General features: G+C 41.6%; 3 protein-coding genes across 8 annotated transcripts; all 3 read left to right on the plus strand.

Annotated features, from left to right (window-relative positions):
- Positions 1-51,163: 51,163 nt before the first annotated feature.
- Positions 51,164-91,194, plus strand: TLCD4 (TLC domain containing 4). 2 transcript variants are annotated; one of them, XM_063136116.1, is made up of 7 exons: positions 51,164-51,208; positions 61,502-61,667; positions 64,414-64,503; positions 68,769-68,827; positions 71,212-71,306; positions 83,956-84,029; positions 88,921-91,194. In XM_063136116.1, the coding sequence occupies exons 2-7, from the start codon at positions 61,510-61,512 to the stop codon at positions 89,234-89,236; spliced, it is 792 nt and encodes a 263-aa protein (XP_062992186.1). In that variant the 5' UTR covers positions 51,164-51,208; positions 61,502-61,509; the 3' UTR covers positions 89,237-91,194. The 2 variants fall into 2 exon arrangements, with proteins under 2 accessions (XP_062992186.1, XP_062992180.1); XM_063136110.1 differs by lacking the exon at positions 51,164-51,208 and adding an exon at positions 53,290-53,342.
- On the plus strand, positions 71,289-127,167 carry LOC134405021 (holocytochrome c-type synthase). 3 transcript variants are annotated; one of them, XM_063136098.1, is made up of 7 exons: positions 71,289-71,306; positions 115,826-115,977; positions 117,607-117,749; positions 119,617-119,765; positions 122,478-122,601; positions 124,294-124,376; positions 124,584-127,167. In XM_063136098.1, exons 2-7 carry the CDS (start codon positions 115,872-115,874, stop codon positions 124,780-124,782), a joined length of 804 nt encoding a protein of 267 aa, XP_062992168.1. In that variant the 5' UTR covers positions 71,289-71,306; positions 115,826-115,871; the 3' UTR covers positions 124,783-127,167. The 3 variants fall into 3 exon arrangements, with proteins under 3 accessions (XP_062992168.1, XP_062992161.1, XP_062992153.1); XM_063136091.1 differs by lacking the exon at positions 71,289-71,306 and adding an exon at positions 111,556-111,630; XM_063136083.1 differs by lacking the exon at positions 71,289-71,306 and adding an exon at positions 115,699-115,723.
- Positions 127,168-137,827: 10,660 nt separating this feature from the next.
- On the plus strand, positions 137,828-158,558 carry RWDD3 (RWD domain containing 3). 3 transcript variants are annotated; one of them, XM_063136057.1, is made up of 4 exons: positions 137,828-137,960; positions 154,880-155,373; positions 157,853-157,968; positions 158,072-158,558. In XM_063136057.1, exons 1-4 carry the CDS (start codon positions 137,876-137,878, stop codon positions 158,184-158,186), a joined length of 810 nt encoding a protein of 269 aa, XP_062992127.1. In that variant the 5' UTR covers positions 137,828-137,875; the 3' UTR covers positions 158,187-158,558. The 3 variants fall into 3 exon arrangements, with proteins under 3 accessions (XP_062992127.1, XP_062992134.1, XP_062992142.1); XM_063136064.1 differs by having other exon boundaries at positions 157,887-157,968; positions 158,072-158,158; XM_063136072.1 differs by lacking the exon at positions 157,853-157,968 and having other exon boundaries at positions 158,072-158,174.
- The last annotated feature ends 129,800 nt before the right edge of the window (positions 158,559-288,358 follow it).

A 288,358-nucleotide genomic window follows, 5' to 3' on the forward strand; every position in this document is an offset into this window, starting at 1 on the left:
CTCCCCCACACTACCGCGCATGTCCATGGGGTTCCCACCCTTACCTCAGTTCTTCGTCATCCGCCATTGTGCTCAGACCATAGAACCAAACCTCTTAGCGTTTTTCTCTTTTAAATCCTTCTTTTACTCCAAAGCTTTTCTCTTTTCGCTCATTTCTTGCTTCTTAACGTCTTTTCTTCTATTCTATCCTATATTATAGTGTGTTTTGTGCTTCGGTGAGGGCCATAAGGTAGAGGCTTGCCATCATTGCATGGCCTTCACCAAACAAACCAGGAGAAATAGAGCCGACCACCTTCGCTCTATACTCTGGGAAAAAGCCCTCAGGGCCACGGACAAGTCTCAAACGCCACAACGATGGATAAAACGGCAACCAGTAAGTCCGTTGATGACCGTTGCACTGAGGTGCCTGAATATTCCAGAGCGGCTAATAGGGCTCAGATACCCCTAACGCCTGGACGGTCACTGGCGAGTTCCGCGGCCAGGAAAATCTCCCAGAAGGCCCGGACTCCCAAATCTTCGAGGATGGACAAAACGGCAGCCAGTAAGTCCGTTGATGACCGTTGCACTGAGGTGCCTGAACATTCCAGAGCGGCTAATAGGGCTCAGATACCCCTAACGCCTGGACGGTCGCTGGCGAGTTCCACGGCCAGGAAAATCTCCCAGAAGGCCCGGACTCCCAAATCTTCGAGGATGGACAAAACGGCAGCCAGTAAGTCCGTTGATGACCGTTGCACTGAGGTGCCTGAACATTCCAGAGCGGCTAATAGGGCTCAGATACCCCTAACGCCTGGACGGTCACTGGCGAGTTCCGCGGCCAGGAAAATCTCCCAGAAGGCCCGGACTCCCAAATCTTCGAGGATGGACAAAACGGCAGCCAGTAAGTCCGTTGATGACCGTTGCACTGAGGTGCCTGAACATTCCAGAGCGGCTAATAGGGCTCAGATACCCCTAACGCCTGGACGGTCACTGGCAAGTTCCACGGCCAGGAAAATCTCCAAAAAGGCCCGGACTCCCAAATCTTCGAGGATGGACAAAACGGCAGCCAGTAAGTCCGTTTTTGACTGTTGCACTGAGGTGCCTGAACATTCCAGAGCGGCTAATAGGGCTCAGATACCCCTAACGCCTGGACGGTCACTGGCGAGTTCCGCGGCCAGGAAAATCTCCCAGAAGGCCCGGACTCCCAAATCTTCGAGGATGGACAAAACGGCAGCCATAAGTCCGTTGATGACCATTGCACTGAGGTGCCTGAACATTCCAGAGCGGCTAATAGGGCTCAGATACCCCTAACGCCTGGACGGTCACTGGCGAGTTCCGCGGCCAGGAAAATCTCCAAAAAGGCCTGGACTCCCAAATCTTCTTCTGAAATGGAGAAAAAGAAGAAGAAGAAGAAGACGAAGAAGAAGACGAAGAAGAAGAAGAAGAAAGACGCGGAAAAACCCTCGTTAGGGTCATCCCGCACGGCGGAACCGGCTAGGAGTCACTCTACTCCTCCTGCCATACCGACCGCTTCGATACCGAGGCCTCCCTCAATATCGAGATCCCAGTCGATACTGACGGCTACGGTACCGACACACCCTCCCAGTCTATCGGAGGGCGAGTTGCGGGATTCGGTTTCAGCGGCCTCTTTCCGGGAGCCTGCCAGGCCGCAAGAAATTCAGGGACTAATCCCTCTACCGCTTTAGTCAAGGCACACTCCAAGGCGTCAATGGGAAGGAGCTTCTCAATACTCTTATCCCCAATCAGTATGTGGCGATTATGAATGGGATCGATATCGCCCACAACGATACTTCCAGGGTGACCACCAGTACCCTCAAGAAGAATATTATGCGCACCCTCCGCCTACATCGAGGGTGTGTCATCTACCGCTGCCTCCACTGCCCGCCCACCAAATGTCCACGGTGTCGACGCCTCGACACCGTACGCAGCCATCGGCATCGGCCACCGCGGTTACCATGGTACCGACGGAGCATGTAGATCTCCAGGTGGTTACAGTATCCTCGCCTGAGGATAATTACCCATCGGATTCTGAGTCGGGGGTGTCGGCTACTCCATCGATGCCTTCACCAGAAGATGAGGTTCATGACAAGGACCCTTCTTCCCCTTCCGGCGATATGGTCAGATTTCTGACCATATGCTTAGAATGGCTCAGGCATTAGGACTGGGGATCCAGCAAACGGATGAATCGGTCGTCGATCCAATCTACGACGTTTTTCCAGTCCACAACCAACGACTTGTCATCTCTGTTCCACATGCTTTAAAGCAAACGGCTCAATTATCTTGGAAAACACCGGCTATGACTCAAGCCACATTGAAAAGGCTAGAGACCCTCTATCGAGTCCAAGAGGAAGATGTACAGTTTCTGGTCCAACATCCTAAACCTAATTCGATCGTAGTGGAGTCGGCTCAAGGCCACTCACAGAAGGCACATCCTGCGCCCGTGGACAGAGAGGGCAGAAAGTTGGACCATACGGGCAGGAGGATTTACTCCTCTGCCTCTTTGGGCATCAGGGCATCAGCCTACAAGGCTACCATGGCACGATACCAGCTCTTCCTCTGGGAGAAAATAGGATCACTATGTGAACATCTCCCAGAGGACAAAAAAGAGCTGGCACGAGTCTTCCGAAGTAAAGCTTCAGCCATAGCCAGGCAACAATTGTCGACAGTGCGACACCAAGTTGACTGCCATTCCAAGTCGATGGTGGGGGCCGTGTCTTTGAGGAGACATGCTTGGCTACGCTCCACCAATCTGGCTCATGACACCAAAGCCAGGATTGAGAACATGCCTTTCGATGGCGAGGGCTTATTTAATGGTAAGACGGACGAGACCTTGAACTCCATATACAAGGCTCGTACAACGGCCAAGAAGATGGGTTTCTCTGCTCCGCCTGCCCAGTACAAGCCAAGACGGTGGACAAGACCGCCGCCTCAACAACAACACCAGCGGGACAAACGTCAGCCCGACTTCTCTAAGAAGCAGTGGGTTTGACTTCTTTATCCCAGATCCACCTCCCTTTGCGAACCGCCTAGCACCACATTACCATCAATGGGAGTCAATAACATCGGACTCCTGGGTGCTCCCTATCATCAACTCGGGGTATGCCATCGAGCTCGATGTCTTTCCTCTTTCTTTGGGGGTGAAAGTAACGGCTACTTTTTCGATCGGGACATCTCAATACCAGTTCACCATTCTTCCCTTCGGCTTCGCCATGGCACCGAGGGTCTTCACAAAGGTGATGGTGGTAGTGTGCGCCCAGCTAAGACAAAAAGGAATATCTCGGGATGGGAGAGCATACCTGCCCTCGACCAGAGCAAGCACCCTTCAAGATTTAGCCATCGCTACCGAGAGCCGCTGAAAGGTCTCGGCATGGACAATTCAGAGGCTATTAGGCTTGATGGCAGCTACAACTGCAGTCATCAGGTTTGCAAGACTCAGAATGAGAATATTGCAGGCCTGGTTTTTAAGAACTTTCGATCTTCGACACGATGCCCGGCGAACTTACCTGTCGATCCCGACGCAAGTAAGGGCATCTCTGAAATGGTGGTTTTCGATGTCGACGCTCCTAGAAGGAGTTCCGTTCCAACAAACACTCCTTCGGTAACGATCACGACGGATGCATCGTTGATCGGATGGGGAGCACACTGCGACTCCTTCATAGCTCAGGTCGTTGGCCTATTTCCTAGAGGGAACATCATATCAAACACTTAGAACTGCTAGCGGTGGAGAATGCAATAAAAACTTTTTCACAAATGATCGAGGGCCGAAATGTCCTGATCGCGAAGGACAACACCACGGTAGTGGCGTACATCAACAGACAAGGTGGGACAAGGTCTCATCCTCTGAATCGATCGGCACTTAGGATTTGGAACTGGTGCATAAAGAGAAATACTCACCTGACGGTGATCCATGTAGCGGGCAAGGAAAACATCATCGCGGACACCCTCAGCAGGTCTTTTCACGTCGACCACGAATGGGAGCTCGATACCAAAGTAAGGGACAATCTCTTTCGGTATTGGGACCTCCCTGCTGTCGATGCCTTCGCTACTGAAGAAAACGCAGCCTGTTCCAAGTTCTGCAGCACAGCAGGAAGAGGAAAGCACTCGCTAGGAGACGCTTTCACCAGGACCTGGAAAACGATCAAGCTCCTGAATCTTGCCCTTTGTCATTGATTCTCAAATACCTATGGCACTTTATCAACAGGGACTCAAACTCACTTTCATCAGAGTTCACTTAGTGGCTATTACGTCTTTTCATCGAGGCATGGATGGTTTTACACCTTTTGTACATCCAACATCGAGGAATTTTTTAAAGGGGCTTAAAAATATGATACCAACAGTAAAGAGTATCGTTCCACCATGGAGCCTATCAGTGGTGTTGCAGGCATTGACAAAGAAGCCCATCGAGCCCATGGCCTTATCTGACCTTAGGCTTCTAACATTCAAGACTGTCTTTTTAGTAGCCATCACTTCTGCTAGACGTGCAAGTGAGCTTAGAGCTCTCAGGATAGATGCTCCTTACACTATCTTTCACAAAGATAAGGTTGTGCTACGCACAGACCCTGCCTTCTTGCCTAAGGTAGTGTCAACCTTTCATCTGTCCCAATATATCACTCTACCAGCTTTCTTTCCGAATCCAACAACACCTGTTGAGTTTTCTTTACATACACTTGATGTAAGGAGAGCTCTTGCCTTTTACAAGGCTAGGACAGAGAGTTTTAGGAAAACAAAGCAATTGTTTATTTGTTATGGTGAGCCTTATAAGGGACTCCCTGTTTCATGCCAGCGACTGTCACGCTGGATTGTAGAGACAATTGAACTTGTTTATTCTATCTCTAAACTAGAGCTTGTGAAACCTGTGACAGCTCATTCTACCAGAGCCGTCGCAACATCTGTTGCTTTCGACAGAGGTGTTCCTTTGACAGAAGTCTGTAGAGCTGCAACGTGGTCCACTCCGTCCACATTTGTTAGACACTACAGTTTGGACACCCGTGCGAGATAAGACTGCTCATTTGGGAGGACAGTGCTCTCGGAGATCCTCAGATGATGCACCAACCCACCTCCAAGGATATGTCAGCTTGCTACTCGCCCATATGTGTGATGCATAGAGACCACGAAGAAGAAATGCAGGTTGCTTACCTGTAACTGTAGTTCTTCGAGTGGTCATCTATGCATTCACACAACCCACCCACCATCCCCACTTGGTGGTGTGAGACTTATAAATGACACAGTTATATGTGGAATGTACTTTATTGAAATTCACTCATGTTTATGGGGGCACAATGTCGGACTCCTGTAAACTGAGGTAAGGGCGGGAACCCCATGGACGTGCGCGGTAGCGTGGGGGAGGGGTTCCCGCCAAAAACGTTCCACTCAGCTATAGAAGGTTCCGGTCTGGTCTCTGCGCAGGCGCAAAGCCCATATGTGTGAATGCATAGATGACCACTCGAAGAACTACAGTTACAGGTAAGCAACCTGCATATCTCCCAATTCACCTGGGAGAACGTGAGCTAGCATGAAAGAACAGACAAGCCCACTGGCATTCAGGTCCAGGAGGAGCTTGGACCCCTACCAGTGGAGCTCCGTCTGAAGCAGATGGTCGAGGCTAGGGGAAAGGGGGAAAGGTCCCCTTGGAGCAGGTTCTTTCTCCTGCCCTGGGTCTCCAGCCCCACTTCCCACCCCTGCATCAGGAGGATGGAATCCATCCTTCTGAAAAGGGGTACAGCATCCCCTGAAGGATTTGCAAGCAGGGCTGTGGAGGAGGTGGGAAACGAAGCAGAAGCCGGCCCCCTCTTTTATGGCAGATGTAGTGCTAGTAAAAGGAGGAAAGAAGAAAGGGGTTTGGTGAGGATCCTGAGGTCACTCTCGGGGTTCCTCAGACCAGCCTTTCAAGGCTACGAGGCTCGAGGGAACAGGGCCGAGAACTTCTCTGGAGGCCTGCACCATCCACCGATCCAAAGCTATGAGGCCTGGGGTGATGGTGACATGGGCAGGCCTGCCTCAGCTCCTCACTGGCCACCTGGACCTGTGTGGCTGAGGCAGGAAGAGAAGGCCTCCGCGACTCAGGCGAAAGTGTCCCTGGACTAGAGGGATGGGAGGTAGATGAATAGAAGAAAACTGTCCTGTTGCAGATCCTCTGAAGCAGCCTCCCCCAACCTGGTGCCCTTCAGATGTGTTGGACTATAAGTCCTATAATACCCCACCAAGGGGATGATGGGAGTTGTTGTCCAACCCATCTGGAGAGAAGCAGGTTGTGGATGACAGCTCTAAAGGTTTATACAGGTCTTGCCTTCATTAAACTCAAGCGTTGGGGGTCCCATCTCTTCATGATGGGGTCTGGGTGCAAGTGCACCTCACCCCCCTCTGCTACAAATGGGGCAGGGGTGCAGCTCTGCCCCCAGCCAGCTAGAGAAAAGGAGAGATGGCAGGTTGGTCACAGGAACTTCATGTGGCCAGCTGAGAGGAAAGAGGGACCCAGCCAGAAAGTCTCTCACCCTTGTGCTAGTTCTCCTGTGTCTGGCACCTGCCCACTGCCTGCAGAGATCAGTGTGAGCCTGGCTGGTCGCCAGTTTGGGGCCGAGTAGGAATTTTTCCCCCTGTGTGGGTCCTGATTGGCCAGGAGCCCATGGGTTTTTTTCGCCTACTCCACACTGACCTGGGATTGTGCAGCCCTTCATGGGCAGGCAGCCAATAATAAAACTTGCCCCATTTGATCAAGAGGTGCATAAACAGGTGTCGTGTCACTTAGTGGGGTGAAGAACAGGGATGTGCTTTGTCTTGGGTCTGAACTCAAAATCCAAGTCAAAGTGGGCCGATTCACGTCCATCTTACCCCAAATTCGGTAAGGGACCCGATTGGGCCAGCTGGCCAGCTGCTGCTCCCCACCTGCTCACCCGCCCACGGGACTTACCTGAAGCCTCTGTGCATGCCCATCATCCTAGTGAGCTGCTCTGTCCTGCCGTAGATCTACTGTTGTAAACTAAGTGGCCAAAATGGACATTTCCAGCTGCTGTCGATTAGCACAGTAGATCTACGGCAGGCCAGCGTGGCTCTCCAAGAGGAGAGGTGGCTCGCCTGTGCATGTGGCGGCTTCAGGGAAGTCCTGCGGTGTCAGTGGGCAAGGACGAGGGAGGTGGCGAGCAGGGGGGAGGGGTCAGCAGCTGGCCATCAGGCCGAATTGGCCATCTGGCTGAATTAGCTGAGTCAGGCCAAGGCGTCCCAATCGGGTCCCATACCAAATTCAGGGTGAGGTGGACGTGAATCGGTCCTCTTTGACTTGGATTTTGGGTTCAGACCCAAGGCGAACCACATCCTTGTTCTTTACCCCTGTAACTGACACTACACTTCGGATCTGGTTCTGAATTTGAAGCGGCCAATTCAGCCTACTGGGCAGCTGCTGCTCCCCACTTGCTCGCCTGCCCGCGGGACTTACCTGAAGCCTCTGTGCACGCCCATCATCCTAGTGAGCCGCTCTGTCCTGCCGTAGATCTACTGTTGTAAACTAAGAGGGAATCCACACACAGTCTTCGGGGCGCCTGGAGTGCGGCTGCAGTGCGCCCCGAAATCGATGCTGTAGACAGTACCTTAACCGTTCCAAGAAGAGGCAGAGGAGGAGGAGGAGGAGGCGGCCCCGCATCGCCCTGCGCGGGGATGGGGTGAACAGTTGCTGGACCCGGCGGCTTCTCCGGAGAATCGGCTGCGTCTTTGGTGCCGCCCACCTGCCTGCTGGCCTCCTGTTGCCGGCGAAAGAGCCACCTGGGCCCACCCGGGTCGGAGAGCTCGGCGGAAGAAACCACCGCTGGCTTCTTCCGCCGAGCTCTATGACCCGGGTGGCTCTTTCGCCGGCAACAGGAGGCCGGCGGGCAGGTGGGCAGCGCCAAGGACACAGCCGATTCCCCGGCGAAGCCGCTGGGCCCGGCAACTGTTCACCCCGTCCCCGCGCGGGGCGATGCGGGGCCGCCTCCTCCTCCTCCTCCTCTGCCTCTTCTTGGAACGGTTAAGGTACTGTCTACAGCATCGATTTCGGGGCGCACTGCAGCCGCACTCCAGGCGCCCCGAAGACTGTGTGTGGATTTGCCCTAAGTGGCCAAAAATGGACATTTCCAGCTGCTGTCGATGACCACAGTAGATCTACAGCAGGCCAGAGTGGCTCTCTAAGAGGACAGGTGGCTCACCTGTGCATGTGGAGGCTTCAAGTCAGTCCCGCGGTGTCAGTGGGCAAGGATGAGGGAGGTGGTGAGCAGGTGGGGAGGGGAGCCCCTTGCACTCCTGGTTGGCCTTGCGCCCAGCTTTCCGGAGTGCCTGTGGGCACCCATGGGTGCCTGGGAAACCGCAAATAGCTGGCCCACTTCAAATTCAGAACCAGATCCGAAGTGGGCCGAGTTGCCATTAGATGACAGGTTGGTTGCGGAAACTTCATGCAGCCCGCTGAGAGGAAAGAAGGGCCCAGCCAGGCAGTCCCTCATCCTTGTGCTAGTTCTCACATAACTGGCACCTGCCTGCTGCCTGCAGAGAACAGTGTGAGCCTGGCTGGTGGCCAATTGATTGGGGCCGAGTAGGAATTTTTCCCCTGAGTGAGTCCTGATTGGCCAGGAGCCCATGGGTTTTTTTCCCTGCCTACTCTACACTGACCTGGGGTTGTGCAGCCTTCATGGGCAGGCAGCCAATAATAAAACTTGCCCCATTGGATCAGGAGGTGCTGGTATAGGTACGGCATGGGTAAGATGGGTGAAGCGTAGAGGTGTGCTTTACCTGGGGTCTGAACCCCATATCTGAGTGGAAGTGGGCCGATTCAGCCCGCCATGCTCCGAATCTGGTTCGGGGCCAAAATGAGCTTTCTCGGTCTGACTCAGCTGAAGCACTTTGAGACCATTTGGCCCCATGACCAGCCGCTGAGCCTCGCCTGCCCACGGGATTTACCTGAAGCCTTTGGGCACACCAATGAGCCGCCCATCCTCCTAGGGAGTCTGACCTGCTGGAGATCTACTGCTGTAAACTACGGTGGCCAAAAATGGCCATTACCAGCTGCTGTAGTTTACCTCAGAGCAGAGCGGCTCTCGATAAGGATTGGCGGCTCCTCCGTGCCTGTGGAGGCTTCAGGGACAAGCAGGAGGGGAAGGGATGAGCGGGAGGGGAGGGGGCATGCAGCAGGAGGGGGCAGTCCAATGAACTCTCGGTTGGCCTTGTGCTTGGGCTGCTTCAAATTCGGAACCGAATCCGAAGTGGGCCAAGTTGCTATGCGTCAAATTTGCCATGAGTCCAAATCAGTCTCCGAGGTGAATTGGGGTGGGTGGGCAGAGCCTCAGACAATGGGAAAGAGGTTTGGAATCACCGTAGCCCATTACAACAGGATGAAAGGCGGGGGCTGTCTGAGACCCAGCTATCAGGACCAGAAGGCTTGAGGAATTGGAGCAGGAACACTGCATTAGGTCTGCACCATTCACTCACCCAGAGCTACAAGGCCAGGGTAGTGGTGACGTGGGCAGGCCTGCTTCTGCTCCTCACTGGCCACATGGGCCTGTGTGGCTGAGGCAATACGAGAAGGCCTCCACGACTCAGACTACAGCTTCCCTGGACTAGAGGGATGGGAACTGTCCTGTTGAGGATCCTCTGAAGCAGCCTCCCCCAACCAGGTGCCCTTCAGTTGTGTTGGACTATAACTCCTAAAATACCCCACCCAGGGGATGATGGGAGTTGTTGTCCAACCCATCTGGAGAGCAGCAGGTTGGAGAAGGTTTACACAGGTGTTGCCTTTATCAAACCCAAGCGTTGGGGGTCCCATGTCTTCACGATGGGGCCTCAGTGCAATTGCACCTCGCCCCCCTCTGCTACACATGGGGCAGGGGTGCAGCTCTGCCCCCAGTCAGCCAGAAAAGTGGGGAGATGGCAGGCTGGTTGCAGAAGCTTCATGCGGCCAGCTGAGAGGAAAGAGGGACCCAGCCAGGTATCCCTCATCCTTGCGCTAGTTCTCCCGTGTCTGGCACCTGCCCACTGCCTGCAGATATCAGTGTGAGTCTGGCTGGTCGCCAATTGTTTGGGGCTGAGTAGGATTTTTTTCCCCTTTGTGGGCCCAGATTGGTTGGGGGCCCATAGGGTTTTTTTTCGCCTACTCCACACAGACCTGGGGTTGTGTAGCCCTTCATGGGCAGGCAGCCAGTAATAAAAGTTGCCCCATTGGATCAAGAGGTGCATAAACAGGTGTAGTGTCAATTAGAGGGGTGAAGAATAGCAGGGGTGTGCTTCGCCTTGGGTCTGAACCCAAAATCCAAGTCAAAGGGGGCCTATTTATGTCCACCTCACCCCGAATTCAGTATGGGACACGATTGGGCTGTCTTGGCCTGACTCAGCCAATTCAGCCTGATGGCCATTTTGGTCCAATGGCCAGCTGCCTCTCCCCACCCGCCCATGGGACTTACCTGAGGCCTCTGTGCACGCCCATCATCCTAGTGATTCGTTCTGTCCTGACCTAGATTTACTGTTGTAAACTAAGTGGCCAGAAATGGACATTTCCAGCTGTTTTAGATTACCACAGTAGATCTATGGCAGGGTAGAGTGGCTCTTTAAGAGGACAGGTGGCTCCTTGTGCATGTGGAGGCTTCAGGAAGTCCTGCAGTGTCTGTGGGTAGCCAGGAGGGATGGGGAGAGCTGGAGGGGAGAGGAGTCCAATGGACCTCTGGTTGGCCTTGTGCTGAGCTTTCCCGAGTGCCTGTGTTAAATCCAACTGTTAAAGGCACAGAAGCCCTGTCCTCTTTTTCATATGGTCACCCAGCACTAAATGCCAATGGTAAATAAAACAGTAGTCCTTATTCAACTAAAGCACTGTTGTCTTGTGTCTTCATTTCGGGGTCTGGGCGCATCACCGCCGGCTTACTTTCCTCTATTCAGAGATCTCTATCCCAAACTCAACAGAGCGATACTCCTGGGAGTGGGGTGGTGCCGTGGGCTTTAAAACACTTAAGACGCAGCCCGATGCATGTTTAGAGAGAGAGAACGTTTTTCAACTCCCAGCATGTCCCAGGCAGTACAGTTGTCTGGGGCATGCTGGGAATTGTAGGACTCTTGTCTGTCTAAACAGACAGGATGGTGGTTCTGGGGGATCTCAACTTCCATGCCGAGGCTGCTGTATCCGGAGCGGCTCAGGACTTCATGGCTGCCATGACAACCATGGGGCTGTCTCAACATGTCATCGGCCCAACACACGCAAAGGGACACACGCTTGATCTGGTTTTCTAGACTGGGCAGGAGAATGGTGATCTGGAAGTGGGGGAACTAACATCTACCCCCTTGTCATGGTCGGATCACTTCCTACTGAGGTTTAGACTCTCGGCGGCCTTTCCCCTCTGCAAGGGTGGGGGGCCTATTAAAATGGTCCGCCCCCGGAGGCTAATGGACTCTGATGGATTCCTGAGGGCTCTGGGGGATTTTCCTGCTGATATGGCCGGTGCTCCTGTCGAAGCCCAGGTCGCTCTGTGGAATGCAGAGATGACTCGGGCGGTTGACACGATCGCACCCAAGCGTCCTCTCCCTCTGAGCAGAGCCCGGTCAGCTCCTTGGTATACACCTGAGCTGAGGGCAATGAAGCAAGAGGGGAGACGGCTAGAACGCAGGTGGAGGAAAACTCGTGCTGGGTCTGATCGAACACAGGTTAGAGCTCACTATCGAGCCTACTCTGTGGCAGTGAGGGTGGCAAAGAGGCAGTTCTTTTCCACCAGCATTGCGTCTTCTCAGTGTCATCCGGCAGAGCTTTTCCGGGTGGTTCGCGGCCTGTTACACTCTGGGCCAGGGCGAGAGATGGTGGAACCCTCGGTAGCACGCTGTGACGAGTTTACACGGCACTTTGAAGATAAAGTCGCTCAGATTCGTCATGAATTGGACACCGCACTTAATGCAGCTCCACTAGTAGAGGTGTTCAGAGCGCCGTCCGGTTCAGTTTTATTGGATGAGTTTCAGTTATTGAGGCCCGAGGATGTGGACAAGGTGCTTGGCCAAGTCCGGTCGACCACCTGTGTGCTTGACCCTTGCCCTTCGTGGCTCATTACATCAAATAAGGAGGGGATTGCCGGCTGGGTCCAGGAGGTTGTAAATGCCTCCTTGAGAGAGGGAGTGGTGCCGGCCTCTTTAAAAGAGGCGGCAATTAGACCACTCCTGAAGAAGCCTAATCTGGACCCGGAGGATGTTAACAACTACAGGTTGGTGGCTAATATCCCTTTCCTGGGCAAGGTGTTTGAGTGGGTGGTTGCAGGACAACTCCAGGCACTCTTGAATGAAACGGATTATCTAGATCCATTTCAATCGGGTTTCAGGCCTGGTTTTGGAACGGAAACTGCCTTGGTCGCCCTGTGGGATGACCTCTGTCGGGAGAGAGACAGGGGGTGTGCGACCCTGTTGGTTCTCCTAGACCTCTCAGCGGCCTTCGATACCATCGACCATGGTATCCTTCTGGATAGGTTGTCTGAGCTGGGAGTTGGAGGTACTGCGTTGCAGTGGTTCAGCTCCTACTTGGATGGCCGATTCCAGAAGGTGGTGCTGGGGGATTATTGCTCTGTGCTGTGGCTCCTAAGCCATGGGGTTCCACAGGGCTCTATCTTATCCCCTATGCTGTTTAACATATACATGAAGCCACTGGGGGAGGTTATCCGGAGATGTGGACTGAGGTGTCATCAATATGCAGATGATACCCAGCTCTACCTTTCCTTTTCATCAAACCCAGGTGAGGCAGTGACTGTTCTGAACCAGTGCCTGAGCACGGTAATGGACTGGATGAGGGCTAACAAACTGAGACTCAATCCAGACAAGACGGAGGTACTGTTAGCGGGTGGTTCATCTGTCCAGCGAGGTGATGTTTGCCCTGTCCTGGACGGGGTTGCACTCTCCCTAAAGGATTGGGTCCGTAGTTTGGGGGTGCTCTTGGATCCAGAACTGTCACTTGAGGCACAGGTGAACTCAGTGGCAAAGAGCGCCTTTTATCAGCTTAGGTTGATATACCAACTACGCCCTTATCTGGACAGAGATAGCCTAGCTACAGTTATCCATGCTCTGATAACCTCTCGCTTGGATTACTGCAATGCGTTATACGTGGGGCTGCCTTTGAAAACGGTCTGGAAGCTTCAGCTGGTACAAAACAGGGCAGCCCGTTTACTAACAGGGACTGGCCGACGAGACCACATTACGCCAGTCCTTTTCCAGCTTCATTGTCTGCCAGTCCAGGTCCGGGCCAAATTCAAAGTGCTGGTATTGACATTTAAAGCCCTAAACGGTTTGGGGCCAGGTTATTTGAAGGAACACCTCCTCCCATATGTACCTACCCGGACCTTAAGATCATCTACAGGGGCCCTTCTCCGTGAGCCCCTGCCAAAGGAAGTGAGGCAGGTGGCTACTAGGAGGAGGGCTTTCTCCGCTGTGGCACCCCGGTTGTGGAACGAGCTCCCCAGAGAGGTCCGTCTGGCGCCTACACTGTACTGCTTTCGTCGCCAGCTGAAGACCTTTTTATTCACTCAGTATTTTAACACTTAATTTTAACTTAAATTTAAATTTTACTGTTTTAACTCTGTATTTTAACCTTATATCAATTTTGCTGTGTGGTTTTATCCTGGTTGTGCTTTTTATACTGTATTTCGTAATTGTGTTTTTAACCTGTTGGGTGTTTTATTGTGGTTTTAATTTTTGTGAACCGCCCAGAGAGCTTCGGCTATTGGGCGGTATAAAAATGTAATAAATAAATAAATAAATAGGATTGCGCCCCTAAATGGAATAGTGTACCTGCTTGGGGTACAATATGGCGGGCCAGAGAAATCAGAGAAATCTTTCGACTTTGTGTGTGGGGAGCTCAGAGCAAAAATCCAAATGAACGGTAAACATCAGCCTATGCCCAAAGCTCTGCAGAACAACGGTGGGGGACGTTTACTGAGCAATTCCTCAAGTGGGAGCTGAAGGAGGGTGAAGCAACGTGATTCATATGGCATCATGCGGAGGGGACTAATGGAGCCACGACTTGAATGGTCCAGCACTTGTGTTTTGTAAGTGTCGTTGGCCCACCATTGGCATTTGGCCCCTGAGAGCTTCCCTAAATTTGCATTTCTCCCTTGGGCAAAGAGGTTGGACACTCCTGTCTTAAAGGCTAGTAGCTCTTCTATCCTGACTAGTGCACAGTGTGATCTTTTAGTGGAGCTGAATTGTACATTGGACTGATTGAGCAGAGCACAACACTGGACATATGATTGTTTCCCTGGACGTTATGAATAAAAACCAGCCGAATCAGAGAACTGAAAGAAAAGAGGCAGCGCCTATTCTGCCATCAAGAATTAAAATTGCTCCCTGCTTTTGGCTGTGAATGGTTTGTGAAACAGGACATTTGTGTAGCTAATGGCAGACATTTGCTAGTTAGCATCCTGATGGGTCAGGCTGAACAAGATTTTCTTGCAGTAGGTTAGAACCACCCGAGAATCCATTTGTCCACTCCTCGCAAGCAGATTAACAACAACAACAACAACAACAACAACAATAATAATAAATTTATTTCTTACCCGCCTCTGCCTCTGGATCGAGGTGGGGAACAACATCAAATTTAAAAATACTATAAAATATATAAAACTGATTAAAAACATATAAAACTAATACATTATTAAAATAACAGCCAGCTTTTTAAAAATTCGACTGGGAAGGCCTGCCGGAAGAGATTAGTCTTTATAGCTTTTTAAATTCAGGAAGACAGTTGAGTTGGCGGATCTCTCCCAGCTGGCCATTCTACAGTCTGGGAGCGGCAGAAGGGAAGGTCCTCTGGGTAATGGTTGTCAGCCTAGTTTTCATGGACTGAAGTAAATTCTTCCTAGAAGACCTGAGTGTGCAGGGCGGATTGTACGGGAGAAGGCGATCCTGCAGGTAGCCTGGACCCAAACCATGTAGGGCTGTAAAGGAGTTAAAAATTTCCAGTTCCATCAATCCCCAGTCCAGAATCGATCAAGGAGGATACCATGATCAATGGTATCAGAAGCTGTTGAGAGAAGTGAGAAAGAATAACAGAGTTGCCTAAGTAAAAAAATAAAAACAGGTGGGGGGGGAGGAGAGGAATGGGACCATTCCTCCCCCATTTTTCAATTTTATTGTCTGTATCTGCACAGCTGCGCGGATACAGATAATAATTTTAAAAAGGGGGGGAGGAAAGAGGCAGCCAGAGGAGGGTGTGAGGAGAGGGACTGGGTGAACCATGTGTCTTTTTTCTGGCTGCCCATTCCTCCCCACCCACTCCATTTCTTTTCATTATCTGTACCTGAGCATAATGAAATGTTCTGCACACACGTAGGCTTGCAAATGGGGCAAGAAGAGAGGAAAGGTGCAAAACCAACAACCCCCAGGGTTGTGCAATATCTAAGACGAGTCCTTGAAATGTGCTTGTTTGCTAAAACAGAAAAAAAGCAAAAAAGAGTCCCCTACGTGTCATGGTTTCAAAACAGAACAAGCTCACTAACTCAGTCTGAGGGACAAAAACAGAAGTGGTTGGATTGTCTAGTCTGTCAGCTTGTTCAGGCAGAATCTCTCCCGTTGCCCACGGATGTAGCCAGCCCTAGTTTTCTTCAGGTCTTTCAAAAATCTGGGGAGGAAAGAACAATGGAACTCCATGTGCCCTGTAGTTTGAGCCTAAGGAAGCCTTGGGATCAGCCCCCCCCCCCCAACTCACTCTCACACCTACAGACCCACCCTGCTGTTGTGGTGTCAAGAGCGGCCCTGAGGTGGCAGAGGGGTAAGTGACAAGAGGCAAGTGACAAGAGGCCACAAACAAACTTCACTGTGTGGAGTAATAGCAGCAATGTACATATGTGATCTCCTCTTTCCTGCAGGCTGAGTTACCAGTGGAAACTCCCCCACTACGGCCTCTACTAAGTGCTCATTTAAAAGTAAAGATTCTACACCTAGTGACATATTCAGCCTCAGGTCTAATTTGGCTCAAAGCAGGTTGGAGTGAACAGGATCCACAGTTGGCTACAGAATCGGACTCAAAGAGTACTTATCAATGGAACCTTCTCAAACTGGGGAGAGGCAACGAGTGGGGTGCCGCAGGGCTCAGTCCTGGGCCCAGTGCTCTTCAACATTTTTATTAATGATTTGGACGAGGAGGTGCAGGGAACGCTGATCAAATTTGCAGATGACACAAAATTGGGTGGGATAGCTAATACCCTGGAAGACAGAAACAAACTTCAAAGTGATCTTGATAGGCTGGAGTGCTGGGCTGAAAACAACAGAATGAAATTTAATAGGGATAAATGCCAAGTTCTACATTTAGGGAATAGAAACCAAATGCACAGTTACAAGATGGGGGACACTTGGCTCAGCAATACTACAAACGAGAAAGATCTTGGAATTGTTGTAGATCACAAGCTGAATATGAGCCAACAGTGCGATATGGCTGCAAGAAAGGCAAATGCTATTTTGGGTTGCATTAATAGAAGTATAGCTTCCAAATCACGTGAGGTACTGGTTCCTCTCTATTCGGCCCTGGTTAGGCCTCATCTAGAGTATTGCGTCCAGTTCTGGGCTCCACAATTCAAGAAGGACGCAGACAAGCTGGAGCGTGTTCAGAAGAGGGCAACCAGGATGATCAGAGGTCTAGAAACAAAGCCCTATGAAGAGAGACTGAAAGAACTGGGCATGTTTAGCCTGGAGAAGAGAAGATTGAGGGGAGACATGATAGCAGTCTTCAAATACTTAAAAGGTTGTCACACAGAGGAGGGCCAGGATCTCTTCTCGATCCTCCCAGAGTGCAGGACACGGAATAACGGGCTCAAGTTAAAGGAAGCCAGATTCCGGCTGGACATCAGGAAAAACTTCCTGACTGTTAGAGCAGTGCGACAATGGAATCAGCTACCTAGGGAGGTTGTGGGCTCTCCCACACTAGAGGCATTCAAGAGGCAGCTGGACAACCATCTGTCAGGGATGCTTTAGGGTGGATTCCTGCATTGAGCAGGGGGTTGGACTCGATGGCCTTGTAGGCCCCTTCCAACTCTGCTATTCTATGATTCTATGATTCTAGGAACGGAACGGAACAGGCTGGAACGACCCCATTATATTAAAAAATCATCCCAAAAACAGTGGCATGTGTTAGTAACACTTGGGAACAATATTTTGGGCCGTATTTTGGGCAATAAAATGGGCCGTAACGGCAGCTTCCAAGTGAGGTAACTCAACCAAACTCACCAGATGCACATGAAAAGGTGGGACAGATGTAGAAACCTCCAAAAGTTGCCCCGAAAACACGTTCCGCTCCCCGTTCCGGGCAAAAGTCCGTATTGTGCAAAATGGGCCGTAACGACAGCTTCCCAATGAGTTAAGTCAACCAAACTCACCAGACACACATAACTAGGTGGGACAGATGTTAGAAACCTCCAAAAGTTGCCCCGAAACCACATTCCGATACCCGTTCCGGGCAAAAGTCTGTATTGCGCAAAATGGGCCGTAACAACAGCTTCCCAATGAGTTAAGCCAATCAAACTCACCAGATGCACATAACTAGGTGGGACAGATGTAAAAAGCTCCAAAAGTTGCCCTGAAACCACGTTCAGATACCCGTTCCGGGCAAAAGTCTGTATTGTGCAAAATGGGCCGTAACGGCAGCTTCCAAGTGAGGTAACTCAACCAAACTCACCAGATGCACATGACAAGGTGGGACAAATATAGAAAGCTCCAAAAATTGCCACGAAACCACATTCCGCTCCCCGTTCCGGGCAAAAGTCCATATTGCACAAAATGGGCCGTAACGACAGCTTCCCAATGAGTTAAGTCAACCAACCTCACCAGACGCACATAACTAGGTGGGACAGATGTAGAAACCTCCAAAAGTTGCCCTGAAAACACGTTCCAATACCCGTTTCGGGCAAAAGTCCCTATTGCGCAAAATGGGCCATAACAGCAGCTTCCAAGTGAGGTAAATCAACCAAACTCACCAGACACCTATGACAAGGTGGAATATAGAAAGCTCCAAAAGTTGCCCCGAAACCACGTTCCGATCCCCGTTCCGGGCAAAAGTCTGTGTTGCGCAAAATGGGCCGTAACGACAGCTTTCCAGTGAGGTAAATCAACCAAACTCACAAGATGCACATTACTAGGTGGGATAGATATAGAAAGCTCCAAAAGTTGCCCCGAAACCACGTTCCGTTACCTGTTCCAGGCAAAAGTCTGTATTGTGAAAATCGGGCCATAACGGCAGCTTCCAAGTGAGGTAAGTCAACCAAACTCACCAAACACATATAACACTCACCAAGAGGTATCGGAACGTGGTTTGGGGGCAACTTTTGGAGCTTTCTATATTTGTCCCACCTTGTCATATGCGTCTGGTGAGTTTGGTTGACTTACCTCATTGGGAAGCTGTCGTTACGGCCCATTTTGCGCAATACATGCTTTTGCCTGGAACAGGTACCGGAACGTGGTTTCAGGGCAACTTTTGGAGATTTTTCTATTTGTCCCACCTTGTCATGTGTGTCTGGTGAGTTTGGTTGACTTACCTCATTGGGAAGCTGCCGTTACGGCCCGTTTTTGCGCAATATCGGCTTTTGCCCGGAATGAGTATCGGAACGTGGTTTCGGGGCAACTTTTGGAGCTTTCTATATTCCACCTTGTCATATGCGTCTGCTGAGTTTGGTTGACTTATCTCATCGGGAAGCTGCTATTATGGCCCGTTTTGCGCAATACGCTCTTTTGCCCGGAACGGGTATCTGAACGTGGTTTGGGGGCAAGTTTTGGAGCTTATTATATCGGGCTCACCTAGTAATGTGTGTCTGGTGAGTTTGGTTAACATACCTTACTTGGAAGCTGCTGTCCCGGCCCATTTTGCGCAATATGCACTATGTGCGGAACGGGTATCGGAACACAGTTTCTTTGCACTTTTTGTGGCTTCTTGCATCCCTGCCATGGAGTTATGCATAACTGGTGAGTTTGGTTGATATCGCTCATTCAGAAGTGGCCGTTCCGGCCATCCCATTCTGTTCCGGATGTTGTTTTGGGAGTTCTGGGGTTAATAGTGATATAACATTGCAATGGTTTTAGTCCTAAATTATTGTTTCCAAGTGTTGCTAACACATGCCACTGTTTTTGGTATGATTTTTTTAATATAATAGGGTCGTTCCGGCCTGTTCTGTTCCGTTCCGGCTTTTACACCGTCCCATTTTTTGTTTCTCCCCAGGCCAGCTTTCATATCTCATAAATGCACTTGTATGACCTCACCATTACCCCCACCATTCTCATGTTAGAGACCAACACTTATTGTAACATGTGATTTTGGTAGGCAAGAAAATATTTCCCAATATACATGGAATGGAACCGAGGCTTAGTCTCAAAGGTAGCACCATTGGTTTTGCTATGGAGACAAACATAGGGTTACTTTTGGAGAATCTGTTTCTCCATATTGTCATATAAGTATTGTACATTAGTAAACATTTAATGAATGTAGAATAATCACCAGTGCCATCCTAATTTCATCCTTTACCATCACTAATTAGAATCTCTGTAAACATCAAAGATTCTTGTGGCACCTTAAAGACCCATAAATTTATTTGGACATAAGCTTTTATGGACACTGTCCACTTAATAAGATGCACAAAGTGCTAACCTCAAATTCACAGATTTGTTTATACATGCTGGGGTACATGTTTATAGATATAAACCTATCAATGGTGTGTTTTTTTTAAAAAAAAAATCCCCAAAATCGGATTTAAAAAAAATCTAAATCTGATTTTTTTAAAAATATATAAATCAGATTTCACAATTCTCTTTAAACAATTAGTAAAAAAAAAGGGGGGGGAGAGCCTAGGTCAAATATATCACCATGAATACTAATTATACAACTTCTAATTATATTCTATGAATATGTTAACAGCAGTTTATGAAGATGAGAGATAACTGATCAGTCAAATTCTAAGCTGCAGGTGGTGTACAGAAGTGCATGCGCTCGCGCTCTCTCACACACACTCCAGGCCTCCCTCTCTTTCAAGGCCTTGCATCTAAGTGCAAAGATAGAGAAGGTCAATGAATAGAGAATTTGGGGAGATGGAGTAGATCTGAATTAGGAGGAGGAGTCTGGATATAAATGCAAGGGATAGGGGAGGGGAATAGAAAGTGAAACCAAAAGTGAACAGAACATATTCATGCAGTCCTGTCCCCTAAGAAAACTTGTGCAGGATGTATCTGCCACTGCAGAAGGGAAATTCCTAACATGGCAGCAGCAGGCTGTAAAAGACATCCCATTTCAGAATATTTTGTTTCTGTACCTGCTGTGGTTGAAATTACCTACATTTTATTTTTAAAGAACTTTACAATTATCAAAAAAACTGAAATAGCTAACCATTTAAAATCCAAATGCGTGTTTTGTTAATGATGTTGTTTGTTGAAGAAGAAGAAAACTAACCAGAAGAATAAATATTATTAATACAATTTAAAAGCCTATTTGGTGTTGGTGATTCTGGCACATGTTGACAAAAATATCATGATTCATTGAACAGTTGGAGCTCGTTCATCTCCTGAATGACTTCACCAGTTGACTTCATCCCATTTTTTGATGAAAATTAATCTGAAAACAATTCAGAATAATTGCTTGGTGTGTACCTGCCTTCTAATGAAACCTACATCTGTGAATATGTATGAAAGTTTTCTTAACAATGTACTTCTACTAAAAATGATTAAATAGAATCTTCCTCACTAGTGATTTAAACTGTGATTTAAATAATTAAAATTGAGTTCTGTAGAGTAGCGATGTAAACCATGATTTAAATCAAATCAGCCCTGATATAAACTGTGTCATCAGGGGGAACTGACATGCAAAAAGTACAGCCAGTGATGAAAGCAGAGAGATTATTGATTTAATTTGTTAGCCAAACAGACTCCCAGTGCAGATTACAGAGTTTGTGCAGGCTTACAATCTAAAACACTTGACACATGAGGAAAAAAGGATGGGGAAGGAGGAGGAAAAAAGAATGCTTGAACACCAGTTCTTAAAAGTTACAGTTCTTATCATGACTAGCTGGGATGGAACAGATCAGGTAGCCTGATGGAATTGCTGTCAGTTAGGTGACCGCTGGGGAGATCCAAAGGCAGCCAGTCTCAGCAGAGGCAATGGAATAACCCTGCTTGCCTTCTTTCTCCTCATTTCAGTGGTGAGCTGATTAACCGATGTAGTGTGATTTAAAAACAAAACAAAATACTACCTTTGAATCTCCATGCCACACATAAAGGTGCACCATATTGAGTGAAAAACAGTCTTATTTTGTTCTGGCAACGAAGAGGAAGGTGAATCTGGGTTGATAATGCTCTAGGGATGAGTTGTCAGAGACCAACTATTTCTGCAGCCTTCTCTTATGCATGATTCCTTGGAAGCAGTCCCACACTGATGTCATCCTTCAAGCCTGCCTGCTCTTAGCTTTTGAGAGCATCAATACGGATAATGTATTAGTTTCATATGCTGCGGCTCTGTATTTTTTCAGTTTTTTTATCAGCTTATGGGCCTCAGACATTCTTCCCTCCATTTTCCTGAAATCTTTGTCCGGAGGAGGGACAAAGCCCATCCAACACCAGACAGCCTATTACTACGACTAGCACCATGCAGCACGATTATAAACATGTTTATTTAGAAACACCTGGAGGTCAGTGGGAAGGTCTCCCAATTAAGGCTGCAAGCAAACACAGTTAATGTTTCAGTGAGGCTGGGTGTGCCTAACTCCGTAGGATTACTGCCTTAATTATCTCATTTGCCCTTCAGCTTTCTTCATAGCATCCTTGCAAACTCCCTCTTTCTTTGAATCACCAGCTTCTTCCTTGTCCTGCTTTCTTTCCTAAAAAAAAAAAAAGGAGTGGGCTAATTACATCCACCCTAAATTAGTAACTCCCGTGGTGAGGTGCTGGCACCTTTCAGCTATTAGAGCACTCACTGCGGAGTACCTGTGAGAGTCAAATCCGTAGTGATGGCTACTACCTCACTTTTTACTGTGTTCATTGTTCAATTTTTTCCTAGAATTAGCCCGGGGAGGGGGAGACTTGCATCAAGGAATCTGTGCAATATGTAACTTTCAGCCATGCTGATTGAAAGAGGAAAGTTCAAAGATAGAAAAAGGTATGGCAAGAAATGGCTGGTTATTATATATGAAGTTTATGTCAGCCTGACTTAATGGTGTACATATAACCTAAAATGTATGGGACCACTGCTTTTCTCAAACTAATAATTTAATCAAGTGTGACAAACTGAAACTAAATCCTGGCAAGACAGAAGATCTGTGGGGGAGTGGTTCCTGAGCCTGTTCTTGATGGGGTTGCGCTCTCTCTGAAAGATCAGGTTTGTAGTTTGGGGTTACTCCTAGATCCATCATTTTCGCTGGAGGCCCAAGTAGCCATTGCAGTTTGGAGTGCCATTCCCCAACCAGTTGAACTCCACATGTCCCGTCCCCCCCGGTGAGTCTATGCAAGTCTTGGACCAGTGCCTAGTCTCAGTGATGGGCTGGATAAAAGCCAATAAGCAGAAGCTGAATCCTGGTAAGATGGAAGCTCTGTGGATGATTGGTTCCTGAGCCCAGGAGATAGGTTTGTTGCCTGTTCAGGATGTGGTCGCACTCCATCTGAAAGATTGGGTTTGTAGTTTAGGGGTACTCCTAGATTAGGTTGACCATATGAAAAGGATGACAGGGCTCCTGTAACTTTAACTGTTGTATTGAAAGGGGAATTTCAGCAGGTGTCATTTGCATGCATGTAGCACCTGGTGAAATTTCCTCTTCATCACAACAGTTAAAGCTGCAGGAGTGACCAGATACAAAAGAGGGCAGGGCTCATGCAGCTTTAACTGTCGTGATGAAGAGGGAATTTCAGCAGGTGCTGCATGCGTACAAATGACACCTGCTGAAATTTCCCTTTCAATACAACTGTTAAAGATACAGGAGCCCTGTCCTCCTTTTCATATGGTCACTCTATTAAGATCCATCATAGTTACTGAAGGCCTAAGTGGCCATGGTGGCTCGGAGTGCCTTTTACCAGGTTCAGCCGGTTCGCCAGCTACAGCTTCTCCTGGACGGGGATAGGTTGGCCATTTTGGTACAGGCATTAGTAACCTCAAGATTGGGTTACTGCAATGAACTCTATATGAGGCTGCCCTTAAGGTTGTTCCAGAAGCTGCAGAATCCATCAGCTCGGCTGTTGTTGGGAGCTGCCCCTTTTCAGCAGGCAATTCCTTTGCTGGGGGAACTGCACTGGCTGCTTCTTTGCTACCGGGCCAGGTTTAAGGTTTTGGTACTAGTGTACAAAGCCCTAAACAACTTGGGATCAAAATATCTGAGAGAGTACCTTCTTCCTTACCAACCTCCCTGGTCACTGAGGTCATCAGAGGGCATGTTCCTGGTGGTTCCACATGGGCCTACGGCCCGACTGGAGTCCACCAGGAGAAGAGCCTTCAGTGTGGTGGCCCCCTTTCTTTGGAACTCCCTAACCCTGGAGGTCAGACAGGTGCCAACACTGTGTGCTTTTGGTGCCTCCTGATAACAGCTCTCTTCCAGGAAGAATTCCAAAACTAACTAACCACTTTCTATTGGCATTCTGTTTTTAAAAGAACAATTTTAATAATGGTATTTTAATTCTGTTTTACCTTTTACTTCTTATGTTCACAGCTCTGGAATCTGTTTTAGATATGGTGCGGGATACAAATATTGCAAGTAATAAATACATAAATTATACCGCCTCTTTCTGTAGCAGAACATATCTCTTAGCAAGAAGCTTGGTTCCAGTCCAGAGGGTACCACAGAAGCCCTATACAGCAGAAAAGAGAGTTAGTTTTGTTTGTTAAAGCAGAATAGAGCTGAAATTAGAGGAGGTTGGGAAAAAGGAAAGGAGAGGAATAGGGAGTGGAACAGTGAGAAAGTAGATAAATAGGCCAGGCCTATGCATCTTTTCCAGAAGCAAGTCCCATTGTTTTCAATGGGGTTTACTCTCAGGTAAATGTGCATAGGATTGCAGCCTAAAAAGGGTAAGTAGAGGCATGGTTAGAAGTTTTTAAGAAGGCAGCAGAGCAAATTACAATGGAGGAACATATTTCATCCTCTAAGGGTGCCATCCTATGCATGTTTAGACAACGCATGGCTGGGGATGCTGGGAGTTGTAGACTTTTTCCTGTCTAAATATACATAGGGTTGCACCCAACCTGGTACTCTCCAGATATTTTGGACAAAGCCTCCCAGAATTTCTTACCGTTGGCCAAGCTGGCAGGGTCTGATCGGAATTGGAATCCAAAACAACTGGAGTGCACCTGGTTGGGGAAGGCTTCTGTAAGTGCTCACAGAGATGGTAGTCCCCCTTCCCTTATGGAATTCCTTCCTTCAGCAGGATCATAGTATTGTCCTGTGTTGATCTTTAGAAGGCTAACAAAGACATTCTTGTTTCTGGAAGGCCTTTGAGGCACAAGGCAGAGCCAGTGTGGTGTAGTGGCTAAAGCAGTGGTTCTTAACCTTTTTGGTGTCACACCTCCCTTGTGAAAAATCTTATGACCTACGCCTCCCATGTATTAACGGCCCAAAATTTAGGCTTAGGCAGGACGAGTTTGCATTTTTTAGTTCTGTCTCTGGACTAAAAAAATGCATATTCAATGAAATGAACACAAACACAAGCAATGAACAGTTTTGTGGAAATAAAACCTGTATTTAAAGCAAGCATTTCTAATAGCTACACACATAAAAGAAGGATAATTTCAAAATAACTTCAATGTGATCGCTGTTGCTGTTTGTGCTCAGCAAGAGTAGTTATTCGAGGGACAATGTTACACAATGCTAGGCGCATATCATCTCTGGCATCCAACCGATTTCTAGCTTTGGTTTTTATGCTGACAAGAGTTGAAAATCCAGATTCACACAGATAGGTGGTTGGAAATGGAATTAATGATGAAATAGCTTTCTTTGCCAGAACAGGATATGCAGCCATTTGAGAGCACCAAAATTCATCAAGATTTTGCTTGAAGAAATTTTGCTTGACCAAGGCTTTGCTCTGCAACTCAATAAGGTCATCTTTTTGCATATCAGCATCATCCATAGAGTCCAAATTAAATGTGAAAGGATTTCAAACCCACAATAGCTTCGGCTATTGGGCGGTATAGAAATGCATTTTTTTTTTTTACTTTTTGCAATAAACCGGGGGGGGGGGGGGGGGGGAAGTGACTTAGAACAAAGCAGTCCCTTACCTTGAAAGATTGATCGTTCTTCACGAATGCTAACGCATGTGTAGCAGGTAACAATAACTACGTTAATGCACGTGGTGTACAAATGAGCTACATCATAGCTCCCGAGATTAGTAGAAAGAAATAAGGTTGGTCCAAGCTGCGCTGCTATGTACTTGTAAAATAAACAATTTATAGTTGAGAGGCTACTCACACCTCCCCTGGAGTCAGTCCAAACCAACCCTGGGGAGGCGTACCCCACCGGTTAAGAAACCCTGGGCTAAAGTGTTGGACTGGGAGCCGGGAGATCCGGGTTCTAATCTATTCCCCACTTGGCCATGGAAACCCGCTGGGTGACTTTGGGCCAGTCACAGACGCTCAGCCCAACCTAATTCTCAGGGTGGTGGTTGTGAGAATAAAAATGGAGAGGAGGAGGATTATGTACACTGCTTTGGGTTCCTTGGAGGAAAAAAGGCGGGATATAAAATGCAACAAATAAAATGCTACAAATGACTGATGTTGACCTGAGACTAATGCCATAAAAAAAGTGCTGCTGTGGTGGTGTTTTTGTTGCAACTTTAATTGCTTTAATGTTGTGTTAGACTGTTTACTGGTAATTAGTGTAAGTCACCTTGAAGGCCATGTCAGTCATAAAGATGGGGTACAAACAGAATAAAGAGATGCTATATTCTCTGGAGCGTTGTGTAAAGCAACATTTATTTATTTTATTTTTCATTGCATTTTTATGCCGCCCAATAGCCAAAGCTCTCTGGGCAGTTCACAACAATTGTTCTTGTTTAAAGTGTTGGTTGTTAACAAACCAGAACTTTGAACCACAACCATTAGCTAAATCAGAATTGCTGCGTATCACTTGTCGCATTTCAGAAGGCAGTGTTGGAAATGGGGCACTGGGTGTGTAGTCAAGGCTTGAAAAGGGCAGGCAGTGATGTATAACAAGGCAGCAGACTAAGAAGTTATTCCCAGATGGAAAGATCATTATGGTGCTTTCATTCCTGAAAGTATTGCACACTTACTGTGCTGGGCAGGCCACAGATTATGCTCTAACTTTAGGCATACAATATATGCAAAACAACAGAGTTCTGTGGGTGTTCTGCCTGCACACTAATTTGATATTAGGTGAGAAGGAGTTCTAGTGGTAGCCAGGAATGTAAGTTTGGGAGCAGGACAAGCAACACAAGGGATTAAAGGAAGGGGTGTACCAATTTCATCGTATTATAATTCAGGCGGTATCTGTGTTGCGGAATGCAAGTTGTGTGGGCAGCGCTTAATTGGGTCTGCTTGGTGAAGGGAAGAGAAAAAATTAGACACGCAGGCATAGCTGGGATAAATTGGCTACAACTTTATTGAGTCGCTTGAATAGGCTTTGCGGTGGTAGAGGGCAATGATCATATCATTGGTATGGCCAACCCGCCTGCTGACCAATTCCCTTTCCTGTCCTGCATGCCAGGAGCACTCGTGGTGGATGGCAGGACCAGGGGCACACCATGGCATGGGCCGCTCACAGCCCCTATGCTGGTCTGGTCTTGGTGCCACATTCCAACATTCCTTATAGGAATCCTCACCGTGGGGGAGAAGGGAGCCCAATCCCACCCAATGGATCTAGCCCAATGCCTATCACGCCTATGTAAGTTGTGACAAATGTTATAAAATGAAGCATCCACAAAGAATTTACTGATAGTCCAGGTCAATGAATTTACAACGGAATTAACCTTGCAATGGGAAAGGCAAAAAAACTGCAGTTGGTATATAGGTAAAATTCCTTCCTTGCTGGTGACTACTCTTGCCACTGTGATACATCTTACTACTGGGCGTGGGGTGGATGGGGAAGTCAGCAACTGGAATCCTGCAGCTGCCTTTAGGAGCCTCAGGTTGAACTGGAATGAGAACAAAAGAGAGGTCTCACTCTGCCTCTTTGGCATCAAAGTGCTGATTGGTTTGTCCTTCCTGGGAAAGAGATGCTGTTGCTGAAGTTATGCAGCTGCTCCTTCTCAGCCTTTCTCTCCTTGTTGCTGGCCTGTGTGCCTCCATAAATCATGGCTCCCCATTAAGAGAGAAACTTGGCTTTTGTTTATTTGTTATTATATAACACCTGTGCAGGTAAGCTGCATGGCAGAGCAGGTATTTAAACGCTATGGTGTATGGTCTGTGAAGGGTTAAAAGGTGATTGGCTGTGGCCGGTTCTCCTCCCAAAATTCAACAGGTGGGACTTATATTCTGAGTTCCTTTCCACTCCTCAGTCAGTCCTGTATTTGTGAGCCTCAAGACCAGTTATATTTGTTGTCCTTAATAAAACTGTTCAACTGTTCTCCAGAAGTCTGCTGTGGTGAATGGTCAACAGAAAGTTGTGCAATCATGGGAGTAATTGCACATGGGACCCATACAAGAATACTACAAACGTGAGACTCTCCTGTCACAGTCTGACCAAAATAAGAACATAAGAAGAGCCATGCTGGATCAGAGCAATGGTCCATCTAGTCATTCTGTTCACACAGGGGCCAACTAGATGCCCACAGGAAATCCACAAGTAGGACATGAGTGCAATAGCCCCCTCCTACCCATGATCCCCAGCAACTTATGTACATGGGCACACTTATACTGGAGGAAGCATATATCCATCAGGTTACTGTAAAGGCCCTTGGGCATGGTTAAATATGGGAGTGAGCTTACCTGTTCAACTTGCAGTCCACCCTATGATCTTGCTCCCCAAGGAATACGCTACTTACGCTTCTGACTCAGAACCTTCCACAACAGCATTCTTTATCGATATCTCCATGAGAGGAGAGTAGCTCCTGAGGAACCACATACCAGACTGCTTGGCTCCAAAGCATACACAAAGAGAATATAGAAGAGGCCCAGGCCAGATCTCCAGAAAGGAAAGAGGAACTAATGGCTGCAGGCTTCTTAAACATAGATAGATATACAGAAATACATATCACAGCTTCCAAAGCAGTTTAAGGAAGTTTGCTTTGAAAATCTTAATCGGGAAAAAAAAAACATATTTATCTGGAATAATGTTTTAAAAGAAAGTGAAACACAAGATTTTCAGTTCATTTTACTCCAAGCACCTGGACTGGAAGCAAAGTTCTCCAAAAATCGATTAGATCAGGAGTGGGTACAAGGTAGATCTGAAGCTACTGGTAGATCTCTGGGTGATTTTTGCATTATTTCGGACTCCCTATTGTTTAGCAATACCAGCAAGAAACTGACTCTCCACTAGAGATGTGAAGGCCTGGAGAAGAAAGCCCAGAAAAAAAGAGGTTGGGGCAACTTGGTGTTGTTTTTGTTATGTTTTGAAGAAATCCAACTTTTTCCTCATTTCCCCAAGGGATTTTGGGGAAATCTGGGGAAAATATTTTCCCCTGAATTTTTCTGGTCCCCCCTCTAGGGTGACCAACTGTCAGGATTTCCCCAGATTTGTCCTGGTTTTTGTTCTTTCCATGGTGTCAGGGGGGATTTTCTATAATTTTCAATAATGTCCTGGAATGACACACCTTCCCCTTTAAGGCTGCCATTAGCATGGCAGGAGGGAATGACATGCTTTCTTGAGGCACATCATTCCCCCACCCCGAGCTCCAATTGAGGTCTTAAAGGGGAAAGTGGGTCATTCGTGGACATTATAGAAAAGGCCCAATTGGAGTGGATGGTGGTGGTGCAGAATGAAATCCTTTCCCCTCCTCCACTCCAATCGGGTTCTTTAAGGTGGCGGGGGATAACGTACTTTCTGCAGGACTCAGAAAGCTGCTTCCATACACACACACACGGTGTCCTCTTTTTTGGTTTCCCAAATATGGTCACCCTACCCCCCTCCACATTTTTTTCCTGGCCTACTCTTCAGCCAACCTAAATTATACTGCTGAAATGAAGAACACTTGGATAACCAGGAGTGGATTTTTGTGTGGAAGGACTGTGAGTTCTCTTCAGTTCTAGTACTCGAAACAAAAGCCTGGTGTCCGAATTCTGCATCATGGTGGATCTTGTGGTTCCAGTGGAGAAAAAGATCTTGCAAACAGACATTTATTTTGATTTCTTAAGGCATCCTAAACATCTTAAGGCGCAATTCATACATTATCCGAGAGGCATGAAAGATGCAGGTAAAGTCTTTTGCTCTAGGCTTTTCTTGGTGGATCTCTGGATTCTACTGAGAAACAAAGATTCTGCAAGCCTGATGATAATAAGCATTATAAACATGAATAATGGGTCATATATCTGGTCAGTTGCAATAAGTGTTTCTGGTAGCAAAGAGGACTTGAAGGCAATAAAAGCTGCAGGAGCAAATTTAGATTCTAACAAATGTTGCAGTTGCAACTACTGCCATTCAGCTGTAGCAGGCAATCAATTTTATCTCTCAAAGCTGAAAATAGCAAAAAGCCATCATCAACACCCAGTAATTGGTCCAGGGTAAAAATCATTCTATCCGTTTACATCCGCTACAAAAAAACATTTTGTTTCCAACTTTTAACCCTGGATTTCTCCATAAAGCCCATCTGGCTTTGGAAAATGGGTCAAACTAAAATTGGTGTGACCTTATACACCATTCATTAATAACCACCAAGATTGTGGGAGGAGCTCTGTCAACCTTAATATGCCAAAAACCTAATGTCATCCATTTGGAGAGGGGCTCCAGACAGGAAGATTCCAAAAGTGATCAAAATGGAAAATCAAATCTGAGTGGAAAAGACCAAAACTTGGTAGAGGTCAGCAGATAAGCCCATTGATATGAAGCCATATCCAGAAAGCCAAACCCATCTTCTTTAATTGGAAGTTGCATTCTTATCAGAGATATCTTTAATAGAAAGGAACCCCTCCACATTCAGAGCATAAGCTTAATAACCTGCCCCCCCCCTTGGCCAAAGGGCTCCGCCCCAAATTAAGATGGTGCTTGGCCTTTACTCATATAGGGAGAACACATTCTTAGTTATGGTTCCCCCATAGTTTAGTGCCAGTCTCCCTCATCACTGCATAGATATTTAGGCCTCGGCCTGGGATAGAAGAGGGGATATTGAGATTTGTCATCCCTGGAGTTCTTTCCTTTATAGTAGGATCAGGCGTCAGGCCAAATTCTTATTAGCCTCTTCATCTTGGCCTGACAGCTGGCACTGTTCACGTAGTTACCTCTTTGTCATCTAAGGAACCTCAGGAATGGGGCTGGTCATGGCCATGAGCCCCGGTTGCCCTCAATTAATCTTAACTTTGCCCTCCATATTCCTGGGAGGGATAAGGATGTCGGCAACACCTTGTCATGCAGCCAGTCATCAAGGTTCCTGAAGTTGGCCATTGCGGCCGGACAGTACCAAGATCCTATGCCCGGTGTCCGTGGAATCCAGGAGAGGCAAGTGACAGAAGCCATGCGATCTGTGGTCCCTGGCATGCAAGCATCCTACCAGTGAGCAGGTGGAGAATTCAGCTTTTTTTCAGAGCTGACAGAGGAGCTTCAGGCCTTAAGGCCCATCCTTGTTGACTATCTGCTGGAATTCTGGGTGATACTATGCCACGGGGGGCTATCCACATGAACCTTAGGAGGTAAACTGGCAGGCCCACCCTTTGCTGCCATGGGAAAGAGGTTTGCAGGCAGCATGGCATATTTCTATGGTTGAAGGAAGCTGAAAGAGCAGGCAGGATTGCCTGAGGGATCTGGTAGGCCCTTTCAATTTTCTCTGCTCAGATCATCACAGAGCAGTCCTACACCTGGACAGTGGGGCTGAGGTGTTATATGTACAATGCCGGGGGCGGCCTTGAGTGAGGGTATACGCCCTGGAGCAGTCTGACCTTCTACTTGGCCCTCCAGGGAAAGGAACTTGGGTCACTGTTTACCACGGGAATGAGCTGCTCCTTAACCAGTACCATTTAGCCAAGAAGCCTCTTCAGACATCAGGCCATGGTATTCTCCACTGTGGTCTTGAGAGAGGGTATATCCCCATTTGCAGTTTTGACCCTACTTCGCCCTACGGGGGAAGGAACATGCGTTGCTATTTTATCAAGGAAGGGGCTGCCCCTTATCTGGTACCATTTTCAGACATCAGGCTTATGGAATTATTCAAATCAGACACCCATTCAAAATTAGGCCGCCATTGCTGCAGCGAAGCCAGGTGATGCCCAGATCTGGGCCATAGAGTACTGGCAGTCTGAGGCCATAGAGAACTGGCAGTCTGAGGCCATAGAGAACTGGCAGTCTGAGGCCATAGAGAGATGGCAGTCTGAGGCCATAAAGAAATGGCAGTCTGAGGCCATAAAGAAATGGCAGTCTGAGGCCATAGAAAGATGACAGTCTTGGGTATGCATAAGTGTATATTCTGAAAGGAAGATGGGTGCAGTTACTGTCGATTCAATGTTAACAATTGTGCTCCTTTGACAGATTGGTGGAGGAGACCACAGTCCATGGGGGTCCTAATCTGCAGACACAGCATGGCATCTGGGCTAGCCATAGAGCAACACGAGCAACTGTTGGCACACAGTTGGGTCTCCATCCAGTAGGGTGGCAGACGAGGCATGCTGTGGTGGCGACTCCTCCATAAACAATCCAGTCTGGTTGTGGTTTTGCCCCACTGCAGGTGTGGTGCCCACCAGGGGTGGGGTGGGTCAATGGGGTTCTTGGAGCGGAAGTTCCCAACTTTACAGGCTAGGGCAGACCTAGAGGATATCTCCTTCAATTTTGACAAATCAGTTGATTATTATTATTATTATTATTATTATTATTATTATTATTATTATTATTTATATAGCACCATTAATGTACATGGTGCTATAATACCCAAATATTCACTGTAATTATGATCAGCATCCACTTTCATATAATTCTGAGACAGCAGAAAGCAGGTGTGGCAAGTGGTTAAAACATGAAAAATGTATAAGGGTTTTGCTAAGACAGCTAATGATTTTGTGATTATATATTATAATATCCAGTAATTGCTGAGTATCTTGTCTGTGGCATGTTCTCTCTTGTATATAGCAATTGGACATTTTTGTCATTAGGAAGGAGACAGATGTGACTTTGTTGTGATTAGAGAAGTCCAGAGTATCCATATATTCACAGTGAGGCTTCTGGTAGATGTTGTATACTTGTTAGACTGGAAAATAAGGCCATCATTGAATTGAGTAGGCATAGCTTGATGCCCTGCTGTTGATAATTATGGCCGTGAAATATTGTCAGCAAAAAAATGCCCTGTGTACTCAGGGAACACAGAGTAAAGTTAGATTCATTACATGCTTGGGCAGAGATTCCTTGAGATTCAGTGTTTCTGAAACTATGGGCTGCCCCCTCCCCTGGGCCTCAGCTCACTTTTAGGTGGGTCTCAGAATTGCAGACTGTCTGTGACTGGCCCAAATTCACCCAGTGGGTTTCCATAGCCATGTGGGGACTAGAACCCGGATCTCCCGACTCCCAGTCCAACACTTTAGCCACTACACCACACTGGCTCTCACACGAAACACTAAGCCATAATGTTTCGTTCAAAATGCTTAACCACCATGGCTTAGTGTGTTGTCTGAACTTCATGCTGCAGGTGTATGTGTGAGCTTTCCTCCCCCGCTACACACACATGCGCGTGCGCACACCCACCCACACCCACAAACACCCCCACACCTTATAGATAGAAATGTTACATATAACAGATAATCTGGGCTGAATCTTTACCCATTATTATTATTATTATTATTATTATTAATTGCATTTTTATACTGCCCAATAGCCGAAGCTCCCTGGGCGGTTCACAAAAACTAAAACCATTTAAAGTATAAAACAAACAGCATAAAAACATGATATAAAATACACATTAAAAACTGATTTAAAACATACCATACATGATTAAACATCTTAAAACATCCTAAAAACATTCTAAAATTTCACTGGATAGGCATGCCAGAATAGATGTGAGTTTAGGAGTCTTCATTTCTATGGAGGAGCATTCAAACATCTGCCTTACACCTGCAGCCTGAAGTGCTTCAGTCCAGGAAATAAGACATGGATAGATAAGACAATTTTTGCTTTGGATCAGCGGGTAGGTGCTGCTGCTGAATTCTTGCCGCTGTCTATCCTGAGTGCTAAATATGATTTACCAGCTATGGCTGAATAGCAATACTTGCAATTACAACATTTATTAGTATTATAGGTTTTGGGCCTGCCTCTTTTTCAAAATCAGAGTCTCCATTTGTTGGAAGTTAACTCTTTTCCGAGATAAGCAGAGTTTAGAAGCGTCTCTCAGCAGGGATGCAGCAAAGACTCAAAATAAAGCTCAGGATACTTTGTTTAAGTTAAAACAAAGCCTTTACTGGCATAGAAGTTCAGTTGGTTAAATCAGTTACAGCATCACACGTATACGCACAAACGATCACATCAGATACACAGCAGCAGCATTACAGATGGGGTAAAGATGGAGGGGTAGTGAATCATACACAAAACACAGTCATATATATAGGGCAAAAACTACAGTCATTTTTAGCCACTAACTGACTAATTGAATAATCATCCCATGCCAATAATTCAATAATTGCATTGACCAGATGTGGCCTTGACATTTAGAAAGCATCTCTTCATATTTCCTCATGTCTTCTGCTGGTGGGCTTTTCTAAAGCACAGGAATAAAGTAAAACAGATCCATTCCAGGATCCAACACCATTGTTATTGGAAGTACTTATTGAGGCTGGTCAGACATCCTATAAATACCTGTTATTGAATAAATATGATATACCAGCTTCTAAGCAGGAATGGAATGGAGAAGTGGGTTGTCCCATTTTGCCTAATCAATGGATTGCCGCTTTGGCATCTATACCCGTTGTGTCTATGGATCTTAGACTGCATATAATCCAGCAAAAACTTCTGTTTTGTGTCTATGGGACACTGCAACTTCTCTTTAATAAGGGTTTATCTAATTTGGCTAATTGCTGGCAATGCAATGCAGCTGATGCTCCTCTTAATCATATGTTTTGGAGATTTCTAGAAGGTGCTTCTTTTTGGGAGGAGCTTATTATATGGATACATTTTGTTTAATATTCACTGATGTACATACTCTTTTAAATTATGTATCTCCTTCTTTGAAATTAACGAATGGTCAGCATGCTCTTCTGTCATCTAAAAGAATGATGCTACAACATTGGAAGGATCAATGCTCACCTCCTATAATGCAATGGATTGAAGACCTAACAACGCTTTTAATATTTGAATGGGTGGAGTAGAGACATCACCTTTGAATAGATACTTATTTGGATATCTGGTTAGCTTTTGTTGAAGCTTATGTATAATTACTGGAATGTTGTATTTTCATATATATGCATTTCATTCATTGATATATACACATCTATGTATGTATCTACCTTTCTTTTCTTTTTTAATTTTTTCTCTATAAAATTTGTGTTGTTTTAAAAAAAGATTATTGGTTTGCCAACCCAAATGATGGGTTTATTCATAGGATGACCATATGGAAAGGAGGTCAGGGCTCCTGTATCTTTAACAGTTGCATAGAAAGGGGGATTTCAGCAGGTGTCATTAGTATGCATGCAGCACTGGTAAAATTCCCTCTTCATCACAACAGTTAAAGCTGCAGAAGCCCTGCCCTGTTGGCCAGATTCAAAAGATGGCAGGGCTCTTGCAGCTTTAACTGTTGTGATGAAGAGGGAATTTCACCAGGTGCTGCATGCATACAAATGACACCTGCTGAAATTCCCTTTTCTATATAACTGTTAAAGATAGAGGTGCCCTGTCCTCCTTTCCATATGGTCACCCTATTTATTCATGAAAATTAAGGCAGCCAAACCCACAACAAAATATTAGGATGATCCAATCAGGTTCTGCGTCCTACTTGAACATTCTCTGAGTTATTTACTTGGGAGCTGCAGCTATGCTTAGGGTCAGTATAGTGTACCTGTTTGCAGTACCTTTTGTGACTTATATTCTAAACGTTTCACCACTTTTGTTTGTTAGATTTGTTTATCAAAAGAGGCAGTGGGAGATTTCCTTAAACCCCCCCCCCCCACAATAATTTGATTGGGGCAGTGGGAAAATTCTTTAAACTGTCAGGAGAACTCAACCAGATGTATTGTCACAAACTACTTAACAATTTTAATTAACTGGATTTCATGGGGACATATCTTTAAATCTTTTAATAAGCCATTCTTTGTCAGTCATGTTCCAATTAGCATCCTGAAAGATTCAATTGAAATGCTAGCCAGCTGTTTGGGCATGTGGTAATAGAGGATCATTAAGTTTAACTAGTCTTCAGCAAGATTGAAAGGCTATCCAGATGGGGATGACAATATTATGAATCTATGTAAAATCTTTCCGCATACTGTGCTTTATTTAAAAGTCTGACTCTATAATTTGAAGCAGTTGTCCATTCTTAACCAACAATATCTTTCTGCAAAATATATATTAATTTTTATAACAGGTTGCATGTTGCAAAATAAATAAATACAATATTTTGCCTCTGAATGGTTAGGTAACTCCAGTGGTATTTTTTATGTTATAAAAGTTGCTGGGTTTAACAATATTTTTCCTTGCATAACATTCTTTTCATCTCTTGAAGTAAACACTGTGGTTTATGCCACTCTAATGTCACAATGTTCTGTGATTTCTTGCCATCCCATTCGGTATGGTTCTTTATGACCTAAAGTTAGATTGACTTGGGGAAATGTGTGTGTGTGTGTGTGTGTTGTTGTGTTTTGTGGGGACAAATATGTGACTTAGCATTTGGCGCTCAGACCCCATCTCTGCCTTGCAGTTCGGTTCTTGGGCAAGCTACTTTATTTTAGCCTCTCCAGTGTACCTTCTGGAAAGTGGGTGTTTTGTGAGTGGCCATGCCCACCATTGCAGGCAATTTTAAGGCAATGGTCATTTCAGGAACATCAAAGAGGCATAGCTAAAATGGCTGTCTGAACCAAAGTTTGCTTTTGACCTATTACTGGCAGGAAGCTTCACCTGGGGAAAAGAGAACATTACGGGAAACAAAATAACGTTCATGTCCCAGGCAGAACAAAACCATAAAGGAGAAATTGGGAAAATTCTATAGAACTGAACAAGTAAAAACAAAATGGCATCAATTATGAAGAGGCAGACAAGCAGGTTTAAAAGAGTATAGTAGCCAGTCACATCACATATCATGTTCAAGTGTAAAACTATGAAAGTAAATGGTGTAAAGGTAGCGTGAGTTGTTTAGGGCTTTGTAGGATTACAACTTTATCTTGTATGCGGCTCAGTAGCTAACAGGCAGCTAGTGCAGTTCTTTTAACACAGGTTTTATATGAGCAGAGCTAGGCGTCCCCATGAGCACCATAGCTGCTGCTTTCTGCACTAGCTGCAGCTCTGAACCACACACATGTGTAGCCCCACATAGAGCGCATTACAGTAGTCTAGATGTGAGGTTACCAGTGCATGAATGACCGTGGCAAGGCTATCCCTATCCAGGAATGGGTGTCGTTGGCATACCAACTGAAGTTGATAATGGGCGCTCCATGCCACTGAGGTCACCTGGGCCTCCAGTGACAAAAATGGATCCAGGAGCACCCCCAAACTACAGACCTGCTCCTTCGGAGGGCATACAGGCCCACCCAATTCCCAGACCTGGGAACCCCCAACCCACAAGGCCTCTGTCTTGTAATTGCCAAGAGGCTGAGTAATAATGCCCCAGCACCGGTTTCTGGAATTTGCCATCCAGGTAGGACAGAACCACTGCTAAATGATACTTCCAACACCCAATTCAGATAGCCGGCCCAGAATAATAGCAGTGTTTACTTTTTCTGGATTTAGGTTATCAGAGCAGTCGAATTATTGCCGCTTTTAAGGAAGCTAGAATCTTTGTCACAAAGTTTGCCAGAGTAAATGAAGATACGCCTATTGAATCTTTATGGTGGAAGAACACCACTAATTTTGAGTAGCTGTAAGTGAAATGGAGAGCAAAGGGAGCCACACAAGTGGTATTTGTTCTCACCTACCGAATCCCTAATCTCAAAATGCTCCTTCCTGGTAATTGGATCTATAATCTGTCAACATTTTAAAAATTACCCCACCAATGTATGCAGATAAAGTCCATCATTATTATAGCCATAATGCAAGAGGCAGGGTGGTGGCTGAGCGAGGTTACAATAGCCCAGCAAAGAAGGCCAGTGGTGTTATCCGCCCCATTTCTGGGAAGATCGCTGAACACAGGAAATTGCTAGGCTACAATATACTCCCAAATTTACATCTCTACACATTCCAGAATTCAGGCTGACTCAGCTTATATTAAAGAGGCATTGTACAGATCACCTGGAGGATACACGGCTAGGTCCTCCCACCCAAGAAATACCTGCATTGTGAAATCATTTTCTTTCTTTCTGACAGAACCAAGCCAGGCTTCGAGCCTGGGTAGCCCTTTGCTCCTTCCCCAATACCACCTGAATACTGTTTTGGTGATTTATTCTTAGGATCTAGATAAGTAAGATTAAGAGGCAGTATCCAGTGGGGCCACTCTAACCCTATAGCTTCAGTTGTGGTTGTGACTGCTTGCGCAATGCGGCTCTCATATTTATTAAAGCATCTGTAGAAACGTTTGTTTCCGGATTAGGACAGGTCAGCGGTGCTTGCTTCTGTGAGTTTCATTGACCTGCTCTGTTCTGGAAAGAAGTGTTTCCACTCATTTTCAGTTATTTTTGGAAGCATGAAAACCTTGTTGCACAAGCAGTCACTCCTGTGAGGGCATGGGCATGATAGGATACTGCCTTTAGTGAGCTGGTTTTGTTTAGGGCTGTGCGCGGACACACACACACACACACACACACACACACACCGATTTGCTTCGGATCCACTTTGGATCAGGGCCGAACTGCCATGGATTTGGATCCGAATCAAGATCCAGATACCCAAAGCAGGTTATCTGCTGTGGGTTCCTGGGTACCCACTGAGCACCTGCTCAGTGGATGCCCAGGAAAACTGGATGTGAGGTCAACCAGGAGTTCATTGGACTCCCCGCCTCCCTGCTCGTCTCCTGAACCTGGAGCTGCCGGCCCCGCACGCAGGACTTAGCTGACCCATCTGGCAGCTGCCCATCCTCAATGAGAACCGCCATTTTAAGTGAAGACGGAGGCTCTGTAATTTCATAGATCTAAGGTTACAAACCACAGAGGCTGTAAAGGACCGTTTCTGGAAATCGGCCCACTTTGTTTTAGATTCAGGGTTTGGGCCCAAACTGCTAGATCTACACTACTGCTTTAAAGTGCTTTAAAGTGCTTTATAACAGTTTTGACAACTGTATATGGAGTGTGTCCTGGCCCCAACAGCCGTCAAAACTGTCATAAAGCACTTTAAAGTGCTTTAAACCAGTAGTGTAGATCTTGCCCTTGTGCACAGCCCTAGTTTGGATGTTTCATTTTATTTTAAAAGCAAAACACTATTTTTGTACTTCTCTCTGTTTGGTTCTTTAAAAAACATGGAATTGGAAACTGGAGTTGATGCAGTTCTTTGCCTAGATTGGAGCTGGCCTTCTGCATGTGCTGGACTGGATGTGAGTTGGTAAGGATTATAAGGAAGATCTGAAAAAGTGGCCTTTCCTTCTCCATATATACAAGCCATAAGCCTAGATTCTTGCGTATCTCAAATATGAGCTATTAAATTTTAAAATTTAATAAGATGTTATGAGCTATTAAATACAAATATTAAGTTATTAATACGTGGGTGACGGCAGCCAGCCTCTGAGGAAAATAGACAGGGCAGGGTTTGTGGTATTCAGTGTTGTTATCCAGTCTCGTGATGTGGACAGATTTTTCTTTTATGTAGAAATGCAGTGTGATCATAGCAGAAGTTCAATTTTAAGGGCTAGCGGAGATTGCGATGTTTGTAAATTTGTACAAAGCCTTAAGAGCCTGCATGTTTTATTTTCTCTTTCCTCCTGCAAGCATTTTATAAGAACAGATTGGACCCTCTCCTTCTGCCTCTCTAAGTGCAGGCCTTGAAGCGGAGGCAATGTGCCACGCAGCTCTTCAGAAGTTAGTGTTTTCTCAGGCACAGCAAATATCATGTTGTGAAGGTATCTCTTGTATGTTACCTGGAGAGCAAAGCCTAGAGCTACTGTAGGTTGTAAGCTGGTCCTTCAAGCGCCTCCTTCCCACATAGTAACCACATCCAAAGGTGGAGAAACCAGCGAAAGAATAGAAGGTTTCAGACATGGGTGGAAAGATGTTATTTGTATTGGAATATGTTGGTCTAATATTTACAACCTTATTTTAGTTATTGCCAGACTGGGCTTCTGGCCAATAACCTTATAACAGAGTTTTGCAGCGGTTTCCAGCAAATCAGCACAGACACAGATTAAGACTGAGACTTTCAGTAGGTTTAAACAAACCTTTACTGGCATATAAAAATATAATTTAGTTATGGCAATCACAGATACAAATACTTACATACGGTCAGTCAATACAGCTCTGATACATGGAGTGAGTGATATCTGATACATGTACATGGGAATACAATCCTTTTTATAGGCTAACTGTACAATGATGCAACTGCTTGCAATCCCTTAATTGAAACAATCAAGTCACCAATTATTCAATCATGACATCAATGTCCAGGTGCAACGTTGACCTTTAAGTTTTCTGCTGAGTCTTCTGATTCCTCCAGCTCCTCAGCAATTAGTAAATCCCTGGAAACATATCCAGGATCCATTCCAGGATCCAACAATTTGGACACCAGGTCTACTCATTGCAAAACAGAGTGGTAGATCTGGTATTAAGATTTCTCTTACACCAGGGCCCAGTCTACATGGCCGATTTAGTGTGGATGGAGAGCCCATCAGGGTTGTTCATGACAGATGACACTGTCACCAAACCACAGCAACCGCCTCAGCTTCCCACTGGAAAAGGCGTATTCTCGGAGAGCCCTTTTAGTGCATCTTCTTTCTTTAAATGCGGGTCCTGAGTAGTTCTGCTGCAGTGTGCCCCATCCCCCTGCATTAAATCCTTGGCATGCCTATTTCTGTGACCTGGCAGTGACCTGGTCAAGGGCTGGGGCCACCCCGTTGAGATCAAGTAGCTGCTGTTTCCCATTCATAATATCACAGCAGCACTGTTCCAAGCATTCACAATAGTGCAGTAGCTGCTTCACCCTGTTAGAAAAAGTAGCCTCTTTTTCTGATTTGCAGCAGTGCTGTTTTGATCTTTTACAATATCCCAATGGATGAGAGGGGAAAGGTATGGGGTAAACTACAGGGGCTTAATTCAGTGCTTCCAGTAAACCTCTCAGAGCAGGGGAGCTTGGGCAGGGGCGAGGGACAACTCTCTTATTTGGTGATTAGCACCTACGGGTCTTCTGACATTCAGTTCTACTAGCTGGACTCCATACACCATATGACTCTAAGGCCAGGTTCATATAGCACTGTGCAGTTTTGCCCTCGCTCCCCTCACAAAAAATCCTATGGATGCCGATGATCCAGCACTTCAATTAAACATTTTCCAGAGTGGCTTAAACAAGGTTCAGCAAAGACAATCAGCATTTTTACAAATAGACAATTAACTACTTGTTTAATCATAAATGAACCCAAATCTTCACATTATAAATGTTTATACAGCATTTAGGGTACTGTGTAAAGTATAGCAGCCTTCCAGGATCTTAAAGTCTTATTCTTATTACAGTGGGTAAAAAGAACAGTATTGTAGGCTTTAAAGTATTTTAGTTTGCCATTGTTTTTGAAGACTGTGTGCTTTATAGAGTACTGGCAAAAAAGCCTGGTTGTGACATCACCAACCAGTAGGCCAATCCACTGCTTCTGCCTTCTCTCCTATTTGCATAAGTGGCTTGGAGGAGGACTCTGGGCTTTTATATATTACAAGAAAACACGGCGATCAGTGAAAAGAGCATTCCACCATGTTAAGGCCAAAATTGGGGTGGGGTCATTCTGATGTTCATAAAATGGAAAATGTTTTATCAATCTTTCTGAAACAGAGACCTGCCAGAAAGAAATGCTGGTTTTACAAACCCTGCGCGTTTCAAGAAAGTTTGGTGAAATATTGAGGGCAGGGTGGCGGTTTAAAGTACCAAAGTGGGGAAAGCCTCTCTGGCTCAAAATGGCTCTTTTTTACTTCTGGGTGGTGACGATTTTTTTGCACACTAAAAGCTCCGAATTGGGACCCTTACCCTTTAAATCCAATTCGATCCAAAGGGAGAGGTGGGTAAGAAATAAATAAAATTATTATTATTATTATTATTATTATTATTATTATTATTATTATTATTATTATTATACCAGTGGTGGGATCTTGTCCCCCTGTCCCTATAGTTGGTGGAATGGCTTTTCTTTTTTCAAAATTCGCTTCCGTTGATTTTTAATGAATATTTCTTTGCCTCATTAAAGTGAATACAGACTCATAACTCCTAAAAGAAGAATGCTCAGTAGCGTCGCTCTCCCCCCTCCCTCCTGTCTCAGATAGATTGGAATGTTGGAAATAAGATGGCTGCCTGGCTGAAATAAGATGGCTGCCTGGCTCATCTAGGAGCCATTTCCTTCTGCAGATAAGCCAAGGCCCTGTCTGGGCCCCCTCCTTCCCTACAGTGCTGTGGAGGCCAGGGAAGGAGAGAGAAACGATCTGCCTTGCTTGGAGGGAGGTCCTTCCCTGGCCTCACAGGAAAAAGAAAACCTGGCTGGCTCAGGTAGGGGTTTGATAGAGAGATTGACCTTGTTGTATGTCTGTGATTGTGAAGAGGGAGGGGTGTGTGTTTGAAGTGCTGGTGCATCCTTCTTAATTCAAAGTAAAGAATATATGGCAAACTTTCCTTTGGGGTGGCAGTTCCTCACCCAAGCCTCTTAAAGTTTAAACTTTATGGAAAGAAATATTTTGAGACTAGGAATGAGAGGAGGTTAACCCTGGCCTATTTGCCATGAGTTTAAACTTCTTCAGGTAGTGTGTGTTTCTTTAAAAGATGCTGAACTACATTTTAAGCTTTCTTTTATAGATTTGTGTGTGTGTGTTTATTTCGAATTTGAACACAGATATAGGTCTCTTAAAAAAATCTCTGGTGTGAAGGAAGGTGAATAGTTTTGGTTGTACATCTATATAAATAAAAATGAAAAAGACCGTTCATTACTGTCGTTATATCTCCGAAAGTTCTTCACCAATTGCTTTGAAATTTTGACACAGCGTTGCGTTCGAATACGCGAGCGTTGTTATGTAACTATGTTCTATATGGGGTCAAAGGTTTGTCTTAAAATCGAAGAAATAGGCCTCCTCAAAACCAGTCCTGCTGATCATTGTGACATCACCAACCAGTAGGCCAATCCACTGCCTCTGCCTCCTCTCCTATTTGCATATTCTCTCGCAATTGGCTGAGTGAATATAGATGTCACACCTGTGACAGTTACACGTTCAGAAGAAAGGTAACTGCCATGAGTTTCCAGTAACCTCCTCACCGTAAAAACATGCTTTTATATCTCCGAAAGTTCTTCACCGATTGCTTTGAAATTTTGACACAGCGTTGCGTTCGAATACGCGAGCGTTGTTATGTAACTATGTTCTCAATTGGGTCAAAGGTTTGTCTTAAAATCGAAGAAATAGGCCTCCTCAAAACCAGTCCTGCTGATCATTGTGACATCACCAACCAGTAGGCCAATCCACTGCCTCTGCCTCCTCTCCTATTTGCATGTTCTCTCCTATTTGCTCTTATAGGTCATTGTGACATCGCCAACCAGTAGACCAATCCACTGCCTCTGCCTTCTCTCCTATTTGCATGTTCTCTCCTATTTGCTCTTATAAGTCATTGTGACATCGCCAACCAGTAGGCCAATCCACTGCCTCTGCCTTCTTTCCTATTTGCATGTTCTCTCCTATTTGCTCTTATAAGTCATTGTGATATCGCCAACCAGTAGGCCAATCCACTGCCTCTGCCTCCTCTCCTATTTGCATATTCTCTCACAATTGGCTGAGTGAATATAGATGTCACACCTGTGACAGTTACATGTTCTGAAGAAAGGTAACTGCCAGGAGTTTCCACTAACCTCCTCACCGTAAAAACATCCTTTTTTAAAAACCAAACAATCTGCTTTACTTCATCCAAATAATGCCTCGCAGAAGATCACACTTAGGTTGTCGTACTCGCAGAGCGGAAGCACTGCGACGAGAAATTGCAAATCAGACTGATGAAGCATCAGCAAACGAGAAAAAAAGAAAAAGAATGCCTCAAATACGTGCCAAGGAACCAGCCAAGCAACGTTCAGCCAGACTTGAGGATGCACGGTTGCGAGCACGGCAATCGCATTCTGCAGCTTCAGATCTGCTTTGTTCTCAACAGAATGAACGCGACAGGCTGAGAGTGGCTGAAAGACGTCAACGAGAAACAGCACATCAGCGTCAAACACGACTCCGTGGTAAACAATCACACGATTACAATCGCCTTGCATTCCGGTACAACCCAGCTGATGATTATAGTTTGAGGTGGCATGTTCTCATCGGCACTATGACTGAAGTGTGTCCTTATTGCAAGGCTCTTAAATTTAATGGAGAAACAAAAGGAATGTGTTGCGCTGCTGGAAAAATTAAACTGCCTCAACTTGGAGAACCACCAGAGCCATTACAAACTTTGCTTGCCGGATATACCGCAGAATCAAAGCATTTCCTATCTAACATCAGGAAATACAGCTCATGCTTCCAAATGACGTCGTTCGGCGCAGAAATCATCACAGCTCCATTTATACCAACTTTCAAAGTCAAAGGACAAATTTATCATAAAGCCGGCTCCTTCCTTCCGTTTCAAGATAGTCAACATAAATTCCTACAAATGTATTTCATTGGTGATGGCAATGATGAATTGAATGCACGCTGCGGAATTTATACCGGCATAAAAAGGTCCATCGTTTCAAAACTGCAACAGCTACTTCACGAAAAAAACATTTTAGTACATTTGTTCAAAACAGCAATTGACATGATGCCATCTGATACACACAAGATTGTTATTCATGCTGACAAAATGCCTGCTGGAGAACATGTGCGAAGATTCAATGCTCCAACTATAGACAAAGTGGCAATTGTTATAGTCGGAGATCAATCTTGACAGGACCTTTCAAAGGTGAAGATGTCCTCATTCCTCGCATTCCTATGACAGATATGCCATTTCAATTTAAGAGATTGCAATTCCCAATTCGATTGGCGTTTGCAATCACCAGCAACAAAGCTCAGGGCCAATCTTTAGAATTGTGCGGTTTAGATCTAGACACAGATTGCTTCTCACATGGACAATTATATGTTGCGTGTTCTAGAGTCGGCAAACCAGACCATCTCTATATCTACACAGACAATGGAACAACTAAAAATATTGTATATCCACAAGCATTGTGAAATTAAACATATTAGAAACATCCGCTTTGTCTTTTCTTTCTTTTCAATTTAACCAGACTGAGCCACAGCAACGCGTGGCAGGGTACAGCTAGTAGAAAATATTTTCCTTTCTCTGTGTACCTGCTTCTTATAAGCTAAATCTGCTGCTTTATGTTTGTATGAAAGGAAACGTTTTCTAAAATGTACATCCATGAATCTTATGTACATCCATCAAAACATTACTTCACACCAGAGAAATGGTTAAGGGACCTAGTTTTTGCTACAACCTGGCACCCTCCAGTTGCTGTAGACTTAGATTCACAGAATCATAGAATTCAATGCCCCTCAGTAGTTGCAGTAGTCCAGGGCATGTAGTTCTCTTCATCCTCCTCTTCATTTTATCCTCACAATGACCCTGTGAGGTAGTGTAGGCTGAGGGAAAGCCGGGAAGGGGGGGCATAAGGAATTATATTTATATACCGCCCCATAGCCTGGGTATATTTATTTATTACATTGATATACCGCCCCATAGCCAAAGCTCTGCAATAAATACTTAAATGTGTCATTAACAATGATCTCCACTTATTAACATAGCAAGAAAATACGAGCAAGGAAGCAACATTTGGTGATGCCTTTCATCTGGAAGTTATGTGATATGTGGGTTATCAAGCAGTTATATGAAAAATGCTAGATACTCTGATCCATGGTTTAAGTGGATTCTTTAATGCCAATATAGTAAAAAATATAAATTTTAGTGTAATTTTTAAAATAATTACACTATAGTGTAATAATTTAAATTTTTTAAATAGTGTAAATTGGGAAATTATTTAAAAAATATTTTTTTCTCCTGTGTGGGTTCTTTGATGTCTACTCAAGGTCCCACTACAGCTGAAGCTTTCCCCACATCCCATACATTTATATGGCTTCTTTCCTGTGTGGTCATCCGTTACACAAAGCCATGAAATTCAATAAACAAAAAACCTACGGTTTACAAAACAACGTTAAAGGCTCTACAGTTTTCAACCAAACTCCAAAAAGCAGGGAAATTGGGAGTTAAGGCTCACAGGCCAATAACGCCACATCCTCCCGAAGGAGGCAGAAAGTGCCAGTGAAATTCTCATTCTCCCAAAGCAGATATAAACCATGAGGACAGGATGGAGAATAGGATATGCAGAGGTGACTGTGGGGTTGTGGAAAACTGATGACGAACAACTTAGGGCAACCTACTAGCAGAGCTTGCATAAGTCTCTACAGATTGTAATAAAAGTAGTAAATTACATTAAATCAAATGTACTTCAAGACTGCCTGTTTCGACAGCTTTGCGAGGACAATAACGAAGACTTCACACACTTATTATTGCATACAGAAGTCTGTTGGCTGTCCAAAGGTAACTGCCTTTGTCGTTTTGTTGCTTTGTGGGACTCAGTTGTGACATTTTTCAGAGGCAAGGAAATGGAAGAAAAGATAACCTCCGCTAAATGTGATATATTTTACCTGTGTGATATCTTGAAAAGCTCAATTTGTTAAACAAACAACTACAGGGCAGGAAATGTGGCCTTTTTTCAAGCAAGGAGATTATTATAGGGTTTCTTGGAAAAGTCAAGCTGTATGCCACCAATATTGGACATCGAGAATTCGCCCAGTTTTCCTCTTTGGCAGCAGTTAGTGATGAATTGGAAGATGATGAAATAATTGTGTATGTGGATCATTTGAAGCAGCTTTATAATGATATGGAAGTTCATTTCCGTGATCTGCTGGACATGGATATTCCGGCCCCATTTGCTGTGAATGCTGCTGATGTTGATGTTTCTTTGCCAGAAGCGCTCATAGAGCTACAGGACCTTGAGTCGATATCAAAGAACCCACACAGGGGAGAAACCATACAAATGTGTGGAGTGTGGGAAAAGCTTCAGTCGTACGTTCACCCTTACTTTGCATCAAAGAATTCACAGAGGTGAAAAACCATTTCTGTGTACGGAGTGTGGAAAAAGCTTCCGTCAAAAACCTAACCCTTATCAACGTAAATGTACTTACCAAAGGCAGACACCACAGCAATGAATTTTAATACTGTTGTTTTTATGCTTTTTATGTTGTTCAACTTTGTATATTTGTTTTTAATGTTTACTGTTTTTAACTTTTGTAAACTGCCCAGAGAACTTTGGCTATGGGGCGGTATATAAATGTAATAAATAAAATAAATAAATAAATACAGCGGGACATAGCAGCCAAAGTAACTTTCAGTCAAGAAAAACACCATTTTTTAATAAAGAGTGCAATATCAAAAAAGTTTCCATAGCTTTGGGATAAAGCAAAATTGTTTTTCATGGCATTTCCTACTTCGTCTTTGGTAGAATCAGGTTTCAGTCGTGTGAATTATTTACTCAGCCTAACACGGAATCGCCTTAACATAATGGACAGAGGTGATCTTCGGTTAACCCTCACAGCAATAGAACCGGATATAAAAAAGCTTGTTTCTGGTCATCAAGCATAAGGGTCACATTGATAGAGAAATACTTAAAGTATAATTTTTTATGTAATTGTCTTTTGTATAAATTATAAAAGTTATAAATAAAACATGTTCTATTTACAAACAAAACATTTAAACAGCTACCTTTCTACCGGTAGAACAGTGGGGGCACAGGAAGAAAACAAGTTCGGAAGGGGGCCACGGTCGGAAAAAGGTTGAGAAACACTGGACTAGATGAAACCTTGGTCTGATGCAGCATGGCTCTTATGTAATGGGCCTTGGGCAAACAGTCACTATTTCTCTACTTCTGCTCCATATATATAATACAGAATAATAATACCAGCCTTAAACCATTGTCAGGTTTGAACAAACGGTTATGGCACATTTCTATGCATGTTTACTCAGAAGTGAGCACCATTGAGGAAGCCAATTGGATTTACTCTCAGGTAAGTGTGTATAGGATTGCTACTATTGTGCTTGGACTCTTGCTGGTAGCTGCTCTGTAGTTCTGAAGTTTCTTTTCTTACAATGCTGGCATGAACATTTCAGGGATTGTATCAGCAGATTAGTGACTCACCAGGGTAAAACTGGAGAGTAGGATATTAGCACTTAAATTACAATATTTTGTAATTTTATTTTAACATTTCTATACCGCTGATTATAATAGAATCTCTCAGTGATTTGCGTTTGTCACTTCAAAATATATTTTCTGCCTGGATCCTTTGGGACAGGAAGACGTGGAAAGTGAAATACATTTGTGATTGTTGTGTATTATCTGGAACTGATAAAGCAACACTGCTGAGCCTTCACTGCTGCATTCCAAGCTAGTTCAGAGGGCTATTTAATTAATCAGTGTGAATGCTTATGTAGCGGCATGAATGTTGATTACTTAGCTTGTAGCATTATGGTACCGAATATGACTTTGTTAGATGGCTTTAACTACGTATTTCAGGATGTCCAGCACTTTGGAAAAAAGTGTTTGCAAATGTGGCCTTCAATTTATATATTTCTGCATATCTAGGGAGTCCAATAGTTATGTAGAAATCTCTCCCGTATCTGTTGGTGGCCTTGCTTCACTTCCAAACTGATGAAACACTCAATATTACAGTGTGGCATGCTCCTCTTCAGAGTTCCAGCCAGCGTGCCCTTCTCGAGAATACCCTATTCCTTCTCCCTACGTTACTTCTTCATTTCTCTTTTCCAACTGATAAAATTTCATGGCTACTGTGCATGGTCAGTCCCTATTTGGTTCGAGGGGGGCATTGCCCTTTTAGTTTTTTAAAGATGTTTTGAGCCTCCCACCAACCTCTCTTTTCCTCCATATCTTCCTCTATCCTCGCTCATCTTTTCCCCACCCCATGTCACCCTCCCATTTTCTTTCTTCCTCTCCTGCATGCTTCCCCATCCTTAAGGCAGTACATTGCCCCCTCCCCCTCCTCTATAGTCTGAATCTGGTTTATGCTATGAGCTACTGCCTTGGTTGAACAGCCCTGCACTTTCAGATTCAATCTCTGCTATTTCTTTTCTTCATGTGACTCATATAAATGCATAGTCTTGTCATTTTTTGTGGGATTTATTCAAGTTTATTTTCTCAAGAGTTTTTTCTACTTTTGCAAACCTCAGTCTTCCCCCCCCCCTTCATAATGATCTGCACACTACTCTGCTACTAAAAGAAATGATATAGTGATGCAAGTGAGACTGATTTGATAAGATGTTGTGATGGAGAACTTGAATCCAGACCAATAAAGCTGTTGGATCATATTTTCTTTCTTTCTGTTTGTATTTATTTAAAATATTTCAAACTTGTATTTTGACAAAGTTGTCATGGCAGCTGACAGATTACAACTATAAAATCATATAAAACAACTATAAAATGTTTTAAGTGCCCTATAAATACTAATTAGTACCAGTGTTGCTGCACTGATCAGAAACATTGATTGGGGGCAACCTAAAAGCTCTCCAGAAGAGGGCCTCCTTGGCCTGGCTTCCAAAAGCCTGTAAAGGAGAGAGGTAAAATTCTCTTATGTAAATATTAATACAAGTTTTGGACTGCATCCTTAAGATTTCAGTGTTGTTTTGCCCAAGTTGCTCCTACATGATTGTCCCTTCTGTTTAACAATAGCTACACAGTTTTCATTGCTGATGAAGTCCAAGGTGTTATTGAACTATACCTTCTCTATTTTTTGTTTCTTGGGTATACGTATATGTGAATGCACCTACAAAGCAATTAAAATTCATATTGACACATAGTGAGACTTGTGAGGCAGTCAGATGCCAGCCTCAACCAAAGGGCTGAAAAAGAGTCTTGCATGTTGTATTTCTAACACAGGATGGAGGAAACAGCAATTGTACAGGGTTGACCAAAAAGGCAAGAGAAGCAGAGGAAAGAGCTCATATTATAAGTACCCTGGATCGAAGCCTGTCATTTCCCATTAGTTCATTATAATCTTGTTTTATTAATTTAAAGCATTTTTACTTCCCACTTAATACAAAAAAGGCTGCCAGAGCTGCAAGACAGTCCCCACCTTCAGGTTTACAATCTAAAATGACATCACACAAAAGGGGGAAATGATGGGAAGAGAGAGAGAAATACTTCATGCAGAAGAACCTTTTATCTCAGACCTTCTCCAATTCTTTAATTCTTCTCTGCAACTGTCCCCTAGAGTACCACACTACACATCTATGGACGTGTGAAATACCATTCACAGTTGTATTTTTAACCACTCTTTTGTACATATAGAGTGTCATCAGACAGGTGGATTTTCGTGTTTCCCTACTATCTCTATGGCCTGCTGCTGCTGTCCCACAATAGAGACAGTCTCTTTCCACAGGAGAGAAAGAGGAAGCAGCAACGACCATGTGGCCCATTCAGGGACCGTTTATGTCCTGAAGCTTTTCCTGCACAGAGCAGGAAATGGCAGCACATTGGTTTTTTTGGGTTTTTTTTTTAAAAAAAGATGGATTAAAAGGGGTCTATTTTACAATTGAAAAATGAGTGGGAGGCGTGTGGGAGGCAGATGTTGTCATCTAAAGGACACACGAACATTCGTATGCGGGCGGTAGCGACTGTGCGATAAAATGCTTGTCTGATGACACTCATAGTGATTAAAAATTAGTAAAAGGGTGGTCTTTATCCATTCAGAGTGCTTGTTGCTAGAGCAGCAATTCTAACCTGTGTTACCATCATTAGAGAAAGCTGTAATGCTATTCAAAATAACCTGGAAGCAAGGAGTGGTTCACAGGGCCTTGTGAGCCTGTATGGGTGGGAAGGGTCCTTGCTCATAAGCGTTCCTGGCTGTTGGGAATGAGGACCCTTTGAAGAGTAGCTAGGCCTTCTTCCTCTAAATTTTTAATCTGTCCCTGTTTCCCAGAATGTCCCTTGTTTCTAGATCTTCCAAGTGATAAATCAAACCAAAATACAAAGTTCTCAGTGCTTTACTACAGTTCTAAATGAGCAGATTAGTTCAAAGCTTAAAATGAGTGGTTACACCCTCCCCCAAAAGTCAAGCAAAGTAATGTAAATCTGATAGGTTGATTTGAAGATGCTAATTTTGTCCAAATTCATTCATAGTTAACAATATACAAATGTCAATTTACTGAAATTGCTCTCACAGATCTATAAGCCCACATCTAATACTCAGTTGCATGCAGAAGTCTTGCGTTCCATTAAGCAGATGTGCTGCATTTTAAAAGTTTTTTAAAAACACACACACACATTTTCTACACAAAACAAGAACTGATTTAGAGCAGAAACTCAGGTCTTTGTTACTGTATTTCATATGGGGAGAAGTACATATGCACAAACCCCCACCTCTTTAGAAGGTATTGTCTCCTTTTCTTTTTATGGAGAGTGTGAGAACTTGTTTTTGTATGAGAAATATGATGGTGCGTGTTAAGTGCCTTATTGTATATTGTTTTCTTGTGCCACTCAGTCACAAGTTGGAAAGAGCTAGTGAGTGAAGTGGCTAGAGTATCAGATTTGGGAGACCCAGGTTCATGGATGAGTTGTGCCTCTCTTTCTCTCCGTCCCTCCCTAACATACCTCATAGAATTGTTGTGAAAGTAACAAAAAAGGTGGTGTGTATGTGCACAGAAAACAATGTGCACTATCTTGAGCTCCTGGGAGGGAAGGTGGGATTTAAATGCAATAATAGAACATTTCTGAAGAGGGAAAGAGTCCCACCACTCCCTAACAAAGAAGAAGAATAAAAAAGGGGGAGGGAGAACAAGCAGCAATACTTTTTGGAGTGGTAGTTTCAGCTTCTAGTCAGTGTGGTGTAGTGGTTAGAGTGTTAGACTGGACCCAGGTGTTCTGCGTTTTAGTCCCCACAGAGCCATGAAGCTCACTGGGCGACTTTGGGCCAGTCACTGGCTCTCAGCCTAGACTACCTCACAGGGTTGTTGTGAGAATAAAATGGAGACGAGGAAGATCAAATAAGCCGGTTCCGGTTTCTAGTAAAAGAAAAAAAAAGTAGGATATAGATGTAATTTTTTTTTAAAAAAGTATGAGGGAAGGCGAAAGGATGTTCTGTGCTCCCTTTGTAATACGTGTGTGTGTGTGTGTGTAATCTAAACGTCTTCCATGCAAGAAATCCCCGCCTCATGCCCCTTCTCCGCCTTTAATGCCCTCTTCTTAACCCCACAACGCCCATTTGGGGGAGGGCAGGTGTCCGTGTCCGCACTGCTTCACAGTGCAGCTGCTGAGCTGGCCGACGGGGCGGATTGCTTCCTTTTTGTTGAGGGCGTTGAATGGGGCGGCAGGAGGCGTTTAACTGCCTCTCCGTCTCCATCCCGCCGCCTCTGAGAACCCAGAGCCGGTGCTGAAGGCGGCTCGGCCCCTTTAAGGCTGAGGCTGGCGTAACGCGATCCCGCAGTGACTGCCTGTCACAGCCGCCGCCGCCGTAGCAGCCGCCGCCGCCTCGTCCGCCGAAGGAGCAGCCCCGTGTGTGGGCGTGAGGGGCTCCCCCGGCTGCAGGGGCCCGCGAGGAACGATGGGAGGGACGGGCGGCCCGTCGCGTTAAGCCCTCAGGTGAGCGTGTGAGGAAGGAAACGGCCGAGGGTTCCTCTCGGGACGGGCTACGCTAGCCTGGCACCTGGTCCCATCGTGGGCGGGCGCGTAGGCCCTCGGGCGATGTGTCAGGCATTGCCCCCTTTTCTCTTGACACATCCAGACCTGCCATTGTGCGTGACGAGCGACAGCCGGCCAAGCGAGGCTGGAGTGAGCAAGAGGCAACAAGGGCTGCCTCAAAGCTGAGGGAGCAGTTCCGCGGCTGGGAGTGGAAGGTGAGAGCCAGGCTGTAATACTAGGAGTGAGAGGGAAGGTTTCGCAATCTTCCACCCGGTGAGTGTGTGTCTACGGGCGAGGGTAGGGAGACGCTTAAAAACGAGAAAGCGGGTTGCTGCAACATTGCCCCCCTTCCCTCCCTCCCTGCCTCCTCAACGCCGCCGCGAAGATCGAGGCGAAGAGAAGCAGATATTATCTTCTCCAACTGGTGAAACCTTAATCTACAGTGTGGATAAATGGATGCAAAGATCGCGGGGGGGGGGGGGAGTAGGATAGAGTTTTTGGTGTGGGAGACATGAATTCCAGAGGGTGGGAATTCCATTACATTTCCTCCCCATTTTTCTCTTTCTAGTCTCTCCCCCCACCCCCATTCAGCAATAGCATAACTTGCCTTCTTAATCGAAAATGGGGGTGGCCCCGTGTGTGTGTGTGTCAGGGAGAGGGGGGGGGGCACTTGCTGGTGGTTGGTACTCGGTACTGCTACCTCTTCTGCAGAAGGAATGAGTACTAAAGACAGGAAGCGGAATCTGGTTGAATTAAACACAAATAAAGGCAGGAGGTGTTGCCGGTTAGGAGACGTGTTAAATGCAGCTTCAGCTTTTGTCCATGTAGATGAGGAGTGTCCATCCTTCTCTATATTCTGTAATGCTGTAAAAGTGGCCCTGCATCTTTTAAATGATGTGTTGAAGAACTGACCAAGCTTTTTACAAAGTGCTTTTGGATTCTTAATATCCTTAGTACCTCACAGAATTATTTACAGTAAGGAAAACTGGCAGAATTAGAAATACGTGAAAGAATTAATGTTAGGCCAATCAAGCCACACTACTTTTTATTTTACTTTTGTTTGTAGCTTGTTTAGCTTTCTGTGTAATGCCCATTACTGTTGGCCTCATGTTTACTTTAGAAAATACTTTATTGTTGCTGCTGTAGTTGAGTATTTCTTGTTGCTTTCCATACCCCACATGGCTCTTTGAAGTTAATGTCTTCTTAGTTTTACATTTCATTTGAGTCAAGAGAAACAAAAACGTCTGTTTTGAAACTAACACTAGTTACCTTTTGCTCTTTGTATGTAAAAATCAATACATTTGTTTATATCTTTGACAGCACAATTCTATTCAGAAATACATCCCACTGGGTTAAATGGGGCTTACTTTCAGGTAAGTGGATAAGTTTGCATAGGATTGCGACTTATGTATTCTGTGTTTTTCTATCAAAGTGATAAAATACATGTGAAATCCTTATGAAATTATGGTTGTGATTTCTTTATCAACAATACATATAGACATCTTTGTGAACCTGAAATATTTGCAATAAATAGGTGTCGGGAAATAATGAATAAAACAGAACATAGTCGGCAGGACATACCCCAATAGCTCCAATAATTTTTATTGGAGCTATTGGGGTAAAAGTATGTTAGTTTTATTATATGATTCATTATAGTGTTTGGAAAAGAAGATGGTAGTCCCCGAAAAATAAATCCTTGGGTACTTTGATTTGTATTTTTGTTTGAAATTTAGACTAGAAACAAAGTCTTGGAATTTCTTTGTCGTCTGACTTTTTTGCTCTTTTAATTTTATCCTCTACACATGTTTTTGCTCATTCTGCATCTCTTGATAACATTGGCTGATCTGCTTTGGAGGAAGTCACAATTTCTTTACCTTTTTTTGTAGGCGCTTTGATGTTAGAAAGCCTTGGCACTCTTGGGCCAGCAAGCTTGAGTGCTAATGGGGGACATAGAATTCATGTTCCATAATACATGAGTAACACTTGGTAACTTATACCATGTAGTTATAATCTTGGTGTAGTTGAATAATTTCAGAAACTTGTGATGGAAATCCACAACACTTGCCTCTTTATAACATGTGATTGATTTAGTAAGGTTGTCTGAAATCGGCTAACAAGGGACCTCCGGTAAACAGTCTATGGTTTATATCTACAGCTGGGATTTCCAATGCAGTGCTTGTGGGCTCCTCTCTTGCCGCCCATCAGATGCCCCGTTCCTCTTGATTTTTATTCTATTTCTTGAGATACCCCCCCCCCCCCCCCCCAGTTTTAAACAAATGTTTGTTAACTCTGAAGCTGGCATGCTGCAAAGCAAAGGGGTATTCCCTGGCACCATCTTTATTTGGGTTCGTAAGAGTAGTTTTGTGTTTTGCAACTCAGTCCCCACCTCTGACTTATACTTAGATTCTTGGGCAAGGTCTTCTTTTTTGCCTGACCAGTTTGTTTTCTGAGAAATGAGTATTTTGTGACTACCTATGCCCACCATGGCAGCTATTTTATGTGCAAGCCCCCTATACCAGTCATTTTGTGAGACACTTGTTCAAAATTCCAGATGTGTTTAACAGTCCAAAACAGCTGCGGACCCCTGATCTACAGAAAGTAGAGTGGCAAAATTTCAAAAGGTATTTTAATATGCTTGAATGTAACTTTATCCACTTGGGGAGGAATTTCTTATTGTATGTGTGTATTTAGTTGCCTCAGGCTCTGCGACAATGTCAGATCTATATAGTTTTAGTGTTAATTCCTTATTTTGAGTTGACTCTCACCATGGGGAATTGGAAAAATGGTAAAAAAGGGGGGGGGAAGCTAAAAACTGAGACTAATAGCACAAAGTTGAGAATAGTATCTTCTTTCTCTCTGTCCTGAATTTTAATCTATTTTATGATTTTGCATAGTGTACGAGTTGAATATATTGGGATTTATGTTTATATTTTTGCTTTGCCTAGTAAATGAAATCAATGCATCTTGAAGAAATAATTATCTCATTTGTCAACATGCTTTGGAAATTGTTCTTAATAAATTCATATTATTAAGGACTGTAAATTGCCCCCTATGGAAGGTAAAATCAGAATTGATTTTATCTTAAAATTAGAACTTGTATCTTCAAGGTTTGTAATCTAGCCTCAGGAGACTAATTAATATACTGTTTTGTTGGGACATACAAAGCTTCTCCTTTAAGTATACTTAATGTGAAGCATAGATACTACTTCCAAATTACATAGAGTCAGTTGCTATAGATCTAACTTTGATTCTTATGTATTTTTAATCTGCACCAGGGATTTTTAAACATTGTTTTGAGGAATGAAAAGATCGGGATTCCTTGAATGACAGCTTTTCCATCAATACCAATCTTCCCCTTCGATATACAAAAATTGGAGAGTGTTGGGTATATTCATGGATGTACTTTGGGCATATGTAGGATAACAATCAACATACTGTGCAAGCTACTCTAGAAGCCTTTGTGTGCACAGGATCCAGTAATTCAGACCAAATGACACTTAAACCCACAGTTAGTATACAGTGGAACTTTAATAAAACCAAACCCTCAAATTTAGTTAACGTTGTGCAATTAACTAACTTTCTCAGGCTCTTGCTTCTGCAAGGGAGGGCCACTTGATATGTTTAGTGGTACTAAGAAAATTGAACTTTTGGTATTGTTTTATTTACTCTGGAAATCTATCTATCTAGAATTCCTGCTAGTTTCTATATCAGTATGAGAAAATGCTGACATTTTCTTTCCTATAGCTCCACTAAGAGTGATCTAATCGCTTTCATTTGAGATGTCCAATTCAGTTCATTTTCAGCTAGAGGTTAGGCAGGCATTGTAACTGCTTGCATTGTTTTCATTGTTATGTGGTTATAAATTTGTGTTCAGTAGTCTCTCTCTACTGGTTTTTGTTTTGTTTTAAACCATAGACATTCAGGCTTCCCAAAATAAAAATTCAGCCTTCATTTTACTGGTAGATTAATGTGTAATTATAATTACTCCTTATGATTGTGAACCCATTGCTTATTCATTAGGGACCATTCAAAAATAAGAGTGGTTTCTACGTATTTGGGGAAAGTCCCTATGCATGCAAGTTTGTAGATTAAAAGAACTACAGAAACTGCTTGACAAGAACCTGTGAGTTTATAGAATGCTAATAACAGTTGGGCTGTAGAGAGTGGTTGGTGGTGGGGGTGCAATTTTAAGAAAACAAGTCAGGTTGCTGTATTTTATTGTGCTAGATGAGCATTTGTGAAAAGGTGCAATCCAATGGCTGGCTGGGGAATGCTGAGAGTTGACGGACTTTTTTTTTTCTAAACATGCATAGGATTATGCCTTAACTCTACAAAAAAATCAGTGTATTTACACTTCAGGGTTCCAGTTCTCTTCTGGCCACTTGGCGGGAGGGGGACTTGGTGGGAGGGGGACTTTCAAGGTGGAAAAGGCTAACACACACTTACACCCCTCCTTCTGCTATTATTTATTGTGCTAGATGAGCAGTCCGTAGTAGAATTGTGTGGGGGTGGGGTGGGGAGGAGTCTAGAGAAACGGAAAAAGTATCCTGTTTCCTTCTTCCTTAAACATCTTTGTATACTGAATTGAGGGAGGTTTTTTAATCTCACAACATTTATTTATATGTATTAATTTTTTAAAATACCTATATCGCTAGGAGCTCAGGGTGGTGTACAGATAAAATTATACAAACAATATAAAACAATAAATATACACAGCTAAAAACAAATTAAACCATTAATCAAGCTAAAACCAGTATAGAATTTAAAATTCTCCCCCGACCGAATCCTGCATGATAAATTTATTGGGGTTTGAACCAATTAACTGTTGCCTCCCATCTCCAGTTTCTGTCATGTCCCCCACTACAGTTTCAATGTTCTGTATGTCGTGGAAGCTTACAGATGCTTTTCAAATGTTTTTGGTTTTAAAACTGTTTTTCTTGTAACTTACAAACATACACTTCTGTATACCTATGGAGTATGGCTATATAAAAATAACCACAGTATTTTTGGATAGTCCTGTTTTGCTTTCAAACTGATAGGTGCTCAATCACCCGGGTTCGCTGTTAGAAGAAATGGGACCTTCATCAAAATTTTGCTGTGTATCCTCATCTGTAACATGATTTCAGCCTTCTTCCAGGTTACAATAAGTGCAAAAAGCTTGTGCAGGGTATTCCATTTTCCCCAGCACAGTTTCTGTTTTTCTTTTCCAACTCAAATCCAACATTTCGTGCTACTAAAATTTTCACATCCCATTGGGCTATTTATAAGGTTTTTATCCTACAGGGTGTTTTTATATATGCATGTTTGTGTATGTATATATATGTGTGTGTGTGTGTGTGTGTATTTGTACTCCAAACCTCAGGGTTCCCTTGAGCATGTGGATATCTTCCTCTTGTTTCTCAGTAGTCTCACTTTGCCTTGATTCTTCTTGGCACTTACCAGCTGGGATCGCATGTCACTTTAAGCCATAGTGGTTTATAAGCTACTGTATTCCCCACACGATCAGACAAGTAAGCTACTTATGCATAGCTTAATTTCCGTACCCTTGTACCTCCTTCCTCTACAGTCCTCCCACTTGGCCGGGATGGTATCCCAGCTTCCTTTGCATTGGAAAACAAATCTCAGGATAACCTGTGCTGAGGCTGCGTCACTCTGATTGGCCTATCTTGTACTCGGGTTATATTCTTCTGTCTCCTGTCTCTGCCAGATCCCCGCCATTATCAGCATGTTCATGATTGTTAGCCAGTTTTCCGCTTCTTCCCAAGCAGTGGCATCCTGATCCTCACAGTATTCCTTCCCTCCACTGCTTCCACTGCCACCACCTGCTTCCCAGCCAGTTTTCAAAGCTATACCTTTACCCCGCCCATGTGCACCAAAAGGGGTGGGGGCTCTAGCTCCTTCAGTTTGCTGCAATGGGGAGAAATTTGATATGCGGGTCTTCTCATGGGGAGCCTCCAAATGCTGTACTGGATAATTGCACGACTTTCCTTTTTCATGGAAAGTGACCAGAAACCAACCACTTGCTACCCTTTCATTCCCTTTGCTTCCCTCCCCCTCCTCCTTTTCTTTCCAGAGTGCAATCTGTTGCTAGGCGGATCTCAGAATCAGATCTGCTAGCTGGAGCAGAACAGCTACAGAGGTTTTGACTGCTCTTGCCAAGTAACTCTGTAGGTGATCATTAAAGCACTCTTTAAGCCACTGTGGAATACCAGATGACATGATAAGCCATGATGGTTTAAATAAACTTTACTTCGGACCATGGGTTATCAGGATGGCTTATTAAACCACTGTGATTTGGAGAACCGCTTGCAGACAACACAGTAGGCCATGGTGGTTTATAAACTACTGTGAGTAGCTTATAAACCATCATGGCTTAAAGTGATGTGCAAACCCAGCCACCATCTGAGTTGCTGTTAGAATGAGCGGAATGTTTATGTATTCTTGAAAACAAAAACAAACGAGTGATGGTGGAGGGCAGGGAAAAAGAGGGAATTGATCCATTGAAGTCCCTGGAAAGCTTATAATTAGTAACCTTGAGGGAGGCGGAATTAGGGTTGAGGGGGTTATATGCCATGAGATTAAAACCCTCCCCCCCACTCACACTTTCACACTATACAGGGATATTTTACGGGGCTGGTAGCTATCTAGCACTATATTTTACAGCAGGAGGACGAAAAGGTGTCCTTTAGAGACACCTTTAGAGAAGCAAATCTAGCTGCCAGTAAGAAAATATAAAAATATTTCTAAAATAAAATTTGGGAGGAGTAGGGTGTCTCAGTGGGCACCAAGGAAGCACATTGGGAAAATTGATTTCACAATACTTCTGTCTTTTTTTTTTTTTAAAAAAAGGGGGAAGTGGGCAAGGTAATATAATGGCAGGAATTGTGGGTACGTGGTGAATGCATCCCACTGATTCAGATCTTACCTATGCATGGTGATGGATCCTATATGGAGAATTGACTCAGCGCAGCAATAACTTGGTCATAATCTTATTTTATAAATGTACCTAGTTTGTTTTCAGATGCCTGCCGCCTTATACATGTTATGGTAGTTGCTCTTGACTGAATTATTTCCAGTTCTTATTGATTGGGGAAGCTCAGACTTCAGCGCCTTGTAAATGGGTCTGAAATTCTGTTGTAATTCAAATTAGAAAAATGTCATAAAAGGATCTGCAGAATCTAACTTGTCTGCAGGCAATTTGAGTACCACCTTGATATTCTACCTGTTTGAATTTCTTGTTTACATCTTCATTTTATCTCTATTCCCCCCCCCCCCATAGACAGACCACAGCTTTGCCAGTATCGCAATAATTGATGAAGCCTTTTTGTATGTAGTAAGAGTCCTCTAAATTAGGCTAAATATTGAAAGATTTGAGACGCTTGGATGAATATATGAAATACAATATTAATATGTTATTTTTGTGTAAATTGTTACTCTTAAACCATGGGTCACCAACACGTTTGTCCATTAGGAATATTAGCATTTTTTTTGAAAAGCACAAAATGGTTACCATTGGGTGGGGTGGCCATTCACAAAATGGTGGGCCTGGCTAGTCACAAAATGCTCATTTCAAGGGATAGTGAAGCTAAGCCAAGTAACTTGCCCTCCTGTTGCTTTCTGCAGTCCTTTCCACCCCAGCATCCCTACTTCTTATTCCTATTCCAAAGGTTCACCCCCAGCCCTGGTCTCCTTGCTTCTTCCCCCACTCTATTGGTTTCTCTCAGCCCTCCATGGCTGGTCCGCTTCTATCCCCAAGCCTTATCCCTATCCAAGCAGTGTCAATGGTGTGAGTTCCTTCCTTCCCTATTTTTTTTCCAGGCAGCTCCGGCTGCCCACCTATCTTTACTTCATAAGCATGCTTCTGGGTCTGCGTAGTGCTCAGAGGCATTCTGGAGAATGATAGCAAGAAGATAGCACTTCATTCTAAAGTGCTCCCAGCAGTCCAATTTTTTTAAAAAAAATTGCAGGTACTTTATGGGCACAGCGGGGAGGATTCCACAGTTCACTGTTGTGGTGTTGCCAACACCTCTCTTAAACATTAAAGCTGCTCTCCTGAGGAGTTCTGTATAATTTGTTTTTGAACAATTCATATGTTAAGTTTGTCACCGGAGGCCTTTATCCAGGTGGTTGTGCTGTCAGATATTAGGCAGGTGGCAACAACAGAAAGGGCCTTTCATAATAGTGTCTTGAGTTGAGGCAGCTTGCGTGGCACCTAGGTAAATGAGCTTTAGGGGCCAGCTAAGACTTATTTATTTGCTCAGACTTTTAGTGCATAATGTCATGAAATTGCTAATGTGTCTTATCTGTGAATTTTATTGCCTTTTCTTGTTTTATTGGTTTGTATTTAGATATATATATATTTTTAAAAAGCCAGTGGCTGGGAATTATGGGAGTTGCAGTCCAAACTCACCTGAAGAGTGTCAGGTTTTAAATTGTAAGTCTGCGAGCAGGGAGTGTCTTTCTGCTGTGAAAGACACCGCTCTGGGAGCCTTTTTTGGCTGAGGAGCAGAATAAAAATACTTTAAATCTATAAAACATAATCAGCACAGAAGACCACCGCTGCCAGCCTTTGTGTTCCTGAGTGGCTTCTATGTCTGAGAGCAGTGCGTGACAGGAGAAACAGATGCAGATTACCACTTCACTCCATGCTGAAGAACATTGCATTGGTTGCATTACTACTGCTGTGCATTGTGGAATGGCAAGAGAGCCCAGATTGTGTTTGTATTTGAGTTCTCTGCCATGGAAGAGAGATTAGCCTTTTGCTTACAGGAAAGCATGGAAGATAATTGCTAATAAAATATGTAGAGAAAAACATTTTTGCATTATTAATGTACATTGTATCTAATGTTGTTCTCCACCTCGATCCAGAGGGATTGGCGGGTAATAAATTAATAAATATATTATTATTATTATTGCTGACTCTGTGTGTGTATGTGTATGCATGCATTTTGTGTGTGAGTTATTCAAGGCAAAATAGGGCCCCCACTACAGACAGCCTGGGCCCATCAAGGCCTTGATCTGGCCGTGGGGAGATATAGCCATTTTATTAAGCTGGCCACTCCCTTCCTTCTCTTATGCTGTCATAGTTAGTGATGAAGCATTTACACTGACTTAAAGATGTGATGGCATAATGATACCATGACACCATCATGGCTATTACTTTGAGTGGATTTGGTGTAAATCTTACCCTTGTCCAGCTGGCCTAACTTGTAGCTAGGATGGCACTAAAGTCTAATTAGAGTAGTTTTGTAGACTGGTTGGAATATTTTAAAAAATTAAGGTTGCAATCCAAGAATGCCAGAATGTGGACAGGGAACAAACACATATGCACCCAGACATGTTTTTAATATAGCCCACCACCTGGCTGGATTCTTACTGTTTTATGCATCTTTTTCTACCACTCATGTTATGGCTGTTGAGAATTGCAGCCTCTGTTAATTCATTGTTGATTTCAAAATCAGCATGTTCATTGCTTTGCACATACTTCACCCTCAATCCATGTCTGAACTGAGGTACTCTGTGTTTCTAATAGGCTGAAGAATGATGGCTGCCTTCAATAAACTTGATCTGGGTGTTGCCGTTAGCAGTTTTGCTATTTTTCAGCTTTCCTTCCATTTGCTAAGTTCTTGGATTTCTGCACGTGTAACTTCTGGTTTTAATAATCTTGACCAAAAGAAGAAGATTGAATGGAATTCAAGGTAAAGTTTCTAAACAATTGTAGATAATAATGAATAAAATCAGAAAAATTAGGTGAGACCCCAAGTGCACTTGTTAAAAGAATGTCTTTCTAAAATACCAGTGAGTTTTCGAAGAAAATTTGTTTAGGATTTGTGTAAAAAGACACTTTTTTATATAGTAAAGCTTCCTTGGGTTTTTTAAGTAGAAAAGTGATGTTGAGTAATAGTTGAACCTTGGTTACTATTTTTTGAAGGTGTGTCTCTGTGTGTAATTTAACTGCACGTGTATGCTGTGCATATGCCCCTGCTTGTTCAGTGGCAATTAATTTGGAGTGCCATCTTTTTTCAACTGGCTCTGCTTCTGTGCTTTTATCAGCAGCTTGATGTATGTAAATGTTTCCTATAATTTCAGCTCCGTGCCAGAAAAAGCTTAACCTTTCTGAACAACTACTATTAAAGGCACAGGAATAAAGAAAAGTAGTAGTGTTGTCTGTCTTAAGCAAGCTGATAAACATTGATGTGGTTAAAAAAATACACTTTATAGGATGCTATTTTGAATCTAAAACACTTGTAAGAAACATTGGATTGTATTCTACTTGTTATTCTACTTGTGTGAAATAGCCACTATGACACAGTATATTATTCTGAAACATGAACACATACCACCTGATCATTGATATGCACCACATCTAGCTTACATTTCTCCCTGCTGCAGATATCAATTGCATTTTGTTGCTTACATAAAATATTGCAGGTGTCTTGGGGGAGAAACTCTTAATCTCATAAGAAAATGTTATTTTATATCGTACTGTCAGTGTGCATGAAGCTTTACCAGAGTACAAGAGAACAATTGCAATTTATAAAATAGTTACTGCTTGGAATCCATCTTACATTTTGAAACTTGTATTTGGTTATGAGATATATTTGTGGTACAAATAAAAATATTGATCTACCTTTTTAAGAGCATCTTTCTCTTCTGGAATGGTGCCAAATTAATGGATAGTGGAAGAAGATTTACCCACTGCCATTCAAGCATTTTATTCAAAACGACAGCATTACAATTTCTGATAAGCATTTCTTATTTGAAGCCAGAAAGTTACGGAAAGGTAAAACACTGAATAAGCATTATCTCTTAACCAACAAAAGATCAATTTTCTTTAAATTTTTGTCTACAGACAGAACTTTTATAGAAGAGAAGCCAATGAACTAAAATCTCTGGCTCTATTCCAAAGAACTATAGAAGTTCTGATGCTTGCTCAGGGCTCTTGTGTGTACAACTGGTTCCTTACTTCAATTATGGCGGTAGTTCTGGGAGCTACTGCCACCATTGAGCCAAATAAAGAAACACACATTAAAGCTTTCGGTCTGCATTAGAGTTTCTATGTGTGTATGGACCTGATCAACATAGGCAGATTTCTCTCTCTCTCTCTCTCTCTCTCTCTCTCTCTCTCTCTCTCTCTCTCTCTCTCTCTCCCTCCCCCTCCCTCCCTCCCTCCCTGTGTGTTTGATGTTTCAGTGCTAGCTGTCTTCATTAAGCCTCAGACCTAAACACCATACATCTTTTAAAGTTCATGATTGTTGCTTTGTTCAATCGTTGCAATTCCTGCAAAATGTACTTCAGTTAATCACTACGATGCCAATGTCAACGGCTCTTTAAAGTGAGTGGTAAATGGTAAATGGCAGTCCTCTTTTGGTGTCATCCTGCTCATGTCTTTCAGGGGATGATGTAGTTGAGTTTATTTTCACTCTCTGGGCTCCATCACACCAGTGTTTTATCACACTCTCTTTGTTGGGGGCGTGTGCTTTGAAGGGAGGTTTTGCTGACGAAAGAGAAGGGCTGGGCAGTCCTCTTCCAGCACACTGTGTCGAATGAATGGGCTTGTGCTGACTCAGTTGAACAGACTTTTGCTGCTCCAATCCCACTCTCACTGCCCACCGGAACGGCATCCAGCTGATGCAACGTTAAATTGGTAAAACGCTAGACAACAAAGCCAGAGCAAGGGAGGAAGGTGTCTGTCCATCACAATGTCCATCAACGACAAGAACTAATGAAATGTAGGGGGAAGGAGAAGGGGCGGGGTGGAGTGGGAGAGCAAACAAGCGGAAGGAGAGTTCACCGGTACAGTGGCGATACCACAAACACACGTGAAAGGGCCCATTAGCTTGATGAGCTAATGAAATGGAGGTGGAGATCGTGGAGGCAAACCAGGAAAAAAAGGTAGGTGTGATGGAGCCCTCTCTATCCACCAGAGAAACCAGACAGTGGTGTGCAATGACTGTGCTCTTTAGAAATTTGTTTCTGCCCAGCTCTTTGTGGACATAGCAATGTAATGGTAATTCAGTTCTCACATTCAGCACGAACTCTTTGAAATACTGTATTTCTTCGATTCTAAGACGCCATAGATTGTAAGACGCACATTAATTTCAGTACCACCAACAGAAAAAAAGCTTTGATTCTAAGAAATAATAAACGCACCCGCGATTCTAAGATGCACCCCGTTTTTAGAGATGTTTATATGGGGAAAAAAGTGCGTCTTAGAATCGAAGAAATATGTAAATATAGTGTCTGAACAAATTGGAACTATCTTTTCCCCCCTTATGTATAACTTTGCAAACTGTATTAACAGGCTTTGTCAATTGAGGATTAAATATTTTTCTTCCTAACAGAATTTCTAGAAATATGTAATATCAATTTCACTATTCACCCCCAATATGAATAGTAGAGGCTTTACATTCCTATTGAGGTTGCTTTTGTCTCTTTTTTTAGGACAGTATCTACATTCCATGCCTCAGTCGTTGGAGCATTTTGTTTGTATATTTTATTATACGATGAAGCAGTAAATGCTGACCACGTTTGGTAAGATGCATCCTTGCTCATAAATCACTTTTTCTCCACCTCTGCCATTCCTGTTTGTTCTAGTCAAATGTTCTCCAAGCTTAATTAAAAACATGTGAAATAAACCTTTAATGTTTGTAAAGCACTGTTACAGAGGCTTCCATCTTTGTATTAACTATAATGCAGAGGATTCTTAAGGTCCTGGATTCTCAGGATTGCATATTGAAATTGTCTTCACAGTGCTAAAATTTTTTAAGCATCACTACCACCCTACCTAAATAAATATTCAACTAGTTGTAACGTTCCACAATTAAAATAATGTGTGGATGAGAATCCTATTGCATCATTGAAAGCCGGACAAGACCAATACTGTAGGCAGCTCATGCAGGTGGCTGAGGCACAGTATGCTCTGCTGATTTAAGCCCTGTATGAAATCATGAGTTTCATCCTTTTTTCAAAATCTGTGTCTGAGGCTACCTCGCTCCCCAAAAAGTTCTGTCAAGATGATATGAAACCTTGTAAATCAAGGGTAGATTTCTTAGAAATGAATGTTGCTATTAATCTTGCTATGGATTTTTATTGAAAGTGCTACAAAGGAAATGTGACTTGTAGCTATTTGAAGCCGCTCAATTGATTTTATGCATCTTGTTCACCTTACCTGCTCAATTCCACCTGGAGAGTGTTATAGTTATGAAGTGTTAGCTTTTCTTTCTTTCTTCCTAAACAGGAAAAAAAGACTATGTGGTCGTTTTATTGTTAAGAAAGAGGCTTGCGGAATGCCTGATATTATAGAAAACTTAGAAGAGAAAACTATTTTCTTTTGTTCACATGGGAGGGATTCTTTGTATGAGTTCTGAAATAACTTGCGGCTCACTGTGATTCAGCTAGCATCTGATGGAATAAGGAGAAGGTTAAAAAGCCACATGAAATCCCTTTCTCAGCATGACGTCCTTGTCTAATGCAGTAAAAGTATAGCTCATTCTTTCTCCTCCCCCCATTATGTTTTTAATAGCAAGATTAACAAATAAAATGCAAGGTTCCACTTCAGTGGCTGGCAATTATGTTTAATTAAGTGACTTCACATTCATTGTGAAGCATCTCATTTTTGTCAGTGACTGAAAGCGGTCATTTTGAGGCAGAGGGTGTTATATTATATATACCATCAGAGCCTGCTTCAGTTGGACCCCCCCCCCCCCACAGGGCTAACATCTTCACCTTGTGGGGAAGAAGGAGCTGTTGATCTGCCCCTCCATTGGGAGATGAGAGGACGGAGCAGGGCCTTCCCACCATCCTAAACAGTCTCCTTAATTTTTATTTTCTTCCTCTTCCATCCCCATCCACTTTTCCTTGTGTGTCATGTCTCTTTTTTTAGAATGTAAGCCTGAGGGTATGGACTGTCTTCTTTATCGATACATTGTAAGCCGCTCTGAGAGCCTTTTGGCTGAGGTGCGGGATAAAAATACTCTAAATAAATAATAAATAATAATATATTCATGTAATAATCATTTCCCTATAGTATTTGTATTCCAAATTTTTTAGCATAGCTTTGTTTGGGAAGTTGGCAGGATAAGGCTTTGAAAACTACATCCATGCTGGCTGAGGGGATGCTGGGAGTTGTAGGACTTTTTTTTTGTCTAAACATGCATAAAATTGTACCCTCAGTTGCTTTTCATGTCTTAAACCAGAACCTGTTCTTTCCATTTCTTGTGAGAAAGAACATTAGAGGGTTGAAAACAATATTTTATTGGTTTTCATAGTAGACCAATTTTTCACATTTTTTAATTATCAATACAAACTCTGTTAGGGGTAATAGAATGCCGAAGGAGAGGGCCTTTTCGGTGGTGGCCCCTGACTGTGGAATGATCTCCTTGATGAGGCTCACCTGGCACCAACACTGTTATCTTTTAGGCACCAGGTCAAGACTTTTCTCTTCTCCTAAGCTTTTAACACCATTTAACATCGCTAAGTTTGTTTTTTAACGGACCCCCAGAACTGTTGTTTTTAAATGGATACTGTTGTTTTTATACTGTTGTTTTTATGTTTTAAAATTTTGTATACTTTTTAATGTTTACTGTTTTTAACTTTTGTAAACCGCCCAGAGAGCTTCGGCTATGGGGCAGTATATAAATGTAATAAATAAATAAATAGGTTTACAAAACCCCATTAGAAAGTGGAATTTTAAAAATCATGTTCCTCCTTGTGATCCAGCAAAACTGCCTTTAAAAAAAAAATAGAGTTCATATTGAGCAATGCTTACTAATTCTGTTTTTGGGGTTATTTGAACCCCAATTGCAAGACTGTTCCACAATGTTTCATGCCATATGAGAAAGTTACAATTGATGAACAATTAGTGCCGTTCAGTGGTAGAAACCAAATTAGACTGTATATTCTATGGAAACCCGCACTGTATGGCATAAAATTTTGGCTGTGTTATGATCCCCAAACATGGTAATGTTTATGATGGTGATATATATAAGGGGAAGGAAGAAGCTCAAAATCTAGACCAAACAGGATTCTAACATGTTTACAGGATTCTGAACAAACTGAAACAGCTGATAATATTTTCACCAGCCACAAGCCAAGGAATTAGCTAAGAAAAACCTGATTCTGAGATGTTTGTTGGAGATGGGACTAGGAGGTTCTGTTATACAGTGACACTGATCCATTTGGGAGGGTCCGTTTCAGAATGCGTTGCTGGGGGAATTCCTGTTTGACGCCATGGTCATTGGCTGGTGGTGTCCCTCAGGGTTCCATCTTATCCCCTGTGATATTTAATATATACATGAAACCATGGAGAGAAATTGTCTAGAGTTTTGGGATTTGGTGCTATCAATATCCTGATGACATCCAATTCTATGTCTTCTTTCTATCTAACTCCAAGGAAAGTGTTCTAGTTCTAAATCAGTGTCTGATGTTGGTAATGGACTGGATGAGGGTAAACAAACTTTAATCCATGCAAGACAGAGGTGTTATGGTTAGTCAAAAAGCAGATCAGGAAATAAGGACTCAAACTGTGCTGGATGGGTTATATTCCCCCTGAAGACAGTTTGAGGTTAAGAATGCATTTGTGCAGCTGAGGCGAGTGCGCCCACTGTGGCCATTCACAGAAATGTCTGATCTGGCCATGGTCAGGCATGCCTTAAGTTACACCCCGTTTTATTTAATGTGGGGCTGCCTTTGAAAACTGTTTGAGAATTCCATCTGGTCCAGAATGCTGGGACCTGACTTTTGACAGGGGCTGGTTACAGGGAACACATGCTTTTTTTTTTTTTGGTTACAACAGCTTCACTGGCTGCCAGTCTGTTTCCAGGCACAATTCAAAGCACTGGTTATGACTTGTAAAGCCCTATATGGCTTGAGACCAGGCTGCCTGAAACACTGCTTTTTCCCATACAAGCCTACCTGGGCTTTAAGATCTTTGGTAGAGGCCCTTCTTTGGTACCACTGCCAAAGGCACATTTAGTGGCAATGTGAGAGAGGGCCTTTTGGTAGCTACTCACAGGCTGTGGAACTACCTGCTGAGAGTGACTAGGTTGGCTCCCTCTCTGCTGTTCTTCTGGTAGCAGGCAAAGACATTTTTATTCAAGTGTGTGAGTGGATCTGTTGGGTGGGGTCTTGTTTTTATTCTGTTGTTTTAATTGTGTTTTAATGTATTTGTTTGATTATTGTTTCAGTGAAGTATCTATCTATAATCGTAAGCTGCCTTGAGTACCATTTTCTTTGTAGAAAAGTGGGGTACAAATCAAATACATACATTCCAATTTATGCCTGAAGCTACTGGATTTTAAGTATAGGGCTATACTGTGTCTTAGACAAGTATTGAAACTTTCAGAAGCACCTGCTCCTCAGATGCTTCTGCATTTGCCACTACAAAACCAAGCTCACCTGGTTTGGCTGACTTTCCTCATTGGACTGGAGACATCTTACCTGTATCAGCAGGGGATGGAGGCTATACTATTCTTGTAGCAAGTTAGCCATTTAATCTGCCTAATAGTGGCTGGACCTCTTCAGTTAAGAATTTCAAACATGAAATTCTTATTAATCTCTTTGTTCAAGTGCTGCTGTCTTGCAAGCTTGTCACATACTAAACATAGTTATATTAGGCCTCTCCTATCCCCAACATCATCACCCAAAAGACATGTGGGAAGATAGAAAAGTGGGCATGGTGGGTAGAGTGAAGGAAGACTGTGTGGAGGGGGCAAATCATACAGTGTATGGTATCTAATGTTCACACACATATATATAGTGTTGAGTATATGTAATGACTTCTGTGTCTTTGTTTATAGGGGTGATCCTTCTACAGTGCAACTAAATCTTGCTATTACTTCAGGCTACCTCATTTCAGGTAATATATACAATAGTATGTGTAAAATTTAATGTAATTCACACGTACATATGAAATAATGTTTTACCAGAATAAAAATATCCTTCAGGAAAGTCAAGCTCTAGAAAGCAGAATTATTACTCTTTAACTCCCCTGCTAACTCAGTTGCCTTTTTTCATAATGGGTAAAGAAACATGCTGGAAAAATGTGATCATTTGCTTACTGACAGAATTAGTTTGTAGCAAGAATATAAGCTGGGTTTTGCAATTGGAAATTACTTTACGTCAGATCTGGTCTTCAATCTTTAGTTCCTCTGCCAGCTTCTCATGTTCTCAGGATGGAGCAGCAAGAATTGCTACACCTCCTATGGCAGTAACCTTGCTCTAGCATCAGTAATTTGATAACTATAGAAATGTAATGAAGGAGAAGGGAAATGAGGAGTGTTGCTTCCAAGGGAGAAGCTTACTTTCCTAGTTGCATCTGCTCTTCCTAGTTCCCTAGAGATGTGAAATTGCCTAAACCAGATGGAAAGTATCTTCTGGTCTGGTCTGTTTTGCTCCTGTGAAAGCTGAACTTCCCCCAAACCCATCCCTGTTTTTAAAGGGCTGCATCTGTGAATACACAGATCTTCTTTCATGTTTTAAATAAATAAACACAGTTTCAAAAATACTTCAGGCATTGTGGTAAGAGAGTGTTAAAAATTGTGGTTATCACTACTATTATAAAGTGCATGGTTCAATTTGTACCTCTATTTAGTGGCCCCAGTAGAGGCTGGTGACTCTGATTTCATTGGGGCTGTGAATCCATTCCAGCTCCTGCAGAGTTCTGGCTGGTTCTGACTGAAACCCAGAATGAATTAACAACCCCATCAAATTGGAGCCCCCACTGCCACTGAGTAGCTCTGGGCATGGAAACTTTCAGTTTTATTCTGTGAATGGAGAAAAACTCCATGGATTGTGTCTAATGGTGTCCTTCTGCCAGTTGAATGGACATTGTCGATGATCCAATTCTTCCTCCCTCCACATTTTCCCCAAATCTTCTCCAGAAGAGTGGGGAACATTCTGGAGCATATTTGGGCATCTGGGGGAGTGCAGGAGGGGAAGGGAAACTCCTGTTGTGTGAGTGGAAATCTGTTCATGTAACATTGGATTTAGTCTAGTAGATTAATTAAAAATGCCGGTGGTTCATAGAGCACTTTGCTCAGAAGAGAATGAAAAAGCTTCTGTGCACTCTCCTCAGGTTTAACATTGCACTTTCATATAATTTATTAAGGAAAATACTATTATATCCAATTTCTAAAGAAGAGTAGTTTGGCCAAAATTCCTCAATTAATTGGTGCAAAAGTGATAAACAATCAACTGCTTTCCTGATAATGGGTGTGTTCAGAAAATATTTTTTTAAAAATGGTGAACAATATAAGGTCTTCTATATCTGGATTTGCAGAAAAGCACACAACAAATATCCTTGAAGCAATGGGACCGTATGCAAGTCAGCACATGGCAGAAACATGAAAAAGCTTTGCCAAGTCAAGGAGCCTACATTGTCTGCCCATGCAGAAAGACTTTAATATAGGCCAGTTCTAAGAATTGCTGTGCCAGTATGTAGTTGCTTAGCAGGATGTGTACCAGCACCATGCCACCATAATGGCCTGGTGCCTTGGACTGCAAGAAGATCAAACCAATCCATACTCCAGGAAATAAAGCCAGACTGCTCACTTGAGGGAATGGTATTAAAGGCAAAACTGAAGTACTTTGGCCACATAATGAGAAGACAGGATACCCTGGAGAAGAGGCTGATGCTAGGGAAAGTGGAAGGCAAAAGGAAGAGGGGCCGACCAAGGGCAAGATGGATGGATGATATTCTGGAGGTGACAGACTTGACCTTGGGGAAGCTGGGGGTGGCGACAGCCGACAGAAAGCTCTGGCGTGGGCTGGTCCATGAAGTCACGAAGAGTCGGAAACGACTGAACGAATAAACAACAAAAGTAGTTACATTGCAGGCAGATATGTTGATGCCAACACTTAGGGCAGAATCCAACTAAAGTCCTACTTAGCGTAGGCCCATTAAAATAAATGGTCCTTAAGTTAGTCAGAACAAACAAGTCCCATTCATTTCAATGGGTCTTAACCCAAGGAGCACTTTAGCTGGATTCTACCCTTAGTTTGGCATTACAACTCTACTTCCTTCCCCCTATTTTTGGTAGTTACACCTTACATTTTCGACTCAGGCAATGAAATTTTCCTTATAGAGTAGATTTTAAAAAGCACTATTTTGTCACTTTGACATATTTGCATCATTTGATTTCTTATTTCATTTCCCCCCTTAAATTTTTGTGGTATTAAAAGTTTTAAGATGGAATATACTGATTGCAGGAATTTACTGAGCCTTTCTTTTTTCCTTTTTAGATTTGTTGCTTATTATTTTCTACTGGAAGGCGATTGGGGATGTATATTTTGTAATTCACCATTTAGTAGCTCTGTATGCTTACTACTTTGTACTGGTGAGTGACATATCAATTTTGTAATAGCATACCAGTAGATGAATGGGATTAGTTATGAGGAGTGGAATCCAATGGGGCGTTTCTCTTACACCTTGGTAATTCTGTTGTGCAAGAACAGAATTGTGCAAGAGGCCCCACCTCTTGCACAAGGGAGATCTAGTGCTTCTGGCCTGGGGCAACCCGAAATGAGCAAAAAAGCTCAGTTTTGGAAGGAGGGCTGTTGGCGGAGCTTCCATAAACGAGCTCCACCGACCTGCCTCCTTCTAGAAACAAACTGATCATTTTGGGGCTTCCCTTAGGAAGTGCTAAATCTCCCTTGCATAAGCGGTGGGTCCACTTACGCAACAGAATAGGTGGGAGCCATGACTTGCAGAAGGGAATTGGTATAGAAAGGAATCAGAGGAGACATAAGCGCCCGGTTGAATTCTGCGCAAAGAGAGAAAATATATATATATATATATATATCCCAGAGGCCTCCTCCAAGCCACTTATGCAAATAGGAGAGAAGGCAGAGGTGGTGGATTGGCCTACTGGTTGGTGATGTCACAATGACATCGCCAACCAGTAGGCCAATCCACTGCCTCTGCCTTCTCTATTTGCATGTTCTCTCCTATTTGCACTTATAGGCCAATCCACTGCCTCTGCATTCTCTCCTATTTGCATGTTTAAAAATTCTGAGCTCATAGGGCCTTCTATGGAAGTGCCAAGAAAAATAAGTGCCATCTACCAAGAAAAATAACGGCCATCTAGGGAAGTTCCAAGATAGAAGGCCAAAGGGCTCCTCCAAGCCACTTCTAGGTTTTGCCCTCTGGCGCCATCTAGCAACGTTTCTCGGAACTGCGGCCTTCTATGGAAGTTCCAAGTTCCGAGAAAGATAACTGCCAGGAGCTTCCGGCCTAGCAGAGGGGCCAAAACCCACTAACCTCCTCACCAGACTGCTCCTCTACACCTGTCGTATGATGGGCTTTTTTGCTAGTTCATTTATATAACACCATCCATGTGTATGGCACTTCTCAAAGCATGAGAAGACATTCTTAGGTCCCTGCCCTGACAGGCACACTACCTAGGTGAGGGGGAGGGAAGGGAGATATGGTAAAAAGTTAAAAATATGAAATTATTTCATTTAAATGTGTACTTCTAGTTAAATTAGGATATGGGGACTAGGTATTGAGCCAAAGTCTACATGGAAACAACACTTTAAATTTAAATTTTTAGTTCTACATTTTAGCTCAGTTGTACTTGTCCACAAATTCACAGCTTCCATATTATACCTTTGATTAAAGGGAACACTGGCACACTTCTGTTAAGCATCATTTACTGCTCATGACTGAATATTCTAAGAATATTTAGTGGAAGTGAGTTCCATTTATTAGTTGTTTCCTGTAAATACTTTTGTCATTAAAGGAAAAATACAGTTTGCTGGACATAAGAAATATATTGTAGAATTCCAAAAATGAAAGAGTGTTTATAATAAGTTAGCTGAAGTGAAAAGGTGTGATGGTACCTTTTGAGATTCTAGCCTCTCCACCCCACTGCTTTTTTCTTTCTTTCCCATATTTGTATAATTTACCTCAGGAGTTGAAATGAAAATATAAGAACCTAATGAAGTTCTTACAAGAGGATATTTTTCTCTCTGTGTAATATCCTTTCAGTCTCTCTCACATGTTATTCATACTCTACTCTCATATACATGCATACCCATGTAACAGTCTACCAGTATTTGGACTATTGCTGCATATTCCCTTCTTTGCTAAATTTCTTCCCACCAGCAGCATACAGCCCCATCTATCCCTGTGTGTGGACAGCATTTTAGAGCAGTTGAAATGTTCACAAATGATCCATATGACCTCAGCAGCAGAGTCAATGGCAAAGCCAAGCTCATCTCAACCAGCTAAAGCCAAAGCTCATGTCCACAAAGCTGCAGAAGTTTCAAACAATGGTCCTTGCAAGTAATTTCTTTTTTCTGTTGAGTTTCTGTTTTTGAGGATAAACTATAGCAAAACAACTTTTCTGGAAGTCTGTTTTCTGTGACTTGATAACTCCTCCATCTCTCTCTGGTTTACATGGAATAAAAGACCATCACGTTGACTTTGAGTTTGCGAATAGATATAACTCAGTAGAAAATATGGAAGGTTATTAGCAATTGATACCCTGTTATGACAAATGGCGGGTTGATTTTTAGACCCTCCCGTCATTGCTGTTTTTTGGCAACGTTAATGATGAAGAAGTAAATGGTCTTCCTAACACCACTTTTTTAGGATGGAAAATACTGTTTTAAATTGCATATCTGTCTTTGCTCTCCAGCATTTGTATCAAGATGAAATTCTGCTGAATGCAATGACTTGTACAAATCTTTAATATGGTGGTGGATTATTTATGTTTTCTATTTAAAATATTTAAAACTTTTTTTAAAAAACACCCACCTATTACAAGCTATTGAAAGCCTTGTTCTCTCCAGGATGTGTTTTAATGCTTTCATTGTAATATTTCTCATGATATATTTCTCATGGGAAAATTAGCACGGGCACACAATTTATTGCAGACATTTTTATTCAAAAGAAATATAAAATGTGTGTCACAATGGTAGATTTAGTGGTGTATTCTATAGAGATGATGCAAGCTATTTTAAGGCTTCTCTCCTCCCTTGATTCCTTGTGCACATTACTGAGAACACTGCATGAATGGAATTGTTACAGCTATTACTAATAACTGCCACCATAATTGCATCCCCAACACAAATATTAAACCCTACAAAAAGTATACTGCTTGTGTTAAAAGTACCACCAAAAATGGTTAGCCAATGACCTAAATATATTTTAAACTCAAATTGGACTAAAGGTCATTTCCCCCTAAAAGTGGTTTGTGATTCAGAGGGTAATAAGCTCCTTTTTAAGGGGTTATTTACTCTCATGTGCACGTTTTAATAGAGTATTGTTGCGCTTTAAAAGAGAGTGTATGTGTTCACCAAGGAAATCAAACAGGCCACTGGCCAAACTCTCCACCTAAGCACATAGGCCAGGGCATTCACCCATTGTTTTTTTACATAGATGTGTGCATACACACACACACACACGTTTTAAGGGGAAGGAAGTAGTAGTTGGACAATCCAAAAATCCCTTTATGCCCAGCACCACTACTACTCCCATTGCCAGCTTCTGCCCCCATCCTGGGAAACCTTTTCCCCCTAACCTCTTCCTTCCCACATCCTTCTGCTTGCCCTCCAGATCTTTTTCACATGCTAAACAGCTCCTCCCCTCCCCCATCCTAAACATCCAGTCCTCCAGGTCTCCTCTACCACTGCTGGCAATCTGCCAGTTCCACACAGCATGGGTCTCACTTGGGTCTCTTAAGGGCTTTCCCAATAAGACCCCTAGGCTTTCACTTGACAGTCTTGCATTGTGTTGTTGGTATAATGCCAACTGTAAAATTGCTTCTTCTTGCAACACTCTGTTTTGTTTCTTAATCTAGTTTTGAAGGGGATTGTGTGAAAACGTAGAATTACAGTGTTCTTCTTCGTGGTCTCTATGCATCACACATATGGGCTTTGTGCCTGCGCAGAGACCGAACCGGAACCTTCTATAGCTTAGGGAAACGCTTTTGGCGGGAACCCCTCCCCCACGCTACCGCGCATGTCTATGGGGTTCCCACCCTTACCTCAGTTCTTCGTCGTCCGCCATTGTGCCTAGACCTGTAGAACCAACCTCTAGCGTTTGTTTGTCCTATTTCTTCTCCTAAAATCCTTCAAATCTCTTATATTTCACCTGTATTTTCCTCTTCTCTTCTTAATATCTTCTTCTTCCTAAAAAAAAAAAAAAATTATAGTTGTTAGTAGTCTCCTCAGCGACTCTCAGTCGCAGCGGCCTGAGCCGCATGGCACTTAAGGTGCCATTTCGTAAATGCGTTAGGTGTGGGGCTAAACTTCCCCCTACCGATGGGCATTCTTTGTGCGTTATTTGTTTGGGCGAAAGTCACAAAGTGGAAGCTTGTCATCATTGTATGGCCTTTACTAAGCAAACGAGGAAAAACAGAACAGATTGTTTGCGTGCCATTCTGTGGGAAAAGGCGCTCAGAGCCACAGACCCGACAATTTCAAAGCCATCTGAGGCTAAAATGGATAAAACGGCACAGCATAAGTCCATTCGAGACCGCAGCACAGAGCAGTGCGATAATACCAGCGCGAACAATAGGGCATTGATACCCCTAATGCCTGGGCAGTCACTAGCGAGTTCCGCGGCCAGAAAGATTGCTAAGAAGGTCCGGACTCCCAAATCTTCTTCGGAGGTCGAGAAGAAGAAAAAGAGGAAGAAGTATGGAGAAAAACGCTCCAAAAAGTCCCCTCGGCCCTCTAAGCCTATCCAAACATCTCCTTCGGTACCGACGGTTCCAGCAACTCTCTCGACACTGAGGCCTCAGTCGAGACCGACTTCTACCCTTTCGATACCAAGACGTCCACTCAGCCTGTCAGAAGGCGAAATTAGAGATTCGACCTCGGTAGCGTCATTGCGAGATCCACCGCAAGTTTTAGAAGTGGAGGAGTCTGTTACTCAGCCGTCTCCCAGACCTGTGGTTGTAGAAAGACCAAGACAGGAGTGGGATAGAACCTCCCAATACTCCGAGTTTCAACCCAGACGTCAATATTATGACTGGGATTACTATCAACCTCACAGGTATTTCCCACAGGATAGGGATTACCAATACGCACCAGAGGCTTACTATGCCCAGCCTCCTCCAAATTCAAGGGTCCTTCAGATTCCACCGGCCCCTCCGTCGCGTCACCTTTTGCCAGCGTCAACTCATCAACGCCATACCTCCTCCATACCGGCAGTGACCGCTACGGTGCCAGCTCAACAAGAGCAGCCTGAACTTGAGCAACAACAGCTACACATAGTTACTGTGTCGTCGCCTGAGGATGATTATCCTTCGGATACCGATTCTAGGGTATCGATTACCCCTTCGGTACCGTCGCCAGAGGACATGATACATTCACAAGATCCTGCCTCGCCCTCTGACGACATGGGAAGATTCTCAGATCATATGCTGAGAATGTCCCAAGCACTTGGGTTAAGTATTCGACAACCCGATGAGCCAGTGGACGACCCAATTTACAATGTTTTTTACTCTAAGAGTAATGTGTCGGTTGCGATTCCCTTTCCTCCTGCCTTGAAGCAGACTGCACAGCTTTCGTGGAAGACTCCAGCGTCCACACAAGCCACTTCAAGAAGACTTGAGACACTCTATCAAATACAGGAGGAGGATGCTGGTTTCCTCACCCAGCACCCAAAACCGAACTCTATTGTGGTGGAATCAGCCCAGGGCCAATCGCAAAGGTTGCATTCCGCCCTGGTGGATAAAGAGGGCAGGAAATTGGATATTACTGGTAGGAGAATTTATTCTTCTGTGTCCCTCGGCATCAGGGCCTCGACCTACCAAGTGACCATGGCCTGATACCAACTCTTCCTCTGGGAGAAAATAGGGTCACTATGTGATCACCTCCCAGAGGACAAGAGAGAGCTGGCTCGGGTCTTTCAAGCCGAAGCTTCAGCCATAGCTAGACAACAGCTATCGACCGCGAGACATCAGGTCGACTGCCATTCAAAGAACATGATGGGGGCGGTGGCTTTGAGGAGACACGCCTGGCTACGATCAGCAAACCTGACATATGAGACGAAGGCAAGGATTGAGAACATGCCCTTCGACGGCGAGGGTTTGTTCAACACAAAGACAGATGAAACGCTGGACACTATATAAGGCCCGTACGACGGCAAAAAAGATGGGTTTCGCCGCTCCACCTCCGCAGTACAAGCCCAAACGCTGGTCAAGACCACCGATTCAACATCATCAACAACAACGGCCTCAATATCAAAGCCAACCAAGACAACAACACCAACTTCAAAGGAAGAGTCCATACCAAGGCCGTTTTCAACAGGATAAACGCCAGCCTGACTTTACCAAGAAGCAGCGGGTTTGACTCCTCTATCCCAGATCCACCCCCCTTTGCGAACCGCCTAGCACCGTTTTACCATCAATGGGAGTCAATAACATCCGACTCCTGGGTGCTCACTATCATTAACTCGGGGTATGCCATCGAGCTCGATGTCCTCCCTCCTTCTTCGGGGGTGAAAGTAACAGCGACATCCCCTCCTCTGCTTCTCGAGGTACAGACCCTCCTAGCGAAAGGAGCCATCTCTCCTGTGCCCGCAGAGGAACTCAATCAGGGGTTTTTCTCACGCTACTTCACGGTCCCGAAGAAGGATGGAGGTCTTCGACCGATCATGGACTTAAGGCTATTAAACAAATACATCACCTCGAAGAAGTTCCGTATGACAACGGTTACTTCTATTCTACAGCTCCTACACAGAGGAGTTTGGTTCGCTGTGGTGGATCTGAAGGATGCGTACTTCCACATCTCCATCAGGAGGTCGCATCAAGCTTACCTACGATTTTCAATCGGTGCGTCCCAGTTCCAATTCTCCGTTCTTCTTTTCGGCTTGGCCACAGCACCGAGGGTCTTTACGAAGGTGATGGCAGTGGTGTGCACCCATCTAAGACAGAAAGGGATTTACATATATCCGTACCTAGACGATTGGCTTCTGGTAGCGGACAACAGTGGCACACTGCAGAAAGACATTTCAACCACCCTCAACCTGTTGGACTCGTTGGGTCTATGGGTCAACGAGGAGAAATCCATCTTGACCCCACATCAGAGACTGGACTTTATAGGGGTAACCCTATCATCTCGAGACGGCAGGGCATACCTGCCTTTGACCAGAGCAAACACTCTTCAGGATTTAGCCATTGCTACCGAAAGCCGTCGAAAGGTTTTGGCATGGACGATCCAAAGGCTATTAGGTTTAATGGCAGCGACCACCGCAGTCATCAGGTTTGCGAGACTCAGAATGAGAGTCTTGCAGGCCTGGTTTCTGAGAACGTTCGATCTTCGACGCGACGCCCGACGAACCTACCTGTCGATCCCGAGACAAGTAAGAGCATCTCTGAAATGGTGGTTTTCGATGGTGACTCTCCTGGAAGGCGTTCCATTCCAACAAGAAGCATCTTCAGTAATGATTACGACGGATGCATCCTTAACCGGATGGGGAGCACACTGCAATTCCCTCACCGCTCAAGGTTGTTGGCCTCTCTCTCAGAGAGAACAGCACATCAACCATCTAGAACTCTTAGCAGTGGAAAATGCAATAAAGACCTTTTCACAAATGATCAAGGGCCGAAATGTCCTGATCGCGACAGACAACACCACCGTAGTGGCTTACATCAACAGACAGGGTGGAACAAGATCACACCCTCTGAACCGCTCTGCACTCAGAATTTGGAATTGGTGCATAAAGAGAAATACTTACCTGACTGCAATCCATGTAGCGGGGAAAGAGAACGTCATCGCGGACTCCCTCAGCAGGTCCTTCCACGTTGACCACGAATGGGAGCTCGATACCGAAGTCAGGGACGATCTCTTTCGGTATTGGGGGCCGCCCTGCTGTCGATGTCTTCGCTACCGAAGAAAACGCAGCTTGTTCCAGGTTCTGCAGCAGAGCAGGAAGAGGAAAGCACTCTCTAGGAGACGCTTTCACCAGAACTTGGAAAGGAAATCTCCTTTACATCTTCCCACCTTTTCCACTGTTGACGAAAGTACTAGCCAAGATCCAGACGGACAATTCGGATTGCATCCTCATCATGCCGTGGTGGCCTCGGCAGGCGTGGTTCTCTCACACCCTTCGACTGTCGAACGGGAATTACATCAGACTCCCGTCGATGCCGACACTGCTGTCTTGACACCAGGGCAGGGTTCGACACGCAAATCTGTCGACCCTCAAAATGACGGCGTGGAGGATAACAACCACCCCGCTCATATAGAAAACTTAACTGTAGACCATATATTGTTGGCCTCACTAAAGCCTTCAACAAGAAAGTCCTATGCTGCAAAGTGGCAAAGATTTCAGAAGTTTGCGTTAGAAAGCAATCAAGCACCTGAATCTTGCCCTTTATCATTGATCCTCAAATATCTATTGACGCTTTACCAGCAAGGACTCAAACTCACTTCAATCAGAGTACACTTAGCTGCTATCACGGCTTCTCATCGAGGCATGGATGGTTTTTCACCCTTTGCACATCCAACATCCAGAAAATTTCTAAGGGGGCTTAAGAATACGATACCGACAGTGAAGTGTATCGTTCCACCATGGAGCCTGTCAGTTGTATTGCAATCACTGACAGGGAAACCCTTCAAGCCCATGGCCTCGACAGACCTCAGACTTCTGACATTCAAGACGGTCTTCTTAGTGGCCATCACATCGGCTAGACGTGCAAGTGAGCTCAGAGCTCTTAGGATAGATGCTCCTTATACTGTTTTTCATAAGGATAAGGTTGTGTTACGCACAGACCCTGCCTTCCTGCCTAAGGTAGTGTCAACCTTTCATCTGTCCCAGCACATCACTCTGCCGGCATTCTTCCCAAATCCTACAACACCTGTTGAGTCTTCGCTACATACACTAGATGTAAGGAGAGCTCTTGCCTTTTACAGGGCTAGGACAGAAAGTTTTAGGAAAACAAATCAATTGTTTGTTTGTTATGGAGAGCCTTCTAAGGGACTCCCTGTTTCATGCCAGCGACTGTCACGCTGGATTGTAGAGACAATTGAACTTGCCTACTCTATCTCTAAGCTAGACCTTTTAAAGCCTGTGACAGCTCACTCTACTAGAGCCGTCGCAACATCTGTTGCCTTCAGCAGAGGTGTTCCCCTGACAGAAGTCTGTAGAGCTGCGACGTGGACCACTCCATCCACGTTTATTAAGCACTACAGCTTGGACACCCGTGCAAGACAAGACTGCTCGTTTGGGAGGACAGTGCTGTCAGAGATCCTGAAATGATACACCAACCCACCTCCAAGGTATGTCAGCTTGCTACTCGCCCATTTGTGTGATGCATAGAGACCACGAAGAAGAAATGCAGGTTGCTTACCTGTAACTGTAGTTCTTCGAGTGGTCATCTATGCATTCACACAACCCACCCACCATCCCCACTTGGTGGTGTGAGACTTATAAATGACACAGTTATATGTGGAATGTACTTTATTTTATTTTACACTCATGTTTATGGGGGCACAATGTCGGACTCCTGTAAACTGAGGTAAGGGCGGGAACCCCATAGACATGCACGGTAGCGTGGGGGAGGGGTTCCCGCCAAAAACGTTTCCCTAAGCTATAGAAGGTTCCGGTTCGGTCTCTGCGCAGGCGCAAAGCCCATATGTGTGAATGCATAGATGACCACTTGAAGAACTACAGTTACAAGTAAGCAACCTGCATTTGTGTATGCCTCTGCAAAAAGTGAAATGAATTGTGCAATCACTTCTGGAATCTTGCTTGCATCTCTCAGCACATGTATGTTCTTTAAAAAATAACAAGAGACCTGTTTCCTTTTGTACTGACCATTTAGTCAAGGCTCCAGTTTTGAGACCCAGACCATTAAATTACTACTGCAAGTGATACTGATCAATGTCATTTATGTAATTTGGACTTAAATCTGCACTTAGTGTTTATTCATACGCAAACTAATTTGCATTGTTGAAATAGTGCATATATCAGTCTATGAGATTGATCTGGCTCGCATAAGATGCCATGGCTCACTGTGGGTTATTTAACAGATGATAAGTTGTGGTGCCCATGGGCACTAAGGTTCAATTCCTGCCCAGGAGATTGACTTGTCATGCAAATCTGGCCACTGTAGGTTATGCGAGGGTTAACAACTTCACATAACCCTATAACAGAGCATGGGTTATGTGAGGGTTGTTGTTGTTGTTATTATTATTATTATTATTATATTTATTTGTATCCCGCCTTTTGCCCAATACTGGGCCTCAAGGCGGCCTTACAAAGTTTAAAACATACATTGTAAAACCTAGGAAAAGAAATGTAAAAAAACACACACACACGTTTAAAATACACAACAAAATGATAAGTCATTAACATAGATGGAGGACCAAATTACTCTCCAAAGGCCTGCTGGAACAAACAAGTTTTAGCCTGCTTCCGAAAGCCCATCAAGGAGGGAGCCAGCCTAGCTTCCCCGGGAAGAGAGTTCCAAAGCACTGGAGCAGCCACCGAGAAGGCCCTCTCCCATGTTCCCACCAAGTGTGCCTGAGGTGGGACTGAAAGAAGGGCTTCTCCAGAAGATCTTAAAGCACGGGCAGGCTCATAAGGGAGAATATGGTCTTTCAAATAACCTCACATATTAATCCTCACATAACTCATGGTGGTCAGGTTTCCATGACACAACAACCTCTGTGCGGGGGTTGAATATTCAAAATGGTGGCTGCCACACACCATGGCCCCTCAAGAATTAATTAACCCATATTGGGCTATCATGTGCAAACCAGCCCATTATCTCTTCATGATAGTGAATGTTTATGAGCTTTTTTACATGAGGCATTCATTGTGTGCTGGCCATGCCCTACCCATGGTTGTTTACAAGTTCTTTAGACAATGTTGTGACCCTCTAGGTTTGCTTCTGTTTTTAAACAGCACTTTCTATTTTTTTTAGATCAGGGGAAGTGTGTTATTTAATTATTAAAGCAAAAGAAAACATCTTTTACTAGTGTATTTATACTATTCCACCATACCACAGTGTCACCTAGACATTATGTAGCAGAAAAGCAGGAAAGGAAACCGTGCATGGATCTCAGTTATGCAATGAAACCAAAAGTAGATACTGCAGATTAACAGCCTTGTGTAGAAAAGCTCTATGTCTTGGTTGAAAAGACGATACATTTCTTATTTTTGAACAGTGCTGGAGGGGCAAGAATTCATCAGTGATAAATGGTTGTTCTCTTTTTGTCTGTAAGTTGAAAAATAATACATTCTAGAAGCCATAGGGTTGTCTCCAGTGGTGTCTTCCACCAGCAGGAGAGAACCAGTGGTGGAAGAGATTTCTTCCTTTCCCTAGCAGTTCCTTACACACAATCTAAATCTGTTCCAGAGGGCTGTGGGGAACCCACTTGTGCTTGCAGCAGAGAGGCCTCTTTATTGCTTGCCTAAATGCACTAAGCTCTGGGATACTGCAAATCTTAAGACAGGAAGGAAAACCATAGGCAATGGAGCCAACCATCTGGAAGCCTGTAACCATTGATTATAATTTTGCTTCTGATAGAGGTGGCACCTGTGGTAATGTTTCAGTAGTGAGCCTTAATAGGTGGGGTGGCCCCTTAAATTAGGGGTGGGCAGAAATTAGATCTCCAGATATTTTGTATTCCTTGTATTCCTGTCTATAGACAATTTTGGCAGGGACTTCTGGGAAATGAAGTCCACAACAACTGGAGATCTACCTTCTGCCCACTCCTGCCTCAGATAACTTAGAACTAGGTTATAATGGTAGAAACCAGCACTTTAAATTAGGCCTGAAAACGAATTGATAACCAGCAGAGGTTTTGTAAGGTTGCCATTGCATGCGCCCAGTAGCCAACACTAATTGCTAATCCGGCTCCTTCATTCTGTACTAACTAAAGGTCCCAGCCTGTTTTCAAAGGCAGCTCCCAGTTTAGGGGCTATGCACTGCAGCAGCCTTCCTGAATCTGGTACCTTCCAGATGTTATGGACTACAACTCCCATTGGCCCGAGCCAGCATCATCAGTGGTCAGGTATGATGGGACTTGTAGTCCGAACCATCTGGAGGTCACCAGATTGGGGAAAGCTGCCCTGTAGTGTCAAGATCGCTCTTCTCCAAAAAGGGGTAAAATTGGAATGTCGGGCTATTCCTGGTTCTATCCTACACCTGGAAATCTTGGAGAAGGCCTGGATCTGGAGCAAGCCCAAAATGCATACTTGCATTTTCAGAGGAAGTGCAACTCAAAGTAAGGCATGCACTTCTACTACAACTTAAGTAATGAAACAATTCCTCATGAGGAACTCCTGTCTTCTCTGGATTGTCAATCAATTTTACTTTCATCCAACCCATTTCCGATGAATCACGTAAACCATACCTCCCTTCAGAGCCGAGTTCCCCCTCTTAATGGGGAGCGATGAATTGTGTTTTTGTTGTTGCCGTTATCCCAGCTATGCCTGTGTGTCTGTTTGTTCTTGTCCCTTCACCAACTGGATTCAATTAAGTGCTGCCCACACAATTGACCTATACTAATTGAAAGGAAGTGATTGCAACTGGAGAAAATTTTATGTATTTGCAGAATTTAAAATTCACTTTTCAATATTATCAAAACAAGGAACAGAAGTTTAAAAAATGTTAAAACATTGTGGGAGTTTTCTAGGGCAAATATCTTATGTGGATTGTAACTAGTGAGGTTGCTTCGGTGAAGGGTATTTTTACTCAATTTGAACAGGTAGGACTGATCATAATAATGACTGGAAGAGATAACAAGTGGATTTGATGCAAAGAGGTGGGGTGAGGGGAGGGAATTGGGGGATTTGATATAATTTTCTAAACAAAAATTATTCTTTATAATTGTTTACATTAAATTTTGCATTTTATAAAAATATTCAATCATATGTTTTAACTTAAATTTATTATTTTAACCTATATCACAGTAGCATATTATTTATACTGATGTATTTTGGATTGCTTTTCTGAGATTGCTTCTTTTTATTGTTTTAACACTAAGATTCCTGATCTTTTCAATGCTTATTCTATTTAGGGTAGAGGATTGTTAGCATATTTTGCTAATTTTCGTCTGCTTGCAGAATTCTCTACCCCTTTTGTGAATCAGCGGTAGGTGATATTTTCTTATATTAATAAGCTCTTCTTAAATTGCCTTTTGCCTTGCAAGTGCATAGTCCACTGCCTAGAGACCTGGAAGAACTGGGCTGATCCCAGTCAGGTGATGCTAGTGATACCTGATCAGTTCTCCTTTGTTGTAAGTTACAAGTGGAATTGCAATTGATTTTCCAAACTATTGGGAATGTCACATTTTGCCTATGTTCCATCCACTCCAGTCAGTGTAACAGAGCAGCTGTGGGTGAGGAAGGGGAAAGTTCAATTCACCTGAGCAGTCATTTGAGGCTCAGCACACATTCACCATAAACTTTGTGGCAATTTTATGGCATTATTATTATTATTATTATTATTATTATTATTATTATTATTATCAAAATCCGTCTTTTAATTACCACTACAACAATGTTCCAACTATAATATATGGTGCTATGGCATCATAATACGATAATACTAATTTTTTAAAATGATATTTAAAATCCTTTTTGATTATCACCATTAAACATATTCCTAAATGTCAGTGACTTGAATGTGTTTTAAATCATTTTTTTAAAAAATAGTATTTTATTATAATGTTATACTACCATAATACAATATTTTTGTATTATGGTAGTATAACACTATAGTGCTACATTGAATGCCATTTTTCTTGGTAGAAAGGTGGGCTACAAATCAGATAAATAAATATACTAATATAATACTAATTTTTAATAAACGTTTAAAAACAAACACTCTTATTTTTTAAAAAATGGAAAAGTGTTTTAACATTAATTAGAAGAATAAATAGGGGTCATAAAATGATGACCACTCTAAAGGTTATAGTGAACAGATTGGATCTAGACTTAGTTATACTTCGAATAGACCATAGACCATTAAAATCAATGGGACAGGTATGACTAAGTCTGAATTCAACCCAGTGGGTTGAGTCCAAGATCTGCCTTCCGTGTATAGGAGGGCTCTGCTTACGGAAGATGCCTTCTCTTGATTTTCAGGGATCTCCCCTTTATCCAAAACTGCAGCCTATCCCATTCAGCAGGGTCACCCAACCCTTTGAACGGCATGGTGGGGGGACTGGAGGGACTGTCGTGGGTAAGAAGGGGCAGGAAAATCTGCTTCAGACAGATTTCAGTTGCATCTTCCTAAATCTGGATCAAACCTATTGTTGGTTGAGCTGGGATAGGTTCACCTGCCCAATATGTCACCTGCCCAATACGTTTTTAAAAACGGAAGGGTAGCACTCAAATAATCTGCAGTTGCAGTGAGCGTCCTACTCTTATGTTCTTGTGAAAAAAGTTGGGCTTTCCGCAGTTTAAGAAAAAAGCACAAGGGAAAATACAGGGTGACAGTGATTGTCAAAGCATCCCTGTGGGTTCTAGTTCTGACATGATTCATTGAGCAAGGCGGAATTCCTTGCAAAATCTTATACCCAGAGCAAGCATGCTAAGAGCTGTAAAACATTAAAAAAAACACATTCTTATTTGCAAACACAATGTTAATAGTAGCATCCATTTTAGTTAATTCTAACATTTCTAAAGGCTAATACAAATGGCAGCTGACAGAAATCTTCTCAAAGTTGTTAATCAAAATATTATTGGTAATCTTGTTCCTGCCTATCTTCATTTCTAAGCCAGACTCTCTAACCTGGAGGAGAAGAAGTAGTGTTTTTTTTTAACCTAAATACAAGGATACTTGAAATCTGTGCTTCACTTAGTAAATGATGCATTTTTGGTAGTTGCATTTATTTTCAAGAATTGCATATGTTCCCCCCCCCATTCTATTGCAATATATATATATATATATATATATATATATATGTTTATTTTTGTTAAACTCTGTCACTATAATTCTGAGATAAACACACATTCAGTAAAAATGTCAATCAAAAGAATAAATGATCTGAGCACTAATATAGCTGCTTTTCATCATCTAAAAAGTAAAGTTATCAGAATTTAGTCAGATGTTTTTCTATATGTGCCATAAAAGAAGATTATGCGTACAGGTCCATATGCTATGTAGCTTGATCAGCATTAGTTGACTGTAAATAGTGTTGTATTAGATACTATTTCTGTAATTAAACAGGGAGCTAGAATTTTTTTGTTAAATCAATCTTGGCCCTCGCTAGGTCATCATCTTTCTTTGATCTTGAATAATTCATGCCTTCACTCTCATTTGACTCTCTGGGTATTTTTAGATACAGCAGCTCTTATGTTTCATTTTAAGTCTTAAAAATTTAGTTCTTTTAGTATTCCCTGATGTTGTTATCTTCTCACAATCTGTGGCTTAGACAATGAACAATGCAGGGGTGTTATAGCTTTCGGATTGAAGGGCAAATGAGGTTAACCTCTCTGTCTTGAGACTACATTAGAGTTGTGCTACTTTTTTCCTTGCCTTCTCGGTCAAGCAAATAAGATATAATGGCCCCAGATCGTTTAACTAGAAGCTGCCAGGGACCACTGCAGACATTGAGGCCCTTTCTGATAATTTGCGGCAAGGAAGCCACTGCTGCATGGCTCCTTTGTATAGTGCATTGGTAATGTCTGAATCCCCAAGCCATACAAAATTAGCTGCCAGCATGGCTTCTCCCCATGCCAGTATGGCTTCTCCTAGGAGCTGGGGCAGCACTGGTGTGGGAAGGAGCTAGCTCTTTTCATGTGGTGGTGGTGTTTGTGTTTCCTGACATAGTGTGGGAAGGAGCCACATACTGAAGTTCCCTTGCTGTAAACGTAATGTCAGAAGGTATTGTAGCCTAGTCTTAACTAAATTAATGCAACAGCTAAATGGATAAAAATGGGGCCTGCACGCTTTTTCTTCTTTGAAGTGAGGAGGGGTGTATTTATCCATGACTTCACAAAAATGGTCAACAGATCCACATTTTTATGTGTAGGAGGATCTTTTAAGGAAAGTTCAGCTGTGATCTTGCTAAAGGTGTCCCAAATACAAATTACCCTGCTGCCTATCATATCCATATTGAGACATTTTATCAATGAAAAAGGACAAATTTCTCTTTTGGCACACATTATTCTAAAAATAATTAACTTGGTACTTTATTTTATTAAATGTATTACCTGCTTTTCATGTATTATCTGCTTTTCATCAAAAAAATAATCCCAAAGCAGGCTACAACTAATAAATAATAACACCTACAACATTGACCAAACAACTAATAAATAATAACACCTACAACACTGACCAAACGCCACCCCATCCCGTCGCAGTCAAACAGGGGGGATCAGTAACACAAGTAAATAACAGTTTACATGATGCAGCAAAATAAGTCACAGATCCTTAGTTGGTGCCAAAAGCTTGTAAGACTTGGCGCTAACTGTATATAAGGAAGGAGACACAAAAGTTATCTGACAAATGTTTGCAGAATGTGGTCAGAAAGCCTATTAAACTGAAAGCTTTGTTATGCCATTAGTTGTGCATGTACAGAGTCGTTAAATTTGAGGACAACCAGATGGTAAATAATGTAAATTGTTGATAATGCTAGATTACATTTACACATCTGTTTGTATCATTAACAAAAAGAAAATAGCCAAGCTAAGTTGTATTTTTAACTTCTGAACTCAGTAACCTTCTTTAAGCAACCCAAGTATCCTTCTCAAATTGTCAACAGAAATTATAAAAAGCATGACATGTCAGCCTAAACCAAATCAAAGTCCCCTTCCTTCCTTCCTTTTTGAATCATGGGTAATTCTAACTGGAGGATCACTTCTCAAGAGCCTTGAGGTTGGTGTGAAAGTTTGAGGATATGACATGCTTACATGCACAAGAATAAGTGACCTCTGCCATAGGTTTGATCCCACTTTCACTTTCCTAGTAAGCTCTACCCATGTGTAAGTGAGAACAAACTTGAGACAGAACCTAAGAGCCTGCTGGCAACCTTGATAATTCTGTTTCACTTCTGGGCCAATACGTACATTATGGAGCAGCGTGGTTACTGCCTCACCTTCTGTGGCTCCATCTGATGTAGGTCTAGTTATGTATAAATACAGAAATTATATGGAATAATCAGAGATAATATGGGGAATACCATGGCACCACTGCTAGAAAGCTAGAGTGTAGAGAGGTGAGAGGGAAAGAATATATTCTTACTTTATCCGTGTTGAGCCACAGTTGAACAGCAACAAGACCAACTCATATAACGTAAAAACAACAACAACCCTCCCCTAAGGAGTTAAGAGCACGAGGGGAGGCAAAGCTACAATATTGCTTGAGATTTTGCAGGTTGGCGTTTCTTCTTCCCAACATCTGCCTATTCTTGCAGGCTAAAATGGAGTGCTACAGAGCTCTTTGTACTTTGATTTGTTTAGAACTTCCATGTATTTAAGCGTACAGCCAACACTTTGTTAAGGTTCTATTAGTTTGGATCTGCCAGTAAGATCAAGGGCATGACATTTCTGTAATTTAAAAAAATCATATTTATCTGGCACAGTTATTAGAGTAGTTTACAAAATACACTAAGAAATAACAGTGCACGCTCACTATGTATTCAACGTTTATTTATTTATTACATTTATATACCGCCCCATAGCCGAAGCTCTCTGGGCAGTTTACACCACAACATGAAGAGAATGATATTATTAACAAATCTGAATATCCTTACAGAAATCTGTTTTGAAACATTTTAGCTGCATGAGGGTTATTAGAAATAAAACTGAAAAGAGGCAGGATTTCAGAGATGAGTTGGCAAGAGAGTTCATAGAACAGTAGAGTAGAAAGGGCCCTAAAGGCCATCGAGTTCAACCCCAGTGCTGACTGAGATTTAGGAATCTTTATTCCTAAATCTCAGTCAGTATTCAGAGATTGCTTAGACCGAATGTATAAAGCACGATACCTTCATATTTGATTGATTTTGATTTCTGTTTTAATGCTTTTTCTTTTGTAGGTGGTTTTTTGAAGTACTGGGGTATTCCAAGGCTTCAAAAGCCAACATCATCAATGGACTATTAATGACAATCGCGTTCTTCCTGGCGAGGATCATAGTCATCCCGATTTATTACGCCAATGTGGCTTCTGAGGTTGGAACAGAAGCTTTTCACAGATTAGGGCTTGCAGCTCAAAGCGCCTGGTTTATCTCCAGCATTGTCTTGGATATCATGAACTTAATATGGATGGTCAAAATTACAAAGGGATGCTACAAAGTTATTTGTCTTATTGGACAAGGAGAAGCCAAAGCGCACAAGAATGGCAAATCTGACTAGAAGATTTTTTTTTTACAAAAAGATAATTAACAGCAGCTTTGGGTTCATTAAAAGAACAGTGCACACTTTTGCCAAAAACAGCTCCTCTTAAGGAAATAAGGCGTTACCTCTGTTAAATTTAGCCTTCCCCTTGACCCACTGCCTGGGCACCAGGGCCACTTCATTTGAAGACTTGCATTATGTGGAATGGGAAACAATAACATGCTGCATATACTGACCTTGGTAGTGTGTTTTAAGCACTTAATAGACATATGAACCTGTAAAGGAACAAACTCTTCTAGCACTACGTTCCTATGAATTTTCACTCAGGTTTCTTAGATTGATGTGTTTTTATTGCCTGTCAATGTCAGGATCATTGGTTTACGTTCTGCTAATATGGCAGCTTTCCTGGCATGTTTCTCTGCTTTCTTAATGTTTGCTGTTCATATGAGGCTTCATCTTTTGACAATTTTTTAAAACATTTTTGCAAGTATTTTGCTTTGACTCTGTAATCTTTTACTGCATTTTCGTCTGCCTTATATGCATGCACATGACCTTTTGGGATTTATAGAGCAATTTTACATAAAGCTATAAGTTAGAGTTTGGAGGCTCTTTTCTTTTCCCCCCCTTTTTTTTAAAAAAATCACTTATTGACTCTTGTACATAAAAGATAACTACAGCTGTTTTCAACCTTTTTTTAAGTGTCTGAATTCCAACACATGTTAGCATGGTAAACAGTATGGAGATAAGCAAATTCTTGTGTCAGTGTTCCTTCCCTATCATGGTTGTTGGGACCTTGTATGTTTTTAATGTAGTGTCATATAACCAAGAGCCTTTTGTGGCGTGTGAACTTCAGAATGGGAGAAAATTAATGAGATTAAATGATGTGGATTGTTACAAGAACCATTGTGCTTAAGAAAAGTTTAACTTGTTACTAACCAATTCATTTTAATTGTCATTATCTCCTTTTTTCTTTAAAACAAGTTTGGAGAAATTGTACATTGCTTCACCTGGTAGAAAAATGTTTTAAATTTTCTTTTACCTTCAAAACTTGAAGAGCAACTCTACGAAACCGATATATTGATGCAGGTTTTCATCATAAGAGAAAACCTTTGAAGTCACTCAGCTCTTGACAGATATTTGCAAAAGATGTTGTTGTAGCCAATATTGTAGCCAATATTACACTAATGGAAAAAGTACAAGAGGTGGTGTTCCTCTAACAGAATAATTAGCACAACTAGTGCTAGCTTAGTCTAATGAAGTCTTAATAACTTTTGCAATAGCTTGTCAGACAAAGGCTTGGGAACTTCCTTGTGCAAAATACTGAATTATGGTAGAAGCTTTGCCCCAGCGAATACACTGGTCAAAAGGAAACATTTGTAAGAAAAGCAGAATTGAAAATCTACTTGTTTATGTACATTTTATGCTATTTGTGTCATATTTATTCTTAGATTGTATTTATCAGATAATCAGCAAATTTTCACCTGACATGTCTTTTGAATACCATGTGTCATAATTTGCTGCTAATGTTGTGTTCGTTTTCACATTTGTGATGCAAATATGGAGGAACATTGTAGAGAATAAGCTGTTTTCCTGTCTTTTGTTTGTAATTAATTTCATGGTTCTATTGTGTGTTATTTCTTTCTACTGTTGCTCTTTAGCAAAGTTCCTGCAAAAGACACTTCATCTTCGGAATCATACACTAAACTATGGCTACTACATGAAATAGGTTTAAAGAAGAGTTTGTACAAAATGCAAATTTCCTCTTTTCTCAAGAATGCTCATATCTCTTTATAGCTTGCTAAATTTCATAAAAGATCGCATTTTATATGCCACAGATAAAATGTTTCAAATCTCAAGCACAATGTCTGTCAGTGGTGGCATTTCACAAATTCGGTTCTGAGTCTCCAATGATGTACTTCTATGTATGAACCACCCCATAGTTATTATTTTAAAAATGAACAGTCAACATTCTAATTCCTGAGGGCCTTTTTCTTTTTAGAAAAGTCTAAAAACTAAAATTATAAATTTCAAATTGTAGAAATGAAAATATTGGCAATGAACAATGTTTTTATACTTTAGGTTTGAGTTCTGTTTAGTCATCTTAATTTGAATTATCCCTTTTAATTGTCAAGTGCCTTGTTTCAATGTCTAGCACATTTATTATCCATGAATTAGCTACTTCGAGATAATCATTGAAACGGAACTGAACACCTTTTCTGTGGTTAAATTCCTAAATTAAAAATAATTAAAATAGTGACCTAATATGTGTTAATAGTAAGCTTCCAGAAAAGTTATTGTTACCAATGCATAATAATGGTAGTAGCTTTGAAAGCTCTTCTGTTTCGAACGGAACCACCTTCATCCTCAGGCCACTGGTTCAAATATGTGTTTATTCTCAGTGCTTTAAGGATTGACACAGAATTTCTTGATACTTTCTCTTGATCACTTCAAATTTAGCCATTAAGCAAGGTCCAGCAACTTCTCAAACCTGGTTCCCATGTTTCCCATGTCGTCCTGCAGCCATAGTAACACTACAATCATCTACAAATGATGAGGGCTCTCATCCTGCTTGTGGAGATCTCACTTCCTTCCTCTGGAACTGAGAAAATGACCCAGTTGTGGTTCATAAGCAAGTAGCAGGGTCTCATGCTTGCAAAATGCTGCAAATCAAAGCAGGCTTGCATCAGGCTTGCATCATGACATTAATTTATATATCTGCAAGTACCGTTCAAATATTTTAGAAGTATTGTTTTCAACATTCTTCACAAATTGAACAGTTGTATGTACATTATGGCTGAGATCCAAATAGTTCCTCAGGGCGCAATCCTATGCATGTTTAGTCACACAAAAAAGTCCTACAACTCCCAGGATGGATCATGCTAGGAGTTATAGGACTTCTTTCTTGGCATTCATAGGATTGTGCCTTTTGGCATTTCCCTCCAGGCCTTAGAAGCACAACTGTATGTAGAAGATCTCCTACATCGCTCTTTGCATCTTAGGCCTGTGTGTCGGAAACAGCCATTTTTCAAGTTTTCAGAGTAATATGGGCTGTATGGATTTAGCTCACAAGAGATTTTTAATTGGCAACGTTTGCCTATTGTGGAGATCCATCTAAACAATCTATGGCTTTCCTCATTTCCAAAAGTATATTCTTGAGATTAGGGCGAGTCATAGGTGTTAAATATTAACAAAGAGCAAATGTTCACAAATGCTCATGCATATTTTCTGTTCCATTAAAGTGTCAATCCTAGACTTCAGCCTTTTCCAACCTGGTGCCTTCCAGATGGCTGGCTGAGGATGCTGGGAGCTGTAATCTAAAACATCTGGAGGGTTTTGGGCTACACATTCTCAGATGTGTAGTCCAACACATCTGGGGAAGGCTGAATACACAGTCACCTCAGAGTAAGTTCCATTGAACTCAGTGAGGCTTACATCTGAGTAATATGTGTATATTTTTAGTTTGTCCTGTTTTGCATATTTTGGAAGTTAACTTTATATTAGGATGTCACATGTGCTTACAGCTTTTTATCAAAAGGTGCAAGATATGCAGATAACGTGATTATATTTATTTATTTATAAAACTATTTCTTCATTTCCATGAAAGGTCTTTTTATAAATGTGGCTTAGCATGAAAAAGTTGGGGTGCTGAGGTACTGAGCACTTTCTAGCAGTATGTGTGTTTATAAACAGTTTGTTCTATAATGCTGTTTTCCTGTAATTTTAAAATATGTATTTTGGATCTAATGAAATCGGCAAACTTTCACAATATAAAAAAGAATGTATTATTATTATTATTATTATTATTATTATTATTATTATTATTTATTACATTTTTATACCGCCCAACAGCCGAAGCTCCCTGGGCAGTTCACAAAAATCAAACCTTATACATGTGAACAAACCCTTGCTCATGCTTAATGTAGATCACTAGGTTGTATGTGGTCTCTGGCATGATTTCATCTGGTCTCCATGACTATACCTGTGGAGGAAATCTGCTTTCCTGAGTGCACATATAATCACTCTTTGAGTAGAGGATAAGATAGTATGAAGACGAAAGAGCATGTGGGCCAGTATGTGTATTTCTGAGACTGATTACTTGCTTCCAAGGAGGCGTTTTCCCCTAAAGCTAATTGTCATGTCAGCAGGGGAAGGAAAGATTAAAATTCTCCTCCCTGCATGCTACAGTATCTATGACAATCTCCCCCTACGTGTTACTTAGGATTTTGGTTTTTTTAAGAGCAGGCATAGCTGCATACCTGTATTTAATGTACTGTGTAGTTTGGGTCTTGTAAGACACCCCTCCTGCCATGCCACATAGCAGATACCTTTTGAAACTGAGGTTAGGTTTTGGGTTTTTTAAGTGACTTGTGTTGCTGTGATTTGGGTGGGTCGGTGGGGGAAATCAAACCTTATACATGTGAACAAACCCTTGCTCATGCTTAAGGAAGCTCTTTGAATCTCTGATTTATTAACTTGAACATCCTTTGAAACTTTTACTGAAATTGCGCTCATTGATGTCCTGCTTAGCTTAGACTGTAGGTTGGACCAATGAGATATCCTCTATCATGCTGATTGGAGGTGGGGGGTTTTATGCATGATTTTTTTAAAAAAATGCACTGGCATTGCTCTCCTTAACAATTACTCTGAAATGTGTGGGTGCTTCCAGAAACGGGTCCAGGTGAAGTTGTTTTCTGCTTGTAACCCTCCATTAAGGAGGAAAAGATAGAATAGCTGCACAATGGTTTTTGGTTGGTAGCACTAGGATCTGTCCATCTGGAAACATCCATTGCCTTCAAAATAAGAAATTAAACCTGCAAGGTGGTGCAGAAACTGAGAAAATTTTATACTCCTGTTATACTAGTACTCCAGTAATAGCTTACAAGCCAAGTCTGGGGTCACGGTGGTATTATGTGATGTTTTTAAGTGAGTAAAATCTAAAACATAAGCTGAGACTATATTACCATATGTGATCCATATCTATGCTTTTGGCTGTCCGTTGTTTCTTAGGTGTGTCAAAGTAGACACAGGAGTTCCATTACTAGAATTCCCCATACCTTTTATGAAAAGCAAACACAGACGTCCTGCTCTGAATCAAGGGAGGGGTTTAACCTTTTCCTTGCACCATTCTCCCACTGACTATCACCTCTTACCTCCTGCTAGCATAGGTGCTATTTGTCCCAACTGGAAAAATGTAAGGCCTATGTGGAATTAAGTTTTTCTATTTGAACAAATAGTTTAGAGGGCCGGTGACTTTCAGCAGGAAATGATATGGATCAGGAACCTGGACAGCTGCATTTTGTAAAAGAAAAAGATATTGGGAGTTCCAGTCATGGCACTCGCATATTAAATCTAATTTAACCCTGCTTTTGAATAAACCAAGCATAATTAAGAAATGTAATTTTAATTACAAACTAGAGCAGGTATATAGGTAATGTAGTGTGCAGAACAGAATTTATTTTTAAAAGGCAATTATTACTATATGCGCAAATATGTAATTGAATGTTCAGGAATCTGGTTCAAACACATACTTCACTCATTTTTAAGTGTTCTCCAAATGCATTCTTTTAAGTGACAAATATACCAGACTGTAGTTTCTGCACCAGTGTTTACAGATTTTCTTTCATTTTGCAAAACTAAAAAAAACAAAAAACAAAAAAAACAAACTTGACTTATACATACTTGTTGCAAAAGGGATGCAATAAAATCCAGGATTTCAGGCCTTACTAAATCATAGCACAAAGTTTGATTAAGGCAGCATGGAAAGCCCATTACAAGAATGTAAAGAAGATGACAACTGTGAATCCTACTGCACTAAATTGAAACTCTGCAATGACATTGATTGGATTGCCCCCAAATCAGAATGGCACAAAAGATTGGAACAGCACTATTGATTCTACCATGGTTGAACAGTTTGTGAACTTTAACAAGATCTTCCCATCTACTTGATTATTCTTTAATGTTGCTTGTGATAGAGGCATACAAATGAGTTTGCACTTCACTGGTATTTGAAAGCCTTGCTCTTTGTATAAATTTGTGTAGGCTGATCTTGTCTGAGGTATATGCAATAATGTCTAAGCAATAAGTTGCATGTGTATTCAAGGCATTGGTAACTAAGAATAAAGGAAGAGAATGCAGCATTTCTTCTTTTGATTTTTTTCATTAAAATTGTGTTACATTCAGTAAAATAGTTCAATCTTATCATGATATACAGAGAGAACTTCGTAGAACAGCTTCTGAATGTTGTTTATAAAAAATGCTTCTTTGCTGTGGGCACGTGCCAGTTTTTCCTTCTGATGACAGATTTTTGAAATTGCCTTATGTTCCCCATTGTGCGGTAGAATGAGATCAATGCCTCCATTTCAATGGAGTCCATTTAGACTCCATTGAAAGGAAGTTGTCAGTGAAGTTTCTGTATTTTATAACAAATATTGAGAAGTGATCTTGTGTATGTGCCCTTATGCTCTATTCCATGACATGTAATACATTTGGATATGTAAAACAGACAGGTGAAATCCATAAGAAAACATTATGGTGTATCTCCAATCCCTAACTGGCCTAGAACAAGACCTTTGTGACACTGTTTGGAGCTCACAGTTGTGGAGGGGGGAGGCTTGAGGAAGGGGAGAAAGACCCCCCCACAACCTTTCTGAAACCTTTCTCTGCTATAGTATATGGTGGCTGAGTTCCATTCTGGAGAAGTTCGTGGGGGCTGCATTCCGGTGATGGAGGGGGTGGGCAAAATCATATTTTAAGCATATTTTAGCTTGAAGATCTTTCTGCCAGTAACTACGCCTGAGGAGAAGTATTTCAACCTTTTAGAATGGGGAGGGGGGGCTGCACAAAAGCTGGGGAAGGATGCATTTTACCCCTGAGTGTTTGGTTCTGCACTTCTGCCCTACAGTTTGAGGAGGGGTGTTTTTATTTCATAGCATAATACATTTATTTCTTACTCGCCTCTCCGTTTGGATCGAGGCAGGGAACAACAATAAGTATAAAATACATAAAACTGCATTAAAAATATAGTATACATTATCAAAACATCCTAAAATTCCACTGGATAGGCCTGCCAGAATAGATCAGTCTTTATAGCTTTCTTAAATGCTAAAAGATTGTCAAGTTGACAAGTCTCCTCCGGCAGGCCATTCCACAGTCTGGGAGCAGCCGAAGAGAAGGTCCTCTCCTCTGGGTAATACTTGTCAGCCTAATTTTGGCAGGCTGAAGTAGATTCTTCCCAGAGGACCTGAGTGTGTGGGGCTGATGCATATATCTCTCTGACCCTAATCTCCCCCTCCAAGATGCTCTAAACTGTTAAGCACTTCAACAGGCCAATCCTTCTCCATTCGTATGTTTTTTCACTGATTCTTCTGTAGTTTCTTGAGGCCACTGAAGATACTTAGTCTTCATTGGGCCATTTTTGGTTTGTGTTTTTCCTTTCTCTTGTTTTTCCTTTAATTTTAAAACCAGTATTTTCCTATAGACCTAGGGAGTTCACCAAGTATGTAGAAACCATAGCTACCTTATCTGCTTGTGGGCCTGTCTTGCTGCCCCAATTATAGGCATAGACCTGCCAAGTTTGCTGTTAGAAGGAAAAAGTGAGGACCCACAACAAAATGTTGTGATGTATCCCAACGGCTAATAGGAATGCACGTGTTCAGAGCTTCAACAGGCTAGAATATGGTTTTGTAGTGCTATCTTAGATGCTTTTGAGTCTTAGTTCTTGTAAGGCCATTTTGTTTTTAAATGATCTTTAAGTTACTAATGAATATATTTCTGGGTAGCTGGAGACACTCCAAGTGTACAGAAACCATTTTTATTTTTGGGTGGTATTTATTTCATTTCCAAACTGATAGCAATGGGACCACTGAAGTTAGACGTTAGAAGGAACCAGCGGAGACCAGTAACAAAATGCCCCTAACAGAAATGTTTCTCTTTAGAGCACCATCCAGCCTTGTAGTAATGTTCAGGGCCTGTGCGGGATGGAAGATTTTGAAGGGGGCAAGGAAAAACACCTCTCTACACTCCTGAAAACTTCCCTTGCTGATGATCAGTGTGCTAGTATGATGGAAACCATTGCCACAAATTAATACTGCATGGTGTCACATGGACAGATATATATACACATACATATACCATTAAAACTGAGAAGAACCAGGAACAGCCACAACTGGTGTTGGAGGACACTTTTAATTTTGTGCCTTAGGCTTAAACTATATTCTGTTTATTTAAATCCAGATTAGCCTAATGTATAAAGCGGTGGGCAAAGGGTTAAGAGCCAAAGAGCTATATGGATTAGAGGTGAACCTGTTTTTTCTTTGGGGCTTTGAATCCTTGGAAAGCTATCTGCCCCCTCCCCTCTGCCTACTGCAGCCACTGCCTGCCTTCCTGGCGTCAGTGAACTCACCTGAAGCCTGTGGTTTTGATTTTGAATTGGGACTTCCGGATGAGATCTCACAAGATGTCGGGTGGGATTTCCCAGAAGTGGGAAGAAAGGAAGTGGCAGCTACTTCAGAGAGCTCCACTGACTGTTATCTCACTGTGGCAAATGCCATGACAGGAGTGCGGCTGGCAGGGCTCTCAAGGGCACCTGCAGCAGGAGGAGATGCAGCAGTCTTACTAATTATCTTTATATTGCAGATATGGTTGCTGCTTGCTTTTCTTCTTCTTTTTTACCAGTCTCTGCTCCTGCGCCTAGCTGCTAGATCTGTAACATTTATCATGGTGCAGTGAGAACTGTCACCTATTGATTTCTGCAGATCAAACTGCTGTTAAAGGCACAGGAACAACGCCAGGCAGCTTTTTCCTGGGCAGTAGGTACACCAATTAGAGGTGTTTTTTTAGTGGTTTGCATATGGCTCGTACTCTTTGCCATTAGGCTCTTTAAAGACATTGGAAGCCACTGCATTTACCAAATAGCAAAATTTAACAGGACTATCACCCATAAATATCCTTGCTCTTTACAGGCTGTAACATTGTTGATTAATTTGTAATACATGTGTGAATCTCTGGGTCTGGAGGCCTGTGTGTTACAGTATGAATGATTGAATAAAAAACAATGGAGTTGGTGGATTAGATCTTACAGGAGTTACTTATTTGAAGCAATGCCCCTTATCAAAAATAAGTTTTTAAAAAACAAAACAAAACACCGAAGGCATGAAATGGTTGAGAACAAATAAAATACAAAGTATAAACCCAATATATGTAAGTCAAAGCTACGATAAAAGAGACAAGATACAAAGCTAGGAACTGGCATCTGTTCTCTGTGGAGGAATTTAAAGTACCTTCATGAGCCTGGGGCATCTCCCCTGTTAGGAAAGGTTGCAACTTCTCGGATGTTTAGCTTAGAAAAAGGGGAATAGTGGGAAACGTGATAGAGGTGTACAAAAGTATGTATGGTGTGGAGGAAGGATGTGGATAGGGGGACATTTTTCTTCCTCTCATAATACTAGAATGTGGGGTCATCCCATGAAGCTGATTGCTGGGAGACTCAGGTCAAATAAAAGGAAGTACTTCTTAACAGAGCGCATAGTTAAACTCTGGAATTCGCTACAAGATGTAGGCTATCAATGACTACTAGTCCTGATGGCTATATGCTATCTCCAGTATTAGAGTATGTCTATGCACACCAGTTACTAGGGAACATGGGTGGGAAGGTTCTGTTGCACACATGTCCTGGTTGTGGGTTTCCTTGTTGGCCACTTTGTCAACAGAATGTCGTACTAGATAGAACCTTTGTCTGATCCAACATGGCTCTTCTTATGTTCTTATCCAGTATCAGATGCAGTATGCCTATGTATACCAATGCTGGGGAGCTGCTGTTGCACTCATGTCCTGCTTGTACCCTGGTCTGATCCAGCATGGCTTTTCTTATATTCTTAGGTGGCTGCTGAACAAAGCCCAGTCATTAATTCATGTGTGTGCTATAGATATGATTCTACTCTTCTCACTCATAGTGAAATATTAGAAATTGGTAGAAGGGATATGCTCTTTAGTGAGGATGGCTGACACATAAGATTTTGCATACATGAAGTCAAATAAAACAAGTTCACTTGTCTATCTTAGAGATGGAGAGGATTACTTTTCAAGCAGATTTTTATTTATTTATTTATTTATTTATTACATTTTTATACCGCCCAATAGCCGAAGCTCTCTTTTAAATTTCCTGTCTCTGAGAGTTTCACTTGGATGAGTCTAAGCAAGTTTTGATACATAAGAGCTGTGATTCTCGCAGAAAGGAAACTTAAATATTACCTGATATAGGAGGAAAAGGATGTAGGCAGATTGTGGGTGGGTGCATTCTGCCATTATCACTTGCAGGCATTCTTTGCTTTTAAGATTAGGATTATCATGTCCACTTTTATTTACAGGTAGAAAGATCCAAACATAAACAAATGGGTCTGCTACCATCACATGTAGCTTTAGCCTTTGGTGTAAGGAAAAGGAAATTACTGGGTTCAGACGATCATGGGGGTGAAAGAACCCATCATGGGTTCTTTTTCTGCTCCTGCTTGGGCCGGTCATTTATTATTTATTTATTATTTATTGCATTTCTATACCATCCAATAGCTAAAGCTCTCTGAGCAGTTCACATACTTACCTGCGATGCAGCGTGGGTTGCTATGGCATCTGAACCTAGTGCGTGGTGCAGTGGGGGTGGCTTCTTACAGCCCATGATTTGCAGTAGGAGATGTGGGGCCATGAGAAGCCACACCCACCATGTGCCAGGTTCGGTTGACACACCAACCCACACTGCATCATGGGTAATTATGCAAATTGCAGTTGCGTGACCACCACATGCAGACGTGGGGAAAGAACCCAAAATGGGTTCTTTTGCTCCCATGATCATCTGAATGCAACCACTGTCTTGGGCCAAATGTGTATATGTATATCAGTGAAGACTATGAAATTACATCAGTATGCATAGAGAATAATCACAATTCCTTTAGGATATACTTCTGGCTATAGACAGAACAATTGTCATCAATGACATTAGTGCTATTTTAAGAGTAAATACTTTGGCTTAAGTAATTTAGGGATAACATGTCTGCCTTTTTTTATTGGTAGAGCAGCAGTTTGGGTTTGTCAGTGCTCCATTACCTTTGTTTTAAAATATCATTATCAATCTTATGTTACTGGTATCTTACTGGTTAATTTTCTCTAGTATTATTAGTATTATCATATCAGTCTCTCTTGAATGAGGAAGTATTTTGCTCTAAGAGCTCTTAATTTTTGGAGCCTGGTTGATGGGCTGTCACAGCAGCATGGGAACAGCTCAATGTCCGCAGGAGTTTTTGCAGCTGTTTCTGCTGCTATCTGGAATGGTAAGCAATTGGATTTAACTGAAGGCAGTGGAACCCAGCTGGGAAATACAAACTGGAGAGAGCAGTCTAAGTAATCTCCCCAGCAAATTCTGAAAGGTGAACTAGATCCCTGGAGGGTAGACGACCAAGCTTGGAAAACCTTTCTAGTTGGCACAGTTGGCTTAACTGATGGAAATACAAGGTCTGAAGCTACAAAAACTTGGAACACAGCAGTGAGCGCATAGCTTTTGGTGGTCTAGCTGTTAACTTGCTGGTGAACTTGGGGGTGCTGCCTCTGTTACCTGTTTCAAATCCCCCTGGTCTTTTGAAAACAATGGACTTATCTAACTTTTCTTGATCGCAGACTGGTTTTAAAATCTCTTCCCCACCCCCACCCAGTATGACTGTTTTCACTGCTGAAGTTTGGAAAGATTATTATTATTATTATTATTATTATTATTATTTATTTATATAGCACCATCAATGTACATGGTGCTGTACATAGTAAAACAGTAAATAGCGAGACCCTGCCGCATAGGCTTACATTCTAATAAAACCATGATAAAACAATAAGGAGGGGAAAAGAAAGCAAACAGGCACAGGGTAGGGTAAACAGGCACTGGGTAGGGTAAAACTAACAGTATAAAGTCAGAACAAAATCAAGTTTTAAAAGCTTTAGGAAAAAGAAAAGTTTTTAGCTGAGCTTTAAAAGCTGCGGTTGAACTTGTAGTTCTCAAATGTTCTGGGAGAGCGTTCCAGGCATAAGGGGCAGCAGAAGAAAATGGACGAAGCCGAGCAAGGGAAGTAGAGACCCTTGGGCAGGTGAGAAACATGGCATCAGAGGAGCGAAGAGCACGAGCGGGGCAATAGTGTGAGATGAGAGAGGAGAGATAGGAAGGAGCTAGACAGTGAAAAGCTTTGTAGGTCAACAGGAGAAGTTTATATTGGATTCTGAATTGAATTGGAAGCCAATGAAGAGATTTCAGAAGTGGAGTTACATGGTCAGAGCGGCGAGCCAAGAAGATGATCTTAGCAGCAGAGTGGTGAACAGAAACCAATGGACTGATGTGAGAAGAAGGAAGGCCAGTGAGAAGAAGGTTGCAGTAGTCCAACCGAGAAATAACCAATGCATGAACAAGAGTCTTGGCAGAAGAGACAGACAAAAATGATTGAATCCTGGCAATATTATACAGGAAAAAACGACAGGATTTAGCTACTGCCTCAATATGAGGAATAAAGGAGAGCGAGGAATCAAATATAAAGCCAAGACTACGAGCTTCCTTGACTGGAGTAAGCGTAACATCATTGACAGCAAGAGAAAATGAGAGATGAGGAGAAGGTTTAGGAGGAAAAACAAGCAATTCAGTCTTTGCCATATTAAGTTTCAAACGACGATGAAGCAACCAAGCTGAGATATCTGAAAGACATGCCGAGATACGATCGTGAACATCAGGAGAAAGATCCGGAGATGAAAGATATAATTGTGTATCATCGGCATACAGATGATATTGGTGTTGAGGTTTTATATGATTGAGGTTTATGGGAGATTGTCCAACCTCATTAGTTATTGCACAGACTAGGCTTCTGGCCAATAACTTTGTAGCAGAGTATTACAGCGGTTTCCAGCCAAGTCAGCAAAGACACAGATTAAGACTGAGATTTGAATTGGTTTAAACAAACCTTTACTGGCATATAAAAATATAATTTAGTTATGGCAATCACAGATAACAAATACTTACACACGGTCAGTCAATACAGCTCTGATACATCTCTGAGTGATATATTCTGAGTGATACATGTACATGGAAATACATTTACTTTTATAGACTACCTGTACACTGATGCAACTTCTTGCAACCCTTAATTGAAGACAATCAGTTTACCAATTATTCAATTATGACATCAATGTCCAGGTGTAGAGTTGACCTTTAAGTTTTCTGCTGAGTCTTCTGTTCCTTCCAGCTCCTCAGCAATTAGCAAATCAATGGAAACATAACCAGGATCCGTTCCAGGATTCCAACAATTGGAGGCCATGAGATTGAATAAGATTACCCAAGGGCAACATGTATAAAGAAAACAACAACGGACCAAGCACCGAGCCTTGGGGAACCCCTACTGAAAGGGGAAAAGAAGAAGACGAGCTGCCATTAGCCAACACGCTGAAAGAGCGACCCGCTAGATAGGAGGCAAACCAGTTATAGACAGAGCCACAAAATCCAAGGTCATGAAGGGAATCTAAAAGAAGATCATGATCAACCGTGCCAAAGGCTGCAGTTAGATCAAGGAGAATAAGAACGGAGTAATGGCCTTTAGACTTGGCAGTAAGGAGATCATTGGTGATCTTAGTAAGGGCTGTATCAGTGTGCCTGATTTTAAAATGCTTTGGGGAGTGGCTGTTTGCGCTTTGTGCTATTCTTATTGCTTCAGATAGTACTTGGATTTTGACATAGAGCTTTAGCAGCAGATTCTATGGGTGTCTCTATATTAAAGAAAAACCCACACCCTTGCCATTTCTCCCTCTCCTTCTGGAGCCTTCTGTGTTTAGGACTGGTTCCTTTAGATGGCGACCATGTGATTTTGAACTGAAAACTTTCCCTTGGCAATGCGATCACTTTCAATGAAACAGTACCATCTAGTGGCAGAATTATAGCACTATGCCAGCTTTACATACGAGGAACATCCCACGATAATTTTAAATACTGCATTATGTCTGATTTTTTAAAAAAGTGAGATTATAGAGGGAAAGTGCAGGAGACGTCCTGGAGGTTGACCACAACATGTAATGGACCCACAAACTTCCGTGAGTGGCCAATCATGAGTGCACAATAATTCAATCATGTAGAGAAGCGCTACAGCAAATTTCATTGTTTACGGCTGTGGTGGTCACAAGAAAGCAGAGAAGAAATATTGCCCAGAATACAACTTTCAAACTACTTTGTTACAGTAGGTAAGAAATATGTAAAGCATAAAAGTTCCACCTAGTGTTGAAATCAATGCTGCTCCTGTTGGAAACCAATGCAGAACTGACCACCACACCATCACATAACCACTGTTAAGTTTTAATTGATGAATATGCCCAGGATTTGTGTCTTTGTGTCATTCATCCTTGCCTCATCCAGAATATCTTTCAATCCCTGAAGCTAATGGGCTGCTGGATTGTACAAACCTGGAGCTCTTTACTTCAGAACGTGTGCTTCGTTAAGAAAGTATTTGACAAAGTGACACCTGGTACTTCAAAATGTGATGCCAGCAGTAACACAGGCTCTGCATGAGGTTTTAGCCCAATTACAGGATAAATTTTGTCCAAGCCCACTCTGCCAAAGAGCAGGAGATACGCTGCAGCAATAGTCAAAAGCTTTTGGTCATAGGCCGCATACTCCAGACAATTGTAGAGAATAACCCCAAAAGTTCAAAGGGACGTTATTCTAGCTCTAATAATATAATCCCTCTTAATTTACTGGTTAATCATGTGAAGGCTATTAGGTTTTGATCTAATAGCAAAGGCACTAAAAATCAAGGTAGTAATAACAAAAAGTTCAGCACTCAGAAGGAAGCATAAAAACCAGCAAAGCCCAGGTCAACGCTGAAAATTAAGAGAGAGAGAGAGAGAGAGAGAGAGAGAGAGAGTATTAAGAGTATGTTATGTTTAACCCTACTGCCCCTGTTTTAGGACAAGGTGTTTCAAGTAATCAATCAGAATCAGATTCGGACCTAGAGGAGGAGGCGCCAGACACCAGCCAGCCTGTACCAGTGGGGGAGGAAGCTCTCATGGGCGATTCACCAGCTGGAAGTCAGCCCTCTTCAGAGCTTATCTCCTCAAGGCCAAATCCTACACACTCAATGGGAAGTGAGCTTTCTTCCAGAGGAGAGCGCCCCGACAAGCTAGCTGATGCTAGGGTCCGCCGGAAGCTAAAACACACAGAGCAGAAGGAAGGCGTGAGAAAGTTGGTCCGGCTAGGATTGCACCAGAACCTGCCTCCGCACCAGGCTCTCTGAAGTTACGGGCATTTGGGAAGGGGCTTCCTGTTCTCCTTGGTCGGACAATTGTCTCGCTTAGTTTGCATAGTTTTGCCTAGGGGGAAGTTTCCAAGAGATTAGACTCTCTTCAGGTAGAAGAGATGTTTGGTGCTTAATAAAAGCTTTTACCTAGCAGGCCTCGTCATTTGTCTCCCATCAAAAGTAGGAGCTTTCTGAGAAACACGACAAGAGTATAATATTCCCACTCTTACCCCCACTCCACCTTGTGTTAAGACTAGTGCACAGGAGGTTATACAAGATCTCAGATCACAGAAGTATTCTTTGATTCCTCTGTCTAATGCTTTGCACTCACAAATCCATAATTCCACATAGAATGAGTAGCTGGATATCCTATAACCCTTCTCTCTCAAGTGGTTTTATGTAACTATCCTAAACCAAAAAGGCTACAAACTCACCCTGAGCAGAAGATCCAGTTGTTATAGATTCTGAAACAATTGAAGGATTCTATTGTTGCAGCAGGTATCAAGAGTGTGTGCAATCTATGTTATGATTAGCGAAATGCTAAAGTAATAATATGTTACTTGGTATGCAGTAGGCATTATTCTTAGAGCGAGAGTTTTCCTAAATAAAACATATTGGAGTGAAGTGCCTCTTCAAACAATTATATCCATATTCTATGCCTTATGTTTCAGCACCTTGCAAAGGGAATCTTGGAGCCTTACAGGAAATGCTAGTCTTTGGAAAAGTTTGGCTTGAGTATGGAAGACATATCACATCTCCCAATCAGGAAATCTATCCAAGTCAACAAAAAATGCTGGCATTTGCTTAACTTAATTTATAAGTTGATATAAAACGTAAAATAAGTAAATTCTCTGAGAGTTCTAAAACGAAATTATAATTTTAAAAGAATTACTATTAATAAATTTATAAAAGTCCAAGGATCTTATGTCTACCTTTACAAACAGGCACACTCACCCAACAACTACATGGATCATTTTTTGCCTCTAAGAATTGTCTCAGTTCAGTAGTTATCTCAGATGAGCAATTGTTTATGCTTACAGGCAGCTGACATGGAAGGGGTGATAACAGATGCTGGAACCACAAGTGGTCATTCTTCCCCTTAGACAGTCAGACAGATCTCAGTTTATCTCCAACTCCCTTCTGCCAAGTTGCAGCCTTTTGTAATATGTCCTTCCTCTAATAACTGGAATAAGGCTTTTCTAAGGGAGAAAATCCAGCAGGATAAAGACTATGAAATCCCACCTGTCCTGCCCCAGGCATTGTCATTAAGTTGCACCAGGAAAGCTGGGGGCTGACCCAAACAGAGCCAGCAATACAAACTCAAAAGAAAGTAAATATTGGCAACTCGGCTTCCAAATAAATAAATCTGCAGCTCGGTCTCTGGAAGGTAGAGTAGGTGGAGAATCAAGGAGAAAATAACACCAGCAGGCGACAGGCCAAGAGTCTTATCTCAGACTTGCTGAATGGGCCTTCAAGTCGGCCAAAGAAAGAGTGAGCCAATGGCCTGATACGGCTGGAGTCAAACAATGTGGCAGAGGTGGAACAGCAAACAGCAAACAAACTCCTTGAGCTGAGAAGCGGACTCAAATTTGGATGTCGCTGTGGGTTCCACAGCAACAAACGAGGAAAGAAAGAATCCAAAGTCTGTGGTCAGAGAGATCAGAAGTTCAAAAAAGAAACTTGAGAATCCAATGGAGGAGGTATAGATAATAACAAAGAAAACAAGACAGCTGATAAGGCTCATCTTGAAAATTCTCAAGGATAAAACCACAAACAAAAAATAATCAGAATAGCCACGGAGCTCTTGGAGGACACTGCAGGGTATGACAATTCTTCAGGAAATTTCACGTTTCCCTCTTAAAAGTGTGGAAGTGTCACAGATTATTTTCTGATACTGAAAATGCCTCTTATGTAAAAAATCCCCTGTGACTGGAAATCAGCCAGCGAACTGTTAATCTGGTGCTAAAAGGGTTAAATCATGCTGCACTTCAAACTAAATATGGCTAATTTGAACTAGATGGGTTGAATGACTTCAGTGAGGGTTTGTGCGAGACTTATAAGAAGAACCATTAAAATACCCCACTGGGGTGTTCTAGACCCATTTGGTATAGGTTCTGAGGTTTAAAAGGACCAAATTTACATTGGTGCATTGACTGGGAATCAAATCTGGATCAACTGCTGGGAAGGCAGCTATGCTAACCACTACACCACCGACTTTTCATAGCAGGAACCCTTGCAGTATTTCGAGTCATAACTTTTACCATAGTTACTTCATGGACAGAAGGCATAGAAATTTGGAAGTTTGATACTTCCATAGGCTCATCATGAAATTGCACCCAGAAATATTCAATCATATGTAAGTAACAATGAGCCTCTGCTTATGGAGTTGGTAGGCTTTCAGGTTATTATGAGAAGGGTGGGCCAAGAACTCCCGTGTGTACAATAGGGGAAGCAGAGATGGGACTTTAATATACAGTCAAAAGGAGCCCCTGTTAAGTGAATAGATGAGTCTCAGAGCTAGACTTCTGGGTGGCAGAGACTCATGATCCATTGTCCATTTACCATGCATAGAGTTACCTGCCCTTCAAACCAAGTTGATGTTCTTTGGGCTAGTTTGATTTGGAGTGCAGACAAGCAAGGCACAATCTTTGCTCCTTGAGCAGGCAGGCTAGAGCAGCACTACAAAACCTTCAAAGAGTGACTGGACCAAGAAGCACCCCATGTAGAAGATTGCCCAGACAAAGGGCTCATCTACACCAAGCAGGATATTGCACTATGAAAGTGGTATATAAGGCAGGAGCCACACCAAGCAGGAAATGGTATGTGTCAATGGGCTCCAACAGTTGTCAGTGCACTTTAATACCACTATAAAGCCGTAGTGTGGCTCCTGCCTTTTATATACCGCTTTCATACTGCAATATCCTGCTTGGTGTAGATGAGCCCCAAAACAAGCCCTTTTCTATGCATAAAGATGGTTAAATTTAGAATGGGTTGCAGTCAGTTATACCTCAACAAATTTTTGGCAACTAGTGGCCTGCATGCTCAAGGAAACTTTATATGCCTTGGATGTATATATCACGCCCAAGCTTTTGGAAATACTCTAAACAAGTGTTTAATTTCAGTTCTGGCCCAGGTCTATGTATGAGAGCCTCACCACCAATTCATCTACCTGATGTCAAGGAAACAGATGCTTGATCCACCAGTGTCCATTATTGAGGTGACGAGACTAATCCTAATCCTACACAGACAGAAGGCACCCGGGGAAGACATGTTTTCTCCAGAGCATGTTTCTGAACAATTTGTATTATTGGGCACTGTGGCGTTACACCCCACAAGTCAATTCCAAATGTATGTCTGTGGTTTGTAAGTCTGTGGTTTTTAGAATGTTGGCCTGAGTGAGAGGAGTTAGAATGTCTTGGGAGGGGGGAGGAGTGATATAGAAGGGAATGACTGAGGGGATTGAGACTTCTTTCAGGAAACTTTTCAGGGAGACTTGTTAGGTACTCTTAGAGTCTTTAGTGCTCTCTGTGTTTATGGTACTTAAGTTCTGGGAAATTTGAGAGTCAGTGTAGTGAGTAGTGTCTTTAGAGTGTGGTGTGCACGTAGTGGATGTATATCAATCAATACTGAGAATAAAGAAAGTTCAAGAGTGATTGTGTGAGAAAAAGGAAAGCGCGTATGTGAATGGGTGACAGGATTGTATGAAAGGTTTCAAAAAGGTTTTTAAATTTTGTTATTTGAAACAAAGCTTATGAACTTTTAAAAATAAATTTTGATTGTTTTGTTTTTAAACTACCACAAAAAGCCCACGTGTCTGTTTGGCATTTATCATCTTAAGTTTACACATATAACACCCACTCTGACAATCATTCACCTAAGTAGATATAACTCACAGCGCATTATTATATATATTAAAATCCTTCTCCATTTTAAACCCCTTTCTCCACATAGTTTGGAGGAAGGTGGTTTTTATCCCTTGCCTCAGGCGTATCAAGCGTTGGTGCTTGGCTTGAGCAGGGAGTAGCTGCGGCCGGGTCTGGTGTTCAGAGCCTGTGTCGTGGCAGGCACCCACACTTGCAAAGTTTTTCACTTGCATTAATTCTTATGACAGATTTCCTAGGGACTTCGAACAAAGTAGGAGGAGGGCCTTCTCTGCTGTGGCACCCCAGCTGTGGAATGAGCTCCCTAAGGTTTGCTTGGCACCTACATTATATGCTTTTAGACACCAGGTGAAGACCTTTTTATTCTCCCAGCATTTTAACAGTCTATAAATAAATTTTAACTTATTTATTTATTTATTATTTATTTAAGGATTTTTATGCTGCCATTCAGCCAAAAAAGGCTCTCACGGCGGCTTACAAAAGTATTTCTTGACAGTCCCTGCCCACAGGCTTACAATCTAAAAGACATGACATAAAAGGAAAGGGGATTGGGAGGGAGGAGGAGGAGGGGGAAAAGGAAAGCAAATTCAGGCACTACAATCTTAGTTGCAAAGTTCAGCAGTTACAGTTGACAGCAGGAGGGAGGGGGCTCTCAGCTGGAGCTGGACCCAGGCAAGGTGGAGAGGTGCCTGGCTGCTGCTTCCTCCCTCACTGATGGCCTCTCCAGAGACAGTTGGTAGCAGGAGGGTGGGGGCTCTCAGCTGGTTCGTAATTTTGCATTGCTGCTGTTTTTATCTGGTTGAGCTTTTATATTGTATTTTATTTTATGGTTTTATACTGTTGTTTTATACTTTGAATGTTTTTAATTTTTGGGAACAGCCCAGAGAGCTCCGGCTATAGGGCGGTATAGAAATGCAATAAATAAATAAATAAATAAATAAATAAATAAAATAAAGTATTGTGGGCCCAATCTTTAAGAAGGGGGATGAATCACTCCTAGTTAATTATCATCCAATCAGTTTACTGGTTGTTTCCTCCAAACTTTACACATATTGTCTATTGTGAAAGGCCGAGGATTGGGTAGATGAAAACAACATAATTGGGGATGAACAAGCAGGCTTCCATGATGGGAAGTCTGCCATAGATGAGTGCTTTGTTTTAAATCATCTAAGAGAAATACATAGGCAGCCCCAAGAAGGACTTATACACTCTTTTTGTAGATCTGACTTCAGGCTTTGATAGGATAAGTAGAGAGATGTTTTGGTACAAGCTATGGAGGTTTTGGATGAATAGGTGGTGGCTAATGCTGATTAAGAACTTGAATACAAGCACTTCAATGCAATTAAGACCAGGCAGAGAAGGCCAGTTGTCAGAAGAAATCTGCCAGGGTTAAGCTGGAAATTTAGTTTTACTGGCCTTAAGAGTCTTTGGTGCAAATATTATTCCTCAGATGACATATGGGGCCGATTTGGAGCAATTTAGAACCAAATCACCTGTAAAACACAAAAGGCTCATTTTCAAAAGGGAAACTTTGCTTGCTGGTGGGTGTTCAGCTTTCCACCCCGCCCCTGGCTTCCAGAGACCAATAGGAGGTTGCCTTCTGCCTGGGAACACTTCCAGAGTGGCTCTGAGCGAGAACAGACCAGTGGAAGAGCAAGGCTGACCTCGCTCTGTCTGGAAAAGTCAGGGTAAGTCCCTGACTTTGCAGTTGTGCATCTTCACCTCTTTGCCCTGGGATGGCTTTGAATCTGTGGCTGCATCATATAAACAATGCAGCGCGGATTTGGAGCCACCCTGGGACAAAAACGTCAGGACAGCCCCATGGCTATAACGGGAATTATATTCTTTCGCCACACGAAAGGATACACAGAATGTGATAGGCTGACCCTCTGTCTTGCATGCTGGCAGTTTATTTACTCTCATTTGCTATTCTGACATTTTGATCTGCATTGTACGAAATAAACCACCTGTTCATTGTCTTCAACTGTAGAAATGGGTAGTATATTTCTATAGATGTTTAAAGCTACTGGGACTATACGAGTTCATTATTTTGTAAATCCAAGTACTTAGTAAGCTAAAGTAATAAAGGACATAAAAACATATAAGTAGTTAGATACTGCTACAGTCTACAGTAAAATGCTTTTGTATGCAATTTTACAGCCTATATGAACATAATTAGGGTTTGAAGGCCCTGAAAATAAAATTTGAGAAGAGCCTTTAGTGTGGTGGCTCCTTTTCTTTGGCATTCCCTGCCCCTGGAGGTCAGGCAAGCACCAACACTGTGATATTTCTGGAACTTCCTTAAAACAGCTCTTTTCCAGGAAATATTTCTTAACTGACCAGCCAGTTTTTATTGGTATTTTGTTTTAAAATGAACAACTTTAATATGCTGTTTTAATCTTTTTACTATTTATTATGTTCACCACTCTGAAATCTATTTTAGATATGAAGCAGTATATAAGTATTCTAAAAAGAATAAATAAATAAAAAAGTGGGGAAAATTGAGTGTGTGTGGGAATTCCCTCTCCCACTTCAAGGACAAAGAACCCCCTTCCCCGGAAATATAACCTGTTCTCTTCCGGATTTTTCTGGTTTTCCCCAGAACTTCACATCTCTAGATTAGATAAAAGCAAAGGAACTTTGCCCCACCGACCACCAAGCCTAATTCCTAACACGAAAGGGGGCAGCTCTCAAGCTGACTTTACTTGAGAGCGTCGCTCTCTGAACCTGGCTGCTTTGCATCCCTCCCCACTGGTGTGATTCCTCATGGAGGAGAGCAAGGCACTCTTCACATGCTCTGCGCTGTTATCCTTTACTTTAAAAAGATTTTCCAAATTCCAGAACTGAGAGGTCAAATTAAGTCCCTCCTAGGCTCCTTCAGTGAAGCCACAGTAAAGAAAGCGAGGGAGGGAGGGGGCTTCTTCTCCCCTAGAAGGTGAGGAGTGCGGTGGGGGGGGGGGAGCAGAACAGCGCCTGGCACAGTGACGCAAGAAAAACAGCCTCTGCGGTTACCATGGAAATGATGGCGCTAACGACCTTCCCTCTCTCTTAGACCGTCGTCCTCCGAGCCCCGCCCCCAACCCGTTCTCTTCCCTCACCAGTTGGTAATCCAGCCCGGCTTTTCGTTCAGTTTGCTGATTCCTTTAGCTCCGCCTAGTCGCGGAACGTCGTCTCTCGCGAGAAGTGGCGAGGTGAGCTTCGCATGGTGACCGGGCCCAAAGAAGTTGAAATAGAGGTAACTGGCGCGCTTCTCTCTCTCTCTCTCTTATCCTGAGAGGAGAGCGCGAGGGCTCGCGCGCGTAACAGTTTCTGAGTCCTTGTCTGTCAGTGTTTCGGCCTTTAAACGGCGCTGCTGGCCGTTGGGACTGTGAGACTCCTTTTTCGTAGCAGCGGTGTCCTTCCGCAGTGTGCTGTGTGGTTTGAGAGGCCGGGAGGGGGCTGTCTTCAAGATTCCTCTCTCTCTCTCTCTTTCTACGCAAAACGACGTTAGTGAGGTAGAATGATGACCAGGGAGACTCGGGTTCAAATCCGTGCTCGACCGTGAAGCTCATGGGCTAGTGACCTTGGGCCAGTCGTACTCGCTCCAGCCAACGGTGACGGCCAGGCATGCGGGAGCCTGACAGCACAGAAGTGGGATAAGAGTGGAATGAAATACATGCATACAAAAACTAAAAGTGGCTTGTGGGGTGGGGAGGGGGAGTTTCACCTGTTGAATTATTGTGTATTATACAGCTGTTAAAGGGCCGTGAGAGCCTGCAAACCAGTCTCCTCTGCAAGGTGACCATGGCAAGACACTGCTAAGGTGGAAATCCAAATGGTTCTCCTGCTCCCTGATGTTAAAACATAATAAGGGCGCAATCCTATGTATGTTTAGTCAGGAAAAAAAAGGCCTACAATACCCAGCATTCCCCAGCTACTCACTCCACGGAATGCTGGGAGTTATAGGACTTGTTTTGTGTCTAAACATGCATAGATAATTAAGAGTAAGAGTAATAAAGCCTATGGCTAGCTGGGGAATACTGGGAGTTGTAAAACTTGTTTCTGTCTAAACTCGCATAGGCTTCTGCCTTAATAGGCTAAAGAACCGATCCTTTGAAAAGCTGCTTCTGCTTGGTGGGCTACCCTCCATGGGACTGGGATAGAAGGGTGTGAGGGTTTTGTCTGTGGTCCTGTTCAGACAACATGCCAAGCCACGGTTAGGCCGTTAACCTTTTGGCAGCAAATGGTTAGTGAGCGTGTTTATTATTTATTTATATTATTTATTATATTTATTTGTATCCCACCTTTTGCCCAATACTGGCCCTCAAGGCGGTATTACAAAGTTTAAAAACATACATTTTAAAACATAGAAAAAGAAATGTAAAAAAAAAGAAGTTTAAAATACACAACAAAATTATAAGTCAGTAGGGAGAGAAAACAAAACAAACAAACAAACACCCTCACCTGGGTGTTGCCCCCTTTGGAGGCAAACCCGCTGGTGGAGGACCCGCCCCCAAAGGAGCCTGCCTCTTAAGCTCCCAGTCCCCAAAAGTTGTTGCAGCTGGGGCTGAGATGGTTCTGTGCTGGGAGCCTGAGTCTGCTAGGAGGCAGTTGGAAGGTTCTGCAGACTAGGCAAACCCCCAAGGCATGACAACAGCAGCCGCTGATTGGCCCCTTGCTTTGTTACCACAGTTTAAACTGTGGTTATGTAACCACCATGGTTAGGAATGGCTCACACGACACACTAAGTCATGGTTTACACAAAAAGCTAAGCCATAATGTTTAGCTCAAAATGCCTAACAACTGTGGCTTAGTGTATCATTAGAACAGGCTCTCGGTGTGCTTGGGTAGTGGTGTTAAATCATCTGTACAAGTCTTAGCTAAAGAACTACAATATTCTGGTACCTGTTCTTTATACCTGCCTTCTCCAATATTGTGTGGGTCTGCAGCCCCCATCACCCTCAGCCACAATGCCCCTTGTGCTGGCTGGGGTGATGGGAGCTGTAGTCCAACACATCTGGGGGGTACCAAGTTGAGGAAGGCTGCTTTATAGAGTCTTAAGAAAAAAACCTCTTAGACTTGCCCTGTTAATTCCCACTCATTTGTGAGGCTTTATTGCTCTTAGGTTATAGTCCTAGGCATGTTTAAACAGAAAAGAAGTTGTACAGTTCCCAGCATTCTAGGGAGCTGCTAACTGGGAAATGCTGGGAGATGTCGGACTTTTTCCCTATCTAAATATGCCTAGGATTACACACTTAATTTTTGATCTTCTGTTTCTGTACACCTGGCATGCAGTGGATTCTCTTCACCTGGAGAATAGTTGTCGCAGTTAGCTAAAAATGCCCAAACACAGACTGCGTCTTCACACATTACCAAATTCTTGCTTGAAAGTAGAAGATCAATTAATTCAATTATTACATGGAATGCTCTGTATGTGCCTTGCCATTAATTTTTTTGCTAAGCTTTGTGCAAATAAAAATGTTTGTAAGGTCAGAAGTAGCTGTAATATTTTTCTATTGCATTTTGAGTTTTTTCTTCTTTTTTAATTTTTGTTGCAAACATTTTTTGTACAAATAGCAAAAACTGAACTTAACCAACAAACAACAAAATGGGGTCATACAAACGGTATACAATAAGGTAATAAATAGTCTTAGGTGTTAGAGCAGGAATATCATCCAGTCTGATAAAGCTCTTTAGAGTCAGTAAGTCTTTGTCAAATCATCCAAATAAATCTTTCTAAAGTAGCCCATGAGCAACTGGAAGTGCAGTGATTTCTCTATGCTGCATCATAAACTCAATATATTTGTACCATATGAGTCAAAAGTCATGCACTTGTTTTGTGCACCTCTCTGCTTCAACTCTTAGTCATTTAAAGGTCTAAACTCAAGCTCTCCATTGTACCAAAGGTTTTTTGTTTTGGTTTTTACCTCTGATTTCCAGTGTTCTGCAATTTCTAATTTAAGAGCCCCCCCCCCAAAAAAGTTAACAGTTAATTTGTATTGAAGATTTTATCCTTGCCAACATACAAATTTAGCAGGTAGCGGGGACAGTGTAATCGTCTGACCTGTTACCAATTCAGCCTCTTTAAACACTTCCAACTAAAATGTATGTACCTTGGCCCACGACCATCACATATGTAAGTAAGATCCTATCCCAAAACATTGTCTCCAACATAAAGAAGGGCCATTTTTAAATATCTTACTTGCCTTCTGAGAAGTGAGATACCACATCTAAAATTTTAGTACAAATGCCATGTTTTCATGGGGGCTAGTACTCTGAAAATGATTGGATAAAAATGTTTGCCCATTCCCCTTCAGACTGGAACAACTTTACATTTTTAAAATAAATGTACTGCAAATAAAATGGCAAAGGTATATATATATATATATATATATATATATATATATATATTTAAAAGATTGTTTATTGTTCCTTGAAGTAAGGTAAAAAACCATGATGTAAATTTTTTCTCTCTCCTCCCTCTGGTGTCCTTTCAGCTGTTTCTCTTCAGCTTCTCTTCCTCTATCACCGACTTCTTCACTCCCTTTCCCAACATTCTGTTCCTGTCTTTTCATTGCCCCAGCATTCTTAAGAACTCACAGGTGTAAGGATTATTACATCTGCGTACACACACTGCACATGTTATATTACACATGTTATGTGTGGGGCATATACATTAACCTCTTTGCCTCATTCAACCCCCTTCTACTTTCCTGACCTGCCCAAAGCTGAAGCTTTGAACTTTTTTGAAGTTTCAAAATTTTGAAACTTTTTTGAAGTTTCAAAATTTAAAACATATCCTACCTTTCTTCAACAGAACTGAAGGCAACTAACAACAATAAATGAAAGTAATTACAAAAGAAAACTAAAACATATTAAAGCAGTGGAATAAACACTAAAAACATCACAATAAAATGTACAGACAGCCATTAAAACAATGTTATTGAACAGCTTCTAGAAATTAAAAACAATTTAATTGAAAGAGCAACCACTCCTAGTCTCAAAGCTTCCATAAAAAATGAAGGTTCAATAACCTGATAGAAGGCCATATCTCCCTGTATACTTAGAATTAGAAGTAGGGCTCCTTCAACCGTAGATAGCAGGCCTAAACCCTGAATAACTTTTTGGGAGGGTGGTTTAAACTTGATGACCCTCATCTCCCTTGAGAGCATTTTGAGAACAGTCTAAAAAGATAAGCTTATTTCATGGTAGTAACACAGTACCTTATACTGGAACTCTATCTCAGTCGTCTTGATGCCTGTTGTGTGCTTTGGTGAACATTTGATACCTGTTAGAAAACATATGCTTTTCTTTTCGAAGGGAAGTGGACAAATACTTGCAGTTCCAAGGTATATAAGGTCAATTATTATTTTTTATGTGAGTTGCCTGTCTGCTTTTACTTCCCTTTCCTTCTCACAAACCACATTCATATGCTTAACTTTGCATTTCAGATGCCCTGTCCACAAAACCGATTTTAAGCAAGAGATAGAGGCTGTCATGGGTTTGTCTGCTTCCTCTCCATCGATTGCACTTGAGGCAAGTGCATCCAAACAGCCTCAGACTGCACCTTCAGAATGTCCCATGCACCAGAAGAAAATGGAAGGTACTTGCTCACTCATCTAAACCACCGAAGAAGTAGTTCTATTTTTTGTTTAATACAAAGGCTCCTTTTAACAACAAGAATACTATTCCACATTTTTATTCAACATGGCAAGTATGCTGCCACCCTGTGGTAAAAAGTCACAGCCTTTGAGGTTCAGGCTTGGGTGGAGATGGTTCTCACTGTTCTGCAGTTTCCACCCTCTCCCCTGCTCGAAGGTTAGGAAGATGGCTGAGGGTTGTTTGGCTGCTGAGATGGCTGGAGGCATAACATGAGGTCTGACATCCACAACTGCCTTTAAGGTACACATTTAAAGTTAGAGTTTGCATTTTTTTCTATCAAGAAACTTATGAATTCAGGTTAAACAACTATCTGTTAGCTGATATTAGAATGCTAGTTTCTGACTTCAGTGGTAACTGACAAGAAAAAACTGGTTTCATGACTGACCGACTTCCCCAGCTACAGAAGAGAAATATGGATCAACCATTTTGAAAGATTCAAACCGAATCTCAAATATTCAGGAAGAATTTTTTCACTCTCTGTAGTTTTGAGTTTAGTTTAATCTTACAACTTGCCATTTGGCTAGGGTAAGTAGTTGCCCCATGGATGAGCCCTTGAATGACTGATTACATTCAACTGAACCATGTATTTAGCTGGGTATGTGTTGCTATTGGTTGCATGCATAGAGAAACACATACACAGCCATGGGAGAACATATATGAAGACCAACATATGGCGCCTTCCTTTTATCTTACTGCCCTTGGTACTTTCAGGCAGAAGGAAGTCAGAGGATGAAGTACACAGCTTGCTATCCACTGCTTCCTTTGGTGTCTTGAATTCAAGAATGTTTGTGGCAGAGAATTAGTACTTGTGTTTGCTTTGTTGCTGCAGTGGAACTTTAGCATGGGGTTGGGGAACAGCAGCTGCTGCTTTGTCCTATGGTTTTTTAATCTGATTTCAGATTTCCTAACTAGAAATGCTTTATGGAAATAGAATGCTTATTCTGTATTATCATGCCATTCAACCTCTTGCTGATTGGGAAGACTATCAAATGCAAACAGTGTGTGTAGTAGCAATATCAGTAAGGCAGACCTCTATACCTTCAAACTGTAAGAATTGCTAGTACCTCAGGTTAACTTTGCTCCTTTTCAAAAACATTGTTGATCTGAAGTTTAAGTTGTTTGGGTTGGAGTTGTTTATAATCTCATTTTATGTTCTTGTATCTGGAGTGTTGTGTTTGAGTTCAGACAGATTTGGAAAGGGAATTACCCTTGACAGATTTGTACTGAAGTAGTTCATTCCTTCAAAGTTTGAGTTACAGCATGCTAGTTCAGAGGAGAGTTGATGGGGTCAAATGCAATGAGAAGACTTTTACTAGGTTGTTTTCAGTTTGTACAGTTCTACTCAGTCTTGGTGAACTACCTCATGAAGTGGCAGGAAATGCACACTGCACTTCTGTATGTTCTATAAATGTTATCTTGCAAAATCCATTTCCAGTCACTCTACTTCAGACTGTGCAACTAGCAGCAGAAGTAAAATTTGAGTTAAGGACTTAATTTCAGATATAAGAACTTGTTCAGTTGCCTTTAAATTAAAATCCTGCTGACCAGTATCATGCATGTTTCGTTTCAGGCTGCCCAGTGCACAGGAAATCAGAAGACAGTCTTGATGAGAACCAGAACTCTCCTGTACCTGCACATCAAGAAAGAGCATATGAATACGTGGAGTGTCCTGTTAAATCTCAAACACATGAGAAGATTGATCCAAGCAATATGGTAATTTGGTGTGTGTGTGTAGTGTGATCCTATCAGATATATAAAATGATACTATGCCATTCCTACAAGACCAACATACTTTGATGTATTTCTGTTGCTGTTTTTAAGAAAAATTAAACGCTTAATATTTCAACTGGTACACATGTTTTAGCTGAACTGAGAATATTTTGAGCGATTTAGACTACAGTGCAGATGAACACTTCCAGCTGAAAAGGCAGTCACCCTGTTATTGTCATTGAATATGGCATTATTACATTTGTCTGCTCTCAGAAATAGCCCCCCAATACTACTTTCTTTTACATCTGCTATTTATGAAACTGTCAATACAAGCATCATTTTGGAAACATATAGTGTCTTTCAGTTATCATTTATGCAAATAAGTTAGAATATTTTTGATGGCCATATATTCATGCCTGGATAATCATTTTAATGATATTTTGATGGTAAATATAGCAATCTTGACTATATTTCATCTTTCTGTGTGTGCAAGATGAAAAATCCAGCTTTTGAGATCCTAACTCCCTTTGTTCTTCTTCCAGGAATATGTATTGAAATAAGTTCCTCTTGTATTATTATTTCCTTTGACTTTTTTTGCTTTCCTACTAGGGACAGTTCTGTCAAAATCTTTACAGGCTTGATTATTTATTTATTTATTACATTTTTATACCGCCCAATAGCCGAAGCTCTCTGGGTGGTTCACAAAAATTAAAACCGTAATAAAACAATGTTTTAGAACGTTCCTCACCTGGTCAGTATGTTTTTTTAATATATATTTAAGCTCATACCACACCTGAGTTAGTGATGTCACCTGATTTTAAAGCACTTCTTTTGCTTGGTAAGTGGAGGGCGTTGCTAGGTTGGGAGAGAATTGAATGTAGAGTGAAACTCTTTTTTCTTTTTTTTTTTGTAATAGAAAAAATACTCTACTGGTGTTAAAGGGCCTCAATTCCCTTGTTGTCAGAGTCAATAAATAGCTGACTTCCTCAAAAAGACTCTAAAGGGAAAATCTAATGAAAAGCCAATTAGGAAAGGATAAAGCATGTATAAAATGCCTGGGGAAAGATAACTTCCGCCCATCCTGTAACAAGATTAAAATGTCAAAGGATGTATAAAAATTCCAAGATATACTCTGCAACTTGTTCCCTATGTGTGATACAGTATTCATATACAGGAAAGTTAATATACTCATACTTTTGTTGGGTTTTTTTGCTTAGAAACATGGAGTTGGTCCTTTTAAGTTGACCAGATTTTAGAAATAAGATCTACATAGTCTATTTCCACCACATTTTCTTCTTAGACCAAGTCATTATGTTAGGTTTTTTTCCTTTCCTATATGCCTGTATTTCATAATGTATCTTATTTGTGTTTTAATTCCTTTTTTGCCTGAGTTGTTCAAAGCCTATGCCAAATGCTATTTTACTCCTGATAATATAATACAGAGAAATAGTCTTTTAGAAAGCTACCTCAATTTTTTTTTTAAAAAAGCCTTACTTGGAATGAAGTCATGTGGTCTTTGATCCTCTGACATCCATATCTACCAAAGTATAAAGAAAGGAAGGTTGATGTGGCAGATATGTAAGTTAGGGACCAGTAAGAAAAGTTCTTTGGTCTTGTCTCATTCAAGAGTGATAAGTAAAACCTGCGTGGAACAGCAAGTGACAAACATGTTGGGTCATTCAAAGCACTTTCTCTGGACAAAACACCATACTTGGAAACCTTGGAATGAATTAAATGTGTTCTTGTTAAAATATGTATTGAATAGAGTGAATATGGAACATGCCTGCAGTAAGTAAAGTTGATAATTGGAGATATTGTTCTTTACTGCAGAATATTCACTGCTCTATTTTGCTGTTCTGATTCTTTTTAGATGCCGCCTCCTAATCAGCTACCATCTCCTGATCAACCATTTCCGTTATCTACAGTGAGAGAAGAGTCTTCTATTCCGAGAGCTGCTTCTGAACAAAAATGGGTCTATCCTTCAGAACAGATGTTTTGGAATGCAATGCTAAGAAAAGGGTAAATGAATTAACAAACGCAGTTCTGTCTTAGTTTGCAGAATAGCTTAGTGGCCCTAAAGAACCAAAGAATGCCTTGAAGTATGAAGAGGGTGCTTTCCCATCCTCTCAGACTAAATGCAGCCTGCCCCAACAAGAGATGTGAAGGCCTGGAACCCGCCTCCCCTTTTGAAAAATTAGGGGAAAAAACCATTTCCCCCTGAGGACTTCTTTGTTTTTTTCACGAAAAATTGAACAGCTTTAGATTATGAAATATTTTCTTTTAGAATTTAAAACAAAGTATTTAGCTATTGTTACCCCCAAGAATGTTTTCTACAAACTATGTAATAACATTTTTATAAAAACACAGATGTAAAATGCCTTTGGAAATAATGAAGCCATGGAGAAAATGTTTTTAAATCCTCTCTGTAAGATTCCCAGCATAGTTATTTCTTTCATTCCTTATTAAAATTATTGATCTAAGGTATATTTTAGCGATGGACATTCATGCTCAGTTTCCCAACATGTGCATTCCTGCCATCAGGAAGAGGAGGGACCATAGCTCAGTGTGGTAGAGCACATGCTTGGCATGCAGAAGGTCCCAGGTTCAATACCTGGCTTCCCCAGTTAGGGCAAGGAAAGAATCCTGCTTGAAATCATGAAGAGCTGCTGCGAATCAGTGTCGACAATACTGGGCTAGATGGACCAATTGCCGGACACAGTATAAAGCAGCTTCCTATTCTCTCTCTTGATGTTTTGGGTTTTGTCCTTTTTCAGATGCTGTCGCAGTCATTTAAGTAGTTCTAATATATTTAGATAATAATAGTTTACTTTTAAACGTTTTATAATATAATAATTTTATGAGTAAAGTACGTTTTACATAAAAGGTTGTTTTATGTTCCTAAAGTAGCCCTCCTCAACCTGGTTCCCTCTGGATGTTTTGGACTACAGTGTCCAACATTCCTGACCATTGGCAATATTGTCTGAGACTGGTGGGAGCTGAAGTCCAAAATATCTAGAGGTCACTAAGCTGAAGAAGGCTGTCTTAAAGCAACAAAGTGAATTTAGTTCACCTTAGTAAAGAGCGCTAAAGAAAAAGTATTGCTTGTTTTTCAGTTTTTCAAAACGTTCCGTTTCCCCCCTGGAAAAAAACACAGAAAAATGGTTCCCCCAACCCCCCAGCCTCAGAATTTTGGGAAATTTTGCATCTCTAGCCCCAACCCATCTGGTATTAGTGGTGAATTCACAGGAACTAAAGTATGTACAGCTGCGCGTTCATTGCCCTTGTGTCTTGCTTTACTCCCTTGTGTTCTATTATACTTTCCTCAACCTTGTCACACCACCCCCTAGCATAAAAATCTAGACTTCAAACTTCTTAAGGAAAGCAAAAGTATTGTGTAAGAGGTAATATGAAAGGTAATGTATGATGAATATGCATGTATGAACAGAGTCTAGCCAAGGTTACTAAGACTATAATCCTGTGCACATGTATCTGTGAATAAGCCCCACTGAATGCAGTGGTACTTACTACTTAGTAAGTGTGCATTGGATTGTGCTGTACGTCAAGAGCATGGCTTTCAGGTAGGCCTATGGAAGTCAACCTTCCTATTTAAAAAAAAACACGAGTGTGAGCACTGGATTCTAGGCATGACTATAATACAGATTTTCTAACCAACTGACAAGTGTGTGGATAAGCAAAAATATCTTCAAGCTTTTCAGATATTCAGCAGCTATGCTAAAAGGCTCAAATGTATATGCCATGTCGTATAAACGATTACCACAATCCTGAATATTCCACTGTGGCTTGTCACATTGTCTGAACCCAGAGATAGTGGATTATGCAAAGGTTAAACAACTCTTGCAGAACCAATGGCCTGTTTTAGGGCCACAGTCCCCATTTTGGACAGTACGACAAGCCACAGCTTGAATATTCAGAATGGCTTTCTGCACCACAATCTACCATGGTTTAAACAAGCTATGGTGGACAGTTTGATCATGTGAACCAGCCGACTGGCTCAAATCCGGGGTTAGTCATGCTTAGAGTAGATCCATTTAAATCAGTGGGCTTATGTTAGTCATGATTTACTTGTTCTATTTATTTCTGTGGTTCTACTCTAAGAATGACTAAGGGTGCAATCCTATGCATGCATGCTGGCTGGGGGATGCTGGGAGTTGTAGGACTTTTTTCTATTTAAACATGCATAGGATTGCGCCTATACATGTAAAGTCTAGATCCAACCCCATAGTTCTATTAAAAAACCAAAAGACCTACAAAGGTTTGCCTACTAGTTTCTTGCTGTGATTGTAACATATTCCTAAAACTAACACTATTGGCATATTTGAACTTAGTGCCTGCTTGGTATAAAATGTCTTATTGTTATTTCTTTGTTCAGTGGAAGAAGGGCAGGCAGATGATGAATTAAATTTTGACCTACATGATTCCTTTAGTGCATTATTTTTTCCTAATTAAAACCAACGACTTGGAACTATACCAACAGGCTACCCCTGACAGGAACATAAGGCAGTTGCCTTATACTGAATCAGACCATTGTTCCATTTAGCCCAATATTGTCAACACTGACTGGCAGAGGTTTCCAGGGTTTACTGGCAGGATTCTTTCCCAGCCCTTCCTGGAAATAACGGGGATTGAATTTGGTACCTTCTGTATATAAAGCATGTGGTCTGCCACTGAGGTATGGTCTCTTCCTAATTTCTTCAATATTGCTTTTTTTAGATGGAGGTGGAAAGATGATGACTTAAAAGCTGAAGATATGTCTAATATAATCAAAATTCATAATCAGAATAATGAGCAGGCTTGGAAGGAAATTTTAAAATGGGAAGCACTTCACAATAGGCAAGTACCTCTACAATCTTAAAACTTGTGTTGAGTTGGGTATCAAATCTTGTTGTAATGGAATAATATGCAAGTGCATTTGGGTTTGCTCCTAATGCTTTCCAGATTTGTGTGTATATTTATTTTGAATGAACAATGGAAATGAGAAGTTGGTACAGATGTTCACTAAAGAATTTCATTAACATTATTGAACCTTTTCCCAATTAAGGAAGTTTTTGTTTTTACTCAGCTGCCCTTTTTAAATTCAGAACCTATTTTGGCTTCTAAGAACTCTCTGAGACAATTGCAGGAGGCTCTGTGGTTCTGTAACATCTGTAGCATCTAAGGGCCACACTAGATAATATTTATTTAAAACACTTCTTGGCTGCCTTTCAGGGCCGAAGCCCTGAAAAGGACGCTTAAAAGCAATAAATTATTAAAAATATTAAAAGCAATAAAACAGCAATTAAAACAAAACCAACAATAAAATCAGCAGGAACAACAATAGCAGCAATAATAACAATAACAGCAGTAACAATACTCACCATGGGAAGGCCATGATTTTTGTCCGGACCTCTGGCAGGGGGAGAGTATATTAAAATTTCCTTTCCCCACCCACCTCCTAAAGTCCCAAGGCTCCCGAGCTTTCCCACACCTGTTTATATTAGAAAAATGGGCACATTGAATGCATTAACACAAAATGTCTTGCCAACTTTGGCTGTAAGGCCTAGTTTTCATTCAGGTGGGCTTTACCTCTTTAGATTGCAGCTGTGGGCTCATGTGAAGGGGCATTCAATCATATCCCAGAATCTCTTGCACATTAAAAAAAATGATTCTCAGGAAGGAAGGTTCTAGCCTGCCTCCTCCTTTAGAATTTTCTACATGGAGGTATTTTTTTTTATAGGGAGAAACATTTTAATCATTTGAGCAACTGCTTTACAAAATATACTCTTATGACTTACCAGCACTTTACCTTTGAAACATTCAGAAAGCCCTTATTTGTTGAGCTTAGTTTGATGCGAGGCTTGCTTTTCAGATACGTTCATGTTTTTATTCTTTTAGCATTCCTTTATTATTATATACAAAATACTGTACATAGGTTCAGTTCCTCATTGCACTAGCATCACATTCTAATGTAACAACAGCATCATTGAAAAGTGAACATAAGCAGATTGGAATTACTTTGATTCTCAATAGCTCCAGTTAAAGCAAAATGTCCCTGAGTATCATTTATTCCAAAGAGGGGAAATCTGTGAGGACAGTGTTGGGGCGGGGAATCTGCTTTTTGATACTAAAAGGCCTAATCTCCATTGAAAGTGATCTCATATCTTTGAACACATTCTCTGCTATGTATCTTCCATAATGTTGGCCACTGGATGAATTCTGAATTTAGATCCTTAATTAATATTTCTTTAGTTGGAAAATTAATATAGCTATGCAGAATTAATATCTTACAATGGACATGTTTTATTGATACTGCTAAAGTTTTTTTTTTTAGTTACACATAATATGTTATTCTCCTAACATGTATATTGGGTGTATAACATTAGCTGTTTAATAGTTGCACTTTACAGTTGTGAAATTGAGATCAAGAAAGTAATCGCTGGCTGTATGGTGATTTGAACACATGCCTTAGTCAAATACTTTAAATTCCTCTTACTGCACTGGTTTTGCTTAGATTGCTGATCATGCATTTTTGAATTTGCTTTTTAGAGAGTGCCCATGTGGACCAACACTTGTTCGATTTGGAGGCAAAGCTAAGGAGTACTCACCAAGAGCCAGAATGCGATCCTGGATGGGGTATGTTGTGGATAATTGATTACTTTCCATTTACAGACATAGAATTCTGTTAAAATATTCTGTGTTCGACAGAATGTTACTAGCACGAGGAAAGATTCTGCTAGGTATCGTAACTTTAATGTTTGAAACTTAGGATTCTATTATCATTTTATAAATCTGAACCACTCATTTTAGTCTAACATCATTATGACTTCTATTTCTTTCCAGCTATGAACTGCCTTTTGATAGACATGATTGGGTTGTTGACCGCTGTGGAACAGAAGTTCGATATGTCATAGATTATTATGATGGAGGAGAAGTAGATAAGAATTACCAGTTTACCATTTTGGATGTTCGTCCTGCTTTTGATTCCCTTTCTGCTGTGTGGGATAGAATGAAGGTGGCTTGGTGGCGCTGGACTTCATAACTAAATTTACACAGAATGATCAGAACTGTATTATTTCAATTGGTGTTGCACTGACTTTGGACTTTAATAAAGTTTATGGTGACAGTACTTCTATTTAATTGCATTGTACTTGCCACTGGGGAAAACTGCATTTCTTTAAATAGGACTTTAATTAAAGAATATAACCTGTGTTGAACTTTTGGTCATGTACTACCAAAATTGGAAACCTTATGCTCAATAAGCAATATAGAAGGCACTCAACTTATGAATCAATCATAACTTATATGGAATAGGAATGTTATTGAATATCATGTATCTACCAGAAGAGCAATTGTGCCTTTAATGTAGAGTTTCTACCCTATGTTATAATAATGTATTTGAAAGGGAATCATAGAATAGTAGAGTTGGAAGGGGCCTATAAGGTCATCGAGTCCAACCCCCTGCTCAATGCAGGAATCCACCTTAAAGTATCCCTGATAGATGGTTGTCCAGCTGCCTCTTGAATGCCTCTAGTGTGGGAGAGTCCATAACTTCCCTAGGTAACTGGTTCCATTGTCGTACTGCTCTAACAGTCAGGAAGTTTTTCCTGATGTTCAGCCGGAATCTGGCTTCCTGTAACTTGAGCCCATTATTCCGTGTCCTGCACTTTGGGATAATCGGGAAGAGATCAGAACAGAGTGTATCTGTTCTGAAATTATACTTTTTGTTAATAATAGGAAATCAAAATGATATTTAAATGTCTTTTAAAACCTACATTATTAAATTATTAAATGCTTTTTGAGTGACTTATATACTATGGCCTCCATAGATTTTGTTCCATCCTGAGTGTACAATTTCTTGAACTAACCATGAGTTACACACAAATACATGTGTTGTATAATTGACCCACTTTTTTTTAAAGAAACTATCCAAGATGTTTACATCTTGATTTTTGCCAAATAGTAAATTGAAATTAATGCAAAGCTTGAATAATTAAGTTGCTAATTAACGAGTCTTTGCTAGTGCCTGTTAACTTTGAAAAGGGTGCTGTTTAAATATAAACTGCTAAAAACAAAAACTGATGCTAGTAAATCAGTGGTTAAGAGTTTCACTTCAGGTGATACTGTATGATTTAGGCTTTTTGACATGCTGATAGATACTAACCAGGGGAAGTTAAATTGTTGAAATTTCGTTAATACTATTTTCTGTGTGAATTTTTCTGGGAAAAAGCCATTCAAATGTTGAACCTAAGCAGCTGGGTTAGACTGTGGTACTTGCCTTTTTAAAAAGAAAGGTGTCTTAACACATATCATTAGCAAAGCTGCTAATGTGATACAAAAATCTGTTTTTTTTCAACTGGATTTTCATGGAAGCTGCTTTGAAAATATTGTTATTGGCAAAACATTTATGTTTCAGTTTTGAAGATTGTGGACAAAAAAATTATTTTCCAGTGATGACAATCTTTGCCACTCTAAATCAAAGGTAAATGTAAATCATCCATTCAGTTTCTTGTCAACAACTGCTCCCAGGTGAACACCTGAACAGTAAACTGCATCTGCCTACTTGTATTACCTGCCTGTTTATATTGCTTCAGAAATGGCTGTAGGCCAAGACCTTTATTTATTTATTTATTACATTTACATACCGCTCCATAACTGAAGCTCTCTGGGCGGTTTACAAAAGTTAAAAACAGTGAACATTAAAAACAAATATACAAAAATTTAAAAGCATAAAAACAGTAATATCCATAGAATGGATTGGTAGCTAGTATCCATCCACCTCTGATGCTGTTGGCATCTAGGAAAACACAGTACAATACTGTGATGATTGCACAGTCACTCTGTCCTCACCTCCACCCCCTGCTGGCTTTAAAAGGACAGTGTGCACAAGAGTGGCAAACAAGGTGAGTGAAGAGGGCAATGAATGAGTCTCTCCTTGAATAATTGTTTATAAGGTTCTTATATGTGAACGACAGCTTTTCCTACATCCCTGGTGAAAATACGTTTTCAAAAGCCTTTGGGAAAAGAAGCAATTATTTTAAGTACACACAAAAAAAGAAGGCCTAATAACATTTCGAAAGATTTGGGGAGAACAATCATCAAATTGTACATCTGCCAAGAAACCAGTCATTAGGAGATGGTATTCTGTTTTTGCTTGATGGCTCTGCCTTCTCAACATTATTCACGACTGATTTGCAAATTTAAAATTTTGAACTTGAATTCTTTCTTGAAATCCTTACAGGGTAGGTATAAAACAGCAAATATTTAGAAATATAAAAATAATTCTCCCTCTTTACATGCATTAATGTTGAGTAATATTCACATCTGCTATATGAGTTTCCACTATTCTAGAATATACATTGTATATAGAGGGCTTCTATTATGTGTTGACTGTGCTTATGTTTTAATAAATTCTTTTTTTACTTCATTACCTGTCTGATTTTAGTGTCTTAATACTGTTTCTTTATTTGTCGAGAATTTATCCATGTACAGAACATTCAATATAATTGGATTGTTTCTTAATTTTTCCAGGGTTTAGTTTTTTTGTCTTGTTTCCCAAGTAACTTTTCTTCTAGGAATTCTTCGTGCCCCCAGGATATATTCATGTAAAAAGAGGCTTGAGCTTGACAGAAGATTTAGAATGCAATTTGGAGCATGTGCAGCTTCTGCTAGAGCCTGATGTAACTCTCTTCTTCCACCATCATCTACAGCATATTGTGACCATTTATTTTCAATATAAGCTTATGTGTGTTGTACCATCAGAATCCAGCAGTTCATCCTTTGTCAAGATCCCAGTGGGTAAACTTCAAGCAGCAGTACAGTTGCACAAAGGACCCAGGCAATAGGATGTGATAATAAGGGGCAGGGAGGCCTTGGCTGTAATTGAGTGGCCCTTCTACTTTGCAGTGTGTTTAAAAGAGCATCAGTGTGTAATCAGCATAGGCAGCTGGGGAAGGAAAGTTATAATAGGGCTCTATGGGACTAGTTGGCATGTTTCTTTCCCTAGGTAGAATGCACTATTGGGATTCAGCTGCATTAACCTGTTTGCCTTGCTACAGATTCCTCAGCACCCATGCGTACATCTTCTAGTGTTTACATTAGCTTTCATTAATGCTCTCCATCTAATATGAATGTGTGGAAGGTGGTTAGGCTCTTCTAAAAATGGTAGGTATTTCTTTTTTGGTTGTACTTTAGGAATTATATTCCAGGATCTCACTGTTCTTAATAGTAGTGATGTGGATTTTCCAGGGGGGGAAAGTTAATTTAGGTCAATTTGCACAAGGTAATTTGCTTCAGGAAATGTTCTGGTGTCTTAAATGTAATTTCTAGTCCTCCAGATGTTTTTACCTGTAACTCCCATCAGCTTTAGCCAGAGGTGAAGGATGATAGTAGTGGCTTTCCAGACATTTGGGCTTTCCAGATGCCCACCCCAATCCTAAAGAGAGATCTAGTGTAGCATGTTAATTTTACTTGTATTGAGAAAAAAACGCTTTAAAAATGCACCATGTTAATTTTTTGTTTCAATACACCATAATATTTGGCAAATATTTGAAAGGAAAAAGTTAAAGGACACTTAATGTGACTTAAATATTACATTATGTAGAATTTTTATTGGAATACTGAATCATCTGAACATTAATTACAATTTTGAAACTGCCACGCTCACCTAATACTGTATTTGCAATTGGCATCCATTCATTATCAACTTAAGAAATGGAAAATACTTCGCAAGAAAAATAAAGCACAGGAAAATTTTCACTGCTTAGTAGCACTGCAGATGTAACTGAGGTTTTACTCAAATCCCATCAAAATGAGTGAAAACACCAATTGGTTGCTTATTTGCATCGCTTACAAATTTATACAATTGCTCTCAAGGCTAATGTATAATTCCAAACGCTGTGGCAACAAATGGTTTTGTCCTGAAAATGCAATGCAAAAAGGTCCTTGAAGGGCCTAGGGCTCTATTCACTGGAGAGAATGTAAACCCACAAACCACCTGAACATGTTCCTCTGGACGACTATTCAAGGATGCAATAGAGGCAACAAAATAGGCCGCCTTTGCTGCCCACACTGCTGCATAGTAGATACTATTATGTGCTGCAGAGCATGCTTGGTCATCCTCACTTCATGTCTTATGCCATTTGCGCTCTAGCTGCAGACAGTCTGTTTCACTGTCTGCAGCTCCTCTACCAGAGCAGAGCAGACTCTACAGCACTGCAGAGGGCACTCAGGTGCAATCGAGGCGATAGCCCTCCACATCTCACTGAGATATCTGTGTTGAATGCATGTCTTAATACCTGAATCTGCTGTCTGTACAAAGGAATAATAGAATATATGCTGAAATAAATCATGGGGACTCATGACGCAATATACTAAAATGGGCTAAGAGAAATGATTTCACATTTGCTTTTTAGATACTCCCTGGGAGGAATCAGATTCTGTCTTTAAAATAGTAAATACATGCTGAGTGATCTGTATTTATGCATTTTATTTTTAAAAAAATATTTATATACCTTCACACGAAGACAAACTTCTGTTCATTAGCCACAAGGGTATGAATTAGTGCATACAGTTTCCAGCAAATATATTTACTATTCTTTCACATGAAAAATAAAATGCTTGTGTTGTATATGCAATGTTAAATTTTGTTTTCTAAATTCATAATTTCCTCAGAATCTTCTACTACTTAAACTTTCCCTTTACACAAAAGCATTTGGATCATACTCTGCTTATGTTGGCATGAAAGGTGCACAGTTCCTTTCTTGGGCCTCTAATCAGTTTTTATACTTTTACCTACATTCAGGAATATGTTAGCACCTGCATGCCATTTGCTCAGATCTTAATGATTGCAAAATGAAGTAACATTTTTCTACAAGAACAACAGCTATGCTGCCTTTTGTTTTGAAATAAAACCTGCAGTTTTATGAAGACGCAGATGGGCTTGACTTAAATCTGCCCTTTCTCAAACTGTAGATACAAATTAATTCCTCAGGATGATACTATTGTGATTTCATTAACACCACAAATGTCATGGCAGACCATCAGATACTGTGACGTTCAGTAGTCATGAGAAAGAGATTAAAACTGTATTTACAATCTTTAAATCTACTCTGACCTTTCCAGAGTTCAGTTTACTTTCCAAAGAAATTGTTGGTTGCTTTTATAACAGCAATTAAAAATTTCAACTAAAACTTTTGTTAATGGTTTATTGAAAATGGTTTTACAAAATTTGTAGCATACGTTTTGTTCTCTTTCTTCAAACAAAACCCTAATGAAAGGCATCTTGAAATACAGGATTTTGAGGTTCAGTGAAATGTGAACATTATGGCTTGCTCTTTGTGGAAAACCATTCTTTTTCTTTTAATTTTCCTAGCAGTTTGAGTAGTCCCAATTTTTTTGATTAAAAAACAGAACTTTCTCTAAATTGCACCTAAGTAACTTTAATATTTTAGTGTTTATTATACAAGAGCTTAAAACTCTGTTTTGAAAGTTTCCATCTGTGGAAACTAACTGATATATTTCCTAGGTGGGAAGGATTAAGTAATGAACAAACTCTTATTACAGAACAGGTTACCAACACTGTATATGTTAACCATATGTTCTTTGACATTGTTTCCTATAGCAAGTGACAAATCCCCATTATTTTTTATATAACATGGTGGTACAGAGTTAATGTGCTAAGTGCCTGTCCATTAAAATTGCAGTCCGCAGTACACTATAAAACAGGATTCTAAAAAAACAAAAACAAAAAAACTTGTAAAATTGGGGTAGAAAGTTTGATTTTGAGTCTACAAATGCAGCACTTTTATCATATCTATCTACCGTGTGTGTATATATTATAGTGTGTGTAAATATATAAAATTTAGAGCCAGGAGTTAGTTTTTTGACTGCCTTCCTGTTGACCAATTCTCATGAAACATAATAGGAAAGCTCTTGATACATAGCATAGCACTATAGTGGTCAAATTTAAAAGTGACATTGGGTATGCATTAAGAAAAACAACAATTTCTTACCCGCCTCTCCCTTTTGATCGAGGAGGGGAACAACAGTAAATATGAAATACATAAAACTGAATTAAGAACATAATATACATTGTTAAAACATCCTAAAATCCCCCTGGATAGGCCTGCCAGAAGAGATCAGTCTTGATAGCTTTTTTGAATGCTAATAGACTGTCAAGTTTCCGGCAGGCCATTCCACAGTCTGGGAGCAGCAGAAGAGAAGGTCCTCTGGGTAATACCCATTAGCCTAACTTTGACTGACTGAAGTAGATTCTTCCCAGAGGACTTGAGTGTGCGGGGCGGATTGTACGGGAGAAGGCGATCTCGCAGGTAGCCCGGACCCAAACCGTGTAGGGTTTTAAAGGTGATAACCAAAACTTTATACTTCGCCTGGAAACTAATTGGCAGCCAGTGAAGAGATTTTAAAACTGGTGTAATGTGGTCACCCTTAGGTGTACCGGTGACCAGCCTGGCTGCCATATTTTGAACTAGTTGGAAGTTTCTGGACTAGGCACAAAGGTATCCCAATGTAGAGTGCATTGTAGAAGTCGAGCCTCAAAGTTACCAGTGTGTGCACTACCGTCTTTAGATCTTCTGACTCTAGGAAGGGGCGCAGCTGGCGTTTCAGCCGAAGCTGATAGGCACTCCTGGCTGTCGCATCTATGTGGGCTGTCATTTGGAGTGATGGATCCAGAAGCACCCCCAAGCTGCGAACGCAGTCTTTCAGGGGGAGTGTAACCCCATCTAGAACTGGTTGACACACCTCCAAACCTAGGTTGTGGCCTTTGACAGCAAGCATCTCCGTCTTGTCTGGTTTCAGCTTCAGTTTGTTTTCCCTCATCCAGCCCATTACCACCTCTAAGCATTCATTCAGAGGAGACACTATCCTTAGCTGGCACTGTTGTTGAAGGCATAGAGAAATATATTTGGGTGTCATCAGCATACTGATAGCACCCTGCCCCATGCTTCCGGATGATCTCTCCCAGCGGTTTCATGTAAATATTAAATAGCATTGGGGATAGGATGGCACCTTGTGGTACGCCACACAGCAGCTCCTTCTTTGAGGAGCAGCTATTCCCAAGCATCACCATTTGGGATCTGCCTGAGATGTAGGACCGGAACCATGGAAGCACAGTGCCCCCGAAGGATACCATGGTCGATGGTATTGAAAGCCGCTGAGAGGTCCAAAAATACCAGCAGGGACACACTCCCCCTGTCAATACTCAGGCATAGATCATCTGCTAAGGCGACCATAGTCTCAATATCCTTAGCCGTGTGGTGTTTTACATTCTCAGTTTCTAATTTTAACTGGATACACCTTATTGGAGTCCATTGCAGGCACTACTCCAGTGTAGAAGGTATAGGTGACCCCGTTTCCGTGACACTGCTGCTCCCAGCCCCTTGACATCCATGTACTCAGTGTGATGTCTGCAAAAAGATGCAGGTGAATGTGTGTGTGTATTCCATACAAATGGGAGCTCCATCATACGGAGCACCTACATGCACTCACATATAGGTACAACGTTCAGGAGAACATGCAGATTCAGAAGCAGGGGGCAGCGGTAGCACGGTCTCATTGCTTCTGTTGCACATGGTACATGTACACGTGAGTCAAATCTTCAAAGGACTGAGTGTACAGGATTTACATATCAGGGATTGGTGGGCCAGGCACATACTATGTGATTGTGCTAATACTAAAAACAGCTAATAATATTAGTTTCCATGTACCAGAATATTGGAGGAATTATTTATTATTATTTTAAATAGAAAAGAGATCTTGACTTCCAAGATAGTAATAATGCAATATGAAGGCCAAGAATAGACATTCATCTCAAATTTAAATATTTAGCATTTTCACGAGTCTGTGACTACAAGGGAATGTATTACGTTTAGATGGAATTTAGATCTTTGACATGCAGCTGATATTTGCATAGTGTGACAAATATCAAACTGACATTATGCTGTCTCATTTGATGACTTCCAAATGTCAGAGTGCAGGAACTTATACGCAGGGACTTCAGTCTCTTTAGATAGTGTCAGTTTAAAAGACATTTACATTGACTTTTTTTAAAAAATGTATTCTACAAAGCCTAGTAAAGAAAGGAAATAGAGGGGTTTAGAATGCAAAAGGAGGAAAAGTCAGTCATGAAGGAATAAGGCAAGTTTGGGCTAATTTTTAAAGAAGCTTCCCTGACAGGAACAGTCATTATTAGCTGCACTTTTTTTTTACTTAGCCCTCCAACCATATTTAGTAGCTCATCCCACTCATAGCCAGGTCAGCTTCTGAATATTTCCTTCAAACAGGTAATGTGAAATTATGAATGATTGTGTTAGAGCTTAATATTTAAAAAATGTTTTTGTGAACTTGCTGTTTTATACATGTTATCTTCATGCAGAAGTAGAAAGATCCTGTGGCATCATGAAGGCATTTTCACAGCTGCGGCACACTTGTGGTGGGGATGTGACTGAATCTGCATCCAAAATATCTGTACAGCACCATGTACATTGATGGTGCTATATAAATAAATAATAATAATAATAATAATAATAATAATAATAATAATAAAACAATGGTGAAGCAAAGTGATGTTCATTTATTTGGATGTATGTCTCATCCTATCATAACGGCCTGGGGCAAGCTATAGCAGTTGTGAATTCTAAATGTAGACATGTGTTCTTTAAAGAGGCCCATAATAAAGGTAAACCACGTGGACCAAGGCGGAGAGGAAAGAGGACTGGCTCCAGGTTTGTTTAGGCCTTAGGAAAAGGATTGGGTTTGTGTAGGCCTCAGGCCAAGGATCGTCTGGTGGGCCCAGTGGCCGTGCTCCAAACAGCACAGGGCAGCTGTGTCTAGCTATCTCTTCAGTTTCCCACAGAATGTCCCAAACTGAGGACAGGTCAAGGGCGGTGTAGGAAATTAAAAGGTGACTAAATCCAGCCACTTGGCACTGTTTGGAGTGCTAGTCCAGAAAATTATTTGAAGGGAAGCCTAGGTCTGGTAGCATCAGTGGACCCATGGCAATTGCCCAAAGATATCAGAAGGTTATGGCTCAGTTCACACAACATATTTCTCTACACAGTGGGAAAACTCCACTCAATGGTTGAGTTTGCAGGGCTACTCACCACGCAACGGCTGAGTTCAGACAACACGCTAATCAACGGAGTGGTGGTAATAGGAACAAAATTGAAAACAACCGTTGATTAGCATGTCATCCGAACTCAGCCAACTTGTTCTAACTCCACCATTGTGTGACTGTAGCCTCCTGTGGAGTAGAGTAAAACTCAACTCAGTGTTTGATTGACAGCTCATCACTCTCCTCTCCCAGTCCTCCTGATGCTATCCCATCAGCCACTGCTGTGAAAAAACAAAGAAGGCTGCTGTCCTAGAGCAGCACTCACTCCTTTTGTTGCTCTTGCCAGGGAACTCTATAGCCAGTGGAGAAATTCTACTCAACTCCACAGTGTGGAAACTCCATGGAGCCCTCCACACAACACAACTGTTGTGCAGGAACTCTCTTCTGCATAGTGTGGATATTCAGGGTGGAGTTTTTTGGGTTTTTTAAAACACACACTCCACCATAGGGTGGAGTTTTCCCTCCAGACAACACATTTCTCAATGGTGGTATAACAACTCCTGCAATGAGCAGGGGGTCGGACTTGATGGCCTTATAGGCCCTTCTCAACTCTTTTATTCTATGATTTTATTCTATGATTCTAACTCCACCATGGAGTTCTAAAACCACCATTGAGGAATGTGTTGTGTGAACTTAGCCATATGTCAGTGCTGTAGAAAAGAAAAGAAATGATGTGTGTGTGAGTGAGGAAAGGAATTAGTAAAATACAAGGGAGCATGAAAATATTAATAGTACCAATTTATGCCTGTTTACAGATGCAACAGAAGCCCTGTTCAGGTGTTAGGCTTGAATAGGATGCATGAATACTAGTAAAATGGATGAAGCCAGGCATGCCAGCCCTGACCCTAATGTCCCTGACCTCTTCATGCTGAGCAGGGTGAACTTCAGGGGTCATTTATTTCCGTTCGCTTGAATTAGAGTAGAGCCTTTTGTGCGACTGGGAAACCTGATAATGCAGGATTCCTGGGTGCATGAAATCTTATATTCACAAACGAATTTGAGTAGAAGCTCCCTCCAGATCTCCCTGTGCAACACAGGGAGGTCAGGGACATTGGGGGCAAGGCTGCCATGCCCGTCCCTCTCCCTCGTGTTCATATACTCGAATTAGGTGGGAATTAGGAAGTAGAGTTCTGAAGTAACATAATGGCTATATTAATTCAGACTGTAGGTGGGGGAATTGCACTTAAAAAATTCTTCATAAAAGAAGCACACACACACACACACACACACACAACCCTCTCTCTATAAAATTAGGAAATGGCATAGGCAAGATTCTTTCTACCTGCTGTGCTAAGGTACGTTTGCTTTTGTTTCGTATTGGTTTTTTTTTGCAAGGACTGTTTCTAGAGTATAGCTTTCAAAAATGGCATTCCCCACCTGTACTCTGAAGTGGTGCAGGCTGCATATGTGGACCAGGCCAAAGAAAGAAAATACTCCCCATACACAGAGAACTATTTGTTCCTCAATGCTTTAAAATGCTGTCCGTGACTAAAGAGGGGGCAGAATGCATAGCTAGGGGTGGCGACGGCCAACAGAAAGCTCTGGCGCGGGCTGGTCCATGAAGTCACGAAGAGTCGGAAGCGACTGAACGAATTTTATCTTGGTAATGTAAACACTGCCCCACTCATACAGCACCTGACACAGTCCCCAAGTAGTTGTCCTGACACTATTTCTCTCTCAATATTCTTCTGTCATCCGACCACTTTTATGTTAGTTTTACAGTGATTGCAGTTTCCATATGACACCAAGTAATGTATATTCCAATCTAGTGGTATTATAATTCTTACTTGTGGGACTGGCTTCAGAGTAGCAGAACCCATTTTGCAACATTTCTCCTCCTCTTCTTTGACCTCAAGCAGGGAGAAAGGATTTGAAGGCAGGAAATCAATGAGTTATCTCCCATTTCCTCTCTTTCTATTACTGATGTGGTTGGTTAGCCATTATAATTTTTTGATGCCTATTTCTCAATGTGCACCTGCACAACTGTGAAGAACGACACAATCTTTATTTAAAAACCTACATTCCTGCACAAGTGGTGCAAGTGTGGATATGCTTATTGGGCTTTTAAAAAAGCAACCAGAAACAGCACCATGACCTTCCATTTCTCCAGCAATTGCAGTTTACTGTAGTTTGCACTATAATAAACACACTTGCATTATAAACACAAATGATAAAACATGCAGGACCTTTCAAACTCCTCACACCATCACAATACTATGCAGTGGTATGTGGCCCTTGATCATGTTATAAATACTACACCGTATTCATTAATGTTTTGGAGGGAAAATAGCATCCTCCCGCTCATGTTCCTCAGCAACTGGCATTGCGAAGTATACTGTCTCTGATATTGGAGATAATAAATACCCATCATAACTAGTAGCCGTTGACAGCCTTCTCCTTCATGAACTCGTCTAATCCATTTTTTTTTTAAAAGCCATCCAAGTTGGTGGCCATCACTATATCTTGTAGTAGTGAATTTCACAGTTTAACTATGTGCTGTGTGAAGAAGTGCTCTCTGTGCAATCCCACAAATGGGTTCTGTGCATGCACAGAGCTCCAGTTGGGAAACTTTAACACTAGGCTAGAGTTTTAGTGGGTGCACCACTTAGGGTGACCATATGAAAAGGAGGATGGGGCTCCTGTATCTTTAACAGTTGCATAGATAAGGAAATTTCGGCAGATGTCATTTGTATATATGGAGAACCTGGTGAAATTCCCTCTTCATCACAACACTTATAGCTGCAGGAGCTATACTACAGTGACCAGATTTAAAAGAGGGCAGGGCACCTGCAGCTTTAACTTGTGATGAAGAGGAAATTTCCCCAGGTTCTCCATATATACAAATGACACCTGCTGAAATTCCCTTTTCAATACAACTGTTAAAGATACAGGAGCCCTGTCATCCTTTTCATATGGTCACCCTAGCACTACCCCCATGTGTATGCTCAAGAGAACCCTTCTCTTTCACTTCTGTTTTGAGTGCCCCAGCAGGAGCATCACATGGAATTCCTGCCCCATATTTTTTTGTTTTAATTCCTTCTTTCACCAGATCACACATACAACCTGGCTTGGCAATTCAGAAAAAAGTTGGTGCTTCTAAAGGTAGGGTGACCATATGAAAAGGAGGACAGGGCTCCTGTATCTTTTAACAGTTGTATTGAAAAGGAAATTTCAGCAGGTGTCATTTGTATATATGGGGAACTTGGTGAAATTTCCTCTTCATCACAACAGTTAAAGCTGCAGGGGCCCTGCCCTCTTTTAAATCTGGTCACTGTAGTATAGCTCCTGCACCTTTAACTGTTGTGATGAAGGAATTTCATCATGTTCTCCATATATACAAATGACACCTGCTGAAATTCCCTTTTCTATGCAACTGTTAAAGATACAGGAGCCCTGTCCTCCTTTTCATATAGTCACCCTACTAAAGGGGTGTATCACAGCCATACTGGGAGCAGCACAGAAGCACCCAAATCTACATGTCTGCTGCTTTGACCCTGACAGCCCTCTCATACAACTGCCCTGCTGGCATCATTCATGATGAAAGGCCTGCGCCCAGCATGTCTTATGGGCGCCTTGCCCCACATGAACTTCCATATGCTTTAGGGAGTTCCGGAAAAACATTTGACCCGTGTTCATCAAGGAATTTTGAATCCCAGTCAAAACTAGGAAAACATATTTTCGCCACTATCTCCCTACTCTCACCCCTTCGGTGCAGACACGTACATTTTCCTGCATGGTGCGGGAGTTTTGTTTGTACCGTGAGAACGAGATCTCCGCAGGAGCTACTCCAGTGAGCCATGCATGCAGCGACAGAAACAATATATTTCACCACGGCGGCGCGCCATGACTGAAGGTGGAGGAGCGCCCCCTTGTGGCCACGGTCCTTCTGTTCAATCCCGCCGTCGCTTTTCATTGCGGGCGGAAGGGGAAAGTGTCTTTCCGGCCTCTTGCCCCGGCGGGTAGGAGAGAGAGGAAAGCGGGGCGGAATCGCTTTGCTGCTATGTCGGAATTGGCTTTGGAGGAGGTCTCTGCCATTGCCGCCATTTTCTGTGGGAAGGATGAATGTGAAGTGCTGGAAGTGTCAGGTGACTGCTTTGGCAATCGGAGCTACCGCTGGTTTCTTGTTTCATTACCTGGAGTTTGGCAGAGGTGACCTTCCTAAAAATGGCAGATGTGAATAGATAGCACATCTGGAGCTGGAAAAGGCCCATCTGAAAAGCAGGGAATCCCATCAAGTCTTTCCAGAGCAAGGCGGGCGACCCATATGTGATTCAGCCAAGGCTCCATCAGCACAAAGCTGTAGCTGAATCCAGATTTGAACCCATAAGACTAGAATTATTTTGGAACCTCAGCAGCAAGGCTGAGCTTTCTGCATTCAGTTATTCCTTTGTTTCTCCCTTAGAATGGTTGCACTGTGCTTTTTGTCTCAGTAATACAATGCTGAAGCTGTTTGTGATACGTGAAAGCAGGAGGCGGCCCTTGAACCTCCTGCCAGTGGTGGTGCCTGGTGACTTTGAGTTGGTGGAGTGTCATTTTTTTTTACCCTTTCCCCACACTTCCTGGCCCACACAGGAACTTTTATAGCACTTATAATAAATAGGGTGACCATATGGAAAGGAGGACAGGGCTCCTATATCTTTAAGAGAAGTATAGAAAAGGGGATTTCAGCAGGTGCCATTTAAATGCATGGTGAAACTCCCTCTTCATCACAACAGTTAAAGCTGCAGGAGCTATACTAGAGTGATCAGATCCAAAAGAGGCCAAGTGTCATACAAATAACACCTGGTGAAATTCCCTTTTCAATGCAACTGTTAAAGATACAGGAGCTCTGTCCTCGTTTTCATATAGTCGCCCTATTTATAAAGGAAAGAGCATTGTTAATCATGCACAGAGTGTAACTGTTTCTCCATTGAGGAAAAAAAGCTGTTTTGTAGATACTTATGGATAGCAGGAATGGCTTCCATTTGAGACAGGTATGTGCAAGACTTCTGGGCAAAGTTAAATCCCAGTACTTCTCACTTCAAAATTAAGCTGCAACACATGGCATATGTTTTTGAATTCATGTTTTAGGGGAACAAATATGCAGCCATTGCCAAAAAACTGAAGTGGCAAATGCATCCAGCTTTTCCCAACCTGATGTCCTTCAGGTGTGATGGACTACAATTCCCATTATCCGAAGTCAGGAGGACCATTGGCCATGCTGGATGGAGATGCTAGAGCTGTAGTCCAACACACCTGAGGGGCACTGGGTTGGGGAAGACTGCCTGAAAACCCTTGTGCCTGCATGCTTACAGTTAAACATTCAATCATTCCCCAGCTGATGATCTTCTACAACTAAAAGGACATTCTCCCCCTCTCCCACTCCCTGGCACATGGCTATAGATAATGGTTTAATTTGAGCCAGGGACCATAACAGGCTAATATTAGAACAGGGTACAGACAGCATGGGCTGCAGGCACTGCCCCCTCCAAGCCTTTTCTGGCAACCCACAAGACTCCCTGCATCTGCCACTGGAGGAAAAAAAAAAGAGTAACGCTCATTGCAAAGCTTCATTTCCCAATAACTTTCTATTTCTGGGGGTGCTCTAGAAAAGGGGCTTCTATGTCAGGAACCATAGAGCCCTCTTACAGAATTATAGAGTTGGAAGGGTCTTTGGAGATCATCTTGTCCAAACCTTGCTCCATATAACTTCTGCATTACAAGGTGCAGCTACAGTATGCTTGACAGATGGCCTCTAGCCTCTTTTTAAATGCCTCCAGAGAAGAAGGAATCTGTTCCACTGCTCATGGTTAGGAAGTTTCTCCTAATGTTTAGCTGAAATCTGCTTCCCTGTATTTCTAATCCTGCCCTGGGAGCAACAGAGGGCAAGTCCTAGTGAAATATTATCCTCTGATACTCATATGTCTGGGAACAGAGGAAACATTTCCCAGATTTGAAGAAGGCTTGGGTATTAGTGTGACATCCAGATGGATTTTGGAACCCACAAGTTTCATTCTAGAAATTTCCTGCCGTGCAGGCCCTCAACCAGGTCCACCAAGAATCTAGGCAGTGCAAAGCAAAGATGTAAAGACAACCAGAAGTAGGTTTGTTGTGTGCAGTGTTTGCAGATGCAGGTTCTACCACTTAGCTCAGACTTAAGCCTTTTTTCTAAAAAAACCCAAACATTTTAAGCAACATGGCAAAGATGCTACTCCAATTCTTTGCCCCCTGCCCAACCATGTAAGCGGATATGCCTTCCCATCTAAATAGCAAAGGCAATGCTTACTGAAATTGTTTTTCCTGTCTCTTTTATCAAGACTGGTCTACGTGCTCTGGTCATTCAGGGCAGGAGAGAAGGATCCAAATACTCAACCTGTAGTATCATGCAGATTTTGTATTTCTATTTATATAAAACAGGACAGTTGCACAGAAGATTTCCTAAAAATGGCTGCATGATGATATATTTTGATCTTAATACATTCTTGGTGCTTCCAGATGGAGGACTTTTAGTGCTACCAATCAAAAGACATTGTGCAGCTATTTTGCCTGGCAAGAAGAAAGACGGGAAAAGTGGTGGGCTACAAATGGAAAATGACATTGTCCAGATCGCCTGTAAAATTCCACGAATGAGGCAGGCTGATTGCACAGTAAACGATGTTAGCAGATGTCTATCTTAAAAACAAAATATACACCTATGAGGCTGCTGATATATGCCTTCATGTGTACTTTCTTGTACACAAGTGTAGTGATTGTCCAGGAATTTTTAAGTAGTTGCTGTGTGTTAATTAAGGAGGAAGTGTTTACTGATCCCATAAAACTGCTCCAGAGTAATTCTGCCTTTTATTTAGAGAGTAATAGAGAGCAGTCCTATGCCCCCTAGACATTTCTGGAGGGACATAGGATTGTTTGGTTTCCGGGATCTGAGATCAGAACCAGGGTTCTGACCTCAGAGCCCAGAAACCACACTTCCCTCCCCACCCTCAATAGTTGGCACAGTTCTGTCTGTGCTGTCTACATCTCCATGCTCATAAATGGAATGTGCAGATGGGGAAAAGAGGGCAGCAAGTGGAGGCGACTGGGGAATCTGCTTTTTGCAACTTCCTATGGGCTTCATCCCACGTACCGTTTCCCTCGAATTATCCCCATAGCGTAAAGCTGTCGTTCTTGTTAGCTAAATCACACCCTGGGCGGCAGTGGTCCGAAGATCCTTTGCATACCAGGAAAGGGTTTAAGGGGGAGAAATGTAAAAAACCATAAAAAAATCAACAGATGACCCAATCTGATTCAAATTTGGTATGCTTAAAGCCTTCCTTAATATCTATTACTGTGCCATTTTTGATGTCTTTATCTTTAAAACTTACGCAGATGTAAGCATTTGTTTAAGTTGTACTTTAAACATATCAAATCATCCTCCTGCGCCCCCAAGGGCCGCTCAGAGAACAACAAAAGATTCACTCCTAAAGAGGTAGCAAAATAGATTGGTTCTTTTATATATGAAGCACAATTAAAGCAGAATGCATGGGAGTGCTTCACAGTCAAAGGAGATTATAAACTGGAAAACTTCGGAGTCCTTTGCATGCAATTCGTTATAACGCTGGTGTGATGAAGCTATATATGTGCCCCAGCCTCCTTCCCCCTCTCCCCGCTCGGAAGCTCCTCCAGCTTGGATTGCCTCCCTGCCTCTGGTCGCCCTTCATTGGATACTGGGCAGCCTCCAACTTTGGAGGCTGCTGACTATCTCCATAGGATGGAGCCCTAACCTGTTTTGTTTTGAGAATACCTCTCTCCAACCACTTCTTCTCCTTCTCCATCTTGCTTCTCCTCTCTCCCTATAGCTTGGGGTTTTTTTTGTTAAGCAGGGGAAATCCTCTTTTCTGTGTCCCTAGCATGGGGATAAATTAAACAATGTAAGTTTTATTTATTTATTTGTCTTCCTCCCAGCTCAAATGTCTGTAAACATGCAAAATGTTCCCATTTAGTTCCCTCTCCTCTTGTAAGCATTGCCCTCGTACCCTGACTATCTGTCAACACCTGCTGGCAAGCTGAACCAAACATTTTCCTTTGCTGCCAGTAGCCTCTGAAGACCCCAAGGCTGTTTTGCAAGAGTTTACTGTTGGACTGCTAAACAACACTACTGCCCATGAAATATGCATCTGCTACATTGCAGAAATACTTTTAGTATCTCCTGATCGCCATGTTATAAACATGCTTCTCTGTCAAAGTTTGTTTCATTTAGTACAGTTTTTCAGATTTGTGTTCCAAGGAACCGTGGCTTCTTTATTTATTTATTATTTATTTATTAATTACATTTCTATACCGCCCAATAGCCGGAGCTCTCTGGGCGGTTCACAAAAATTAAAAACATTCAAAGTATAAAACAACAGTATAAAACCATAATATAAAATACAATATAAAACCTCAACCAGATAAAAACAGCAGCAATGCAAAATTACAAATTTAAAACACCAAGTTAAAATTTATTTATAGACTGTTAAAATGCTGGGAGAATAAAAAGGTCTTCACCTGGCATCTAAAAGCATATAATGTAGGTGCCAAGCGAACCTCCTTAGGGAGCTCATTCCACAGCCGGGGTGCCACAGCAGAGAAGGCCGTCCTCCTGGTAGCCACCTGCCTCACTTCCTTTGGCAGGGGCTCTCGGAGAAGGATCCCTGAGGATGACCTTAGGGTCCGGGCAGGTACATATGGGAGGAGGCGTTCCTTCAGATAACCTGGCTCCAAGCCGTTTAGGGCTTTAAATGTTAATACCAGCACTTTGAATCGGGCCGGACCTGGACTGGCAGCCAATGAAGCTGGAAAAGGACTGGCGTAATGTGGTCTCATCGGCCAGTCCCTGTTAGTAAACGTGCTGCCCTGTTTTGTACCAGTTGAAGTTTCTGGATCGTTTTCAAAAGCAGCCCCACGTATAACACATTGCAGTAATCCAAACGAGAGGTTATCAGAGCATGGATAACTGTAGCTAGGCTATCACTGTCCAGATAAGGGCGCAGTTGGTATATCAGCCTAAGCTGATAAAAAGTGCTCTTTGCCACTGAGTTCACCTGTGCCTCAAGTGACAGTTCTGGATCCAAGAGCACCCCCAAACGACGGACCCGATCCTTTAGGAGGAGTGCAACCCCATCCAGGAGAGGGCAAACATCACATGAAGCCTATCATGGGTTCCTCATGAGAAGACCAGAAAGGGCAGACATGTTTCCCAGAAAAATGGCTTGCCCATTGCTGCAATATTCTCTTCCAGTGTGCAGCCACATCATAAATTATACTGAAGAAAGGTTGGGTTTTTGTGTGTGGAATTTTGTGTGTGGAAGGAGTGGATTCCTTTGTGTGGAGGGACTGAGAGCTCCATTCAGTTTGGGTACTCAACTCAAAAAAGAATGTTTTTTTACTTGATGCTGGTTCTCTGGGAATATTGTTTTGTTTCTTTATGTAAAGCAGATTCAATTGATTTCAAATTTCAAATGCCAGAAGGACATTAGAGTAGATGCCAGCCAGGCATCTCTGGGAAGGGCCTTGCATACCAAGGGAGTTACCAATGAGAAGGCTTGCTTGTAAAAAGCCACTCACCACACTCAGGGCCCAATTTGAAGTTCTAATATTGGAGTGCTGTGAATAAACTTGTCCCAGTTTCACTCCCGGACTAGTTGTCATCAAGGGCATCCCCATGTGTAATGCATTACAGTAATCCATCTGGGAGGTTAACAGATTATGGATCTCTATCAATGTCCAGAAATGGCCACAGCTGATGAAGCAGCTGTTGCACTCATATTCTGCTTGTGTACTTTCCATAAGTATCTGGTTGGCCACTGTGGGAACTAAATGGTAGCCTAGATAGGCCTTTGGTCTGAGTCATACCACCAGACCAAGCAGTGCTTGGGGTGCTTTTATAGAAACTGTTCTCTAAGTAATGTCAGTATCAGAGTCAATATGAGCGATTTCATCCTCAAACTGCTTAACACATTTCTCACAGCAGGCCTCCAAATACATCACTCCCAGGGTTAGTTGTAATAACCCTTTTACCACCTGAAAAAGCTCTGGTGGACAGCTACCCCAGGATGCAATGGAAGCAGTGAAGTAATATACAGGTTCCTCAGGAGAAAAGTCCATGTAGGAAAAGTTTCCCCTGAAGGCAGACAACCTGAAATCCACTGGTGTGTAACTTATTGTGACATATGCTTCAGCATTACACACTTACACAACAGTTATCCGAAGTAACTAATTTTATTCTCTTTGCATTTGTATTAGTAGCAGCAAATTCAGTTGGGCTCCTTTTTTCTGACAGGTTTTAAAAGTCCTACATCTTTACTGTTGGCAGTTTTTGACACAGAGCAGATCCTAATGGGTGTCACTTACCTGTCACTGTTTTTTTATATATACCTTCTCTGATTGTAGGCAGCAAATTTTGATGGGCAAATGAGTGACACTAGTCAGAATTTGCCTGACTTGCTAAAAGAAGTCTCAGGAAATCCAAGGTGCATGTTCTATTGTCTAAGAATAAGTTTTCTCTCAGTTTAAAAAAACACACACAACACACACACACTTTTCTCTTTGCTGTTAGGTAAGTTTATTCATATTTATTTTGGTGATATAATCCTTAACTTCTTCCCACATTGAATTCATCGACATTGGGCTCATCTACACAAAGCAGGATATTCCATTATGAAAGCGGTATATAAAAGGCAGGAGCCACACTACTGCTTTATAGAGGTATTGAAGTGCACTGACAACTGTTGGGGCCCATTGATACATCTAAACAAAACAGGCTATAACACTGAAAGTGGTACATGGTCTGTGTCAATGGGCCCCAACAGTTGTCAGTGCACTTCAATACTGCTATGAAGCAGTAGTGTGGCTCCTGCCTTTTATATACCACTTTCATAGTGGAATATCATGCTTGGTGTAGATGAGCCCACAGACACAAACAATAAACTCAGTTTAACAAACACACTGATTGCAATCCTGTGCACACTTACGTGGGAGTAAATCCCATTGAACTCAATAGAGCTTAGTGCTGAGTAGATATGTATAGTATTGCATTGTTAGGATGTAACTAACTAAATGTGATGCTAATGCCATGATTAGCCATCAGATCATTGTTTCTTTTTCAAAATTAAGTACTGGGCATGCCTGGATGGGATTGCCGTCGTACTGCAGTGTCTACGAAGTGGAGGTTTAAGTCTTCTCTGCCCAGCTGCCGTATCAGTAAAAATTGATGCTCCTGTACTGCAGTTAGCGTTAGCAAAAACAACAACCCTCCTCTCATTGGTGTCAATTGGAGTTTCTCCCCTAATGCAAATTGCTGTGCATAGTGAGGGTAGACGGGCAGGTGATGTTTACAGAGATGGGGGCTGGATGGGGAAGGCTGACATGTCCTCTTCCCATGCACAGTGCTGCTGCCCATGACTCTCCATGCCCCTGGTGCCGGGCATTTAATTTTGAAAAAGAAATGATGTGATTGCTAGACCCATTCCTCTCCTGTTCACAGTGGAAGAGCAGGTAAAGTGAGGCAGGGACAGGAGTATGCACTCTTTTCCCACCACAGAATGCTAAACCAAGAACTTTGGGACTTTACCGAATGGAATATCTCTAGGGGGGAAACAGCACTTTATGTACTCATCTGATTTCCTGATCTGAGTCCCTCTAAATGTGTTGGACTACAACTCCGTAATTCCCAGTTGCACTCCCAACACATCTGGACGGCACCAGGTTGGGGAAGACCAGGGGAGAGTCCTCTGTACCCTGTGGAGTTGGAGATACGCATACTGCCTTAGATTCCCCCACCCCCATTTTACACTGTAGTTGAAGACATCTGGGGGGCACTGGGGTGAGGAAGGATGGTTACGGTTAGGTAATCCCCACAAGTAGCACCTGGGGTTGCCACATTTTTTTCTGGCAAGGTGTTTGGGCCTTTAACAGTTACGGCTTCTTCGCCATTCTGGTATAATGGATCAAACTAAAGTGTTTAGTCCAGCATTTTGTCCTCCATAGTGGGCAGCCTGATGACTTCAGAAATTCAAAAGCTCACAAGCCTTTTGTTATTTGCCCAATATTTGACTATCAAAGGTATATGGCCCCTATTCATTGCAGTTCCATTTGTTGATCTTCAGGCTATCACCTAGCTAGAGCTAATAGCCATAGGCAGATTTAACCTCTGTGAATTTGTCTAATACATTAAAAAGCCATCTATGCTACTGGGCGAACTCCTTTAGCTAATCTGATAAGTGTGGAAAAAGTATTTCCCTTCCTTGCTGTCCTGTTCCTAGTGCCAATCTGCTCACATGAGACAGCTGCAAATCAACCCTATGCAGAATTAGTACAGGTGTCCTAAACACCACTAGTACCCTATTTCTTCAATTCTAAGATGCACTTTTTTCCCATATAAACATCTCTAAAAATGGGGTGCGTCTTAGAATCGTGGGTGTGTCTTAGGTTTTTTTTTTCTGTTGGTGGTACTGAAATTAGTGTGCATCTTACAATCAATGGCGTCTTACAATCGAAGAAATACGGTAAAAACAAACCGTAGTGCAATCTTTTATTTATTTATTTATTTATTTATTACATTTTTATACCGCCCAATAGCCGAAGCTCTCTGGGCGGTTCACAAAAATTAAAACCATCATAAAACAACCAACAAGTTAAAAATACAAATACAAAATACAATATAAAAAGCACAACCAGGATAAAACCACGCAGCACAATTGATATAAGGTTAAAATACAGAGTTAAAACAGTATAATTTAAATTTGAGTTAAAATTAAGTGTTAAAATACTGAGTGAATAAAAAGGTCTTCAGCTGGCGACGAAAGGAGTACAGTGTAGGAGCCAGGTGGACCTGGCTACTTCTTATGAATTTGCTTCCTTTTCTGTTTTCGCTACCAGTACTGGGAGTGGATGGGTGGGTAGCAGCTGTCTGGAAGGACTCTGTGAGTATTTAAAACCACCACCACCACCACCCAGAAGGCAAATATATTTACATTTAGACATTTGTCAAGACAGTTGGTTTTTGCTTGTTTATTATTTAGAACATTTATATCTCATCTTTTTTCCCTGATAGTAATCAAAGTGGTATGTATGGGGTCTCCAGGTGTCCTCCCATCCAGGCAAATAACTTGACCCAAATCTACTTAGCTTCAACAAGGTGGGCCTCAGAACATGCCTTAAGTAGTTCAATTGTTCAATATATTCCCACATCAGTAAATACTTTTGCCTGTTTATGGCAGGCAAATTTGCAGTTGACACATACAACATACAGATTTTTATTGTATATCTCAGATGGTCAGTCAAGAATCTAATGTTGATGTAACATCTTTCTACTTATAAAAACTGCAGATAGTGGGCATAGTCTTAGAAAACACGTTCCCCCCTTTACTCCCAAACAGGAGGGGATGCCTTTCCTAAGATGGCACCTGCTACAACTTATATCTTCAGCATCTAGAAACAAGGGAACAATACCTCTATCTTCAAAAGTATAGTTACTGTATATGTAATTATATGCAGATTTGATTCCTTTATTGATTGATTAGAACTCATTTGATCAATTAAGATGTTCAACAGGTGAGTGCCCTATCTTAGATCAAGTCCGAATATTGAAAAATGTCTATTAAAAAAAACTTTCTAAAGACGTTTTGTTTTAAAAAGAGAACCATCCAGTTGTGTCTGCCTGTCACTGGAATGGTGACAGCCAGCCAGCAAATTCTCCCTCCCTCTGCTGGAGCCCTTTGGCAAGATTTTGGGGACATGCAGGTAGGAAAGGACAGGAAACTTCTATTTGCATGATTGGAGGTCTGCTCACTCAACATTGGATGTAATCCTAGAATATTAGGACGGTAATCTCGTGTACCATGCAATTGAGGGCAGTTGCAATTAGTAGGACTTCTATATATTTAATGGGATTGCACTTTGGATGTGCAGGCAGGGCATTGTATTTCCATCACAAAGTGGAAGATCTTATGTGCCCCCAAATATTACAAATGCGCAATTATGATACATGTTTCTGTTTTGCAAAACAAAATCTACTTTTGTAGACACCGGTCCCAAGAGGGTTTTTGTAGCATCTCAATTAGACGTGAATAATTTATGAAAGCACTTTCTGTCAAAACGCAAATGAGTTGGAACAGTATTCACCCACGTTTAGGGCTGGGAAAATCCCAGAAGCCTGTACACTCAGGCACCTAAAATGTGTCTCTTGGATTTGTCAAAAAGGTTGCCTGCCTTGTCTCACTTCTGAAAAGTAAAACGTTTCCTTGTGTTCAGTTCCTGTACAGATGATGAAATACGCACAGAAGTATGAACACACGACTGTTATTAGAAAAGTTATTACACCTCACACTAATAGTTGTTTAGTGTGTTTGGTTTTGATACCTTTTGCCACCTGATGAGTTTGGTTGGTTATGTTAAAGTGAACCGCCCAGAGAGCTTTGGCTATTGGGCGGTATAGAAATGTAATAAATAAATAAATAAATTAAAGATTCCTCCACCTTGACTCTGATCCAACAGTGTTGAAGCAAAGCATCTGGGGCTGTGTATACCTAGTACTTTTTAAAGTCAAAATTCAGCACATTTTGTTGGGACAGTGTTCATGTTCGCAGCCCTGGCTATTGAATTGGACTGGGGAGTGAATGCCCAACACCTATTTGTGAGCATGATTCCCATCCAGCTAGAGAAATGTTCATGGAAGCTTGCTTCCAGGGTTGGGCAGAGGTGGGGTGGGCAGTGGGACCAGTTGGCATGGGCCTACAATTTTAAGGGGGGCTACTCAATGGTGCAAGAACGTTTGAATGGATTAGAAGCTTTGAACATTAACATTGACAAGGCAAAGTTGCTTGATTTTTTTCTGTTGTTGATGAATTTACACAAAGAGAAGCACGTAAAGCATTTCTGAATGTGAAGAAGTGATGTTTTATATACATCTTGATTAAAAGTGTTTGCCATTATCATTTTTATAAACCGTTCCAGTTCATATGTATTTAGAACTGATTAAAAAAAATACTTAGTGAGCAGTTTGAAATGGGGCCTACATTTCCCATCTGGCCCGGGCCTATTACCAGCTTTGCCCGGCCCTACTTGCTTCCAGGCTCGGATGGCTTTTACATGTAAGGCCCTTGGGAGCTGCAATAGAATAGAGATTTCTTGAGGACTCGTGTCTTTGAGAGAGGAAAGGATGCCTTTTCCTTCCACTACAGTATATAAAAACATGTTTTTTTTTTAGCTTAACAGTGACATGCTCAAAATTCAGAAGATATTTTATTGAAAATTATGTGTGTACGAATTTAAATAAGCTAATTAACGCAGGTCTGTTTTACTTTACCTGTCTGGTCCCAAAGATTAGTGTTGCCGATAGAATGGCTTAATTTACTTGTTAATCTACTCTCTCCTCCTTTCTAGTTTGCTCAGCTATCTTGCCATAAAATATATATTTGTTCATCAGAATTCGGATTTCTGTAGGTATCTCTCAGAATTGCAAAATGAATGTGTGACACAGAAGGCTTGCGGGGAAGAGGAGCCCTTTCTAGCTGACACCAAACGTAGGAAACAATTTGAAGTGTGGCAGCACTAAATTTACAGATGATAACCATGCAGTTGGGGGGAATGAGTGAGAATATGCTGGGTTCCAACTTATTAGCACAATAAATGTCAACAGAATGGTAATTTGCTGCTCTCTATTTCAGATAGCACCTCTTGTGATAGAGTCAGGCAAATAGAAGGTGCTATTACTGGTAGTCAGCTTAGGAAGAGCTGTTGTAATCCGCCACCTTCAGAGTCAGGCCGTTATCATGTTCAGCTTGAAATGTAAATATAACTTCAAAATGTACAAAGGGGGAGAGGGAAACAAAAAAACCAAAGCAAACCCAAGACACAAAGATGGTGTACCAGTTTTACATTGTGGGTGAAAAAACTCAAGCAAATGGTCAACTTCCAGGGTTGGATCCAAACTTGGTCGTACTTAGAATAGAACCACTGGAATCATGATTAACAAGTCCTATTGATTTTAGTGGGTCTGCTCTATGACTAAGTTTGGATCCAATTCAATATTTGTCAAACATTTTATGAGGCTGAGAATGCTGCTGTGTAGGTGGCAGCTTACTATTTTGATTTAAGTATGGGTGACATTTGTAAGCAAGGGAAGGAGTGAGGTCCCCTTGTCTCCTAGACCTGCAGCAGGAATTGGTATATCTAGAAGTATCTAGTATAGCTTTTTCTACTAACTGCTACTGGCTATAACTGCAGGTATCTCCTGAGTGGAACAGAGTCCAAGTAGTTATCAGTGGTACTGCCTAAACTCCATTTTGTTTCAGGATGCTAACGATGCTTGAAGAATTGGCCTGTTTCTTATTTAGCATAACTACCATTCAAACCCGGCCTTAAAAATGGTTGCTTATTATTTCCTTTTAATTTTATTTAAACATTTATTTTGTAACTGCAGGTTGACCCTGCCATTTTAAGATAAAAGCCAAAAGGAAGAGCTGTTCAGTAAATTGTTCAGATTTGCAGAAACCTTACCCAACATTATTTAATAATCCATTACAATTTGTTTTTCGAAAGCAATTTCCATTGTTTAACAATAGCAGTTCACTAATTTGTTCTACCTGATGATCACTGAAGGTTTTCTGTGGTTCTGATAAATGCCTTAAGTATTTGAGCAGTTAGTAGACCCATTCCTGATCTACACCTTGTGTCAAATCATTACAAATTTGGAATAAAAAGCAGGAAATAACACTGGAAAAAGCAGTATATGGAATGTAGGTTGTGCCCTAACAATTATCAGCACACTTCAATGCTGCTATAAAGCTGTAGTGTAGATCTAGCCCCAATCTCTGGAGGAGTCAGATGCCCCAGACTAATCTGGCTGTTGTGATGGGAGACTATACACACCGCCATAGGAGGGCATCAGGGAATGTGGGCTATTTGTTCGGAAAAGCCCGGGCTCTGTTCTGCTTTCCCATGCGGTCCCATCCCAACAACTACAAAAGACAGCCTCCCTCTCCAGTCAATTGGGGCTTTTTTGCAGCGCCCACTGAAAAACTGTAGTTTTGGGATGGGAGGGGGAGTTCCCCAAAGTGCTACAAGTTGGCAGCTGCATCATTTAAACAACGCAGCACCACTGTGCAGCCACTACGAGGTTAATAGAGTGTATAGACACACACCCTCCCAGTAACGTGTCTCTTCAGTGGTATTGTGTGTATATTTTATAAAGGAACTGTTGCTGAAGGTTCTTGGCATGACAAAACTTTGCTTCGTCTCCTGTTAGTAGTACTCAAGGCTGACTGAACCATTTCAACTTACACCACTCTTTAAAGAGGCTTTGTCTGTTGTTTCGCAGAGGACATTGAAGGTTGCGAAGCTGTGGCAGCAGTGTGTGTGTGTGTGGGGGTGGGGATGGAATCAGACATAATTCCATTGCCAATCATGTGAAGGGAGAGTAAAACTTGGGAGGTAGAAAAGAGACGAGCTACTTCAAAAGAAGTCATCTGATACTTGGGACTGCTCTGTTGCACTGTTCAAATCTGTCTCTCCCAACCCCTGTCGGATGAATCAACCTGACATTTTAGCAACTTTTTGAAGAAATGGGGGGTGAAGTGGTTGGAACACATCAAAGAGAGGAGGCAGCAAAGATCTGAAAAAGAGCACCTTTCATCTTACACCCTGTTTTTCCTCCTTGCTTTAATAGAAGCAGATGAGGCCCTTTCCCCCTTTTGTTTTAGTGAATGGATTGTTATTGTTTTACCGTATTTATATTGCCATCGGAAAATCATGTATTGTGCTACTCTTTTTCATTGCCTTTGATTATATGACCCTGGTTGTGGATGATGGGAGTTACAGCCCAACACATCTGAGCAGTGCCAGGTTGGAGAAGATTGGATTATATGTTTAATTTGATGTGACAAGAAGGCAGAAAATTAATTCAGCAAATTCTAGTCAGCAGCTGATCCTAAGATTCTTTTTCATGCAAGGTGGTCAATTCATTCCTTCTGCAATTCAAATTTATAAAGCTAAGACTCTGGCTCAACTTACTTACGGTATTCCTATTTGGATAATGGGATTTAATGCCCAAATTGAAAGAGTCCAATCTGTATTTCTTAGAAAACTACTGGGGCTCCCTTCCTGTGTGGGGAATGCAGCTATTTATCTGGAAGTGGGTATTAGATCAGTTGAATGCAAGGCATGGATCGAGGCCTTTAAATGGTGGCTACAGCTACACTTTCTGGCAGCTCTTGGTAGCTATCTCTTTTTACTGCTCTCAGATCCCTATGTCACTCGTTGGATGAGAGAGATGGAGGAGAAGCTACTTAGGCTGGGCTTCTCTGTGGAAGCTGTGGGCAAATATGGGCTCCAGAAGGCCCAATCTCTTGTCGTTCAAAGATTAATAGATCTACAGCATTTAAGAACTGCTGCTAACAAATCTTGCTCTCCACTGCTCTATAATAATTTTAATAACTATGGACTCACTGCAGCTTCATATCTGTATGTTTTAACTATTCCCAAGTATAGGAGAGCATTTACCCTTGCTCGCTTTAATGTGTTGCCATCAGCATTACTAGAAGGACGATTTAGTAAAATCCCGGTTAATGAACGGATATGTCCCTGTGGTTCTGGAGCAATAGAATCTGTCGAACATGTCATTTTGCATTGTAACATGTATGAGGAATGCAGAAAAAAGTTAATCATTTCTTTATTAACAGCCTTTTCTCGATTAATGCCACAACGTTGGTGTCCTCTCATATTACTGAACGGGTCTCTAAGTTTCCCATGACCTCAATGCAAATTAGAAAAATAATGTTGCAATCCTCCTGAGAGAAGGAACTCACCAAGCTGTATTTTGTTTTTATGTCACTTTTTATCTATCCTTTGCATGTTTTGGTGTTGATTTTGCTGGTCTGCGACCGTAATAAATAACAATGAATGAATGAACATTGATATAGCACATTCCCAGTGATCAAAGCATTCACATACATCGTCACAGAAATTCTTCCAACCCTGTAAAGCAGGACAGTAATACGCTTACATTGCAGTTGGAGTGGCCCAGTGAGTACATGACTGAGGAAAGATTTCAACTGGGGTCTTCCTGGCACCTGGTTTTAACTACACATTGCCATATAGTTACAATCAGTGGTGCCTTCAAATGTAACCCCTATTTTCTGGATGCAGGTGGAGAAAAACTAGTGAGCAACTCATAAAACAATAATACCCTATTTCTTCGATTCTAAGACACACTTTTCCCCCCATATAAACATCTCTAAAAATGGGGTGCATCTTAGAATCGCGGGTGTGTCTTAGGTTTTTTTTTCTGTTGGTGGTACTGAAATTAGTGTGCGTCTTACAATCGATGGCGTCTTACAATCGAAGAAATACGGTATTTAAGAGAGAGAGGACATGGAGGGAGAAAACAAAACAAACATCCAAATAAATGAATTATTTTAAAGTAAGTCGCTAAACAATAAAATGGAGGGAAGGGATTCCAAAAGTGATGTGGCCCATAAAGGTAGATGATTTCTTCAAGCCTGTCTAGCCGTGCAGTCCAGGGATCAGAAATAACTGTAGGTCTCAGTTATTGATTGTTGGTTATAGAGCCACTTTTTTCAAAACCTACACATACTTTCTGGGGCAAAGCACATACTACACTTTCTCCCTTACCTAAGATGGCAAACTGTTTTCCAAAAGATGCTGTATAAATGGAGAAATGTTACTGCAAACCTGCGTTTCCTACAGACAAACCAGTTTGTTGAGCTGTTTTCTCAGTATAAGTCATAGAACCTGCTCCGCCCCACCCCAATTTATAGTTGTAATGGCATTATGTGATTCAGCCAACTCACCCTTAACATAGGCCCTCTACAGTGGCCCTATAATAAGAGCAGCTTCACAACTATACATTTTTTTAATGTGAGCACTTATTGTGCAATGATGCTCTGCCTCATTCACAGAATTTTCTGGGGGAGTCCAGATGTCAAATCTTCCATTTGTAACCTTCCTATGTTTCCCCACGGCTTCTTCCAGCTTTTTCTTGTTTCAGAAAAAAAAACTGTTAAGGGGTGGGGAGAGATGGAACTGCACAATTTCTTAATTGCTAGCATTAGAAAACATCCGCATGGAAGCACCCTAAGTCTGAATTCTTCTTCACACTGCTTCACACAGCGCATGGTTAAATTATGGAATTCACTACCACAAGATGTAGTGATGGCCACCAATCTGGATGGCTTCAAAAGGGGGTTGGATAAATTCTTGGAGGCAAAGGCTATCAGTGGCTACTAGCCCTGATAGTTGTGAGCTATCTCTAGTATTCGAGGCAATAAGCTTGTGTGCACCAGTTGCTGGGGAACATGGGTGGGAGGGTGCTGTTGCACCATGTCCTGCCTTGGTGGTCCCTGGCCGATGGCTGGTTGCCACTGTGTGAACAGAGTGCTGGACTAGATGGACTCTTGGTCTGATCCAGCATGGCTCTTCTTAGGTTCTTATGAATTCACCCATAATGTTTTCCCCATACTTTCAGCATATATTTTCCACAAACATCCTTCTATCAAACATGTAAGAGAGGTTAGTATTAATTTCCCATATTGTAGTTGGGTTACTGAGGCTGAGACAGTTGCCACCAAATGAGTTCATGTCAAAAGTGAAATTTTAACCATGAAATTCCTGGTGAAGCTTTTTGAGAACAGCCTGGAGACCTTCGGCTGTGAGTTAGTATAGAAATATAGTTAATGTTATGAATGAAAGTTCCATCTCAGTGCAGCCCTATACAGGTCTACTCAGAAGTAAGACCTATTGATTACAATGGGGCTTACTCCCAGGTAGGTGGCTATAGGATTGCAGCCTCAGCCACTTCACAGGTGAAGCATACATTTTATACTCATGTATCATTTCCGAGTACAAAAAATAATCCCACACCAAGGGGCTCTCAGTTGTATGAAATATTGATATCACTCAAGTTTTCCTTGAGAGCAGATAAAACTTACTGAAGTTGTTGTGAATATTTCAGTTGATGCTCAGTTGATTATCGCTTTTGGATGTTTTTCAGAGACAGAGGGAATCTCATTTAGGATTCAGACCCATGTGGAAGGACCTTTGGGCACAGATGTATTGTTAAAATTGTTGTTTCATTTACCAATCAGTTACCCGGCAAGCCTGCCAAATATCTCTGTTAACTCTGAGCAGCTTACAAGGACACAATGTGTGGGTGTGAGAGAGAGATTACTCGAGGAAGCAAAGAGACATTTTTCACAACCCATGGTACACGAACTGATTCTTTGGATACAGCAAAATCTTAAGCATGCTGTCGAGCACGCTGGAGCCACCTCAGTCTGCTGCGCTGGGAGAAGTACTCTATCAACAGGCGCAGCTGAAGATGATGGCATTTGGACCATCCTTTTGCATTTAGATCATATGAGAGCGAAGGGAAAATATGTCAAAACGGTGGAAAAATGGTGCACAGATCTAAAACTGACTGGAAGACTGATGTTCATGGGCAAGATGATTCTTCTTCTTCTTCAAGGAGACAGAAGGAGTATTAAGGTGCAAACAATTTTTTGGGTTACCAGTTTTGTTGCTCAATAGCACAAAGAACTAGGTCTATGAATATGTTCTGTTTGAGGCTTTGTTTGTTTAATCATATTAACCATGGCTAAACTGGCTGATTATTATCAGTATTGTCTCATTACTTTATTTTTCTCTTAACCTATCTTGCTCTCTTACCCCTCCCCGCCCCTCCCCCTCATATTTAGAAAAGCATTTAGCATGAGGTGAATAGGTATGCTAAGCCACCTTGGTTAAGCATTTTGCGCTAAACGTTATGGCTTAGCGTGTCATGTGAACCATTCCTAGCCATGGTGGCTACATAACCACGGTTTAAACAAGCTCACTAACTATTTGCAGCAAAAGGTTTAGTGGCCTAACATGTTATCTGAATAGGCCCAATGTTTTAAATTGAGGAAGGTGACCCCCTACTGACTTCCTCCTTAGGCAGAGAGCTGTTTTTCATCCCCCCTTCTCCAGAATCTACGGCAACGTTGAGTCTGGCAGAGTTTTCTTTTGTACCTCAGTGGCATACTGCCATTTGCCTGTGTTTGCCTCCCGTCTGGGAATGATCAGCTGAGGTGCATGATGGGAGAACTCTGGCAGAACCTCTGTGGCAATTGGCACTAAGGAGAAAGGGTGTTTTTGCCAGTGTATTTACTCAGGGGAAAGTAGCTATGGTGAGGGTCCTTGAGGACAGGGAATAAGCTTGATTTTGGTGAGAAGTTGCTGGGAAATCAGGCCTTCCAGTTGTTTATTCCTGTTATAGGGACGGAGGGAAAGATGATATTAAGAGCTACCCAATGTAACAAACTATATATACCTCTAGTCCAGATACCCATGGAAGCAACTGAAAGTTGAGACTGCCATTGTGCTAGTTGGTAACCTATGCCCAAATATACATAGGCCAAAACATATCATTATATGGTAATGCATGGAGATGAATTATGGTGAATTTGCTATTTTGTCCTCATGCAACAGGTTTTGCAAATCCATCGTAGAAACCTGTTCTTTCCCCTTCACGCAGCTGATGTTATTATATTGGGATGAATCACTCCTTCCTACATGTAACTAGCAATTTTGTAGGGAGAAATACCTGGGTAAAATCCAACACAGGTCTTACTTAGAACATACACACTAAAATGGATGGGACTTAAGTTAGTAGTGACTTTGGGTTTACTCCAAGTTGTATTTTACCCCCATGTAACCTAAGAGGCACAAAAGGTTAACAGCTGTGTAAATGCCTCATAAATTTTCACTCTGTAAGTATGGCATTTTGTATTTCTTTTAGTTTTAATGCCACCTTGAGCAATCACTTTGCATCCTGAGCACCCCTAAAGAACCATACAATTTATTATTACTGTTATTCAGTTTTGTCCTTCCTCCAAAGAGCTCAGTTTGGCGTATTTGATTCTGCCCAAGACCTTTAGTGACAGTGACGGGCCCAAGTGATATGAGAGTGGTTTCCCTGGCCAAAGCCAGTGGTCTAACCACTACACTACAGCAGTTCACAATGAAAGCTATGATCTGATCTGGGAGTAGGCCCAATTAAAATAATGGGTCTTCTCAGTAGATATGTAACGGATTGTGTTGTTTGCTAGGACTGCAAACAAAAGATCAATGCTTTTACGTATTGATTTACTTACTTAAAAGTATTTTTGGCGTGCCTCCCAATGCTACATATGTGATTAACGAAACAGCAGCAATTGCAAATTAAAAACAGCAATTACAAATAAAACCATGTATGTTTTTATTAGATATGTTGCCCTGAGAGCTTCGGCTATAGGGTAACTCATAAGTAACTCCATCATGCCTGGGTTATGTCTCAGCTTGTTTGTCCTCATCCATCCCAAAATCACATCCAGCCACAAGTTCAAGAGTTCTACAGCCTTCTTAGGATCATTAGATGGGGAAAAAAGGAGTAGAGCTGAGTGTCATCTGCATATTGATGGCACTACAATCAATTTGTATTTAACCTGAAATAACATTATGGAAATTGGATGAACTGGAGCAGAACTACTGACTTCAGATGCAACCCTGCTAGTTTAAGAGGTTTGTAGGTTGTGGTATTTTTATATGGGTTGCAGCTTCAGTGATATATTTGTATGCAAGCCCACATCTTAGGCAGCAAACATGACTGAAGTGTATACACCAATATATTTCCCTCACAAAGTTGTAAAGGGATTTCTCAGGCACTTGTACCTGGATGTATGTCTTCCACACTTTACATGGAAACATAAGTGCAACACTGGTGTACACATGCAGCAGTAGTGTTTCCTGCATAAAATGTAGAACTTCTTTTAATAGAAGAAGCAAGCCGTGACCTACTGATTTCAATGAAGGCAACAAATATTTCGTATGAGTTCCCCTCCTCCCTTTTTTATTATTTTCGAGCAATAATCTTTAAATAACAGCCTGTTTTGGATGACATTTAATATTATGTTGGGTTGTGGTGTTTGTGTGTGTGTGTTTGATCTAGGAATATCTTATCCTTCAAAAAACTACTAAGGTAGACGTGGATTCAAGCGGAAAGAAGTGCAAAGAGAAAATGATTAGCGTGCTCTCTGAAACAAAAGCACAGGCAGAACACAGAAGGTATAATTTAGTATTGTTTCAGCTAGAAAAGCAGCTTTGAATTGATAATTGCATTCTGACACAGAAGTAGGCATATTCATGAAGTCTCTCTTGTACAACATAGGTTTCAGGCATTTGAAGTCAAGGAGTATTCAACGCTGGATGAGCTACAAAATGAATTTGTGGCAGCGGGACTTGAAGAACTGTTCAGTGAGTTTGTGTTGTCTCGGTTAAAGTAATTTTGAAGCAAACGCATATGGCTGTGACTAAAACTGTCATTGAACGTATCGAATGGATGCTGAGAGAAGATAAAATGAAAGGTTTTGGTGGCAAACAGCTCCCAAAGCTTCTCTACAGCAAAATGTCAGAAAAAGCCATCTCCTTTGCAAGAAACAAAAGGCAGTTCTCCTCACACTCAGAAACAGATGATATTTTTGACTGCGTGCTTTGACAACTTTTGCTGGGAACTGCTCAGTTTTTTTAACAATTGATATTTAAGAACTGTAGGTCAGATGTGAAGGATGATGGAGAAATCGCTGTTTTCTTTGGGATTTGGGTGGAAGTGTTAAAATAGTTTCTTATTCTCCTGTAATTAAATTATATTTTAAAGAAATGTGTTTTCAGTGTGACATTTGTGATTCTGATTATGCTACTTGGAAAGCTATGCAAGGAATCTATATTTTCAGAAAGTAATATTGAGAATATATCACAATGTATTTCATTTAGCTCCCAAATACCTTAATTTGTTAATTGGACGAGATGTGATATATGCAAGATTTAGAGCATTTAAACTTTTACTTGTTCCATTTTAAAATTTGGGGAATTTTGGTAAAACAACAGTGAATTTTTTTCTCAGAGTTCACTTCTGCTGACTTTTATCACCAGTTTTAAAGCTACCAGCAATATGATCATGGCGGTTTAATTTGCTTCTGTTTTTCCTTTACAACTTTTCACCAATGGCTCAGTTTTAGAGAATAAACCCAACATTATGTAAGTGGACTTTTGCTCACACAATGGGACCTTCCTCTCCTCCCAACCCTCTGGAGCAGATTTGAGGTTGGGGAGGGGAAATTTGATCCAGCAGTGGTGTCCATTCCGCTAGTGGAAGGACACATTTGGATAAAATCCAAGTTCTGGTCACTTCCTCCTGGATGTCCTGCAATGTTCTTAAACTGAAGACAAAAGCCATCACTTGTTCACCCACATTAATTTCCTGTATTTTTTTTTGTCTCAGCCAATTTACACTCCAATTTACACTTATAATTGTGTTTATCGGTACACATGGAGAACTCTGAAAAGGATTTTACTGGCAGCCTGCTTTGATTGCTGCTACACTTTTTTCCAGCAATCATCATCACCATCATCACGGTTGCTGCCTCCTTTCCCAACCTGGTGCCCTCCAGATGTTCTGGTCTACAGCGTCCAGCATTCCTGACCATTGGCCATTCTGCTGGAGCTGATGGACATCAGGGCCAGATCTACACGTTGTTGCGAAGGCGCTTCCGTGCGCCGTTTTTAAATACGTACCGAAATGAAGTGTCTCTTTCTTTACTGCCTCATGCGCTTTTTCTTTCGTTTCATTTCGTTGGAGCGGTTCACACTCTTCTAAATTTCTGTCCCTTCCGTCCCAAGTGGGCGTTTCTTAGAGGCTGGCTTTGGTGGATGCTTGTGACGTTCTCCCTTGCTCCACCCCTTTTTAAAAAAATTCCTCAAATCCCAGATTTCCCTGTTTGGGTCGTTGTGCTCGTTGTGGAGAAGATGGAGTCCATAGATAGTGCTAGGTTATGGACGTTTTTTTCTTCCTTTGGCCCGAAGTTGCCAGTACACGTGCGTATATGAGACGAACGAACAGGGGGTTTGTATATGAAGGTTTTTTCTCCCTTTGGCCCAAAGTTGCCGGTACACGTGCGTATATGAGACGAATGAACAGGGGGTTTGTATATGAAGGTTTTTTCTCCCTTTGGCCCGAAGTTGCCGGTACACGTGCGTATATGAGACGAACGAACAGGGGGTTTGTATATGAAGGTTTTTTCTCCCTTTGGCCCCAAGTTGCCTGTACACGTGCGTATGTGAGACGATCAAAGGAGAGTTTTGTATAGCAAGGTTTTTCTTCCTTTGGCCCCAGGTTGCCGGTACACTTGTGCATGTGAGATGAACTGCCATGTGTTTCAATTTAAACATTCCTGTTGGTTTAAACATTGTCTTTCAGTTGCGGAAATGGCTTATGAAGCCCTATGGGGGTAACCTTGTGACCTTAGGACAATCCTATGTTAATAATGAAAACGAGCATGTAGCTGAGAGAACCAAAGTTAGGGATGCTATTTGCACATACTTGTGGCGCAATAGAGAGTTGCGTCGGTAAAATTAAAGTGTACTATAATTGCAATGTTGTTACTGTATATTCCTTCACTTTCTTCGCAACGTTATGTTTTGTGTTACGTTGTTTCATATTGAATAAAAACCTTTTGTATTGGCATCTGTACTTCCCTTTTCAACCAGTAGCCTCCAAAAAATGAAGTTTTTTTTAAAAAAAATAACTTTATTTAAATTAATAATGTACGTAAATAAAAAATAGCACTTCATTAAAAAGAGAACATGCATTCATCAGCAGACATAAAAACATCAAAATTAAAGGGTAACCTAAGGAGGGGTGGGGTGGGTTTGTGTGTGGAGGGGAGAAACTTAACATTATTTACATTCCAACATACAGAAATGAAATGAGCTTGACCAGGCAGCAAAAGCAGTTCTGCTAAGAAACCTGTGTTAAAGAGCAGGTTTTGAAAAGGAGGGGGGGGGGAGGACTGACGAAAGTATCTGTTCTTACTTTAAGAAATTATGCCATGAGGCAGGGGAAAGAATACATTAAAAAGAGAACATGCATTCATCAGCAGACATAAAAACATCAGCATTTTCTTCTAAAGAAAAAAGTTAATGAGAACACAGCTCCCCTGTCCTGGCTTGCGGGAAAGGTGAAAATATGGATGCTGCTTTTCACGCTGGATTTGTGGGTTGGCTATAGACTTTAAAGCACAATCGATGCCGCTCTGTAAACAGCAGATTAACCGAATATGCGCATCCCTATTAAGAGCTTAAAAAAAATTAAAATTGGGAAAGGCAAAAGAGGAAAGGAATGACGAAAATGGAACCCACCCACCTCCCCTCTCCTTGTCACTTGCAGGAAAGGGGAAGAGTAAAGATGGATGCTGCTTTTCGCGCCAGATTTGTGGGTTGCCTATAGACTATACGCACAATAGACGCAGCTATGTAAACAGCAAATTAACCCTAACCGAAAGAGCACATATGCGCATCCCTATCATCAACTAAAAAAAATTAAAATTGGGAAAGGCAAAAGAGGAAAGGAATGAGGGAAATGGAACCCAACCACCTCCCCTCTCCTCACTCGCGGGAAAGGGGAAAGGGGAAGAGTAAAGCTGGATGCTGCTTTTTGCACCGGATTTGTGGGTTGCCTATAGACTATACGCACAATAGACGCCGCTATGTAAAGAGCAGATTAACCCTAACCGAACATGCACATATGCACATCCCTATTAAGAGCTAAAAAAAAATTAAAAATAGGAAAGGCAAAAGAGGAAAGGAATGAGGAAAATGGAACCCTCCCACCTCCCCTGTCCTCGCTCACGGGAAAGGTAAAGAGTAAAGATGGATGCTGCTTTTCGCGCCGGATTTGTGGGTTGGCTATAGGCTTTAGATACAATCGACGCCGCTCTGTAAACAGCAGATTAACTGAACATGCACATATGCGCATCCCTATTAAGAGCTAAAAAAAAATTAAAAATGGGAAAGGCAACAGAGGAAAGCAATGAGGAAAATGGAACCGACCTCACCTGTTCGCACTGGAAATGGTATCGGAAGTCGAAAGGCAACAAAATAAGTCTGGGCGGAGCGAGGCGGGGAGGAAAGAGCGAATAATTGTTACACATGTTGGAAGAAGGAACGCTTTAAATTGACTTAAGACGGACTAAATAACAGCGCTCAAAAGCTGGGAAAATGCGATTTGAAAGTAAGCCTGTGTGTCTCGATGAGCTTCAGGGCGCACTCCAGACGCACGCAAGCACCTTTGCAACAACGTGTAGATCTGGCCCAGGTTGGGGAAGGCTAGCGTGTACTATAGAGATATGGTTAGGTAAGAATCTACCAGCATAACATGTAGCAGTGGTATGCAGAGTACCACCATAAGCCTTAAAGTTTTTTTAAAAGTTTTTGAACAGACTTTTGAAACTGTTGACAACAGAAGTGAACATATAAGAAGCTGCCTTATGCTGGGGCAGATCATTGTTCCATCTAATCCAGTGTTCTTTACTCTGACTTGTGTTTTCCCAAGGTCACAGTTAGAGGTCATTTCCAACTCTTCTATGTGAAATTCTATAGCTGGGAATGTGAGGGTTGAACCTTGTACCTTCTTCATGCAAACCATGAGCTATGGCCCCTCTCACTGAGCTATTGCCCATTGTGGTTGGTGGGATAGAAGACAGGGCAGAAAATGGTGGGCAGAGCCAGGAGCGGCAAGCTAAGCCAAGGCAAAAGTGGGTTTTCACACTGGAAGGCATTTATATACCCAAGTAGCTGGGCTTTCTCTCTCACGCACAAATCCTGGCTAATGAGATCAGACAGAACTAAAGTAGTCAGCAGTACTCCACAGCTGAGTCAGGAAACCAGGCAACAACAAGAGTTATGATTATTCAGCAAATATAAGTGTTTTCCATATTCATCATTTAAATGGATCATACACTTTTTGTCTTCAGAACTGGTGCATATTTCCCACCATCACCACAAGGCATTATTGCAAGGCCACCATTTTTCTATATAGGGAGAAGATATTGCAACTCCCACATTGGGTCAGTTGGCATGATCCAATTATGTAAAAGCCACAGGATTAGAAACCCGTTGATGTCTTCTGAGTCTTGGCAGACGGGATGCATACTTCTGGAGCTAAGCTAAATCAATAGGTGATTAGTACTAGAAGTTAGGATACATTATCCAAGATGTTCATATTTGTAATTCTAGACACCGTTACCTTGATCTAGAGCTGCTTTGCTCCTCCTTGAGTGGCTAATACTGCCATTTTTTGGACAAAGACACTGTTCAGATGACACACTAAGCTATGGTGGTTAAACATTTTGAACTAAACATTATGGCTTAGTGTGTCATGTAAACCATGACTTAGCATGTTGTGTGAACCATTCCTAACCATGGCGGCTAGTAACTACGGTTTAAACACTCATTAACCATTTGCTGCAAAGGGGTTAGCGGCCTAACCATGGCTTAGTGTGTTGTCTGAACAGGCCCGTTGTTGATCACATGTTGGAGGATTGGGGGTAACTTGAATCAGCTCCTCCAAAATTCATAGAGCCCACTATTTGTTCAATAAGGTGCACCATTCACTTAGATGCACATGGTAGATGGAAAACTCCCCCATTGCAGAGTACTCTTTTATATGCCATAGTGCCCAGTCCAGGCCTGAGTCTGGGTGTGGGTGATCCTTAACATATCAAGATGTATTTTTTCTGCCTTATGATATGAAGCAGTGCTCAAATGCATGCAATGTGGTTGAACTTCTTTGGAGTTCATCAAGCTTTAATGAGCTTTGCTTTTTTTTTTAATGTTCTCCATTTCAAAACATATGGTAGATGTCAGTTTAATCCACACTTGCTTATTTAATGAGACAGTAAAAAAAATCTCTTTGTAAGTGTGTGTGGTAGACTGTTTTGTCTACCGGTTTGTATGATTTTGAAACAGCTTTTCAACATCAAATTTATATCGTGTGATTCCGATAGCAACATCTGCCTTTGTGACACTCAAGAGACAACAACAAACCACAAGTGCCTGGAATGTTTAAAGAAAAGGAGGGCTTCTGCCTGAAATGACCATGAAGACATGACGCCTCTGCTAGTTTTTCAGCACCTTTGATGCAGGGGGTGGGGAGCCTCTTTCAGCCCAAGGTCAGAATTCAGATTTGGAGGAACTATTTGGGGACCACATTGCAATGGTGGGTGGGGACAAAGGGAAGGGGACAGGATCCAAGTCAAAATATAGATGGAGCCCAAATACAGAGCATTGTAGCTTAAAGCTCTTACAGCCAGTAATTATTTTTTTTTTATTATTATTTATTTATTACATTTATATACCGCTGTGGCGTTACACCCCACAAGTCAATTCCAAATGTATGTCTGCAGTTTGTAAGTCTGTGGTTTGTAGAATGTTGGCCTGAGTGGGCGGAGTTAGAATGTCTTGGGAGGGGGGAGGAGTGATATATATAAGGGAATGACTGGGGATTGGGAGTTCTTGTTCTTGTTCTTTTCAGGAAAGCTTTTCAGGGGGACTTGTTAGGTACTCTTAGAGTCTGTAGTGCTCTCTGTGTTTATGGTACTTAAGTTCTGGGAAATCTGAGGGTCAGTGTAGTGAGTGGTGTCTTTAGAGTGTGGTGTGCACGTAGTGGATGTATATCAATCAATACTGATAATAAAGAAAGTTCAAGAGTGATTGTGTGAGGAAAAGGAAAGCGCGAATGTGAATGAGTGACCGGATTGTATGAAAGGCTTCAAAAAGGTTTTTAAATGTTGTTATTTGAAACAAAGCTTATGAACTTTTAAAAATAAATTTTGATTGTTTGTTTTAAAACTACCACAAAAATCCCACGTGTCTGTTTGGCGTTTATCATCTTAAGTTTACACATTCAGCACCCACTCTGACAATCATTCACCTAAGCAGATATAACTCACAGCGCATTATTATATATATTAAAATCCATTCTCCATTTTAAACCCCTTTCTCCACATAGTTTGGAGGAAGGTGGGCTTTATCCCTTGCCTCAGGCGTATCAAGCGGTGGTGCTTGGCTTGAGCAGGGAGTAGCCTCGGCCGGGTCTGGTGTTCAGAGCCTGTGTCGCCCCATAAGAAGTGGTGGCAGACGTGAGGTCTGGTGTTCAGAGCCTGTGTCGTGGCAACCGTCCCATAGCTAAAGCTGTCTGGGCAGTTTACAAAAGTTTAAAACAGTGAACATTAAAAACAAATGTACAAAAAATTAAAATCAGAACAAACTATTAGGAATTCAACCTACAACTTACTAATGTGTGTAGGGGAAACAATTTTTTTATTCCTCGATCCCTTCTAGTTGTGTCATGCAATTCTTATGTGTGAATGCAGGAGATCCCAAGATCCATTTTCTGATGGGACCCTGCCCAGTGTCACCAAACCCACCTAGGGAGCAAGAATGCAAGCATGGGACAGCATAAGGAAGCCTATACCAATTACCTAGATCCAGTGGCCTTTGACCTTCCCAAACTAGAGACCCACCTTGAACCTCAATTGGCTCACTTTGAATTTTTTTAACTGATATAATTAGCCCTTGGAAGAGACTTTTCTACCTTTTAGAATGGGGAAAAATGCACAAAAGCTGGAAAACCACCAAATGCTTGGTGTGTGTGGGAAAGGTGGTGTAGCCTTCTGGGGAGCCCCTGACTGGGACCTCTGGAGGGCCAGGTTTGGCCCCTGGACTTGAGATTTCCCACCCCTGCTTTGACGCAAGTCCAGGGCTCGTATCTCTGACTTAAAGTTGGTGGTCTATTTCACATTTAAACTTCAAAAGCTACCTGATGGCTTTCTTCCCTCCATCTGACCTGATCTACAGGGTAAACTCCATTGTCAGAGCTGGTTCAAGATGAATGCATCCAATTGTGCTGGATTTTCAAATGATGTCTCTTACAAGGGGCATCATAATACCACTCTATATGACGTTCTTGTCTGTGAGGCAGATCCCTGCATGCCATCACCCAGGATTCTTTGGGAGAAAGCTACGGTTGCTAAACCCATTTAGCTATGTAGTGTATGCATCCTAACAGTTGCTGAAATACAACCTTTTAACTCCTACAACATAAAGCTTCTCTTCACCATATATTCATAGGCACACATGTATGCATATATACCCCACCTCGGTTACCCATTTCACAAGGATTCTCTGCTGGGGATTCTCACTGCTTACTTATGATTGTTGCCTATCTGTTGATGTGGGTTTGCAATAAAGAATGTCCTTAAGGAACATCTTGGCAGCTACTATTAGGAACAATTTTGCCAAGGAGAAAAGTGTTGGAATGGATTGTTCATATCCTTGTCCATCAGGTTTTGGTGTGACATCTCAGAAGGCTCCACTCTGTCTGTGAAAAGCTAATGTCAGCCAAAGTCAGGTCATGGCAAACTCTTTGAGATAACCTGGCAATTACATACTGTAGTTAAAATCTTAAAAACAACACCACACCACACCATATAAACATGATTACAAAAGCTGATGCTATATTAGTCACCAAAACATCTTTGAAGCTTCATTCATATTCATACCCTGTTGCTATAAATGGAAATATGGCAGGATATAAATGCAATAAATAAAATAAAATAAAATAGCTGTGGTTGATGGAAGTCCTTGCTGACTTGCCCTATTAATATGGCTAGAGACAGAAATGTAATTCAAATTCTTTAAGCACACAGGATGTGGCACTTGTATGTTTGTAAATGAGCCATAGATTTTTGTACCATGTTGCAACCACCTTAAAGCATCTCTTCATTCACCAGGCAAGAAGAGTTGATTACTTGTTTCAAGGAGCTTGATTATCTGTCGGGGCCCAGAGATAATAACAGATGCTTTGTGCATTGATCTCCTATCACCTGCCTAATTTGTTACTCACTGTTCTTAAATTGTCTAAATCGGCATATCCATTCAGCATAAGAAATGACTTGAGTTTTTCTGCTTAATTTGGCATACTTTAAAAAGAGCATGACGCTGCTCAGACATCTGGAGGAGAACATCAAAGTAGATGTCAACCTGATTCTAACAAAGCAATGCTCTTGCTTCCCCATCTATCAGCCATTGACATTAAAGACCAGGTGGACATCTTGTGTTCAGGCATGTAACTGACAACTTTAAGGGGGTTGTCCTTTCTGAGCTAAGTTGATGGCTAATTTGCATGTACTGTAGGCATCTTTTTTTAGAACTAGACACAGGCAAAACTTGTTGGCCTTATGAGCCCGAAGAACTGGAAAGGCAGCAAAGTGAGAAGCTGAAGTGAGAAAATGTCAGGCTTGGCACTTTGGAGGTAAGCAAGTACCAACCAGGGAGGAGGTTGAAATGGGAAGCAGTCCTTCAATCAGGCAAACAGGCAATCGGAGGCCAGCAGACGGAGGGCCAAACTAGATGTGATGCCAAACATGTCATTAGCCCTAGTGTAACTTTTTAAAAATAAACAACAGCTGCAGTGTGTGTGTGTATTGGATTGGGATTGTGGGGTTTTAATTCCCTGATGGGCTTTAATTTGTTGTCCCCACCAGAATCCCAGTTGAAAGAAATGTGTGTGTGTGTGGGGGGGGGGGGGGCGTGAGAGCTGAACCTACTATTTAATTTAGGCTGACCATATGAAAAGGAGGCCAGGGCTCCTGTATCTTTAACAGTTGTATAGAAAAGGGAATTTCAGCATGTGTCATTTGTATGCCTGCAGCACCTGGTGAAATTCCCTCGTCATAACAACCATTAAAACTGCAGGAGCCCTGCCCTCTTTTGTATCTGGTCAAGAGGCTGGGGCTCCTGCAGTTTTAATTGTTGTGATGAAGAGGGAATTTCACCAGGTGCTGTATGCATACAAATAGTACCTGCTGTAATTCCCTTTCTATGCAACTGTTAATACAGGAGCCCTGGCCTCATTTTCATATGGTCAGCCTACTCGTGTTTGTTAATATAAAGAAATAATCTGGGAATGCCTATTCCAGAGTAAAAGCACCATAAATTGAGCATGGAAAACCCCAACTCCACTGTACGCTACCCTCCATAGCTTAAAAACCTAAGAAGTGCCCTGATGCTGGATCAGACCAAGGGTCCATCTAGTCCAGCACTCTGTTCACACAGTGATCAACCAGCCATTGCCCAGGGATGAACAAGCAGGACATGGTGCAACAGCACCTGGCGGAAGCCACTGGCACCTCAAAAACTGGACCTTGAAAGGGGCATCTGATTGGCTGAAGAGAGCAGGAAGCAGGGTACTCCTCCTCCCTTGTATGCTGCTCTCTGTAGGACTTGGCTGAAAGCTCTTCTTCATTTAGGTTGCTGGTCTAAATTCATTCCTTACTTAGCTCAGCTCCACTGCAGTTACAGGGCTTATTGTGCCCTGGCAGTGGCAGGAGTCTGGCCACCAGCATTTCCCTTTTCCTCTCTTAGGCATTTCTACATGACGCTCTTATCCCGCACGTTTACTGAGCTTTCTGCTTTGGGAGTCCTTGCAGTATTAGATCAGCTCTTTTACACATGCTTTTTCCTGGGGTTTTCTTTCTCTGTCTTCTTACATGCTTTATTATACAGCCATTAGATGATGATGTGGTATAGGGGAATTGTGCAATTTCATGGGACTCTTATTCTGCCATTTCTAAGTAATCCCAGCCTTTCTTCATTAGGAAAAACAAACAAACCACAAAATGCTTGCAAAACATGAGAGAGACCCTGGAGGATGACAACATCATTTAAAGGACCACAAACTACTGCGAGTGAGCAACCATGAGCACACAATGAAAGCTTTGTGTAGAAAGACCCTTAGTGCCTATTAGTTCAACTGGATCTAGCAGCAATTTCTAGAGAGGCCCTCTGGATGACTTTGGACCAGTTCAGACATAAAGGGAAACCATGGTTTCGTGCTATATGAATGAGCCCTGGTTAAGCCCTGGTTTGGCACTTCCCAGGGCTGGCCCTACTGTGCAGCTGTACGAAGTGGGCGCAGCAGGTGGCGGTGGATGGGAAGAGTGGTGTTCTCCCCTTCCAAAGGGCCATGCAGGCAACCGGCAGGATCAAGAAGCAGCGGACGCATGCACGCACGCATGCTCGCCCTCACCTTGCTGTGCAACATCTTGCCACACTCCCTGCTGTGTCTTCCGACCCTGCCGGCTTACTTTTCCTAGCTCAGGCTCGCAGGTTGACTGTAAAGTCTTTTTGCCTTCAGGAGCCTCACGGGCATCCAACAAGGTATTATGAGAAATCCCAGAACTTCTGGGCTCTCTCACAATACCTTGTCGGACCTGCAGGCCCCGGGCGGCTCCTGAAGGAAGAAAAATCTTACAGGCAGTGCACAAACCTGCACTAGGGAAAGCAAGCCGGCAGGGTGGGGAGGCACAGCGGGGAGGTGTGGTGGGGGGGGAGAGAGTGATTGGCTGCTTCTTGAAGGGGAGGAGGCCACAGCGGGAGAGAGGTGGTGGTGTGGCAGTTCCTTCTTCAGGTGGTGACCTGCCCTCTTCTCTTTCACAGGTGTGAGGGCGTGATTGGAAGCTTTCACTTAAACAAACCATAGTTCCATGTTAAACCTGAACCTGAGGAACTGTGGGTTGGTTTGTTTTAAACCAGCTTTCCCTAACTTGGTGCCTTCCAGATATTTTGAATTCCTATCAGTCCCAGCCAGCAGCATAGCTAATGCTCAGGAATCTTGGAAGTTGTACTCCAAAACATCTGAAGGGCACCAGGTTGCGGAAGGCTGGTTGAAATTCTCTTGTAAGTGACAGCAACTAGGAACGGAATCCACAGTTTGATCCTAGTTTAGTGATCCGTTTTTCTTACTGGGTTTAGTTTGTTGGTGTTGTGGGACATTGTTTGTTTGACCAGATCTACACCAAGCAGGATATGACACTTTGAAAATGTTTTGAAAACTGTATATGGAGTGTGTCCTGGGCCCCAACAGTTGTCACTACCGTTATAAACAATTTTAAAGCAGTGGTGTAGATCCTGCCTTTGTTTAAATAAATAGAACCTGCCCCATATCACTGGATCTCAGGGCTAGATTCAATTGATACAAACAATTTAACAACAACAACAACAACAGCGCCACCGGTAAAACAAGAAATCCACAACCCAGGGGCATGTCTATACCATGCTTATATCCCAGGATCATCCCTGTGCATGCAAACGACACACATGGGATCCCGGGAGCAGGCAGGGATGATCCCTCCATTTGCCTGGGATAATCTTTAGGTGTAAAAAGGGCCCCAGTGTATATAATAATCATCAGCAAATCTGTCAACAAGACAAACATTTAGGGAAATGCATTGTGACATTTGTTATTAGCTGATTTATTTAGTTTACATGGTGGATTTGGGGAGTTTCCATGTCTGCATTAAAAGTAGTAATCCATTATTCTTTGTTAAAAATGTGAATTCATTATTACTATTATTATATTATTATTATTTTGTTGCTATTGTCATTAAAAAGGCTTACTAGAAGTTCATTAAAAAAGTAAAAGTTAAATGTAGTTCAATTCTTCAGTTTGAAAGGTAGGAGGAAATAGTTGCTGTTGAATGACCAATGGAGACTGGTGTGGGAGGAGGCAAAATGGCAATTTAAAGACAGGTAAAAATGGCAATTTGGACTTTAGATGTGTGAGGTAAATTGCAACAGAATGTAGAGAGAGTTCAAAAATGCTAATTTAGTTCTGAAAGGTGGTTGGGTGATATCAATAATTAGTAGATTTTGAAGGGTTTAATAAGACGGAGAGAAAGCAATGGAAACTGATTATTTCCTTTTAATGGATATACAGAGCATTCTTGTGAAATGCTTGATGGTATATTACACTCCAAATACACTCAGACATGGAAGAACATTGCTGCTTTAAAATTATGGATATTGAGACTGGACAAAAATAATGAATTGGCAAGAGGCTATGGGGTCTCCTAATACAGAGAGAAGTCAGATGTTGAAACTAATCATTTGCAAATTGGGAAAAAGCAATTGAATCACAAAACCCAAGGCATTAAAAGGCAAAAGGAGTACTGCCCTCTCCCTACCAAATCTAAAACTCAGTAATAAAAGTTACATCTAAAAAAAGAAAGAAAGAAGTTATTTATAAGAGCCCCTTTCTTAGAGCTGTTTTGTACATTTTAATAACATAATGATGCTGTTCATGAGACTGATAGATCATTGTAGGTCCTATGTTTGTCTCTGAACTTAAACCGGTAATTGTCTTTATGACAATAAGCTGTAATTATTGGAATAATCTCATATATTTTGAAGTATTAGAATGTATTTTATGTCTTTTTAATGTTTTACATGAATAGCATTCTTGCCAATTTGCAGTTTGTATATTTATGCTTAATTTTATTTTATCTTATGCAGGAAATATGTATTGTGTAACTTAATTATAGGATTTATAGACATAAATGGAACTTGAAATGAAAATATGCTAATAGCATTTTAGAGTTATTGTTCTGAGCCGTTCGGAGATATGTGCTCTTGAATCAATATTAGTTTGGTTGTCTAGCCTCGTTCGTGGCAATATCCTCCAGCAAAGAACGGTTTTGTGTGTGCATGTGTGTGTGTTTTCGAGAGAGAGGGAAAGAGAGAGAGAGAAAAAGATTTCCCTGTAAAAGGCAGTGTTGCATATTAATTTATGAAATTCTTTGTACTTTAAGAATAAAATCCTTTAATACTTTGGGTGTGGAACAATGATGTATTCATCAGCTTTAACCTTATGCTAATAAGGGAACAAAGCTTTAATTTTGTCTTGTTTGTATTTCTTGTGCATAATTTAATGCAAACAATCACTTCATATAGGGCATTAGAGTTCTGGTGATCAGTTCTGCCTATCATGGTTTGTAAGAATTTCTTCTATTATAAATCTTGATTATCCATACTTTATAAATTGGGGGATAAAAATGAATTGCATGGAATTAAGCAAGCTTTGAAGCAACATCCATGGCTGCTCCTTCCCCCCTTCTCTTACTTGGTGCTTTATGAAAGGAAGACCAAGGCAATGGATTTACACTGGTCTGTACAAATCTAGAACTTCATGTGCAGGCCTCCCCATTAATTGGAATGGAGGAAGTGAATCTGCAGGCACAGAGGGAAGGCAGGGGCTGGTTGGCCACCTCCACTGAAATGAATGGGGAAACACTTAAGAGCACAACGATTCCTAGGATTCATAGAAGATCCTGCATGACTAGATTGGTGTTGTGGGCATGGCAAATGTTCATGACAGTTGAAAGCTGTGGTTCTGAATGTTATTTTAGTGTCACATTGGATTTATGCTTCTGTTCCTTAACCATCTATGTGGGGAACCTGGGCAGGATCTACTCTACTGCTTTAAAATGGTTTATAACAGTAGTGACAACTGTTAAGGCTCAGAACACACTCCCTATACAGTTTTCAAAGTACCATATCCTGCTTGGTGTAGATCTGTTCTGCTGGGCTGGGATTGTTCAAGATGGTCTGATATGCAGGGTTTGGTGTTTTTTTTTACAGTACCTGGACAACTTTCTATCTTCAGCACCCACCCACCCAACATATCACACACCATTCCTGACGGACCCCCCAAATCCCGGAGTGCAGAGGGGGGGGTGTTGATTGAAGGAGGCATGAAAGCCATTTTGCATCAACTTCTGTTCCATTCATTGGGCAGTATCCAACTGTGTAGCACTAGCAGAAACTATGTGCAAGAGGAGAATCTGACAAAGGGTATGTTTCCGCAAGTGCAGTTGCACAAGCAGTTGGGCAAGCGGTTGCACAACTGCTTGCACACGTGTTTGTACAAGAGTAATGTGCAAGCACTTGCACATCAGAAAGGTTTGGTGGAGCTCTGCTATTTGAGTTTGTGGAATGAAACCCTTGGAAGCAGAGCTGGGATCAAAGCCATTGTCCTTTGCATCTGGTCTAAATAACAAAATGATAAACTGTAGCATGTAGAATTGCACTGGTACCAGTCCTGCAAACTGGATGTGACTAATATGATTGAACAAAAGTTAAAGGGCTTTTTAGTTTGTATTAATTGAAGCCTCGTGCCCAAGAGGCAGCAAATAGTAGCACTGTAATATTCAATATGATAACCTTATATAAAGCAATGTTCAGTGGGAACACCGTCTTTTGACAAGGTCAGTGACAAAATATAAAGGATACAGTAAAGAGCTTGTAAGGATGATAAAATAACTTTATCACAAATATGATTAAATGGAAGGCAGCTTATGTGATGAAAGACAGAAAGTATTCAATGTGTTTATTCAGGATGAATATGGGGACACTTTTCAAATATCTTCAAGAACATCAGGAAGAAGAGAGAGGAATGCCAGAACTCTATCCAATAAGGACAGATAGAAAACAATGTGCTTAAATTGCAGACTGGTAGATATAGATTTTTTTTTAAAATCAGAATGCCATCATCCATCCAACATTAATCTTCGGACTGCTTTATACAACATAAAAACCTCTAAGAGGTTAATAATAATAGATCTAAAAGCATAATTTCACTAATGGCAGATACCTATGCTTTTACTTCCAGATTAAAGACAAATAAATGGGTGATATTAGTATAACTGCACAAGGGCGTTTATTGTGTGCCATAAGGTAGATTTGCCATCATTGAAATAGCCCAAGACTGAGAAAATTCTAGAATTTTAAAACTGCTAAGTTTTAATTCTAGGAAGAAAACTATTTTTGTATTAGTATGAAACTTCTGTTTTGTCTCTTGAATTATTAGCCCCTGCCCTCCCCCCAACCCCCCCCCCCCCGGCCAAATGGGTTTATTTAAAATACAGAGCACAATCCATGCAAATGCAAATATTTCCAGGTGCCAGTTGCACATTGGATCAAGTCATATGCAACAAATGCATCCTTTGCATTGAAATATGCATTATGTTTTATCAACATATGGGGATTTAGGAGTGATCCTGTCCTGCCCAATGAGCAAAACTCAAAGACAGGACCACTCTGTTAGAGGGGTTTAAATTTGGTTGGATTGTACACATATTTTTTAAAAGAATATTCTTTGGGAGAAGTGGCATTTCAGACTGTCTCCATTTTTCGTATAAGAGTTTCTGTTGTCTAAGAAATCTGGGATGAATTTCGCTTGCTTAGGCACTTGTAATCTGTACATCTGCAGTTTTTCAGAAAGGTTGACATTACAGCTATAAAAGCCTATTTTGAATAAATGTTTGAAAGATGAGTCATTGTTGGAACATGTATGTTGGCTAGGAACAAGCATCTCGTGATCTTTGTTACAGACAGAACTAGCACCTATTAGAGACATCTGTGCCAATAGTCTTTCAGTGGGTGATATTTATGTACATGAGAAACTCGCAAAAAAAGAAAGAAAAGAATAATAATAATTTTGTAATGTAAAATTCACAATGTGCTTAATAGTGTCAACGTGTAAAGCAGTTTTTGATGGCTGTTGTTTTGCAAAATCCGTTGATATTTTAGTAAAACTAACTGGATATGTGTGTGTTTTTGTCAAGTGTTAGGGTGAATACAGACAACCATCTGCTAGCTGGTGCATGTCACATGTCTACTAATGGGCCTGTACAGACAACATGCTAAGCCATGGTTAGGCCACTAACCCTTTTGCAAATGGTTAGTGAATGTGTTTAAACTGTAGTTATGTAGCCACCATGGTTAGGGATGGTTCACATGACACTCTAAGTCATGGTTCACATGACATGCTAAGCCATAATATTAAGCTCAAAATGCTTAATCACTGTGGTTTAGCATGTCATCTGAACAGGGTCATAGAGTTCATATACTGTGGGACTGAGCCTAACATACTTTCCAAAAATGTTGCACTTACTAGTGCTATGGTGCTTTATATGGGAACATATACATATACCAAAAAAGAGTAGGCAATGTAGCTAAAGAGTTTAACTTTATATTTGTTCAGTCCAATGCCAATCCCTTCCCTTGTAAGTGCAATGGTGTAAGGAGACACCAAAGTTTCAGCCAAGGCTGTCATGCCCTGCTGGTGGAATCATCTTCTGCTGAAGAGCTAGAGCTCTCAGAGACAAACAGCATTGAGGACCAGTCCATGCTAGGAGATGGTAAGCAGACAAGAAGTCTGAACCCTCAGGGAAGATGGCTGGAGGTCCATCTCTGCAAGAAGAAGGGGATCTCCACCTTTGAAATGGAGGCTGAGTGATTGCCAAGCCCCTAAGAATGTCATCATCCCAAGAGGCAGTCCAGAACAATCACTATAAGAAAGGGTGCCCATTTGCAGAGGAAGGCTCCTCATGAGTAAAAGACTCCTTGTGAGTAGGGCTCTCCTCATGAGGAGGAAGCCTCTAATGTGCTGCAGCTGAGTCCTGGGTGGGACTCTGGAAGCTCCAGCTTATAAACTCAATTGAGACCTGTGGGTTGCTGGAATAATATTTTATTTAAGATCCCAGTTCAATGAAACCGTGCTTCTTTTTGGACTGTTCTCTTGTGCCGCTAATCTCTGGAGTCTTGATAAGACTGTGCTTTTAGACTGCTCTTTTTGACTGGTAATATTGTAATTTTGACCTTTGCTTGCTTACTGATGTTGCTAAACAGGGCTCAGCCTGACCCAGCCTTAGCAGGGCATAGGTCTGCGGGAAAGTAAAAGAGTAACAAATATGCCATTCAGAGTCAATAGGGAATGTTATTTGTACACCACCCTGAAGGCTTGTCATATCAGCAAATAAATATTTAGGCATACAGGACTCACCATCAGTAGGTGTGGCTCTGCATTGCACAAATAAACTGTACCAGATACTGGGGAAAAGCAACATGAGTATCACCATCTGACTCTGTGAACTTCTTGGAACCATCTGGTTAGCAGGTGTTGGAGAAAAAGTTTTGGACTAGACGTTCTGATTGGTCTGATCCACTATAGGTAGCTTGTTTGGCAGAGAAATGGGTGAACTGAGGTAAAACTGGACTAAAGATGGCCCATGTGAAGACCACTCCAAAAGCTATTTCGCCTATCAGGAATCCATCTAACTGGGGTCTCCAGTGTGATGCCTGTGGGCATCAATGCGCCTGTGGACACCTCTCTTAAAACCCACCAGACTTCTGGCTACTGATTTTAATTTTACTTCTTAAGATGGTTTAAATTAGTATTTTTTTAAACTGAGAGGAAAGTGCTTTCCTCCAACACTTATCTTCATTTAACTTCAAAATAGTGGTCTCGTGTTTGGGAGCTCAGGCCTCATCTATGCTTTGTACATACAGTCGTGTGAAAAAGAAAGTACCCCCTCTTGGAATTGTATGATTTTACATATCAGGAGGACATAATAACAATCATCTGTTCCTTAGCAGGTCTAAAAATTAGCTAAATACAACCTCAGATGAACAACAACACATAACATATTACACAGTGTCCTGATTTATTTAACAGAAATAAAGCCAAAATGGAGAAGCCGACTGTAGGTTCTTGGCCAAGTTATTTTCCTTCATCTTACTAGTTGCCTTTTGGAAAACAAGTGTTTATGGATTAGCCATGTCTACCATGGGAACACCCCACCCCCCTGCCCATGACAACCATTTTGTAAGAATGCCCATGGCACTCTCTCTGAATTCCAAAGCAGTTGGGGACCCTGATCTATATTGACAAAACTAACTTATTTGAGATAGGATTGTAACCTGTTTCAGTGGTACTGGGACAGAAGGGATGCAGGTTTGGTACACTGTTTGCCTTCTTCACATCATCAGGACTACGGTGTAAACACTGAAAACCGATGAGAAATGTAGACACATATACTGGATAAACTGAGGGAATTGAAGGCTTAGAAGCTCCTACTGAAAGAGCAAAGAAGGTCCAGAAGAAAGGAACATTCATGTATCACAAAATGGGCATGGAGAACTCCAGGGATAGTATTGTGATGTATGAAATCAATGAACATGATATAATAGCAGCATCTGATAGCCTCAGGGTGACCAGCCTTGTTCTCTTCTGTTTCCTTCTTTCTATCTTTTATCTGTTGTTAGGACCTGTTCCCAACCTCCCAAGTGAATGTCCATTAATTTAGCTGTTGCTTTGATAAAGCCTGAATCCCCTGCTGCTTGGGAAGATGTATTTTATGATACAAAAGATCTATAGGAAGATGATATTCATTGTCTTTAATTAAACTGGGAATTTCCTCTTGCTGTGAGTACTCTGGTGATATGTATGTGTGGCATTATTTCCCCACGATGCTTTCGAAATTTACAACAGAGAAATGAATAAATAACTTTTACTGGGTTGCCATAAACATTGTGTTTCAAAACAGCAGGATGCTTCAGTTCCCTGCCTCCTTTCAGAGGAATGAAAACAGCAATAATTTTTAACTAGAGTTGGCAGATCTGAATTAAATCCACTAATGGTCGTTTTCTAAACAAGCATTATTAGTGCACACCAAATACGCCACAAGACTCTTTGTTGTTTTCATAAAATATGAAGCTTTGGTTTCATTAGTTTATTTGCAGAATATTACAAAAATATTGGAAAGGTGAATTATTAATTGAATGTCGACTGTGTATTTAAGGAACTCAGATCTATTGCCAGCATGGGCCAAGGAGTGCATTCTAACAGGCTTTTTATGTGTCAAGCATGTTTTATGTAGCTACCTGTGTTTCCCCTGATCATTGGGGACAACGGTTTCTGCAGAACCAACTGGATACTAAGACAACAATCAGGGTGATTAAGCTGGACTTTTGTAATCTTTTAAGTTTTTCTTTCTTCCCAGTATACTCTTTTGACTTGTTGGAGAAAATTAGATCCTTTCTGTTCAGGAACAAAGACCCTAGCATCTGTTGATGGGGTCAGCTGCATTACCTTGTCTAATGGTGAGGGGAAGGGTCATCGCTCAGTGTTGGAACACATGCATAAGGTTGCACATTCAATTCCTTCCATCTCCAGGTATGGCTGTGAAAGACACCATTACCCTGGAGAGTTATTGTTGGTCAGTGCCAGAGAGATGAATGGTTGACTTGGTATAAAGCAGTTTTCCTATGTTCCTATTAATATAATGTGTGTGTGTGTGTTTGTTTGTTTCTAGTTTTCTGTGTAAAGATATTTGAAACTAAGGAGGCAAAGGACATCATCACAGTCACATAGACTGCAAAGGAAATGAAACAGATCAGCCACAATACATTCAATAACAAATTGTACAGATATCACCTATATTACTCTATCAGAGCTGGTATGCCTCCGTATGACAGCTGCTTGGGAACACAAGTGATAGGGTGCTCATGCTCTGCTTATGGCATTCTATGGGCATCTGATTGGCCACTCTATGACCAAAACGCAGAACTAGATAGGCCTCTGGTCTGATCTGGCATACCTTCCTTATGCCAGCCCCAGATGGATTTTCCCAGAGCCCAAAGAGTCCTAGGTGGTCTTATGGTTTGCATCCCTCCAACTATTGTTTTGACTAAGTGATGTTGATATCCTCAGTGGTTCTGCCATACCTAAATTTACCGCAGGAATGCTGGTTCTCCACACACCTTACTTGAAGAGCCTCATTGTCTGTCTCTCAGGAACCGCTCGCCCTTTTTCTTGACCTTTTCAGTAGCCACTCATAAAACAAACATAACCTGTGATGGGATAGGGATCAAAATGGCCATAGTGGAGTACTGGACATCAAAGTTGACCCTCCCACCCCTGTATCCTTTCCAGAACTTGTGCTGACCCCAAATGGATAGTCTACAGTCAGGCCTCTGTCAGGAGCATGTGCATCAAAATCCAGAGTCACCAAAAACCATGGGAAATGTAGTCCCCCTGGTTTCCAGCACCACTGGAAGCTGCTGGACATGACTGCAGCAGTGTCTAGGAGCATGGAGAGCCATGGGAATGACATTTCTCGTGGTTTCCTTTGGCTCTGGATGTGCTTCTGCACATACTTGCATTTGTATCAAAGACGTATGCTGGGTTTGTGCGACATGCTAATCAGCAGATGATTTCAATGTTCCTCCTATGTCCTCCCCACACCACCGTTGATTAATGTGTCATCTGAACCCGGCCATAATGTATAACTTACCATGGCACCCACTGCCCCCTTGTCCAGGCAAGCAGGAAAAGAAGGCAAGAAGGGCTCCTATCGAGGTACTGCAATATGAGCTCAATCAGTCTTAACTATAGGGCTGAGCACCCTATGTAGCAAGAGTTCAGAAGTTCACATCTTCTTTTGCCTAAGCCACTATGCCCTCTGTGAACTAACAATATAGGAAATTTTCAGCAGGATTGTGCTACTGGTCAGCTTTGTTTTGCCACATGAGATCTCTTAATTGGAGATTAAGGGACTGGATATATACTGGATACATACTATGTCTACCAATTAGCCTTGTCCCTTCAGTGATCTTTTGGAAGTGGCTGATTTGGCTGAATATAATAGGCACATAGCAATGGACTCTGTTTTTTGCTGCACAATGTGCTATTTAAAAAACAAAACAAAACCTTCATTTCCCCCCAAAAACATTTACCCGCTATATAATTATGTAGAAATTAAAGTTCCTTTAGCAGCTATTAAATAGTATTTTAATTGGGCTGACAAAATTGCTTTTGGCTTGCATTAAAAGTCATTAGTATCTTATTTCTAGTAACAAAATAGTAATCAATGTTAAATTCTAAAATGTAACCAAAGAAAGCTGTATTTTTATTAACTGCAGAAAGATAATGAATCTGCCCTATATAAAGATCTGGACTAAATCTTCTGAGATGCCATGGATGGTGTTTTAATTAAGGTAATCCTTATTTGCATCGAACAAACACTATTGCTACTTAGAAATTTAAGACCTTAGTGATGCATATTAGTGCATTACCTAAACAAATCTAATAGTGACTTAATACTTGTATTTGAAGTAGCAATCTGTCATAAATTAAGAGCATTTGCATAGTAAATTTACAGGTTGTTATTCCTGGTAGGGTTTTATAGAATTAAGGGACACAGTAAGCCTTAACAATCATAATTTTAATGGTGTAAGGGAACTAGGTTTTGATATTAAAGTGGTCCTCACTTTAAACAGAACCTATTCTCCAACCTTTGAAAATAAGAATGAATATAGTGTCTATGTACTTTCTGAGGAGGGATAAGGTACCTTCGGAACAGGACCAGCCCAAGATGTTTTGCTGCCTTAGGCAGAGCAGCAAATGGTGCCCTCCCCCCACCAACTCAAGGTTCATGGTACCCAAAGTTAGATGAGTTATTTTGGTACACGTTTCAGAAAATGCCATAAGCACTTCTCCCCCTCCAGCAGAAATACAATAACAACAAGGTGAAAAACTAAGAATCTGCTGCCCTTTTATTACACTGAACATTTGCTGCCTGAGGCAACTGCCTCATGGTAGGGATGGCCATGGTTTGGAACAGGAACCATCTACCGTAGGTAGTGAGCATGATTTCATTGTTCAATTGCAATGGTTGCTATGCAGCAAACACTGATACTATGAATCCATTTGGACCAGCAGTGACTAGCCCAGAGATTGACACAGTCCATGCATGAACTGTGGATGTCAGTAATATAGCTCTCCACGAACCTCTTGATTATACAAAGGGCCAACACCAGCTCCCTTGACACTTACTGCCTTTGGGTTAAGACTGCTTTAAGAACTTCACTGTGGCAGCGCACTCACATTCATAGGGATAGATTACCCAGGGCGTTTGTACTCTCTTTTAGAAAATACAAACGAAATTTGTAACAGATGACTCTTCTATTCAGCTTGAGTATACTGGAAGCTCTCTTTCAGTCAGAATAAAAATCTAAAATATTACAGGATCTAAAAAGGTCCATACACTTTGTGTTATATTCTTTGCTGTGAATATATTGCTTTGTAGGATCAAGCAGTTTCTCCTTTTACACTGACTTGGTTTTCATGTCCTTAATTGGCAAATTACAATATCAATTGTGTTGACTACTGCCTGGGCAGAAAGGTCTTCTTATTCCCTTCTGTTAATTTGGGGGTGGGGATCAGAACGGATGATGGAAATTAAAAGTTAGATTATTTATTTATTTATTATTTATTTATTGCTTGTAAGGAGACCTCAATGGGCAAGGTTAACAATTTGCAAACTTTGCTGAGTTACATGATGAATTCCTCTCTTGATCCTCAGGGAGAGAACTTGAAAGAAGAGTTGCACGCCTAATCATGTGAGTCATAGGGTTAGGTCTTGGGGTCTGCAGAGAATTTGTTTGAACTCTTGGCTGAATGCATTGACGATTTTCCATTAGCAATGAATTATGGTAGTAATTTCATTAATTTCTTCACCTCTATAAGGATATGTTAGTATGAGTTGCTTAAGCAAGCATCAAAGGAACCATTGCATTTAACCTTTAGTCCTTTACAGTGTAACCAGGACCAGTTAAGAAGTAAATTAGTGTAACATCCCTTAAAATACTTTAGATAAGCAGTGAACATAATTTTTGTGTGTCTTTAATTTAATAGGGGGTTTATTGTTTTATGCAAAACCATTCACATTACATTTGACCCTCTGGGAACTGTCCCCCCCTCCCCAGTTTGTATAATTTGGTGTCTAATAATCTGCTGCCTGTTAAATCCAGCACAGTCTTGATTAATGAATTGTGATGAACCAATGCATTCATTTACAGGTTTGGTCTAATACCCTGAAAGGCTATATCAGTGCTTGCAGTTATTAATGCAAATAAACTCTGGGGAGAATGCTGTGTGAATAGGGATGAGGGAAGATCAAGACAGACCCAAACTTGACTTTATTCAAGTGCTCATGGCTGAACTGTGGTCCATCCTGGCTGAATCTGCAGTGGACAGGAATCTCTCATGTAGAATAATGTCCAACCTACAGTTTACATGAAAATACATTTAACAGTAGCTCAATCTTTTGTTTAGATCAGGAAAAGATGCTGGCAAGGGGGAAAATTGGAAGCACGGAACTGACAGGAGCAAGGGATGCTTGATCCTTTCCCTGCCCAAATGTGGATGTATTAAAATCATGTGGAGAGAAAAGCTGGAGGTGGGGAAGAGTGTGATTTAGAATGTGGAAACAGAGGGCAGGAAAAATATAAAAGCATACACTCCTCTCACTGCTTCTCCACCACACTGCTTGAGACAGCATTGCCTGTTCTAAATGGATCCTTCGGCCACCGTTACATACGCTTGCATGTAACATGTAGTTTGGGATTGAGATATCCAGAATATCAAGTCTTGATCCAGCTCAAGGGCAAAACAAAACTATTCCATCCATTGGCCACGGTGCCCCATCATTGTTATTCTTGTGTGTCAATGCTCAAGACAACGTTCCATAGGGCCTGTTCAGACAACACACTAAGCCATGGTTAGGGCCGCTAACCCTTTTGCAGCAAGTGGTTAGTGAGTATGGTTAAACCATGGTTATGTAGCCTCCGTGTTTAGGAAAAATGCCTTTACATGACACAGTAAGCCATCATGGTTAGCTCAAAATGCTTAACCATGGCTTAGTGTGTTGTCTAAACAGGGCCATCATCTCAAATGCTAGTGGATTTGACCCTTGACTAATAGGGATTAACATGCCGGGAACAGGAACATAGGAAGCTGCCTTATCCAGAGTCGGACCATTGGTCTATCTAGACCAATGTTGCAGCTACACAGGGTTTTTACCTAAAAGGTTTTTACCTGATACCCATCAGAAAACCAGGTGTGAAGCTGCCATATAAAGGAAGCGATTTCCACAATTGGGATCTCACCACAGAAAAGTTCCTGTTCCAAGTACATATGAATGCCAGAAGTTGCCTTAACCTGAGTCTGACCATTGGTCCATCTAGCCCAGTATTGCCAATACCGACTGGGTTTCAGGCAGGTTTCTTTCTTAGCCCTACCTGGAGATGTCAGGGATTGAACCTGGGACCTTCTGCATGCACAGCATGTGCTCTACCGCTGAGCAACAGTCCCTCCTTCGCATCCTTGCCTGGTGTGCTATTATAATGTCTCAAAGAAAGATCCATACCAACGCACTAGCAAAGATAATGGACCTCTTGGCAAGGAGGTGTTGATGTAGTGTCAGATGACTTGATGGGGTTCCTGTGAATCCATGACTTCAGTTTTTCCCATTCACATGTCCTTGGCTACCTGGATGGGTGAGGCTCAGGCTAATTGCTGCTTGCACAGCCTCCAAATCTTGCATTATGCTTTCAGCCTTGCGGTATTTGCCCTTGAAATCATCCCTCCGCTTATTGCTATCTGGTTCCCACATCCCTCACACACCACTCCTTTGCATCTGCACATTGCATGGGAAGATCAATAGTGATGGGTAAGTGATTTTGTTCGTCATTACTTAACTTCTAATTGAAGTTCTTCCAAGGAGCCTCGGGGTTTTCCAAGTGCAATTTGAAAGCCACTGGATTATCCATTGTGATTTTGGTTGAGTGAAATTTCACTTCAATTATATTATACAACTTCAATATCCTTTACTTTTGGAGGAGGACTAATTTATGCTGCTGTATCATCCCTTAATTTTGATAGCATTCAGAGCCGACAATCCCACTAGATATTGTACCCGAGGCAATGTCTTTTTAGATTTGTAATAATTACATGTAGAAGTTATTCAAGAGTACAGCAATTAATGCTGATGAACTATTATTAAATTCTGTTGCTGATCTATGCCGGACATAGATGGTGAATTTTTAATCCCTAGCTTGCAATCGTTTGAAAGTCCCTTCATGATTTCCCCCACCCCATGTACTAAATTTCTATCAAGGGGGATAACTACTAGCCTGTTGGAAATCTGTTGGATTAAGACATGGTAGTAAGATTGACATGAGTCATGGGGTAATGGTATAAATCAGTACCTCTATCAAATTCACTCGGATGATCATTCTTACCAAAGAAGTCAAGGGAGAATAGGGCAACCCTTCCAATTTACAGGTGGATTCATTCTCTCCAGCCAACTATAAAGAGTAGCATCTCTCCCTCTGTGAGCAGATCAATCTCTTGGTTTTGTACCAGCATGTGCAAATCAGTTGCTGTGCAGGGAAAGGAAATCCTGGGTGCAGTTCTGACAACTATATGCTATATATCTACTCATTCCTATTTATTTATTTTATTTATATCTTGCCTTTTTCCTCCAAGGAACCTCTCCATTTATCCTGACAACGATCAGTGACTGGCTCAAAGTCACCCAGTGAATTTTTGACCAAATACGGACTAGACCCTGGATCTCCTGAATCCCAGTCCAACCCTTTAACCGCTGTGCCACACTGGCTCCGTTCAGGCAATTTAGGTGATCCACATGTACTTACAAGAGCTGACAGCACTGGCCATTTGTTTGCCATGGAAAATCCTGTTCAGGCATTATGCCCAAACATTGTATGTTAATGCATGTAAAGGGAAAGGGGTCAAGCAAGCTGGTCTTTACCCCAGCACCCCCAGACCTACCTTCCCATCTTCCCAACCTTGTGAGATTGAGCAGCAAGGTCTGAAGGGGAGTTCTAAACAATCAATTTTAATTTACTTAAAACCAAAGGTCATGTCCAAATAGGAAAGAAGAAGGGGAAAAAATCCACAAGAAAGGTTCACATCAGATACTCTCCACCTGTAATAAATAGGATTATACATAATTCTATCTCTTTAAATACAGCGGTTGCAAATAACAGGTCTTGATATGTAATATAGTTGTTCAGATCAGCCAACAGCATTACAGATTTTCTCAGAATCTGACATCTCAAGGCAAGAAAACAATCTGCATGGGGGTTTACTCATATTGCCTTGAGCATGATCAGGACTCTCTATGTGACCAGGGGATTTGTTTTATCAAGGTTCCTAATTGTGCACACATGGGGTGGTTGGGTGGGTTCTGCTCTAGCTCCTTTAGAGTTCTGACTGAAACCCAGAGCAGATTCAATGTCCTACGGAGAGTGGAGTCACCAGCCTCCACTGCTGCTGCCCATGGGGAGGTGGGGACTGAGGGGCCAGGGGGTGATGTGTGTAGGCACATTGGAGTGGGGCCAATGTGAACAGCCCAATGTCCCTCACACACTTTACATACCGTTTTTGAGTATAACACATGCACAGAGCTAGAGGTGAAATTCTCTGTGAGAACACTTCTGGTTTAGGGGCCAATAGATATTATAGGATGGGCCCCAAAGAGCTACTTTGGGTGGACCTCTGTGATTTTGGGCTTCTTTGAATGGTACATACATGCCTCAATATCATATCAAAACTACTCCTGAGATTTCCCTTAGTTTCAAAAGTGGTGCAGCATTGTTGGGCTGCCATTGGAGAAACACAAGGCCAAACTTATGTTGCACATGCAGAATTAATTATACATATCTTTGGCTCCTCTCTATAATATATAGGAACATAGCTATAACTTTAAATGAACATTAATGTTTCGCACATGAACTAAATTTAGGATTTTTTTAAAAAACATTTTCATTCATTTTTGCCTGCCGCACCTGGACATCCGTGGCATTTTTCTTTTGAGAAATTACGTTGAGGCTCAAGCAAGCCAATCACAGTAATTGATAGACAGGTTTTGAGGTCTGAGGTTCCCTGCTGGGAGTTTTATTGTATCAGTATCAGAGCAAGAGGTATTCAAATAGTGGAAGGGTGAAGAATAACATGAATGAATGAATGGGGAGATCACAAATAATAGCTTTGCTTCAAAGCGTCCGTAATGGATTCTATGATACCAAGTGAGACTTACAATTTTAGATTTTAGCTGGTTGAAGAAAAATGATGTTTGAAATTCTAACTATGGAATGTAGCCTTTTTAGTTGAGTCTATTTAGCTTGCGTTCAGCAACTCCATTTCCCCCCTCATTCATCTAATCCCCAGGTAACACCAGCTTTAGATGGTGTTATTAGGAATGCCACAATCCTGCTAGTTCTCCCTCCCCCAGTGTTGATGTTGCAGAACTACCCAGACATTTATAACATCAGATATTGAATTCCACTGAGTTCTCTTTCATATCTCCACCTTTTTGTGCATTTTCTTTTATATTGAATACATATGAAAATTAGATTTTTCTTGAGCAGAGTTCCCTAATAACAATGCTATTCAACTTTCCCTATATAGGGAAATGGGTAATGTTCATTTTCTCAATGTAACATTGCTTTTATAGCACTTCCATTACTATTTAACTCTAATTGAGCACTAGTGATGTCCTAGGCATTGCACAGAACATACAAGCGTTGAGGATCTGCCCCAGAGAAATTACATTCTGTATTAGACAGATGAGGTAGTTCTTACTGAGATGGAGTTAAACACACACACACACACACACACTTAAAACACACACACCTTAAGAGCAGCTACAAACATAGCTTAAAATAAAGAAGACTAAAATATCAAAAAAGACAAATACTAATGACAAAAAATGGGATTGCCCATTAAGAATTGGGTACACTGTTACCCAGCTTTTGAATGAATATGGCCCTTCATGGACTAAACTCAATTGCTCTTCAATAGATGTGCAGAAGAAGAAAAATATATTATTTGAAGGCTTCTATTATTACATTAGGCTTTGAAAAAAGGATTTAGATTTAGCTTATTTGTCTAATATGCACTGTTATAATCTGCACCTAAACAAGCCTGGGAACATGTAGATTATTTCACAGATCACATTTGTGCACCTTTTGGAAGCATTCACAGATTGGATACAGACGGCGTATATTGGATACTGCTTACTGAGATGGGAGATATGGGAGCATTCTAGTACTCTTTCGTTTTTGTGTTGGGGACTGTTTTGAATCAGAGGAATTTATCTATTCTGTTTTATAATGTCACTTCTACCATAATCCCTGGGAGCATTCCTTGAACCTGCAATTAAGAATTGATTTTATTGAAGTCCGTTGGATGTAATTTTTTATTTGCTAAATGATATGGCTAAATATGTGACCTGCTATGTAGTCCTCTTTGCTATTGCCACTAAGAAAATCAGGAAAATATGTTTAGCTGAGATACCACTTCACTGTGCAGCAAATGACTTTAGTTTTGCTTTCCCCAACCTGGTGTCTTCCAGAGGTGTCAAAATACAATTCCCATCCTCCCCAGCCAGCCTGGCCACTGGAGAAGGCTGCTTTAGATGAAAAGATTTTATTTTTCCAGCCATTGCTGGTTATGACCCAGGGTAGTGACATACAATCTAAAATCTGGTTTTTTTTTTTTTTGAAGGTGTCTGTATTGTATGTATTTTGCAAAGGCCTTTGATTGAAAGCAATAAAGAAATGAGAAAGAATGGATACATTTATTCTCCCCCCCCCAGCTCCTCTTTACGTTGAAAATCCAAGTGGAATGTGAAGAAAAAGCAGCTTTTCCATGGAGTAAAATGGACACAATCGAAGCACAATGGGACAATTGGGAGCACAGCATAACCTCTCCAACGTCTTATTGAAAAATGCTGCATTCTGGAATTGTTGAGGATATTTACCCCCACCAGACAATAAAATAAAATCGCTATAATATAGGTAACAAAGGGGATGTGATCACTTCTGCAGTGTACATATGATTCCTTAATTCCTCTCATGCGCATTTGAACTATGTGACCTTCCATTCCAGGGGGGAACTTATGCAAACTTTCCCGCTCTGTGCAAGCATTGGTTTGTATTTTACATTTTGCGGAGATGTAAACCCCAACCCATCATAATAGGTGCTCAGCGAAGGTTCAGAACAGGTTCATGCTTGTGTGAGGCCTTGCTTTGACTTAAGCCACACGGAACATTATTCAGAAATGCATCCCCACTCCACCCCGGCATTATTCAGTGGGTAATTATTAGTCTTGATGCATAAAATGATTGTGACAGTGCAGACAGATGTATATTGCTGGCTGTGTATCTTTCTTTTCCCTTCAGAGTGACAGTGGCTGAAATTTGCAATGATTACCATGACAAAGGCTGACGCTTTCAGTGTCCTGGAGGTCGCCTTCTGACTGGTGACACGCCAGTAGCAGCAGTTCACGAGGGCAGCGAGAACACAAGCAGAATTTGCCTTTTTAATGCAGTCTCTCTAGGGCTCTTGCTTTCACAATTGCCCTGGGTGTTGCAAGCTGCCAGGGTATAGCCGTGACTCTTTCTGCAATGCCCCCTTCCTTCCACTAGGGGCTGCTGTTGAACTTCCAAAGGAAAAGACTTCCTAAAAAAAGAAAAAAGAAAAGAAAAGAAAGAAAAAGATTTAGAAGAACAAAATGACAGATCATTCTGGTGTCGATCAAGCCTTTCTGATGCAATACATGGAATCTTTTGGATATACCAGTAATAAATACTTCTTTGAGAAATCTTCATACCCTGTATAGCTGCATGTCATACCCCAAGGAAAAGCAATACTAAGATATTACTGGCAGTGTCTAATTTTTGCTTCAAAACTATACTGAGTCGTGAGCAGGGAGTGGGGAGAGGTGTCAGGGTTATTTCCCCCTGAATAAAGTTTATCTTTCCCAAACAAATGGATGCGGGGTTTTAATTAATTTCAAAGTGACTCCCATGACGTCTCTTTAAAAAGTCTAATATACTAATACCATGATTTAAGCTTGTATGATAAAGCTGACAAGCTGTTTTGAGAGGCTTAGCCGGTGTTCAGACTTATCTATAATCGGCACCTTATTGTGTTTACAGGGGGGGAAAGAACAACAGCTCACCCCCCACCTCTTTCCCTCCCCAAAAGCTCCCATCAATGTGGTTTAATCTTGAGTATATTTTAAGGATTGCCTCCTGATTTGTGAAGGTTTTTGTGTTCTTACGGTCGCTGTCTTATAAAAGACATGTAAAAGGTTTGGGTTTGTTTGGCCTTTCTTTGATGTTTTATTTTTTTAACTTTGGACTTTCAAAATGCCACAGTAAAATTCATTGAAATGACTTAAGTGAAGAAGGCTTGAATTCTGTAACTTGAAGAGAACAGAAGTAAGCCAGTAGGCTGGCGAACAATGTAATATAAGGCAATCTGGCACCCATTTTTTTTGACTCTCTCCCCACTCGAGCTCAACATCCAGTGTTTAATAACTAATGAGGAGTATTTTTTTAAAACACACACACACACGCACACTGAGAGATACTGCTGATTGCAATGAGGCTAACTGCCAGCAAGTCAAACACTGTACATATTTCAATTGAATGACTATAGAAAATCAATCTTTAGCAACTCAAAATACCATTTCATGTTATTGAAACAAAAGCCATACTCATTACAGAGTGTTACTAGGATAGGTTTAATACAGATGCTTTACAGTGAAATGCCTAATATTTAATATTGTTGCCATAGCTTCTGCTAGGAATACATGTGTACACAGAATATTTACGTAATTACGGTCTGCAAACTGAATGATTTTTTTTCTTTTCTTGGCTTGAAGTGGATGTAAACAGGTCAGTTAATAACAGGGTCTGGCAATGTTTGTGCTCATAACAATAGATATACATTAATTGTATACAGAGCTGTTGAAACACTTAAAATCATCTCATTAAAGGGCATTTTGAAATAACAATATGAAAGGGTTGCTTTAATTTATAGAAACATACTGTATAGAAGGGATTGTTTGCCCTCTCTAACATTTTTGGAAATGTATAGAATTTGGACCAGCGTGGGAGTCACGAAGAGTCGGAAGCGACTGAACGAATAAACAACAACAATAGAATATGAGTTTCCTCTCCCGTTATTGATTGAATTTGCAGTTGGTTGTGGAATTCCCTCTTATAGAGAGGTCTGGGAATATCACTTGTAAAATATGGAATCTTCTTTCAGAAAGAAGTTTGTATAATTCCTTTGTTCCGGCACTTGATTAATCAGTATGCGAAGTCCCTTACCGAGTGGGCTCCACCCAGACTGCATCCAAGGACATATTTGCAGCAGATGATAATAATTCAGAAGCTCTTTTCTCATAAGACGATAAACAAAACCTGTGGTTCCTGGTGACAAAAACGTAAAATGTGGGTATGTCTCCAGTACCGTCTCCTCTGTAGCATGCAATAGAGGTGGGAATGAAGAAAGTTGTTTGTACATTTCCCCCTTTATTTCCATTCCTCCTTTTGACTTTTGTGAATGAATGTTGGAAGTTTATCTCCTTAGACATGAATGGGACAGGATCTACACTACAGCTGTATAACAGTTTTGACAACTGTTTGGGACCAGGACACATTCCATATACAGTTTTCAAAATGTTTTCAGAGTGTTATATCCTGCTTGGAGTAGATCTAGCCTGGTGGTACTCAGAATATGGTTTGGTCTGTACCTACCCAACACCCTTTTAATCTGCCTCTGAGTGATGATGTTTTGACAGCCATATGTACTTCTTGCTTTGAAAATTTGGACAAGGTAAAGTCAAATTTCTGTGATGTATATTGAATATAGTATATATAAAAATAGCTCCTCCAGTTAGGCACAAGGATTTCCTTTGGTTGTGCTTTGTTTCTAATATCTTATATGCCAAAAGTTGATTTAGTCACACGTGCATGTTCATCCCCTTGCAGGCTGCCAGTATCAAGTGGTAACTTGCGTGTGTGAATGAGGCATCCCAGATGCAACATGATAGAAAAATGGTCTTATTTCCTTATCTCTCCCCCCGCCCCACCCCAGTGCAATGCTTTTCAGTAAAGTCCATTCATAGCTGCTTCAGGTCGTGAAGTGTTCAGTAATAAAGTGAAGTACATCTTGTGTGAACTGGCAATTGCAGTCAAGCAATGAGAATCTGCTATCCTAGATATTGCTAGATATGCTGCCATCGGTACTATTAGGAGCATATCCAAATAAGCTCTGTGTGGTTCCCAGCTCTAAAGAATTTTGCCCTATGGAAGACATGTTATCTGAATTCACAATATTAAATGGGAGGTAAACCTGCTTGTTTCTGCTCCTTTTGTTTCTTACATAAATTGGCATTAAAACTCATTTTGCTTTTTAGCAGCAAGTATTTTATTTTTCATGCATTTTCACAGAGTTGAGAACTTTGTAGAATTCTGACATTTACAGCCATGTACTAGGCGGTTAACAGATTTTCAAAATGGGAACTAAACCTTTATGCCCAGATCTACACCTTGTGTCAAATGATTACGAATGTGGAATAAAAAACCAGGAGGGAATCTACATGTCGTACTGAAGGCGCCTGCGTGCGCCTCCAGTGCGTCCTCAAAACGATGGTGTAGACGGAGAAAGAAGAGACGGAGGAAGAGGCGGTGGAGGAGGAGGCTGGGGAACCGGCTGCGTCCTTGCCGTCGCCTCCCCGCCGGCCTCCTGCTGCTGGGGTAAGAGCCACCCAGGTTGAAGAGCTCGGCGGAAGCGGAAGCCAAGCTCTCCGACCCGGGTGGCTCTTACCCCGGCAGCAGGGGGGAGGCGGTGGCGGCAAGGACGCGGCCGGTTCCCCAGCCTCCTCTTCCACCGCCTCTTCCTCCGTCTCTTCTTTCTCCGTCTACACCATCGTTTTGAGGACGCACTGGAGGCGCACGCAAGCACCTTCAGTACGACGTGTAGATTCCCTCCAAGCTATAACACTATGAAAGCGGTATATGGAATATGGATTGTGCCCCAACAGTAATCAGTGCACTTCAATACCTCCATAAAGCAGTAGTGTAGTCTCGTGAACGTTAGATACAAAAAATAATAATAGGAATACTGTAGAAGTCTCCCTTTCTGACGCCATTGGACTTTGTTTGTTTGTTCTGGATAGGGTCTAATTGAAATTGAAATGATATATTTTGATAGTAAAAAATAGGAATGATTTTATGCATAGAAAATAAGTGTCAGGTGTCAACTTTATAAGAGGGCAGGAATGCTGTGGATTCGGGACAGACTAATGTTGATATCATACAATACAAATATTATAACGCCATGTGCTTGGGAGAATGATGGGGATAAACTAGCAAGGCTGTGAATTTCAGGTTCAATTCTCAGCCCTACCTAACTTATAACTTTGCAATGAAAGATTCAGAAATTGGATCCAATTACCATAATATGTGGTGGTTTGGTTGGAGCATGTTCAACATCAGACAGTTAAAAGGTTTTATTGCTATTAGGAGCATGTTAATGCTCTTGATAATGTCTCCAGTTGCTTTGTAATGTCTCTTGTTGAAGTATAGAATTCTTTTATCTTATTACATTATGCAGAAACTTAAATTCAAAAGATATTTGCAGGAACATTTAAAGGAGTGCATCAATCAGTTTCAAAGAAGAGAAAATGTTCTTAGAATAGCTTATAAAAGGATAACTGTCAGTTTCCTTTTGGATGAACAAAGGGACCAGCGTAAAAAGCACTTTATTGTAAAAGCACAGTGTGCAATTCAATAAATATTCCATATAAATATAAAGGAGAAGAAAGTTCATAATTATGCAATGACTTAAATGCAATTTATGTAATACTTGCAGAAAACAAGCCAGAAGAGAAGAAATCTTCTTACCACAGTATTCTTTTCTCTTGGCAAAGAAATTGGTAGTCAGCGATAACTTATAGCTTTCTAATAATGACTTGAAAAAATAACACACAGTTATGATTTGCAATAATATCGGTGACGACTTTAATGCTCTCAATAAACCTATGACAAAACTTTCCCCCATTTTCATCACATTCTCCGCCCTCTCTTTCTCCCACTATTAAAATGTACCCTCTTATTTATTTTCTCAGCTGTTAGCTCCTGACAGTGTGAGTATATTTATTTGAAAACTTGAAACGTTGGGCCTTCTGTGACAGAATTAGGGCCAAACTAGATGTAATAGTTAAGGGCGCAATCTTATTATTTGCATCCTCGATGCTGGTAAGCCTCTGACCTTGGAGGCTTACCAGCATCCAGTGCAGAGCGGGAGAAGCGGCAGAAGCCCCTGTCACCTCCCCATTCCTCCTGCTCTGCATTTTCATTAGATGGGCTTTTTTTTTGCTGGAGGTTGATTTCTCAAGCTCAGAGAGGCAGCCAGTGTGGTTCTTTCCAAGCTGGTGGGGCAGGGGCAGAGTGGAGCGTGAATTCCCTCTTCTTAGTTTTTAAAATGTTTTTAGGATTTTTTAAGGATGTTTTTAACAATGTATATTATGTTTTAATTGAGTATTATGTATTTTATCGTTTATTGTTGTTCCCCACCTCGATCAAAATGGAGAGGTGGGCAAGAAATACATTATTATTATTGTTATTATTATTTTATTGTCTCCAGCCTCGGATCTGGGAATCCGAAGTATCCCATGGTCCCCATATGCTGTGTAGGGGCCATAGGATTGCTCTCACCATGTGTCAAGTGCTTTATTGCATTTAACATCCGGGTTTTAAAAAACAGAAATAGCGTCACTACTGTGTGGGGAAGAGAACATATCTGTAGCACAGAAGGCCTGGAAGGTAGATTTGACCCTTTCCTTTGTCACTGATGAAAACACCACTGTTGAATAAGGTGGCTATTTATGCATCACCAAGAAAGAATAAAAGAGGACACCAATCTTGGTAACATTTTGGTAACATTATTTGGTAATAATTATCAGCCCTTCACCCCCTGCATATGCTATTTGTAATTTTCAAACCTGCATATCAGCTGTCATGGCTAGCTTGGCCCTTGCATAGTTGAATAAACAACCTCCCTCCACCCCCACCATTTCATGGCACAAAGACTGGTATTCAAAGATCAAGTTTATTTTATTTATTTATTTGCTTGCTTGCTTGCTTAGTTTTCTATACACTAGGGGTGGGCAACTTTGGGTGGTCTAGGGCCCTCATAGAGGCCACATTCTTGTGGTGGTGGCAGCAAACAAAAACAGCTTGAAATCAAGCTACATTTGTCCTTAGTAAGCCTCTGTAGTGGTTTGCTGCTGGAATTTGGTAACAAATCCACCTTTTTTCTTCTCCATTTTTTGGGGGTGGGTGATGGGGGCAGTGGGGGAATTCATGCAGCCTGCTATACACACTTAATCTGGAGTAAGCCCCATTGAATATCATGGAACATGCACATGATTGCACAGTCACATATCTCTAGCCAGCCATTACAATATAAAATACATTTTAAAACAAGGGAAAAAATCAAAACATTATGAGATAGCAGGATAATGAAAAATAACATAGGCCAGTGCATTCAAGGTAAATAAAGCAGCAGCATAGATTCCAATAAATAACTAAGAATACTATGACATTTTTTAAAAGAGCTCCATCATTTTAAACCAGCAGCATTAGAAGAGAAGGCAGCCCATAGGGCTGGCCCAAGAGACTTTGTTGCCCCATAAGTGAAGGACAAAATGATGCCCCATAAAGAAGATGACTGGACTGGCAACTAAACCTTACTTCGATCGTAGGCATGCGCAGCACATTTCATTAGGGTGTGCACCCAGGAATTTTTTATTTTTTAAAAGGTGAACATTTATTGAATACTCAATCACTTTCTTTTTATTCATTTATTTATCAACACAGTAGACACTGATGCCCTGCTCCGTGTTTGGCTTGCCTGACTGAAGAGGGCCGTTGCAAGTGGGACATTGGTGGGGTTTTGTGGTGACACTGGTCGGAGAAGGGGCTTATGAGGCAATACTAGCCTCCGAGGGCCCTCCTCCTGGCCTCTTTGAAGTGTGGCTCCTGGCAGTGAAGCTCCTGGCAGAGTGGGGTGGTGGTGGTCAGCAAAGCAGCCAGAGGGCAGCTGGAGGACTGTTCCCGCTGCATCTGGATACCCGTCTGGATCCCTATTCAATGCCCCCCTCAATCTGGGGCTTATTACTTGAGACATTGTGTGCTGGGCACACCCAACACACTCCTTGCGCATGCCTATGACTTCAATACTGGTGACTGGAGACCATCTTCCACTGCATCTGAGGACTGGAGGCTAGTCTAGGGGAGTGCACGGCAGACCGCATAGCACACATGTCTTCCAACATGGGAATGGCCTGGGAGCTCAGGAGAACTGTCCAAGAGACTGCTGCTGCTGTCACTCTTCTTATCCTCAGCATCTATCACCAGAGGCTGCTAAGTAACTCTGGCTAATGGTAGGACTGGCCCAGCCCTGAAAGCCAGAAATAAGTATTTTTTTAAAACCTGCTTAAAACCTTTCAGTGTTGGAGGAGCCATGCACACCTCAGACTGAGAGAGTTCTATAACCTCAGGGCATCCATGGAGAAGACCATGCCAGGGGATTGTGCCTTCAGGTGGTGTGTAGTTTTTATATGCCCACTTTTGAAATAATGCCTTTTTTTTCTTACAGGTTTGCACAATTCCTTTAAACAACAACAACAACAATAACAAAAATGCTCCTTAACAATTCACTGGAAATGGCAGTTAGTGTCAAACTTATTTGATGGTTAACTTTGTATAACAATGTGTTAATGCTAAAATGTCATGTTTTTCTGCTTTTTCAGAAGGATGTATGGGAAACTTATAAACACAGTCCAATCCTCTACATGTTTACTCAGAAGTAATTCCCTCTGAAATGGAGTGTAGTCCCAAGCAAGTGTGCTCAGGATTGCAGCTACAGTGATTTTGCTTAAATATTTTCATTTCTCAACCATTCTTCATTTCTCAGCCTCAGCCTGTATTTATATTTTAGACCTCTGTTGTCTTTAGACAGGTGCAATTACTATACACCTATCAGAGGAAAACTTGAAGTGGTTTCTAAAAAAAAAAAGGTTCATAAGTTATTGATACTCCCTCCCTCTCAAGAAAGCAATAATTTACAGCCCGTAAGTTCATGAATTGTACACATCTGTACAGCTTCAGAAAATAAAGGTTGTTACCATAGCAACTGCAACATAGTAGGGAACATGCTTGTGAAATTCAGAGCTTCATATTAAGGGCCCCCGTCTGTTGCGCCCCCCTCCCATATGACACACTGTAGCGTTCCCCTCCTCCCATGCAGTGTTTTTAGCATTTGTGTGTATCTTTAATTATAGCTTTTCCTCTGGCTCTTTTGTTCTAAATTACACTCGTATCACTTGAATTTTGTATTGTGTAATTTTAAAATCAAAAGCATATAATCACAGAGCTTTAATGATGATGAAAGAATGCGGGCAATCCGGGAAGGACCTTGCCCTCTTGTGAGTGGAATCTGACTGTGCTTCTCTCCATGAAAAGCATCTCTTTCTCTCAGCTCCTCATAGGATTTAAAAGCGTTCACGTCAAGCCACTTTCTGTTTCCCTTGGCCCACCCTCTGCGCTCTTTTTTTTTGCCCAAGTGTGAAGGGAATGGAGGTGGTGGTGAGTATCAGCCTAGCTGTTCTCCATAAATGCATGTCCCCTGGCGGAGAGAGCTGCCATCACATTAAATCAGGGTTCTATGTTTGCGTATGTTTGTAGCCTACATGGATAAAGGAGGCGCTCCACTGTTCACCAACCTTTTTCTGCCTAAGGGCATCTTCACCATCATCATCATCATCATCATCATGATGTGTTTCTTACCCGCCTTTCTGTTTGGATTGAGGCGGGGAACAACAAGTATAAAATACATAAAATTGAATTAAAAACATAGTATACAATATTAAAACATCCTAAAAACATCCTAAAATTCCACTGGATAGGAATTCCATTTCTGAGAAGCTCTTCGGGGCTGCAGGTAGGAGGGGTTGAAGGCAAAATGGGGCTGGTCCAAAGGCAAAATGGGGGGAGGCCCAAATACCAAAAACGCCAGCATATTTTAGCTTAAAGCTCTCACAGCCAGTAACTTAACCTTAGGAGATGCTGGTCCATCTTTTAGAATGGGTGGGAGGAAACTGCACCAAAGCTGCACAACTGGTGGTTAGGGGGAAGGGGTAGGGCCAGAGGAAAGGGGTGTGGCCATTTGGGGAACCCCAGTGGGCCTGATATTCTACACCCCAACTGTACACAGTCACCTTCCATGTGTAGAGGAAGATAACAGCAATGACAGAGGGCGGAGCTATCATACATCCCCATGTGGAGTTTACATGCGATTGAAATGCCCAAAGAGTGTTTTTAGATGTTCACTTCAACAGACAGATTTTATGTGGGACTTCACTTTTGGACCCAACCCAAGTCTTTCAGCTACTCCCCTAGATTGCTGGTCTCTGCACTGACCACCTGCAGAGGATATTGCCGGCTATAGCCATTAAAGAATGGTTTGGGCTCCATTCTTCAAGCAGGAAGTTTAAGAGCCTTTCTACCCAAGGCTTTTATTATGTTCTTGTGATTCCCCCACTTATGGTAGTTTGTGGGTCCTTTACATGACGTCGTCATCCTCCCCTGTTTTGCAACCGTGATTGCGGGTTTTTTTTAGCTTGAGAAAAGTGTAGTATTTTTTGAATTGCATTATATTTATTGTCCAAAATTGTGCAATTCTGCTATACCACAGTGCCAGCTAGTGACTGTATAATGAAACATATAGAAAGGCAGAGAAAGAAAATCCCTAGGAAAAGCACATGTAAAGGAGCCGATCTTAATCCCGCAAAGAATCTGGAAGCAGAAGCTCCTGTAAAGGTGCAGGATAAAAGCCTTATGTAGAAATGCCTTAAATCTCAGAGCCATAAGCTAGTCTCTAATTACCACATTTGAACCAAAGGCCATATTATCATTTGATATTTGAACTGGGGACGCTCACGCTTAGGAAGTATATTACCTCACTTCTTGGCACAGCTCCACAGGAGATGGCCGAGAAAAGTTGCATCTGCTGAAATTCTTCTACTCAATTATTCAAGCACCATAAGATCTGTTCCACTGTGGTCAGACTAACCAGACTTTCCTAGGCCTTGCCATTGGCTCTGCTTAATTTCCCCCAAGAATAGGATATGCTAAAATAAGGAGACCAGAGGGAAAGGAAGTGCTTTTAATTATGATATAGAAGACTGAATTTTAGGCAGGTGTTGCTTGTCATGAAAGCTGTACCTGGCCAATCTCTGCCACTATTTGCTAGCAAAGGCCAGACTCTCTATAAAGATTCCTTCCTTTCTAAGTTGAGGTATTAACATTAAAATTAGTTCCAAAAGATGCTGGGGCCTGTCAAAGATTAAAAAGGTCAAACAAGCAGTTCTAGAAAATAATGAAGTGTTTACACAGAGTCTCTTAGTTTTACATGCAGCCGTGTGACACTGAAAATAGGAAAGAATTGTAATTGGCACAGAGAAAGGGCTCTCCTGGTGCCTCTGACTTGTAACATTCCCCTTTGTCTCACCTCCAGATTAATATCTGCTCTGATAGACTGGTCCTTAGATCTTTCCTGCTCTTATTTTGTATTTTAGCAAACCAAATACATTTTGTGATGAACTGAAAAAAACAGGTTCAGATCACATTGGGGGAAAGCGTCTCCCCACACCTCACAGATACACAATGCCCCTGTAAGGGTGTTCAGTTCGTGTCATAGCATCCCTCCATGGATGCACTGTGTGTGTCGTGGGGGAAAGAGAAATGGCCCTGGAGTCGGCTAGGCAAACCTCAGAGGAAAGAAGGTGTTCTTTAAAAAGAAGGAAAAGGCAGGCAAGAAGTCTCTGCACCCTAACATTAAACGTAAGTCAATGTTTATGATTTTTTCCACCCTATTGAAGATTGCAGGGTGTTGGGGGGGATCTACACTACTGCTTTAAAGCACTTTATAACAGTTTTGACAACTGTTGTGGCCCAGGACACACTGCATATACAGATTTCAAAACGTTTTCAAAGTACTTTAAAGTGCTTTAAAAGCAGTAGTGTAGATCCCCCCTTGCTTGTTCTTTTTCACACACCCTGGCAAATGTGCTGAGAAAGTTTCTAGTGGACCCTAATTAAAATTACTCAGAACTGCATTGCAACATTTGGAGAAATGTGAAAATCAGAGGATGGCTGTGGATTACACTAAGAAGTGTGGATCAGATTATTTTGTATTTGATCAGATTCCCTAACCATCCTTCACCATACTCTGTGTCTACACCTGATTAGATATGACCTTATTTACAGTTGTATTTTTATGATTTGATGACTGGAATTGTCCAGTGATGACTTGCATATTTACTGTATCATCACAGTAAACCAGATGAAACAACTATTCTATTATTGCGCATCAACTCAAATTCAATGCATTCAATACAAACCAATCAGGAGTGTAGTTTCTTGTTGATTTCTGCAAATTGAGTAGTTTCTATTTCCTGAGTTAATTAATGAAATTCACACATGTAGTTGCCAATCATCAAGTGTTCAATAATCAGGTGGAGTGAAACTGCTATGTAAATGTATGTATGGACCAGGGTTTGTTAAGTCGCACCACTGGAAAATATGAAATTTTAGTTTATGTGATATGGTAAGAAACTTCTCTGTCCAGTGTTAGTGTGAAGGAACAAAACTGTGCTCCATTTTTGTATTTAATTAAATCTCTCTCTCTCTCTCTCCTTGTGTGTGTGTGATTGTGGTGTGTGTGTGTGTGTGTGTGTGAGAAAGGGGGGAAGGATCTACATTATTGCTTTAAAACGGTTTATAACAGCAGTAAAAACTGTTGGGGCTCAGGACACATTCCATATGCAGTTTTCAAAGTGTTATATCCTGCTTGGGAGAGAGAGAGAGAGAGAGAGAGAGAGTTTCAGTGAAAACTTTAATAATTTAGAAGTCAAAAGTTTACTTAGAATGTAGAGATCAGAAAGTTGTTCTCAGAGGAGCCAGGGGATTATAAAGTTCAGCTGAAGGTCAGAGGAAGAGAGAGAAAAAAGTATTAGCTCAGGAAATTGAAACTCAGTTTGCTGAAATTACCAAGAAACTACACTCCTGATTGGTTTTCATTGGGAAGAAAAAAACCTATTTTAAGAGATAAAGACCTAAGGGAAGGGAAAAAAGCAGAGAGGCAGAAAAAAGAAGAGGGAAGGAAGGAAAGAAAGAAAGAAAGAAAGAAAGAAGCAAGCCCAGAGCCCTAGAGGAAAGAGTCAGAGCTGCTGGAACTAGAAAATTAGTTAGGAGAACTGAACCAATGATAGTAGATATTGCTTGCATAAGAGATCTGGGCAGGATCTACACTACTGCTTTAAAGCGGTTTATAACAGTTATAAAGCACTTTAACTGCTTTAAAGTGCTATAAAACTGTTATAAAGCACTTTAAAGCAGTAGTGTAGATCTGGCCCTGGATAATATAGGTCTGATTAGGTTATCTGGACGTGTTAATCCCTGGTTATTTAATTATGATATTTCTCATATGGTTTTATGAGTGTGTGTATCCATTCAGATTTTAAAACTTTTTCCTATTCTCATTTTTCTTAGTAAAGTTTAAATTTTGTTGTTTGAAATTTTGTGATCTCCTTTTTGGTTACCCATTCCATGTTTGATAGCCAAACCCCACATTAGCTAAAGCAGATACCTGAGATCCAGAGGATTTTAAGGCTGATTTGGTGGAGGCAGCTAGAGAAACAAAGTTTTCCACCTGGTGGCAGCAGAACCCCCACGTCCCGTACCCCCAAAAAAGGGGAGAGTAAAAAAGAGTGTGGGCACATTATTTTGCTATTTTTCAATACACTCAAGGGGCAGGGAATTGCTGGCCCATGACAGTTAGATTTGTGATGGTTAGGTTGTGTTGCAGTGGTTTGCATTAGGGAGCAAGCAGCAACAGTCAAGTGCATGGCAGGCTTATAGTGTGGTTGCAGAACACACACTGAGAGCTCTCTTTTTATATTAGAAGGGGTGGCATCAAGAGTAGGTGGGGTTGGGCCCAACCTGCCAAGGGCCTTCACCCCAGCAGGGAGTGTCTAACAAGAGCCCTCTGGAATTGCTCCTCCTCTTCATCCTTGCTATCTGCTTGTTTGCTTGCCTCTTGCTGTGGCCCAGGCAACGGTGGTGGTGAGCAGGAGGAGGAGCAGGAGACGCCAAGGCCTACTTGCTCTTTGGCTCTCTGTCTACCAAGCAAGCAAGTTGTAGCAATGCTGAGAAAGAGGATGAGGAGCAATGGCAACTGGTGACAATGGCAGTGAGAAGGTAGACTCACTTGCCCAAGAGCATTCAAAAACCTGGAGCCAGCACTGATCTTTCTTTCTTTATTGCATTTATATCCCGCCTTTTTTTCCTCCAAGGAAACCAAGGTGTTGTACATATTCCTCCTCCTCTCCATTTTATCCTCACAACAACAACAACCCTATGAAGTAGGATGGGCTGAGAGTCTGTGACTAGCCCAAAGTCACCCAGTGAGCTTCCATAGCTGAGTGGGGAGTAGAACCCAGATCTCCTGACTCCCAGTTTGACACTTTAGCCGCTACACTGCGTTAGCTCTTCACCTCACTGATCTTCAATCTCTGTTGTGAAATCAGTGCTTTCCACTCCAGTCAGAACAGGTTGTGCCACTGTGGTTCTTTCTCCTGGTCCACAGGAGCTAAGAGAAAGACTTCCAGTGGCCTTTGAGGACTTTGGATCAGGCTTTTCCTTGTGTTCTTGTTTTGACAATGCTAGAAGAAATTGGAGGAGAAAGGAGAGCCATTAAACCTTCATACACATGAAGAGAAGTAGATGTAGGAGGGGAGATGGAGGCGGGAAGAAGATGAATAGCAAGGAGCCGGTTGCTGTGTAGGACGTTCTCTGTGAAAGAAGAGAGGTGGCATCATATCATTAGCAAAACTGACAATCATTTATTTTTCTTTCAAAACTCCTGAGTAATATATAGCACCTAAAATTGCAGAGAGATTATTGCCCATAAAAATGAGATTCTCATCTGAGGTATCACTAAAAGCAGGGGGGGAAAAACAACCTTTAACAATCCTACTTCTCAACCTATTTTTATTTTTTTGGTTAGGGGTCCTTTGATAGCATTAGCAAAATTTTAAGAGCTCCTCATTTCAGCTTCTATTCATATCCACTGCACACTGGATTTTAAAAATGTAATTTGAACAAAAAAAAAAGTAGAGGTGTTGCTAAGCAACAGCTTCATTCAAGTTGGTGTCTCAGTTAGAATTTGGGGGCCATCTTGAGGAACTTGTCAATGTATAAAAGTTGGAGAGGAAGAAAAAAATTGTATTTCATCAAAATGGATTCTTTACAAAGAGTGTTCCAGTTCAGATGAGCCAGAGGTAGTTTATGTATTGTTTGATCCAGGCCTGATTTAAATATCATGCTAGATGTGTAAATTCAATATGGCCCAATCTTTGTTTTTTTGTTTTTGTTTTTGCTTATACTGGAGGTCTTATGCACAAGGGGTCCTTTTTTGTTCTTTACAAAATCTGTACAATTTCTCCAACATAGTGCATACAGTTAATGTTCTTGAAAATTCAGTAGCTCACTGCCAAAAAGCTTTACTCACTAACAACTAGCTAGTATGGAAGATATAATGAATTGTATCTCCCATTTCCCTTGAAGTTTCAGACATGACAAACTTCCATTGAGAAGTCTCAAAACTTGCTCTTTGCTGAAAATTCTGCTGCCTCTTAGAAAACTTGCCCCCTAAACTGGGCAACTTAAAATGTTAACTAATTTTTAAAATATGATTTATATTCTATTCGTGAATATGTGTGTGCTGCGTTTAATTGTGCCAGTGGAGGGAGAAAGGTGAAGAGGGTCATGTAATGAGGACTGTGTGTGAAAGAAATATGGAGTGCTTCCAGATAGAGGGTTCCTAGTGCTACCAATTTATTTATTTATTTAGAGTATTTTTATCCCGCACCTCAGCCAAAGGGCTCTCGGTGCGGCTTACAATGTATCAATAAAGAAGACAGTCCCTACCTTTTACCAATCAAAAGGCATTGCGTAGCTATTCCATCTTTTTGTCCTTAAGCGATTTTCAGTGGTAAGAAAAAGGATGGAAGAAGTGGTGGGAAAACACGGGAGGGTTACAAGTGGAAGACTACATCATCCGGACTCAGTTCAATTCTGTGAATGAGGCAGGGTGATGGTGCTCTAAAAGCGTTGTCTGGAAGAACTCATAGTGGTGCTTTTTATGGTTAAAACCACTGATGGTTTTGTGGCTAAAACCACAATCCTATGGTGGCTTTTTGCAGGTGGGGGAGTTCATGTCAGACGAGCCACCACTTCTTAAGCCCTGCTGGGCTTGCACCAGCCATGACAGAAGATGTTGGGGAGGAGGCTTTCCTTCTCCCCACTTTTTTTTTTTTTTTAACAAAACAACACCCTTTTTCTATGCCCTCAAGTTTCCTTCTAAATTTCCCCCACGCATTGGTTTCTCTAGGACTGGCATAGTTTCTCTTTCTCCCAGGGGCATATTGGGGAAACAGGAGGCTTTTGGTTCCACCAAATGCAAGGCCTCCCATGATCTGTTCCCAACATATCCCCTTTCATCTCTTCCTGCCATCTGAGCGCTGATGGCAGAGGAGTAATGGCGGCAGTGCTTTCCACCACAGTCACAAGGAGACCTCTGACAGTGGTCCTCCTTCGTCACTTATAGACCTTCCCCTTGGCGGGGAGGGAAGTCTTCAACCACTAGTGGTCCCTCAGCCTCCCTCTCTAAGGACTTACGATTACTCCTCTAACGGTAATTTTACGCAGTTTACGGAACAATTGTGTCCAAAAATGTGTTTTCCAATATGTTATCAGGGTTCCAGTACTTCTCACCAGAGGTCCTGGGAGTGAATTCTTGGGGTGAAAAGCTCTCTCTTAAAATTGGTTAAAGTATAAAATGCATTTATGTAATAGGTTTTTTTCACAGAAAGTGAACATAGTTACTTTATCACTAGGCAATCCGTTTGGAGGACAAACACACACACACACACACACACACACACACACACGTATTGAAGAGGTCCACAGCATGTAATTCTATGCTATTTTCCTGAAGTTCAACAGTAGTAGCATGGAGACTGGGGAACAATACTTCAGGAATTCCATTTTTTCTGTGATATGAAATGTCACAGTGAAAACAAGATAGTCGGGCCATTGTGCTGCAGCTACTTTATGACTTAGGGTGCTTCCAGACAAGGCTTTTATTATTACTCTGCCTCAAACACCAAAAATTTACAGCAGCCCAGACCTTGTGGTCTTCCAGTGACTCTTCTGGTTCCCCCCCCCCCGAACCCTAAAACATTTAAAAAAATTAAACAGTTAAGGAGGGAAGGGAAGAATAGCAATGCAATGCCTTTTGATTGGTACCGATAGGATCAGTCTGTCTAGAAGTACCCTTGGAGCCTGTTTTAATTTAGTTTAAGCCCCATTGCTCTTCCCAGAGGTGATCACTTTTGTTTGCTCAAAAATGTGAAGAAGGAAACTCAGTGCTTTGTTTCCTGGGCATCTCTATCCCTCCTTCTCCCTTTCTCTCTCTGCATTTTGTATGCAATAAGGTGGTGCCTTCCATGAACAGATCTTGGAGGAATGGACTCCAAAAGAGAATGATATAGTTGTAGTGGGCAACACTTGCAGAGGTTGAACAGTACATTACCGACACCACTTTCAATTAACAGAGTTTGCCCCCTTCCAGGAGTATGGATGTCATGGGTGCCCGACTGAGTCGGGGAGGGGGATTTCTATACAGGTTCTTTACCCTGACCTAAATGCACAGGTTCACGTTTCAGGACACATGACACAGCCAACCATTTGCTGTAGTGCCGGGGTTTTAATGCGATAATGTGCATATTCATAATTGTGATTTACTGTGACTTTTGGATCAATGTCTGAGTTTGCACCGTGTTATAGTGATGTGTTGTTGGGGGAGTTAAGTCGCATTTTGACATGTGGATGTAGCTTTCAGGGCAGGACAGAGTGATTGGCCGATTTCCCACCTTCTCACCTATCGTGTCTTCCTCTGGCTCCCTCGTTCCTTCCCTCTGTTTTCATTTTAAATTATATGATTCTGTGGAGCTCTGCAGATAGATCTTATAATATTAAAACAAAGAAGGGGGAACAGGCAGCCAGAGGGAAGAGACATGTTCAGTCCCTGTCTTGCTGCTTGGAGAAAAGCCTCTGTTTTCTCTTTGGAGGGTTGTCCTTTGCAATGCGCTGCTTCCCCCCTCTCACATCCTCCTTTGCTGCCTCATTCCTTCCCCCCTCTCTGTTTTTCTCTTACATGAATCTGTGGAGGTCTGCAGATAAAATTAATAGCTTCACTCCTCTCTCCTCCATAGCATCGTATGTGCACATGTGCGCATGTATGTATTAATAACTGAACTACAAAATAAAAAATAAAAAATTCAGGAGATAAATCGCTGTTGCTGCTGCAGTGTGATGCTCTTTGCGTAGATTCAAATCTACGAAAATTCGGGTTTATATTCAATGAGGAGCAATCCCGTTGTCATATAGATGGGGTCTGGGGGTCTGACGGACTCTCCCACATCTGCCCCTTTGACCCAGCCAGGCGCCCATGGCGCATTCGTGAACCTGCACTCTGAGTGCCTGCGAGGCCTGAAGAGCCTTGGCAGCTCACTCTGGAAATTACGTATTTCCCCCTGTTGTGTAAATGGTGGCTGTAGAGAAGCTCGTGCTACCCGATGAGTGGGGGTGGATGATGGCGGTGGCGGGGCGAGCGTCCGACAAATTGGACATGGGTGAGTTTACTCATCCCTATCCAGGACCAGCCCCACCCATGATCTTCGCTTTACTTTTATAGTTTACACTTGGAGGTAATATGTGCTGTGATTGCTTACTGTACTGTGGCTTCTTACTCTTTTAATCCCACCTCTTATTTATTCATATTTGATGACATTTTGTTTTTACTTCTACAGTTCTAAAGCAATTTCCCAACTTGTTCTCTGTGGTTTAGATTGGTCTGGGGCATGAACCTTATTGAGCAAGAAATTTTCTTGTAATGTTCTCTTTTTCTCCAGGTCGAGCTTCCTGCCAGGAACAGGTCAAACACAAACTTTGATTCAGACAGCTTCTTAAGCTAGACTTCTTTGATATGTCTGAAATGACTAGTGCCTTAAAATTCCCTACAGTACCACATTGCATTATTTGCAGAATTCATTGCTAGTTGTGAGGGAGCTACATGATTCTGGGTAGTGATGGCTCCTCTCCATGCCAGATCCAGGTTTTGGGAGGTAACCTTAGGCAAGATGCCCTCAGGCCCTCCCCTCCCTGAGTAGCTCACCTCCTTAACAGTGCATTTATTTCATTTCTATACCACCCAATAACAGGCTGAAGCTCTCTGGGTGGTTCACAAAAATTAAAGCCATAACATACAGCTTAAAGTATAAAATATGAAAACTTAAAACCACAATATAAAACCACAATATAGAAGTACAACCAGAATAAAACTGAGCAGCAATGTAGGGATTTGAAATACAGATTTAAGATCCAGCAGAGTTAAAAGGCTAGGATGGTAAAATGGTAACCCTTTTCTTCTGCTGCCCCCAGATTGTGGAATGGCCTGCCGGAGGAGATTCATCAACTTGACAGTCTTTTAGAGTTTAAAAAAGCAATAAAGACTGATCTATTCCGGCAGGCCTATCCAGTGAAATTTTAGAATGTTTTCAGGATGTTTTCAAGATGTTTTAATCATGTGTGGTACGTTTTTAATCACTTTTTAATGTGTTTTTTTATATCATGTTTTCATACTGTTTGTTTTATACTTTGAATGGTTTTAGTTTTTGTGAACCGCCCAGGGAGCTTTGGCTGTTGGGCGGTATAAGAATGCAATAAAATAAATAAATAAATAAATAATTAAATAAAATACTGGGAAAATAAAAAGAGGTCTTCACCTGGTGCCTGAAAAAGTACAAAGTAGGTGCCAGGTGAACCTCTCTAGGAGCTCATTCTACAGTCAGGGTATCACAGCAGAAAAGGGCCTCCTGCTCATTGTAGCAGGTGCTGATTCGCTTGCCCTATTCTTTTAATAATAATCAATCCAAAGTTTATTGTACTAGCCAAAGACCATGACAAATACATCAAAAGAAAGTATCCATACATATATACAGTAATACAAATACCTGAAAATTACACAGATAACTTGAAATTTACCATGACTAAAACTCAGCTTTCACTCAGCAGTCTGAATCTCCACGGCAGTTTATGGCAATTTTGTCTGGTTCTCTCTTCCTTACCTTTTTTGCTGCTAATGCAAACAAAGCCACTTTATGTGTGACGTAGCTGTTGGTATCACTCAGAAGAAAAAGAACTGTTTCTGCAAGGGCATTCCTATATCCATGTGTTAACAAGGGTTTCAGGAATCTCTCTCTTGGGTCCCTATACAGAGGGCAAATTAATATGTAGTGAACGATATCTTCCACTTGATGTTGGCCACAGATGCATAGCATCCATCCAGGTGGCATCACTTGGAATCTCAGTTCACTAAAAAGCACTTTTTATTTATTTATTTATTTATTTATTTATTTATTTATTTATTACATTTTTATACCGCCCAATAGCCGAAGCTCTCTTAGGGAAAGTGGCCTCAGTTTGGACAAATAGCTGGCCCTGAAATGTTCTGTTTTCCAAAGAGGGAACCATTGGGAGAATTTAGAGTTTTTAATTAGTTGCAGATTCCTCCTAGTATCTATCCAAAAAAGCCAATCCCTTAGTTGCTTCTTATCCATATCAAGGACAGGCTTCAGCTCAGGAAAGTAATAGCTATGCAGGAGCTTTTGGAGTATTGCCATCCAATAACAATTTTTGTTAATTTCCAGGTAGCACATAGCTGGAAGACGTTCATTTGGCAAGGTAGCAATTCGTTTAAAATATTTTAACTGGGCACTCTCTATTCTTGTCCTAACTGATGGCCATCCAGATTCTGTATGCAAAAAAGCTGCAGGAGTGCCAGATTTTCTTTTTTGAAGAAAATTGTTCTGCACAATCTCCTTTGGGTCCAATCAGTACCACTGCCCATAGGACAAAGATGAGGCAAGCAGAAGTCATTGTTGCTTCTTGCACTTGACGCTTCTGTCTTGCTTGGAAAGGGCAGTTGAACAAGCAATGATGGGGAGGAGGAGGAGGAGGAGGAAGAGAAGCAGCAGAAGGCAGGATGTTCTCAGAGTTGGCAGGAGCCCAGCAGTCCCTACTTCTGATGCCACTTCTAGTTTATATTTAAACATAATATTGTAAAAAAAAAAAATTGGCTCTGCCCTCATTTATAGCTGTATTTCTCAGAAAGGGGACAATATGTCCCAGGAAACTCTGGACACAGAGTAGTCAGTAATCACATGCTCCTCCAATGACTGACAATGGCCAGCAAACAGAATGAACAATAGGAAGTAGCCCATTAAAACATTTATTTATTGTTGTTCAAGTGATGCCATCATCTGTGTGATTTTGGCAGCCCTATCTAGTACAGAGTGGCCCACCTAGAGGTCTCAAAGCCCACAAATGATGTCTTTGTGTGAGCAATGTATGGACAAGTGCCTGGTGGCAGCGCTGTGATGAGCCACCTGCACAGGGGTTGCTGTGAGAACTGCCAGCCCTAGTTTAAATTAGCAGATCTTCTCTACACAAGTGATTTATTGCACACTTAGGGAAGGTTGTGGGTCCTTTACAAGACATTGTCAATCTCCAGGACGTAATAATAATAATAATAATAATAATAATAATAATAATAATAATAATAATAATAATAATTTATTTCTTGCCCGCCTCTCCATTCTGACCGAGGTGGGGAACAGCAATAAACAATAAAATACATAAGCTGTAATAAAAATTAATGGCACCATATTGGCAATGTGAAATGCTGGCATTGTGCTATAATTCAGCCATTAGATGGCACTGTTTCATTGAACATATAGAGCATTACTGAGAAGGGAAGTTTTCAATTCAAAATCATGTGTTCACTGGCTAAAGGAACCCATCGTAAACCCGGAAAGACTCCCAAAGAAGAACGCTTAATGTGGAGAAGCTTGTCATTTGCAGATAATTTGTGCTGCTTTGCAGTGCTGAACACTCATCAATTACTTCATAAGTCAGCTTTAGAAGGGGTGGGTGGTTTGTGCAATTTCAAAAGGTCTGAAAAACGCCCACAGAGAGGCCTCCCCCCACTCTTTCTTTTAGATTAGTGTATTGCTGAGCCAAGCTAGCATGTAGGGGAAACCGACCTGCATTCTGGCATCCTTTAGCCATTTAAATCACACATTAATGAAACTAGATATTTTGGAAGGAAAGGTCCTGTTTTATCACCTCCTCGCTCAAGAACTCTCTATGAACTCAGCCTCTTTAAACAATAACGCATTACAGCACATTATATGCTGGGCCACTGCATTACATAAATACAAACAAAAATGCAACTTGTGCTATAAAACTGTCATGGAGACCCTCTTACTTTCTTTTTGCTAACAGGTATTCATTTGGATGAGAAGATATATAAAAATGGGGAATAAACCCAACAGAGAGGCAGCCGTAGAAGAGAAGTTAATCTTAGAAATACTGCGTGTGGGGTATGTGTGTACAGTTTTTTTGTTTAAGTGACCAGAGCTCACAGATGCTTAGAAAGAAACTAATTAAAATTCTGCAGCTTCTGTGCTTTGTAAAGGGATGGGGGGGGGGGTTAGGGGAGAGAGAAAGCAACGTTCTTGTGTGGTTTGGCTTGCCAATTCATTTGCTGAAACAATTATACAATGCAAATATTTATGAATCACTGTATAGGTTGTAATCTTATTTTCAAAACAAACATTGCTTCATTCTGTAGCTCCTTTATGCTCCATGAGGAAAGGTTCTTTGGTTGGGGTGGTTGGGTTTATCTCATTTCAAGCAAAGAATTATGTGCTTCAGATGGAGAATGTTCATGCAGGCTCTGGCTTCCATCCAACAATGTGCTCCTAACTACATCCGACTCTGCTTTTAAATTAATAACTATGGATGTCATCTACTACAGCTGAAGTGAATGGCAAAGCCCTCGCTGATTTTAATTGAGCCAAGTTGCATCCTGTATCTTATTTTAATTGCCTCTTATGGAAATGCTGTAGCCCCAGCACCATCCAGTTGCTTTAGGTTTGCAATGAATTTTGTAAGGCTGAGGTCCGAAGGGGGAGTTGTTTTCTATACTTGCTTTACATCTCAAGCCTGCTTTACATCCCAGATATGGGTATGGGATGACGGTGGTGTTATTCAATAGTGAAATAGCAGCACTCTTTATATGTTCAGGAACGCTGTTTTCAGGAATGAAGCTTGGCACTGAAAACCCAATTCAATCCTGCTGCATTAGCCCTGTATTGCTGATGCTGTTTACCAAATATAGTTTTTCAGGCACTTGAAAGTAGTATGATAGAGCCATAGTTATCTGCAAACACACACACACACACACACACACACACACACACACACACACACACACTTAATTTTTGTGACCCAGACTGGTTCCTGGTAAAACAATCATGTGAGTTTGGGGCTTTGGTATAGGAAATGGTTGGTTTTGCCTCCCAACAGTGGTGTTATACTACTTTGGTAGGTTTGCTTGGCCCTATCATTAGGCAGTGAGGCAGTTGCTTCAGGCGGCAGATTCTGAGAGGTGGCAGCAAGTGTTGGAGGAGAGAGCTGTGCACCACACAACCTGCTGTACACCCCTGAGTTAGCCTGTTGTTTTCAGGTGAAGTGGAGAACACTGTCTCTTCATCAATGTTCAAGATAGATTCATCTTGTTTTTCATCTCAGACAGAAAAATATCTTCGGCTGGCCCTGTCTGTAGGTCATTGTAATGAATACTTACTGGAGATAACCTGGTACTCCATCCATATCAGTGCCAGGCTAAGACTACCAGGCTACCTGAAATAAAGGCTGAATCCCCACCCCACCCCAATATGCTGCCATGACCACCTAAGGCCAGCATTTTGAAAAGTCTTGCTGCACCATCCAGACATCCCAATTTCTGCCTTCGTCTAACTCCCAGCATGGTAGAACCTGAAGCAGGTCACTTCACCCTGCTCCATGTCCATCCCATTCAAAATGCTGCTATTTTACACTAACAGGTCCAAAGACGCTACTTGAAAAATTTGTGTCACCAGCAGCTACTTGGCCACCTCAGATAACGATATCTCCAAAAAGAGGAGACTTCTTCAGATATGGGTCAACAGGAACCTGCCTCCAGGATCCTGCAGACTCTGAGGAAAAGTACTCTGTCAGGGCTGGCACCAGACTTCAGTGGGCCCATGGGCATGGCACTGCTGATGGGTCCTTGCACCATCAGACATCTGACTCCCCCTGGCCTGCCCCGAGTACCAAATGTCTGCCCTGCAGCTTGCCATGTCCGGCACCAAATGCCTGTCCTCAGCACCTAACTTCCCTCCCTGCTGCTGCTACTTCTCCCTCAATGACTGACCCTCGATGGTGTTGCCTGTGCAGGTGCTGGCAGTGGCACTTACCCAGGAAACACCTTTCCAACATATGGTGGCCACCCGCTATGAGATATTATTCCCAAGCACAATGCCTGATTCAATGTTGACGTCAGGTTGGGCGTCGCATAAACTAACGCGATGAGCAGCTGTATCCTCTGCACCTTCTAAAGTGCTGCCACCCACCCTGAAAACGTGGTGTTTGTTTTTTTGGAGTGCTTTGCTTGCTTTACTTTTGAGTGCTTTAACTTTTAAAGCGCTTTAATGTTTTTTGGTTTTAAAAGCAGGGTTGTTGATTTCGGTACACGTATGTCCAGTGAGACCCTGCTGTTCGGTCTTCCTGTAGCAGTTGTGAGTTCGAAGGAAGACTTCTCCCTGCCAGGCATGGGGATGGGAAGAATTCAAATACATGTGACCCCCGCTCCTTAGGGATGTGTGAACCACGTCACTGAACTGCCTGTGAATTTATCGCTGCTTTTTCCATGCAAAGACTTGCTTTAATATACGGTGCGGGTGCTTATAGGTAGAGGGTTATTCAAGAGACGGGTCCACCAATTTCAGGAGAAAGATTCACCTTGAAATCTGCCAGCCACAAGTGCTTTTCTTTGCTAGTCCAAATGACAGGCTGGGCTAGAAGGACCAGTGTGTGTAGTGCAGTCCGGAAGAGCAAAAACTCCCCCATCTCACTTGGGACCTCCTTTTTGTGATTTGGCTTCTCCCCCTTGAGGTTTGGTGCCGCGGTGTGATCACAGCTGTGGGAGGAGGGATTGACTGTCTAGACAAGTACTTAATGTACGGTGCTGCTGTTCTTCGTGAAATGTTTTAATTAAAGCGGGCTATGAAGGAAGTTGTGCGGAATGCAGCCATCTCGCGTGCGGCACAAAGCAGATGAAAGCGGAAGCCAGAAGCGACTGCAGTTGTGTAATGGATGGCAGGTGTGGAGTTCCATACCCATCAAGCGCACGGGCGAAATGATTTCCTTATGGGAAGGAGGGCTACGAGCTGCCAACCGAGATGCGTTTGAGAATATAAAATGTGCAAGCCCTACTTTTCCTGAATGCAGAGTTTTGAGATCCAAGGATAGCTGCCAAAAAGAGTGCTTCTATCAAATCCAGCTTTTCTTAAAAGCAGCATCTTGTTCTTATTAATCTGGATCTATTTAATTTACCTTCCCCTCTTTCCCCCCAGTGTGTTATTGATAATATCTTGGTGTGCAAGGATATCTTTTGTATGCCATCCTTTTGTGTTTGCACGGAGCATTTCTTCCCCCTCAGCTGTATTGTGGAATGGACAAAAACTATTATAGTGCTGACTGGTTCTTTTTGCTTTGCTTTTTTCCACTCCATTTTTTACTGAGTCAGGCAATTTGTTCACTTGCTTCTTTTCCTTTCCAGGGTATTGTTCCTGTGATACTTTTTAGACTATTATGATATTTCATAAAACCCAGTTCATAAGACAATGCATGATATATGTTAAGCAACAACAAAATCCCTATCAGTTTTTTTTAAAAGTTGCATGTTGCAACCGACCAATTAATAAGTTTTAGATAAAATATGAGTTGTGATCTTACAGACCATTTTGGGTTGCAATTTAACTGTACTCAGGATTAAGGCTGTGCACCCCCTCCCCGAACCACTTTGGATCCTGAACCGGACCTTCTGGATTGGGCCCGAACCGGTTTGGGTCGGTCCGGACCTCCCCCGATCTGCATCTGGAGTGAGATCCTGAGGTCTGGATTGATATTCGGCCCCCGTTTTGCCCCCCCTTCTCCACTTACTTGTCTCCGTGGCGGACGGCGGAGGCAGGTAAGTGGGGAAGGGGGGACAAAATGGGGCCCAAATAAGCCCTCTCCCCCTTACCTGGCTCCTCCGTCCGCTGCCACACAGATTGCAGTGGCGGCGGACAGGGGAGCCAGGTAAGCTCCCCTCCCCACTTACCTGGCTCCGAACCTTTGGAATGGTCCGAATTGCTTCAGACCATTCCAAACTGCTTCGGGCCAATCCGGACCTCCCCCAATCCGATCTGGAACTGGGCTTCAGAGGTCCAGATCGACCTGCTCCGCTTCAGATTCGGGGATCTGTAACGGAGCAGAGCACACCCCTACTCAGGATCCATACAGCTATTGCGTTGGATCCAGACAAAGTTAGTCACACAGGGGTCCCATTAAAATCAATGTGAAAAGTTAGTCATTACACTAACTTAAAAATCCCATTAATTTCAATGGGATCTAAATGCAACTAATTTAGAGAGCAAACCTAACCCTTGCTAAAGGCTGGCTGAGGAGGGTTAGGTAGTGCAGATGTGCTGTTCTGTGGGCGCGATGACACATCCATCCTGGAATCCCTCCAGTAAAAGCTCTGCAAGTGGCAGAGTGTCACCAGCAGTATTCCAGCTGCTAGTACGGACTGATTCGGAGTGTTCCAGGGGCTCGCCAGGTGTGGTCCACCAGAGCCAAAGCTCTTTCTAGGGTGACCACTCATGAATCCTCCCCCCAAAAGGAACCCTGTCATTGAAAAAGAGGACAAAAGAGGGTACCGATTTGCATAACATGTGCATACGTTAATTTATATGTATCGATGCAACTTTAGAAATAATTATTGTAATTTAAATAGAAATAAAGTACATCTCACCATAGTGTGGAAAACTGTGACCAGGTGTCCTGAGTGCCCTGTTCAGTCCAAGTGCTGTGGATGGGCAACTTCTCCCACCTTAGAACGGGTGTCTGGATCCAACCCACTATATTTAACTTGCCACAATGTCCACATATCTGTGTAAGCATTGTGTTTATGTAACATAGCCTTTCTGTATCGGAACAGGGGCAGTCTAATCTCGTTTTTTGTCTTCTTATCCTCACGCAAACTTTTTTAAAAAAAAACCTCCAAATAAACACTGAAAAAATATATAGTAAGAGATACTTTTTGTTATTCTTTCCCTCCGCTTCCTGACTTTTTCAAGTATTTTTACTATACAAATTCTTCCCATTTGTCTGAGAGCATAGAACATATACAAAAATATATGATAGCTGTGATCAGCAAAACACATTTCCAAAAGCTTTCTAAGAATTGTTTCAGGAGCTTGCCTTTCTTTAAAAAGAGTATAATGGCCCAGTTCACACATAATGAGAAGCCACCATGGGTAAATTTCCTCATGTGGCTTCTTGTTGTGGTGGCTGCTGCCATTTTGAATATTTGAACCATGACAGGGGCATGCCATAGCTTGCTGTTACATGTGAACCCAGTGAGGTTCATGTAGTCATATAAATATTAGGGACAGATCTGAAAGATTTCATTACAGGAGCACCGGTTCTCATCTTGGCGTCTCTTCTCCTGTTGGGACAGCCCATGACACGTAAGCAGCAAAGAGAAGCCCTGCAGGGAAATTCACCCATCATGTGCAAACTGGGTCACATATGATATTGTTGTGCTGTCCCAGCAGGAGAAGTGAAGCCAAGACAAGGACAGGTGTTCTCATACTGAAATCTCTCAGATCTGTCCCTAATATTTATATGATTTCTCATGTACTGGTGTGTGATAGTTTCCTCTGTTTTGGGCATCCATTACATTCCACCAGTATTGGAGGATATTTATTTATTTATAAAATGTATAATCTGCTTTTCATTATAAAATAATCCCAATGCAAGGTGCAATTTATAAAAAAACAATAAAATCAGACAGCACTGCCCCCAAACCAACCAAACAGGGGAGAACAGTAAATAGATATCATGCAGCATTCCCCCTGGCCCCCACTAAAGGTCTGCTTTTATCCACCATTGTATTCTGCACAAAGGATATTGCTTTAATGTTGTTATTTTAGTGAAGTAATCAAAAAGCACAGAATAGGAAACAAAGCCGTGGTGCAAGTAGGTACAAAACAAATGGGGAGAAGCAGGATGACTAATAGTTTTACAAACGTAGTGCTATTAGCAGAGACTATTAAAGATTCCACGTTTTGTTTATTTTTTGTTTTTAAAATAGGCACCATATTATACTGGAAATGGAAAACCACTGGCCAGAGTGTACAGTGAGGACAAGATGAATGAAGGCATTCAATAACAAAGGTTGATATATAGAAGACAATGGCATTTTTCATATTGACTTTGGTGGGGGCAAGGATTTGATCCCCTTAGTAATACTATTAGAATAGTATTACTAATACTATTATTATTATTATTAGTAATAATAATAAGGATATTATTATAGGGATATTATTATTATTACTATTTGTGAAATAATAATAATAATATGATTGTTTTGGAATGGAAGAAAAATGTGTGTGTGTGGGTTGAAACTCAAATATGGCTCTTTAACAGTTCCTTCCTGGAAATGACACAGGGCATTTTGCAAACTCTTTTTGTTTTCTAAATGCCCAGAGAGATTCATGAACAGTTAAAAAAACAAAACCCTGAAAATGAAAGTGTATGTGGGTGGTACCTCACAAGAATGAGACCAAAGAAGTATAGTGTTCTGAAGCTTAATTAAATGAATCATGGCTTCTGTAAGATGGAAAAATTGGAAGGTGTCCTGCAAACACATTTTAAAGTTTCAGAATTAATCAAGTTCAGCATCTGTCAACAAAGGCACACTAACAGAAGCTGTGCAAACATAGATGATTGTCTAAAGATCGTTGCATGGAGATATTTTTAAATACTGAAGCTCAAATAACCTGGGCCTTATAAAATACAATGAAAAGATAATAGATTGGATCCAGACTTAGTTATGACTAACTTATGTCCGATGGATTATAATCAATCTGCACTAAGCATGACTAAGTCTGGATCCAACCAGTTTGTTTCTCCAGGGCATCATAAGCTTGTGACTATCAGCTTAGAACTTCTTTGCATGAGTGATTTATTGCATGCTCATGATCAGCCACTCATGGAAGTTTCTGGGTTATTTACATGGTGGCATGAGTGCTCAGAACATCTCCCACAGTATCCTTTAAAAATTCTGCCATGAAGAGAACCACTTTTAAACTGGTAATAGCTGGGAAAAAGCAGGAATTTCTGCCACAATATGGTGCTGTCTCAATGGAATTGAACGGAGGGGAAGTATTCAATTCAAGACACATGGTCACCCCTCTCCATCTGTGTAATGCAGCCCATAACAATCATGCCCAAAAGCAGGAAGCACAAAAGGCTCTGGGCAGGCAACACAATTTCCCCTTAATGTAAAGACACCCTTCCTCACGTGTGCTTAGAACTTCCTTGGAATGCAACCATAAAGACAAATGCAGCATCTGAGTTAAAATTCAGAAGATCTTTCATGTGGTGGCTATAAAACAACAAGAAGTTGTGGTTTGCAAAGAACAAACTAACCAGAAGCATAGTCTTTGGTTTAACACTGTTTAAGAACCACTGGGGTGGAGTAATACAGTGGTTTTCAAACTGTATGCTGTGGAATACAGAAGCTAGTGGAATGTTCCTTAATGAAAAGTTGAGTAAAGGGGAAAAGCTTTTTTTGAAAGACAGCTTGCCCATCACTACCTAGAAGAGTATGGACCATCGCCCTACATTCTTAAGCCCTCTTCAGTCATTTGGTACCCAAACAGGTGAAGTCCTCCCCCCCCCCCCGGGAATGTACCAGATAGTCTCAAGGCACATGTCAGCTTTGTTCCCCCTGGCTGATGCATAGTTGGCGTCAATTGAAAGGAAGCCTTATGCTCATACAGGGTGCATGCAAATAGGGCATCCTCCACAGGGTCAGGACCCTGGCTGTATGAACCTACATCAGACTGATGCTCATTGTGCCCTGGCCAGGGTGTACACTGGTTGCTGGGGAACATGGGTGGAAGGGTGCTGTTGGATCATATCCTGCTTGTGGATTTCCCTTGGGTAGCTGGTTGGCCATTGTGTGAACAGAATGCCAACACATGGAAGAATGTAAGAAGAGCCATGCTGGATCAGACCAGCTGGACTAAATAGGCTGTTGGTCTCAAACAGCATGGCTCCTCTTATGTTCTTACATGTGTTGGCATCTAAGGGGTGATGCGAGCTGGCTAATTCTTGAAAGATCCATCACATGTTTGTTACTCAAAATCTGTGACAAAGCATATACAATAGGCCTTCCTACCGCTCCAGAGAAGCAGGGATTCATGGCAGACAATTTGATGTAGAATGGATTTCCGTAGTTACGAAATCTGAACAATGCTGCATGGAAGAGATGCCACAGAAGTAATTTGTTTCAAGGACGAAATGTGTATTTGAAATATTTATATAAGGAAAGATTGCATAACAGGAAATAAATAACCATAGATTTTGTAAATCTTGGCACTTTTTGAGAAGCAATTGCATTTTAAATACTAAACAAGGGCTTAATTTCTACAGAACTGTAGATAATATATGCAATTGTGGATTTTGTAAAACTGAAATTATGGTTACATGTTTAAATATCCATGGCAACATCTGTAACACTAGGTTTACCCAACTAATCTGATTTCCCATAGCTGTATAGATGTGTATAGAAATACACTGTTAGGAATAAACATATCATTAGCATGCAGATGTCATTGTTTTAGACCAGCAGATAAAACTATAAGAGTTGGGCTCATAAATTTCACTGACCTTTTGATTGAATTATGTACCTTTCAGCCCAATTGCCAGAGTCTGCTGCCACCACATTCTGCCATTGGTACAACGGGCTGTACATTGCCTTTTTGTCTTAGAAAATGTACCCTCAAGTGGTGGCACATGCATTCCGTATTATTTGCTGATCGGTACGGGAGAACCAGTGGTTTTCGAGCTCACCTAAATTCTCTGAAATCACTTCGAAGCTCATTTTGGCTCACTCCTGGTTTTGTTTCTAGCTCATTCAAATAGGAAAAGTGTCCATTTTTGTGCGGGTTTTTCAGAAGTGCACACTTCCTCGTCAACTAAAGTGTGAAGCAAGTTTTTTAAAAATGTGTTTTTTAAAAAAATGTATTTTTTTAAAAACCAAATGTATTTTTTGAATGCAATCGTAAATTTGCAATAATTTTTGAGACCCCCCCCCGCCTGTTCATGTTCAGGATTGCGAATGGGACACGTTTGCATGATTCATAAGCAAAAATAAAATTTTCATGCGTCCCTGTGAATGCAGTTTTGGTGTTTAGCAGGTTTTTGGTGCCAGATGTTGACAGCCACAATTCTTTCCTTATCCCTGGCAAATATTCAGAAGCTTAAAAATGACTCAGCATGAACTACAGAAAAAAAAATATATTGTGCAAGGAAAACTTGAGAGAAAGGGGCAGGAGAAGTCAAAACCTGTCAGAGGGTTGGAAAAAAGCAACAATCAAGGCTACAATTTCAAAGTGTTAGAGTTGTGTTGTCTTTAGTTTGAAAAACCAGACAGATTAGTTGTTTGGAGACTGACCATCAAAGAGACTTAAGAGTAGACAGGAAATGTCCCAAACCCATTCTGAGCAGTGACAGAAAAATGACCTTCATTCATTTATCATCTTTAAAATGTCCAGCTACAAAACACAAACTAATTCCAAAGAGACACTAAAAGAGACAGCTGCCATATCAAAATTGAGTAACCATAACATTTTACCTGGCTACTCATGGCATTTTGCAAACTTCTTTCAAAATGATGCCCTTTTGATTCTCTCTTTTTGAAAAGCAGAAGTCCTTAGGGAGGGATGGAGAGCTGTGGGCTGTCCTGTGTGATCTACCTTAATGACATGTTTACCAGATTTTATCTAGGGCTGGGGGGTGGGGACCCATATTGTCCTATAGAGACAGATGTTTTAGAAAGTGTGTCTATCACATGAAGAAAAGGAAGCTCTGATAGGTCAAAAGTCTAGAGGAGAAAGGAAGAGGAAGTTGATAGCTAATTGAGGTTTTATTCAACAAAGTTAAAGTTAGTATTTAATGCAGGGTTGTGCATTTGTTTTTGTTTTTTTAAATAATAAAAAATTAAACAAGGTCCCATTCTTTTCATTTGTTTTGTAATAAAATTGAATGGAAAAATATTTTTTTGGGGAAAAACATGTTTCATTTGTTTCATTTTTCCCTTTGTCTCCATCTTTTTTCAAGTGCTTTGCATTGTAGGCACTGCTTTGCATTGGATATGTCGCCTAGAACTAGGGATGAGTGAACCAGCAAAACTAGGAGTCTCTCAAATTCCGTCTCATTACGACTTGCGTGCAAATCAAATCATGAGGTTTGACTTTTTCTTCCTGCGTGAAAATATGTGTGTGTTTTCATGTGCATTTCCCCAAATGTATGCAGCAGGCATGCACATTTTTGAAATGTACACATTGTTTTCATACATATTTTTCAAAGGTATGCAATTTTGGAAGGCTGTATTTTTTTGCTCTGCGAATTGCATCACAAACTTGGAAATATATATGCAGTTTGGGTCCATGTTGAGTTCGGGGAGGTGCAGACTGGGCTAATAATAAATAAATAAATTTCTATACCACCCAATAGCCACAGCTCTCTGGGCGGGTTTGCAAGAATTCTGGTCCAAAAACAAATTTAAATGAATTTCTCATAGATTCCTACCTAAAACTCTGTCTATATTTTGTAGAAAGATCACAGGGAGGAGAATTGAAGGAGAATGGGGAAGAGTGTGTGTGTGTGTGTGTGTGTGTGTGTGTGTGTGTGTGTGTGTGTGTGAGAGAGAGAGAGAGAGAGAGAGAGAGAGAGAGAGAGAGAGAGAGAGAGAGAGAGAGAGAAGTGTAATTGACAGATAAGAAAGCTCTATTTAGAAATAACCTGTACAGAAAGTTACTGGTGTGTGAGTGTGGAAAAAAGAAGGAGAACATTTGGTTTAACGGCCACCAAATCCAGTGCTTGCTCAACCCAGGAGGGAAGCAGGGAAATACTAAAAGAAAAAAATAACAGAAAAGTGGAAAGCCATCATGCCCACAGTATCTCTGCAAATATAGTCACAGCCCACTAAATGGGTCTGTGTTAGTACCAATGCAGAGAAGACTACTGCGGCTGTCGTAGTTTAGATATAATTTCCCATAGCCTCCAATATTGGAAACATTGAAATAGGCGACTCTTGTGTTGAGTTTGCTTCCAACAGTTGCAGGCTCTCATGTACCCCAATAATATGTTAATGTCAATATTCTCTAAACCTTACGTACGTTTAATCTTGATCTCAAAGCAACTTTATAAGCTCAATCTTTCTAGCTGGGCATGATGCAGGTGTGTGAGAGTCATTGATCCAAGATGTCTTCCATGCCCCTCGTCCCCACTGCTGCGACCTTGTGCTCGGCCACTCTTTCACTGGGCCAAATCCACATCACCAGCTCCCATAGGGAAAGGGAAAGGCCATTGGAAGTGGCTGCTCCTTTTCCTTGCTCTAATCACCGCTAGTTCACTTGGAGGAATTGGGCAGGCAGAGTCTGCAGTGAGGAGCAACAGCAGGGCTAGGGGTTCTGGGGGTTCTGGGCAGTGGGCACCTAAGGCTGTGTGAGCCTTGGCAGGTGCCTGACAATGCCAACCCCTGACACTGTCCCTGGTTCCTCTCTCATTCTCCTTCACGCATCACAACATTCTCAGAGAACATCCCAGTTTCCAAAACCTCTTTACCAAGAACACAGAACAATGAATACAAAGGCAGGCTGTGCTGTCAACATAACAGTCCCTCCATTCTTTCCTTGCTAGGGCTCCCTTGTAACTTTGCATACAGCCTGTATAGTTTTCCTTTTTGGGTGCAGCATGCCCCTCATAAAAGGTGGAAATGAGGAAATCATTTGGCTGGCTGCATGCCATCGTCACATCTGAAGCTATCTCTGGAGTCTCATCCAATGCATATTTACTCACAAGTAAGTCCCAATGAGTTCAAGGAGACCTCCTTCCAAATATGTAGGTGTGCACAGGATTGTAGCACTAGTCTGATTTTCTTTAGATGGAGTTTCTCAAAGCAGCTTTAGTTTCTCACCCTGGAGCTTTAGGGCTTATTGAACTTTATCCAAGATCTTATTATTTGATAGCCTTGGGATCTCAAATAGTGAAAAGGTACACCCTAGATAATGAAAAAAGGTCTCTCTCTTTCTCTCTCTCTATCTCTTACACACACACACACACACAAACCTAAATACATGAAACAGAATCTCTGCAACAGGCAAATAATGGACCCGCCTTCCCCCTCTCACAGTTGCTTCTTATAGGAGAGAGGCTGGCCAATAAGAAAACATAAATGTGTAAAATGAGACAAGGTGCTTTATTGCAGATGGAACCGAAGTTTAGCAGAACTGACATGATTTTTAAACTCTGTAGGGAAAGCACTGCTGGAATGGAAAATTCATTGAAAATTCAAAGATTTTCTAATCTATACAATGAAGTATCTGAAATGATTAAACAAATAATAGCTTCTCTTTCAGTACTAGGTTAGAGAGCAATCCTACGGCCCCTAGACAGCATTGGGGTTGCTGGTGTGTGGGGGTATAGGATAGTTCAGATTCCTCAATCTGAGGCTGGAGTCAGTGCTCCGACTTTGCACCCAGGATTCTGTGTTGCCTTCCCCCTCCCGCTCATGGGCTGTGCTCGGAGAATCGCACCGGCTGCCTCTCTGAGGTCAGGGCCCCGTCTATACGACAATGGGATTGCTCCTTATTAAATATAAACCCAAATTTTCATTGATTTGAATGTAGGTAAAGTGCATCACACTGCAGCAGCAACACCGATTTATTTCCTGAATTTATTTTTTTATAGTGAGTTATAAATGCGCACATGCGCATTATCACATATACGAAGCTACACAGGAGAGAGGAGCGAAGCTATAAATTTTAAATGCAGAGCTCTGCAGATTCATATGACACACAAACCGGGGGGGGGGGAAGGAACGAGGCAACAGAGGGAAAGGAACGAGGCAACAGAACACATCTCCTTTGTCTGGCTGCCCGTTTCCCCCTCTTTGCTTTTGTGAACCGCCTAGAGAGCTTCGCATATTGGGCAGTACAGAAATGCAATAAATATATAAATACAGAAATAAAATTGTTTTATGAAGCTTTTCTTTGCGGAGCTCCGCAGAGAGACTTCAAACTAAAATTGGCACGAATGAACAAGGCAGCCGATTGGTGCGAAATCAGGAAATCAGCCAATCACACTGTCCTACCTTCAAAGCTCCGCCCTCATGTCAAAATCCAATTTAACTCCCCCAAAGACACATAGCCATAACACGGTGCAAACTTGGACATGATCTAAAAGTCACGGTAAATTGCGCATTATTGGGTTAAAAAATTGGCACTGTGGTGAATGGACGACTGCATCATGCAACCTAAAATGCGAATATGCGCATTTAGATCGGGGTAAACAAGCTGTATAGATAAGCCCAGGAACTCAACCTCAGAAAGGGGGTAAAGGAGGCGTTCCTGTGGGAAGGGCAGGAAAGGGAGGGGAGGGCCCTGGGGAGACGGGCAAAACCCCCCACCTAGCTGAAATGCAGAGCGGGGGAGCATTTCAACTGTATTGAGTTGGGTGGCAACACTATCTACTGTGGATTGGAGTGCTGAAATGCAGCTGATGTTTGTTAAATCATTAGTAATTTGTTTTAAAAGTGGCAAAATTCCTTCCCCCTTTCTCTTTTGGAGGCTGAGTGAGGTGGCTTGGTGTTCCAGGAGGCCTGATTTGGGTGACATAGTTAAGTGGTTGTAGTCTCTCCCTAGTGAAGTCATGAAAAAGTTAATGTTTACCACTTAAAAACCATGTTAATCCTGTTGTTAGATCTCACAGCAGGGTATAGCAGGATATAGCACAATTTCCCCCAACCTGTTCCCCCCCAGATGTCTTGGTCTACAACTCCGGCATGGCTGACTGGGGATGCTGGGACTTGTAGTCCAAGACATCTGGAGGGCACCAGGTTGGGGGAGGCTGTTATAACAGGAGGAAGCTTGCTGATATATGTCCGCTCACATTGCTATCTTGGGTAAGAGTCATGTATGACCTATATTAATAATTTCCTGGTTTTCCTGGTGAAAATGTAGATTGGAACGGAAAGATGGTAGTTGCATGTCCCAGTTTTTCAGAAAGACAATTCCTGTGATCCATATGCTCATATATGGCTGTTCAAGTCTACCAGTTCCCATTCGGTTTGGTTACTTTGTTGTGGTCATCATGACCTGGGATTCTTCCATGATTCAAAATTCTAGCTAACGAAAAATGTGGTCACTTTTTAATCCATTAGTAGTGTTGAACCATTAACATGTACAACTATATATGCCAGGTAATGTAAAGGCAGGAAATTAATAGACTCAAGGCAGAAACTGAAGCTCAGAAAGTTCATAAAATTTTGTCTGCTTCTCGAAGAATGACAGACAGGTGATTAATTTAGATAGAAAAGAGAAACCAGTTCTTGAAGATACGACGATATCCTTAGAAACCTGGAATTAAAAACAGGTTGGTGGTGTTTTTTTTAAAAAAAATCATTCTAGTATTTCCCTCTCATATCAGAGATGAGTTGATTGTTTTTGAGGAGATATGACCTTTAAGGGGGAAAAGCGTAGTTAGCTACACCGGTGGTGCTGAAGATGGATTTGATGAAAATTAATTCTGTATGCCATCCGGGACTGGAGGTTGCCTAGAAGGGCACAGAGATGTATTTGCTGGCTGGGAAAAGAAAGGAGAGTTTGGGGAATACAAGATGCCTTGTGACATATGTCACTCCTAGAAAAATGAGCCATCTAAGGGAGGAGTTAAACTGCACCAGTGTGTGCAAAAGCTTTCTGTTATTAGCAGCAATGATGGAAAGAGAATGCAACTAGCAAAAGCTTCTTTTTTAAAAAAAAAAACTCATTGGAAAAACACAGAGATGATGACAGCTACATTTTAATCAGCCGGTAGAACCTGGACTTGCTTAAAGAGAATTTAATTACACAAAGAGAGGAGAATTCTAAGACTGTTCTATGACAGAAGTAAATGAACAGTCTGTGGCCAACTCAGGATCAAGAGCTCATTACTTGATTAGTTTTTAACATTTTATTTCAGTTTATGTTCAGGATGATTAACAACTGTTTGAAAATACAAAATCAGATCATTCTCTACCAACTCACTTTGCAGGGCCTGTCATACCATCTCTTCCCCACTTCTAAAGCCATCTTTCTAAAGCATGCAGCCCCTGATGAAATTCCCTCTTCATCACAACAGTTAAAGCTACAGGAGCTATACCAGAGTGACCAGATACAAAAGAGGGCAGGGCTCCTGTAGCTTTAACTGTTGTGATGAAGAGGGAATTTCACCTGGTGCTGCATGCATACGAATGACACCTGCTGAAATTTCCCTTTCAATACAACTGTTAAAGATACAGGAACCCTGTCCTTCTTTCCATATGGTCACCCTAAATTAAAGTCACACATTTAATGTTATACAAATGTTAGGCCTAGTTCACACAAACAGCAGCTGGTGCTGTTTGTGTGAACCCTGTTTTAGACCATTAACACTTGATACTGTAGGTAAGTAGATCGATGGATGGACTCACATGAATGGTCAACCTCTATGCACAACATCTCCCTGCACATAAGATTGGCATGTCAGGGAGAAGGTTAGCCTAGAGCTCTTCTTGTCTTCTAGTTTTTCATGTCGTAGTGATTCATTTTCTTTGAAGGATTATGCTATGTTATCTCCCAATTGCAGTCTGAAGTGGTTCAGACAAGTACAGGCCTACCGCTTCATCTCGGGTTGACGGAGGAGGACTAGGCCTGAGCCTAGGGTAGATGAGAACTAAGGCTTAACGTAGGGTTGTAGTATTTATGGTTTCATATATCTGAAGAACTTCCTACAGCCAGCATACGAAGAATAACCTTTATTTCAAGTGAGTCACGATATATACAAAAACTGCCTCTCCCATGTCAGGTGAATGCATTTTTACAAATCACTAGAACACTCACTCAAGTCAATTAACCCAATCAGCACACAATCATTACATCTTTCCTTTTTTCTATTTTTTTTTTAATTTTCATACCCAAATCTTAGAGGTTTTCTCACAATTCTTCCTCTAGATGTGATTACTGGTTTCTCCTCCAGCTCCATCTTTTTTTCTTCATTCTGTTCCATATTTACACTTCCACCACCTTCTTTCTCACTCTCCCTATCATGACTTTCCTCACTCATCCTTTTCCCAGACGTTTGTAAGTCCTTTCTATTTCTCCTATATAACATTTCATCCTGCGTTTCCACCACATATGATCTAGGATTTTGATGACGCTCAATTACTTTTGCTGGTTGCCATATTCCTTCTTTCTGAATAGTAACTCTTTCTCCCACATCCAGTGGTGGCAATAGCCTAGCCCCACGATCATAATAAATTTTCTGCTTTTTCTGTTTTTTTTTAAACTGTTCTTGCACCCTACTATGTGAAATACCTTCTGGTTGCAGCAATGTCTTTGCTACAGGTAATCTTGTTCTCAACCTTCTTCCCATTAGTAGCTGTGCTGGGGACTGATTATCTAGCATAGGTGTATTTCTAAGATCTAACAGGCAAAGATATATATCTGTATTATCCAAGCTACTCTTCTTTAAGATCTTTTTGACTGTTTGAATAGTTCTTTCAGCCATTCCATTTGATCTTGCACAATATGGATTAGAAGTGACATGCACAAAATTCCATTCTTTTGCAAACATTCTGAATTCCTTAGAGTTAAATTGAGGACCATTATCAGATATTACAGTTTCAGGTATGCCATGTCTAGCAAATACAGATTTACAATGCATGACCACACATTTACTAGTTAGCATTTCCAATGCACAAATTTCCACAAATTTTGAATAATAATCTACTATCAAAAGATATTCTTTCCCATGAAACTCAAATAAATCTACTCCCAGCTTCTGCCAGGGTCTTTCTGGTATTTCATGAGGCAACATTGGTTCCTTTTGATTATTATTTCTGAAAGTTTGACATATCTTACAAGATTGTATTAATCCTTCTATTTGCATGCACATATCTGGCCAAAACATCACATCTCGAGCTCTTCTCTTACGTAACTCAATTCCCAAATGACTTTCATGAATTAATTGCAACATTTCTTTCCTTAACTTTTGAGGCACAATCAGCCTATCATTTTAAAATAATAATCCATCATACACACTTAATTCCTCTCTATAATTCCAATATGGCTTAAGTTCTTCAGATACTTGTGCTTTCCTTTCTGGCCACCCTGACAAAATAACTGCTTTTAATTCTTGCAGAATATTATCTTCTGATGTTATTAATTAAAATTCCTTATATTTTGAGTCAGAAATAGGTAAACAAGACATTAGCAGATTTACAGCCACTTCAGCTTCTTCAGTGTTAAAATTTTCTCCTGATGTCATATAAGCTCTTGATAATGCATCAGCTATTTTCAACTCTTTACCAGGTTTATATTTTACATTCAAATGGTATTTCTGTAATGTTAACAACCATCTCTGAATTCTTAGAGGAGCAGCATGTAATGTTTTTTTTTAATTACTTCCAGTGGTTTATGATCAGTTTCAACAGTAATTTCTCTACCATATATGTGTTGATGGAATCTAGTACACCCAAATACAATAGCCAACATTTCTTTTTCTATTTGTGCATATGATTGCTGACACTCATTCATTGCCTTAGAAGCATATGCCACTGGTAAACCTCCTTGCAGCAAAACTGCTCCCAATCCTGTACCACTAGCATCTACTGATACAACCACAGGTTCAGTAACACTATAATATCTTAACACAGGAGCTTTTGTTAATATCTGTTTTAATTCATTATATGCTTCTTCATGACTCTGGGTCCATTCAAACTCTACCTCCTGAGTTAGAAGTTGTCTCAAATTAGTTGTCAATGTAGCAAGATTTGGAATGAATTTAGCCAAATAACTAGAACACTCACTCAAATCAATTAACCCAATCAGCACACAATCATTACAGGGTGACCATATGAAAAGGAGGACAGGGCTCCTGTATCTTTAACAGTTGCATAGAAAAGGGAATTTCAGCAGATGTCATTTGTATATATGGAGAACCTGGTGAAATTCCCTCTTCATCACAGCAGTTAAAGGTGCAGGAGCTATACTAGAGTGACCAGATTTAAAAGAGGGCAGGGCACCTGCAGCTTTAACTGTTGTGATGAAGAGGAAATTTCACCAGGTTCTCCATATATACAAATGACACCTGGTGAAATTTCCTTTTCTATACAACTGTTAAAAATACAGGAGCCCTGTCCTCCTTTTCATATAGTCACCTTACTTAACACTGGGTAGAAAGAGAGAGCTAGTGAGCTTTTGCCAGGTGATAGCTGTCAGTATTGATGGCATGATTGACAATCAAGTCATGCCAGTGCTAAATGTTAAGTTTTATAGTTGTAACATAAGAATCCCTAAATAGCATTCTTTTTTTTCTCCCATGGTATAGTACATAAGTTTTTAAACTGTGTTGTGCAGTATATTGTGAGTTCCACCTTTTTAAAATCAGTCATACAAGGCCTGCATAGGGAGAAGCTCCTCAGACTACAGCAGCCATTGTATTCTGGCTCCTTAAGAATGGTTTAAGGCCTAAATACCCTGTCTCAAAGTCAACTTTGGATGTAGGAAGCTCATACAATGTGACAGATCAATATATACTGAATAGGATGCGCAAATATAGGCAGCTCCTGGTGAGTCTATGAAACCAAAAGTATTTTCTCTAGAGAAGCCCTAATGTATTGATCCTTTTGAGTAAAGTTGATAAATATTCAATGTTTCTATTGCATAATGAATTTATCTTGATATTACTTCTGCCTTCAAAAATGACTTTGGCTCCAAACTTGAACACGGTTAAACTGCTTAAATCCCATTGAAGCCAGCTGGATTTAAGCTGTTTAACTGTGCATAGGTCTACAGCCCTTTGCTTTAACACTGAAATATTCCTTATTGCCTTCTAGGGCCCAGTGGTATGAAAGAATCTGGGACATATTTGCAGTGGAGAAAGCAACACATAAAATTAAAATTAATTTCTTTTCTTTGGCAATGCAAACCCCATTTGGATGCTTTCGTTGGATACTCAGGCAGTAGTGACATTGAAGAGTGCCTTTTACCAGCTTCGGCTGGTTCACCAGCTGCGGCCTTTTCTGGAGAAGACAAATCTGGTTTTAGTTGCTCATGCCCTAATTACTTCCAGGATGGATTATTGCAATGGTCTCTATGTGGGGCTTGTTTTTAAGGCAGCCTGAAACTTAAAACTAGTCCAAAATGCAGCAGCCAGAGTGCTGTCTGGGGTCAGAAAATCAGAGCATAATATGCTGAATTTACATCATCTTCATTGGTTGCCTGTTTGTTTCTGGGCTCAATTTAGAGTGCTAATTAAAGAGCCTTTCTACATGAGGCCTTTTTTATGCATTTCTGATTCCTTACTTATGTTAGTTTACATTGTCAGCCTCCATGGCCTCTCCTGTGCTTTGTAACCAATTTAGCAAGGGCATTTTTTAACGAGGAGAGACTGGTATTATTTGTGAATGACAGGATAAAGCCTAGTGCAATGAAGTAATTCCACTATAGCACAGGGCCACCTAGTGCTTGTGAAATGGAACATAAGGAAAGGAAGAGAAAGACCCCCCTCCCTGGAAAAAAAGCACGTGTAACAGAGTCAATCTTAATCCTGCAAAGAATCCAGAAATAGAAGCCTCAGGAAAGTGGAGGGTTAGAAGCCTTACATAAAAAAGCCCTTAGTCTTTAAAGCCCTAAACAATTTGGTGCCAGGTTACCTCAGGAACAGTCTGCTCCCACATGAGCCTTCCTGCCATGGATAATTGGCTTCAGAGGCCCTGCGCTCTGTCCTGAGAGTGAATGAGCAGTTACACTATGCATGGCCTGGTTGGCCCTATCACTGGAGATCCACTGGGCCCTTTCTCCCCCTCTTTTTAGCTGCATTCCAATGTTTATTGCTTGATATGCTTTTTATTAACTGTAAGTCTGCCTCTTTGGGTTATTATTATTATTATTATTATTATTATTATTATTATTATTATTATTATTATTTTAAAAAAATACAAAAATGGGGTAAAAATGCAAAATTAGTTAATAATGGCCTGGCTCCCAATATAAGATTAACTTTCACCAGAGGGAAAGTTAACTCCTCTGCAGCCACTTTCACCCCACTTAAGACAAACCAACCCTGCATAGGATCATGAGTCCTCCTGAATAACATAGGATGAGATTCAGCGGAAGAGGAGATGGAGAAATGGCCTTCTGTAAACTTCCTTAAGCTATCTTAGCACCCAAGTCCAGTTTGGGGTGATTCCCCCCTCCCTTAGCAGCCCTCTGTTCTTCATCCCACATTATTCAGGAGGAACAACCCCCCCTCCAATCCTCTGCAGAGATTTTTCAGGAGGTTCAGGGGCTGCAGGGCAGGGAGCTGAAGGGAAGCTTTCCTTCCATGAATTTAAGTTATCTTAGGATCCAAAATCATCACCGCAGCATGTATTTATCATTCTTGTAGAAAACTTTCCCATAGGTATATTGCTGTTTATACCCTTTGGTGATGTGCATATGAAGCTGAGTGAAAATGCTCCAAATTATCTTAATTTATCAGCAATAGTTTAGTCTCTGCAAGACAGTGGCCAGCTTCTGCTGGCATAACATCAGTGTTACTTAGTTGGGATTCCATGTGCTGTTCTTTCCTATTTTACATAACAATCAGAATAAAGAGGCTGTGTCCTGTTAAAACAATGTGGCAGTAGAAAAGAGCTTAGAGAGAGAACACAGATAGAAGGGCATTCATTTTTTTTTTTAGTATGATATACTTTATGGACAAACCCCAAAGCATATGCCCCACTAATGTGCTTCTCATGAATTATTATCATGTCCAGAATTTTGAAATTCTGTCTAATTATATATTATTGTTTTCTTATAACCTATGGTTTGAACAAATAAACAGTCTGCAATATATGATAACATCTCCCTCTGTGCTGCTTCCTTCCTTCCTTCCAATATACCTGTCTGCCTCTCAAGCATTAATAATAATAACAACAACAATAATTGTCAAACATTTCTGATGCTTGATGGCTAAACTCTGAACATGGCTTTGCATAACCACCATAATACTTAAAACTTAGAAGTACATGATCTGGGCTTCAAGTTTTATGATGGGACCGGGTGCCTATCTTTGGGCCATGCTTCAACAAATGCTCAGTTGAAGGAAAAATATATGAGTGATTAAATCTAAGAGGTAACGGAGTATAGTAGAAAAGTATTGTAAAGGGTGGATAGTGAGCCAAGCTCTTCCCCAAGAGAACCAGTACCATGTTGAAGATTTATAAGCTGGTTCAACTCCTATCAGATCAAAACTGAAACCAGAAGTTAAATTGCTTCACTTTTATTATCGGCTTGATGTTCTACGGCTAGAAGCCACAGAGAGTCAGGAAGAGCCTCGTAATACATCACTTGACAAAGAAACTTCCCAAAAGAAATACCTGTGCTTCCCAATATAATATTTTAGGCATTATTCTCCTCCCAATCAGTACGGCTTTCATTAAATACTCACAACTCCTGACTGGGATCTCTTTTTCAAATCACATTTATTTTCCTCTGAATACAGAGGTAATCAGAATTCAGTCAAGTGGGCTGACTCTGTGAGGCCTGACATCAAAGGGCAGTATGGTTTGATTGATATCACTCAGATGGCAATATTGTTTGAAGAAATGTAGTCAGAAGGCTGGCAATTTAAAGGCTGTAAAAAGTTACAGGAGTGCAGTGTTCCATACTGATTTCCAGTGTACAAGGCTATGTATTACAGGATTGGCAATAACATGGCAATCTTGTCTCCCAGACATATTAGTTGTTTGAAAGGACAGCAAGGAGGAAAAATCAAGCTGCTGGTTTCCAAAGATGGCGCATTAACACTACAGTAGTACATGATTCCTTGCATGTTTGGTGATACATACTATTTGGCTTCACCTTCAGGTGTGTATGCGTGTGTGTGCATATGTGTATGTGTGTAAACTTCACACAGACTTGTAAAAGTTACTACCCTGCATTTTATTTTGGCACTAACTTGCTAAGAGGCTAGTACCTGTGTTTCCATTCTGGCCAATATGGAAATACAATATAATAATTTCCTACTAGTGTGTAAAATAAATTGTCTACTATTGAGAAGGATAGTGAAGGATGGTCAGAAATGAGGGGTTGGCTTCTCTTCTTCCACAGCCAGCATGACGGAATGGAGAGATCCATCTTTCCTTCCGCATCCTACTCACTTGCTTTCATGGTATTCTAGGTACTCACCTGCAGGGAATTCCTGCTCACCCATGGATACCAAGTCAATTGTTAAATGCAAAGCTGACTCTGGCCTTAGCTAGACCTAAGGTTTATCCCAGGATCATCCTGGGGTCATCCCTGTTCATGTGAATGACACACAGGATATCCCGGGAGCAGGCCGGGACGACCCCAGGACGACCCTGGGATAAACCTTAGGTCTAGCTAAGGCATAAAAGAGCAATCCTATGACCCCTAGATAACATCTGGGGTGCAATAGGAAGCTGTGGATCACCTTTGCCTCTCCTGCAGACAGAGCTATGAGCATGGACGGGGAGATCCAATTGTGGACCTTCCCTCCCTCACCCTTCCACCTTTCCAGCCACTGCAGAAAGCTTCTCATATGATGTTGCAACTATGACTCATAAAAGAAGTTGGAGAGGGGGGGAAGGGTGTGTGTGCTGGTGGGCGGGGAGAGTAAGGGAGAGGAGAGGCTGTGATACACAATATCCCATGGGCTCTTCAAAATAAGCTTTGATGTTTATTAAATACAAGGGATGTAAACATGCTAGTGTATATCACACTAGGATGGGGTGGTCAAATTGTGGCCCTCAAGATGTTTTGGTCTATGGCTGCCATTAACTCTAGTCAGGAAATCCAATGCTGAGGGATAAAGGGGGTTGTATGCCAAAACCTATGGAGGGTCACAAGTTGCCCATTCCTGCTCTAGGGCATTTTCTGATGCAAACTGGAAAAAAAATACTTTGCAAATGGACATTTTTCAAGAAATTTTTCAAATTCAAAAATTTCCAGACAACCCACTTTCCATGCATAAAGAAACCTTTTCTGCTCTTTTTCTGGTGCTAGATCAACCAATTCCTCTTACAGAGATGGCTTATGCAGCCACTTTGTCTAATATGTTATGCTTTGATGCATTATCCAAAAACAAAAACAAGGTAGCTAATGTTACTGCTTTTCTTCTATAAAAATATATAATAGAAAATGTAAAAATAGAAAAGCAAGCAGAGAAGGGCAAAAATTTAAAGAGTTGTAAGTTTATGAAAACTCCAGGGCATTTATTCCTGATGAAAAATGCAAGAATTATAGGGAAATGAGTAGAGGGTGCCAAAAACACACACAAAAACAACAACAACAACACACAAACAAAAAGAAGAAGAAGAAGAAGAAGAAGAAGAAGAAGAAGAAGAAGAAGAAGAAGAAGAAGAAAGATTGTTTCACTAATGGAGCATATTCTCATAAAAATTATCAGGTCAAGATACAGCAAGGTATGGAACACTAGGGGGAAGAATAAATACTATATGTATAGGTTGGTACTATGAAGGAAGGAATGTAAATCTAAACTGTTGGCTGCAAAGGTTGACTTTAATAGTACATATTCAGGAAGCAGCAGAACAGCAATTACCCAAGGAATTCACATTTTAAGGTGTTCTTGCTACTTAAATAATGGAGATAGCTAACAAAAGCATGGTACTGAGGTAGTTTAGCAAAGAAAGCGACTTGGTTAATAAGCTTTCTGTCTCCTTGGCCTCATATCTCTCCCTGTAATTATATATATTTGATAACAGCACGTCACTTTCTATTTTAGCAGTTGGGCTGCTAGGCACTCTCAGGGATTCTTAATCCCCAAAATACCCCAGCCAGAAATATATTCAGTTTTAATTTTGAATACTTGTATACATATATTTAGCTTAAAAAACAAAAACAAAACTCACACAGCACTCATTCCCCACCCCCAAACCATTGTATACTGTTTTCTTACTTGAGCTAGAATGTTGAAAAAAATATCCTCTCATTCAGGGGATGAACTCAAAAAATCACAACCGTGATCTTACTTGCTATCTGGCCCCTTCTCTTGAATCTGTCATGTTCCAGTGGAAACAGCATGTGCATTTAAGATTGCAATCCTAAACTCACTTACTAGGGAGGAGGTCCTGTTGAACCCAGAGGGACTTCTGAGTAAACATTCATAGGATCTTAATACTGATTATAGAACTAAATACATGGGTGAAAAGAAGAATAGGTTATTGTAAGACTTTGACTATGGCTATGTTTGCACATACATCCTGGGCCTTTCCCCAGGCAACAGGACCTTGGTCTTGCTATTGCAGTGCTCCTGAAGGAATCCTGAGATTGAGGGTATGTAACTGTCTTGGCTTAGGACTGGGACCCCTCACAGACTGAAGCCTCCAGTGACTGTGACTCTGGGAGGCACCAGAACCAGTCTCTGGTCCTTCTGAACTGGCCCCCACTGTCTCAGATCTCATATCCTAGCCACATGATCCCTAGGAGGTGCCACTTCCCCCTGACTCTGAGGAGTGGGCCTCAGGCTTCTCTAGTGGAGGACAGGGAGACCTTGAGGAACAGTCTCCAACCATCTTCTCCAACCCTTACTCTGCAGGAGATCCAACACCTGTAGGAAAAGGCTGTGGCACTTTAACAGACAGATACAGCACCTGAAGGGGTGGAGCTTCCAGAAAGAGTTTCCTCCTCTGGCTATAAAATCCTGCCAGTTGGTCTCAGTCACTGCTGGAGTAAAATGTTAGCTGCCTTGATGTAGGATTGCTGTTCAAGGTTCTGAAACGATCTCTGGTGCAAGATATGATCCATATGTCTCCCATGTTGTGCCTCGCTGCCTGATCCCTTGGCCAGAGCACATGATAGATTTCCTGATGGAGCGTGGTAACAACAGTGCATGGATTGCTTGTGAATTTCTTGACACATCTGGCTGACCACCGTCAGAGGCAGAGTGTTGGAGTACTTCGAATACACTGGGTTGCACCAAGTGGCATGCTGTATTTATGTAGTTTAGGGTTCTTGTTTTTTGGCAAAATGGCTGGAATCTTCATATAGAGATTAATTAAGTGTGCACAAAACCTATTAGCATGAATCTAATTAGAATTCACATCCAGTGCCAATTAAATGCTGGTAAACTTGTTAACCTAAAGTATATTTTTTGTTTGATTAAACTGAATTTACAGAAGTAAGAGTTTGGGAACTTGTTTAGATGTCTGAGTGAATGTTTTCTTGCCCACAAACGAAGGGAGAGAGGCAAACGTACAGCCTGTTTCTAATAGCACACACACTGTTTCTTTATTTAGAGCTTCTTTATCAGTATCAATTAAACCCCAGTTAAATCTGACACATCTTAACCTTGCGTTGGATCCAATTCATTGCTACAGCAGAACCCATATGGCACTGAGACAGTTTCAGGCATCAATTCATTGCTTATGTAGAGTTACTGGCTGAATGCCAAGCAGTAATCACTGCTTTTCTGTTAATAGACATGTTTGCTTTTGCAGTCGTTTCTATACACAGTGCTCTAGATTAATTAGAACAAAATCTGTCATCCCGTTAAGAAACAACTAAAACTCTCCCATCTTCCCCCCGCCCATGCTTTAAAACTAAAGGGAAAAATGATTTGGCTATTATGAAGCTTTGGCTATTATGAAGCTTTATCCAACAATAGTCTGGTTCCCTTTTGTTTGGAAATGTACGTGAAGATTGTTCACTTCTAATAAATAAATGGAAAAACAGAGGCTGGAAAAGAGTTCTGAACATCATCAGAAATGGATGTGCTAATGCAAATTAAAGGCCAATGGTGAATGTGTGGTATGTGGAAGATAATATTGCGTCTAACTGTAAATCGCCCAGCTTTTTTCCATTGTGCACGCAATGCATTACCACAGCAGTGTTGATGGAGGAGAAGCTGGGCCACACAGTGTTAAGAGTTTTGCACTCACCACAGAGTTGTCCTGAAGGGAAATGCTTTACACTTCCACATAGGCATGAAGGGTAAACACTTACTCTGTCTTATATATCCAGTGAGTGCAACTTAGGCCATAGCTAGACCTAAGGTTTATCCCTGGATCGTCCAGGGGTCAAACCTGCTCATCTATGTGACACACAGGGGATCCAGTTCTCAGGCAGGGGTGAACCCTGGACGATCCCAGGATAAACCTTAGGTCTAGCTGTGGCCTTAGAATTGAGTCTGATCCTGTCTGCATAGCTGTCCTTTATTTGAATAGTCTGTTACTATGCCCTGTTTCTTGGTGATGCTAGAGAATGATGAAATCCTGAGAACTTTTTCCTTACACACAGACACCCCCCCCCCCACATGTGGGAGTTGCAACAAAATGTGCAGTATGCCTTCTCAGTGTTCCAGCTAGTTAGGCAGTCATGCCCCTTTTGCATGATACTCCATTCCATTTCTGCTTCTCTGCTTTTTTGTCCGCCAGTCAGCAATATGTGTCCACTGAGCACATTCAGTCTTCATTAGGCTGCCCTCCCACTCCTTAATCCCCTCCCCCCAAAGATGTTTTGGACTTTCACAAACCTTGGGGCTCCCCCATGCTGATACATCACAGAGAAAGAGAGAAAAGGTGTAAATAATTTTTATAGACAATCTACTCAAGTTAAATGTATGTCAACATTGCATAGTAGTCTGTGCTTCCTCTTCCCCTGTGTTTCCAAGCTGCTTTGAGTACCATTTTCTTGGTGGAAAGGCAGGGTATAAATCAATCAATCAATCAATCAATCAATCAATCAATCAATCAATTAAATAAATAAACAAATGAGAGATGTGACCCATGAAACAAGTATCTGCTGGATACTGCTCAGCACTGAAGGTGCTTGTGGGATTTTCCACCTCATGTGTCAACTTGCCTAGCTTTGGATACTGTGCACCTTGACTTGGGTAGTTGAGGGGTGCCATTGTCTGCTCTGCCTCAGGCAGCAAAATGTCTTGGGTCAGCCCTGCCTTAGCCTGCTGATACCTCCCTCTTGTCTGAGGATGTTGCTGTTTTGGCTATATAAGGACTGAAGTACTGAGATTGTTGTACTTTGCTGAGGCTGAGGGTGATACCACCCTAACTACTATGAATACTTCGATACTTTTGCGAGGGTGTTAGGAATCTCTAACTGAGAATCCTCAGGCCCCCTACCAAAATTCAATCCCCAGGGTTCTTTGTGGGGGAGTCCTTAAACTGAAATAGCAATTAAATGGATATAAAACCAATTTAAGTTCCTAGTGAGCACTTGTTCTTTGAGAAAGGACAATTCAGCAATAGGTATTAACCTCTTCTCCAACCTTTCACTCTAAAGAAACTCTTTTCCCCACCCTTGCTTTTTTGAGAACTCTCTTGATTTCTAACCACTGCTTTCCACTTGATATTTCTGTGGATAGCTTTGCAATCAAAACCGGAAAAAGAGCTCAACAACAGCAACAAAGCGGCCTCCATTCTATTCTATTTACTCTCCCTCAAAATAAACGTAGCTTCTTTTACGTGGCATGTTTGGTGATGAAAATCCAGCCCTCAAACACCCCCCACCCATATTACTATGATTGTTACTTGTAAAGTGCCATATAGCTTGCAGCCACCTAAATTTGAAAGTGAAATGTCTCAGCACCAAACACTTCCCTTTTCTTTATTGATTCCATGCAAACTGTATCTGTCCCCCCCCCCCACCTCAAAGTTCTGTAAAGGCCCTAGAAGCCCTGACTGCTGTACTTTTAGCTTTCATGCAAACTTAACCAGAGCCAAGGTCTCCAATCAATTCCAAATGATGCTGGAGGAGAAACTGATGAGGTATGCAGACTGCAGCAGTCATGCCCCCCCTCCCACTGTCGTCTGCCCAACTGTGCCACTGCAGAAGGTCTTCGATTTCCGTGACTGTTTGCCATTAACCTAATTAGTCACAGGAAAGGAAGAAATCAAGGCAACGTTTAATGCCCTTGCTTTTCATAATGTTTGTTCTGCCTTTCTGTGACCTGCATGAAGCCATGAGCTCAATAGTCAAAAAGGAGGCTGAAAGTGGAGCGGTGGGGGGGGAGGAGGGAGAAGAGATGGAGCAGACTTACTTAGGGCAAGCTTCTGTGAAAAGTGAAATAAGACAGTGATCAGAAAAAGTCTGATCCACTCACAGGAGTTACAAGAGAGGAGGGGCACCATGGTGGGTTAATTACACAAAAAAGCACTTTGAGGGCATAAGGTGCTGGGAAGTGGCTGCTACTGTGGTGTGTGTGTGTTCAGGTTGGCCTTTCCCAGGATAGCTGGGGATTATGGGAGTTTTAGACTAGTGGAGGCTGGTGGCTCCAATTTTGGTGGGACTGTGAATCCATTCTGGGTTTTGTCAGAATCAGCCAGAACTCCAAAAGAGCTATCCAAGGTGCTGAACCCATTTTAGAGATTGGGTTCAGCCAAGTGAGTGTGCATAAGATTGCGGCCTTGCCTAGCACAGAACGTTACCCATAGCACAAATATAATCTGAATGAAACAAGTAGTTTAAAAATAGAATGGTTAACTTTTCATGTTTCTTTATCATAAATGTTTTGTGGAGATATTACTGCCATTGTTTTGCTTCTTAAATGTTCAGTATGTGGTAAATCAAAATGTGAACATGATCAAACCTTGCAGTTCAGTCATCTACATGCCTACTCAGAAGTAAGCCCTGACGAGTGGGAGTGTAGCCATAGGCTGCAATCATGTACCCATATACTTAGGAATAAGTCATGTATGGAATGGCACTGTTATTCTTTAAGGAAGACTGACTGGTCAGTACTCTCTTAGTATGTTTTTGTTTGATTTTTATCAAGTTTGACTATTGTGGTGTGTCTCTTGTCTCTGAAGCTAATATAATTAAATCCTATTAACACATCAGGAATAAAATCCTATAATAGGCACACATGGCTTTGAAAAGCAGCTCATTCCTGAGCAGATTTAATATCCTTAAATTAAGAAAGTGTGAATAGGAGGATGAATCTTATTAAAACCTTAAATCTGATTATATTTGAAAATTATTGGTTTCTTAATGTAATAAATTATCCAATACAGACTAGAGCAAATAATATATCTGAGCTTCACGTATTTCTACTCTATAACAAGTGACAAACGAAATTAAGTATTGCCAGAGGGCAAAAAAGGAAGGTCTTTTAAAACTCTTTGTGCATAATGAAATACCTAAATAATTTTAACAAATACTTTTGGAACTAAATGTATGTGCAGATGACACTTTGACTGATTTCTTTCCTGCAAAACAGAGAATCAGAAAGGGTAGGGCTTTTTTTTTTTAAAATGCCATTCTGACCAATTCTTTGTAAAGTTGAAAAGAAAAGCTTCCAGCTTATGTCGGTAGAAGTGGATTCCTTTTCCAGAAGGCTAATGCAAATGCAAACCATCTGCCATGCATTCTGCTGATAAAGCTGTAGTACCAAACAATGAACCAATAGTACTGGAATACTAAAACATAAACTTGTGCATTTAAAATATTATCGTTGAATGGATTTTAATATTTTTAATCCCACAAATGTAGGTGTTTCTTATCCTTTCATACAGAGCTTGTCCTATATTATTCATCATGTTCCATATTTGTAAGTCTGTCCATCTGTCTATCTGTCTGTCTTCTTCTTGTCCTGGAATTCTTTGCCAGCATTGGAAAGCAACTAAGAGCTTTAAAGGCGGAAGATGGTTTGGTCTACCTGTGATGTTACACTCATGGGAACTGCCACTGTGCTTTTCGGGTCCTGTGCTTTTTCAGGATCTGAAAAGCACATTAATGCTGCTTTTGCATGCATGCTTTGTGAGATGAGCATCATCCCATCAATCTCTTCTTTCTCCTAACAGCCTGGTTGCATGAAACTGCCATATCCCACAGTTCCACCCAGCTGAGTTTTGTCCGCACTGACTGGCAGCAGTTCTCCAGGTTTTCAGAAAAGGGTACCACCAGTCACCCACCAACCCCAGCCCTACCTGGAAATGTGAGGACTTGATTCTGGTAATTTCTACAAGCAAAACGTGTGCTGTACAATGAGTGACAACCAGTGGTGCAGCTAGATAATTTTAGACCCTGGACTTAATGGTCTTACAGGGGTCACCCTTTAGAGGGCCTTGTGTATGACTTCACTTGGAAAGCACACAACAAATATTCATCTTCCTCCCACTCCACACCGCCCAACATTCCATGCTTTACAACTGCTTCTATATTACTTATGTTTCACAGTCTTGTATTTTAAGCTCACTTAACTCATAGAGTGTCATCACACAGGGGAAAATTGTGTTTGCTTACCGTCGCTTCTCCACCCGCATGCTTGAAAGAGGAAGTAAACAAAATGCACATGGCCCATTCAGTGGGCCGTTTTGATCCTGCTGCTTCTCCTGCACACAGCAGGAGATAGCGGCAACTTCCGTCTTTAAAAAAAGCCGTACTTACTGGGGTGTTTTTTTGTCACGTGAAGAAGGCTAGAAAGGGTGGGAGGCACATGAGAGTCAGACATTGCCGGGAGAGGGATGGACCTGCAAAAATCTGTGAGTGCCCAGTACTGAGTGTGCAATAAAACACTCGTCTGATGGGGCTCATAGTGCCATCATGGCTACAGGCAAAAAATGGAGTTTCCTTCTGCTGCCCTGATCACTTGCCACTCTCTGGGTGATCATTTGGAGGCATATTGGGCAGTCTTGACCCCACGGTCTAGCCCTAGCTGCACCATTAGCCACAACCCCAACCTTCATCATTATGAGTCTCAGTTGTGCCCTAAGGTTTCTTTCCCCTCTCTCTATAACTGGAGTCTGTATCCAATTTTTTCCCATGCTTCTTACATATCTGTAAAAGAGGAAAGGATGCATCAGCTTTTGGGATTAGTGAAGGCCCACCTTTTGATCAGGGCTTCAGTCGTGATTTAAAGCACGACCACCTTTATAATCAGTGCACCTTACATTGCAGAATACAAATAGCCAGATTAGATTTTGTAGCACATATATGCTGCACTGAGATCAAATAGTTCAGAATCAGATGGAGAACGGAATCCTCCCCCCCCCCTTTAAAAACACCTTTTTAAGCAGCAAGGTTGGCAATAAGGAAGTTTGCATTCCAGAGTCATAAGGAATGAAACTTCAGTGCCTGTGGAAAAGAAAATTAATCTCCTTTCCAAATCTTGCTTTGTGACTTATTAAAAAGCAATGAACGCATTATATAATGAGCTGCAGATTGCAGGCGGAATGCAAGACATTTGCCTCATGTTTTTTCTTCTTCCCTCAAGTATACCTTTTTCTTTTCTCATTTCCAATTTTAAGAAACGCCACCTGCTTCCATTCTCCCAACATCAATATACACCTGGGATTGCTGGGACTTACGCTTATGCTTTACACGTCTTTCTCTTCCCATCTTCTGCTTCCTATCCTTTGTTCCAAAGACAAGAGTTCAGGTTCAAGGTACACACTGACGGAGCTTCTTTCAGTGCTTCAGAAGTAAGTTCACTGCATATACGGCAAAGTATTTCCCACCACAGTGAAAGAACTTAGAGAGACCCAATAGGATGCAGGAAGCCTTCACCCATTTCTGAATCCTTCACACATTTCTGTCACTGTGAGGAACAAGGTCTTCCAGTGTTTTCAGGCTGGTACATCTGACGTTTCCCACAGGTGAACCTGTGCGTCGCCTCGTCCTTTGGGGAGGGAGGATCGGGTGTCTTTGGTGATGAAGTACAAAGGTTCAGCAGATTTGGGTTGGAACTTTTAATGAAAAGGAGTGTGGAAAGTCTAGTTGTAGCTTGCAGAGGAGGTGGGCAGAAAAGCAAACTTTGACAAATGTGGCAAGCGCAAAGAGAAATTACTTTTTGACTGGAATGTAATTTGATAAGTCTGTGGAATTGGTCATTTGTAGGCTGGTCTTCATTTGAGTTTAGCTGGGTCATGACTAGGGTGGTCAGTTGTGAATGGCCGAAAAAGAGGAAAGACATCGCTGAAAAAGAGGACAACAATTTGCATCGATACAAAAATGTATCGATGCAAATGTAGATATAATTATCATAATTTAAATAGTAATACACTACATCTCAGCATAGTGTAGAAGACTGTGCTCAGGGGACCTGTGTGCCTTGCTCAATCTGCTGTCCAGATTGGCAGCTTCCAAGCCCAGTTCTTCCTTCTGGTGGTTCTTTATCTTTAAACCGGTCTTGGACTGGACAGCCCTTCAAATAGTGGGTGCCTTCAAAATAGAAGTCTGTCCTCTGTAAGAAAGGATACATAGTCACCCCATGACAGCAGCAACCTGGACACTGACTTGGAGGTGAGGAGCCAAGATGGGTCAGGAACATAGTACTGAACATAGAGGCACTGGAACAGGGCCCTGACATTGGGCCTGAGCCTAGCAACCAGGGACTTCCCAGGCCAGAGATTCCCAAGTGAGGATGCCCCTTGACTGCAGTCACCTAGTGAACCACCACCACCAAGGAAGGGGCCAGCAGCCTCGCTCCCACATGCTACTGAGCCTGCTCATCCCTGCTGACAGCGTGTCCAGCAACAGGTAATGGAGAGAGTACCAGACTGCAGCCCAGAGGACTGTTCCATTAGGTTTTTCCATTCTCCTGGAATAGGGTGGCCATATGAAAAGGCGGACAGGGCTCCTGTATCTTTAACAGTTGCATAGAAAAGGGAATTTCAGCAGGTGTCATTTGTATATATGGAGAACCTGGTGAAATTCTCTCTTCATCACAACAGTTAAAGCTGCAGGAGCTATACTAGAGTGACCAGATTTAAAAGAGGGCAGGACACCTGCACCTTTCAGTGTTGTGATGAAGAGGAAATTTCCCCAGGTTCTCCATATATACAAAAGACACCTGCTGAAATTCCCTTTTCTATGCAACTGTTAAAGATACAAGAGCCCTGTCCTCCTTTTCATATGGTCACCCTATCCTGGAAGAAAGGGGCTGGGTCTGTATTATCACCACCAAGCACTTGCTGGAACAACTTGTCTGCTCCCTGGGAGTTCTCCAAGCTGGTAAACGCTATGAGTCTGATTTAGGGTGGCCATGTGCCCATTTTTACAGAGAGGCAGTCGACTGTTTGAATGGCTATTCTCTCCAGACCCACAGGTTGAGAACCGCTGCTCTAGACTCATCCTCAGGTGCATCTTTACCAGGACTGGACAGGCTGCAGAGTCTTTGATTTACAGACTGGTCTTATTTTGCATTTGGGTATACCTAGGTTACAGCTGAAATAAATTTGGGAAAGAGTATTTTTGGCAAATTCTCCTGGGGCACAACTACACAAAGGGTTTGCCTCAGGGTTGCTTCACAATAGCGGCATGTCATCTACATGACGCTGCTGCCATTGCGAAGCTATCTGGGGGTGAACCCTGGAAACTCCACTCCAAAAAAGTCGGGCACTAACCCCGACTTTTTTGGCAGTGGAACCCATGGAGCCCCCTGATTGGTCACCATGGGCAGCCCTGCGCCTCTGGAGAAGTAAAAAAATAAAAATGGTGTGGTGGTGGTGGAGAGAAACGGGCCTTTCCTTCCCCCCCCTTTAAGAATTTTATTATCTATACCTGTGGAGCTCCACAGATGCAGATAATAATAATAAAAAGAAATGGGCATGGGTGGGGATAAACAGGCAGCAAGAGGGAGGAGACGTGGTTTGCCCAGTCCCTCTCACGCCCTCCTCTGGCTGCCTCGTCCCTTCCCCCATTTTTATTTTTATTATTTGTATCTGCGGAGTTGCACAGGTACAGCTTATAAAATTACAAAAGTGGAGGGGAGGAATGGCCCTGTTCCTCTCCCCCCTCCTGTTTTTATGTTTTTTACTTTTCCAGAGGCATGGGGCCAGAAAATTTGCACTTGTCTTCCTTCCTATGCAGAAGCCGGAAAGGAACGCAAGTGTGGGTGCAAGGTACCTCGTGGCACCAAAGCGCGTCCGCAAAGATGGGGGCCTGGATCATATTTGGATCTTCCTAATTCAATTTGATTAAGATATATCTATATATCAGTTAGGGATACTATTGAATTTCGGATTTGAGGAAGGAAAGAGCTGAAAATGCATGCCATTCAGCAAGCTGATTCTTAAAATCATCACTTTAGGATTAATCAACAATCGTTCAGGTTTGAAGGTTTTTTTTAAAGACGTTTTCTGTAAAGTTGAACCTTACAGTAGTATTTGAGAAGGTGGAGAGCTGTAAAAGTCAATTTGATTTCCACCAAATTTAGAATTTTGTTCCAGCTTCACTTGAACCACATCAATACTCTTTCATGCTCCCTATTCCCTGAGCAGTAAAAAGTATAGTGGAGCCTTTGCACGTTTCCTTTGAAGGAGGGAACCCTGGAGAGTAATGGTTCCTACACAAAGCCCGCCTCCAACCTCTTTACAGAGGTACAATCTGAGCTGACATTACAGGGTGTATTAGAAAGCACGGTTAGCACTAGTACCTACAAAACACAAATGTCTTAAAATGTCTCTGGAAGTCTGTCTTTGTAATTACATGCAACATTGTAATCTCCATGGCTCTGTGTATTACTGCATTTGGCCCCCAAGAGGTTGAAGAACTCTTGCTCAGAAAGAATTGCACATTCAGTTCAGTAGAGGTCAATTTATTGGAGGCGGAAACCACAGAAGCTTCAATGCTAAGGCCCCAGAGTGCGGAGACCATCAACTGAAGTTATAGTCTTGAATTTTCAGCTCTATATCACATTTAATGTTTTGATTGAATATTATATGAGTTCATTTTTTCATGATTGATTTTCAGTTACATCCAATTGCATATTTGATTCTTTGATAGTCTGGCTGCATTAATTCTTAAGTAGACTTTGGTAGATATTGTGATTATTACATTGATTTTATATTGATGGCAATTATAGTTTTTGCTATAGTGAACCTTTCCTGAGGGAGCACATTTCTCTTTATACTATTTGTGTGGAGCAATGGGTACAGGTTGTTTTAGGAAGCTGTGTAATTTTCAAGAAAAGGATGGCTAATTATCTCTCTGATGCTTTAGCTGAAGAGAATTTCACCTTGGTTCACAGAAATGCCTTTAGATCTTGATTTAGTTTTAGAATTGGTATAAATATAATAATTTCTTTCTAGATCTATGGTCTATGTCATTAAAGTGTGAAGATATGAAACAAACCAATTAATTATATGCCTCCCAAATTTGTGGGTTGTAAAATGGGTGCAAAATGCTTGTGACGTGCATAAAGAATGAAATGAGGTGATGCACAGAAGTTATTTGTTTGAGATGGGGGGGAGTAATTCTGTGTAAGATCTGGGAGGTTGCAGGAGCTGCACATTTGCTTCATGGAGTCAAATGGATGTCCATTGAATGGGAAAACAGTGTTTTGAAAATCACATCTGCTTCAGTTGCCTACTTCAGAAAATAACAGGCTAATTTTATTCACTTATTTCCTTTTTTTTTTTTTAGTATTTCTGCTACTGTGTTTTCCAAAATTTGGGGAATTTTTAATAAGCATTTGCATGCTAGTATCAGCATTCTAACATGCGGTAGGCCTTGCAGTGGTGATCACGGCAGCCAAAGACTTTTCTGTTCTGTCAGGCCTTTGGTGAATGAACTAGACCTCCGTCTGTGTCAAGGACTTTTTAAAATTGTCATTTTAAGTGTTTAAATATTGGAATATGTTTAATATGCTTTTAACTTCTGTATATCTCTGTTTATAGGTTTTTAATGTATATGTTTTAAATTTTGTGATGCCACCTTGAGGCCCAGCATTGGGCAAAAGGTGGGATATAAATAAATATGATGATGATGATAATAATAATAATAATAAATGAAGCCTCTTTAATTAATAGACTAGATGCTCCCTGACCCCTATAAAATCTTCTGAGTCAATCTTGCTTTTTGGGCTGAACAAATAGGAGACTTGTTCTTGTTGGCTAAAGACTGCTTTTGCTCCCCCGAAATCTCTCCCCACCCATCACTCTGGGAACATGAATTGCCCTGGAACACTCTACCATCAGCTAGGGAGAGACTTGGGACCCCTGGGAGGCTGCAACCCTTGACTTCTGAGAATAACATCAAGTGAAGGGGAAAAGCCAACCCAGCCCCATCCATTGGACACATAAGGAGTAGCTGGAGGGAGTTTACTTCTCCCTTCCTATGGAAAAGAAAACTCATCTCCAACTACACAATGATGTGGGACTGCAGCAGAACGAAAGGGGAGCATTGCTCTGTGCAGCTCTGGATTAACCTTTAAGCAATATAAGCATGTGCTTTTAGGGCACCAAGGGAAGGGGGCACCACCACAATTGAAAAGTATGCTCTCAAGATCACATAATTTTAGTAGAGTTAATATCAGATCTTAATTTGTCTTATAATCTTTTGGAGGGTGATTAAAAATCGTTTCCAATAATTTTTTGTATTTGCGTTTTCCCCTTATAACAGTTTTATTAAAAATGCATAAAACAGTGATGAAAATTTCTATTCCCCCCCCCCCCCGTTGCCCTAGTTATAAGTAAGTAATTGGCTTATATTGCTTGTTGCTATTTAGTGTTAAAGAAATATAATAAAACCAGTTTGTATTTAATGTAGTTTTGTGTTCTGGCGTGGGGAATGGCCTTGAAGAAAACCGAGTTTTTAATGTCTTATTTCACCTTCAGCACTGATTGAGTCTTAATGTCTTGTTGGCTAAGGAATGGAAGGGCCAAGGGGGCAACATGACTGGGCTCTGCTTAGGGCATCAGCTGGACTTAATCCAGCCCTTGTTCTGTGAGAGGACTCATTGCACATGTGAGCTTTGGGAGATTGTTCTGTATGATTATAATCTATTGTAAACCACCTTGAGAATCATTTAATTTGAAAAGTAGGGTGTAAATCTTCTAAACAAATACATGTAACCGACAGTTTCTGCTGATCCCTGCACACATCTCAAAAGTAAGGTGTAAATCTTTAAATTAAGAAATAAAGGTAGTGGAACTTGCTGCTGATCCCATATCAACAGAACCCAATCCGATAAAGGTTAGTATTCTATTCACTTTGGCCTAATCTACACCAAGCAGGATATTCCACTATGAAAGCGGTATATAAGAGGCAGGAGCCACACTACTGCTTTATAGCGGTATTGAAGTGCACTGACAACTGTTGGGGCCCATTGACACATACCAGATACTGCTTTCATAGTGCTATATCCTGCTTGGTGCGGCTCCTGCCTTTTATATACTGCTTTCATACTGTAATATCCTGCTTGGTGTAGATTAGACCTTTGTCTACCTCATGCTATGAGACAGTGTGACGAAAAATTGCCCTTTCCCATTTTAACACTTTAATATCTGTGCGTTAAATCCAACTTCACACTAATGGACATCTGCTAGCACCACAGGACTTTCTCCCTCTCACATCTCCCCTACAGCCCTCTGTCTCACCTCAAGATCTGCTTCAGAGGGTTCCCCCACCCTCTGGGGCAGATTCTGAGTTTCATGAGCAGAGTGACATCATTAGATTCAACCCGTCATCTTTTCAAATTAGAAGATGCTTCCTCCACCCCCAAAGCTAAACCATGTTTTAGTGTCGAACCGCAAGATTCACCACCCTCCCCACTGTTCTTTGAATTGTTGGATACCGAATGATGTTAGCGATAGAATCTGTGGTCAGTTCAATGATGCTTGCTATTTGCTGGCGTTCCAGCCCTGTCAGTAATGCTTATGCCTCTGATTCTAATCTTTAGTGCATTGCTATCATTTGATTGATTAGTCAATGTTTGTACGGCAATTTGAGCATGCAAAGTACCCAAAGAGTGCTAAATATTATTATTGATTGTCTGTTGGGAGTTTCATGGTATTGTACAATAAGGATCACAGAGGAGGTGACGAACAACATAATGATGTCCAATTTTTGTTAAGCTTATTTATGTTAATAGGCTGTTTTATGGCTGCAATTGACATTTCAGTGTTTTGGCTTGGGAGATGGAATGAGATAAAGGATATATCTTTTACTGTTGTTTATCTGAGAGCATTGATTTTTGTCAGCTGTTAGTCCATTAATTCATTGATGGCCTGTGGTCCAGATCCAGCTCCTGAAGCAAGCTCATCTGCTCCCTACTGGTCCTTACCTAATTTGAATCCAACTTATTATACAAGGGAAAATTTAAGGGAAAAGACCATTGGGAAGAAGACGAACGTCCCAACTAAAGAACTTGAGGGAATGGTATAGCTATACTTCTATACAATTATTTAGAGCAACGACATCAAAAACAAAAATAGCTGTAATGATAGCTAACCTGCAATAGGAGAAGGCACCTTAAAAAGAATTTGAATCATGGCATGGTTATTTTATTTATGTATGTATTATATTTATATCCTGCCTTTCCCCATTTATCTTTGCAGTCACCCCAAGAGGCAGATTAAGCCAAGAGATAGTGGCTGAGTTCGGACGACATGCTAATCAACGGTTGTCTCCCATTCTGTTCCTATTACTCCCCCAGTTTATTTATTTATTTATTTATCAGTTGATTAGTGTGTTGTCCAAACTCAGCCAGTGACTGGTCCAAGGTCACCCAGTGAGTTTTATGGCTGAGTGGGGATTTAAACCTAGAATAAAATCCAACAAAAGTAATAAGAATAGACCAATTGAAATGAATGGGATTTCAGTTAATCATGACAAACTTAAATCCCATTTATTTCAATGGGTCTACTCCAAGCACAACTCATGTTGGATTTTACCCCTAGATTCCCCTAGTCCTACTCAGATACTCTAACCACTACACTAGCCTTCCCCAATCTAGTGCCTTCCAGATGTGTTGGACCGCAACTTCTATCATTCCCAGACAGTATGGAGTTGCAGGGGGTTGGATAAATTCCTGGAAGAGAAGGCTATCAATGGCTACTAGTCCTGATGGCTGCATGCTACCTCCAGTGTCAGAGGCAGTAAACCTATATATGCTCTATTTGCTGGGGAACATGGGCAGGAGGCTGCTGTTGCACCCAGGTACTGCTTGTGGATCCCTGTGTGAACAGAGCACTGGATTAGATGGAGCCTTGGTCTGATCCAGCATGGCTCTTCTTAAGTTCATATGGATTTCCAATACATCTGGGAGGGGGGCATGTTAAGGGCAGCTGTACTGCACCATACTGGCTTCAACAATATTTTGCTCAGTTACATTAATTAGGAAAATAAGCAACAAGTCTGTGTGTTTTGCATATAAATATAATATTGCTATCTCATGTATATTCTGGAAAGACAGAGCTTATTTAGTTTCAGAAAGAAACTAAATAGAGTCTGATCACCCAGAGGAGTCAATTTTACCAGCTCTCAGACTCGTGTCTGGGGAAAATATTCTCTCTCCACCCCCTGCCCCGAGAACTCAGACGTTGGCCATTCCTGCAGTAGCTGAAGAACTTGCAGTAGTAGCAGACATTTCTCCCAGGGTTTGCATTTTTTAACTCTGGCAAGGTTTGAAAGTATGAAGGCAGGCACAAGGGCAGAGATTGGTGTTTAAGAATAAGAAGAAAGGTAGGCATCTCTTGCTGTTTATCCATTAAGCAAGAATTTAAATCTCCAGAGCCCATGCAGAAAAGCAATCTATTTTCAGAATTTGGACCCCATCTAATCACACCACCTCTCAGGCGTGAAATTCCACTTGACCCTGCTCATGTTTTCACTGCATCTGATATGTATGCCATGGCAGGAAGAATGTTCACAGCTGATTTTAGAACACCCATGGGCCGTGTCATGTAAAAGCCGGTCTGCTCTGTTGCAACTGTAAAGGCAAGGTGGGAACCTGTAACACCTGGCAGACATTCTGTGCTGAATTTCTTAGAACTGCTGCATCACTGTCTGACATGATGTGGGACCACAGTAATATTTAGAGTTTACCTGCATGTTAGTTAGGATGACCATATGGAAAGGAGGATGGGGCTCCTGTATCTTTAACACTTGTATAGAAAAGGGAATTTCAGCAGATGTTAGTAATATGCATGCAGCACCAGGTGAAATTCCCTCTTCATCACAACAATTAAAGCTGCAGGAGCCCTGCCCTCTTTTGTATCTGGTCAGGAAGGCAGGGCTCCTGCAGGTTTAACTGTTGTGATGAACAGGGAATTTCACCTGGTGCTGCATGCATACAAATGACACCTGCTGAAATTCCCTTTTCTATGCGACTGTTAAAGATACAGGAGCCCTGTCCCCCTTTTCATATGGTCACCCTAATGTTAGTGTTTTGGAGCTTTGAAACTAGCGTCGTTGCTGTGTATGCCATGTATGGACAATAATGGTTGCAGAGGACCACTGACCTCCACACCTTCTTTCCTCTGTTCATGGCACAATGGCTGTATGCCCTGCTTCCCCATTGCTTGTTATGCTATAGAGTTTAATTTTGGCTACACCCAAATGCAGGTTTCCCCACTGCTGATTGGTACAATGAGGGCTTAAAATAGAAATCTGAAAAGTATAATGTTCTACATCAAGCTCCCATTTCGACTGGGCCACCCATGTGAATCACAGACCTGCCATTTGGCAGGTAAAAATCAGAATGGGGACTGGCCCAATACCCACGTTGGCTGTGAGCGTTAGGTGAGCTGAATGATACTCTCAAATCGTCTGTCTAGCAAAAAGCAGATTAAAAATATGAAGAAGAGCTGGGGGTGGTCAAAATCCAGTCACGGGTACTTGGCTCTTATGATTAATGACAATAACAGAGGTTGCAGCAGCCCCTGGTGATTTAGCATCTGCTATCCTCTGTCAGTATATTTAGAGCTGAGGAAGGAGGGGTTGGGAAAGTGCAGATTGGTGTTGGCTGCTTTCTGCAAGCCAAACACCAAACAGATAAAGGAGTAGCAGGGGATCAATGTTATACTTCTGAGTAAACACATATAGAACTGACTTTTCATACCGTGGTCACTCAGAAGGTTTTTTTTTAAAAGTCTAAAACAGCAAACTGGAAAGAAGTGCTCTGTAACTCTATGCTTACTTCTAAGGTCTTACTTCTATTTACTCAGAAGTAAGTCTCTCTCTGTTCAATGGGGTTTACTCAAAGGTAAGCATGCATCTGATTTTAGTATGACTTGGATGTAAATGTGGATGAAATCAATGGGATTTACTCTTGGGTAAAGAAACCAGCAGATCTCTATTTTATGAACCTGGAGATGCACAGCTTCACATGATCAAAGGAATGGAAGATCGACCCTTCGCACTTGTGGACTACCAGGAAAATGGGTTTAATGGGGGAAATTTAAAAAAAATCATTAAAAAATCAAGGGATGAACCAATCTGATTCATACTTGGCATGCTGAAAGCTATCCTTAAGCGCTATCACTGTGTTAAGTTTGATCTCTTTAGATTTAAATCTTATGAAGATGTAAGCACTTATTTTAATTTCCATTTTAAAAATTCCTTAAAATCAAGGGATGACCCAATCTGAGTCAAACTTGGGGTGGCTAAAGCTCTCCTTAAGAGCTATCACTGTGCCAATTTTGATCTCTTTATCTTTAAATATGAGGGAACTGCGGGCAAGGAGGGTGCATTTCTGCATTTCTTTTAAGGTGAAAATGCCTACTCGGGTAAGAACATAAGAGTTAAATGGGACCTCTCTCCTTTCCCCCTTCATGGTTGAGTAGAGAACCACCCCACCCTCTTCTTTTGCTAGCGAGACCACCCTTATACATACACACACACACCCAACAAAGAATGGGATGGTCAGATAGAACGCAAAGACACGAGAGGGAGGAGCGCAGGGAAGAGGTGAAATCAGTGCAGGACCTGGATGACATCATGTGAATACTGAGCAGCAAAACCGCATACCAGACATGGGTATGAGTGTGCGATAAATCGCTGATGTTATGGAGCCCTATATTTGTCCCCAGAGGGCAAGGCAGTAAGGAGAGTGAATGTCTTTGCTTCTTTCTGTCTTCTGCCTGTTTCCTTCCCCAAATCTTCCTGGAGGCAAAGGCTATCAATGGCTACTAGCCCTGATGGTTGTGTGCTATCTCCGGTATTGGAGACAATAAGCCTATGGAGACAATAAGCCTATGTGCACCAGTTGCTGAGGAACATGGGTGGGAGGGTGCTGTTGCACCATGTCCTGCCTTGTTGGTCCCTGGTCGATGGCTGGTTGGCCACTGTGTGAACAGAGTCCTGGACTAGATGGAGCCTTGGTCTGATCCTGAATGGCACTTCTTATGTTCGTAAGTGGGGCAGCAGAAGGAAAGTGAAGTCTTCTTCCCTGCCATTACCCTGTTTATTGAGAGGTATGGATGCGGTGGTGCTGAGGAGGGCCATCCCTGCCCCTGCTGGGTTTGGAAGTAGAAGTAGTCTGAACATGCTCAGCTGATTTTGGACTCCTAAATAAACGTGTGTGTGTGTGTGTGTGTGTGTGTGTGTGTGTGTGATGCTTCAGAAAAGGGTGAAGCAGGCTATGTCCTTTCCCTGAATGATTTGGATTGGATTTAGGTGAAAAGCACAGCATGTGGTACATTTTCCTGCCCTGAGCCCAGCACAATGCTCCCACAGATCAGCAGTCCGATAGTGATGACTGGGCTTCACTTTTCAAAATACAGAATGAAATTCTCCCCCACCAGCATGTAGGTAGCATGCATCCACTGACTTCAGAGAGCTTGATTTTGGAAGTGTCTGGAGTGTGGGATGGGAAAGCTCAGCTTGACCTTCACTATGCTTTTAGCTAGGGCAGAGGAAGGGAGCTCTGACACGGATAGGGACCGTCTGTTCTGTGCCATCTTTGTTGAAAGGGGATATCGATGGTTTTTGGTGCTAACCTGCCAGTGGGACAAGTGGAAGGTTTCCTCACTTCCTTGTCATGAAGAATATTTAGCTTTGCTGTGCTGAGAAGCTTCTGTTGCCACATGCCAAAGATGGAGGATTTTATGGCCTGGAACCTGAATTCCACTGGCCTAGCAAATGGAGAGAATAGGAGAGAGAGAGAGAGAGAGAGAATTTGTGTAAAACAAAGTTCAGAGAGAATTTCCAGGACCATCACTTCACGGTTAAAAGAAAGGGATTGGTTTAGGCTTTTCTGCAGTTGGAGGCACCTGGGAGTTTATTTTTTTGGAATTATATGTGTCTTGGGGAACTGGCTTCTCTCAAGTGAGAGATATTTGCTCTGTAGAGCAGTTTGTGTTTGTGGTGTTTGAATTATCTTGTGCAGATGGTGTTTGTGGGGAGGAATTTGCTTTACCAGGAGTAGAGAATGTTTGTTCTCTGAAGCTGTGTATGTCTCTGGTGTTTTGTTTTTGTATTCTTATTTTAATAATTCAGAGACTTGGAGCACAGACAGAACTTGAGGTGAAGCATCTTTATGGTGTGCTTTTTTTGGAGGCCGAACCAGGCCTCGGTTGCAAGCAACCTGCTCTGAAAGAATTCCAGATTGCAGTGGATTTCTATACTAAGAGCCTGTGTACACAACTATATCGAGGTTCTCCCATACCAGCTTTCTTCCCATGTTGAAGCTAACCTGTGCAAGAAAGGAGTTGGGCAATGGTCTACAGGGAGATAAGGCTCCCCTCAACTGCATGCACCTTTTGATGTTAAAAATCAGACCTTCCCAAACATGTGTCAGATGTATGATTAAATAAAGTGCAGAAATGGGCAAACAAAATGTTCAAGGAGCTGGAGCAGCTCCCCTAGGACGAAAGGTCACAACAGCTGGGATTGTTTAGCTTGGGGAAAAGGCAAGGAAAGTAGGGTCATGATAGAGATGTACAAATTATGAATGGTGTGGAGAATGTGGATAGTCCCCGCCCCCAACTCATAATACTAGAATTCGGGGTCATCCCATGAAGCTGATGGGTGGGAGATTCAGGACAGATAAACAGACATATTCCTTCACATGGTGCATGGTTAAACTATGGAATTCGCTACCACAAGATGTAGTGATGGCCACCAATTTGGATGCTTTAAAAGGAGTTAGACAAATCCCTGGAGATGATGAAGATGCTGCTGATTATTATTAACAATATTTATATGCTGCTCAATTATCTAACTCAGATTCCAGAGTAGTGAACGTAGGTATAAACAGTAAAAGAAAGAAGATTAAAAAAGCAAATTAAAGTTGTTCAATTTAAAAACAAAGGAACCAGAAAGACAGTGGCTCGTCAGTTAAGGAAGGCTTCTCGAAACAGGGTTGTTTTCAGGAGGCGCCGGAAGCAGCCCAGTGTTGGCACCTGCCTGACCTTCAGGGGCAGGGAGTTCCCCAGAGAAGGGGCCACTACACTAAAGGCTCTTCTGGTGGATTCCAGTCAGACCATAGGTCCATCTGGAACCACCAGGAGCTTGCCTTCTGACAACCTCAGTGATCAGGCAGATTGGTAAGGGGGAAGGTGAACCGCCCAGAGAGCTCCGGCTATTGGGCGGTATAGAAATGTAATAAATAAATAAATAAATAAATAGTGCTCTCTCAGGTATCTTTGTCCTAAGTTGTTTAGGGCTTTGCCCACTAGTATCAGAACCTTAAACCTAGCCCAATAGCCAATAGGTAGCTAGTGCAATTCCCTCAGCAAAGGAGTAATATGCTGACAACAGCCGAGCTGCTGCATTGTGCACTAGCTCCAGCTTCCGGAGCAGCCTTAAGGGCAGCCTCAGATAAAGCACATTCCAGTAATCCAATCTTGAGGTTACTAATGCCTGTACCACTGTGGCCAAGCTTTCTTTGTCCAGAAGAGGCAGTAATTGCGAGCTATCCGAAGCAGGTAAAAGACACTCCAAGCTGCCACAGCCATTTGGGCTTCCAGCAACAGAGATAGATCTAGGCGTACCTCCAAACTATGAGCCTGATCTTTCAGAGGGAGTGCAACCCCATCCAGAACAGGTAATGAGTCTATTTCCTGGACTCAGGAACAACTCACTCTTCTGTCTTGCCAAGATTCAGCTTCAGTTTATTGGCCCTCATCCAGCCCATTCCTGAGTTTAGGCACTGATCTAGGACTTACACAGCCTCTCCTCATTCAGATGTCACAGGGAGATAGAGCGTACAGATGGCATTTTTCTCCAAATCCCCTAATGACTGCCCCCAAAAGGGGACAAGATGCCAAGGGGCTGAGAAATGGTCACCCAATGTTACTCCCTGAAATTGACCCTGCAGGTAGGACTGGAACCACCATAACACAGTGCCTCCAATGCCCATCCCACAGAGTCAATCAAGGAGAATACCATGGTCTATGGTATCAAAAATGAATGAGAGGTCGAGCAGAATTAACAGGATTGTGCTCCCTCTGCCCATCTCTCGATAAAGGTCATCCATCAAGGTGACCAAGGCTGATTCAGTCTCATAAACAGGTCAAAACCCAGATTGAAATGGGTCTAGATAATCAGTGCCCTCCAAGAGTGGCTGCAGTTGTTCCGCCACAACCCTCTCCAATACCTTCCCTATGAAAGGGATATTTGCAACTGGGTGATAGTTTCCTAATACCATTGGGTCCAGAGTGGGCTTCTTCAGGAGTGGTGGCACTTCTACTTCTTTAAGGATGGCAGGGACAATCCCGTCCCATAAAGAAGCATTCACCACACCCTGGACCCACCCAGTCAAATGCCCTTGGCTAGCTTGTATTAGCCAGGAGCGGCAAGGATCGAGAGGGCACATGGTCGGTTGCATTGCTGAAAGTACCTTGTCAACATCATCAGGTCACAGCAGCTGAAACTGATCCCATAAAATCGGGCAGGTGGTGGTGTCAGACACCTCGACTGGAACTGTGCTAACAACAGTGTCAAGTTTGCTGTGGAGACAAGCGATTTTATCCTCAAAGTGAGATGCAAAATGGTCACAGCAGGTCCTTGAGGGAGCCAGGGCCCCATTTGCTGTGGAGACTGTTAACAAACCCCAGACCACTCAAAAGAGCTCCGCTGGATGGCTACTTGAGAATGCGATGGTGGTAGCAAAGTAAGCTTTCTTTGCTGCTTGCACTGCCACACAATAGACACAATTATGTGCTCTAGAGCGCGCTCGGTCATCTTCACTTCAAGTCTTGTGCCATTTGCACTCTAGCCAATGTCCAGTCTGATCATAGTCCACCTCCCCAGTAGACCTGGGAGCAAAGCGGGTTCCACAGCACCAGAGTGGGCACTCAGGTGCAATGAAGTCAATGGCTCTCTGCATCTCACTGTTCCGCAGTGATGCTAGGGCCTCAGCTGAATCACCAGCTCTCTCCACTGGAAAGTCCCCAAGAGCATTCAGAAATCCATTGGATTCCATCAGTCTCCTGGGGCAGACCATCTGAATGAGTCCCCGACCCCTGCAGGAGGTAAGTAATGCTGAGACTTCAAATGTCATCAGGAAGTGATCTGACCATAACAATGGGGTTACTTGGAAACCCCCCCCCCCCATTTTCAGATTAATCAACACACAACTTGGAGCAAAAACCAAATCAAGGGTATGTGTTGAACCGATGACAAACTGAGACAGCCCCATGGTTGTCATGGAGGCCATGAAGTCCCGAACAAGAGCTCCAGAGACAACCTCAGCATGAAAGTTGAAGTCCCCCAGAACCACCGTTCTGGGTTCTTCCAACACCACACTCGAGACCACCTCCGCCAGCTCGGTCAGGGAGAATGCTGGGCAGCAGTGTGGGCGGTTATTAACGGCTACTAGTCCTGATGGCTATATGCTACTTTCAGTATCAGAGGTAGTGTGCCCATGTACACCAGTTGCTGGAAAACATGAGTGGGAGCGTGTGGTTGCAGTTATGTCCTGCTCATGGGTTTCCCGTGGGCTGCTGGTTGGCCACTGTGTGAACAGAATGCTGGACTACATGGACCCTTGGTCTGATCCAACATGGCTCTTCTTATGTTCTTAAATGTAGATGTCACATCTAGTTTACCCTGAAACACCAAGCCATATAACTACCCCTAGAAATGAAGATATATAATGATAATATTATATAGTTGTTCAAATAGAAATGTAGGGGTCACACCCTCTGAGTCTTCTTATCAGTTTTATTGTTATGTGTCCTGTGGGTCAATTGCCTGCTTAAGAAGACTGTTTAGCATAGCCAATCCATGTCACATTCATTGCTGTGGATGCTCTTACTTTTACCAGATGTTACATGTATCCGTGAACATAAGTATTCATATACCATTTTCATTCACAAGAATACAAACATCACCAAATAGATCCTTTCTGTTTACTTCTTCTGTTTAACAAATTCATTTTTATTTTTGCGCTGGCAGGCTCTAGCCCGTTAGGTCAATTTAAGCTGATTGCAATGCATAAGGTAGGTCTGTCACACTCAGCTCAGGCTATAGGCAGCTGTATTGCTTTAATTAACCCACACATCTTCCTTGTTCTTATGACAGCTTTCTAGTCCACTTGAGGTGTTACACCGAAACAGTATTGTGTGCAGTGGAAAATATGACTCCCTTGAAATATGAGCCATACAATGTTTTCTCAGAGCTGTCCTTTCTTAATTTCCTGTGCTGAGTCTTTTAAGAGCCACTACGCTGAAAAGCCAATATGAGCATCTCTTGTATTTCAAAATAAACCTCTTTTGGGTCTGTAAGCTTTCTGGTAATGGGTTATTTTGACTCTACTAATAATACTAGCAGTTCAGAAAAAAGAACTCTATGCCATTCTTGTTAGTTTGCTTGCATGTTTTCCTAGCTGCAGTGTAAGTATTTCATTTTTTAAAAATAACATACAATAGAAAGAGACACACTGTCAGTAAATCAGTAGTGGCAGTTACTTGGAGGCCTGGCAACAATGTGCAAATGGTTTTATTGAAAATCGATATGCATTTGTAAAGAGTGACTTGTTTTTAAGGTCCTTTTATGTACATTGCTAGCTGCAGAATGCATTTAAAGCATTGTTTCTTGGTCTGGCTCAGGTTGAGAAATTTCCCCTCTGTCCTTGTAGAACCTTAAAAAAATAATCTAAATGAATAGAAACAAGACCTATGAGGCAATCCGATAACTATTTTGACTCAAATCATCATCTACCGTCCACATAAGATAGCCACATAATATCAGATGGTTATGCTGCTGACTAGGCAAGACTGTCATTGTCTAATATAAATAAATAAAACATGGTATTGAACCACAGGAGACCCACAAACGGCTAAAGGTCATACTTAATCATCTGGAATTTCATAAGAGAAGAATAAAGAGGGCAGAACATGATAGAAATCCTGCTTTGGTCGTAATCAGGGTCTTGCTTTTTACTATGTTATCTGTACAGCACCATGCACATTGATGGTGCTATATAAATAAATAATAATAATAATAACTTGGGTGCTCCCGTGCTTCATTGGAGTACAACTGTTGCCAGGAGAAATTTCTGGCCTATCATCAGCAGGTGTGTGTGTGTGTGTGTGTGTGTGTGTGTGTGTGTGTGTGTGAAAAGCAGTCTGTCAGTTGTCATGGCCTGTCCAGTGGTGGCTACTCCTTGCATCACCAAACTATGAAGGAACTGCCCTGACTATACTGTGTCCAGAAGCTGTATCCAGGACTGGTTGCCAAGAAGCTACCTATCACCTCTTCCTTTTCTTCGCCAGCTCTCTAGTCTGTACAGGTTGGCAGGGAATGGGTTTCTGACTGGTTCTGTACTCAATACTCTCTTGAGTTCCTTGCCCTGCTCTGCCTTTTTCTCCAGATCTTTCTCACACTGGGTAATACACTGTTTACCCAAGCCTTCCTATTACACTGTATTGAACTCCATATGTCCTGCTGGCTGTTTGGATGATGGGAATGAATCTCCTGGTTGTACCTCCCCACTTGCTGTGAACCTGGATGATTGCCCCATTTCACCCTGCTCTCATCACTGGCCCTACTGTGAACTCCAGTGACTCATCCTGCTAGGCTGTTCCTGACATGTTGTTGCCTAGTCTCAATGGTCTAGACCAGGGGAGGGCACACTCTTGCTCTCCAGATGTTGGACAACAATTCCTACCATCCCTGACCAAGTTGGCTGGAGCAGACTGGAGTTGGAGTCCAACATTATCTGGAGGACCACAGGTTGCCCATTCCTGGCTATAGACCTGTAGATACATATTGGGGCATCCAGATCTAGCAAGGATTACACATGAAACCATCTTCTAAAAATGCTACTCAGATGTATCCATCAATAACCACTTGATGTTCAAGGCTGGAATCAAGATAAGGGGGTGAAAGATGATCCCAAAAGCATTCTGGGTCAGGAATCTGGATGGCCACCATGTGAACAGAGTGCTGGGCTAGATGGACAGAAGAAGCCTTTTCACAGCCCTGCTGTGTGACATTCTGTTATTTGTGGTTTTATACATTTCACAACTGAACAGCCTGCTTTTCAACCATTGTTCTCCAAGCAGGTTACTGTTAAAAGAAAAATACAATACCAATAAAATTACAACAATTTTGAGAGCCACCACCAAAAGACATTTGAATGCAGCTCAAAAGACATTTGAATGCAACTCCCTCATTTGAACGCAGCTCTTGACAGAAAACTAATTCCCACCTCTGGTCTATTGTATCACTGATTCCATGATTGACGTATATAGTATCACTGCTGACTTCATCATCTATCTCCTCCCCACTTTTATTTTCTCTGCTGTTTTCCATTTTTTTTCCTTTCAGGCATCCCTCCAGAGTCTATTCCAACACACATTGCTCTGATTAATTTCGATGGGGTGTATGATTGAGAACTTTCTGGAAGATTATGCCCATATTAATGGGGGGAAGGAGCATTTTGATTTTCCATTCTAAGTACAAAAATGTCTTGAGCTGTGTCAGTTTCTCAGTTACTGTGGTTCATGTTGCAGTGTGTATTTTATTTGAAGAGGAAATAAATAAAATAACTTATCACATGCCCACCTTTCTCTGTTTCAAATATTTTTTCCCTGCCAGTATACCTACCTCTTGTTCCTGTCATCTTTTTGTTTTACAGTTTTGTAAGTGTAAAGGTTATATACACCAGTGAGGACTGTTTTCCTGCAACGAGAATTGCTGGGGTGTCAAATTAAGACAAGGGTGGACAATTTTGTTGTTGTTGTTGAAATGTTTGCTGGAATCAAAAATTTGACCTATATTATTTTCCATTACCAAAGGTGCCCTCACATTCTCAGCACTTTGCTTACGTTTATATAAATAGCCTCATGGCATACAAAGGTGTTGTAGATAAAGAAGAAAAAAAATCTTGACTTTAGGATATGAATCACAAAACACATCCCCAAGGCTTAGGAATACTCCCTTAGTCATCTGAAATCACCTTATGACCTATACTTTATTGAAAGGCCCTTTCTTCCAGTTCTGTGAAATATATCCTTGTAAAAATGAGGAGCAAAAGTAATGTAAGAAAAAGAGCAGTGAATTTAGAGGAGTCAGTTTAAAATCATATATCTGAAAGTAACTCAAGGTATTTATGAAACCAGAACTACATCGAGATGTTCATGAAGCATTCATGAAATTCGGTTGTATAATACAGTCAGTCCCTTTCTCATGGGAAATAGTATTACAGAGACCGAGAATTAAAAAACCCATAGGAAACATCTGACTGATAGTTAGTAAGTGTAAATAGTTCAAACACATAGTCCACTCCTAGTAAAATCATAGCTACAAGATATCAGTCACAGCCCTCACAAAAGACAACCAGAAAGCTTCAATGGCATTTACTTGGACTTCAATGGCATTTATTCCTGCGTACATTTGCATGGGATCCTAGCCTGAGAGAGAAATCCTATGGGCTAGATGCCAAAAATATGGAGGCCTCCATAAATATTGCTAATTTCTTCACAGTCCACCTATGTCAGTTTTAAAAGACATAATCTTGATGGCAAAAGTGTGTTGTATTTGGAGTCCTTATTTCCCCCCCAATCGCTATAGTAACTGGACGTCTAATTAAACCAGATCAATAAAAGCATAGCTGAAAAAAAAATGCCCTTGAATGGCAGGAGTTTGGATAAAAAGACAGCTTGCGTTAAAAAAAATGTTTTTATTTATTTATTTACTTATTGCATTTCTATACCTCCCAATAGCCGAAGCTCTCTGGGTGGTTCACAAACCAGCAACTAGAGTAAAAAGGCATGTTGTGTATTCTCATCTCTTAAAATTTGTAGCTTTAATTGAGGGAAGCATTGGACTTCTTTGGGTCAGAGGAATACAAGATATTCCCCATGCTGTAAATTATATATTTACAGACGGAAAAGTAAACTTTCATTTATAACGCTGCCAGGTTTCACAAACCATGTAGAATGCAGCTTGAAAAGATATATGCCACTCAAACTTGGAAGAGCTTTTTAAAGTTAGCAACAACAACAATGAGTTTTGTGGCACCTTAAAGATGAAACGTTTGTGGATTAGTGTCCTCTTCACCAGAGAGACATGAAATGCTGTCCTAATTTGGCAGGTATATACACCTATGGTTGTAAGGGTTAGGGTTAGGGTGGAATTAGTAGGCAGCAAGGCTAGAGGAAAATGAAACATTATAATCAGACTATGAGAATCGCATTCATTTAGCAGTCCTGAATCACATCTTGACTGATGGTTATCAAGTAGTGTTGTAACACCATAAACCGGGCAATGGCAGCAGGTTCATTCTGGCTTTCACTCTAGATTATTTGTCTCCTGGGGGGAAACTGCTTCCATTACATCCAAGAACAAACCACCGCCACCACCCTGGTTGCCCTCTGTCTTTTTTGGGTGGTGGTGGGAACAGGGATGGGGAGGAGAAGAATTTCTCTTCGGAGCAATATTCTTGTGCATTTAGCCTTGTCATCTTGAGTCTGATTAGAATCAGGGTGTGTTCACTTTAGTGTTGTAGTTAGTTTATTGACCTTCATGGATCTCTCCCCCCTCACTTAGTCTATCTCTTGTCTCCAAATGTTTTGACCATCTGTACTAAAAGCTTAATAGCGCTAAAGTGACTTCGGTACTTTCCATAAAAATATTCAGTATTCAGAAGGGTCCAGTCTTTTCCAATGGAGTAGTCCCACCACCAACGTTTCCAAACCCCAGCACTTTACTCATGTTGCACCCTTGGAGATGGTATTCGGGTGGCAGAGAATGAGAACACTTGAACTCATACTGGAGTCCCATATGCACACTAGATGTTCTTTGTGGGTCATTGGCTCTTGAGCTGGCGAAGAAGATGAACTCTGATCCTTGAATGTACTGGGTGCCCTTTGTCAAGACACTATTGCAGAGCTTCCTTCTCCAGCGTGGTGACCTCCAGTTGTTTGGTATTTCAGCCCCCATCAGCTTCAGCCAGCATAGCCAATGGGCAACAATGCTGGGAGATATAGCCTAAAACATCTGGAGGGCACCAAGTTGGGATGGCTGCACTCTTGCCTCAGTCCACCATCTGCAAAGGAAGATGGCAACACTAGTCAACCCTACAGCATTGTAATGATTTCTGAAAACGTATGCGATCTGAATAACAGAGGGACCGCTGGGTTTGCCTTTGATAGCAAAGCAACTAGGGATGTTAGGAACATGCAAATGGAGGTGCTTGAAGAAGTGAGAACCCATGTTCAAATGTCCACAAACAGGATTGAGGTGAGCAGAGCTTTGCTCACCTCGATCCTACAAATGCCCAGTGTTGGTGCTCCCATTGCCACCACCACTACCTTCCTCTTCCCTTGCTTCAAAGGCCTAGTTACTAACTTGGGACAGAGGAAGGAGACAAGCGGTGATGACCACAGGCACTCTGGGCCTGGTGGAGCATGTCTCTGCATGGGGGATTGGACTGAACCTGCCAATCTCACCACCCCTGTGCAGCATTTCTGCCAGGGAGAAGGTTCTCCAGCCTTCAGGGGACCTTCTCCCCAGCAGAAATGATGCAAATCACATCATTTTCCTCCTAGGGTTGATGGGATTGCTAGTGTCCTCCTCTGCCCCCACTCCAGCCCCAGCCAGTGTAGAAATATGTTCTGCTGGTCCACCGGAGCACCTGCTGCCATCTCTGCTACCACTGCTACCACTGCCACCACCTTACCTCCCTGCCACAAGGTTAGTAGTTCAGGGTGGGGAAGCAAAGGCAGCTACAGGGGCAGTGGGCACTTCTGTGAGATCTCAAACAACCCGCTTCAGCTTTTGTGCATATCCAAGGTGCCAAGCCCTATACTCAAAATAGGTTCAGTGCCTTGGATAGCTCCTTAAGAGTTCTGGCTAGCTCTGACTGAAACCCGGAATGGATTCACAACCCCACCAATATCAGAGCTGCCAGCCTCAACTGGCGAGACTGCAAATATGATGCTTGCAAAAGCATGGGCCATTTTGGGTCAACTGAATAGCTGAATGTATCAATGTATGACCCTCAAATGGGGTGAAAAGTCCACAAACAAACTATCAAAACTGGAAATTTCTCCCAAACCCTGTAAGGGATTGGGAGAAATTTCCATTTTGGGTCAAACCTAGGAATCATGCAGCAAATTTTCCTGCAACAGGCTCTTTAAAAACCTGCTGTGGCATCAACTTTTGTGAACTCGAGTCCACTGCCATATGTATAGAAATGTGGCATGACTGTTGTCACGACTTGCATTTCGTGGTCTCTAATTCCGCCGTTAACACACCTTTTATTTTTTGGTTTTGCTTCACCTTACCCATGTGTATATAATATACACCTGCCCACTCAAGAAATGATTTCATGCATCTGATGAAGTGGGCTTGAGTCCACAAAAGCTCATGCCGCAGTACATTTGTTAGTATTTTAGGTGCCACAGTGTTCCCTCTCTTGAATAGGAATGATAAGTACTATTGGACCACTGCCTTTGTGTAAACCTGGTATTATTTCACTCTGTGATTTAACTGTGTGCTACACAAGACCTTTGCACTTGTGTATGCATGAGCTATAATTCCTTCGGGGAGCTTAAAGAAGAGCAAATGAAAGCGGAATTGATTTGTTTTTCCCCTCCTAGCAGACAGAGCTGAGTTAAGGGAAAAACTGCAAGGCTTCTAACTTGGCTGGAAGGTACTAATTTACTACTTCTGCTTGTCTGCTTTTCATTAGTCTGGTCTAGGATTCCAAGTGGAATCTCTATTAAAGCATGAGCAGCTGATGGTCTAAAGTTGACTATGGACTGGTTCACATCTGAAGAGCAGCCCTTTCAAAGAAGCACCTCTTCCTTTTAAAGAAGGCTTTAAACAGCAGCAGCAGCAACAACAATAACGACACAAATGTTAACAATTGTGAAAAGCCCATGGGGACAGAAGGGGGCTGGTGAGAGAAAAACAGGGTAGGGACAGAATTGTTAGGGGCCCTTGTTTTGGCATGAACCAGTTGCCAATTTCTGGAGCTCCTGGTCCTACTGTTCCTCTTTCTTGCTTTTGGGTGATGGCTCAGTATCCCCCTGTAACTCGGCCTCTCTTTGGGAGAGAGTAATGACAGGAACATGAAGTAGGAGAAACCTCCGCTTGCCTAACCCTTTCCCTCTGAATGGCTGGGGCTTTTTATGAAATATTGTTTTTATGAAATATTGTACACTGCCCTGGACTTCATTAATGAAGGGCCGTATATAAATATTTTAAATAAAATAAAATAATAAGATGATTATCATATCATATAAGCTTTTGCATGAATGCATAGGAAGCAAACATATGTAGTAAAAATCACTTATAGTGCTCTAGTAGATCTTGAATACATTCTGAATCTATATCTACCACTGGGCCAGCTTTTAGTTGTTTAAAAAGAACAAGCTTTTAACCATATGGGGATACATCTGTCATAGGTAGTTAGAACAGCTGAAATTCCATTTTGAGTTCTTCCCTGGCATCCTGCTCTATTAAAATGTGAACCTTTTTTCATTTTACCTGCATCTACTGAAAGCTTTGTTGTGGTTCAACGGACCTATAATGGATTATATATCTGAAACATGCAAACTCCTTAAAAGAACGTTGTCATGATTCAGAGAGAGGCATTTGATCATATCATGATGTATAGTTATTTGGATCAATATATTTCCAGATCATTCATTTAAGTATGGAGTTAGGGTTGGTGGAAGCCACAAACCAGTTAGTTATGATGTAGCTTTAGGGCGTTAGACTGTTCACGGCCTCCCTCCCATAATTACAATACAAACTTGTAATATGCCCCCTTTTGCACAAACATACCACAATTCCATCCTATATGTAGAGCCTCACAAAACATAAAAGAAAAATTTATATCTTAAACTTGAAATGACATTTTCTACATTTCTGTTATTACACCATGGCCAACAACACCCCCTTTACTGCTATTTTAATGTACCATCCTACTACAAAGTCCTATACAGATTGCCTACTATTTTCCAAGCTTTTGGGTTGTACTTCCTTAGCCCACTGTTGACTAGCTAGGCCCCATGGCAGCCATTATTTGACTAGCCACATCCTCCATGGGAGCCATTTTGTGGTGGTACCTGTGGTGTTCTTGCCTGTTCCAGTGAGAATTCTCCTTCTCTAAGGCCTTTCTAACCCCAGCAGGAAACACTTTCCCCCACACATACTTGGTTCCGCTGCCATCAGCACTTTTAGACTCAGGTCCAACCCATACTCAGTCCTCTATTTGTGAGGATACACCGACTTTTATTATCACCTGTAATGCTCCTTTCCCTCTTATGTAGCCAAGAGTAGAAGGCATAGGATTATTATTTTTTTATAACGAAAGGAATATTTATTAACTAGAACATTAAGTTGTTGAACAGTCTATAAATAACTTATTCTCTCTCACACAATTCTGTCAATCCCACTTCACAATCACCGCAGACCTGCTTCTCTCTCTCAGTTCTAAAAAATCTATCTCTGATCTAAGCCATCTCACATCATCTTCCTATCTCTCTCCTATCTCATCTCTTTTGCAAACCCTATCTGCCTCACTTAAGTGCAGCACCTCAATTACATATCACACACACTTCACCCCCCTCACTCAGTCAGCCTATCATACATGCTGATCCACCATTCCTCCTGTCACTCATCTCACTATAAATACTGAACATAAAATACAGAGATATAACCATAACTACAGTTTGATAATTTACATACGTGTAATGTCGCACTACCCACAGCAGTTTCTCAAATTCCCAATGTGTGCAGATTGGGGACCCCTTCTGTAAATCCCAGCAGCAGAACTGGCTCACACTGTCCCTGGGATCAAGGTCCCTCATTATTATGGTGCTTTGTCCCTCCCACCAGCTGCCCCTCCTTGTGCGCAAGGGACGTTGGGATTGGTTGTTCTTGAGAGGGCATGTCGAACAGAGAAGCACAATTCTTTCTGCCTCTCAGATGACAAGTCCTAGTTTAACTGCACAGGCTCACTGTCTTTCTTCTAGAGAAGAACCTGGGCCAGCAGTTGCTGTTCAGAATGATGCTTGTTCTGCTCTGCTTCTGACTAGCTCCAGCAATCCTCTCAAGGTTTGGGCAAATACGTTTCCATACATATCCTCGAGCATGATCGATAATTTAGCCTTAATTTCCCCCATCATAGTAATGGGGTTACAGCCTGTACTGCCCCAACCTTCTGGAACTCTGGGCCCCAGTAAAGTGCTTGGGTTTGCCCTTCTCTACTAGTTTTTAGAGTATGGAGTGAAGATAGTTGTGTTTCACAGGGCTTTGGGGATGATGAAACATGGCATTTGGGTTGAGTGTATGATTTTGTGTTTGAACAATTGCTGGTTGTTTCAGCTGGATTTGGGGGAGGCTTTATTGCTTCTATCATTGAAAGCTTGGGTTGAGATGCCGAAATATCAATGGTGCTGAAATCCTGGTGGTGGCACCCCCCCCGCCCCCATATTTCCTATTCTCAATCTAGTCCTATCTTCTGGCATTTTGCATTTTTAGAAGAAACAAATTTTCAAACCAACCAATTAGAGCCAGTGTGGTGTAGTGGTTAGAGTGCAGGACTAGGACTCAGAAGGCCTGGGTTCCCTAAATACCCAACTGGCCATGAAGCTCACTGGACCTGTCTTTGACTCTCAGCCTAACCTACCTCACAGGGTTGTCGTGAGGATAAACCAGAAAGGAGAAGGCCCACATAAGCTGCCTTGGGTTCCATGCAAGGGGGAGAATGGTGGGATAGAAATGTAATAAATAATAAATAAAATAGATACAAATTTTCTGAAAGTTTAAAGCTAAAATTAATCTTCCCGACAGTCTCAATTTCTGCTAACTGTGTAGTGTTTTTCTGAAATGAAAGGTTCCCTCTCCATCACTATCCAATGAATTTGTTTTTCTCCCCAAGAGCAATATTAACACAGGGCCCACAAAGTGCTACAGAAAAGAATTAAGGTCTACCAACATCAAGTGTACTTCCCCTTCCACATTTAGCTTACCATGCAGAAGAATGAAGCTCTTTATATAACATGTTGGAGCGAACACAGAAGAATGAAGCTCATGATATAACATGTTGGAGAGAACCCAGGAATTCAAAGATACTCGGTGGCATTTTGAATGACTTGCAAATTACTGGTCTTTGTGAATAGTGCTGTGTTCAGGAGGGCTTGTATAATGCAAGGACTTCTGTCTGCGTGCAGGATCTACAACACTGCGATATCAGGGTCTTCTACTGTTAGGAATGGGGAGGCCACATCCCAAGTTATGTGTTTTACTTTATTATGAATGCCTACTTTTTTCTAGGTGCTGCACAAAGAATAAAACAGCAACACAGTCCCTGCCTGGAGGCGTATAATTTGTTGGCCACATTACAGAAGGCTAAAAGGAAAGGTGGATATAGGAAATCAAGCAAATTCAGGCATGCATTCCTCCTAAAGTGACATACAAGTTTAATGACCTGGAGGGGGGGAATCTACACTACTGCTTTAAAGCACTTTATAACAGTTTTGACAACTGTTGGGGCCCAGGACACACTGCATATACAGTTTTTAAAACGTTTTCAAAGTGCTTTAAAGCGCTTTAAAAGCAGTAGTGTATATCCCCCCAGGTGAGGGAGACAACTCTGGGAGCTGATAGAGGAGGCCTCATTGTCTCACCTCTCCCTCTGCTGCATCCAGGTTGAATGTCAATAGATGAAAGCTGAAGGGTGCATTCAAATATGGTTGGGATGACAGTTTCCTGCTCTCATCCAGTGAATCAGAATCTGGAAAGCTCTGTGTGTGTGTGTGCGTGCACGCATGCGCGTGCATGGGAACAGAGAGAGAGGGGGAGGGTGGGGGGCAGAGGGGAAGGATGGACTGTTGGAAACTAGCATATATATATATAGTTTGGGAGATAAAACCACTTCACATTAGAACTGTCAAGATAGGAATAATAGTCCTTCTGGAAGGATCTTACACTTGGAAGGAGGAGAAGCTAATGTGAATAGCGGACTAGAGAATCATATCTTTTCATATGCTTTGGAGCAGGAAAAAAAGGTACACACTTTCTAGCTCATAGAGCAGAATATTTGGTGACATAAAATGCATTTTTATGCAGTCAGATTGCATTTCTGTTTTAGCCACTGGTTTCTACTCCAGGCTTTAACTCAATACTGCTACTACGGGCAGCTGCATTATAGCGCTATTTACTTATGTATTCACTGTGGTGACAGCTTTGTATCATACAGCAGCTGCTAAAATCCAGATCGTTCAGAAAGGGCACAATGTGATTTGAAAACTCTCAATGGAGTTTCCTTGCACAATATTAAGTTTTAATTTTGGTACAGGAACATTTTTTATTCCACTCTCCCTCCCTAATCTGGTTCTCTTGGTTTGTGATTGCAACATTAAAAACAAATTAGCAACAATTCTATACAAGATTACATTCAAACTACAGTTGTGTAGTGTCGGGTTTCTCCGTAGGCATGTTGAAAAAGCTAACTGATTAAATAGTCTCTTTCCTCCCCACCAGAAATGAATACACTGATCCAGCCAGAATTAAGCAACTCTAAGTCCCATTGATTTCAATGAGAAGGCACGAAGCACATATTTCATTTCCAAACTGAAATAAATTCCAGAAGAGGAGCCGTGTTATTGTGTTGTAGCAGAAACAGAGTTTTGTGGCATCTTAAAGACTAACACATTTATTATGGTCTAGAGTCCATGATACGCAAGCTAATGCCATAATAAGCTTGTTAGTCTTGAAGATGCCACCAGACTCTTTGTATCCTATCCACCCATCAGAATAAATGGGACATAAAATTGCTTAATGTGGGCAGGATTGTACCCCTGATGCATTTACATGAAGGATGTGAATTTGATCCTCCTTTGCAAGGTTGTTGAAAGACAGATTGTTTTCTTTTGTGATACGCTCTTTTGTTTTTGAAACTGTTTACTCAGTATAAGCTTGTTACAAATAAGCAGGTTCAGAACTGCAAGCATAGTCTATCATGCTGTGTCTTCTTTCCCCTTTAGTGAACTCAGTCTGGGTAGAAATCGCAAATGAGCCTTGGTGGTGCTAATGATGGGGAAACAGTTCAGGTGAAAGGCACATTGATTGGTTCTAAACTTCATGTCAGTCAGGAAGTCAAATGCTGTCCTTATTTACAGAAGTAAAACTTATAATGAAAGTCAATGAGAGTGACAGAAGAAACACTGTGCCAGATTTTTTTTTTTAAAAAAAACATTGATAGGGATTCACAGCTGTCAAGATGTACTGATTTATTAAACGTATTTATATACCGCCCTTTATCAAAAATTGATTCTAGGGCTGTTCCCAGGAATACATTAAAATACAGCTCAAATAAAACCATAAAACAACAGAGATGTATCCTCCTTAAAAGCCTAGATGAATAAAAAGATTTTCACCTGGTGAATAGAAAGATAGAAATGCTGATTTGAGGCAAGCCTTCCATAGAAGCGTACCAGGAAAAAAAACAACACATGAAATTTTGGATTTAAAATATTTTTAAAGAATTTAATAAAAATCTGAGGCTTTTGCCTACATATCCCAGCATGCCTTTGCCAGAACAGCCACCCTCCTTCCCAGTCACAACAGGTTCCCTCAGAGTGTGAGAATGAGCCAGAGCTGCACACGTCTCCCAACCTAAAGATGGCTAAGTTGCAGAGAAATGTATTATTTATCAAATTGTATAAACATTATTCACAGACCCAAGCAATGCTGGGCATATCAGCTAGTAGGATGATGATGATGATGATGATGATGATAATAATAATAATAATAATAATAATAATAATAATAATAATAATAATGAAGCCCTTCATTAACTTCTGGCATTTATTTTGTAATGGATGAAAGCTGAACCCAACAGAAACCAGGTGGGAATCTACACTGGTGTTATTCTAACGTTTTGAATGGGTTACTGTGACGCACAGCGTCACGTGACCCTGGGTCTCCAACATTGTAAATGAGTCATACTTACAGGTTATATTTCTTAGTTCCAGCGTGGCTACAGATTCATGTGCCTCGTTCTACCGGTAATTTTCCGCTCCCAACCCAGAGCTGCTGGGTTTGCTCCGCCCACTTCCTGCTACAGCAGATAAATCACACCAGCGTTATACTGTGCAATCACTGACAATTGTATGCAAAGGACTCAGAAGTTTTCCACCTTAGAATCTGCTTTTATTGTGAAGTACTCCCATGCATCCTGCCTTAAAATTTGAATCAAATTGGGTCATCGGTTGATTTTTTTTTTTTTAACATTTCCCCACTCTTTGCAAAGGAGCTGAGGAGCGCTCAAAGGATCGCTGTAGCTCCGTGCAGGAAAGTTAACAAGGGTCTCTTGGTCCCAGTCCAAAACTCATGACCAGTGGGGCTTAAATGCGGCTGCTGCTAAAACGTTTCAATTTGGTCTCCCATCCAAACGCTGACCAGACCCAACCCTGCTTAGCTTCAGCAAAGTGGCTGGTTCCTATGCATTCATACTATTCCCTGAGACCTACATTAAGATGTTTTGGGAGGAAGTTTGTGTGTGTGCTTATGACTATTGCCCTGCACTGCTGGCTAGGAATGAGGCAGGCAGTGGGCGGAGCAAACCCAGCAACTCTGCTACGCTCAGAGGGAGGGAGAACAACGAAAGGATTTAACCATGTGCCCTGCAGTAACGTTACAGCTAAACGTAAGTAACGCTAGTGTGCCCCGTGATACAGAGAACTGATACAGAGAACCACGTTAGAAAGGGACACTAGCAACGTTATACGACTAGTGTAGATCCGGCCCAGGAGATGCCATTATGTGTTTGTGTCTGGAAGCAAAAGAACCAGAGTCGGTTTACACATGTACTTCCATCACTTGCTGTTTATGCCATCAAGTGATGACTTGCAAATGTGAATGAACTATCCAATATTTATTGCTGAAGATGAAACTTTCACTACCTCACCACGCAGAAGCACACTACAGAGTGGGCCTGTTCCGACAACACATTATGCCCCTGCTGATTCCCTTCCACAAGTGGTGGGTCCTGTTGATTCCATTGCACAAGCAGGACCCACCACTCATGCAAGGGAGAGTTAGGGCTTCCTAAAGGAAGTCCCAAAACAAGAGGAAACATTCATTTCTGGAAAGAGGCAAGTTGATTGAGCTCCCTCATGCCAGATCTGCCAACCTGCAACCTTTCAGAGTTGAGTGTTTCCGCTTATTTCGGGGTTTCCTCTAAGAAGTGCTAAATCTCCCTTGTGTAAGTGGTGGGTGCTGCTTGTGGAAGGGAGTCTGCAAAGTGCAGGAGAATTGGCAGGGGCATGAGCGGCCCATTGGATACTTCCGAAGATCTTGACCTGCTTAGGAGGTTAGTGCTTACTGAGAGTAGCTTAATGAAGTGCCTAGATATGTGGCCATATTACTCTATATTGTAGCACTAAGTTGTCCTAAACTAGTGATAAGGCTGCAGTGTTTCCCCCCAAATGGCCAGAGCATGTAATTTCAACATGAAAGCCCTGGCTTTAAATAATGCGCATTCATTATTACCACAGCTGGTTGTCACAAGGAACTTGGCTCCTGTCCAACAGCAAAATGGTAGGAATTATATAACAGCTCAGGAGCCCAGTTTGTGTTCCCCAATAGTGACCAATCATTTCTCCCAGTTAAAGCCTGTAGTAAATGTATTTTTTTTTTGGCATAGAGTTCCTATCCTTTGGTGGTTCTTTACTTCATCATGCACGTCCAACTGAATTCTCTGTGCACCTAAATTGGAAACTACTCAAGGTCATGAAAGGATAGATGATAAAAATCCTTCATTATCTTCCATCTAGAGTCATTTGAAATCCCAAACAAACACTTGAAGGCATATTAACTATTAATCTCTGGCATTAGTAAAGAAAAAGAAGATGAGACCCTAAGTTTACAATTCAGCTAAGCATGGGTGTGAGACAGCAGTACATTTGTTTTAAATGTCAACATAAGTTATGTACATTTTATTTCTATTTTTATTTTAAAATTACAGAGACAGTGGCTGAATGCAGATGTAATGCTAAACCAGCCTCTTTTCCAACCTGATGGACTACAATTATTATTAACATTTCTATACTGCCCCATAACCAAAGCTCTCTGGGCGGTTTACAAAGATTAAAACACTGAACATTAAAACCGCTAAACAAAATTTAAAAGCATAAAAAGCATAGAAACAGATTAGATAATATCCATCTACCCCAGCCCATCAACCTCAGCCAGCCTGGCCAATGGTCTGGGATGATTGGAGTTGTAGTCCCAAATATCTGATTAGGGAAGCCTGTGCTACACCATGGTGTAGTGTTACATGCAGGAGTGGCCATGATCTTTGGCTCACATGTCCCATCCCTTTCCCTCCTGTCCTCATGTGCTGCCATTGGATGTTTCTAATCACGGTTAGTCGAAAACCTGACAGACATACCAAAGTTTCCAGTCCTGGTTTCAGGGCAAACTATGGCTTGTTTGCTGGGTTTGGACACAAAGGCAAGTGATGGTTGTCTGCTAACTCAGTCATGGTGTGCTAGGAGAGGAGAGAAGGGGAAGAGGGAGCATCATAGCGACTCATCCATGTAATAACAAATCATGGTTAGTATCACACCTGAAACGCGCTGTGACATTCATATTTTATAATACTAAGGTGACCATATGAAAAGGAGGACAGGGCTCATGTACCTTTAACAATTGTATAGAAAGGGGAATTTCAGCAGGTGTCATTTGTATTCTTGCAGCACCTGGTGAAATTCCCTCTTCATCACAACAGTTAAAGCTGCAGGAGTCCTGCACTCTCGACCAAATACAAAAGAGGGCAGGGCTCCTGCAGCTTTAACTGTTGTAATGAAGAGGGAATTTCACCAGGTGCTGCATGCATACAAATGACACCTGCTGAAATTCCTTTTTCTATACAATTGTTAAAGATACAGAAACCCTGTCCTCCTTGCCATATGGTCATCATAATAATACCATTTTGTTGGTTAGAGAAGAGATTGATGGCTCCATTTTTTATTGTAAAATACATTAGAGTGAGAAGAAATGAATAAATATAGATAAATGAAAGGTAACTGAAGAAATATTTTGAATTCAAAGTGCATTACGCTGCGATTAGAATAAACTTCGGGGAAAGGTTAAAACTATGCAACAGTCGTCTCGATATTTATATTCCGGTGACATGCTTGTCTTTTCTGTCTTCTGCCCTGTGCTGCTTCTCTTTCACCTATGACAAAAATAAAAAGACCAGGAACATCTTTTTTATAGGCTCATTTCTTGCTGAAATTGTACTGGTGCTACACTATTATTGGTTCTCTAGCTCTCTGCTTAGTTCCCCTAGAAACATGAACTCTTCTACTTTGAAAAACTGGTGTTTTCTCTGAGATCCCTTATCATTGTAGCCCTTTTCTGAAAAAGATATGAATTTGAGACCTGTGCTTGCATTACAGTGAAAGCATCTGCTACACATTGGGAATCGGCAGCACTAGGTGTAATGTCTTCCTTTATAGCCATTTAAACATGTGCCCAAATAGTACAATATAATCAGGCATAATAAGATTTAAATGCCTGTTCAGGGCATAGCCCGGCGGTAAGGCCATTTCCACATCATCTTACATTGGATTACATTACATTTATTGAATTTCATTTTAGTTTTTGTTTGCTAGTGTCACACAATGTGGAATCTGCTATCAGTATCGGCTCAAATGAACAAATTTTTAATGATTTTGTGAGTGTTCTGAAATACAAATGTAGTTGAATCCACAGTTAATGTGGTGTGTAGGAAATGTTTTTGTGTGGTTTTAAGGATGCATTTTTAACAACTTTTAAAACTGGGAAGAGATTTTGAAAGGGGTCCTTTCATAGGGATTCTCCTAAATTTGGAAACTGCCTGCATATTTCAAGGAAAGAGCCCTTTCCTTCTGTCTTTGAAAGGTGGTCAGGCAATTTTCCAGCCCACAAAGTTAGGGGAACACCCATGAAAGGATCTCAAGTCCTTTTATGGTTGTAAGAACTGCACCAACATGGAGACATCATTATAAAAAGAACAGCACACACACACACTCACACACACTGCTCACTATGTTACTGCTGGTAAGAGGGATACTGCAACTGAACTGACCAAAATAAAATAAAATAAATGCTATTTATTTATTTATTTATTTTTATACTACCCAATAGCCAAAACTCCCTTGCTTCTCACTTGCTTTGAATTTATTTCCGTATTTTTCTGTGTAGGAAAAAATAATCCAAGTCTGCAGGTTTGTGAACAGACTGGAAAACTTAACTCCATCTGTGGGTCTCATGCGGATCGGATTCAGTACAACCCTAACATCCCTAGCAGTTACGATGCTTTAGCTGTTGTGTTTTGTTAACCTCAAGGCAAGTATTCCGTGTGCTGACCAATCAATATGCATGCGCCGGTAACACACCACCAAAACAGAGTTGAAAATGCGTTCCAGTGACATGTTACTGGCAATACGTAATAACGCATGCAGATGTGTGCATCAGTGTGTGAGATGGCCTTTGATAAATAGTTTGGTTTAGGGCATGGTTAAGCACACGATGAACCTACTCCAAATCATAGGACATTGTTGCCTTTGTGTATTTATTTATTTAGCTGCACCTCATCTGTAGGCAGGTAAAGTATTCAAGCTGTCAGTCCAGCATGTTTTGCTAAAACTGAACTCTTATGAAAGGTCTAAAAAACCCTCCTTTTTTAATGAAAGAAAGCAAGCATTTAACAGCTAAATTATAGTGCTCCAAACATTTAAAATGTCTTTAGCTTAGCGGCATCTCAAGCATGGAAGTTTTCATTATGTTTTTGTTCCTTTTTCAAGGAAAAAGGGGAGGCAACATGGAAACCTGTGGAGAGCCCAGCCTGAATTAAGATCCAGATTGCTAAGAGGAGCTGAAGACAGTATGTTAATTTGACGATTAGTGACAAGTCATGCTAATCTATAGTGGGAGGAAAGGCAGAGTGGAACTCTGGAATGAAAGAAAGCGTATGAAGAGAAGTCACATAAAAGGTGTGGCAAAAACATATTTTATTGAATGTAATTGCCTTCTACTTAATGTGCCTTCAGTTCTTCTGCTCAGCTAAAATGTTCTTCATCATATTTGCCAATACACATTTGAGAGCATTTCAACTGAGCCCATACTTTGTTCCTCTTACCATTATGTGAACCAATTCTTTGTTGCAAGCAATCAAATTAACAAGAATTAATCTTGTTTATTGTTAAGGAAGTCTAATACTTTCAGGAGAAGCACAGACTGAACTCTTGGGACATATACAGTCTTGAAATGGAGAAGCATTTCAACCTTTTAGGAACAGGGGCAAAACTGCCCCGAAACGGGGAAACAGCCAAATGATTGGTGAATGGGGGAAAGGGGGTGGGGCTAGAGGATTTTGCCATCTGGGAATGCCAGATTTGCCCACTGGGCCTGAGATACTGCACCTCTGCATTTTAATTATTTCTCTATTTTATTTGCCCTCCCCTGCCTTTTTTTAAACCAAAAATGGCACTCAAAGCAGCTTACAACAACAATTAAAATGGCTTAAAATAATAAAACTGCAATACAAACATAACAATTACAGAATTTTTTTTAAATAAGAGCCCCCAACCTAACAGCCCCATTATAAGCTAAAGCTCTTCTTAAATAAAGCAGTCTTTGCCTACCAGTAGAAGGACAGTACAGCAGGTGTGAACCTAGCCTCCCTTGGGAGGGAGTTGCACAGCCTAGGTGCAGCCACCAAAAAAGCCCCCTGTGGTGTCACCCCCAAACGTGCCTCTGAAGGTGGCAGTTTCAAAAGAAGGGCCGCTCCAGAAGAACCAGGCATGATCATATGTCTTTCAGGTAGCCTGGCCAAGCCACCTAGGGCTTTATAGGTCATAACCAGCACTATGAATTCCACTATGAAACAGACTGGTAGCCAGTGAAACTGTTGCAACAAGGGAATCCTGTGTTTCCTGTAAGCAGCCTCAGCCAACAGTCTGAATGCTGCAGCATTCTGGACCAGCTGAAGTTTCTAAACAGTTTTCGAAGGCAGCCCTATGTAGAGTGCATTACAGTAGTCTTCTATGGTATGGGCCTAGGTATCTTAATGACCACCACCCTCCAGATGAACCTGCTCGCCTGTTAAGATATTCAGCAGAGGCCTCAGTTCGTGCCCCCCATTGTAGGTGCAGCTGGTGGTGATATGGGATAGTCTTTCTTTGTAGCAGTGCCTAGGTTTTTGGACTCCTTCCCCCTGGAGATTCACATGACTCCACTCAGCAGACCTTTCTGTTTGCTGTTAGGACTATTTTGTTCCGTTGGGCCTTTGGCCTTGATTGAACCGATTCTTTGTTGCAAGCAATCAAATTAACAAGAATTAATCTTGTTTATTGTTAAGGAAGTCTAATACTTTCAGGAGAAGCACAGACTGAACTCTTGAGACATATACAGTCTTGAAATGAACCCACTTCTGCATACAGAAAGGTTATTTATGTGGTCTTCTAATTTAGACTGTAACTCTATACATTTTGATGGATAGATATCGAATAGGAAGGATGGTTGAAGAACCTTCTTTTTGTGACTTCTGATACAAATTGACATGATCTGCACCTCTTGGGCTAGTGTGTGGATCAGAATGCAAATTTCCCTTGGGATTTGCACTTCTCCGAATTTTGTGATGAGGTTCTCAGCTGAAAACATGTGCCAATAGACGTATTTGGGAATAAAATACACTTTAAAATGTGTACTTTGACAGAGAAAATAGATTTATAAATGTGTACTTTGTGAGAAAATACATTAAAAAAACCTTATGAAATATGTATTTAAATACGAATTTTGTGCAGATTTAATTTCGTGCTTATTTTTTGCATATTGATGTAAAAACAGGACAGGATGGGCATGAATGAACAAATGTCACACTCACATGGACCTGAAGTAGATTCACCTACTATTCCCAGACATGAGACTGCAATGTCTATTTCCTTTAAAGTAAGAGCGAATCCACAGGACCTTTGAGCCCTCCGTCTATCTAATGCTCTGTCAGCAAGAACATTTTACAGCTTCCTGTTCCCCCCAATTTGGTTATTTTCAGGTAGACAGGTCTCTGAGCCTGTCTAGTTGACTTACCCACCAGTGGGCGGAGATGAGAATGGGGAGGCTCATGAATCTAGCAGATCCATGTTTCTTCTTCCCCGTCCCTTCTCTATCCATCTCCCTGACCCCTTTCTAATGTTGCAGTTCTGACCTCAGAAGAGGGGCTACCATGGCGGCTGTGGGGGTAGAGAACTCAACACTTGGATTTTGCCCTCTCAATGTTGAAGCTGCATCTATGAAGTGTGTGTGTGTGTGTGTGTGTGTGACACACACACAGAGAGAGAGAGAGAGAGAGAGAGAGAGAGAGAGAGAGAGAGAGATCAGTAGTATCTTACAGCTCCAGGACACCCTTAAATGACTAAAGATTGCTCTGTAAGCCATTTAAGTTCTATCATATATACTATTAGTGAATTCAGTTCTCTGTGTAGCCAAAATGGTGCCGCCCACTTACAGGAGGGATGCATCAGCAGGCTCTGGGGAACCACAATGTTTGCAGAAATACAACAAATATTTAGAGGAAAAAGCTGTAAGACTTGGGGAAACAGCCTAATGAAGACTGTTCGGTATGTTCAGTGGGCATGGGATGCTGGCTAACTCTTGTAGGGAGGTGGGACCTAGAAAATGGAATAGAGTGGCTGGAAACCTGAGCAGAAGCTCCCCACGTTGCAACTTTTTGTTACACATCCTGCTACACATGCTACACATGACGCTACACATCATGTAGCTTTTCTATATGAGGCTATTAATACGCTGTATCTACTTCTGGTTTTGTTGCGGAATTGAGATCCGAGCTCTACAAAAACAGTGTTTACTTTCCTGCTCTTCCACTACGTAGCTCTAGGGGGAGCTGTGCTATAGTGGAATAGCACAAATACCGAAGTAGAAACAGTGCTTTCAGAAACAGCCCATTTTCTTTGTTCTAAAAAACAAAAATAACCCCCTTCCCCCAGAAAGTGCTCTGAAAAACAGAAGTGAAACTGGGGGATCATGTTGTCATCTAAAGAACCCTTAAACAACTGTGAGTAAGGGATCACAAGAGTATAATAAATGCCTCATTTAGAAAAGCTTCTTGAACTATTGACTTGCATGGGCATTATGGAGCCACCTCCCCACACCCTCCATGCCTCAGCCTGTATAGCCCACTTGGTTTGGCTGACGTGGTAATAGCAATTACTATTGGGCTGCAGGTTGACCAGGAAGCGGAGAGAAGCAGAGAGGCTGGAAGCAGGGTTGTGGTCAACAATACACTGCAGCCAGTGATAAACGAATCAGTCTGCCTTGAAAGGATGAGGAATGTGAAGCCAGGAGCCTGGTGCTGGAGGGAATGAGAATACTGCAACCTTGTCTTCAAGTTACTGGAAGAGGACAACACTGCAGTTAGTTCATGGAAAATTTGACCACGCTTAACCTTAGGATCTCGATAGCCTACAGCTCAGGAAGGGCTAGAGATCCTTTATGGAGAATACTGACCTCTCACAACAAACTACCATTCCCAGAGTTCCTTTGGGGAACAATGGACAACTAAATAGGTATAAATGCTATAAGCTGCTGGTGTAGATGGGCCCAAGTAAAGCCTTCTTCACTTTTGACTTCTCCCACAATCCTAAGGAACTTATAAATTCCTTACTGATTCCTCTCTTGAGTGAACCTGAGTTGTAAAGTTTTGAAAGAACCCTAATTATTCACAGAGAAACTCTTGTTTTAGTCTCTCCAAGACCCTGATCATCAGCTTCAATTTTTCACAGGGGTCATATTTTGAATGGAGCAAGAGCAGGACAGTCAGATACATTGGCTGTGTGCACTAAGTCACACACAAGCTGAGTGATTAGTAGGGTATGATTTTTTTTTAAAAAAAATCCTCTTCTCTCCTCGTTTAAACTAGGGATGAATAAATCTGTCAGTTTTGCTTTATTCCGTATTCATTTTAAAAATAATAATCTCAGGCTGTTTCTGTCCCATTTAAGAAGAAATTTCTGAGTTTTGGTAAGTTCTTATTAAAAATGAACAGGAAGAAAGAAACTGAACAAAATTTTCACCCATTTTCACCAGGCACATTCACTAGGTACAGCTACTGAACATGTTCTTATGAAGGAATTTGTAACTATTGGTATTTTCTTATTTATTTATTTCATCGAACCAAAGGAGATTTTTGCCCATCACAACAGCAATAGGAGCTTCAGCAGAACTTTTCCTTTAGGTCCCTCAGTCGGTCACTTCTATTTGCCTTATGTCTTGACTTGCACATGAGAGTGAGCAGCTGGGGTGAATAAGGAAGGAAGACTGTTCTAGTAGAGGCTGGTGACTCCTACTTAGGTAGGGCTGTGATTCCATTTTCCAGAACTCTAAAAAAGCTGTTCAAGGTTCTGGACCTTATCCCCCCAAATGGGCTCAGTACTTTGGATAGCTTCTTTAGAGTTCTGGCTGGTTCTGCAGAAACCTAGAATGGAATTATGAGATCCCAATTATGGAGATCCAGTAGTGGATCAATAAGATCTTGGCAATCCAACTTGCAAGATTATTTGCTAGGGTGGCTTAAGCAATACACTTCTAGTGTTGACCTGGTCCAACACTTGAGGAAGAGGGCATAGCTCCTTTTAGGACATACTAAAAATAGGGATAAATAATGCTATATGGCTTAAACATGGTATAGGCATATATAACCTGAGTGATGGCGATTAGACAGTATTATGGATACTATAAATGGATACTGTTGTTTTTATACTGTTTTTATGTGTGTGTGTGTGTGTGTGTGTGTGTGTTTTTAAATTGTATACTTTTAATGTTTTTTTTAATGTTTAATGTTTTTTTAATGTTTACTATTTTAAAATGTTGTAAACCGCCCAGAGAGCTTCGGCTGTGGGGCGGTATACAAATGTAATTAAATAAATAAATAAATAAATAAATAAAATAAATCACAGCCCCAACAAAATTGGAGCCACCACCCTCCATTGTTCTGTTCCTTTCCACACTGGTGGGTTAATATTTTTCACCCTGTGAAAGTGGCTGAGGTACTTAGTTGACTCAACTGTGTGTTCCTTGAGGTCAGGGGTTAAGTTGTGGACTGGATGGGAACCGTTTGGGTGTTGGCCCCTGGACCTCCAGTTGCTTATCACTCTTTTTAGAACCATGTCATTGCAATATAGAAATACATTTAGGATCCAATCCTATACCCATTTACCTGGAAGAGAGCGAGAGCGAGCGAGCGAGCAAGCAAGCAAGCAAAACCCATTGAGCAGAATGTGGCTTACTTCTAAGTTGAAGTGTATAGTCTTGTACTGTTAATCTTCTAAAAAGTGTGTGATGAGATTGACTTTAAGGAACGCTATTGGCTATAAATATTCCAGTGCTTAGAATGTGAAAACTGTTATGGGATGTGAAGGAGTTAAAATTTCCTGGAAATGCTCTCTCTCTCTCTCTCTCTCTCCATGAAACCACACTGGTGTAGTGTCCCTTAGATCTATTAGTTTTGACAACCTCAGTTATTCCGATACTTCTCATCATCTGTAAAATTAACACGGGCTGATAAGAGATGATTAGGCCCCATACCAGTTTGTATTTCAGAACTCATAAATATTTCACAATGCCACTTTCTTACAATCAGATACATTAGTTTGCTGAGTGTAGATATTGCTGAATATTTACTCACTTGCTGGGCTTTAACAAAGACACTGAAGGATAAAGCATCTTAAAAAACATAAAAATAAATCAACAGATAGTACCTGGAGGTTGTGCAGCATTGCTCCACTGTTGCCAGCCTTTAGAGATGTGCTGTAATTTGAATACTCGATTTTTTAAAAAAAAAAAATCTCTAAAATGGTTGTCATCTTCTACAAAAACATATTACTGCAATTTACAGGTGCCCTGTTTTTATGCGTAACTTATTTTTGCACATCTGCCTAATAATGTGAATCCAAGATTGTCCTTTTGGATCTAGAAAAACACGATACATTTAACTTGGAACTAATTAAACTAATTTTGAACAGTGTTCAATTTGAGCCCAGCAAGCCTATTGTTAACAGAGGATATTTCATCGCCAGCATAGATTTATTATTGATGTTAGTACGATATCAGCCTGCCCCATTTGATGGAAAGGTGTTCTGTCTTTTTTTTTTTTTCACATATAGCATATGCTAAAAACAACAACAACAACAATAACACATTTCATATTGTGTGGACAAATTGCTCTAAAAGTAACAGCAATAAGGTTTTCTTCCTGCCCTTTTAGTTTTAATAAGATGGAGTGCACAAATATCACTTGATTAACAGCTGCAATATTAATTTCTCTTTTTGGTTGCTTGACTCACAGCAAGAATCATGTCAAGGCAGTGGAGAACCAATTAAATTGATTTTAATCTTTGTCAGGGAAGATAACATGCCTTTTTCTCTTCTTGTTTAAATAATTAAAGTTTCAGTAGGTATTATTTCTGGCTTTAAAGAAATTGGTATCTTAATGTAATGGAATCCTTCTAATTACATACTTAATAGTTTTTAATAAGTTAATCACGGTTTTTCATTTAATATGGATTTTGTTTTATGTATTAAACTTGTATTTTCCTTTGTGAGACTTTTTAAAAGAAGGGGAAATTGGGAAGATTTTTTAAAAGAAAATTTTACCCTTACTTCTTCTTAATCTTTTTCAGTTTGCCTTTTTTTATTTGAGGCTATATATATATACAGACAAGTTAACAAAAGAAATTTCATTAAAAAGTACATTAGAACACTTTCCCCTGTTAGCACTACACATTTTTAAGAAATGGCAAAAGTCCATTATAGGTCAGGAGGGCCTGGAGTCACCTAATATTCCAGCAATTATATAAAATTATAAACCGCCCAGAGAGCTTTGGCTATGGGGCGGTATATAAACGTAAATAATAATAATAATAATAATAATAATAATAATAATAATAATAATAATACACTCTCAATCTGCAACATCCACAACATATTCGCTAAACTAACCCAAATGCATTTATTTATTTCAAAGTCTGTGTGATGGGGAAACGGGGACAAGCTACATACGTGAACAGGTAATACCTAGGTATGCTACATGATTGAGGCTTAGTGTCATCAGATGGGTGGATTTACGTGACTCACTACTGTCACTATGGGCTCCTGCTGCTATCCCACAATAGCGATGCTCTCTTTCCACGGGGAGAGAAAGAGGAAGCCGCAACGACCACGTGGCCCATTCAGGGGCCGTTTATATCACACCGCTTTTCCTGCACACAGCAGGAAATGGCGGCACATTCTTTGTTGTTGTTGTTTTTTAAAAAACAAAGACAGATTAAAGGGGGTTTATTTTGCAATGGAAAAATTTGCTCATAGAAAAATACATACATACATAAATATTTTTTTTAAAAAAACACCAGCTGAAAATCTGCATTTCCTCCATAGGCTAAAGTATGAACATTTACATTTTGGGAGGATTAGTGCATTCTCATGAATGCAAATCTGCACAAATTCAGGAAATTGGGAAAAAAAATCTGATTCCATCAGTGAGTGGTTGACATAACAAAAGGTACCTTACAATTCTTGAAATGCAAACTGAGCAGATTTTATGAAATCCATACCTGTAAACCATCACTTAATCCTTCATTCAACAGTGATGAGCATCCATGTGTGTACCAAGAGCTAAGGAATGAAGTGATAGGTAATCAAGTTATGGATATGTATGCTTGAACCTACCAATCCAAGATTTCCATAGCCAAGGGTTTCATAATAACATCTTATGAGGAAGATGATTTAGTTATTTATTGCATTGACACTGAATGAGAGATCGCAGAGAGGTGCTGTCTAAATACACTTTGTGGCCTCAGTGAGGTTTGAAGCCGACATCATCCTCCAAACGGAGGATACCATATACACATATATTGTTTGTGGTGATAACAAAAGCATAACAAAAGGAAAGAATTAAAAAATGGTGAAGCAATGTCAGTAGTGGAAGAGTCTATCTTCAGGATTTCTATAGCCTTTGTTAAGTTGGCTGACAGGAAAAATACACACCCTTCTCTCATTTCAACTGCCCTTGGATAAAGAACTTGCTGAAAATTAAGCTCAGCGCTAACACTTACCTATTATTCTTTGCCAGCCTAAGATGCTGCCTATATTTTCATCTGAGCATTTTAAAACATGCACAAATTTCAGATTATGCGAAAATGACAAGCAAGAATTAAAGCTGGCTTAATTGACCAGTACAAAATCAATCAATTGAGAAATGCTTGTATCCTCTGTGGGTGAAAATTAGGCTCAGTTGCTGAGGAAAACCACACAAAATGAGGCATGAGCAATTTGTGAGAAATATTATGAATAATGCGAGAGTCATTTCTGCAAGAGCCGGCTAGTAAATATTTTATATATTCATTAGCTATGGAAACGGGAACGGTATTGGAACTCGTGCAATTACTCTTTAAACAATTCATCAAATAAAACCATCAAATTAACAGTTTATCCACACATGGGGGAGTTGCCCATTTTGTTTCAGACCTTGTGACTGTTTGGCCTCAATTAACTATGTTACAGCCAGGAGATCATTAGTAAAAAATAATAATAATAATAATAATAATCTTCAGCTGCATTTCATGCATGTTAAAACGTGGTTCTCCCCCCTCCCCCTGTTTAGAAAACACTTGTGGATCTGAGAAACACCACACAGAAATGTCAAATTTATGCCTTTGCTTTATCAGAGCAATGTCTTCCTATCACTTTTTTTTTAAAGTATTCACTAAAACACACATTGGCTTCCTTGCTACCTAAAAGAAGATATAATGCTGCTGGTTACTGTCTGTACCTTTGCTGTTCAAAATGTCTTCTTTTTATAAATGGAAACGTGGATGAATAGGATACCACCTTAATATAGGCCTAACCCTTGCATATTTATTTAATGTGATGCTATTTGCACTGCATATTATCATCACCATTACAATCACAATTAAGGTAGAAAAGTTTGCTGCTGCAGCCCCAAAAAATCAGAAATAACTTTCTTAACAAAGTCTGCGTAGATTGTAAGGGGGACCATTTGATTTAATAGTTTTGTATAAATTATCATCAGAGATCCCACCTATCTGATAGTGCTAGATATTGACTGCCAGCATTTTAGGTTATAATGTAATCACTGAAATTATCCTTGTGACTTTGGCATGTATGTCACCATTGTGATAGCAAAGGGTGGGTGCTGCAGACAAATGGAGCACCCCTAGAGTGACCCACTGACTGATTCCTTGGTTGAGAAAGGATTGTACCTCAAATATTTTGAGTATTTTAAATAATGTGTGTTGCTATATGTGAGCAATTCTGTATTTTGTAATGGTCTTTGTGCTACAAACAAATAAACTATTCTCTCTCTCTCTCTCTCTCTCTCTCTCTCTCTCTCTCTCTCTCTCTCTCTTCACCATTATTATTAAGTAATCACACTTGTTTTATTATTTTTAATGATTTATAGTATACTGCATCCCTAGAGCTTGAAGTGAGGAACAATATATTAATAATATTGCCAAAATTAATTATGGGGATTAAATCCTAATTTTATTCTATTGCTCCCTCTCCTGGGACACAACATACCAATTTGAATTAGGGCATTTTATACTTGCTTAACTTCTTGAAGAAGTGCAGACTTAGGCTTTGATGAAAATAGTCACAACATGGTATACCAAAGCCTAATTAAATAACATTTCTCCCCTAACCCAGCATGTTCGTGCAGTTCCTTCCCACCCAGGGCACCATCTCTGTATCTCCCATTCTTGCCTGTACAAGCGAAGAAGGACCACCGAAATGTTGCCCATGCAGATACAAATTGCACAGTTTGTACACATTTAGGTGGCACTTGTACAATCCATCCTTCTGTGTCCAGGTGGGATTGGAAGAGGTGGGGATGATATCTTAGGTGGGATGGGTTGTGAAAACTCATTCCCCTCCACATGTTGGGCTGGTTTGGGGGAGAAATATCATCTGATCCAATCAATGGGATTTATTCAGTACGAGGCAGCAAAGCTGAGCTGTTATACGGAGGACAGGAATTGACAGATTTGACCTTGTCCATGGATATTATGTTATAGGATTGTTGTATTTAGATGATCTTGGATCAATAGGTAACATATCCTTTGCCATATTTCAGATAAAGAGTGTCAGCTAGGAATATATAAAGTTATAACATTCCTGGTATTAACACATCGTGTTTTTAGAACTAGAGGATTTTGAGATCAGACATGTCTTTTCATCTTTTACTTCAAAATCTCATTCATTTTCTACATTTCATGATATAAGAGCATTAAACATACAAGAATATAAAGTGGTTGCAAGCACTCCCACCCCCCCAAAGCATTCTAAGAATTATCTAGGAGCATTGCCTTTAAAGATTAAAGCATCTTACTCAATGACATTTTTGAACTTGGAGTAAAACAGAGCAGAAAATTCATAAGAACTTAAGAAAAGCCATGCTGGATCAGACCAAGGGTCCATCTAGTCCAGCACTTTGTTCACACAGTGGCCAACCAGCTGTTGACCAGGAACCCACAAGCAGGACATGAGTGCAATAGCACCCTCCTGCCCATGTTCCTCAGCAACTGGTTCATATAGGCTTACTGCTTCTAATACTGGAGGTAGCACATAGCCATCAGGACTAGCAGCTATTGAAGGCATTTTCCTCTAGGAATTTATCCAACCCCCTTTTAAAGCCATCCAAATTGGTAGTGAATGAGGACCAAAGCCATTGTCCTCTTGAGGACAGATGTTGCATCATGTGAGAATTGATGTTGGGGATCTGTGAAGACAAATGGAATAACTTAGAGTTTCTTTCCCCCAAGTCATATTTATCTGATTTCTTATGAACTACTTATGTACATTGATGGTGCTATATAAATAAATTAATTAATAATAATAATAATAATAATAATAATAATAATACTGATGTATGTTTCCCATGAAACAGGAATTTCTCGAACAATTAGTTTTTATTTTTCTTATTTTCTCAGCTATGATTTCTTACTCGTTTTTTATGAGCCACACTTCTCTTCAAAACAGAATGACATCAGCTTCTCTTCCACAGGTTTACCATTTCCTATAATATTTCATGGCATCTTTCACTTCTTTGCATCATAAGCTGAACATGGCCAATAGTTCAGCAGTTATTTTTCCTTTTCCCAACCTCCTTATCTGAAACACACTTTGTTTTTTTCTTGAGTTTAGCTGGGTAAATATTCTAAATAGTTTTTCTTATGTCAGAAGCTTAGAAGTCAGTGAGAAGTTCAGTCAAAATGCATACATAGCATGTTATCACAAATGGTTTTGTTAGAATGCCTTTGTTAGAAACTGTTTCAACCTAATACAGGAATATACCTTAATATTCTTAATTGCTTCTTTATGAAAATCATAAACTTGTGAAAGATACACTTATGAGAAAATTGTGGAAGGCCAAATAACTATATTTTGGATAAATGTGAGGTATGCTCTTATGCAGGTGGGTACCAGAGTCTTGCCAGGTACAAAGGCTTTTGGGCCAAATATTTGTTACAAGAAATAGGTTATAGTTCCAGAACCTCAATTTTTCTTTGCTAGCCTTTGGCAAGGTGAATACTGGAAGGTTTCAAAGAGTTCAAGGAGTCCAGGATGTCCTTCAAGGAGACTGGGGAACATGCCACCACCACCATAGTTATATCCTTGATAGAACACATTATTGTGCTGTAACATGGGGAAATGGTCTCAAAGAATATCTGTTCCTCACTAGCTCTTTCCAATGTCTCATGTAGTCTGAGAGCATGCGGGTTGGCTGGTAGCACATAAAGGATGAAGGGTTATTATGATTTTGGGAAATCTCTGGATCCCCAGAGTGCAGAAATAGGTCATAGAATGGCATAAAAATAGCCTTCACTGCTTGTTCTCAATTTTTTTCAACTATACCTCTAAATTTGCAGGTTACTGGAATTTTCTAATTATGCCATAGGGCAGGGGTCTTGGACCTCTTCCAACCTGAGGGCCAAATTTCATTTCAGAGTTGCTCTCAGGGGCCACATAGCAGTGGAGGGTGGAGTCAAAGGCAAAAGAGCTGGGCCAGAATACCCAAAATACTCACATAATTTAGTTTAAAGTTCTTCCTGATGGTAACTAAGCCTTAGGAGAGGCATTTCAAACTTTCAGAATGGGGAAAAACTGGACAAAAGCTAGGGAACCGCCAAATGATCAGTGGTTGGGGCAAAGGAGGTGTACCCATGTGGGAAATGCTAGAGGGCCAGATTAGGACCCCAAGATGGTGGGATTTGGTCTCCAGGCCAGAAGTTCTGCAGCCATGCCATAGGGTCTCCATATCAATCTCCTGTAAAATCTTTGTCACTCAAATTTAAAGATAAATGCTAAAACATAAGTGACATTAAAGCTGCTTTTTAAAAAGTTCTCCAACTGGCCACTTTTATTTTAAAGAAAAAGTAGTCATGGGATTCTGATTGGGACTGTGCTGTCCACCTGGATCTGGTTTGATCTCCTATACAAGGAATTGTCATGTCAATTCACCAATGATTCTGTTTGCAATGAATAGCATCTTTGGAGGCATATAGTAGTGGTGGGGGTTGGTAGGGGCAGATGCGGAAGAGATTTTCAGCAGGAAACCAGTGTTGACCCCCAATTTGGAACAGAAACACATTCTGAATTGGGGTCCCATTCCAATTTTTCTTCAAAAACAAAGCGGCCAGTTTAAGCATGTTGTTTATATGGCATGTTTATTGTAACATGTAGCTTGGCCCAAAGTCAAGCACTGAGCCTTGCTAATATCAAACAGATTCAGTTGCCATTGGCAGCAGCTGTATCTTATTTTACTTTGTCTTAAAACAATTTTGGACACTTGTTTGTACACTAGAAAATCTAAATGGCTCAACTTATCTCATAAGAATATTAGTTAACTTGTCTATCTAGTAATATATCAAGGTCAATGCAAGACCTTTTGTAATTTTCTTGCTGAATTAATCAGTGTGTCATAGGAAAATATGTCCCAACTCTCATTTTCTCTTCACTGAAAAAGCACATAATTAGCTTTTTAATACTATAAAATTATTTCCAAATGTTCAAGACATCTATTTTATTCTATAAAAAAATTCTCATGAATTATCAGCTTGTTTAAAATGACAAAAGTTAATTTAGTATTTTGAATAGGTGTTTACCGTATATGCACAAATCAACATTAATCGGTAGATAATTTGGATTTATGGTGTATCTCTAATAATGGCATTGTTTTGTTTTTTTGGTAGTGGTGTTGGCAAAGTAGGACTGCATTGATAGAATGTCAGAAAAGTTCAGTTTCATTACAGAGAACCTCGAAGAAATCAATTTTTGCAATTCTTCTTACAACGAATATACAGTGGAGGCTGGTGGCTCCAATGTTGGGGTGTTGAATCTGCTCCAGGTTTCAGTTAGAACCAGTCAGAACTCTAAAGGAATTGTCCAAGATGCTCTGTTCCTTGGATAGCTTTTTTAGAGGTCTGACTGGTTCTGAATGAAACCTGGGACAGATTCACTGCGCAACTGACATCAGAGCCAACAGCTTCCACTGCTAATTTATAATTCACGAAGTTTCAACAAAGGAAGAAGTAAAGAGGGTTATTTAACCTGTCTACAAACATGAATTATGGCAGAGTTTGATACAGGGTCATCCCAAGATATATTGCTGCTGAAGTGAACAAGATACCCCCACCCCCCACTTCCCAATATTCCTCTTACAGAAGGTGACTGGACTGGGAGTTGAATCTTATTTCAATTGCAGTGATGTAACAGCAACCTCCAACTCACAGGAGGGCATCAGGCAAACTTAGGGGGTGTAGAGCAGGGTGTTTGGAACACACGCCTTCCCACTGGTGTCTCCCCATTGTTGTTTACCTTCTTATTTTTTGAAGGTTTGCAGCTTGTTCATTGGAAATTCTTCATTGGTGGGTTACACTGAAGTTGGCTTATTTTATTTCCATCAGCTCAAAACCTATTTTCTGAAGAGCTGCTTTTACTATGGAGATGGTAACAAGGTCATATGCCCCAACCAAGGCTATTTACAGCTTTAAAAGCAGCACTTTGAACTAAGCCTGGAAACAAATTGACAAATGGAGCTGAAGGTATGGGGGATGCCATGGAAATGCTTGTTCTGGATGGGCTCACAACTGTCTTGTAAGGATTAGCTTGGGTGTACTGTTGGACACATTGCTCCTGGCTTTTTGGGCTATAGCTGTGGTCCAGCTTCAGCTAATAGAAATAATTGCTGTGGTCCAGCTTCACCTCCGTCCATTCTTTGGTGACTTCCAGGTTTGATTGCTGTAATGCACTTTATGTGGGGCTCTGAAGTGTTTCTGGAACTTCAGCTAAAGCAAAATGCTGATGTTCATCTATTGATGGGCTCAAATCAGCATTCTCCTATGACAACTATTCTAGAGTATCTGCAAAGTGCTGATTTTGAAGTTCTGGGTCCTGATTATCTCAGGGAATATGTCCTCATATATGCACCTTCCTAGCATGTAAGATCCATCCATGCTTTGTGCAGAGGCTAGGTTAGCCTTCATGAGAAGCAGGTCTTTCTCTGATGTAGCGCCAGTTCACTGGGATGCCCTCCTGTCAGAGGTAAATGTAGATTTGTCACCACTGTCCTCTCA

This window comes from Elgaria multicarinata, chromosome 1 (genome assembly GCF_023053635.1).
Source record: "Elgaria multicarinata webbii isolate HBS135686 ecotype San Diego chromosome 1, rElgMul1.1.pri, whole genome shotgun sequence".
Taxonomy (NCBI): domain Eukaryota; kingdom Metazoa; phylum Chordata; class Lepidosauria; order Squamata; family Anguidae; genus Elgaria; species Elgaria multicarinata.

Bases quoted from the DNA above. Each gene is read 5' to 3' on its own strand.
- RWDD3 (XM_063136057.1), top strand. From the start codon at position 137,876: ATGTCGGAATTGGCTTTGGAGGAGGTCTCTGCCATTGCCGCCATTTTC. The intron at 137,961-154,879 runs GTGACTGCTTTG...GATGTTTTTCAG, and splicing joins TGAAGTGCTGGAAGTGTCAG to AGACAGAGGGAATCTCATTT. The intron at 157,969-158,071 runs GTATAATTTAGT...TGTACAACATAG, and splicing joins GCACAGGCAGAACACAGAAG to GTTTCAGGCATTTGAAGTCA.
- LOC134405021 (XM_063136098.1), top strand. From the start codon at position 115,872: ATGGGTTTGTCTGCTTCCTCTCCATCGATTGCACTTGAGGCAAGTGCA. The intron at 115,978-117,606 runs GTACTTGCTCAC...GTTTCGTTTCAG, and splicing joins GCACCAGAAGAAAATGGAAG to GCTGCCCAGTGCACAGGAAA. The intron at 117,750-119,616 runs GTAATTTGGTGT...GATTCTTTTTAG, and splicing joins AGATTGATCCAAGCAATATG to ATGCCGCCTCCTAATCAGCT.
- TLCD4 (XM_063136116.1), top strand. From the start codon at position 61,510: ATGATGGCTGCCTTCAATAAACTTGATCTGGGTGTTGCCGTTAGCAGT. The intron at 61,668-64,413 runs GTAAAGTTTCTA...CTCTTTTTTTAG, and splicing joins AAGATTGAATGGAATTCAAG to GACAGTATCTACATTCCATG. The intron at 64,504-68,768 runs GTAAGATGCATC...CTTTGTTTATAG, and splicing joins GTAAATGCTGACCACGTTTG to GGGTGATCCTTCTACAGTGC.